The following is a 288,358-nucleotide window of genomic DNA, read 5'->3' as shown; positions in this document are numbered from 1 at the left end:
GCTGTCGCCGCCCGCCCGGCCCGCGGGAGGCTGCCCCGGCCCGGGAGCCATCTTGTGAGCGGAGCTGCCACTGCCCGAGCGCCACGGGTGGCCGAGACCGGGGCACGGACGCGGACCCGTACGGCGAGCCGGCCGCCGAGGCGCCCCGGGGCGGGCAGGCGGCAGTCGGTGCCGGCCGGCCCAGCGGCGCTTGGCAGCCGCCCGCGGGCAGTGGGGGAGGGCGGCTGGGTGGTGGCGGAGGAGGAGGAGGGGAGCGGAGGCGGGGACCAAGCGGCCCCGGCCCGGCCCAGCCCAGCGCGTTGCCCCGGCCGGACACGGCGCCCGGGGCGGAGATGGCGGACGAGCCGCAGAAGAAGCCGCACTTGTCGGCCTTGGTGGGGCACACCAACGGGCTCACCAAGCCCGCCTCGCTGGCCGCCACCGCCACCCGCGCCGCGGGAGGAGGAGGAGGCGGAGGCGCGACCGCCTCCTCCAAGAAACTCGTGATCAAGAACTTCAGAGGTGGGTACGGGGCAGGCCGGGCCCTCTGCCCCGGCAGGTGCGCCCGGCCCCGCCGTCCGGCCCCGGCCCGACCTTTGTTTACCGCGGCCCCGGCCGCTCCCCGCCCCTTCCTCGCGGCCGGGCCGGCGGGGCCCCGCCGCCGTCACCCGCCCTGCCGCCTTATCGGGGCGAGGGGCGGCTGCCCCGGGCTGATACCGCGCCCGCCGCCGGCACTGTGCCCGTGCCAGGGCTCCCGGGGACACCCGCGGAGGCTCCGTGCGCGGGGGCAGCGGCGGCTGCGCCCTGTGGGGAGCGGGCAGAAAGCCACCTTAGTGTCAGCGCTGATCAGAGCCAGGCGAGGGTCTTTGCCTCGCTAAAAGTAACACGGGCGTCAAGCACAGCAGCCGGAGGATCATGTCCGTCGTGCAAGGGTTTGGTCGTCTCGGGTGGAATTGGTGTTCCCTCTGGCAGTGCCAGAGTTACACGGTCAAGCGCAGCATGGCTTGGCAGGACTCGATGGAGCAGGGTGAGCGAGATTGCTGCAGGCTCCTCTTGGGTAGCTGTTTTTCAACTAGTTGTGTCTTACTTCACAGAAAGACCCAAATTACCCGAGAATTACACTCACGACACCTGGCAAAAACTACATGAAGCAGTGGGAGCAATACAGAGTAGTATTTCTATTAAATACAACCTTGAAGAACTCTACCAGGTAAGGCGCATAGGGTTTTGGTTTTATTTCTCTGCGTTTAACAGAAAGTAAATAAACTGCTTTGAGACTTTCACAGAGCACGCATTCAACATAACGTATTTTGATTTGTTAAAAGCTGAGTGTATTTTTTTGAACGCTTTGCTCCATGCTCCATTTCCAGTCAGTTTGCAGTTTTATATATCAGTTCCTTGGAGAGTTACCAGGATCTCGGCCCATGAAAAAACAGTTTATGGTGGGAGACACAGAAAGCTATTCCTGGGCAGGGCTGAAATTTCTCTTGGTATCTTCAATACTCTGCCCACTCAACATGCTGAAAACAGGATGTTCCTCTAACTGGCTTATGAAGTTATATATTTTATAATGATTTTTGTACATGGTATGGTCTCTTGTAAATAGTGAAGTTGAAATGTTTGCTATTATTAGATAATAACACAACACTTCAACATCAATACTTTTTGGGGAATTGAGAAGGAATCTCAATTGAGCAGGCAACAAACTGTCAGTTTACCCATGTTTGAGATTACTATTACATTTACATAACAGTCAGGGTCTTATTTTTTTTATTGAAGTGGTGAAAAAGTATTTCTAGAACATCTGTGCTAATAGAGCAGGGACTAGGAAGGGTAAAAGAGAGACATACTCATGAGCCATTTCTTTCTACTTTCTCAATTTGTATGTGATTTAGTTCTATGTTATTTTAAATGTATGTACTTTGAGGTATTTAAGTGAAGTAGTAATTTTTTACCGTGATCATGTTATAAAAAATTACCAATGCACTAAGTTGTGCTACACAACATAAGTTAGTTAAGAGTTTTTTGTGGGTGCAGGTGTTTGATGTGCAGATGCCCCATCTGTTGATGCCCTTGGCAGATCAGGACTTAAGATACTGTTATGCTCACCTGACACTTTCTCAATGTTCAGTTGAGGTAGGTTTGATGTTGTCTGCAAAGTGCAGACTTTGAGAGAGAGGAGAAGACCAGCAGTTCATATTGGGTCCATACTCAAGAAAATCAGGCTGGTTTTGAGAACTGACTGTAACTATACTTGTCTCTGTGATTAGTTAGGGTGTATAAAATATGGATCTAAAATGGGTGATTATGTACATGTATATTGACTTGATATAATTTATTCCCTTTAAATAGAAAAATTGACTGTGATGTATTCATCTGTTAATACTTGCAGGTTTGCAGAGTTTGAATTGCATAATACATTTTATCATTTTAAACTCAACATTTCAAAAATCCTGCTTTTTCACGCCTAGCTAAAAAAAAAATAATCCCACAGATGCTTTGAGCATTACCTAACTTGTTTTCAGAGTCTCAGAAATGAGATTATAGTAATATGGGTATGAAATCGCTGGGGTACAGGCTTGAGTTTTGGCAGAAGAGGAGAAGAGAGATTTCAGATAAACTGTGAAGGGAGAACTGTACTTCTTGCTTTTTCTCTTTGCCTGCTTGGTTGTAAAAACTGCACGAGGCCAGTTGAATAATCTGCGAAGCAGCAGATCAGCAAGATTTCTGTGCGGAGGGTGGTAGCAGTCAGTGTTCCTGTGCACAGACAGGTACTTATGTGCCAAAGGAATAAAAGATGAGGTTCAGCATCCATTGGAAACCTGATCTGTACTTACAGATCGTTTTAACTGCCTGTTGGTGAGCACAGTGTGCATCAGTTCTTACTATGGGGCACTTTTTTTGCCTTTTTTTTTTTTTTTTTGAGTATTTCTCCAGCATTATGGAAGGAAGTGAGAGGCCTGCTAGAGTTCAGTGCAGTGAGTGGGCTGGGGTACCAACCTGCCTTTGAACTTTCTGATTTATTTATTTAATTTGGCTCAGTGGCTGAGGAGAAACCAAAGAACAATGACGAGGCTTTGTAGGAAGCCTGAAGGCTACTCCTTTCCAGGCATTAGAGGCAGCATGGGATCAGGCATGAAGGTGATTGGCAGAGACATAGTCAGTGAGCAATGGGAGGGTGGCAGCCAATTTTTTCTGACCAAAATAGAAATGATGTCTGGGATTGGTGGTAGATTGCACAAGTTTTGATAGAAGTAGCTTTTACTTGGTGGTATAGAGAAATTGGGGCAGTTCGAAGAATTGAGGAATGAGTGATAAAAATAATGGGGAAAAAAATTACCTTTGCAATGAAGCCCTAAATAACCTGAAATGGGGCACCACTGCCCTTCTGGAGGACATAGAATAGGGTAGTGTAGTAGTAAAGGAAAAAAAATTAGAGTCCTGACTAGACTTTTATTTGGATGAGTGGATAGGAAAAGCTATGACTGAGGAAACATAACAAACTATCTGCAAAACAGATAGTGTGAATACTGTTTGTTCCAAATGTCATTTTACTTAGCTGTTTTAAGACCAGATGAAAAAAACCATAATATCACTGTGTGATAATTTTGTTTGTTTGTTTGTATACTTTAATGTTGTATCAAAACTGAGAAAGCCATTTTTATGTACATTTAAATAAAATGACATTAGATAGGTTAGAATTACCCCATGGAGAGAACTCTATGAAGCAGATTCAGTTTACATTTTGGAAGACAAACTCTTCAGTATGTTTGAACCTATAGAGGAAATAATACAAGAATTAGCAATAACTTGCATGGTAAATGTTAAAACAGAAGCCTCTGCTTCAAACAAGTTATTAAAAGGTTGATTGGAAACAAAACTTTTACTAGATCTGTGTGGGTGAAGAAACTAAAAGTGTCATCTCTCTGGTATCTTTGTAGACGTGATTATTACTGTATCTTTTTTTCAAACAAAATATATGCAAGATGAATAAGAGTCAAATCAAATTTCTTCAGAAAGAGAGGCAGGAAAAGCTGAATTAAACAAATGGTGAATGAGGAGGGAATTACTTGGATTCATGCCAAAAAAAACCCAAACAAACCAAAAAACGAAGCAGGAACAGGTGGCACGGAGGTGGTATGGCTGCAGGTTGTAATACACTTTAAGCCAGTGCTGTTGCCCAAGGAATCATAAAAATGGTTTGGGTTGGAAGGGACCTTAAAAGATCATCAAGTTACAACCCCCCTCTCATGGGCAGGGACACCTTCTATTGGACCAGGTTGTTCAGAGCAGCCCTCTTTTTCCCCTCACCTCTCTCTTGGCCTGTGCACTTGCTAGCCAATGTGTTTGGGTGATCTTAAACTGCAACAGAGTGAAGAACATCTGGTAATGCTTTGACAAAGAATTACATGCTGGCATTAGGCAACATAATGTTTTATAATACAAAAAAATAAGACACTAAAAAAAGCTAGAATTTGGGAAAAAATCCATAAAGGCCTAGCACTGCAAAAATACTGAAACTTTGTCTAAGTTCATTGATGTTACTGGAAAATTTATCAACAAAATGTGACATTATAAATCGTCTGGAGTGAAGGAGAACATTCTTGGGTCAGTTCTAGTTGCCCAGGTGACATAGTGCTTCAAATCTTTGACAGTGTTCTCTGCAGTGTTGCCTCACAGCATAAAGGCTGCCGCTATTAATATAGCGACTACAAGAACATTTGGTTTGGGGCAGAATTGATCTCCTTAGTTAACTAAGAATAAATACTAAACTAAATTCCATGAGCTCCCAAAAAATCAATTAAAGTCTTTAGATAAGGGTTAATGTGGGGTTGGGGGTTTTTTTTGGGGGGGGATGGTGTTAAATTATATTTTCCCTTCAGTTTATGTACCTTAGTGTGAGTATGTGAATCAGTGCAAGTATTTGGAAAGAAAGAAGTTGATAAAAAGACAGGAAAGTAGCTATTACTCATTTACCATTTAGAGTGACTAATTGAAAAATCTCCCCTACAGTTATTAAGAAGTTAAAATATTTGGTATGATTGTGTTCCCCCTCCAGAAAAGCACATGTGTGCATGCACTGAAGGATGCACAAAATGGACTTGCAGGAGGAAATCTGCTGCTGGGCAGTATTGGAGGAGGTAGAGTTCTGGTCATGTTTAACAACACATCTGAAATATGACCCAGATTGTGATGGTGGACCTTGTTTGCACACAAAATGTAGCAGAATAAGAAGGGACCAAAATAAGAAAGGAGTCATGAAGTCTGAATTTTTCTACAGAATTTCGTTTTGGTGTTTTGGTTTTACGCACACTGAAGCTATAATACTGAATTTTTTCCTTTATTGTCAGTGTCAATTATACAGATGCAAAAATTTGGGTTTTTTTTTGTCTCATTCGTAATCTTGTTTTGTTTTTTTAGGCTGTTGAAAATCTCTGCTCTTACAAAGTCTCTGCTACACTGTACAAACAGCTACGACAAGTCTGTGAAGAACATGTGAAAGCACAAATCCTTCAATTTAGAGAATATCCTTTTTTCGTGCACAGAAATGGTTAGAATTATTAGCTTAAATAATTATTTTTAAGACAACACTTTGTAAAAACTACTCCAGTAATTTTTTATTTGTTAAAGAGGTTCTTTGACCACTTACATATTTTCAAATTGGGCATTAGCAACTTTAGTCATCTGGGTGAATAATTTTTGTGTACCTATAAGTAGCATGCAAATAATAATTTACTTATCATTTTAATAGGAATGTGAATTTTACACCTAATCTATAAAATTTTAATAGCACTATGAGATCACACAGCAGGTATAAATTTCTATGGCTTGTGAGTAGTAGAGATGCTTATGGCAGCAATAGTGTAAAAAAATACAGTGATTTTTCAACAACAGTAAAAGAATTCTCAAACATAAAGTGCACCTGTTTGACCAATAATAACTTGTGGTCAGCAGCAGTGTGTCACAAAGGCATTCAACAAGCCTTCAGATATCTTATATGTACCTTCAGAGGTTCTTGCAAGAGAACTCTAAGTTCAGGAGATCATTTGGAATGCACAGGCATGTGAAGTTCTTTGGTAAATTTTGCCTTGGTTTACTGAAGTTACATTGCTGGGTTTTTCTTCTGTCTCAGTGGGTCACAGAAGTGCCTATAGATCTTCTGTGGACACCTGGATGCAGCCAGCCCTGTGGTCTGAATCCAGTCAAGCTTTGCATGCTGAAAAGGTGCTTTAAATGATAGTTGTATTTTGTGTTATAGCCTTGGGTCTGCACTTGGTTGGGCAGTAGAGTCCCTGCATTCTTGGAAAGTGCATTAGCAAGCAGATGCTGGATGGAGGGTGCCATACTGAACAGATACTACAGTACTGTGGCTGCTGGCAGTGTTTCCCAGGTCTCTGTATGTATTTTAGTAGCAGCAATTGATAGGATAAAAGGAAAGAAACAAGGGACTGGGGCCCAGAAAGAGCCTTCTTTCCAGGTGAATGCTTTAAATGTGCTTTGGATTGTGACTCAGTTTCTCACTTCACTGCATTTCCCAAGTAGGTGCCTACAGTCATAAAGAAGATAATTTTTTTCTTCCTGTTACATAGCTAAATACTAATGTGGTTTTGGGTTATATGTTTTTGGGATTGGTTTTTGGTTTGGGTTTTGTTTTCTTTTTTGAGTCCAATTTAAGGAGTCTGGCTTCTACACAGCACATTAGCCAGTACAGTAGTCTCTTAAACATACCTGATGTCTGAGAACCAAATCTTATAGTCTGCTTTAAAGCAGAGTACAGTCAACCATTTTTTGCCTCCCTGCTTTTTCAGACTTTAGATTATCTTATGAAGAGATGTTTTAAAACTTTGCTTTCACCCTGCCCTCTTGACAGAACTGGTGGATTGGAGAGTTGAGGATTTTGTATTTTACAGGTGTACCACTTTATATCCCAAGGACACGAGATCAGATTAATCAGATTTGGCCAGAGTGAGTTGGAGATGATAATGTGTGGGAGCGGAAGGTAAAACCTCATTTGGATTTACTCATATGACACATGAAAACTCTGTTATTTTTGAATAACAGTTGGATCTGTTGTGTAATGAAGAAAGTCTGTAGATTACTTAGGGTGACCTGGAGATGTATATGAAAAGAGTGGTATTTGGATTTGTTGAGGATTATTTAGAACTGTAACTGCTTTTGAGAGATTAGGGTCACTCCTGTTGTGCACAGTGTGAACTCATTAAACAAACAAAATAACCTTTCCATCCCTCTCACCTCAGTCGGTGACAAGGGTTTTTTTGACACTGGTGGGATTTCTTGTTTAAATCTATATTAAGGTTATACAGTACAGCCACTAGATGGTATTACTGAAGAGCAGTGAGTGTTATTCCTTGAAAACATAGGGAGGCCTTTTGGAGAACTGCCAGCCCCTGTGCTGGGCAGAAGCTCTGCAATTAACGGTTTATCTCTGACAGGCACAGTAACATTGAAATATCCGTGGAGCAGCTTTGCTTAATGGCTGGCAAAGATCATCTCCAGAATCTGGCCTCAAAAGATACTGGCAAACTAGTTTTCCTTAATGGGTGCTGTACAGATTCTCTGGATAGTCTTTTATTTTTAAAGAAGATAAATAAATGCTGGCAAGATCATTGCAGACAAATGGTAAGTTGAATGTTTGTTCACAGTACATATCCTTGAGGCACAAAATCTGGAAAACCGAGTTTGTCATAGTTTTAACTTGGGACTGTGCTGCACCTCCTCCAACTTTTCAGCATTGCTTTTTTGCTTTCCCCTTTGCTAGCTGAGGACAGTTTTTTGTTGAAATTTAGACTTCGTTGTGTTACCTCTGGCTTTCATTAGTTTCATGTGAAGTTGAAATATTCAGAAATATATTGACACCTTGTTTTTTGTGGATGAAAAGAAAAACTAACCAGGCAATGCTGAAACTGTTTGCAGTTTATAATTTAAAGTAATTGGAGAATCCAGAATCTTAGCTTTTAGATAGCTTCAGAAACTAGGTTAATTTGTGACTTTTTTTTTTCAAAGCAGAGATGATAATCCTGACTATGGAGCAAAGAAAGGGGTAGATTAAAGAATTGAAACCTGTTTTCTTTCTGCCTTTCTTGTCTTCTACCTCCACAATGATTTATGTTACAGAAGATCTTCTCTCAAACACTCTCCATGAGAATTGTGCTGTTAAGAAGGCATCATTATAATTCCAAACCAGCATTTTATAATGAGTTTTTATTGCATTGTCACTTAGCTTTACCTACAAATGCCCCAAGTGGTTGAATTTCTATTTTCATTCCTCAAATCCATTTCTCTCCTTCCCTGTGTGTGATTTTTATCTGAATTAAAATTGGAAAATGTTAGGGAAACTATTTGAAACAAACTCAACAGTCTGATGAAAACAGAGTTGAAGTGTGTTGTCTTGAAAATGTAATTAAATTGAACCTGTGTTTTTATAAAAAGGCTTTTACTATGAACAATGACTTTAATTACTTGTGAGCATTCTTTTTTTTTTTCCTACTTTCCTTAAAGCAACAACCTGTAGCAAGTGGCTTTCTTGTCCATGTACTGGATTAGCACTTGTGGTATTTAAGAAAAAAATCAGGCTTATTGCTGTTTTTCTTTAATATGCTTGGCCAAAAGCTGTGTCATTTTGAGAACTGCTTCAGAAGCAATGAAATCTTTTAGGGAAGAAGGAGGGGGACAAATGTGTATCTGGCCTGGGAGTGAATTAGTTACTGACATCCTGATTTATGCTAATGCTAAACTTGAGAGTTGGGCAGCCGTTTTATGAGCAGAGTTAAAAATGGATTTTGAATGTGCAAGAGTAATAGGCTAAAAAAACCACCTCCTTCTCCCACTTTTTAATTTAAAAATGAAATAATATATTTTTATATCTTCTTTCTCCTGTTAGATTTAATGTGTCTCTGTTTTTTTCATGAATTTTGGAAGCTAACTTTTATTATGAAAAGATCTGTTGCACAGCTAATTACTACCCTTGCACAAAGCTGCCTTTTTTAAATTTTAAAGCCAGAACTATGGCAGCATGCTAGTTCAGGGTTTTTACTGACTGTCTTGGTGGTACTGTTCAAATAGCTTATGTATGTCCTAGCAGGTTAATAAAACTATCTAGTTAATGGTTATGAATTTGAAAACTGTCTGGAATGTACTTGGCAATACCACTTAATAGTATTAACTTAATAAATTGCATAACGGTGAGTGTAGAAGTCACCATAAAAGTTGAAAATACCTACATCAGTAATTAAAGTGCATGTCTGTATGATGTAATTTTTTAGAATTTGTACTGTAATTTAAAATACCACATGGTGGTGAAGAAAAAAACGTTTTCTTTATGTATTTTCAGATCATGATCAGAAGCATTTTTCTATTTTTGGATCGGACCTATGTGCTTCAGAATTCAATGCTTCCTTCTATATGGTAGGTATCCACGTAAGTATTCCTGAACACCTTTAGAGTGCGGACATGCTGTGATATTTGCAAAGATCGAAAATAAATTTTTCACATTATATTTGATCTATTTAATAGATCTTTAAAATTTTATGTCAATTTATGGAAATAAATTTGTCAGCATTTGCATATACATCATTTCATTGTAAAGTGAGGGTAAAAGAAGGTCTGTGAACATAAAAGTTAAGGTATATGTTTAGCTGTAGTTGTCACAGCATGGGTGAGGAACCTCCTCTTGACTGCTACCTCTGCACCTTAGTACTGGCCCAGCATTACTTTAGCTGCTCCTATGGTTTTGACAAAACTCAACATTCCACTTCTTGCTCTGTTTCTTTAAGTAGTCAGATACAGTGACAAGGTGCAGATTATCTTTCCAGCACTGGCCTCTTAAGAGTTGAGACCTGTGTCTCAGAGCATTGAGATGATGCTTTTGTACTTTCAGCACACCACAGCTGAATCTTAGAGCATTCTGTTTTTAAGCATCTCTCCTGAGGGGCATTTTATATCACTGCCCAAGCAAACAAACCCAGACTTTGCCAAATAATTGTAGATAAAGTACTGAAGTAAGAGCATGTCTTTTCCCTGCCTGGCTGGTCTGTGCTCTTATGAGTTCCGTAGGCTGTCTGAGGATCTTGGCATCTTTCTCCCACCTCTTGTTTGTCCAGTGGACATCTTTCTTCCCAACCTTTGCATGACTTTTCTCCAAGTCTTTGTGCTAGGCTTCCTTTTACTATACATCGTTCAAGAGGTCTGTTCTCATACTGGGAAATTCCTTTTATTGAAATCCTGATACATGTGAAGAAATTGGAGGTAACAAGTTTTATCTAAGATTCTCAATTTTACACGACCAAGACTGTTTAAAAATTGGCTGCTTCATGGCATAGAGGCACCATTCTTCATCTTGGCATGAAAAAAAAATCTGATACAGCTGATAAGATCCTAAAGATAAAAAGAATTCATGCTTTTGAAAAAAACTTACAAATAGCACAGAGATTAACTGATCCAGGGAATCTTATGTTAAGGTATATGTTCAGATTTTTCTGGTTTTTTAACAGATAAAGTTATGCTCTATTATGTGAAAGGTGGACAGGCTGCTCACAGTTCTCAGCTGAAATATATGCATCTGGTAGCATATGTGACCTGGTATTTTTATGATAATTGTTGTTAAAGTTTTGTTAGTGGACAGTGTCAAAAAGAATATACACACCATTATTATAGTCTCTTTCTGCATATTATATATACACTATATTTTATATGTATTTATTTTTCTTCAAACTGAGATACAGATTTTTCAAAAGAATCAACAATGTGACTTCCTGATTTTCAATATTCATACAGGGATATGGGGCTAGAGTTATTTAGAAACCACATCATTAGTGACAAGCAAGTTCAGACCAAGACTATTGATGGAATTCTCCTGCTGATCGAACGAGAAAGAAATGGTGAAGCTGTGGACAGAAGTTTGTTGCGGAGTTTGTTGAGCATGCTGTCTGATCTGCAGGTGAGTACAGCAACATTCTCTTAACACCTACATTTAGAAACACAAACTGACTCTTCTAATCTGTGTTTTGTACAAAAATGATTCTGTTCTTCTAGTAAATGTGCTTCACAGTCTCGCTGTTAGATTGATAAGACTGCCTCTTCTTTAGCTGACATAGTCTTTTATTCTTTGCTTTTAAATGAGACCTCTTTGCCTGTTTTCCTTAGCTGAGGTAATGGCCTGCAGATCCTAATAGATTTGCAAGTCTTTTAGTATGTGCAATATTTTGTCTCTCTTAATCACTCATTGTCTAATCCCAGTGAAATTAAATGTAGGAAAAGAAAAAGGCCCACTCTGTCACTGTAAAGAGGCATCACTTTGTGGAGTCCAGATCTTGGGTCTGTATCACAAAAACATGACCGTATTGGCAACTTCTTAGCAGAAATGCCAAGGATAGAATGGGATGCCAAGTTAAGGCCAAGGTTTTCAAATAGATCATGTCAAGCTGTAACTTGCTGGAACTGTCCATCAGCAGAGATACTGAGTAACCAAGGGGACTGAAAAATGCTGTGCTTCTGTCCTCAGCATAGGTTGTCCTTGAGTTGATGTTGCAGCCTTGTGTGATGTGCAGTGAAACTTAGAAGCAGTCTTTCACTCTTAAAAACTGTGAGAGTGCTCCATTTCCAAGTGACATACAGCATTACGAAACTAGCTGTAGGTAAAAAAACTCCTCCTAAAGGGGAAGACAGCATAAAATAATCCTTTTTGGTTAGGCAGCTTACCAGTTTTTCTGCCTTTCATGGTAATCCTCTTGAGTTTGTTCTATAGCTTTCTCTAGCATACCAGAAAAATTAATAACTAATTATCCTGTTCAAGAGAAAAGGCAAACTTCTGTCAGTGATTTTCAGATTGTTCCCTGGAGGTCCGGATCTGATTTGTGTGCTTTTCCCCAGATTTTTTCCCTATTGTTATTTGCCAAGTTTCTCTAACTGCATCATCTCTTTCTAGGTTTAATATTTATTAATTTTTAGCAAAGTACTCTGCTAATTGAAAGGACACATTCCACTTTATTGGATCCTTCTTACAGAATTTAAGTCTGCATTCTCCTTCATTGGCTTAAAAATGTAGTTTTCCTTTTTTTTCCCTAGGAAAAATAAGGCAGTCTAATCTGTTCTTTTATAGTAGCTGTTGCTTCACTGAGATAGAGATATGATTGTACACCTGTAATTATATGCCAGGATCTTTACTTCTCCCTCTTTGAACAGAAGATAGCTCCTGAAGAAAGATTAATTAAGCAAATCTTGTATTTTGATTTAAAACAATTAATATCCAACTCGTTTCTGAGTTTTAGGCAATTATGCAGTGGAGGCCCAGCTGCTGAAAATTGGTTCCTCTTTGCATAAATCCTACTCTATACCTGTTTCCTATTGTAGAGGTTTAGATGTGTTTTATGCATATATGCATATACTGTTAATGTTTTTTTCAGTTATCCTGATAGAAAGGAAGGTAAGAAATGAAAACTAGTATTTGATTCTGTTGAATGTGGAAGTAGGACAAAGAGGAGTCTGAAACAATGAGTTGATGTCTACTGGTGCTGCTGAGTTAGTGAATTATCATGTTCTGAATGTTTGTCAAGCTAGAAGTTTCATATTTAAGTTTGCATTGAATAAAAAAATTAAGCCTTTAAAAGTCATAGAATGATAGATTGGTTTGGGTTGTAAGGGACCTTAAGGATCATCTAGCTCCAACTCCTCTGCCGTGGGCAGGAAACCTTCTGCTAGAAGTCCTTAAGAGAAAAAAAGTGGTTACAATGTAATGAGTTTTACAGCTGAGCAATATGTTTTGGAAGAAATATTTTATTCTATTCTTCTGCCACACTCAAGGAATCTTTCCCTTTTCACTGTCCCCCTGTTTACATATTATTCCCCTAGCTTCCTTTTTCAGACTTTTAACTTTTTTTTTTTATAGTCGTCTTTTCTAATTTAGTTCCTTTCTATAATAAACTGTTTATCCTTATGCAGAGATATTTCAATGTCTGTGATTGTTGTTGATGCCCTTTTTTGCGCACCTTATTCGTTACCTGGAGAAAGAGAGTTCACTTTATTTGGTACAATTCTTTTTTCTTGGGCCACTGAGAGAAACTTGGCAGATGTGATGGTGCTTTACTGAGCGTATTACTATTTTACTGATGAGAATTACCTGTTTTGTGCCGATGTTTCACTAGTTGGAAGTACTTTTTTTCCCACAGAAATATCAGTGGGAATTTTGAGCTCAGGTGGATTGGATGTCATTGCTGTGCTGTGATGTTGGGTACTGGTGTTGGGCTGTGTGCCTTAAACAGAAGCCTGTCAGTTTAGACTGAGTACTGATGACTGAAACGCCATTGCTGTGCTGGGAAGTCAGCTCTGATCTCAGTCTTTCTAAAACCAGTGGGCAAACAGAACTTCTGTGTTAATGTAATTTTACTCTGACACTTCTCACAGTGGTGTGCACTTTTGAGATTTTACTTGCCCTCTATACCTGACAAACAAAATATGCTACTGTTACTGGGAGCTTAATGTAAGTAACTAAATTAATTTCTTGAGCAGGTTTACAAGGAATCATTTGAACAGAGGTTTCTGGAAGAGACAAATTGTTTATATGCTGCGGAAGGCCAAAGATTAATGCAAGAAAGAGAGGTAGGTGCATGCCATAGATGATTGCTTTTATGTTAGTTTTATCAGCTGTGGGATTACATGAGAACTTGTGGTAGTGCCATTGTGTATTAATATTTAACGAAATTTACTGGCAGACAGGTATTCATGTGTTTTGGTGTGGACCACAATTGTGTCAAAGGGAAGAGCAGACTGCCATGGTACTTGATATATATAAAGTGTGGAGTAACCCAGTGACATTTTCTGTAGCTGAAGCCACACTACCAGAAAGCTTAAAGGTGTGCCATCAATATTATTTTTGCCGAAGAGCTGTAAAATGTCCACTGGCGTCATTTTACTATGTGGTTAATACCGAAGTGAACAACTTATTTTTTTGCTGTTTTGTTGTATTTGTTTTGCAGTTTCTTTTCCTTAATTAGTTAAATAGACTTAATATATTTTTGTTTTCTGTCCTCTTGAGATAAAATTATGTCCTGTGGTGAGCAGCCTGCAAATGTGGGTATCTGAAAATATATGTATTTCTTGGTGGTCTGAAATACAGAAGACTATGTTTATTATCCATTTTAGCACAGAGTCACTACAAGCATTTTGAAAACGCCTGTTTTCAGTGCATTGAGATGAATCCTTGTGTCTAATTCTGCACCATTCACCTCATTCCCTGGCATTCCAGTGGGACTTGAGGTGAAATGCTTTGACACAGATCTTGAAATCAAGGGTCTTACTGCTTTTGTACATCTAGTGGAAAGCTGCGGGAAAAGACAAAATGAGTGAGGCCCTAATGTACATACTGTATACATGTACATACTTATTCATATGCACAGATGCATAGGTACATGCACATACCTGTGTCATGATATGTTCTAACTGTGTTAACTCTCTGTAGGAAAATATGCTCTCCTGGAGAAAGGGCCATTGAAATAATAGAACTCTGTGGTTCACACCGACTGCAAACCTGCTCCATGATACTTTATGGGCTAGCTTAGCTCAGAAGGATTTTGAGGAAAAACTAACTTACTCTGAAAAATTCTCAGATTTCTGTTTTTCTCTTCCTTTCTGTCAGATGCCATTACAATATGTTTAATATGAAGTAACATAGAATAATAAAAATATAGATTATGTAGTAAATAACATTCTGGTGAAACAGTCCTTTCCAATTCATATTCTCTTCAGATTCGTAGTTTAAATAATTGTCATGGAACAATATTATCTGTCTTTCATACCTTTGTTGCTGAACTTGTCATTCTCTTGTCTCACTAGGTCCCAGAATATCTTCACCATGTTAATAAACGTTTAGAAGAAGAAGGAGACAGAGTAATAACATATTTAGACCACAGCACACAGTGAGTACAAATTTTGTCATTTTTAGTGTAAGTCAAGGCTCCTTCATAAATCAGTATGATTATTCATGGTTTTAGAGACACAAAGACTATTTCTGCATTATCTTACAGATATTATCTTGTTGGCAGTGCTTGTGATACAGCTTGGATTTTTAAAGACTTCATTTTTATCAAAAATTATTTCTTTAAAATGAAAATATGCTTTTGGTAAGAAGAGAGAAACTTGTCCAGAAATACCAGTCCTGTGTACTGCAGTTAACAAAACATTATATAAGAACTCAAATTTGCATTATCAAAATAGCATTTGATTTTAGGCATTCATATGCTGATAACAGCTGTAACCACAAATCCCTTGCGGGGAAAGAAAGACAAAAAACAACCAATCAAACAAACCCACAAGAAAACCCAAACAAACAAACCCCAGAAGGACAGAGGACGACATGAACATCACTCATGAGCAGTTCAGGATGTGAATGTAGCAGAAGATCATCTTTGGTGCAGCTGCTGCCAATGCACTGTGTGGAGTAGCTTGTCCTTTTTTTCCCCCCTGGTTTTGAGTAATAGTTTGTGTTTTCTTGGGTTGAAATGTGCATTCAGGAAGTACTGCAGAGTCACTGACAAACTATTTAAATCCATACATAATTTGTCCTGCAGTAAGCACTTGCCTTTTTTTTTTTTTTATTAAGAACATAACATTTTATTTTATCTTCTAGTCTTCCAGATGATATATTGGCACTCATTTGGTGTCAAAAGGATAAATGAATAAAAATTATCTTTTTAACTTAGGATTTTCTTCACACGTTTTATGTGTGCGCTCACACACATGCATTGTGTGTCGTGGTTCATATTTGAATTTGAATCTTTCTGTAAATGCTGCTTGCAGATTGACTAGCTTTTTCTGGCAATATTATTCACATTGAAATATGTGGAACTATTTCTGTATATAAAGTTAACACAGATATATATTTTTATTTACTGTTTTGGTTAAAAAATGAATTGGTATGTTGTATTTTCAGTCTAGATAGACATCAAGTTCTTTCTTTGAATCTTGCCCTTAGTTAAAGGCTTAGAAACCTACTTTTAGAAGGCTTCAGATTGATTTCCTTTCCTTACATTAGGAAGCAGCAGTTCTTAAAATTAGTGTCCTTGAGTTTTCCTGGGGTCATACTATCTCTGTGTGTGTGCATGACAACAGCAGAAAGGATGTTAAATTTAGTTACTGGATTTTGTCTTGAGATGGAAATGATACTTCCAGGACAAAACTGTCATGGAAAACATAATTCCAAATACTTCAAACAATGCATGGAAAGTGTGTCATTGAAGCCCACAGAAGGATTCATTTAGCCTATCAGTACATGCCTTTCTGGACAGCTGACCAGAATAAGCATGTTTCCTTGTCAATCTGTAGATGACCGAGGTATGTGACTGAGGCCATACAGAATATATCTTCAGGCTCATTCCTTAGCTAGCAGTCAAGATAAATAAAATACTCATTTTGTCTGCTTGTTAGGATATTGAGTATTTTCTGAACCTGATGTGGTTTGTCTGTTTGTGTCTTCTTTGAAATACTTGTACTGTCTCATGGGGAGTCACATAAGCTTTTCTGTCTGGTCTTTGGCGAAGTGTTGTACCAGTGCACCAGGCACTGTGTGATAAGTTGCCTCCTTTTGTGCAAGTCTGGTTGCCAGTACCATCATTAGTGAACCCAGTTCTTGCATTGGAAAGAGAAGTGATCAGTCTGTTCTTTTCCACATCATTTCTGCCTGTCAATGCACTGTATACCTGTTAAGTCATCTCTTTCCCAGAAAAAAGAATCTTGACATTGCATTTGTCTCCCCTGTAGCTTGTGCTGAATACTTTGATCATCCCTGCTCCCTTCTCTGAACCTTTCCAAATTCTAATCTAGTCTTTTTGAGATGAAGGGCCTAAACTGGTGTATTGTACGGAAACTCAGGCATGTCACTGGTGGCCTCTTTCAGGAAAGATAGTGTTTTACCAAAGGTACACTTATGTTTTAGCAAAAGTGCATGCTGCTCTGTAAAAGCCTTCCATAAATCCAAGTTGAGCATCTCTCTTCTAAGAAATCTAAACTAAGGATCTGAGAACCAGTTTTATAAAAGTTAACTCAGAAATAAATGGTTGGTCTTTACATTGTCACATTGTAAGCAGTGGTAGAATTTTAAATGTTAAAATTAATTACCCTTTGCATTTCAAGCAATTTCTTTCATCTTTTATGCTATGAATGGTGTAAGGGAAAACTTGACATTATTTTTTGGTTCCAACTCTGTGAATGTATCAAACAAATACTTGATAGGGAATATTCAAGGACAAATTTAAAATGTTTTGCAAATTTGAGTCTTATAGTTCTAGCTCAGTTTATGCTTGTGTAGGTACATAACACAATTAGATTGAGTTTTAAACATCACCAGTCTATGTTATCTTGGTTTAGAGTTCAAACCCTTGGAGGTTTTTGGTTTGTTTTGTTGTTTTGTTTGTTTGCTTGTTTGTTTCCAAAAGTCAGTATAACTTTTTTCCAGTAATGCTTTTGTATTTATTTTTGCTATCTCAGCTTCTCTATTCTACTGTGTAAAGACTTTATTTTTAGTGTTCAAACCTGAATTTATTTTTTAATTACATAGATGGTTTATTGTTGTCTTTCTTGTCTTATATCGCATGTGACATTTTTGTCTTAATTTGTAGCCTCTGTTTTAAGTAGAAAATTGTTGGGGGTTTTTTGTATTATAATGTAAGTTATACACAATTACACTGTGACAGAAGGCAACTCTCTTATACTCTCATGTTTCTAATATACTTTTCTTGCCTAATTTAGGAAACCACTGATTGCGTGTGTGGAGAAGCAGCTACTAGGAGAACACTTATCAGCTATTTTGCAAAAAGGTAATTTTTTAAATTCATATAATCTTTGATAATCTCTCATACTCTGCAATAGCTATACAGTCCACAGCTTTTACTTTAGGAGGCATATTAGCCATGGGAAAAACTTCCACAGACACAGAAAGCCAACCCCCTGTGATTATTACACCCATTGTGACAAGTAAATTGTGTAAATGTTTAAAATAAAATTCCATATTTGTAAAGGTTACTAAGCCCCTAAATCTCCTTTGACTTGCAGCACTGGACTTAGGAATTAAACCTTTGGAACTGCTTATTTACTAGAATTATATAAACTTCTAAATGAGAGCTGCAGTTACTGTTGTAGCTTCTTTTACGTCATAATCACACAACTCCAGTGCAATAGTTTCACATATTCTTGTGATTGTGTAGTTCAAGAATCATGAGTTACTGGAACTGGCAGCATTTGAGGCAATGAGCTTTCATGTGATTTTGTCTGTATTTTACTTTCTCTCTGGCAATTTCAGGTAAGAGCTGCAGTCTTCCTAGGAAGTCCTTATTCAGACATTAGTGTCTTCAAATCACCATTGCTTTATTCCTCTTAACTTTTAATATCTCATTTTTCACTGAATTTCTGGATTTGGTCAGTATTCCCTGATCCTTTAATACTTTAAATGATCTTTTCCTTCTTTTTCAGTAGCCATATCTTAGGTTTTAGATCTTCTATCAAATTGTCTTTTCATCTTTATTTCCTTTACTGCTGCAAAACAGATGTACCTGATAGTCTGGTATCTTTGAGCTCCATCACTTACATGTTTGTTAATACTTACATGTTGTTATAAATGCCCCTTCCACGTCTTTCTTTGCCCCCTTTAAAGATGACACATGCTCACAGTTTTCTCTCAGCTGCTCTGGGAATGGGTCACGTCACTGTTTTCAACATATTTATAAAAATGAGCATGGTCACTCCATCTTAGTTACTTTTAAACTTATAATAAACAGAAATCATTATTTTTTGTTGATATATGTCAATTTTGGCTGCTCTTCAATATTATTTTTAAGTAACTTTTCCAGTGATACATTTGTTTATCAGGTGCCTTAAACAGAAAGTATGTGGTCTTGTTTTGAATTGAACTTTCTCTTGGTTTACAAGGTACATGAACCATCCATGTAAATATGGAGATGTTTGTACATTATTCTAGTTACTATGCTTCAGGACTCTAGTATTGTTGGATCAGCTTTTGCATTCTATGTCTGCACTTAAAAGAAAAAAGTTAAAAAAACCAGCATCACTTGACTTGCATAACCTTCTGTATTCATTTGATTCAGAGCATGTTGTAATATGCTTATAACATCCTAGTATTCTGTGCAAGTAGAAGAAAATACTGCCTTTTGTAGGTTTTCTTCATTAAGAGAAGGCATGTGAGGTAGTCAGTTTGATATGGGAGAAAAAAAGCTTAAAAATGCAGAGTCTGTGTAAGAAACTCTTTTTGGTTTTCCTTGTATCGCTACAACTGCCATTGGCTAGATATTGGGGTTTTTCAGTTGTGAGTACAATAATTTTTCCAAGGCTGTAACAGTGGTTTCTGAAAACTGTATGAAACTTTTAATCAGTGAACTTTGCTATATGTCCTAATCACATAAATGTGTGATAAAATTTTCAGTCACAGAGCTCAAGCTAGAAGAAGAGGAAAGGTTAAACTTTATGATCTAGACTGTAGTAAAGCAATTAGTGTATTGGTGTCTTTAAATGAGTAGTAGATGATGCTTGGATGTGATGAAATGGGCATTTCTGAATTAAGAGAGCGGGAGTTGTTCAGCATGGAGAAGAGAAGGCTCCAGGAACACCTCATTGTGACCTTCCAGTACTTAGCAAGGGCTTAGAAAAGAGGGAGAGTGACTTTTTTACGAAGTGGTGATAGGACAAGGGGGAATGGTTTTAAACTAAAAGAGGAGAGATTTAAGAGCAGATTTTAGGAGGAAATGCTTTATTTTGAGGGTGGTAAGGCACTGGAACAGGTTACCCAGAGAAGTTGTGGATGCCCCATCCCTGGAAGTGTTCAAGAAGGTTGGATGGGGCTTTGAGCAACCTGGTCTGGTGGGTGGCCTCTTTGGCCATGACAGAGGGGGTTGGAACTAGGTCATCTTTAAGGTCCCTTCTAATCCAAGCCTTTCTATGATTCTTTGATTTCTATGATTCTAACTCCATGCTCAATGCCAAACCACCTGTATTTGAGACCGTGTAGTCTGTTGTCTTACATTTAAAGTATGTTCATTCTTCTAGTATCTCAAAAGTTTAGGAAATCTCAAAATATCAGACAAAAGTTTACCTGACATCATTCTTGATCATTGCTTGCCTTTCTGAACATGTAAGTAAATTATAATACACAGTGAAAGCCTTTTTAAGCTGAAAAATACAGTAGAATATGGTGTAATTCTGTAGTGATTGAAAATCCTTTGTAATCTAATACCATTTAAAAATTGGCCTAATGAAATACATTTTGTGAAGTGGGACAGTTGTGCAGTGTCAGCTACACTGATGATCTGAATTGTCAGCCTATGTAAAATCAAGCTTTGTGGTTTTAAAAAAAAGTCATAAATCTTTGATGCTGTGCTCCCCTATTACTGAAGCCTCTGTAACTGATACCAGACAATGTATCTGATTACGCTGGAACTACATTCATTATATTCTCAAACGTAAAAATGTGTACTAAGTTGTTATTTGCTTGTTATGTGCCTTGAGCTTCACTTCTCCATTTGTTAAACCAAAGCTTAGTCTCATGTAGGGTGAATTAGTAAAGCAAAAGTTGCTTGAAAGGAAGTTGTAGTCTTGTGTTATTCCATCAGTAGAAGCATAGAGAATTCCTACCACATTCTTAATCTAAAAACATGGTTCACCATGCTCCACAGAAAAAAATCTCAAAAAGTATTTATCTTTAAATTTAGGGCAGTTTACTTAGCTTACTGTTTTCTTTAGAGAATCTTGATAGAACTGCACCCTGTAAATTCAGCTCTCTTCATAACCATTCTTGCAAAAGGCTTACGGTCATCACGTTGTTGGGAATGTACTTCAGTTGAAATGCTTTTTAAAATAGTATACCATAAATCATTTCATCCTGTTTAAACAAGAGAACATATCACTTGCTTTCAGAAATTTAGTTTTAAAATGTTCATACTTTTTAAGCACATGGGAGGGAGCATCTTGTCTTTTGCTGTATTGCATATTGATTTCTCTAATATATTTCTAACTGTATTTATGCAACTGTATTCAAATTTGCTATTTCTTCTAATTTAATTTTTTTAGGACTTGATAACCTGCTCGATGAAAATAGAATATCAGATTTGACTCAGACATACCAGCTGTTCAGCCGGGTAAAAGGTGGGCAGCAGATCCTTTTGCAACACTGGAGTGAATACATCAAGGTATTTCCAAGATCTGTTACTGATGTCAGAATTTATGCTGTTATAAATGTCTTCTGTGAAACCCAAGAATAATATGTAGGTGTATGCATCAGAGTTCTGTTTTAAGCAAATATGGGGAGGGATGTTAATGCTTCCCCCCCCAGTAGCAATCACATGATGAGAAACAGCAACACCTGTTTCGGTTTTAAATTTCTACTTGGAAATTGCTTTCCTTATAGGTTTGAACATTATACAAGATGTTTTGGTTTGCTCTGCTTTTAAATAGAACCACATGCACATGTGTTTGGAGTATGCTGGCCTGTACTATGTGTTTTTACTGCAAATACACTCAACTGTTTACATATCTGCAAAAACATCAGAAACATCAGAACATTGCTATTCTACAGTGCTACATATAACCAACCTACAGCAATGCTGATGAATGTTTAAGCTATTTTGAAGGGAATGCTCCTATTGAATAATATGCATATGGTATACTGCCCCAGAGAGTGCATTTTAGTGCTCTGCGAGATGAAGGCAGGAAAGCTTCACAGAAGATTTTTGCCTGTGGAGTTGATAATTCCTGCTGGGGTGGTTCTCCCCTGAATTGCTTGTGTGTTCATCAGCCTTTAGGACTTAAGTGCACAATATCAGTTCATTTCAGAGGTGCCTTTCCTGCACACCTGTGTCTGGAGTTTGGCATGATCCACCAGTGTTGCAGCCCATGGGAGTGGGATATAGACACCCCTCTGTCCTCCAGAACTGAGGTGGAGTTTACTCCACAGGGTGTCATCCAGTGTCCCCATACACAGTCCATGGATCCATAGGCAGCTGGGCCAGTTGAATGGTTTGCTGTGGCTGAGGAGGAACATCTTTCTCCTTACTTGATTCCAGATCAGGCTCCTGACTTAACTCTTGTGCTGCCTGCCACTCCATACATAGACTCTTCTGTGATCTGTTTCAACACAGTACCTGGGCAAGGTCAGTTTTATGCCTCTTTAGTAAACTAAAGAGGCTCACAGAAAAGTCCAAGGAAAGAAGTAGAAGTTCAAGACAGATAGGAAAATAAGGAAAGGAGGACCTGAACCTCTCCTTTCACAGCAGCAGGTTGCTAAGTTGGCTTATCATACACTAAGTCTCACAGACTCAGACCTGTGTTTTTGAGATGGCTTTTTAGATACTCAAAAAGTTAGAAATCCTTTTCTGTAGTGTCAGTAAATCTCATTTTGGACATTCTATATGACAAAATCCATTAAAGAGAGGCTTTGAGAACTTTTAAAGTTTATCTTGAGTTATGGGCTGAAGGTCTGTGCTGTATTGTCATCACCTTTTTAGGACTTCAGAGGTGGTACTTGGCTTTCTGTATCTCGATTTGCCATTTGCAAAATGGGGGGAATGCCTTGCAATTTTATGAACAGAACTGATAGAGACTGTGAGATGCCCAAATACTGTGTTAATGAAGGAGAAACTGTGATAAGTGGAAGATCTGATGGACTAGGTGATCAGAGGTCCCTTCCAGCCCAGACCTTTCTGTGACTCCGTGATACACATGTTAAATCTAAGGACCTTTGTGTTCAAGCAGCTTTGTGTTCAGCTTCACTCTGAAATGTGACTTGAGAAATATCTCCATGATTATGGCAATTGCTAATTATGTATTGAAGTGGAACTTCTGAGGTTTGAAAGGGATTTCCCCATGTTTTACTGTTGTTGTGGCTAACATGCTTCAGTTGATGAAAATAGTAGTGTTTTGCTGTTACTGTGCAGATGTTTCCCCTTTCTCACCTTGAAAAACTGACCATTCTGTCCAGGGCGCTGATCAGTGTTACTAAGCAACTGTAAGCAAATTGTCCAGTAAATTTAAATCCTCCATTACAGAATATTTTGAGTCATTAGACAGATGGTGTTGTATCTAAGATAATAAATGTAGGACAAGAAGTGAAAGTCAAGTCTGTGGCTGCTTCTTGTGTATGGGAAAGTTTTGTTTCCTTGCAATTCAGCTAAGTTTTTTTTTTGCTTCAGAACCCTTCCTGAAAGAGGAGTCTTAGAGTGATGAGCAGCAGTTGAATTTTTGCCACCTGTTCCATCAATAGAGCTCTCTAGTGGATTTAAGAAAAATAGTGTGAAGTTTTCTATTACACTTAACATTTCTGAGGCAGTTTCCATATAATTTATTTTACATGAATCATGTAGTTCTCTAACTGTAAACTTGCACGTCATAGTCATGTCTACTGTGTATTTATTTTATTTTTTTTTTAGCATTTGTCTTGAATGTATATAATCTTTAAATCAAACAATAATGTATGAAATCCATTAATGTGTGTCTGGGTTTTTATTTTAAATTTCAATGCATCTCATTTTTTGAAAACTTGAAGTCACATAAGTAGCTCTGTAAAAAAAAAATTACTCTTTCTAATGAGAAATTTTATAAGGGTGAATGTGTCTGTTGGGGGAGATAGGTAGCACTCTAAAGTATTTTACTATCAAAAGTGTTTGTTTTACAGAACTTTGGGACAACAATAGTGGTTAATCCTGAAAAAGACAAGGATATGGTGCAAGAGCTACTAGATTTTAAGGATAAAGTGGACCATATCATAGAAGTGTGCTTTCAGAAAAATGAAAAATTTATAAACTTGATGAAGGAGTCCTTTGAAACATTTATCAACAAGAGACCAAATAAGCCTGCAGAATTGATAGGTACACAAATATTTTTCTGTAAAATATTTCAAAAATCTATAGAAAGCATGATAAGATATTGCTGCTGAGTGTGCTAGTGCAATAGTGGTGCAGTACGCATTCTGCTTTAGGAGACTCATTTTTGGGATCCGAGGCAAACGTTAACCTGGGAGCATCGCGGGTTCCAGGAGCTTGGGTGTGCCGTAGGTGTGAGCACGGTGTCCTGACGGAGCATGTCACCTGCTGCTGCCCCTGCGCTCTGCTGCTTGCACGGTGCTGGTGCTAACAACTGCTCAGAGAGCGTGGTGCTGGTGCTACCAGTGGAGTAAATGCTTAGGGGGAAAGAGCAGCCGTGGCAAATAAAAGGGAACTGGTTTCCATTGTCATAGTAGAGGAGTTCTTTGGATGTTCTGGATCTTTCGGAAATGACTAAGCATAGCCCATCTATCTGCCTTGAAGGCTGAGGTTGGGATAACGATTTTAAAGCTTTCAGATACAAGGAATTTTAATAGAGGAAATTCGAGACCTTGAAAGGGGAACTACTACATATTAAGGGAGAAGAAGAATAAATATTTTAAAAATACTATTACTTGGTTTATCCCTGATCCGGCAAAAGCTATTCTGACTATTTTGCCTGCAGCAAAACTGGAGCTGTGGCATTTTACACCAGGAGAGGATCCTGCTCCTTGGTTGTTTGTTTTTCCTCTGTACATTCTTTTACCTTTATTCAGCTTATTTTGTGACTTCCTTCTGAAATCAGCTTTATGTAGGACAGATTGCACAACACAGTGATACAGGTTAAAGCTGTGATATGGGCTGCTGTCATTTGTGGATCATGGTGTTTCAGCTCCTGCAAAGGTTTCCTTCTTACACAGGAGGTTGTATAAGGATACTAATGTGGCTTAATAAATACTTAGCTAAACTCAATGCTTAACCTTATTTCTGGCATTCTGAAGCTACTAACTTCAAAGTAGTGCTTCTGTTTAAATTTTGATATGCTCCCACCAAGGAGCATGAGGGACATGGTAAAGGTCTACAAAAATATAGTCCTCTTTATGTTGTTTGTTTCTGTTTCTCATAAATACATTCATATGCATTGTACGCTTCCAAAACATTGTCTTTCAACAAGAAATGTGCTTGTTCAGACTCTAACACAAAATGTGGGAATTTCTAATGCGATAATTTTAATCATTATACTGTATTCATTTTTTTCTTGGACTGTTACTTTTTGCAGTAATTTTCCATTGTGCTGGTAGTACAGTAGGACTCTGTGTTCCCACTGAACATAAGGATGGGAAAAGGGAAAATAGAAAGTTTTACATTTATCCTGTATTTTAACATATAGTAATATTTAACACATAGTAATATTTCAAGTGGGAGATGCTTAAGTTGGTTATTTTAGATTTATTTTTAAACTGTTAAATGATTTTATTTATTTGTAGCAAAGTATGTGGATTCCAAGTTAAGAGCTGGTAATAAAGAAGCAACAGATGAAGAGCTGGAAAGAATCCTTGACAAAATCATGATCATATTTAGATTCATTCATGGTAAGAAATAGCACTTCACCGCTGATGCAATTGGAACTGTTTTCCTTGCTCCTAGCAGAGATGCTTTCCTCTGAATGTAAGAGATCTTTTTCAGCATGAGTTTCTGCTCTACTTGATCTTTAATTCAGGTTGCCTTACACCTGAAGGAGCACAATAAATACACCGGGGAGACAAAGTAGTTCTATGGAGATTGGAAAGTTACAGACCTTTTGCAGTCTGTGGGTGGAGACCTAAGAGTCAGAGCTGTTGCTGGGAGTTTTTTCACATAAATTAACCACATCTGTAGCCACAGCCTCTCCTCTAACAACAGAGAATGGATGTTAGTACAGATTTTCTCTTCCCTGTCTGCCTCGGTAGGTTGTAGGTGCAAGTAGGTGAAAATCCAGCAACTAATGGCTTCTCTTTTCTCATTATGGCTGAGAGGGAACACAGCAGAGGGCTCAGCACAACAGGAAAAAGTGTTATTGCTGAGTTTTACTGCCTTTTACTGCCCCTCCCTCATATATGTCCCTATCTGAGCAAAACCCTTAAATGTGTTAGGAGATTTTTTTTTCCTAGATGGGATATCAGGAAAAAAAAAGTGGTCTAGTCTAATAGAGATGCATGGTCACTGCTTTGGGGGAAGTGGAAGACGTATCCTGGGCTGGGGTAGAATGAGCAGGTATTACCCAATTCTGTATTAGTTTGTTCTGAGATCTGTCGGGTTCTCTCTTCATAAAATCCAAAACAAGTATAATATAATGGGAAAGCAGTCAAGTCATAAAGTAGTATCATTTGCATCATGATTTTTATCAGATAGAGATGGTGATTGAAAACATGGCAACTTGTCAGTGTAAGAAGTTAATTTCTGTTAATTCTGAAATTTTCACCAGCTCTTTTTCTCTTCATGTTTTTTGAGCTAAAAGTGCAAATTTTATTTTGAGCTGTCTAGTGTTAAAGAGCAGATGATAGTCAGTAGGTAGTTTCTAGGCATTGGACTTTCTGGTAATGTCTTGTTGCAGCTGTTCCATGAAACATCACTTTACCAGAGGACAGGTTAGAGAAGAAAGAAGTCTATGGGAGGAATTGCTACATTGGAAGGTGTTTACAAGGAATTGAGGGGCTACTGTAGACAGTGCAAATAGTGCCTTGAGTTACAGTGAATTTGTTCCTCTTAAAAGTGAAACAACTTGCTGATATCTTGACACTGTCAGTAGAAAAGATATGCGGAAGCTTGGGTTTGAGGTGTGAAAGTTTGTGGGTGTCTGTATGGCTGCTTCATTTCAAAAGGCTATTGGCAAACCAAGTGGGAAGACTTCTGTCAATTTTTCTTCATCTTAGACTTTTAAAATATATTCTTTAATACACAGAAAACCTCCTCTATAATTTCTTTTAATAAATCAAACCACAGGAGGGAGAATCTTCTTCTGCCCCGCCGAGTAATTTCATGTGGTTTGTGGCTGATCCAATGGGAAATACAATGCAGTCCATGTTCCTGGGGCAAAAATAAGAAAGGTTTTGTGAAATGTGTTAATAGATTTATTAAAATATAAAAAGAACAAAATGTCTACAAATTTTTCTTCACTGCTGCGTAGTGAATATTCTTCTGAGATCAGCACGCCACAAGAAAGGCTTGTGTCACAAATTATGCAAATAGAGTGTATTATTTCAGTTGTATTTTATTTTTTGTTTCAATTTCTTTATAGGGAAAGATGTTTTTGAGGCGTTTTATAAGAAAGACTTGGCCAAAAGACTGCTGGTTGGAAAAAGTGCATCAGTAGATGCTGAGAAGTCCATGTTGTCAAAGCTTAAACATGGTAGGCATATTCAGATGTGTTAAATTTGTATCACTTTTTGGCACATAAATTGGAATTCCTGTTTTCTCATTTTAAGAAGTGACAAGCCAGATTTTAAGTAATAACAACTCTTATTTAAGTACTTAGCTATATATATATCACAGCTTTCATTGTGCTCAGTGAGAACTATTGGGCTGACCTCTTAAGTATGAGACTGGTTCATTTAATGTACCTAGGAACCAAATCCTTAAAATCCTTAAAAATCCACCTATTTGTGAGTGCTCTGTAACCTGGCACATGTGGCTTGACTGTCTCAGATTAAACCTTTATCGCTTGTTCTGTGCTTCTTTGTAACTGTGGGATCTTTGCTTTAATTTGTGTGACAGAATGTGGTGCTGCTTTTACCAGCAAACTGGAGGGCATGTTCAAGGACATGGAGCTGTCAAAAGATGTCATGGTACAGTTTAAGCAGGTACATTTACCTTTTGTTTGCAAACTAAATTTTCAGAAGTCATGGGGAAATATTTAATATTGTTATACTTTGGATTAGGCTAAAATTAAACAAAACAGCTTTTGAGCAGGTCCTGGTCATAATAAGAGAGTCTATAGACTATTCTGTTTTTACAGAACAGAATTTATTTATTGTATATCTATTCAGAGATAAGCTTATTTTATAGTTTTATTTGATTCTTTTTTAAGTAAATTACAGTCTAAATACTAGATAGTAATTTAGTCAACTGACATCTTTTAAAGTCTTTATCCCTTAATTCTGTAAACTGTTGGTGATCTGATGAATCCTTTGTGAATGGCCCACACCACAGTAACTCCCTGAAGGTAGCTAAGTGTGCAGAAACTGTGCATATCTCAACCCCAGAGTTTCCAACCTGTTGGTAATCAAGGGAGTGCTTGGAGGAAATACTGTATATGCACACCCTGTTGTTCTCTCTGGGTACTTGTTTTGGGGCCTTATTGAAGACAGCATTCTGAGGTAGAGATCAAACCCAGGACACTTGCTCCTGTAATAAAATACTGAAGTAACTTCTCTCTCCCAGAATTTGCAGCCTAGTTTGACTGATGCTATGCTCAAATTATATGAAAATGTTTTGTATAACAGATGTGAAAGTCCAAAGGGATCCTGTTGATCTTATGGTCCCTGCCATGGTTTCTGCCATGATAAAAAGCTTTTCTTTTGCTTTATTTGCATGTGATTAGAGGTCTTTGACCTCAATATCCTGTAGAGACAGTGGTCTAGGATATTTCAAGGCATGTTGTTCTTTCTTTGTACTTCAAACCACTTGCTGTGTTTTGAAACTGGGGAGGGGGGCCTTAAATAGTTATTCAAAATCCTGGTAAAGCATGTCTAACCAAGGATGTGGCATGTAGAAATTTTTCATTGTTATAACTAATTTTAAATTTCTAATTAAATATATCTTTATTTTCTAATTAATATGCAGACAGTATACTTGAATGATTTTTGTCTCTTGTATTTTAGTATATGCAGAACCAAAGTGACCCAGGAAATATAGACCTGACAGTAAATATATTAACTATGGGATATTGGCCAACTTATACACCTATGGAAGTCCACTTAAATTCAGAGGTTAGTGTTTAAATTCTTCTTAATCCACTGTAGAGAGTGGAATCATAATCACTATCACAGGCTGAACTAATGCACTTCATTAAATGTTTTTCTGCTAGATATTTAAGGGGGTTATGTCATGTTAAAGATTGCAGGATTGCAAAAATTGTAGTGAGTAAAATCCTCTTTTTTCAGATGATTGCTTCACTCAGTGTGGGTTTTTTACCTGTTTAATAATAGTAATAATAATACAGAATTAGTATAAAAAAAACCTCCTATCCTCACTTAGCATTGCAGTCAAACAAAGTCAGTTCACCTTAACTTAGTCAATCTTTAACTACATTGGTTAGGCACTTTGATCTAGCCAATAGTTATGTTACTGCACGTTCCTTTTTTCTGAAAGATCCTTCCTCTGTTCCCTGCAATGTGTCACACAAAACTAACCCCTGCATTGAAACAGTATTTGCACAAAAAAAGATTGCTTCCAAGTCGAGAGATTTTTGCAAAGCTCCTGCCAGTATTGGTGGAGATTGAAATATGTATTTGTAGTCCTGTTTCCTGCAATAACCTTGTTTGATCTGAAGTGTGGGAAGCACTTCAGAGGCCAAAGGTGGGAGTGGGGTTCCCATTCAATTCAGAAAATGTGGAAGCTTTTATGCTCTTGCTCCTGAGGCATCTTTTCCTCTGTGGCAGACTACTTTGGAATGATCTAGCCTGAGCAACACGGCATGAAAATGAAGGGGTAGAAACCCCTTACTTAGAAGTAAGAGAGTATAAAGTACTGGAATCAGATTTGAATTCCAGTACAGGACAAAATACAGGAAGAACATGGGAGCAGATGGTAGTTACCAGGGCAAAGGTGTGAGATGTATGCTTTTTGTCTGATGACTTTTTGGTCAGATTCATAGTCCAGGACAAAAAAGTATTTATTTTTGATGTTTAAAACCCTTTACAGGGGGGGGTTATTTTACTTTTATTTAAAACAAATAAAACAAAAGCTAAAAAACTCCAGGGAAATTAAAAGTTATTTTTGAATTGAGACTTTCTTTTGTGCATGGTTGTACTTGAGAGCAGAATTTTGCTCTTTGGGTTAAAGTTTTCCCCACAAAAACACTTATTTTGAAACATGGTTGAGGAGAATAAAGCAATTACATGCATGACATCATCTGGTGTCACTGCATTGGTAAAAAGCTAATAAATGTTTTTCTCTGTTTTCTTTACAGATGATAAAGCTTCAAGAGGTATTTAAAACCTTTTACCTGGGAAAACACAGTGGTCGAAAGCTTCAGTGGCAGACCACTTTAGGGCATGCTGTCCTAAAGGCAGAATTTAAGGATGTAAGCTTTCCTGTTTTAAAGCTAAGTCTGTCGGGATAAAATTTAAGTCAATTGTTTGGAATCTAGACATGTATTGTATTTTTATAAAGGCAGTAACATTTTTATGGAGGAACAATCACAATTCAACACTGTTATTTTATATAGAAAGTAGGCTTTCTATAATTAAACTGAAATACTGCCTCGCTAACAGAAGACAACAGTGTGATACCTTGTGGTAATACTCATTTGATAGGAATTGTTGCTTATTCAGATAAAGCAAGTTGTGATAAAACAGGAAATTAATGAAAGAAGACTGTAGCATCTTTTTCTTTTTAATCTGGAATAGTTTTGATCATAGAAATACCAGTGATGCTTTTAGTATGCTTAACTGATAACCAGAAGAGACTGAAGGGTGTTAGTCATGTGATGACTGTGGTTAAACTTTAAATGCTTGTTGAATTATTTACCACATTGTTTCTTAATGTGGTTTTCTTCTGTCCCATGCTATATCTTGCCTTGTAATCATGCAGTTTCATTGAGCCACAACAACGACAAAAAAACTTGAATTCTTTTGCTAACTCATTGTGAACATGACTCTTGGAGGTTTAGTCATTACATAAGAGTAAGATGGATGGGCTTGTAGTTGTCAATTGACAGAAATGTCCACAGCTGGCTGAAGAGTTCAAGTTCTTTGAACATTGCCTGTTTGTACAAACATTGTGTTACTGATAATACTGTCCCTGTGTGTCATAGTAAACCAAAGTTTTCTTTTGTTTCTTTCATATCTGATCCAATGCCAAGATTTCTTTTGTATTAGTTTATCTCCAATAAAATGAAACTTGAGTTAATTACTAAGAGATTCAATATTGATGGTGGCAATGCCAGAATTTCATATATTGTAATTAAAATGAAGTAAAGGATGGGAAGTAAATACCAGGCCATTCTAATGAGCTTCTGCTGTGTACTGTATTTCTGCTGTTAGAGGAGCAAAAAAAAAGAGTCTTTAGAAATATCCTGTTTCCTCAATACTGCCTGTGTGCCAGGCATTCTAAAATGCATATCTCTTCTAGAAATAGAAAAGTAAATGTATGCCTTCTGTAACTTGTCAGATGTTGGGGGTACAGCAGAAAATTTTCTGAATATTACTTCTAATTATTTGATATTTGTCTTTTAGGGGAAGAAAGAATTTCAGGTATCGCTCTTTCAGACATTAGTGTTGCTTATGTTTAATGAAGGAGATGAATTCAGTTTTGAAGAAATTAAAATGGCCACTGGTGTAGGTAGGAAGAACACTTTCTGATTCTTAAATGTATTAATTGAGTGATTGTGAATTATGATTTGGTATGTAAATGCCTAATTTTAAGAAATTTGCCTTGGTCATTAGACAAACTTCATGAGCCAATAGGATACAGACACCAGAAGAAATGAAAACACACTACTGGTGTTTCTTAGTGTATTTTTCTTAGTGTGTAACATGCTTCACAAAATTAATAGTAAGAGCTGTATAGCATATGCTACTACTAACAACCGATTAGATTTACAAAACGTGTCATTGCAATTCTTAAAATTCAAGTGGTGATGTACTGTTGTGTGTACAAATTATTTTCATTCCATTAGGTTCACATACTAGATTTGGAAAATGATCTGCTGTAGAATGCTGTCATTTGGGGGTGTTTCAGGAGAGTATTTTCAGTTTGAACTGTTTTGAGAGCTCTTCCACCTGTTTCCTATTACTGTTGCTGGAGTGCTCCATTTGGTCTGATTAGTTAAGAGCAGCAGTGTTGTGCTGGATGTATACTGTGTAACTCTCTGCCTTCTGTGTTCTTATGTTCTTGGGTGGGGGTTTTTTCCAAATTCTTACACCTTCTTGAGATAGTTACAGCCATAACTCTATCATTTCTTTACTCTCTGGAAGTTCTGCATCAATCAGCAGGTTATACCGAGTAGCCCTTCACATGTTGAAATTTAAGATTGACCCAAACCAGCAATGCTGAAAGAGTATTTGAGCCCATACAAGTACTAAAATATTGTAATATATTTAGTAAAATACTGTAAAATGGGGATATCAAGAATCTTTGCACTTCAGAAGGCAGTACGGTAGCTTCTTAGCATCAATGCTTCAAGCTGCTTAGTCATCTACTCCATTAATGGTAAAGGAGCTGAAGAAAATCCATGCCAGTGTGAATGATAAATACCAGGATAGCCTCCAGACAGGCCTATTAGGTCAGACTACAGTGTTTACTGAACAAACATAGGTTCACACAAGCCTGATCTGCGTCCTTCTTTCTTATCTTGTATTGCTGTACCTTGGAGTTTGCATTCTGGCTGCCTGACAGCAACAGATAAAATCTGCTGCATGGACATCCATTCCATTATAGCACAAAATAAAGAATTTCAGTAGTGTTTTTAAGGCAGCTGGCTGGAATTGATAGTTGGGAGCTACCTATATGTTACTGCACTGAGTGCCATGTCTATATTTTTCTCCCCTAGAGAGAAGTAGTATAGGAATGTGTGTAAGAAGGACAGTTTATGGTCCAGAGGTTTCCTTTGGGGCCAGGATCAATGCCATAGAAGCCATTCCTCCTTGTCCTGTCACTACATGCTCTTGTAAAAGGTCCCTCTTAATTATTTTGTAGGCATTAACTGACCGTGGTTGGAATTTGTTTTCTAGTCACTGTTACAATAAATTACCACCAGTCTCTTTAATGAGATTGTTCCTGATACATTAGTAGAATTAGAAAATGCATAAACTGTCACTCAGAGAAAGAATGCTTACCTTCTCTCTGGTAACTGTGGTGCTTTAAGATGTGTTGTCCAAATAGGCACATAAGAACGCAGAGTATTTCTCATTGTCAAGGAAGCCTCTAGGAGGTGCAGTTTTTACTTCTACTTCTGTGGTTGATAGGTAATTGCAGATTCCTTCCTTTTGGCAACCTGCAAGTTCTCATACAAGGCAGAAGTAAAGCTCCGAAGTGTTTTACAGCAGCTTTGTGTTTGAACAAAAACACAGCTCAACAGTCGGCATTTACTGAAGTTGAAACAGACAAAATGTGTCAAATGTCATACAAGCCTGTTTAGTCCACGTGGTTTGAAGGGTTTTTTTAGTAATCATAGAGCAGTTGAAGTTTAGAAAAAGGAAAAGGTCTCTCTGTGTGAAAATTAAACTATTTTAAAAATAGTAATAGTGTTAATATCTTTATTGATGATCTGGATGAGGGGATTGAGTGTACCATTAGCAAATTTACAGATGACACCAAGTTGGGGGTGTCATCACCAAGTTGGGGGGTAATGTTGATCTGCTGGAAGACAGGAGGGCTCTTCAGATGGACCTGGACAGACTGGAGAGTTGGGCTGATTCCAACGGGATGAGGTTCAACAAGGCCAAGTGCTGGGTCCTGCACTTTGGCCACAACAACCCCCTGCAGTGCTACAGGCTGGGCACAGAGTGGCTGGAGAGCAGCCAGGCAGAAAGGGACCTGGGAGTTTGGATTGACAGGAAGCTGAACATGAGCCAGCAGTGTGCCCAGGTGGCCAAGAAGGCCAATGGCATCCTGGCCTGGATCAGGAACAGTGTGGCCAGCAGGTCCAGGGAAGTGATTCTTCCCCTGTACTTGGCACTGGTGAGGCCACACCTGGAGTGCTGTGTCCAATTCTGGGCCCCTCAGTTCAGGAAAGATATTGAGGTGCTGGAGCAGGTCCAGAGAAGAGCAACGAGGCTGGTGAAGGGACTCAAACACAAGTGAGGAGAGGCTGAGGGAGCTGGGGTTGTTTAGCCTGGAGAAGAGGAGGCTCAGGGGAGACCTCATCACTCTCTACAACTACCTGAAAGGAGGTTGTAGCCAGGTGGGGATTGGTCTCTTCTCCCAGGCAACCAGCAGTAGAATTAAGAGGGCATGGTCTTAAGCTGTGTCAGGGGAGGTTTAGGTTAGATATTAGGAAGAAATTTTTTACAGATAGAGTAATCAGACATTGGAGTGGGCTTCCCAGGGAGGTGGTGGATTCTCCATCCCTGGAGGTTTTTAAGATGAGACTGGATGTGGCACTTAGTGCCATGGTCTAGTAACCATGGTGGTGTTGGATCAAGGGTTGGACTTGATGATCTCAGAGATCTTTTCCAACCTGGTTCATTCTATGATTCTATGAATCTTTTATTCAGCTACCCTGCACTTCAGCACTAGATTGCAAAACCTCTTTCAATTTTTAGACTAAAACTCTGTTCAGGAGATCCAGCAAAACTGGTGACAATCTTATATTGTGAATAAAGTATTCTAGAGAATGTTTTAATGCAAAATCTTGATACAAAACTTTTCAACATAATTATTAGAATGTTTAAGATTTCATTTTATCTACTTGTCCAAATGCTTTTAGCCTTATATATTAGTAGAAAAAAATTTCCTAACCCACTTGTTTCTACTACTTTCCTGCTGTGGGGGAAGTTTGACTATAATAGCTATCAGCTCTACCCTCTTTCAAAGCATCTTTCTGTCAATTTAGGCTTCTGGTTTTTTTACTCTATTACATTTTTTTTGGTGTGTGTCAGAAACAGTGATGAAATCATAAACCAGGCTCATGTTAATGTGAAATCTTCCATCTATTTTGCATGGAAAGCTCACTGAGATGAGCCTCAGTCTGTCTTTCTGACATACACAAATCTGTGCATGCTCTGAGCACTTACCTGTGAAAGATGTGAGTCTGAGCTTTGAAGGCTGTGAGTTGTTTCCTAATTGGGACTTGGCTGGAAGAAAGTATTAACATAAAACCAGTAACTTTTCAATTGTATTTCTAGATTAATCACATAAAACTTCTCATGTTAATGCTTTGTTGTGCTTTCTCTCATATTTTGAACTTCTTCACAGAGGACAGTGAGTTAAGAAGAACCTTGCAATCTTTAGCTTGTGGAAAAGCACGAGTATTGATTAAAAATCCAAAGGGCAAGGATGTAGAAGATGGAGATAAGTTCATCTTCAATGGTGATTTCAAGCATAAATTGTTTAGAATAAAGATCAACCAAATCCAAATGAAAGAAACAGTATGTATTTTTTTGTATTCATTCTGTTTATATATGAACTGTTCATCTAGATATCCCATGTGAAAAGACAATCTCTGTATTTCCTCTTGTAGTTTTTGCATATGGGGAAAAGAGAAAGGTATTTAATTTTTTTGGGGTAGTCAGGATGACTCACAGAGGCAATAAAGATTTTAAAACTCATTGGAATCGAAAAAATTTAGGTTCTTTCCTGTGCTTCCAAATTTAAATGCTTATATATTAGACTGAAAGGATCTTGTAGATGTTTCAGTCCATCTTAAAAGTTTCTGTGGTATTGCTGAAGTGTTGGTACTATACTGAACTCATAAATCAAATGTCACCACGTTGCTTCTATATGTAGCAGGTAGGAGGGCTATAAAAATCAGAGTTGTCTCTGACTTTGCAGCAGATGTCCTGGTTGTACCTGAATCCCAGTGCTTGACAAAAGGTGGCATATTTTAATTAACATTAGCTTGTTTGTTTTTTGCCTGTGCATATTAAAATTCCTAAAAGTCAAATTGGTGTTTGGCACAAAAGACTGTTTGGGCTGTTGAACTGGTGAGTGTTCTCTCAGAAAGCTGAAGGGAGTTTTTAAGATTTAGTTTAATTTATCAAATAGATTTAAAATAAGACATACCTTATTTTTTCCTTTACATTATCTTTAATTTTATCTTTGACTTGCTTTAGCAGTACACGTCAGAATCACTTAGCTCATAACATGCAGTAACACATGCATCTGTCTCAAGGATAAGTAAGAGTAGATGAGTTTTCATTTTATTGTAAAGGTTAACAATAGAAATATAATTAATAAAAATAGTGATAGAAGGTGATATGATTTGTGGTGTTCTATTGTTCTTTAGGTTGAGGAACAGGTCAGCACAACTGAAAGAGTATTTCAAGACAGGCAGTATCAGATTGATGCTGCTATTGTACGAATAATGAAGATGAGAAAGACTCTTGGTCATAATCTTCTTGTTTCTGAATTGTATAATCAACTGAAATTTCCCGTAAAGGTAACTTATGTTTTTGTTTGTCAAACCATCCAATGCTTATTTAAACATATGTAATACATTTTTTCTATTCAGCTTGTCCATAAGAACAAGAAATGTGAAATATCATAGAATCAAACCTAATTATCAAGGTATTGATACTTAGTAGTAAATTAACTATATACTATGGTGCATTTTCTTATGTGGCTTTTAGCAGTCTTATTGTCTAAAATATATTTGCATTTATATTACTTACTGTTATACTAATCTCATCTTTCCTTCTAGCCTGGAGACTTGAAAAAGAGGATTGAATCTCTCATTGACAGAGACTATATGGAGAGAGACAAAGACAACCCCAATCAGTACCACTATGTTGCATAATGGAGAAGTACTTTTATTTAAAAAAATAAGAAATAAACCCAAAAAGTAAAAACCAAAATCATCCACATATATCTTCAAGACACCAAATACCTATGCTGTTCCAGACTTTCCTTTTAGCAGATTTCAGGTTGATGTATATTCTTCAACCAGCTGCATGCACTGCTGTGGAAAAGAAGCAAAATGACATGTTCATTGATCACCCTTGTCAAGACTCCTTACTAATTTTAAACATCCTGGGGTGTTTTTATCTTTCGTTACTCTTTTGTTCTTCTAGGTTCTTCAAAATTTAGTTTTACAGTTTTGTTTAACAATGTCATTGAAGTTGGATGGAGAGGTAAAATTACCTGTGTGAGAAATACTTCTGTGATGGATGCAAGTGTGGTTTCTTCATTTAGGTGTTCCTAATTGCATCCGTGAAGTCCCTATATGCTGCATTCTTTAGCTACAGTGACAACCTGGGTATCTTTTAAAAATCCTTAATTGATGAACACTTATGTACAAGCAGTGTTGTTGAAATACACTGAATTTTTGAAGTTATGAAAATCCTTAAACTTGGGTTCAGTTAATTTTCTTTCAAGTTACTACAAACTTCAGTCTGGTTTGGATAAATCAGGTTTTGAAGTGAGATCTGTGAAGTGCCAAGAGGACAACTGCATTCAGGTGTGTACTGAGCTGTTGGATTATTTAGCTAAAAAATGGATTGTTCTATGATTACTACTTCTGCTGGCTTGGGTGGCAAAGATTAGATCTGAGTCAGAGGCCCTACCTCATTTTAGGGCAACAAGTGTTTCACTTTACAGCAACAGGTGTTTATGTAATTGCTGTAACATTTAGTTCTGCCTTGAAAATAACCTACAGGGAACCTACTGTACAGTGTGCTCCACTTTAAAAAAAAACAAACAAAAACAACAAACCTTTTTTTCAAAAAACTTATGGTCTCAATATTGTGAAAGCATAGCTTCATGTCTTGAAAGACTAAGGATTTTGTGAGTACTTTGTTACATATTGTATATAAGTAAGTCGATTTGAATTCAAGAATGAAAGACACTGTAGATCTGTTAGATAATTGTAACTATAAGGAAGACACCATTTGTGATAATACTTAAAAGACTGTTTATTTTCCTGTTTTGCATAGGGGTGTGTTTCATTCTGAAAAAGAGCTATCAAGAGCGTTTTGATCACTACATAAATGAGAATTTAACTGAGCAATATTTTCTTGAGGATATCTTATAAAGTTTATGTAACTTGGGTTTTGTGCATTAGTTAAAAGGCCACCACCTCTTCTTGAAGTAAACATTGTTGTCATCTGGATCTACATATTAAAAGTCCTTATTCTGTCATCTGGTGTCATTAATTTTATTGCATTCTCCTGAATTATTTTTGTTCTCTTTGTGTTTAGAAACTAAAAACGTTTAGTTTATTGTATTTAAAGCATATTTAATGTTGTAATTTAATATAGACTTATTTTAATATTTGAATCTTCATTTAATGCAAATAAAATCTTTAAAGCGTAATAATGTCCTAGCTTTTGTGAGAACGGCACTTCAGTTTATTTGTGCAGTTGGTTCTTCAGTGTTATTTACACAGTTCAGCTTGTAGTTCATTTTCTTTGTGTATGGAAACCGATCAGATCCATCTTACTAGACTTCTAAACCAAAAAGGAGTATGTTCCTCGCAGAAATGTAATGGCCAGAGGCTTTATCCACACCAAAAGCTGGCAGTAATGTGCAGTAGCTGATAGGAAGCAGTGAGTGTGTCCTGCCTGCCCCTTCTTAGCCCAAATGTCCTGGTTCAGTGGTTTTAAAGAATAGATTAAAAGCAGCGTTGTTATCCTGAAGATGATTGAAATGATTCTGCCTCAAGAAGCAATGTTAATTGATTAAAAGTGCTGACATGTACAGTTTTTCTTAATTGCTACAGACTAGAACTCGTTGGCCAAGTTATTGTGGTCTAGCAATTAAAAATGAGTTGTTCCATAGCAGTGAAAATAATGAAACCTGTCTTTCTGTGCTCTTGGTCCCTGACTGTATCATCCCCCACGAATAACCTCAAGCAGCAATACCTGGGGGGGGGGGCGTTCTCCTTAGTTCTGCCTTTCTGCTTGTGGGAGCATGAGTTTTGTTCTTCTTTATCCAGCTGCTGATCTCCACCCACCCCCTTGTTCCTGAACCTGTAGAAAATCTCTGAAGACTCCTACTCTTCCACATTGGTCTGCAAGTGGCTTTGGAGGTTCAAAAGCTGTGGGAGAGACTGACAGGCCAGGTAATCATGACTCTCTCAGGTCCTCATTTTTAATTTGATTTCCTCACATTTTTCTTCCCAGGATTTTTTTCTGTACTGAACCAAACATGTTAGCAGTTAGATTATTAGTCAGCATGGTAATCATTTTTCCATATCAAAATAGCTGCATTTGATTGCTTTTTGATAGCTTGTGATAGAATTTGGCTGAGTGTCCAGTCTCAATCAGCTGGTTATTTATGACAAAAACAACAGCAAGAGTCTGGGATACAAATAACTCATCCAAACATACGTTATATGTATTTAAAAAGCAATTTTCCTAAATCTGATGCCCTGTCATCTAGTCCAACATTTCCGGAGGAAAAATAAGTATGAGAATGTAGGCTGGGGGCTGATTTGATGGTGCTTCCCAAGTTTGGCAATTGCAGCTCTCCATTCCAGGCAACAGCTTCATTCCTGCCCTCTCCTTGGGTGTTTTCTCAGTTCCGTATTTTAGCTTCCCATGAATTCCTTTATCTGAACCTGAGCTTATAATTCACTCACTTGGCCTGCTGCAGTTTTTGTCTTCATTTCTTTGTGCTATACATACTTGAAAAAAATTCACACACCTTTCATGCAACTTCACTACATCAAATTGTTATGCAGATAGACCTGTGCAAGCTCCAGGTGTGGGGCAGTTGCTGGGAAGATTGCTGGTGGAAAAGGACCTGGGGGTGCTGATCGACAGCAGCTGAACACAAACCAGCAGTGTGCCCAGGTGGCTAAGAAGACCAGTGGCCTCCTGCCCTGTATCAGGAATAGCGTGGCCAGCAGGACCAGGGCAGTGATTGTCCCCCTGCACTTGGCACTGGTGAGGCCACGCCTCAGACTGTGTGTTCAGTTCTGGGCCCCTCACTGCAAGGAGGGCACTAATGTGCTGGAGTGTGTATAGAAAAGGGCAACAGAACTGTTGAAGGGTCTGGAGCACAAGTCCTAAGAGGAGCAGCTGAGGGAGCTGGAGTTGTTTAGCCTGGAGAAGAGGAGGCTCTAATCTAAGGGGTAATCTTATCACTCTCTACAACTACTTGAAAGGAGGTTGTAGCCAGGTGGGGGTTGGTCTCTTCTCCCAAATAACAAGCAATAGGTTGAGAGGAAAAAACCTTAGGTTCTGCCAAAGAAGAAGGAAAACTTCCTTTACTGAAAGACTTGTCAAGCACTGGAATAGGCTGCCCAGGGAAGTGATGCAGTCACCATCCCTGGAGGTATTTAAAAGAGTTGTAGATGTGGTGCTTAGGGACATGGTTTAGTGGTGGACTTGGCAATGCTGGGTTAACATTTGAGGTCTTTTCCAACCAATGATTCCATTCTCTTTGTAGGTTTATGATCTTCAGCAGGTGTATTAGGGAGAATGGACTCTGTACCATAAACTTGGTTAGCTATTACTAGTAAGCCTCTACAGAAAGGATGTAACCCTGTGAAGTCAGGTAATGTGCAGCAAAAGGCAACAGGAAAAATGGAGTCATGTTTTGTGGAAATTCTTTCCTGGTAAAAATTCCTAACCTGTATTGTCTCGCATGCTTGTGCTCTGCCTTGACCTTGCTGGACAGCTTTTACTGTAGTAACGGCTCCTACATCTCCTGCTTGTTCACCATGAGCAGCCATTCTGCAGCCATGGCTCTGAAGAAAGGCCAAGAACATACCGTGGTTAGTATCTGGATGTGTGTGCATGTTCCTTGGCTAGCAGCTCCATAGGGGCTAGATATGGACTGCATTTCATTTCCCTGAGTGATGGCACTAATTTGGATCTCTGGGCTGTGTATATACCAGCTTTTACCAAAGCTGTAGGTTTATGTTTATGTCTTACCCCACTATCATCTTTGATTGATGTCATACAAGTTACTGAGTAGCAGGGCTAATGTCCAGCAAGGTTGTGTAAGACTTGTTCCATTAGTCTAGCAAACGCCCTTACCCTTGTTTAGTACAACAATACTTTTACTAAACACCATGAAAGTTGTTATTGTGCAGTCTACACCATTATAAAAGGCCTAGTGAGCTAATGATCCATAGCACATAAGGTCAACATCAATCTCTGCTGATAGCCTTATGTTCTTTGTTTACCAAATCTTTGCTGCAATATTGTTGCTTTATGGAAACATAATTTTTGGTAGTAATCCAGGCATCTGTCACTCTTCCATTCATAGACACCTACTGATTTTCCAGCAGAGAGCCAGACTGCTGCACAGCAAGTTTAAACCTGACATCAGGCCTCCCTCTCTGTTTTGTCTTGTGGGAGACTTCAAGTGTTCTGCAGCCACTTTCTCCACTCCAAGCGCAGATTCCAAAAACAGTGATTGAAAAATGAGAACAACCCATATCCCACCTCCATTACCCTCAACTCCTCTGCAGATGACTCACTCAAACACTTGACCAGAGCCACTTGTTATGTCCTTTTTCAAACTGACTAACTTCTGCTTTTGGTAATGCGTGGCAAGCATAAAGTGTTGCAAACAAACTGAAATAATACATTACTGTCTCTAAAAATGCAGAGATAAAAATGCAGCATTAAGAAATACCTGTTTATATCAATATCATTGAAAATGAAAGGTAGATCCCCAAGCCTAGGGAGCAACTAAACTGATCTAGGATGTTTTGGGGAAACAGCAAGTGCAAGTGAACTGAGACAAACATCAAGGAAAGATCAAGTTCACAGTAGCTGAACTGGACTTTAGCAGCTGGTAGTAGCTAAATTGCATTTCAAATCAGTTCTAAGTAAAAATGCATGGAGTCAGCTTGGGAGCAGAACTGATCCTGCTTCAGAGACAATCTGGAGTGCACTGTAATGAGGAGAGGGATGACAGTGGCAGTCATTTTGAGAAAACAAAAATACCCTGCTATTGGCACACTTTCCAGTATTAATAGAAATAAGATTTCAGTAGCAGAATAAATACTTCTGAAGTTTGAGACAAAGTAAGCATATCCGTAACAGCATAGATAAGAGAAAGCATTGAATTACAAAGTGATCAAATGGCCTGGGTTTCCCATCTCCATTACTATGCTCCATTACATCTGAGAATGTTTATATCTAACTTCAGCTTTTCTTTAGTTTTCTTAAAAAAAAAAAAAGGGATTCCTTCAAAAACATCAGACATCATCTGAAAATACATGAAATTGCAATTTTTACCCATGCAAACACAAGTCCCTCTTTTTTCTTGAACGACATGTGGATTATATGTATACATGGGTATATACAGATACATCACTTCAGAGACCACCAAGTTCCAATGTTTTTATACAGCTGGGGCTGAAATAGTTCTATGCAGCATGACTGTATTCACCTTAAACTGCCTTTAAATTCTGTGACAATAAACATATTCTGGAGGCAATACAGAACTTAAGTGAGTACTGTAAAGTGACAGGACGAGGACCAGTGCCCATAAACTAAAACACAAGAAGTTTCACTTCAACATGAGGAAGAACTTCTTCTTTATGTTGAGGGTGGCAGAGCATGGGAACAGGCTCCACAGGGAGGTCATGGAATCTCCCTCTCTGGAGACATTCCAAACCCACTTTGACATGTTCCTGTGTTACTGGTCTAGGTGACCCTGCCTTGGCAGGCACCTTGGATTGGATGATCTCCAGAGATCCCTTCCGACCCTAACAATTCTGTGATTCTGTGTTCTGTACTTGCTCACCAAAGCCATTACTCTCCTTCTTCTGTCACCTTCCCTTTTAACACAGGAGTGACTGTGCAACATTCCTCGCTGGAATCCAGTTAAATGCCTAGAGCTGGTAGGGCTGACCTGTGCCCTGATGTTGCACGCAGCTTTGGTCCAACACAAGTCCCAGGGCTGGGATGCACAGCAGTGCACAGGAAGCACCCAGACCCTTGTGCCGCATGGGAGGGGTGGGCAGGGGGCTGTGCCAGGGCAGCAGTGCCCGGGGCCAAGCCGTGACTGTCCTTCAGCCCACGATGACACAGGGCCCTCAGAAGCCCTGGGCCCGCGGGTTGGGGCTGGTGGCCAGAGGGGCCCTGGGCTGAGCCGCAGCACTGCGTGCTGAGTGCCCGTGGGCACAGGCAGGGGCGTGTGCCGGGCCCTGGCCCTGCTCTGCCCCTTCCCCTTCCCTTCTCCTGCCCTATCCCTAACCTTTCCCTGCTCCCGCCCTACCCTGCCCCTATCCCTATCCCTGCATCCCCATCCCTATCCCTGTCTCTCTGTCCCTGCCTATATCCCTTCCCTCCCTATCCCTGCACCCCCATCCCTATCCCTGTCTCTCTATCCCTGCCTATATCCCTATCCCTGCACCCCTATCCCTGTCTCTCTATCCCTGCCTATATCCCTATCCCTGCACCCCTATCCCTGTCTCTCTGTCCCTGCCTATATCCCTATCCCTTCCCTCCCTATCCCCGCCTCCTGCTCTCGCGAGATCCGCCCCATCCCACCCCCGCGCGGGGTCACGTGATGGGCGGGCGGTGCAGTGACGTCAGCGGTCACATGACAGGTCGGGGCCGTCGCCAGAGCGCCCCGAGCGCGGAGCCGCCGCCGCCCCCTGCCCGTGTCCGCCCGCGGCCCGGCCCCGCTCCCGCTGCTCCCGCCCGTACCCGGCCCCGACATGGCGCGGGGGCTGCTGGCGGCGGCCGCCCTGCTCGGTAAGGAAGTGGGGGGCGCGGGCGGCCAGTGCGCCGGGCGAGGGGCGGGCAGGGGGGGCGCCGCGGCCTGGGACGGCCCCGGGGCGGCGGCGGTGGACGCGGCAGCCGCGCAGCTGTGGCTGGAGATGCTTCACTCCCGCCTGCTGCGGGCATTCCCGGACGGTGATTGACCAGGGGGGGTCCTGGGCCTCCGGGGGGGTCACCGGCGCAGCGCCCTGCTGGGGGGGTCGTCCCGCCCCCGCCGGGCCCGTGTGAGGGCCCGAGGTACGGGGGGAACGGAGGCGGCGGCTGCGCTTGGCGGGGCTGACCCGCACGGTGCTCGGCAACGCTGGTCTGAGCACCTGCGTTGGATCTGGGGACAGCGCTCCGGGAAGAACCTGGAAACACGCCTTCAGCTCTCACGAGGCGTGGGGACGCGGGAGCTGCTGGTGTCATTGCTGGGAAGTGGCAGTTTTCTGTAGGGCATGTAATGCTCCCTTTCTCGATGGTGTCCATCCTGCCGTATCTTGAGTAAAATATGAAACATGTCTGGAATAGAGAGATTTCAGTGCCTTGATGAGGAGGCTTGTTAAGGGAGTCAGGCTGTTTTAGGAGGAAGTGTGTCTTGCTTGTTTACTGATAACTACCTTGCTCTTGGTTTCTTGTCGTGAAAGCCACATCACACAACGCTCTCAGGTTTCTGAAATGTGGCTTTGGCAGCAAAGGAAACTATTTCAGCAGCTGGCAAAAATATTTCCCGAGTAAAGCAGCAGTTGAGAATGGTTATCTGCCGTGGTTTTTGAGATATGACAGTCTTTGAGTCTCTTCTGATGTCTCTTTGGTAGTAAATATCTTTATCACTGTTGACAGTACTTCAGTTTCACTGAGCCCAGAAGATGCCACTTGCAAAGGGCACTGAGCAGTTCAAATATCCAGCCCTTGTGAGCCAGTCTAGCGTGCGTTGTGACTTACAGTGCTCCTTGACTGGCTTTTTAGGGCTGGCAACTGACGTGTTGAACTGGTGTTATGGTGGAAGTTGTTTGTGTGGTTTGTTTAATATAATTACAGCTTCAATGAAGAATTGCCTTATAGTCAGCCTGTGTGGTTTTTAAGTGGTACCACAAGTAATATTTTCTGTGACTGTAGTAGCCTTCCCCTGCTTAATCACCACTTACAAACATCATTTGATGCATTATGTTTGTCACTTTCTGGCATGTAAAATGTGTTGGCATCTGAGGCAACAGACTGGTTTATTTTACCCCAGAGTATTTACTGATAGCTGGGACTTTGTACCAGTGTCTAGTAGCTTAGTAGCTGGGTGGTGTTTCTGCATAACTTTATCCTGCAGTCTTGGGGGAAAATTTTGTGGTCTCTCAAATAGAGACCCCGTTCCTGGAATACAGCAAGCCTCCAACATCTTCTGCCAGACTGTGGGACTTGGGTTGTAGGTAGAGGAGGAGAATCATGAGATAATGAAAATATATGAACTGAAGTCTTCAGATATTTTTAGCTCATTTTCAGCCTTTTAGTCATCTGAGTGAACACTGATTAAGGTAAGGTAATGGTCACAGGAGGCTGAAGGATTAGTATGAGTGAGTCAAATGTGAAAGCTTGTTTGGTGATGCCTTGACTTTGGGACAAAAGAAATTTTTTCCTCTTGAATACTTCACCGCACCTCACTTACTGTTTCAGTTTTCCATTCACATTGAGCAGCAAGCACTAAGCTGAATATTTCATGTGTTATTTCATTAAATATTTTGTGATTAATTTCCTCATCAAGCATGCATATGGAATTAAAAAAAAGGTTTAGGTAGTAGAGCAGTAAATGCAGGGAAGGGGGGCTGTGGGAAAACAAGTGCCCCTCAAGCTTGGCTGCTACTTTTTGAAATATGAAGTAAAATGGTGCTTGTCTGTAGTTGAGCACGATGAGTCAGTTGGGTTGTGTGCCAAACCCAGCAGAGCTGCTCGTGCTCTCCGAGTTCTAGAGCACCCACGGATTTTTTTTCCTTACTGAGCCACAGACGTGTCAGAGAAAACATTTCTGAAGATCCAAGGTTAGAGTCAAACATGGATTCAGTGTTAGTGAGTAAATTACGAAGTGCTTGAGATTTGAGGAAGGAAAAATTAGGTTGTCAAAGTAGCGTGATGCCATTTCAGAGTTATTGACACATAATTCATGTGTTTCTATTGCACAACTCTAGTCCAAAGGGGAATTTCAAACCTTGCTACCAATGATGGGATAGTTGAGAGGAACTTGATAATGTATTCCAGCCCATGAGTAATTTGGTGCTGAATTGTTCTTCTCAGTTTTGGCATCAGTAGCTGTATGGAACTGAGATCGAGTAAAACTCAATTTTCATGAAATGTAACTGCTTTTATGTTGAACGATTTTTGAAAGATTGTTTTTACCAAATGCTGCCCTTAACATAGTGTTTGCTTGAGAGCTGCTTGAAGTGTGTTGACATAGTCTCTGAGGATCTGAATTTGTGTGCTAGTCATCATGTGACAGGTTACTTACCTTTGACTTCAGCAGCTTTTCTCACTTCTAACTTGCTCTGTGAGAACTCTGCAGGCTCCCTGACACAACACTTTTGGGATATGTTCCCTAGGTTTCTGTTTAGGCTCACTGAGGAGTTTCAGTTTTGGCGTAATCTACTTCTAGATTGTTCTGTAGTGATTAGGATGTTTTCTAATCAGTAGCAGACCATAAACTGAAGAAATGCCTCTAGGTACCGAGGAAGCTGACTCAAAAAATTAATGTTCTATTGAGACATTAACTGCTGTTATCTCTAAGCCTTTCTAGGTCTTAAAGATAATAACTTATTTCTAGTATGAAGGAGGCACACCTCGCCTTTGCTTGTTGCTGTTTAACTACAAGTTTGTCTTTGCTCTCAGGTCAGACATGATTATTTGGAAATTCCTTGAGAAATCTTGGATTTCTTGGTATTTATTGTCTTTAGCTTGGCAGGAGACACTTTTGGTTATGTGAGTGCTGATAGTTACATCATCTCTTTGAGCACTCTCTTGCATTATCTTAATTCTATATCATATATTTAAAATGTACCTTATGGTTTGGTAAATCAGAGTTCCATGAATTTTGTGCATCTGATTTCAAGACAGACTGGTGTCCCTTTCAGTCTCAGGGTAACAGTTTCTTTACCTTCTCTATCACTTGACAGCAACATGACTGTCAGTACTATTTCTACTGTAATTCCAAGTGTGAGAGTTTTAGGAACACCTTGGCACTAGAGTACAGAGTTTCAAATGTGGTTCAGCTCTGTGCAGTGGATGCTTCTCTGGCTTGTGCCTTCTCCAGCGTTCAGGCTGGAGCACAGTAGTTCACAGTTAGTATATTTTGTTTTCTTGTATTAAACTTCAGTGGTTTCTGATTTCTTAACAAGGCAGAATTCACTCTGTGCAATACGGGAACACCAGTATGGTACTTTCCTTGACAGAGTTAAGATCTGCTTTGGAGGACTGGGAGAGTAGTTTTACTCTGGCAGTTAGTTCATTATGGTTTTTTCCAATATCCTCTCCTCTGGGGAGACTTTCTCTTTAAATTGTCACACAGTGCTTCTTCTTTCAAAACATTGTTTGTAGCTGCCAGCTGCCTTAAAGAATGTGTGTTAGTCCTGTGGTGTGGTACAGCAGCACTAACCAGAGCAAGTGCAGAATGGACTTGTCTGAATGAGGAAAAGGGGCTGGCCAAGGGAGTTTAGACCTACCAGTGCACTCATGTAATCATTTGCTGTACAGCTATCCTAAAGACTTCCTTCCTCTAGATAGAAAGCCATAGAGAAGCTTCATGTGACGAAACTTGATGCAATTGTGCAATTCTCAGGTCAAATAGCAAGTGTACAGCTGCTGGGTAGCCTTTCCTTTGTAATGCCTTTGTACTTTTGTAAATTCGTTTATAAAGACACAGGTTATTCATCTGCAAGCTTGAGTTGAAAAACAAAATGTTTACTGCCTTAATGGAAGTCAACAATATCAAACCCATAATCTGAGACTGCATGGATTTGTTAGCTGGCAAGGATATATATTGTGGGGCTGGATCAGGAACTCGATATAATCAGGCACTGCACCTGCACGAGTGCAGTGGGTTCTCCTCTCTCCTTAAGTACTCTCATCCATCCTTGGGTTAAGCTCTGTTCCCCTTTTCCCCACCTGTGTGTGTGTTCAACTGTGTCCAACAGCAGTTGAAGTGAGTCCAACCTTGTCCAGATAGCTAGCATTCAGTTGTCTGTGTCTATCAGACATGGACAAGTAAATATAATTCCTTTTATGATACCATCTTGTCTCTCACAAAGTGTTTCATACATCAGGTCTGTCAAGGGATTTTACTGCTTTCTTTTGTTCCTGAAATATTAGGGTTAGGAAATAGTGTGATCTTTCCAAAAATATGTTATTTTTAAGTTCTTTTTCTTTCTGTACTATCCCAAGGTTCTGAATCCTAAGGAAGCGATCTCAAGTCAGTCTTCTGATAAAGGACTTGGACCAGTTGTCCCTCTGGGAGTGGTGCTTACGTTAGAAGATAGGTCATTAGAGGAGAGCATAACTCCTCGGGGATTTTTCCATTCTCTTCTCTGGCATAGATTTAGGATTCTAAAGTGTTGACTAAGGTTACCACTTTGTTCACAAAATGGCACTGAGGTGACAGAATCATTCCAAACCATCAGAATGAGTAAACTACTGGCCACTTCATTTCACATGTACAATAGAAAATAAACCTTCTTTAGATAAGAACCAGCATTTCTTATCTCCTTGGATTAATGCCCCATAGATAGTGGCATAGCTGTGTGTGCCATCAGAACACCTGGGCAAAGGTGCAGGGCAACACATCAGTGCTATAGCTCAGGTAGAGCAGATTGTGCAGGGCTGGCATCTGTCAGCAATCACCCTCTGCCTGGGGAGCTGCTGCACAGCAATTACAGGGTGTCTTTGTATGACCGGGCTGTGGGTGTGGTGCTCTGCACCCCGGTCACAAGGCTTCTGGGGAGGGGTACACTGGGCCCTGCTGCAGCCCTGGTTTACCTCCCTAGTGCTGTAGGCAGTCAATGTAACTGCAAACAGTCCCATCCACTGGGTATCTGTATGGCTTAAACTACTGATCATGTGGAATATGTGACCAGGTGGATGTGGATGGCTTGCTGTCCTTCATTCCAAGAGGGAGAAAGAAAAATGGTGAAGAGGTTTTTACTTATGCAGAAAAAAATGACTGAGGTAATCATCATGGCTAGGCTTCGCGAACGAAGATTTGGGAAGGCTCTATCCACATTTGCTACAGGCACACTGGTGGCTTATGAGGCCAATACGTGACAGACAAATCCGATTGCAAAAGGCACAGCAGAAAGATTCCTTAGATGGTGTATTCTGCAATACACGGTTCTTTCTGCGTTGCCTTTTTTCCTCGAGGGTGATCCTGCGTGTGTTCTCAAAGGAGACAGCTGTGTTATAGATGGTGTGTCTCCAGGCCTCCCGATTTGAGGCCAGAGTGGACCAGTTATGGTGATCAATATGGCCAACTCCAGATTATACAGAAGAAGCTTTTGTGTTTTGGATCCTTATTGTCAATGTTCCATGTTTCTAATAAAAACTGGACACAAAGTAAATCATTAACTATAGTAACTGAGGTCCTCTTTGCAAGCAGACAGTGTAAACAATTGCCAGTAATATTTCTTAGAGCACAGGACATCTCTCTCCCTTAGTAGGTTTCCATTATTTGGGAGAGTAACCCAAGGGTAGCTGTGCTTGACTATCAGGATTTCAGTTATAAGAAGGTTGAAACCTGAAAGCGTCTTTATGTGATCAAGAAGTGAGGAATCCAGCCATTCTAAGAGCCGTATTCAAAAGGGCTTATATTTAGATGTGCTAGATTGTTTTGTTAACTTTGTAGTTTTCAGTTTAAAACAAACAACTTTATGAAGTAGATTTCTTTAAGATAAATTCTTATACAATCAAGGAAGTATTTGTTTTGTTTGACTTATTAACAGTCTGAGGTAAAATAAATAAACTGTTTTTTGAGTTAGATATGTTAGATAAGGGAAGAGGCTGGATTTAATTCAAGTAACGTGTGTTGCTTTAGCAGTTTTATCTTCAATATTTTCTTGCATGAGACTGTAATTGCAGAAATGAGGTATAAACGGAGAGATTGTCTTATGATTTTTAGTTGAAAGTGTGCAGCTAGAATAAATATATAAGCAGCCTTTTCTTGGGACCTAGTAGAATACAAAGGAAGCATCCGAACTAAATGAAACATCTTTTATGTTACTACATTTTTGATGATTCCTGTACTAGATATCCATAATGTAGTGTTTTCAGCCAAGTGAATAATGCACCTCACAAAACTTACTTTTTGCTATTAAAAAGTCAAGGAGCTCTTCAGCACTGCACTTGCTCTGCCAGATAGTTGTCAAATAGGGCACTGCAGTTTATTAAGAGGAGCTTTTAAAGTCTGAAGTTGAGAGTCTGGACGTTGTATCCATTTTTGTGTTAAATAGCAAAGAATGATATTGTTATGAGATGTACAAACAATATTCTCAATTTATACATAAGCCCTGATTGAACCGAGCAATATGTTATGTAACTTAATTAGAAATATTCCCAGGATAAATTGATTCAATATAGGTTTGCTTTTCTGTATTCTGGACATTTTGACTGTAGGCTCTTACTGTTTGTGGTCCCTTACGTTTCACTTGTTTCATCTGCGTTCCTCCAAGACTTTGTGAGCAGATGATGCTGCAGCACAGCGCTCTCTGATCACCACCCTGCTGCGTGTTGCCTTGCAGTGAAACAGCTCTCTTGCCGCTTTGAGGACAGCTCAGTTCTCATGCTGGATGTGTCTGTCTCATCACTGACACTGCAAATCCATCGGTTGCTGAACATTTCTTAAGAAGAAGTGAGGTTTTAAAGCATTTATTCCACACTAATTAAATCAGGATTTATATAATGGTGTGAACTTAATCTTGCAAAAATCTAATAGTTGTGCAGGTGGTGTTTTTTACTGTTTGTTCATGCCCCTTATTTGTTACTTGAACTTGCTGAGGGTAATTTGTCAGCTCTTCATTACCAGAACTTGTCTTCAATTTAGCGCTTTCTGGTACCTCTGCATTGTCTTTTGTTGTTCTCTGAATTATCTGTAATGGGCAGGTCTGTCACATTTTCCTTTATGTCAGCAACATTTTTCTTGATTGTTTTTTAGTATTTTCTTTCCTCTGCATTTCTTTTAAAAACTTTTTTATCTTTCGTTCTTTTACTGCCTGTTACTTGATTCATTTTAGCTCTAAAATTGTCAAGATTTTTAATAGCTATCAAACAAGAGAGTTGGCATGCACACTGAAGGTTTTCATGCTAGCACATTTTCCAGTGATAGTGTTAGTTCAAGGAGCAATGGAGTCTTATTCCCTGCCTCTACATTGTTTTCTACGCTATGCTAGGAATCTTCAAGAAAGTGTAAGCATCTTGTTCCTGAGAAAGCAAGTGCTTGAGTAAAATGTAAACAAGTTCCAGATGTAAATTCAAATTGAAGGAAACTTTGCAAATTGAAACTTCCATGTGGAAGAGCATCAACTCTTTTTAGTACTGCTGTGAATTGCAATAAATAATGAATATATGTTCCTTAATGAACATTTTAAGCTGGGCATAAAGGCAAAGGTAGGACAGATTTTCTTTGACATAAGTTTTGTACACTATCTATTTGTAAGCATTTTCTTTCTTCTGTCTATCTCTGATTTCAAGTCTAGACTTTTCAAACAACTGGGTAAAGTGTATGAATTCCAGCTTAAGTTTTGCCCTGATTGGTGCTGGGGGAGGATATGTTGTTGCTAAGGGGAAGGCAACAAGGGAAATGCTTGATGGGTGCCAGAGAAATAGTTTCCAATGTTTTCCTGCAACTGATGTGCCTTCTAACAAAGTCCAGCTGCAAAAGTCCAACTTTTCCTAGTAATTGTCTTAACACAATTGTACACACCATAGTTTTGCAGTGAAAAGTTTTAAAATTAGGATTTTTTTTTTTTTTTTTTTTTTTAGTTTCTTAGAGAGGGAAGCTAGCTAATGGATAATCCCTCATCTGGATCTTTTTGCTATTATCAACAGTTGAATGGATTAGCTCCTTGAATAGATGTTTGACTTGTTAAAGCTTATTTGCTTGCAGTAGCGGTTTATGTTTTGCAGCTGTTTTTTATCAGGTTTTCTGCAAGAGTAAAGTTGTTGCAAATGCAGACTGATAAAGCCCTACCATGCAAATGGTGCAGGCTTTTTGCAGTGAAGTTCACTTTGTGGGGGCTGTGTGGTGACAAATTGAGACTCGGAAAAATAAAAGGCTCTACCCTAAAGACCTGGAAGCACCGTGGTATGATTTCAGGTACAGGAGCACTGTCAGTTATCCTTTGCCACAAATCAAGTACAAGATAACCAGCTTTCCAGCTGTATCCAGCCTCCACAACACATCCCATAGGTGAAGTTTCTTTGTGGTCCAAGTCCATGCTGCAATCAGAAAGGATGACCCTGTGCTCCTCTTGCTGTGTTCTTACCCTGTTAAGTCGGTACTAGTGTGGTCAGTTGTACTCAGTGTGCTCTGAGTGTTGGGGCTGGAGGGAAGCAAGTGGGAGAAAGCTTTTCTCTGCTTTTCCCAGCAGCTCCATCTGAGTTTAGCTTAAACTAGCCACGAAAATGTAACCTCAGTCTGTGTCAAGGTCTTGGCCCCTTCCTCCTCTCAAGGGCAGAGAGCGTGATGACTCCTGGCAAGGGTAGCATGCTCTATCATGCTATTTCTGGCAATGCCTTCAAAACATCTGCAGTCAGTCCAAGCTTTCTAAATGCTGCATTCAGTGCATGTACAGCTGAGTGTGATACAGTGGGAGTGAAGGGTGCATGGTGTGCTGTGGGGGGAAGGATGAGTATTGTAGGCATGTAGGATCAAATACACTAAGTCAGGTCTGGCTGAAGATTGTAAAATAGTTGCTGTGTAGGGTGAACTCTGAGTAGCTGCCTTGAACAGTATGACTGGTGTTTGTCGCATGTTTTTCTTACCCTCTGAGGACCCAGCATGCCAACAGTTTGGGTGGCTTTGTCTTTTTATAGAGGAGTTGTTTAATTTGTCCTCTGCGTGTTAGTGATGTTAAAGCTAATACAGAGACCACTAATGCTCAAGTTTCCAAATTCAGCTGATGTTGAGGTTGTACTCCCAAAATTTACAGTTGTACATATTTGTCTCCTTGGGGTCAAAAATAAAAATTTATGTGATACCAAGTTAACTACTTGTCATTCTTAACAGGCTTTTTACAGGCTTGTTCTCCATTTGAAGTGAAAGATTCAAGTGGTAGGATCTGCATAATTGCTGATTTGACAGTAGCCTTCTCAGTGGAGTACAAAAACCATGGGCAAAAAGAGGTAAGGGGGCTATCTTACTGCTTGTCTCTAGTGTTTATAAAAATGTGTGGTTATTTCTGCACATCCACAGTATTTAAACTTTCAACAACTATTAATGCATGGAAAACTGCTTCAGCAAAGATTTTTGCCCTCCCAGTCATGTTGCATCAGCTTTTCAGAGGCCACATTACTTCACAATGCGTAATAAACTCAAATTATTATATCTAGACTATGTAGGGTGTACCATTGCTTTTGTTTGCTCATTCGTACTACAAGAAGCAAAGCTTAAAGTGTCCAGTTTTTCATGTGTCTGGAGTTTACCAGATTTTATTCACCTAGTACAGACGTACTTGCAAATTCATATTGTTATCTTAGGAGGAAAAAAAGTCTTAAGAAGTGCTGTGAGTATGTACTGTTTTGTCCTCAAATTTCAGAGAGCTACATTCTTAAAGCCGAGTGCCAGTACCATGCTACTTGCTGAATACTGGTATATAAGTAGACATCTTATAGCATGTATTAATGTCTGCTCTATGTTTGTAACAGTTTCATAGGATATTTAAAAAGCAGTTGGGAAAAGCTTACATGTGTTTTATTTTCTCCCCCACAGTTTGTACACTTCGTTCTTCCGCAAAATGCTACAGTAGACTCACAGAGCTCATGTGGTAAAGATAATGCATCTCATCCAGTTCTGGTATTGGATTTTGGAGCAGGACATTCGTTAAGCCTGAATTTCTCAGAATCTGCAGATAAGTACCAAGTTGAAGAGTTAGTTTTCCACTACAATCTGTCAGATGCAACTTTATTCCCTAATTCAACTACAGGTAAAATGAAAACTTCCTGTTGTTATAGTATAACTCTTCCAGATCTAATTCTGGCTTGTTTCTTTAAATACTCTTACATACTAATGCAATGTAATCTTTCTACAGGAGACATGAAGACTGTATCACATAAAAGCATTATTCAGGCACATATGGGCACAAAATACAGATGCATCAGCTCCAAGCAGGTCAATATGAAGAGTGTGAATGTTACTTTTAGCAATGTCACTTTGGAAGCCTATCTCACAAATGGCACTTTCAGTGTGAACAGTAGGTATCTTGTAATAGAAAATATACTTGACAAGCTAATATTTCCAATAATAGGTGATTTCTTTTTACGTTCTGACTAATCATATTTAGGTGGATACAAAGTGGATCTGAAGCTCTGATGGCAGCATCTTTTGAAATGAATGGACCTGCCTCAGGTTTTCTCAGTAGGAACGTCAGAATCCATGACTAGAAGATAGTGCATTGTCTTCCCATGGGTATTGTACATGTGCTGGGGAACATTTCTGCTGTTGATGAGTATGGGTGTAAACACGTGCTGCAGTAGGTTGACTGGACACGTGGCCAAGATCTTAGTTTAAGAAGTATCTGATAAGTTCCAAGCATTATGCCTCTAACAAAGTAATTTGAACTAGTTACTCTGTGCTCTGGGGAAAATTAGTGATATAATGGCAGACAGTAGAGAACTGGTCTGTAGGGAGCAGATATGTACATCTTCCTACAGGAGGTTTTATGTCTGCTGTAACAGTAAGGCTCTTTCTCTTTCAGGCACAATCACAAAGTGATTTTTTTGTCCTGATTGTTTGTATTGAAAAGCAGTTTGGAATTTTACTGCTATAATGATTAGAAGGTAAACTCTTCATGGTGTGTTCATGTCCTTTACTTTTGTGGCAGCACTCCTCAAACATGAAGAACCATGTAAACTGATCACCCGTGCTATCTTAAGGAGCGATAAGTCTTTGCCTTGCTTTTGGAGCACAAAAAAAGTTTTCCTTTTCTCTGGGAAATGTAGAACTTTTCTTATGCTGTTAATCCCATTTATGTACGTGTTAAGTTGAAACAAGTCTTAAAAACTAGGGTAGTCGGTGCTAGCGTGAAATGGACACAATGGACAAGTGCCTTCTATGGGAATATCTCTACTTTGTCCCATATCTGTGAAAAATACCTTGCCTGATGCATGGTAATACTGGCATAGACTCCTTTTATGGCTGCTTCACGTGACTGGCTCAGATTTCAGTGCTTATCGTTCTCTTGATCAGTTTTTTCTATTCAGTGAACTGGTTTGCAGTAAAGATGCAGACCTACATTTGTCCTTTAAAAAAATCTCAAACTCTGATTTCTATTACTGCAGTTTTCAGAACTATCTGATTTTTTACTTATGATATCTTGATCCAGTTCTTATACTGGATAAGCATGAGAAGTGGTTATTTATCAGCAGGATTGAACATTAGACATGATACTGGGAAAAACTGGTTTTTTAACTTCTGCAAAACTTAGAATCATAGAATCAGCCTGGTTGGAAAGGACCTACGAGATCATCAAGTCCAACCCTTGATCCACTACCACTGTGGTTACTAGACTATGGCACTTCAATAAAATCTCCCTACTGTGTAATACTACTCTTTTTAAGACCACCTATTACCCGTTCTTACATAGTCCTCTGGTTAAAAAAAATTGAGTATTGCATTATTTCTAGAGGGTATTTCTTATGGAACTCAAATTTGTCAGCATTTGCTTTGTTTTCTATTCCTATGCTTCCTTCTCTTTTTTTAAGTAAACATAAATGCTTTAATTTGTCATGATCATATTCTCAAAGTTGCTTTTTTTCATCCTGTGGTATCACTGTCTTGATGAAACTATTGATCCTCATAAAAAACAAGTGATTTCCTATGATCTTGGTGTAGACACTGGTCTGAGTTCAATGGGGAGGTTTTGTGTGTTTTTCTTGTTGTTTTGCTGTTGTTTTCACATTCCTGTTATCCATACTGCCATGCACAGCTTTTTCTTTAAATTATCATCTTCCCTAAGTTTTTATTAGTCTTGGATCTGATTTTGCCATTCCTGGTGCACATTTGGTTTTGGTTGAAACAAGTCTGTCTTGGTTTTGGTGTTTTGGGGGTTTTTTTAGTACAGATGGGTAAAGAATTCTCACTTTATCCTTTTTTTTTTTTTTTTCTTCTTGACCCCAAAATCTTAGTTCCTTCCTGATCTGTTCCTTCTTTCCTCTCTTGTAGGCTTGAGGCTTCCCTTGTGCCTTTGGCAGCTAGTTATTGATAAACTTTAGTTCTGGGTTTTTCTCTTAACATTTTTTCTCTGCAAATCCTTAATTAAAGGATATTTCTGCTGGTGATCTGGACAAGGCTCATTGAAGGGAAGAAGAGAGTCATTATTCAGTGCATCCGTGCATCACTAGAAATGGTGACTTCCATCAGCATACCTAGAATTTAGTGATTGAGCTGATGGTAGTGATTATCTGCAGCTCTGAGAGGGAGGCTTTCATTTTATCTGTGTTAGTAGTTTTGTCAGCTGTTTTCCTGTTACTGTCAAGAAAAGACATAAGAATTTGTCTCACTTTTCAGGATATATCTGAAGATTACTAGAAGCTATGCTGTAAATCAGTTCAGTCAAACTAATGTATCAAGACTCCACCTAGGCTAAGCTTCCACTTGATGTGGTTGATGTGATTGTGTGTGATTTAGTTTCCATCTCTACCAACTTGAGTATGAGGTTCTGTGTGTTGAGGTCTTGCAGATAGAGGGAAATTCTATACTGAAGTTCCAAGACAGCTGCTTTTTAGTTTCTTAGGAAATTACTGTGTTTTGGGATCAGACCAGTATCAAGCCACAAAACACAGGGTCACTTCTCCATTCATCCATCTTGCCTCTGCTGTTTGACTTTCCAGAAATGGAGTAGAAATAGGAAAGCATGCTATGTTGGAGTGTGTGTACCTTCAGGTGTGATTAGAGTTTCTCTTTCTGAGCCATAATCATAAAGTAAGTTGCTGTTTAAGTTTAGAGGCTATTTATTAGGTATCCCTGCAAGATATGTATGCCTTCAATTTTAGAAGTAGGCCCTTTGAGTCAGAGTCAGTCAGAGCTGCTGTTGCAGCTGCTGTTGTCCTTATAAAGTTGCAAGCTGTTATCCCTGACACATGGAGATGACCTTGGCTTGGGACATGAAAGTCTCTACTACAGTAATGTCTTTCTTATGACCTTTGGTTTTGGCTTAGATGTTCAATGCAGGAACCTTCTTGCCTCCCAGATCAAGTTAAGATCTTGCTGCCAGGTGTTTCTGAGTAAATAAATCAGTCACTGTTCTCTTGGAAGTTGCTGCTAAACTGGATAAAAAGGCCAACTTGCACATCTTCACTCAGTCTTATTACCCTCATGGAGGGTGGTTCCTCATGTGGGACTAAAGGGAGGATGGATGTGAGAGGATATAGCCATCAGCAGCAGTGTCTTGGAATCCCCTTGTTAAGGACAGAAGAGCCAGAGTATTATTTTAAGGTTACTGTGGCTATTGCCAAAATAATGATACAGGGTCCTCACAAACTGGTAGTGTAACAGAGGGAGGGGAAGAAGAGCACATCTTCTGGGAGACCACTTTTAACAGTGGGCAGGAAAGCTGTTCTCTGCTTTTAGCACGAGTGCCCAAAGTGTGTGAGGGGTAGGCATGCCAGCCTTGCTGTGAGCACACAGCAGGAACGCTGGGTCTGTCAGCATAGCACTGTCTAATTTACCTGGATTTGACAGCAATGTGAAATGATGGATATGAATGAAAGGACATGAACTTCAGTAAATTAACAGCAGAGGTGTCTTTTTCACATCCCAGGCTTTAAAAGTGTCTCAGACTTTGCAGCAGGTATTTAGGTAATGCTTTACCATTGTGTTTCTGAGCTTCTATTGTCTTCGGTTAGGAAAAGCTACTTGGAATTGTCTTCTTTTCCCTTGAGGATTAAAAAGGTAGATAATCCCACAGCTTCATTTTGTTTAATAATATCTGTTTTCCTTTCTCTGCAGAGACGGAATGTGCTGAAGATAGGGTCTCTACTACTACTGTAGTGTCCACAACTCCTAAACAGACTACTAGCCAGGTTCCAACGACTAGCCCAGCACCAACATCATCTCCCCCAAACCCTGCAGTTGGGAAATACAATGTGACTGGTCCAAATGGAACCTGTGTACTTGCCTACATGGGCTTACAGCTTAATATCACCTATCCAAAAAAAGATGAAAAGGTACATTTTGGTTTTTTGTTTCTTCAAAGCCTTCAGATTCCTTCTTTTGGGGAAGACTTGGTAAATTATTATAAGCTAACCTTTTTTTTTAAAGCCCAGGTCTTTGTGGTGTTCATCTATCATTATCCTCTATTTGAGTTGCTTTAACTTGGTCTAGGCTAGTGACATTTCAAACAGTTCTACTAAAAGTGGTTGTTAAGGATTTTTGATTCACTAAGAGCAGTATTAAACTTGTCTATTGAATCCAGAAGTGTATGTGGCCATTTCACAGAAGCAGTAAAAGTTATCAAGAGTAGGGGGAATCCTGTTATCAAAGTTGCTATCTAAACAAGATTTTTAAACTGTTAAATAAAATACACAAATTCGGCCAGAGGCATCTCCATGGAAACAGGGAATGACTATTATTAGAAAGGAAAATTAATACTGTAAAACTGGACAGGCTTGTGACTTAGTTACCTTCCAACCAGCACTGAAGAGGTTTGGGTTTGACTTTAATGCTTAAAAGCTACTTAACGGCTGATTTTAATAGCTAAAAAAATATTTAAAAATACATGGGTTATTTAAAATCTAGCCCTGGCACAGGTTCTTTCCCTCAACTTTTGATGCAGAGCCCAGCTTGCCAGCCCCATGGACAAACCCAAAGTCCCAAAGGGACTGCCGAAGACCCTCAATAGGAAACAGTGGTGTTGCAAAGAAAACTATTATATTTATTTATGATTTTGATGACTGAGAGGTAAAATCATGAGCACTGATAGCTAGTGTGTGGCTATACAGTGGCTGGTTATGATGGCAGCTGTGTTTTAGCCACCTTAATTGTGTGAAATTCCCTGAGCATGGCATTCTGGCTCTGCTGGAACAGCTGATTTCTAGTGTAATGACCACTGAGGAGGTGGCAAATAGGTTTTCCAAAGTCACATGAGGATCCATGTAAGAGCTACTGAAAGGTTTCTGTTTAATTGTTTGGAAGTATGCTTAACCCCCTGCCCTTTGAAGATGCAAGACGGTATAAAATCATGTACCATGGACAAAGCTAAAGCATTTTGAACTGAAGTGACATGCAAGATGGTTGTGCTTAGAGGTGGTTCCTTTAATTGCTTCTACATTATGTCAAAGCAGTATTTTATAGTGTCTTGACCCTTGTGTGGTGTGGTGGCTCTTGAGGTTTTTCCTTATGCTGCAAGGACCAAAGCAGTGTACTGTGGAGAAAGCAGCAGGTTATTGGCTGCAGCCAGTCAGAGCTGCAGAAAGCTTTGTTAGACATGCAGAGTTGCCCCGAGTTCTCTGTGTCAGCCTGGTAACTGGGTGCAGCTCTCACCAGCCTGTAACCTGCACAGGTGTCTGTAGGGTACTGGTGAGCACAACACTGTGAGCACGTGATACGAGCCAGCTACACATCGACTGAGTGTAAGGTGATGTGTTAGTCTCTTCAAATGTCATAACTGATCCTCTTCTCTCACAGATGGGTCTGGATTTGCTGAATTTCATACCACATAATACAAGTGTTTCTGGGAGATGCAACAGTACATCTGCCTTGTTGAATTTGACTTTTGAGAAAACAAGGGTTATCTTCCAGTTTGCACTGGTAAGAATTTCTGCACAAAGCATGTAACAGGGTCTGCAGGACTTTTCATGTGGGAAAACTAACTGGGGCAAGTACAAGAGGAAAAAAGATGCAACTACAGGAAGGGGAATAACTAATTCCTTTGGTTGTAATACTAGAATTGAATGGGTTTTATACTTGGCAAGTTTTGTGAGAAAAGAATATGTTCATGTATGTATGCACATATACATATGCATACACAGAAAAGTAGTTTGTTTGGAATGGGAATTTCTTTTTAAGATTGTATTGCCTGCTAAGGCTTCTTGCCCAAACTGGGAACAGCCTGTGACAAGTAGATAACTTATCTAATTGTACAAGTCTGGAACTGGATTTAAGTCCTCACCAATATTCTGTGTACAGCTGAAGGGCTCTGTGCTTCTGGTCTCCTATGATGATTGGGAATCCTGTTTCCCACAGCTCTGCCCCAACACTGTATTGGATCTGTGTATCCTTGAGGACTGAATCCACTGTGTTTGTCAGAGAGCTTCATGCTCCTTTTAATGCTGATGGGATTGATCAAATGTGATAACCTTGATGTGTTGCTGTCAAATGACTGTCCACAGCTCTGGGGTACTGAGATCACTGCAGTAGGCTGGTTAAGGCATGGGTAGAACTATGCCTGCAGTGTGGAATTCAAATCAACAGTTTGAGGGGTAACAAGTCCCCCTTCCTCTGCCTCCCCCTCCCTTCCCCTGGCGTAGTCTTTCCTAAGGTGCATTATTTCCTGTAGCTTTTCTCTCCTAAAGTACAATTAATAAACTCTTCTTTGGATGCTAATCCCAGTTCTGGATTACCTTTGGAAACCTTTCTCGAAATGCATGCAGAATCAAACCTGAATGTTAACAGTGTATGTTGTATATCATTACCTTAAATCACAACTTTTGGTTTTTTGTTTGTTTTTTTAAAGAATGCAAGTGCTGAAAAATTCTTCCTGCAAGGTGTGAATGTAAGCACGACTCTGCCTTCCGAAGCAAAAAGTAAGGACTGTTAAGAAGTCTGTGTTCAGTGACTACTTCCATAAATATTAAGGGTAGCCTGTATTATAATCTGTTAGAAATGTTGGGGATGAATGTATCAAAATTTAGCTCTATGAGTTTACAGCTCCTGCTCTTCAGGTTTACATAAGACTTTCTCTTACACAGATCCAAACTTTGAAGCATCAAACAACAGTGTGAGTGGGCTGAGAGCTACAGTGGGGAACTCTTACAAGTGCAATTCAGAGGAGAATCTGCAGGTCACAGATGAAGCCCTTGTCAATGTATTTAATGTTCAGATCCAGGTTTTCAAGATTGATGGAGACAAATTTGGGCCAGGTAAGAGGTTTACATAGGGCAGCTCTTGCCAAACCTGAGATTTGTGAAGTACACTTTGATATAAATATAATATTCTGTAGTCAAATGCCAGCTTGTGGGTGCTATGCTTAATCTCTGTCTGCCCCTACAGATGCTGTGGGGGATGATTAGGATGTCCGAGTTGAGGGTAGTGTGAGAAGTATGTAAAAACCTTTGAAATAACTCAGATTTATTCCTGATGGTCCAGAGGAGAGTTAAGGAAGAGTGCTAGTTTTCCCTCCTAACTGTGTGCAGACAGTTGTATGAAAGGGGCAAAGCTGTCCCTTGTGACTATGGTTAAAGCAAAACAGCTTTAGGAGAGTAACACAGATATTTATGATGGCTAAGCTTGTGTGTAATAGCAACAGCTTTTGAGGAGGAAACAATTAGTATAACTCTATATTGTGCATACAGGTAGTACTAGAAAGACTTCATCCTGAATGATCATAGTTAGTGGGCTTGGCTTCCTTTTCATTGTTGGCGAGAAGTTCACTTAAGCTAGTTTTATCTATGTGCTGAGAGCAGAATCCTGAAGTTCTGGATGTAGCCATCTGTTGGTGCACTAATACCTAACGTGGATCTTTTCCTCTCTTTTCAGTGGAAGAATGTCAACTGGATGAAAATAACATGCTGATCCCTATAATAGTTGGTGCAGCCCTTGCTGGTCTTGTTCTGATTGTGTTGATTGCCTACTTGATTGGCAGAAAGAGAAGTCATGCTGGATATCAAACAATTTAATGACTTGCACTAAAATCCAGTGTAGATGAAAAGCAATTGCAAGAGGCTGGGGAAGAAAACCCCACACATTTCCCCTGAGCTAAGATTGATATTGTCAGGTAACATCTTTTCTTGCAAATTGCTTCTTTAAAGTCTGCTTTATTAAATGTGAAATCATCTTGCAGCATTTAACTATGCACAAAAATAACTTCTGAAAATTCTGGTGTTTAATTTTGCTAACTAGTTTAAATATTTACCCACTTAGAAACAAGCTAAAAGTTTTTAAGGGTGCTTTTTTGGAATTGGCATAAGATCATGTCAGCTAAAGATTCCAGAGAGGGATGTTGCTAACTCACACTGACTCAATTTCAGAACTCTTAACAAAGGGAAAAGGTTCATTCTTTGCACCGCTGCCATCAATGATGTTAATTATACTGATGATGCATTTAAAAAAATTTAGTAACAACTGACGAAATTGAAATTTAAAATCTGAACTTCACCTTGTCTCTTAGGTGTGTATTTTTTACTAAGCTTTAAACTCAATGCCTGGCACATGCAGGGTGTGAACGACGCAATACTCAAACCTTACAGGAACTCTTTATGATTGGACAACTCCCCTGTTTGATATTTTTGATGCTATGCCAGCTTGTTAAGAGCTGGTACTTTTTTAAAATGGGTGTTATTTTTATTTACCTTTTTTTGTAAAGTGATTTCAGTCTATTCTGTTGAAAGGTTCAGAGAGATCCTGTTACTGCACATGTGTACAATATAGATCTCGATCTGCCGATTCTTTTGCTTTAAACTTGGCTGGGGGGTTGTACACTTTAAGGATCAGTTCTTATGTATGCATTGCCTGTAACAATGCTAATAAAGACACTTTTTTTTCTGTATTTCTTAGTATTGCTGATCATTCTTAAAACATTTGACCATTTGTTAAGTGCTGAAGTCAAGGTTTGGCTCTGCTTGGGAAGCTTCAAACAATCCTTAGTGTGGAGTTATGTTAAACAAGTGTATAAGTTTTTTCTTTGTGGCACGAAGGTGAACCTTAACTGTGTTTTCAGAACAGTCCCTTGTTTTGGACTTTGTGCTTGGAAACAAGCAAAGCTGTGTTTCAGTAACACGAAGCCTGGAGAAGTTAACTCTTCTATTACATTGCCACTTGCTGAGACTTGTCAGTCTCCTACTGGTCTGCCCTGCTCAGCATTGCTTCCTGAAAATGCTGGTAAGGTTCTCAGTGTAAGGACTGCGCAAAGGACATTTTGTGCTTCATTTTGAAGGTAGGCTCTTTCCACAAAGTAGGAAACACATCTGCTGAGGGCTGTGTGTAGTGTAATGGGCTGGAAATGACATGGCTGGGCTTCACGAACGAAGATTTGGGAAAGGCTCTGTCCACATTTGTTACAAGCATGCTGGTGGCTAATAAGGCCAATACGAGACAGACATATCCAATTGCAGAAGGCACAGCAGAAAGACTCCTTAGGTAGTATATTCTGCAAAACACGGTTCTTTCTGCGTTGCCTTTTCTCCTCGAGGGTGATCCTGCGTGTGTTCTCAAAGGAGACAGCAGCATTATAGATGGTGTGTCTCCAGGCCTCCTGATTTGAGGCCAGAGTAGACCAGTTATGTTGATCAATATGGCCAAGGCTGAGATGTTGTTTCAGGGAGTCCTTGTATCTTCGCTTCGGGGCTCCTCTCTTGCGGCAGCTCGTGGCAAGTTCACCATAGAGCAAGATCTTAGGGAGGCGGTGGTCCTTCATCCTTGAGACGTGCCCTGCCCAGTGCAGCTGTGTTCTCAGCAACATGGCCTCAATGCTTGTGACTGCTGCTTGTTCTAGAACAGATGTATTGGTCAAAGAATCTGGCCAGTGGATGTTTAGGATTGTTCGGAGGCAGCGTTGATGGAAGCATTCTAGGAGACGCAGGTGGTGGCAGTAGATGACCCATGATTCGGAACCATACAAGAGAGTAGAGAGCACTATGGCTTTGTAAACACTGATCTTGGTACTTTTCTTCAAGTGTTTATTTTGCCAAACTCTTTTATGAAGCTTTCCAAAGGCACTATATGCCTTTGCTAACCTGTTGTCTATTTCTCTATCAATCTTACCATCCAAGGAGATGAGGCTGCCTAGGTAATTAAACTGCTGGACTGATTTGAGCTCTGATTTGCCAATGGGGATGTGGGGATGATGGAAGACTTCCTGAGGTGCGGGTTGATAGAGAACTTCTGTCTTCTTTAGGCTGACTTCCAGCCCAAAGAGCTCAGCAGCATCTGCAAAGCAGGATGTTAAACGCTGCAGAGCTGCTTCTGTGTGGGCCACAAGGGCGGCGTTATCAGCATAAAGCAGCTCGCTTGAAAATGAACCTCTGTGTTAAAAGCTTCCCTGACTCCCTCCTGCAGTCAGGCTTTGGTGTTAACAGTACCAGCTCCAAAGGGCAGGAACTGAGGCACACGGAAACACTGCACAGGACACTCCTCCTGACAGAGAGAACGCAGGGCAGTAAGGCTGATATACTTTGGACCATCTGCCCTGCTGCCTTGAAAGTATCTGGAAACCATGGATTTTGCCAGTGGTGAATAATATTTCCAATGCCTGCTGCCATACTAGGACTATGGTACTACTAATTTCTTTATAATTCAGTGCTTGAGTAAAAAGGTGGATATCTGGTACCAGAAAGGGTAGGATAGCTCAGAATCATACTGCTGAGTAGCAGTCTTGTCTGGAAGAGCATTCATCTACTTTCTCTGAAAAAAGAGGAATGAAAGAAACTCCATCTGCAGGGTGGGGGGAAGCCTTCCTTGGCAAGGAATGAAGTAAAAGGTGAGGTGCTATCCACAGTAGTGTAGGGAGCATAAAAACCCACAAATTGCTGATCTCTCCAGTTGTCTTCTCTCCCTTTGGACAGAGATGTTTTGGCCACGAGAGGGCTCTGTAGGGACAAGAAAGCAATTCCCAGCTTCCTGGCCCCAGTATGGCTGGAAATGGGCCGGTGCCAAGAAAGAGATCACGTATTTTACTCTCTTTACACCAAGAAACAGGTTCTGACAAATTAAATTACTTTATTTTGTACAAATGCTAGTGGTGTCACAGTTAATACAGTAATACATAATTTCATACACCTATTTTTTTCTAATATTACAAAATGCCCTGGGACGTTTTTAAAAGGAGGGTCCTGACATTTATCACATTCTGTACTCTGAAAACACTTTAATCCTTAAAAAATAAAAATAACACACCACCACAAAACACTAACAGAACCACCACTTCCAGTTATCAAATCTGACATACAGTACAAAGTGTTAACACACTTACTTGAAAGGCAGGAAAAATTGGTCAAGTGTCAGTTAACTCATGGAAAGCTTAAAGTGTGCTTTAGTCAGTGCAAATAGAGGAATGTGTCGATTGCTGTAGAATCTGACCACCTGGTTATATCTGGTGAGTTATCCCTGAGAAAGCAACTTCTCCCTGCATGTCTCTCGGAGTTTGTTGACTGTTGTCATGGACAAGCTTCCAGGGTCTGTGAATATCTTCTGAGGGTAAAAGGAGAAAATTCTTAGTTAAAATGCTGGCTTTGGACAACGTGCTAGAATTCTCACATAATTCTCTGAAGCATGATGCTTTGATGTCCATACTCTGAAAATGCTGACTTGCTGTTTGGCCTTCCTGTAGCAGGGTAACATCTTGATCTACTCTGGTGTAAAGGCATGGTAAACCTGCAGCTTGTAACAAGTGTTGCAAGTCACGCAAAAGCAGCAATACAAAATCTGGTTTGAATGTGTGTCCAGTTAAAATTATTTTAGAAGGCAGTGGTGGTGGTGGAAGGCAGGCATATTTAGAACATATTAAGCTGTCCTGGGTACTGCTACAAAGCCCCAGTGTACTTTTAGTGTGGTGCTGGCAGAGGTAGCTCAGGCTCTGGAACATACATAAACCAATATGTTCCTACTGCAAAAATCAGTCTTGATCCCTCGTTATACTACCTCTGCTCCTCTTCTCTACCAGGCTTTCCAGGGTAGTAATGTATATGGATGTAGGAACTTGATGCATTTCAAATGCCATCACACATCTGCAATTACTTTTTTTTCTTTTTTGCTTTGACTTGTTGCTCAAGAACAATACATTTGTTTCCACTTCTTACCTAAAACTTCCAAGTGAACAAAACTGTGAATCAAGCTACAAGTTTATGCACTTTAATCTATGGTTAAGATGTGTGGGCCCCTTAGTTCCCTGGAGTTGTTAAATGACAGCTCTGGAGATGAGATTGTCATTGAACCAGTTCTAAAGAGCTTTCTGGTGAAAGAGCCTGCATTGCATTAAACTAAAAACAAAGGTTCTGTTTGGGGGAGAGAGGCATAAAATACTCAGCTGTCATTGCCTGTATCTGTACTATTGAGAAAAACCCCAAACAAATCCAAACACAAAAGTATGTGTTTCAAAGTTACAGAAGAACCTAATGTAAACTGATTATTTAACTGTCTTCAAAGCCCCCTTACTACAGTAACTAACACAGATAAAATAAATTGTTTTATTCAGGATAACTGCAAGAAAAAGGTAGTTGATTTTCTAAAAACAGTTGATGTAAAATTTAACATAATTAAAGGGGGCAAGGAAAGTCCTTCCAGGACAAATGTTAGTATCAGCCTCTGAATTGGTGTTCTCATGGCAGTTAACATTTAATAAAATTCTAAAGTGTTTATGGAATTGGAAAACCTCTCAAACATCTCTCTTCTGAATTCAAGCTGTGATTTGTTTTTCTCTTACTCCTTTAATTGACTCACAAACACCAGTAAGATTAGCTTATTTTTCCTCTATATGAGCAAAAATGAAACAATATAAATGGCATCCTACTACGACAGGCCTATGCACAGACATCTGATATGAGCATGGAACTCTTGGGTGGTAAAAGTCATCCTCTGGGATATAGTTCTGTGTGCACTTAGCCAATGATAGTGGAGTTGACCAAGTGATTTATGACAGATATGCTCCTGTTACTTTTTGCAGCTAACCTCTTTTACGTTTCCATCTTCTGAGTTAAGCTCCAAATCTAATGTTTTATACCAATTTGGCACCCACTGTATTAATAATTCTTAGTGTGCAGATTGTCATAAGACTTACACACTTAATGATTTTTTGTCTGATAACTTGGTGCTACTGTTTTGTTCTAAACAGAATGCTTTATATTCTGCACCACGGGAATTTATCAATGCAAGTTTAAAATGCACTTTGTGTCTATTCTACAATACTCTACTGCTATTACCCTCAAAAAAAAAAAGCACAGGAACACAATCCATAATCCACTGAAAAAATGCACTAAAATAATTATTTTCTCATCAGACTTTCTGCCTTAACTGGTAAAAAGGGCAAAAAGAATATTTTCCCCAGTATGACAAATAATGTAAATGGATTGCTATATGTGAAATTACATAATAATTATTTAAGACAAGTTCTTAGAAAGGTTTGAGTTTCTTATGTAAAAACGTTCATCATTGTTTTGGCAATCCCAACAGCTACATTTCTCCTAACTATCTTGCTGAATGAAAAACATTTCTAAGTCAGTCTTGGGTTTAATTTGGAATAACTAAAAGCTGCAGAGAATTTACCTCCATGAAACTGTGACACTCTGTTACAAATGCTCCTTTGGTGATCTGCTTAAATTTTTCACAAATGTCAGGGAAATTTGTAGCTTCCAAAATAAAAGCTTGGTGTTGCTTAATCAGTGTTAAGGCCACACGGAAGATGATCTTTGACCCTTCATAGAATAAACAATCCCATATTCGGAGCACAGTCTGCAGGAAAGGAGAGAATTCAGATTACAGATTGACTTCCAGTAGGTAATTATTACTAAAGCAGTACAAATGAAACAAGATGGAGTGTATAGTAAGAGAACTCTATGTTACCAATTACCTCTACTGGAAGAATGTCAATGAACAAGCATATAAACCAGCGTGACACCACTAGGGTCCACATGACTCCGTGTCTTTCCATCAGCTCTGCCACTGCTGGAACTTTCATTTTCACAAGTTCTCCAAGGACTTCCTGATCAGTTTTCAGACCCAACATTGCAGGACTGTAATAATCTTGGAGAGAAGAAACCAAAATTCAGGAATCTGTGGACATGATCTTTTCATGCAATTGAAGAGCATGTTCTGTGCAACTGAGTGTATAAAGGCATGTTAAGCCTATGAATCCCAAGGTGAAGTAAATTAAACCACACCACAGAGATCTCTGCACTATGGTCATACAGTGCTTCTCTTTCAGCCAAGGCTGATCTTCTACACAAACACTTCATTCATTCCTACCGAAGTATCTTCTTTCTCTCTGATGTTTTTTGGCAATTTCCTCTTCCTGCCCAAGGAAGGGTAATCTAGGTAGTTTTTAAATATTAGTAAAAGTTTTGTAGTTTAAGCTAGCAGTTAAACAGTTCAATATAACCACCACCTCCTTCCCATGCTGGGGGGCTGCACAACTCCCAGTCCACACAATACCCAGACAGGTAACAAAAAAACCCCAAACGACCTGTAGCCTTTAGACTGGGTCCAGTGACAAACTGGAAATGTGAACTTCAGGATGTGTCAGCTGTGCAGGAGTGCTGAAGGCCAGGTACCCCTTCTCCTAGAGTGTGACCTGGCCATTAATTTAGAAGTTTTCCTCTCCTTTCTCCAAGCCACAAAAATCCCACTTTTCACAGAATAATTCTGAAAGGAAGTGAATGACAGATCCCTCAGACAACATCTGTTCCTGCTTAATTTACTTGCAAGACAGGGATTGAAATTAGACCTCCTCCTACTCTTCTGGTCACTGCACTAGACCAGTAAACTCACAATAACAAGAGAGTACACTGGCTGTCACTCCACAGCCTCTTTGTCAGGGTAAGCATTTTCATTACCAAGGTACAGACTGAATACCAAGCATCTCAGCTCTATAAACAAGTAGTTCAGGGTATACTTAAGGGAAGAAAAAGATTGTTTCAGTTCATAAGAGTTCAAATGCCCCATCAAGGGACAAGAATTACACAAATGTTTAAGAAATTAATATTTTGGGTTTATATGTTGACAGAAACATTTAAATTGGATTTGAAGGCTCCAGTCCTAGGAAGCAACCTTTGATGGTTCACTTGTGCTTTGCTGACAAGACCTATGTTATTTTAACTTTATTTGCAAGAAGAAATCACTGGTAACACAAAGCACCTTTCTGTGCCTTTTTTCCTTCACCGATTCTGGAAAGCTGCAATTCAGGTTTCTCTGTCTTAAATGGTTTCTGCCAAGGTTCCCAGACACACAGCATAGGCTAATGGTTTATATGAAGGTGAAGGAATCAGAAAGAGCAAAGTCCATTTGCTTGAAATAATTTTAAGAAAACCTCCCAGTTCCAGAAATAAGTTTAAAAATATGTCCAAATTAAGCAGTACATTTGTAACCATTTTAATTTCTGTAGTGAAATCAAAAGAGCAGTTTAATACTGCACTCTTTTCTGTGTCAATGGTTTTCCTGAACAGACTTCCCACCTCACAACCTATTTGCTCTTCATTTGTCCTGTCCAAACTGCAGAAAATCTACAGGAGCTTTTAATGGCGCTATGGAGCATCACATTCAACCTTTAGGAACCTAGCTTTCTCTGTCTGGGATTCTTTTCTTTGTTCCCACTGAAGACTGATATGTAAAACTCCTCTACAGAATTAGAGTCACTGCCACTATATACATTCCTTTTAACCATTTGCCTTTCAACTGCTTGTAGGGAAAGCTCTGAGAGCTAAAACACAAGTATTCCCATGAAAAAGTGTATTAAATCCAAATGCAGTTGTCACACGACTATTTCAAAGCCAACACAAAACCCCCTCTTTCTCCATATGTTGTGTTAGTGTTATGCTCATTTGTGAACTGGAATGCATTCATCAGCTGAGTAGACCTTTTTTAAAATGCTTCTTTATTGTAAGTGAAAAACTAATCACATCTCAAGTAACAAATTACAAATAACAGAACCTTTCCTACCCCTCCTCCTCTTCTCATACATCCACAAACTACTTTTTTTTTGTGCTCCTGAGATGTGTGAGCACTTAAACTTCTTCAAGTTACCACTGTTGAATGTCCTCTGGAGGAAGGACAACAGCCCACTCGCTCTGCTCTGCTGCAATCATCCGATACGTGAAACCAACAGCAGCTGCTATTTTTAATTTGTACAGCAAAGCAAATGTCAGGATCTCAGGAACACAACCAGACACCTACCCAGCCTTCTGCACACTGGCAAGCAAAAAGTTAATAGACAGGCAACGTGGATGCATCGCTCTGTGAATTACTGAAGCAGCCAGGAAGCTTTGGCATAAATTAAAATTTTGTTCAAGTCTGTTAGATTGTACTGCTGGACAGAAAGGAAAAAAAAGAACTATTCATCTATCTGGGGCAGCCTCCTGGCGTTCCTCGTGCAGCAGGAGTGGCTCCCATGTGCCCGGGGACACAGCACTGCAATGTTCAGCCCAGCGCCGCTGGGAGGAGTGATTAACGATTTATGCAAATACCAGTAACTGAGTAGCAGGGTTCCTCCAGGATATTAACTGCCACTTCACAGCAGAAGTTAGGTTAAAAGAATCTACATCCAAGACATTCTTACATGTAATTATTATATATTAATTGTAGTTACTTTGGGTATTATTACACATAATTAATATGCAATTATAATTTTTTTTGCTGTATATACATACATAAATGTATGTATAAATTTTATGCAGAAATGTATGTATATAAAGTTAGCTCCTCATATTAGGAAAGACACATTTTCAAATCCTTCAGAAATACTTCTGGAGGACCCCATATTTGTGCAAAACTTACCCAGAGATCCTTTACAAGGAACACCTTTCACAGTCCACATCTGGTTTCACTAGGGAAAGTGATTCTGTAACTTGGTTCAGTGCCAAAGTGCTTGGTAACATTTAACCTACATGGTTCTTCTATTCCCTTCTTATTTGCTAGAGATTCCCAGTCACTAAGCCTTTCAGAAATGTCCCCTCGGCAAAAATCCTCCAACTCTCACTTGTTGCAAATGCTTCACTGTGTGCCCTATTTTCCTGATATTTTATAATTGCCTGCTCTGCCCAGAGTCTCTCCCTGAAGTCAAAATATCCTTGTTTATAAACAAGCCTACACAAACAGACCTCTCCCATACACCACAAAACTGTTTTTCACAAAATACAGTGCAGTATTTTTACTCACCTGCCATCAAAACACATTAGCTTTATGTTCCTTCCATATCTTGTCTTACAAATTACTTGAAATTTCTAGATTTGCATGATCCATATTTAATTAGCATCTTAATTATTTTTCCCTCTCAACAATCTGGCAAAATACTGAGCAGTTGATGACCCAGAACTGACCCGAGTCAGTAACAGCTCCTAATCTGCCACTTACTAATTAAAAAAAAAAAAAAGTAGGCTAATTATGTTGTATATCTGTTGAGGTAGGTTGCTTTATAGGAAAGTCCTCTGACAATATCTTATTCCCCTGAAAAAACACAAAGCCGGATTGCTTCCTTTTATTCTTCAAATTGTCAAATGGAAGTGATACTGTTAATTTTTAGGTGACCACACACTACATTACTTTTCATCACATCATCTTCTGGAAGGCAACAAATACTGTATTATCAATTATTATTGTAATTTCTAAATTCCAGAAAAATGTCTATATGAAAACTTTCTCATTTTGCAACTGTGCTTTTTCAAGCTCCTGTAGGCTGATCCAAGGCCTTCCATGCTTTCCTTTCAGCTTTCCTTTGTGTGTTGCTTACCCACATGCACCTGCTTTGCCTAGTCCATTGTTCTGAGCACCTGCCTATGGATTTTGGGTGCCTTGCAAAGTTTAGGAGTGCAGCAGAGGGCAATGTGGGCAGCACCCTGCATGGAATTCACCCTTTCTCATCAAAGTCCTGACCACAAACAGCAGCACCTCTGCTGAGATCATCATGTTCTTCCTCTTAGACTCAGGCAGCTAACAGGAAAAGATGGATTCACCAACTGCCAGGTACTTGATTGCTACAGTATAACACACGTGACTAGATGAAGGGACTTTTTTCCTTGTTCAAAAGGCTTTTTGTTACTAACACTGCACTGTGGCATCCAGTCACTGAGCTGGAAACTTGTTCTAGCTCAGCAAAGAAATATTCCTTAAACTACACTTCACTGTCTCCCTGTCACAGTAATTAGCACCTCTCTGAATCCTACCAGGATGTCCAGGACTAAGACATCCCTGTCTGCTTGTGCTCCAGACAGTAATGAGATTTGTAGGAAATAAGGATAAAGCTTGTAGGGACTGTATGACCTTGTTCTCTGATACAAATAGATTAAGAGCTTCCAAAAATAAAAGTTTAAGAAGCAGTACTCTTGTAGAGATAATTTAAGGCTATAAGTCAGAGCTGCATCAGTTAAAAAAAGAATGCTTCAAGTCTGTTGTGCATATGTCAGGTTAAATATACATACTCCTACTGGAAGTAAATTCTTAAGTGTTACAGAAATACCCAAAACAAGACCTCAGCTCTGCTGCTTATCTCCCAGCATTTCTAACTATTAGTTCAAGAGCTTACATAGCCCAGCCTGAGACAGTGATTTGTCTTGGTGATCCAAACCAAACTGAAAAATTAAAAATTAGCTGATTTAACTTTTCCCACAATCAAAAGCAATGTAAAAATGTTTTATTCACAAGAATATGTTTATTAACGTCCATGAGAGTTTTTTGTGTGTGATGAGGAGGATGATAACATTCTCTATCCTCTCCAAACAGCAAAAATAGTTTCTTTTTATACCATGCAACATTCAAAAATGTCTCTTCGCTGGATATGCACGTTACCATTTGCTACCAGACTGCACTGGAATCCAGAAGAGATAAATAGAGCAGGCCTAAGTGCTGGCAGGCAAAAATCAGAGGTTTCTAGGAACAGAATTGGCCAACTTCATGAAAAGCACTTAGTTCTACATCTTCTACATTTGAAGTCTAAACAGAAGCAGATTCCACCATGTGCATTTGTGGGGAAAAAAAAAAAATCTTTTCTAGTAATCCTTCACTTTAAAATGGACCATTTTTCATGTTTAAGTATCTACATCATGAACCTGGTGTACAAAGTTGAACAACCTGCATCTGGGAAGAAATCAGAGAGCCACAACAGGAAAAGGAGGAAACCCAAAAAAGTACTGCCAATTCTTTCTGCAGTATCAGGCCAGAGTGACCCCCTGAAGATGTCCTGGCCAGAGCAATATCCTGCAGATACGTGGTTAAATGGCAAGATAAAAACTCTTAACTATGTTATTTTTAAAATACAAGTTCCTAATCCTCCAAGGAACTGAAAAAAAAAAAAAAGAAAATCAAACCCAAACCAAGCTCAAACCATATTTTATCTTTTCCTTCATCAAACCAAGCTGACCCAGAACTTCTGTCCTATAGTACCGAACTCACACAAGAACCAGCCGTAGCTGTATCATTCACATTGAGATTACACAACATTTAGCATAATAATATTTTGACAAATAACTTACTATTAATACTTTTTCAGCAAGCACAAAAAGGCAGTGGTTGGTTGTTTCTACATAATCCCATCCCATCTGCCTGTATCCATCTTTTGCTTCTGGTCCCAAACTTGGAAAATGGATCCTTTGGAGCAGAAAGAGCCCTTTGGTTTCCCATTTCCATTTCACACAGCACACGGGGATTCCAAGCAGATGTAGTAGCTACCTACCCCTTGGAAACTGAAGAAGGATGCTCTTTAATTAGGAAGACAATGGAAAGATTACATCCTTCCAGACACTGCAGAAGGCAGAGATGAAATACAAAGAAACAAAGGCTTCATAGGTAACCTCTCAGAGAAACGAACTGAAGTTAGCGGCAGGTTCAAAAGCACAAATGAAACTTTCAGACATTCTAGTTACAGAGAATGAAACTGGCTATGTTAATTATTTATTGACATACTAGCTCTGTTACGTGCTGCTCAGTAGAGACATTTGCATCATTAAAAACTAGTCTACTTTAAAATTATAGCTACCAAAATGCTCTCTCATACCTTAGATACAAATCTGAGCAAAATACTGTTGGGCCAGCTCTCCTCTCTTCCCTCTCTCCCCTCTTCATATCCACTACCATTGGAATTGCTCCTGTTGTGGATAGTGGTTTTTTGGTAGTATCACTTAGCTGACAGACACCAGGGGACACAAGGTATTCCCCACTCAGTTGTTTCCAAACAGCCTGGCCTGACTCCAGTCACTGCACTCCCTGAATTGCGCCTGTCTAAAGAGCTGCATGCTTTGGAGAAGTCTGCAGCTTACTGGACTGACAGTGGCCCCAGGAGCCAAGGCTTTTAATTCACAAAACATTGACAGACTTATCACCAATTTCCTCAAATAGAGAGGAAATTCATGAACAAGCATTAAAAACTACAATTGCTTATCAGGCCTGTTGAGAAAACAAACAAACAAAAAAAAAAAAAGAGTTTACATTGTACAGTGAGTCTTAATGGCTGATGACTTTGGCTGAATAAGGATTCCTGGGTTTGTGCTTTTTTAATTCCTCCATGGGATTAGGAAGGATATTATCAGTTCACTGCACTGACAAGATTATTCTTAACACCTCAGCACAAAACACAGCATTTATATCCTCTCACACTTAAGAATAACCCCAGTGCTACATTTTCTTCAGCTCTTTACCAGAACACTATAGTCATGCCATAGGGACCACTGAGCACGTTACTTCAGACTAGGACAGAAGCAGGCACCTTAAATTGAGAGCTGGACCAACACATACAGTTCTAGCCTGGTATTGGAAGAGGGAAACCAATCCAAGCCATCCTTTACTCTGAAGAGAAGGGGAATGAAAGCCACAATCCTCTTACTTAAAGCTAACAAGAGAATTAATTGTAATCATGAAACAACAGGTTTTCAAACTGTAAGAGGAACAAGTTAGACTTCTCCCCTAGCCATAAACTGGCAGCTTAGGAAAGCACTCAAGTCTTCTGAACATAAAACAGATGAAGCAGGCAGGGTTGTATTTCCCAGGCACCGCTCTAAAAGTAACAGTCACCTCTTGTACATTTAGGTGGACAAAAGTTACCACTGTACACTGCATATAATTTTCTTAATTTCCTTTACTCTCAAAGCACATCTCCTTCCAAAAACACATTCCTTATGTAGCCAACTATGCTGCATATGCATTTTACTATATTTTGGAACAACATCAAAGCCTGCTGTCAATGCTTCTTCATACTAATACATATTTCAAAAAACCCAACACTTAGTAATAGAGTTGAGCAATTGAAAAAAAAGCAACCACGATTTTGCAGTACCTCAAGTTTAAAATACAATAAATCCAGAGTAAGCACATCTTAACTCAGAAAAAGTCAAAGGAATCCTTGGATATATTAACTACTGAGGAGAGGATATGTCATCTCTGTATATGACAATAGCAAAACTGAGGTTAGAAAACTGCATCCAGCTCTGATATTCACATTTAAGGCAGGAAGCTGAAGTGGAAAGGACATGAAAGAAAAGGTTATAAACACTACTAAGAAAAGCTGGTCTCCGTAAGGAACTTCTTTGTAGAATTTATACAAGCAAAATGAAAAGCAAAGTCGACCACTTCATAGAGAAAACACGTGAGCCATTATGGGCTTTTCAGTGTAGTAAGAGAAAGTCTTAAAAAGAAGTAATACCTACAAATTAGGACAAGACAAATTCCAACAAAAACACAGCAAGGATTTTTACTAAGAGTGATTTATAGTTTGAGTACACTACTAGCAGTGGTCCTTGGGTCTCTCTTTCAAACCAAGGCTAGGATGTTTCACAAAGACAAATGAGTCTGCTGCAGAGGCACTCAGAAGGGCTTGGAAGGGACCTTGCAGATATCTTGGCTTGGCCTTGAACACTTGTAGGGATGTGACATCCACAACTTCTCCAGGCAACCTGTTCCAGTGCCTCACTACCTTCTGAGTAAAGAATTTCCTCCTAACATCTAATCTAAATCTCCCCTCTTTTAGTTTAAAACCATTCCCCCTCATCCTATCACTATCTGCTCCTGTACAAAGTTGCTCTCCACCTTTTTTAAAAGCTCCCTTTAAGTACTGAAAGGCCACAATGGGAGGGAATTACTGCTGTTTCCTCACCTGGCTTCTTGTATAGCAAATCCAGTTACATTTCCAGTTTTATGAGTCTTGGTATTTTATACACAGCATATGAATACATTTTATGGGAATTTACAAGTTAAAACACAAAACTGTATATTAGGATCTGCATTCAGCATGTATAACCCCATCATACATCTGTCAGCAATTATATTATGCTTCTTACTCTCAAAGTGACATATTCAGGAAGTTTCTATTATTAAAATTATAATTGAACATGCAGAGCCCTGGCTGACCATCAGAAAGCAAACAAACAAAAAACCAACAGCTATGTGGAATGAAATAAGCTACTTGCTTTGGCTCTGTGCCTTTGCTGTGTTAATTCCACAGGTAAAACAGCACAATCCCTCTAACATAGAGATGGCTCTGTCAAAACTACAGTCACTAGCTAAAACTAAAAACCAAAATAGAACATTCCTTCAACACAGCTATTCCAGTAAAATATAAAGCATCCATTAAGAAAGCCTTGTGCTGCATGCCAAGGCTTGGCCACTAATTGGTTTTTACACATCCAATAAAAGGTGACTTCTTCTCCCAAATCTACACTACTGTGTTTGTACCACTCTACCCACATTCCTCCTTTGTATGCAGCCAGGGAATTCTACCTTTGATCAGTCCTGTAAGATTTCATCCGACAAGTTATTTTGCTGGTAGCTTTTGAAAGGGATGAAACTTTGATTTACTAGGGAGATAAACTTGCAAATACCACTGCCTGCACAGAGAGCCAAAGGCTGTAGTCCTACCCAGAGTAGTACCACAGAAGGCCTACTGAAGATACTTCAAGTTCAACACAGTCAAATTACATCAGTAGACAGCTTGCTCATCAGAAGGAAAGAGGCATACTTTTTTGGTGGAATAGGTCCTGCTTCCAGTGTAAATACAGCCATAGCAAGGAACACAATATTTTTAAACACTATGGGTGCTTTTGCCGCATGACAAACTTAGCATGCTTCCTCACAAAATTAAGGCTGACAGCATGTATATTCTTCTCATATACAGCAAACTTCTGTTTCAGACAAAACTGTAAGATTTCTACCCAGCCACCTAAAGCACACCTACTAAATAATGGGATTTTTCTTTCATTGATGAGGTTTGTGACTGGAGGGGAAAAAGGGGGATATGATACATAAAGTTAATAAAATATTTCAAAGGTATAAATACATACATAACTTCAAAGAGAAAAAAAACCCCATCAGTTACTCATTTCCTGCTTGCTCAAGTCTCACAAATCTCTTAGCAGTTTAGATTTGTAAGTAATGAGCATTTCAGGCTTATCACAGTTTCTAAATACAGGCACATGATTCCTTCAGTCCACCTTCAGCTCAACAGGACACTGCATGCTTAATTCCTAGGTAAATTTGACTGACCTCTAATGTTCAATGATTAATGCTCTCATCATGGCTGGTGGTTAACAGTAAAACATGATTAAGTCCCATATTTCAAAGCTCCTGATTATTCAGCCAACCAGCCAAACATTCCTGTCTCCTAGTAGTAGCTGGAGTAGATGTTGTACTCCAGAGGTGTGCACCACTACAGCTTCACAGGAAATCACAGAGGAACTCTTAAGGATGAGTAAGAATTCTGCCAACCCATGGCCCTGTAGCTGACTGCTGCCAGAGGAGGAAGATAAGCAAACAGCCCAGAACTGATCAATCTCCTGAAATTTTCTGGGTTGTTGGGGCTATAGAAAAAGCTTGGTTACCAAATTCTACTTTGCAAATATGATGTTGTGTATGTCACACATAGCCTTGCAAGGAGTTTTCCACACCAAAAGCCTGTGGTGCTCAAGCCTTCCCTGTGAAAGGACATGCTTTTCATCACAACAGTCCCCACTGCAGGCTGCAAATTCAGCTCAGTTCAGGTCAAGCAGTGATTTTACCCACACAGCTACATAAAGTGCTTTGTGTGAAACAGTTCTACTCCCCTTTCAAGATGCACGTCTTAAAAGAGAGCTGCAAAGCCAGTTCTGCATTCTGAGGTTCTCTGGCAATACCCAATTAAGGTATTTAAATAAATTAAATATAACAAATACATGTTTAACTGCAATTAAAAGCAAACAGTCTAAATAAAAATACTTCACAGGTTAGTACAGCATTTTGCATTTCTTCAGTGGTCCTTCCCTTCAAACCTGGAAGTCTGTATCACGGGGACTTAATGTTGTAACATGAATCACTCAAAACAGAAGGACATACAAGAGTTTGATATGTAGCTATGGTATCATTCAGTTAAAATATTCATGTCTCTATTCATTACTATGCCTAGCTCTCTTGTGCAACAGTACCTGCAAGTCTCTGGCTGATACAATTGCAAACCATAGAGGGCTCAACAGAAATGTGTTAGATAACCATTATCTCAGCATGCAGACATTTGCCTTAACCAGCAGTCACTAGGCTACCCAGCAAAGTGACACCTCGCTTTGCACCTTATGTCCTTGCAGATAATGCCAGTTAGTTCCCTGCAGTCCACTACTTTAGTGACTGTTTCATCATTCACGACTCTGTTCTCATTTTTAATAACTGATAAACAACCAGGCAGTACATGTGGGTAAATAAATTTTAAAACAAAAGGCTAAAAAGCAGCCGGTTAAAGGAAGGTTGTCAGACTGATCCTTGAAGAATGCTAAACCTCATGTAAGATTTTTATTTAGAACAATGGAGAAGAAGAAAAAGCTAGTATTTGTTAACAATCCCAAACTAAGAGATACTGTCCCATGCTAATACGTGAGGCCCAACAGAATAACATAGTGAAAAGACTGGAGTAAGAGACACATGATATTTAAAACAACAAGAATGTGCAAATAAAGTTTAGTGAAAAGGTGTTATGAATTCTTATACACTGTGTAAAAAACATGTTGACAACGAGAGAGGAGCAATAGCACATGCATTATTACAGAGATCACAAATAACAACCAAAGTGCCGCAAGGGAAAAAAGGAAAGGGAGGTCCTACAGTTTTTCTCTCTTAAATAAAACACTTTCTGCTGTGAAAAGAGCCACTGCACAAGGCACTAGGTGATTTTCCACTGAAAAAAAGAAAAAAAAAAAAAGAAGGTGCCATTGTGATCAAGTTTCAAAAAGAAATAAAAAAAAAATCAATTCTTATCAAAACTGGAACAAGCGTGCAAAATAATTATTAAGCTAAAATGGGAACAGAGAAGAGTTTCATGCAAGAGAAAAGTCTGACTGCTGTAGCTTAGTTAGAAAAAACATAAAATTAATTGACTGTACCCTACAAATACAGGAAGAGCAAGCACAAAAGGGGACCTTTTCACCCCCAAAAGTCAGCACTGACACAAGATTAAAAAGATATAAAATTGGCTGTGAACAAGCTAGTGCAGAAATCACGAGACCTCTCTAACCACTGGAGGAGTAATCTACAACTGGTTTTCAGTAACTCCATTATAATAGTCCAGTAGACTAATTTTAGCTTGATAAAACACTGCTGCTTCCAGAACCACTGCGGGGAGGTGGAGGGAGGGGAATTATTCTGCTATATATAAGCATAACTGACATGCTAAAGTGAGAACAAATTGTCAAGTTTTTCTTCTCTTAAACTCACCATTCAATCACAAATATGTAAGCCATGATAAATATACTCCTTAAATTACATCCTGAAGTACTACAGTTCAAAGGTCTCACCTACAGGGTACTTTCTAAAGCAACCTCCCCAGTATTTCCTCCACAGAACATAAATTTCTCAACGAGAGTCAGAGTAACAAAAAGAACAGAAACATTAGAGCTATGCTGAGTACAAACTGCAGGCACATCCACTCCGAGTTTGAATTGAATCCATACTGCTGCTTGTGGGCAATACTGTCTGCTCCAGCCATCTGTTTGAATGAGCCTGGGAATAAAAACAAGCTTGAAAACACCCAAAACTTCCGTTAAAACAAATAATTCTCCCCCCCCTTGCTGCATTTAAATGATATGCTCCTAATCTCTCCAAAACCCTGGCTGAGCAGCTGACAGGCTGTTCATGAGCTTGCCTTCAGGAGAATCAGGAACATTCTGGCCTCACCCAGCCGTACCCAGCAGTACTGCATTCAGGCAGATGAATGGCATGCACACAACTCCACACACCAACAAACCAAACCCCAATTTTTGTTGGCTCTCTCTTCCAGCTGTGCTAACTCCATTTGGATGTAACAGAACAATTCGGCCAGAAAACCTCTACTGATGGGCTCCCATTCTCTGTCACTTCCCCAGAATGCTCCCATCTGTCACACTGTGCATTTTCCAATCAATGACATTGATCTGTGGCTGGCTCAGCTCATGGGCTGACCAAAAGACCACTCTCAGCATCAAGGTACTGGAGCGGCTGTTTAATGTAATTAAACGTGTGTGGGCAGGGGAGGGAGCATCCACAGGGACACTGCAGAGGGCAGAGGATGGTTTTTAAACTGTCCTAAATCACCACTGGCAGCAACAGGACACACTCGAAAACGAGGACATGACCTGGAGGCATATTTGTTGCAACGACAGGGGGAAAACATGGAGATTATAATGTAAACAGATCAAGAAAAGAGCATCCACAATGAAACTAATGGAAAAAACATTGGCTGATCGAACTGTTAGCATCCAACAAAAATTACTGCTAATTTTCCCTCTGAAGATATGGAAAATATACAGTGCTTCTCTGCTTTCTGAACCAGTATCTGCATGGCTTTAAAACTGAAATGTGCCTTACCTTGCAGTAGTAACAGAAGGGTAGTAACTACTTAGCCCAGTAAGTTTCTTTATTGATACAGTCTGTCTGTCTGATTCTCTCTCTCACATATGCACACACAGTATTTCACTGAAATTATGCCAATTATCTTATCCATCATGCTTTTAATTTTAAAAATACACAAATCAAGGACAATATAGGAGGGTGGTGGGAATAAAAGGGATAAAAATATTTTTTAAAATGTTATGAGTTTCTTCTCATCACCAATGCTGCTTGCCTAAGATAAATTCAACTAAGAGGGAAAAATAAGAGCAACTTTTGTCACTTCAGTATCAGCAACGCATAGAAGAAAGATATACAAGAAGAACCGAAGGTTTTATGACAAACTGAGTTAAGTTCCCTACTAAAAACAACAAATATAAAATTCTGACTCTACCTCTTGCCTCAAATAAAAACATATAAGACTACTGAGAAGCTTTACAGCAAAAGTTTCCACACATCACTTCACAATGAAACTTGTCTTTTACCGAGGGCCTTATCCTTCACACAGTGGTGTCAAAAAAAAAAACATCCACCCATGTCAGCCAGTGACAAAAAGAAGGATTCCTTCTTTTTACAAGGTCACGTGGCAGACAGCAGCCCCGTCTCCTACCTGTTTGCACAGCTTACAGCTCTCAAGGCAGAACAAAAGCAACACAGTTGATTTCTTTAGACTATTTTTATAGCTTGAAAGTAAACTTTAAGGCTGCGAAATGTCAAATATTTGCAGATTGATTCAACAACTCATAGCACTCCCTGCCTCCCTCTACTTTTTCAGTTTGGAAACAAAGTCCACCCACCCTGGTCATTCGCAAGGAAAATACAAGTTCCTATGTGGTGGATTCAGTGTAATAGATAATTTCTTACAGTCATTCAAAAACATGAAAAGACTCTCTCAGCTCTTCCTCCTCATTTCTGAAAGACCTTTCTGTTAATAAGAGAACAAAAATTATACCTTTTTTTTGTTTAAACTTAAACAAGAAAAGAAAGAAGGAAAAATGAAAGTATCAACCTTGATGTCCTTGACCAGCACTTAGTTGACAGTATAATACTGAATTCTGCCTCCAACCACGTGAGATAAAGATCTGTGCAAAAGCAAAACTGGGCCAATAAGGAATTAGTCTTCCATTTCCTACTAGTCTTCCAATTAGACTTTCCATGTACATTACAGGTGTAGCTGTAGTCAGCCCTGTGCAATGCTAATGGGAATTTATGATGAAACCATTCTCCCTCTGTAATTAAATCTCAAGAAAGAACATTTCCAAGTGTATTTTAGTGGAGTACAAAACATAGCTGTGCCTGATGCCTTTTGGTTTTAAAGTATCTCACCAATGCAGTGAGGTTCAGCTTATACAGTGGACAAAACTGATTGTATAAACACCTCCTGCAAACCCAGAGATCCAGGCAAGGAAACCCAGAGAGCTACTGAACAGACCAGATGCAGATATTGTCTATAGCTTAGGGTGTGCTGAATTTCCCTCTGGACTCTATTGACCAGCCTGCCTAGATCACCATGGATTGTAACAGAGCCTTAACAAGAACTTCCCATACAGACAGGGATTTTGACATTTGTTTGCTTTGTTGCAAAATCACGCTGTAAAGTGTCCAAGAATTTTCCACTCAGAAGAGGGAGACACAGCAGGAACTACCACCACCTTGTCAAAAAACTCTGAAAAAAGCTCACATTGCCTCCTGCCGAGCCACTGGGAAATCCTACTTCAGGCTCGGTGCTCAAATTGCGCACATCTCCCATCTTCAGTCTGCTCTGCCACCACTGTCTGTGTGTCGTGTTACATTCCTGCAAACAGAAGTGCCAAATCCCAGACACCTTTCCAAGCCCTGTTCTCCAGCTTCATACTGATAGAGGAAGACACCTACCTAACAGATATAAGTAGGAAGTGAGAAGACAGACTGCAAGTTGACAAACATAAACCACTGCTTCAAAACTAAAATCTGACCAGAAAACATGGGCAAATTTTGCCTGTGTGCTGTTTTTCCAGGACCCTAGAAAAATCTTCAGTCCAGGTAAGTCCATCTTAACATCTAAACCCTCTAAAACTGGAGAAGAATGCAAAAATAAAAGCCAAGGTCCAATATATGAATACAACTATCTATGTTTTTAGCATACCAGGCAATATTCTTCCAATAAGAGCATCTAGCAACCAGAAGGACTCCTCTTCATTCTTTGTAATAAGAATCAGGTATCCAGCAATGAAGTTCATGCCCTGAAACAGAAAAAAGGGTTTTATGTACACACTTATCTTAACAGTTTCCAGTTTATTTCTTTTGATTAAGGGATAAGTTACTGCAGTTCTACAAAGTGTGCATATTAAGTAAAATCTAATAATGGAGGCCACTGGTTGAGTAACCTGTTAAACCTGCATGACAACAGCTAACAAGAATTATTAACAAAGATCAAGGAGAGGAAAATTAAAAGTTTAGTAGTCTACACTTTACTTTTAATTTTCTTTTTTTTTTTTTTTTTTTTGTAATTCCAAAGCCCTGGCCCAGGGTAACTGAAAACTGCTTTGATCAGAACCAAAACACAGCTGTATTAGATGAGCAATACAAACACAACACACCTCACCTGCAGGTAGACAGTGAGGCTACAGGAGGAGAATGCCTGACCCAAACACTCTTTAAACTTGCAGTTCCAGCAGCTTTTACAAGCTGTTGCTGCTTAAGTCATCCAAAGGCTGTCTACAAACCACTTGTTCCAGTAAATATAATAACACTTATCCTCTCAGGAAACCAAACACGCAAAGAAACCACATAAGGTTTTTTTAATCTTCTTCTTTCATTAGCCCATTAAACAGTTAATGTACCAAAACATTTTAGGAACAATTGGACATGTACTTTGAGTAGAAGCTACCATGGTTTAGAAGTTGTGTATGTGTTATGTTGTGTATAACCACCTCTACATAGGAGCCTGACACTTGCAAAAGAGAGTCTTCATAATTCTACCCCTTCTGTTATTATAAAAATATTAAAATTGTATTTTAATAAATACATCTTACTGACAATAATAAAAATCACTCATCTTTTGAAGAATGGGAGTAAACTGCTTGGGATACACAAAAAGTTTTTTTTAGTGACTTCAGTGTAGGTTTAAGTCCATCTAAGTATCCTTCTCTCCAACTTTGGAGCAGTTGTATTTACTGTACTAACTTTCTCAACTAACAAGAGGTATATGTTAGCACACATATCCTTGCTGAGGAAGGGGAGGAAAAAGGAGAGGACTTAAGTGAACTGAAAACATGTTCTGCTTATGACAATTCCTGCTTCTTAATGATCCTTAAAGATAGACGCTTTTTTTCTTGACTGTCAGACTGTCATGAATCAGCTTTTATCTTCTTTGTGTCCCACAGGAAACTTTGCAGTACTTGACAGTGACAACAGAAGCTTTTTTGAGCTGCCATCAAAGCAGTATCAGGTTGAACTTCAAAGAAATTTTCTTCCTACTTGCCTTATCTATATTGGGAGACTGGCACCAAATAAATGCTACCAGCCCCCAACATGATGTCACATTAATGTTGGTCTTTCTGTATTTTGAAAAACATGACAGTGAAAACAAAGGAAATTGAGATCTCATGATGCTCTGTACATACGAAGGACCGTTTTGGGAAAGATGGCAGGAGGGAGGAAGTGGGAAAGGCAAACTCACTTCCTCTCCAAAGCAACTAATCTTGGTAAAACCATACATGCTAAAATATTTATTTTGCAGCTAACAAATGGAGCCAAATATGATCAAGCTAGCTATGAAAACAGCCATGGAGTAACTCACAGGGATATTTGAATTTGCCTGAAGCAATTCATACCCCACTCCCCTCCCCCAGGGCAATTTTAAAAACAGGAATAGTTTGTGGATGTGCTTCTGAAAAACACACATTCAAATGGACAAGAACAATTACCATGCTGAAATGCAGTACTGTCTAAAGAACAGTGATTACATACCTGACAGTATCCTACTGCTTTATTATGATGCCCATATGCCACCAACACGTTGTAGAGTGCATGCTGCAAACATGGATCAGCGGTTTTGCGGAATTTTACATTATCTGGAAATGTTCTGTTCATGTCTAGACAAAAGCAAAAAAGACCGAAATTAAGAGCTGTTCCCTCTTTCACGTTCCAAATAACTTCTACAGCTCTTCTGAAGTACAACTGAAGCTTCACTATGGTGCATTGAACTGTTGTTTGGGTGGATTTATTTTAAGAAACAGCTTTACCTCCATTTTGGCTAAAAGGGCACTTGCATTCAAGGATAATCTATTCCTAGAAAGAATAATCCTATTAGTGTACAGAAACCAATTTCAAGCAGGCCTAAAGAAATTCTCCTGCAGATTGGACTCTCTCAACATCTGACTGCAAAGGCTTAAATGAAAGCAAACCAGGTATTTAGACTGACAGGAACAAAACATGCCAAAGGTATCAAGTCAAGAGGCATGAAATGAGCTGTGCTTCTGGGAAAGTATAGTCTCTCAACAAATCAGATGAACTTGCAATTGATTTATTCATTGAACTGCTACCAAACAGTCCCAAACAGCTAAAAAAACAGCCCTGTTCCTGCAACTGCTGACTTCCACTTAAAAATCACCTTTTAAAAGTTAATTTTTCTCCATGATGTGACCATGAGAAGAGTTGTCTTCATAGGTGCAAGACCATAGAGAAGGAGAGCCATTTTTAATATACAAACAGCAAAGCACATTCTTACATGCTTCAATCTCAGTCCTTACCAAGTAAGGATTATGCAATTACTGACATTGCCAACCATTAATTTCTTTCAGACCTAACCTGAACAGTAGGACTAATCTCTTCTTACAAAGGTCTAAAAATTAGACATAGAAGTTTGAGCTACTCACTCCAAAACACCCTTTAGTTGTTGGAAAGAAACAGGCAGAGTTAATTTTTGGCCTGCTTCAGTCTATAAGGGAGAACCCAAGGTCACTAGTCCAGACTTGTGCATTTGATTTTTGAACAGGATTTTTCTCCCCAACTTAAACTTCTAATTGTAACTTTGGAGATTTTCAAAACCCAAGAGTTATTAATAAAATATGAATAGTTGCTTGGGTTATATTTAACAACAACAAAACTAAATTGGATTAAAGTTAAAAACAAAATTCAGGAACAGTACCTCTGTACAGATCTCCATGTCCTAAGAATTATCACTTCTTATCACCCTTTTCCGGCATAAAGGAAGAAGTCTGTTACAGCTTTGACACAAAGTTTAGCTGGAAGCAACCAAAGGAAGAAAGCTCCCCAAAATCACGAGGAGTGTAATGGAAGTCACAAGCATTAAGATGTTGTCACACTAATCTCTATTTCTTCCTTTTAAAGTGAACAAATAATTTACAAGAAAACATTTCACTTCACCTCTCATGTGACTGAAAAGAAAAACACAAGGAAAAAGACAACATTTTAAGAGGACCTGAACAACAAACAGTTACAGGATAAATAGATTTGTTTTGTTTCTTCTTGGTAGGAATAGCAGCATAGTATTTGCATAATAAAAATTCACTGTTTATTAAAGTATATGCTGGGTGCTACAGAAAAGACTAATTTTAACATTTTAGCCATGGCTTTTCTCCTCAGCTATACAGACCAAGGGTGAGGGGGGAGTACAAAAAGTCTGTCACATACAGAGCAGAGACTACTCAAACTGAACTCATCTGTCATTTTACAACCTGAGGAAGGCTTCCAGTTGAGAGAATCAGCTCCAACTTGCTTTCTGATTGCAGAGCATGTTTTTCCCACAAGGACTGGGGGAAGCCTTCCCTAGTTTTATGAAGGATTTAAAATATTCCTTTATATTTAGTAACAGTATTTTAGTTTAGGGGGAGGGGACAGAGAGAAAAACAAGATACAAGAGCTAGAAGGCTTTATCCTTAACAGAAGATACGGGGCATGGTCTCACAGGTGCACACAAACCAATACTGTAAGACAATGGTCAGAGATGACTTGTGGCAAACGGCAGGAGCGGGCAAGAGCTGCTCATTTGGCTTCAGCACTTACACACACTTTACTACACCTGTTCCAGAGGTGACTTCCAAACACCACCTCCTCACACTCTGCACAACCTACCTGCCCACCCTCTGACTTGTTAGCCACTGATTTGCTTCATTCTTAATAGACATTGGTATCCAAAGGAACACAGCCTCAAACTAGTCCAGTTTGGGAGGGGGAAAGTTATTTATTAAAAAAAATATATTAAAAAATATATATATTAAAAAAATTTGGAATTCTTTTCAAGCAGAGAAATGAACATTAGAACTTTATACTGCTAGATAAATCCCAAAATTACAACTATCATGTCCTTGTGTGCAGATCTACTGCTTATAAACAACTTAGGTATGGGAGCACAGAATTAGGAAGAAGGCCGCAAAGAAGGCCACATATGTCTCAGAAACTCTGCAAACATCAGATAACCTGAGACTAGGAAAAACATCCTGAGGAAGTATCACTACACACTTTACTCCTCCAGTTCTCCCTTTAGCTGTTCTGGTTGACCAAAGACCAGAGGAGGCAACCATTTGGATATGACCTGATATGGCTCCTCTTACAGAGAGCCTGAAGACCTCACACTGCTATTCCCCTTCCTCTTGCATGGTTAAATGCCCAAAACTCATGTGAAAATTCCCAACCTTCACTAATTGTTTAACATTCAGAGAAGCTTATTAGTGCTTTGATAATAAAATATTCCCTGTCTCCAGTGAAATGGCAATGACTATTGTTTGAATTACTTTTTTGAACCCACCATAAACTCAACTAGGATCCTACAACTACCATCACACAGTCAGATCCTTATGTCAGCAGTCACACAGCACAGTACAGGCTCAGAGGACTCTCTGATAAATATCAGACCTTGGGTTTCACAGCCCCTACAACTCCTCATGAAACATATAAGTGGAAACGCCGATATTAGCTGCACAGACACATCTATGCTGAAATTCAAAGGCCCAGCCTAAGGGGAGATTACTGCAAGGAAGACATGACAACTTACCCCCCAGCCTTTTTGTAACCAGGACATAGCTTTGAATTAGAAGGACAGCCACTTTTTATCCTGCCAACATCATTTCTCCTACTAAACTTTACTATAATAGGACATGAACAACAAAGAATAGTAGGAACGCATGCCCTTCTGAATGTGCACATAAACTAAGACATGAAAACTTCCATCAAAATTTAAAGACCTGCATTCTCCACACTCTTGTTTTTATGCTTGGAATATGAAGCCTGCTCTCTCCTATATTTCTCTTTTTTTAAAAAAAAATGTTTAAACAGCAAATACTATATAAAAAAAAGAAATCAGCAATACGGTTCATCAGTTCAGAACCAGGAAGTTAAAGGTCAAAACTGGTGAAAGAACAGATTAAGATTTAATTAGCTGAAAGACTTCTGTTTATTACTAATCAGACTTTTCTTTAAAGATTAGACCACTTCTTTACACAGTCTACCTTACCTTTTTTAACCTTATTATACACCATTAAAGACTCTCCCATATGAAAACCAGTCCCAAACATACATGAATATTGTTGGGAGCTTCTGGGTACGTAAACAAAACAGGACACACTGGCTCTTACACATTTTAAATTGAATTTGAAATTAAGTCTTTCACTGACCTTGTCCTCCTGCTCCTCCCCTGGAAAAAAAAAGTGTTGCTGCTGTTCCCTTGTTTTTAAAGCACAGCATTGTGCTGGGCTGTAACTTTACAGCTAGAATGTGGGACTAAACACAGCACATTTGTGTGAAGATTTTGGAAACTGCAACCATGAAAAGTGAACAGCAGTAGGATTCCACATCTTACCTTAGTCTACTGTTAAAAACAACTACAGTAATGGGAAAATAAGAGGCAAAACCAAAATCAATGTCAGACAATAATTCAAACTGAAACAGTTCTCAGCTAAATCGCACTATAAAATTTGCACACTCATCAGGAGCACCGAATTCATTAAATACATTAAACACAAACTTTCCATTCACCTTAAGTACTTTCCTCCTTCCATCACTTCTATGTTCACGTTGTTTCTTCCTTTCTAAAGGGAAATCTACCACTCTGGAGTCCGAGGTTCTCATTTTATTTTTACTCCTTCAATAAAATCTTACAAGCTGTTTTTCTTTATATTTTCCCTCACTTTAAATTTTCTCTTCTGCAGTTTTCCAATCAATGCACTAGCTCTTCCAAAAGTCTCTTTCCTCAGTAGTTCACAAACAGATCTTTATCTTCTTCCAATATTTTTCCTCCCCCACAAAAATATTTTTATTTCATTTTAACCTGTGCAAAAAGCCACCTACCGACACGACATCACCCTTCATGTCTTTGTCCAGTACTGGAAAAGAAATTGTTTTCAACTCTGCTGCAGCAATTGTACCCCAACTGAATAGTCTGAACCTTCTCCAGGCCCTTACCGAGGCTGACTTTAGAAAGTCATCTTAGTAGCTCTCTCTGTATTCATAGTTAGAGCTCTACTGTTTCAAATCCTGAGCAGGACATAAGGCTGGCTAGTCTTCATATTCATAGGAACGTGAAAGTTTATGCTCCAAAATGCCTTACTAAGGCGTGTAGTCCCAAAAGCCCAAAGTGCTGCTTGTTGCAGGGAGAGGCAGAGAAGAAACTCAGCATAAACTGCAAGTGTTCAGATGATTATCCTAATTCAAATAAAAATCCATACAGCCCAAACTTTAAATACCTGGGTTTTGCAAGAGGAAGAAGACAACAACTGTACCTGCCATTCTAACCAAACCACCTCAGCATTGTCCTTGTCTGGAGCGCAGCCCAACCTCTGGACTTATTAACTGGGCAATTCAGCCAACATCAGCTTCTCTATAAAAGCTCTGCTGTAGCAGGTTGACTAGTTTCAGGACAAACATCAATTACATCAAACCTCTACTTCCTTGCCCTTACCTGCTGCCTCTTTTTACTCCCAGTGGCTCAATCTAAGGTCTGGTTGCCCTTATTCCCTGTCACCAGTATTGGCCACTGATCCAAGCTCACAGAAAGCGCACGTGAAACTGGATTAGTACAGGAGGGGTATTTCACCTCCTCCACTTCTCCCAGGGATTTGCATTTAGTGTTTAGTATTTTGTGTACCAGGTGGATTCCTCCACCTGTCATTTTATCAAATTCCCTCTTAAACTAGTTCATGCTTCTTCTAATCTCTGCAGCACAGTAACAAATACCACAAGGCAGTGATATGGCAAATTTCATTGTATCCTTGGTTCCTAAGTAACGAGAAACAAATAACAATTGCTCCCCATTCATCCTCTTTGCACCATTTATAATTCATATAAATCTATTAACAGCTTTTTCTTAGCAGTCTTTTTCCTCAAGCTGAAATCCTAGCATATTCCACCTGCCTCATATGGACTGTGTACCACACCTTCAACAATCCCTGCTGCTTCTCCAGTATCCTACTGGAAAAGAAATATGGAGAAACAAACTCAAAGGCAGGTCTCATGGCACAAAGTTATAACTCTTCAATCACTTAGGACATAATACTGTTTTCTAGTTTGTTCCTTCCCAAATAATTTCTAATCTTCCTTAAATGCATTCCTTAATGCTTTTAACCACATGATGAACCTGGAGAGATCTGTGCTGGTAAAGAGCTTATGGTTAATCTAATTTACATTAATTCAGCACTTAAACCACTACTACAGAAACATTAAGTTTTCCATGACATAACTTGATCTCTAACATTTAGGACATAGGATGGATGACACGGATAAACTGTATTATCAAGACAATAACCTGTTTTGATTGCTTCAAGCAGTTTGTCATTCTTCTCTCCTTCAAGCAGCCTGTGGTAATATCCAGGGTTTTCTTCCATGTTGGTTTGGGCCCCACTCACAATCATCCAGATCAATGCACGGTGTTCATTGGGGATGCCTTTCCTGATATATCTCTTGACTGTAAAACAAGAAGTTTGGTTTTGTTTGTTCCTTTTTTAAATAAACAAAAAAATCCAGCTGTATCATTCTTTTGGAAATGAGCAACCAAAAGTTAAGAAGTCATAGGAAAACTCTTGATTAGAGATTATTATGTTTTCTTTCCTATGCTACCATTAAGGACAAGCATTTACTTCTCAGCTGCACAGTATAGTTTAGATTTACTACTAAATTCCTGTCACTCAGACTCACCACACAGATCTCCAGACTCAGGCTCTCCTTCCTCCTCTCTTCCCCCACTAGAATCTTTAATCCTTTCCTCTTCTTCTTCCTTTCTGGATGGAGATTTGAACAGCAAAGTTTGCCCTTGATCTTTGTTCTTTTTCATTCAGACGAGCACTGATTTTTCCTACATTACCAGTGGCCTCTGACATGACAGCTCTTTCCTTTTAGTTATGCTCTAGTATCAATCACTATGTTAACTCACCCCAGGGTTTCAGCTTAGCATCTCACCACTGAAATCATGGCTGAAACTGAGGAATATGAAATATGTGCCTGCTGTTTAAAGGACCCCTTGGAAGAACCGGAGATGTGAGTGAGCAGCAGATGATTTTTCCTGGAATAACCGGGGAAGTCTTTTCAAATCTAAAGTAGCTCTTATCTCCTGCATCATATTCATCATTAGGGTGTGCTTTAGGTTTTTTAAAGCCAATGATTCAGTCTAAATAACTGGGATGCAAGATTACAGGAAGAAGCATCAGGCTAATGATACCCAAAGCAGCTTCCTCCTGGGAATGGTATGAAAAATATTAATATGGAGCCAATGCTGCTCATTGGTACATAATCCTAAATCAGCATTACCTCTTCTGACCCAAAAAGAGCAGCTGAATGTTTGAGATTTTCTGTTGGTTTTTTTTTTTTTTTTCAGGGAGAATAAAATGATAAAGCAACCAGACATTTCTTACTAAATGAATGAGACATTATGAATTAAAGCATCAACTTCTCGTCCCTAACTTCTATGAGACTCAAATGAGAGTCGGGACTTTTATTACACACACAAAGTATCATTACCTAGCCAGGTTTTATCCAGTCACGAAGATCTGTAAGTCAAAGTAAATGCTGCCTAAATTAAAGGCCTTAAAAACAGCAGACTTAAACAAGGTTTTACAACTCAGACAGACCTAAATACATTCCATCTAATTGCAGCCACCTATCCTTTAGGAACCAAAGCTGCTTCCTCAGTGTCAACAGATAAATCTATGCACATATAATGGGCGTTTCACCCACCTAAAATCTGGTACTTTCCCTCAAAGAAATAAATTTGTAATAAACACTTGGCCTTCAGGGTAGTTTTTGTTTATCTTTTTGATAAGGATCTATACTATGAGTTACAGTCTCTACTATTGCAGTTGTAAAGTAAATTTAACTACAACCTTCTTTCAGACAGACTGGAAATAACTCACTTGTTTCCACGGTGGCTTAATAATTCTCACATCATCTTTTTTTACAAGTTTTTGAACTCTAATGCTCAAGAAATCCTATAGATGGATATAGCAAATATAGGAATGAGTATGAAGAACCAGTCCCATTTAGGTTAACAAGAAGAGACATTCAGATGACCTTGTAAATGTCTCTAGGAGCAAACTTATTGGCTAAAATACTGGATATGATCATATTTTAACACAAAACTCCAATGGTATTTTTTTCTGGAACAACTGTAAATTCTGGAAGCATAGCCAACATCCACATCCAACAACACACATTAAATTCAAGAGAAGCAGGGACAGTGGCACAAGGGGAAAGCAGCCCTGCAGCACAGCATACACTCATTATTCCTCAGTGTCATCGTTCTCATGCTAATTGCCAGAAGCTTGTATCATCCCAAGTGACTACTGACCCAGCTCCCCCACTCCCTGAGGAATGGAAAAAGCCCTTTACATGGTGCTTTTTGTCCTCCCACCATTATCATACTTGCTAGAATCTGCAAACCGGCGCACAGGAGCAGCAAAGCAGTTTTGAAAACAAGGACAGTTGCAATTTTATATATAAACATATTATTCATATATGTCATATTCTATGCACAAAATTGTGTTGTTTTATACAAATATGTTCTTATGGTTTGCTTTTTTTTCCACATTAACCTCAGGAACTGAAAAGCCCACAAAATCCAACTGCAGAATATCCTCCCACTCTAACACCTAAGAAGCTTTCACAGATGAAGCCAGATCGTGCATGAGTCTCCAGTCACGCATCCAATGCCAACTGTAAACCAAGGGCTTGATCTCAGAAGCAGCACTGTTGAATAACACCCAGTCCTGAGTATCCGCACACAGAATCATGCTCAGGACAACCAGAATGTACACAACGTAATCTAAGTTTTAAAACACACATAGTAAAGAAATATTTTTATGTAAAATTTTTCCTCTGTTCATTATGAACAGGGGCAATATGAAACATTAATTTTTAAGCAAAAAACCTCCTCTTTTAATAATCCAATTATCTCTGACACTTAGTGAGTTTTACAAGTTTAGAGTCACACTTTTTGAATGTGTTTTTCTTGTCACAAGAAAAAACAGGTACATGATAGGGTAGTAGTCTAAAAGTGCTACTTTAGTCTAAAAGTAACTTCAAATATGCAGAAAATAACATTTTTCTAATACTGTGCACTACTTATAGTAGCAAGATATAAGTCACACCTGCCTGTCCTCATTTAATGGTAGAATATAAGAATTTTGATGGCTTCTGCTTCTAGATAAAAGTTGTATTTACCTTTTTGCCCCTTTAACATTGTTTCACTCTACAACACAGACTAGGTTTATGCAGCAAAAAAAACCATTTTAAAAAAAAAGCTATCTCATCTTAAAAATATTAGAAGAGTGTCATCTTGAGAAGCATCTGCACTTATTACTTTTTCAGTTACTAACAATTACTGTTGCATGCTAAGGAAACAAACAAACAAACTTGGGCCCCAGAAGAATTCTACAAAAGAACTGAAAATTTTATTTTATGAATACATCACAGAAGAAACAAAGCAGACTTCTGCCTGTAAACGTTCAAGTTCCAGTCAAACACAAAAACTGATTTTCTAAGAAGCTCCTTCCTCCAGCCTCTGGCTGGAACAGAAGTGCTCCTGTTAAAAACACTGTTTAGTACATTTACTTTCACCTTTCACTGTATTTTATCAAAGACCAGAAAGCATCTTCTGCTACTGGTCAGTTTTGACCAATCCACTTACAGCCAAATTCTGTCATGTGGCACAATTTTGGTCAGAATTAGGCTACTTTGAGCAATTATGTCAAACAGTTTGCTGCCCACTTGCAAGCAAGCCAGAGCAAAAAGCTGTATTTTGGTCCCATAAAGACAGAGCTGAATGGAGAAGAGATAACATTAAGAGGATCTCAGTAGTGGCAGAGGGAGAGAGAAAGGAGGCAAGTGATGAATAATGACTAAAAGTTCTCAAGTGCAGTGGAAACTACGTGAAGATGACAAGGGTAGAGGGAGAAACAAAATACCAAAAAAATAACAAAGAGACTGGAGAGTGAGTGAAAGGAACCGTCAGCCAAAATTCCCTGACCCACCCTGCCAGCAGGTTGTAATACAGAACAACAGGATACACTGCCTAATTACCATTGCTATAAACCTCCTCTAATTATTTTTCTTTATAGTAGAACAGAATTATATACATACATACCACACTGGATATGAGGCAGACACAGTAGCATGTGAACACACCACATTTCCAAACTGGAAAATTAACATAAGTTCTCACTTCTTCCTGTTCACCCAGACAGAAATTATGAGCTTCTCTGTGTACAGACAAATGGGTGTGGAACTTCTGAGCTACTACATGTACAATGCCTCTCTCATGTCTGCTCATAGTAAGACACTTTGAAACGGCCCTGATAGAACTCAAAACATGGGATCACAGCTATTGCATTCTGGGAGGGAAGTGGCAAATTAAATAGTCTTCTCAGTTCTAGCTTATGGCAGAGCCAGCAGCTCCTGATCAAAGCTTCAGAGCGATCAAGGATTGGAGGAGGGAAATTCAGTGCATAACCAAGCAGACCTTCTGCTCTCCAACTGCCTGCGAGGAAATCACGGCAGGATCATCTTGCAGAGTAAAGCACACACCTAAACAATTGCTTACACAATTCCATGTGCATATGCAATGGACTTCAATCTTAACACTGATATAAGAAGGAAAGTATTTAAAAATCAGTAATTGCACAGGTCAACCTTTCACTCTCCTCCAAGGTATCAGTTGAGGATAATGCGGGAAGCTGTTTGTAATAACTTTGAATCTACACTCGAACTCCATTTCCTCAACATTGCTTATTCCTGTCACTCTCCTTAGAATTACATATTACATATGTACATGAGAATGCATAGCCTACAAATACAAGTATCTTTGGCAAAAGTTACCAATGTCACAGATGATGCACCAGACCACAAGGGTTTGTGAAATTCAAGAGCCACTGCCCATGTCCACCCAGTGGATTTACAGAATCCCCTTTTTCACACAGAGCAGCCTGTTAGAGACAATTAAAGCCACGCTAAAGGTTACTGTCATTACGAGGCTGGTAAGGCAGCATGACCATCTGAAACTTGGTGGAGTTTGGGGCAAAGTTTTGGCTCCAAAATAAGACCAGAGGCATTTGCACTGTTTGCATCACAGTAACATTCTGTGCCTACACTGCTGGAACTGAGAACACAAAGAGAAATGAAATGAACTCACAGAAATTTCTAAAAGCTACCACTGTTACCATTAACACATTTTAAGAGGAGGAGATAAATCAAAACCTGAGATTATTTTTCCATAACAACTAGAAGACTAAGTTCTGCAGAATCTCAAAATCCTCACCAGTTCAAAATACCACGAAGTTATCACTATATTCAAACTTGACACCCTAAGCAAAAGCTTCTTTACATTTGTAAGAAAAATAAGACAGTAGAAGTAGATACTTTCTGGTTAGCAGCATATGATCTAGCAGCTACAGCTCAAACCTACATTTTCTGGGATTTCTCAGACTTAAAATGGATATGTGTACACAAAATACACTGTTACACTTAAAAACTCTCACTAGTTATCATCCCATTCCTGGTGTCAAGAAAAAAAAAAAAACAGAAATCAAAACCATCAGAATCACCAATCAAAGTCTGCACCTCGAGCACAGCTCTAAATATTTAGCTATGTTACAGTCAATGCCTGATTAACTTTTACTTAGTTTTACTCACTTTTTCTTTAACATACTTTTGGAGAACTCTGCCCAACTCCAAAAGACACCCAAAAGAAAGCAATTAAAAGCAAAATTTAGATGCTTATATGAAAACATAACCCAAAGAAAGAGTGTGAGGAAAACCCCACCCTTTAGTTCCACAGGACTCTCTGGCACCTTCTGATTCTTTCCATTTACTTCTACCTGTCTGTTTTTCAAGATTACTAGAAATTCATTACTAGAGATTTTCTTGCTTTTTGAAGCAGACATTAACACTTCATCAGCAGGGTATCTAATGTTGCATTAGCTCCCGCATTCATTTTACTTTCTTCACTTTATAAGGCATTTATCATCAGTTCTTACTATGCACCTTTTCAGCTGTGTGGTAGATGTCATTTTAGAAAACAAAGATAAGGAAAGCTAGAACATCTTAGCAATCTAAAGAACTGTTAAAGAGTCAGCACCTGAAAGCCCTAACATACTGATTCCTGGAGTTCAAGAGAGCAGATTACAACACAACAAACAGCTGCAAAACAGCATCTTGAAGTGCCAGTGGCCACATCTGGGTTACAGATGTAATAAGATACTATAGCATATGCCAAAAAAGGATTACTCCTTTGTAAGCTTTAAATCAAATCCCTCTAACAACAGCATACCTGCTTATGTATTATCACTGTTTACACTACCAGTTTTCACTTGAAGACAGAAATTGTATTTAACATCCCAAACCACAAAGCCATTGAATACCATTTATATTGGTTCCAACATAATGCACTTTTACCTATAAGCAGACACAGCTCACCTTTTAAGCTCTTCTGTATACTGTTATTCCCCTTTAGGAGCTTGGACCATTTTATTGCTCTTCTAGTGAGTACCACTAGGTACCTGGAAAAGAATGCTTCATAGGATGCATAATCAAAGTCTTCTGGCCTTTCAAACCCATATGGATCAACCCTACAAAATAAAAAAGAATTCTTGTACATGTTTCAACATACCTACAGCTGCAAAAAAACATGCTCAAAACTCCCTCCTCCCAGCAAAAACCTATTTTATACAAACTATTACACTCCATTTAGCATAACAAAGCTGCTTAAGTACATTAATTTAAACACAAACTGTTCAATCAGTTTTACAGATTTCACTGCTTTTACAAACAAGGAGTTTTTGGACCAAAGGATCTGTTGCCTGCAAAACTGACCCAAATTATGACCACACAGAAATCTGGGAGGAGTTTTTCTCCACAATACAGAGAAACAGTGGAAAAGCATGAAGGTATAGCATAACAGCTCCAATATGACCTCAGCTCTCTTTCCACACAGTTCTGCACAGAAAAGTGACAACAAATAGTACAAGTTACAAAAATTATTTTTCAAATGGGTAATTTCTGAAATCTTCATGAAAATGTACGACTTGGAAAAAGAGACAAGTTCTTGTATCAATCCACCTACTTCATATGCGTACCAAAAACACTTATTATCTTTTACAATTTTTCACTGTATAGCACATTATCTCAGGCAGTACGACACTAACAGAGTTCAGAACTGCATGGCTGATTCTAAGATTGATATATCAAGTCACTTTGCTAAATTAGATTTATGGCAACTTCCCAGGGCGCTTTATACCTGCCAGCTATCACCATTACAGGACACTCATAGGCTTTGTAGAAGTTAAACAGGTAGAGGGGGTCTGTTCACCCAGAAAAGGTTTTAAGACAGACTTCGGGGCTTAACTTCCTAAAACACTGCCCCTTTCATTCATGGAAAAGGAATTAGGCCATGGAGCAGCACTGGCACAGCCTTGGGAAAACTGGCTCACGGGAGCGTCACAGGTAGTAAAGCATGAATCAGAAGAGGAACAATTAAATATTGAGACCTCAAATTGTTATTACCTAGTTGGCTGTTCAGAAAAGTCACCTTAGTATTCGTGTACTCCTCGTATCCGACACAAAAGTCACAGGTGTAAAAGACATCGAGACCCCCGACACAGGTTTCTCATAAGACACAGAACGTGAAAACACCCAAAAAAACCCCCTAACACCTCCATGAACACACACCTCATATTTACGACTACGACTGCGACTGCCCAGGCAGCAAGCACAGATAAATATCATGCTCAACTCCGTTCCTGAGGTAGAAAGGCGAAACGAGTCAGGACGCGAGGTTCTAAGGAAGCTGCCCTCCCTAACCTGCCGTCGGGCAAGGGAGGTCTCACGGTCGCTGCTCGGTGCCCTCCGCCGCGCCGTGGCCGGTTCGTGGGGGGCTTCCCCTCCTCGCAGCCCCTCGGCCGCCCCTGGCGGCTCCGAGCGCTCAGGGCGGCACAGCTCGCCCTCCCTGCGCGGGTGACCCTGCTCCGGACCCACCGCTCATGCCCCCAGCCCTACCTGTACGCCCAGTCCCGCCCGTCCTCTCGCCTGTCCATCGGCCGCCCGCGCTCGGCCCCCGGCGGGCGGGCGCTCCCCAGGCCGAGCAGCGCCGCGGCCGCGGCCCCGGACGGAGCTGCGGCTCCCAAGTTCAACTCTCCTGCCGCCTCCGAGGGGCGGGGGCGGCCGCCGGGTCCCGCCTCCCGTGCCCGGGGCCGGGCGCCGGGCAGGGCTGCTACGCGCCCGCGGGGCTGGGCGGCGGCGGAGCGGCTTCCCTCTGCTCGGGCTGCCCGGCAAGGACGTGCCGGTCTGGTTCTGACAGAGTTTTAGGTTTGTGTATTTCACATTTCTCTCGTCTTTGAAAAAAAAATTCCTTTTTTTTTTTTTTTTGAGAAAAACCCCAAATGTCTCACTAATACAAAGTGAGAGGGACTTCAGGTACGGCCCTTCAAACCAAAGGAATTTCCCCAGAACCAGTGAGGAGAAATCACCCCAAATCATCACAATCGTCCTTTTAATTTCCTTCAATTATTCATTTAAGTCAATGCTGTGTTATACAGAATCATGGAATATTCTGAGTTGGAAGGGACTCACGAGGACCATTGAAGTAAAACTCCCAGCCCTGCACAGGACAGCCCCAAGAATCACATCATATGCCTGAGAGTATCATCTGAACGCTTCTTGAAGGCTGTCAGGCTTGGTGCTGTGACCACTTCCCTGGGGAATCTGTTCCTGTGCCCTGACACCCTCTGGGTGAAGAACCTTTTTCTAATAAACTGAAGTATTACCAACTTTAGCTTCTGCTGATCAGTTTCCACCATAAACTAACATTCACATGAATATGATTTAAATAATAAATGGCAGGTTGTCAAAAATGTGCAGTGATAATACAGAAAATTGTACCCAAAAATTGGCTTCCCCATTTCTAGAACCCAGCTTTAAAACTAGCACACTGCTCTTATCTTCAGAGGTATCGAACAAAGCCCGAAACCCACAAGGACTCTGCCCTACCTGACTGCCAGCAGCTTAATTCATAACACACTGTGAAACAGAAGGGAGAGAGCAAAATTATATCCCTGCTTGTCCTTTCTGAATCAAGTCCTGACTTTGCACCCAGCAAAGTGCTTGGAAAATTACAGCTACTGCTGAAGAAACATTATCTTGTTCAGCCAGCAAGTAAGAGTTGCTGAAGACAACAGATGGGATTTCACAAGGGAGATCAACAGTTGTTTCAGCACACTCCTTGGAAGCTACCTTCTCCCTGTGGGATCAAAGGCAATCACCCACACAGAAATGTAAAAGTAGCTCGACTCTAATGGCAGGGAAAAAAATATAGAGATTTGTACTTGGTTCAACTGCCATTGGAGTGCTGTAAAAGTTCGTGGTTGTTCAGCAAAACATAATTATTACCTTTTTTTGTGGGAAAATTCTGTGCTTCAGCAGGGCTAGGGCTTCTCCTGCTGGAGCGTGGTCCTGCTCAAATTACTGTGTGGCATCACAAACACGCTCGGGTACTGGCAGAACTGGAAACTGATTACAAACCAGCCCAGGCAGAGCTGGCCGGTGCCTGTGCCAAGCCTGTGCTTGACTTCCCGCCAGCATTGCCTTGGTGGAGCGTAGGCAGAGGCAGGCTCTGCAAACAGCTCTGCCCCAGTGAATTGGTCACAGTCTCATAGAAAATCCTTGGCAGAGGTGTGAATAGGAGGCAATGCTGTCCCACAGAAGAAGGAAGCCTCAGTTAACCAGAATATCTTCTCCCACAAATCCTGAAGCCACAGGCTTGTTTAGTAACAGGGTTATACTTCACCTGACAAGGTTAAGCTCTTTGGTACATGTTCCTTTTAAAATGGATCCATCAGAGGTTTCCTGCAAACAGCACATTGTTTCTGTGATTAATTAAGAGTACATCTGCAGTGCATCAAGGGTAGCCTTGTGTATACCGCAGTGCATTTTCACTGTTAGCAAGCCTCAAATGTTATATACAGTTTGTGTTGCTCTAACACTAGCAGAACAACTGAGTGGTTCACTCAGATTTATGCCTTTTACAGACAAAGGCTCCCATTAAGAATACTTAGAATATTAATCGATTAATAGAAATAATTCTTACATTTCAGCACAATAATTGGATCCCCATATTTTGTCTGATAATATGAGCCAGCCCACTGTCTGGCAAGAGATAATACCTTGGTTGTCCTTCACAGGGCATCAATGCTGCTCTCGTCTGGGCAAATGATATCATGTTGCTTTCAAAGGCATTCAAAGAAACTAATGCATAAACCCTCAAATCTGAAAACTGCATGTGCTTGATGTTGTGATCAGCAGAAAAGGATACTGTTTACTTTTAATCCTTTACTTCTGAAGGAGGTAGTGACAGTGGCAGACTGCAAGAGGGCAGAGTTAGTTGACATTCAGACCAGTGAAGCTCACAGCCTTCCTACCTGCCACCTAGTGCAAAGGAAACTACTTTATATAACTTCTCCCTTACCACCTCACCCCCTTTTTGCATCTGAACCTTATTCCTGAAGTTTTTATGTTATGATGAAAGTGTTTGGTAGAAATTCCCATCCTGCTGCTGCCAGAGTGACTCCTTAAAATAGTGACTTCCCTTTAAGGGTAGGCATTTAGATGTCATAGAATCATAGAATCATAGAATCGATTGGGTTGGAAAAGACCTCCGAGATCATCGAGTCCAACCCTTGGTCCAAATCCAGTCCATTTACTAGATCATGGCACTCAGTGCCACGTCCAATCTGCGTTTAAAAATCTCCAGGGATGGTGAATCCACCACCTCTCTGGGCAGCCCATTCCAATGCCTGATCACTCTCTCTGTAAAGAATTTTCTCCTGATATCCAACTTAAATTTCCCCTGGCGGAGCTTAAGCCCGTGCCCCCTTGTCCTATTGCTGAGTGCCTGAGAGAAGAGACCAACCCCCACCTGGCTAGAACTTCCCTTCAGGTAGTTATAGACGGTGATGAGGTCACCTCTGAGCCTCCTCTTCTCCAGGCTAAACAACCCCAGCTCCCTCAGCCTCTCCCCATAGGACTTATGCTCCAGTCCCTTCACCAGCCTTGTTGCTCTTCTCTGGACCCGCTCCAGCACCTCAATATCCTTTCTGAACTGAGGGGCCCAGAACTGAACACAATACTCAAGGTGTGGCCTCACCAACGCAGAGTACAGGGGTAGGATCACTTCCCTGCTCCTGCTGGCCACGCTATTTTTGATACAGGACAAGATCCCATTGGCCTTCTTGGCCACCTGGGCACACTGTTGGCTCATGTTGAGCTTCCTGTCAATTAGTACCCCCAGGTCCCTTTCTGCCTGGCTGCTCTTCAGCCACTCTGTGCCCAGCCTGTAGCGCTGCATGGGGTTGTTGTGGCCAAAGTGCAGGACCCGGCACTTGGCTTTATTGAACTTCATCCCATTGGAATCAGCCCATCTCTCAAGTCTATCCAGATCCCTCTACAGAGCCCTCCTGCCTTCCAGCAGGTCGACACTCCCTCCCAATTTAGTGTCATCAGCAAATTTGCTGATGATACACTCAATCCCCTCATCTAAATCATCTATAAAGATGTTAAACAGGACTGGGCCCAACACTGATCCCTGGGGAACACCACTGGTGACCGGCCGCCAGCTGGATGCAGCTCCATTCACCAGCACTCTCTGGGCCCGACCCTCCAGCCAGCTCCTAATCCAGGAGAGGGTATACTTGTCCAAGCCATGGGCTACCAGCTTTTCCAGGAGTATATTATGGGAGACAGTGTCAAAGGCCTTGCTGAAGTCTAGATAGACCACATCCACAGCCTTCCCCTCATCCACCAGGTGGGTCACCTGATCGTAAAAAGAGATCAGGTTGGTCAGACAGGACCTGCCCCTCCTAAACCCATGCTGGCTGGGTCTAATCCCTTGTCCATCCTGAAGGTGCTGTGTGATTGCACTCAGGATGATCTGTTCCATAACCCTGCCAGGCACCGAGGTCAGGCTGACAGGCCTATAGTTGCCAGGGTCCTGCTTGCAGCCTTTTTTGTGGATTGGGGTGACATTCGCCAACCTCCAATCATTTGGGACCTTCCCAGAGAGCCAGGACTGTTGGAAGATGATGGAGAGCGGTTTGGCAAGCTCTTCTGCCAGCTCTCTCATCACCCTGGGATGGATCCCGTCTGGTCCCATAGACTTGTTGGGATCCAGCTGGCTCAGTAAGTCGCTAACTACATCCTCCTGGAATACAGGAGGGCTATTCAGGTCTCTGTCTCTGTCTATCTGCTCTAGAGGCCAGTTGTCCTGAGGGCCACCTGTCTTACTGCTAAAAACTGAGGCAAAGTAGGTGTTAAGTACCTCAGCCTTCTCCTCATCTTTGTTAACTATATTTCCCTCAAAGTCCAACAGAGAACTGAGGTTTTCCTTGCCTCTCCTTTTGCTATTAATGTATTTATAAAAGGACTTTTTGTTTTCCCTAACTGAATTAGCCAAATTAACTTCAAATTCCACTTTTCTTTCCCTAATTTTTTTCCTGCATGACCTAGCTCTCTTCGTAAATTCTTCATAAGTAACCAGCCCTTTTTTCCACAGTCTGTAAACTTTCTTTTTATCCCTGATTTCTTTTAGAACCTCCCTATTTAACCAAGCCGGCCGTCTTCCCCTCCGGCTGGCCTTTCGGCACACTGGTATAGCCTGTTCCTGTGCGCTCAAAATTGCCTGCTTGAAGCATGTCCATCCCTCCTGGACCCCCTTGCCTTTAAGGGTTGTTTCCCAGGGTATGCCTTGAATTAGTTTTTTGAATAGGCCAAAATCTGCCCTCTGGAAGTCCAGAGTAGAGGTTTTAATGATGGCTCTCCTTACATCCCTGAGGATTGAAAATTCAATTATTTCGTGGTCACTATGCCCCAGGCGGCCTCCAACCACTACATCATCCACCAGCCCCTCTCTGTTTGTAAACAGTAGGTCTAGTGGGGCCTTACCCCTGGTAGGCTCATTTACCAGTTGATGAAGGAAATTATCCTCTATACACTCCAGGAACCTCCTTGACTGCCTCTTCTCTGCAGTATGAAGCTCCCAGCAGATATCCGGCAGGTGTTCCTTGCAAAGGCAGATGAAGACAGCAGAGAATGCTTCATGGGCTGAGGCATTCAAAGCTTTGCTTGTCTCATACCCTGTATTTTAATGAGCAAGGCTTCCCTTCCTATGTTTGCAGCGGAGTTTATAAATAACAATACCAGGAAGATTTTCAGCCTTATCAGGAATTAGTCTGAAGTGTCTTCACACTTCCCAAGGCTGTGAAATGTGTGCTACAACACCTATGCTTGATGTATCATCAGTGCTGAAATGTAGTCCAGCTTCTCACATACCACCCCACAGCTGTTGTTACTTTTAGGCCACAAGTGGGGAAGGAGCATCAGGAGAAACTCCTCCATAATATTTGTGCTTGAAAGTATTTCTTTGGCTGCCTGTGGGGGCCATAAGGATTCTTTATCCATCCGAGAATGACAGAAATATATTTATTATTTTGTACATCATAAATGTGTTTAGAGTTTTTTTTCGTGACGTTCTTTTCTTCCTGACTCCAGGAAGGCCAAAGAATAGAAATTCGTAGAGGAACGAAAAGTGCTTTAGGAGTGAGAAAGGATAAGGTGTACGTGGATATATTGTGCCTAATATTTTTAAAACGGCATGAGTGAATCTGTTCATTAAGAAACACCAGTGAGAAACACCATTTCCAGCCAAGGTAGCAGCTCTGCTTTTCCAGATCCAGACAGTAAGTTTTAAAAAAACCCCCTAACTGCTCACAAAATGGTTAATAGCCACTGCTTAGAAAACACAGATACAGCAGCACTGGAGAAGAGATAAAAAGATAATTCTTCTTGCTACTGACTGGGTGTTGTAGTTTCCTAAGTGAGGGATGAAATTCCCACATCATATGTGGCTTCCCTAGCTCATGTGATTTGCCATACAGCCACTAATCTCTGTGTCTGTACTTAGTAAACCACAGCACCCAAGTATACCCTGCTTTGTTGGAGCTCAACTCTGCATCCATTTGACTTCAGCTACTTTCCCATGACCTGAAATAAATCTGCTGCTCCATAGCTGGGGAAAACAGTTTAGATTAAGTGGATTTGGAGTACAGAATACCCAGTAAGAAGTAAACATATATGTATATATGTATATGTATATATATGTGTGTGTGTGCATGTGTGTATATATATGCGTACCTATATATATATATATATATATATATATATATATATATATATATATATTCTATATTCTAACCTGGGCACAATGTGCTCCAGGACTAGACAATTCATCTATCTAATAAGGTTAAGGAATGCCACCATCACACCCAGACACATTTGGTTCCTGTTACAACCAGCTACCTACCAAGTTTAGTCAACCTTCTCCTATGTATGGATTGAGGCTCTCAATTCATAATGAAATGTAATGAAATGCTGAACTTGCTCCATATTTTTGTCCCAGAAAATTGCAGCATGCTTACATAATTGTAGTCTGCAGGCTTGATTAGACCTGCTCATGTGAATTGTTCCAGCAGCAATCACTGAACTTTAGAACAGATTGCATAGCAAGAACAGAAACGTATTTTAAAAAGTTAAATTCCAATATTCCCTGAAGGCTTCACAGCTTCATGTCTATTAAGGTTACTAGCTGTTAGGACAAGTCACGAATCCATGTGTAGTCTGGGAACTGCCAGTATTTTGATTATCCTCGGTATGACTGTGGCCCTGGGAGTCAAAGCATAGTGATATGAGCATCTATAAAAAGGAGCACTAAAGCTTGCTGCATACCACTGCAGCTGCCTGGAGAATCAGCATTACCCATGGAAATCTCTGCAGAAAAGTTTTTGTGCTTGGCTGCCATCCTCCACCTGCATCAGAAAAGAAGGCTCAAGGCTGTAAGTGACAATACTGGAAACAGCAGGGACAGAGAAATTATATGGTAGTGCCCTCAGTGTGAAAAACATGGCAAAATTGTATGTCAAAAGTGATATGGAAAAAATACTTGAACATTATTAGCAGCAAGGGTTCCTAAGACCGGGACAAGGGTGTCCTTAGAAAAAGGTCAGTAGCTATCACAGACTGGTAACCAAACAGTGTGGGACTGAGTAGACCAGGTTCTGTGGTTCATAGTGACTTGATGAATCTAGCTTAGGTCAGGCTGCAACTCTGTAAAATGTGTTTGTTATTTCAACTGACAAAACGAAGTATTTTCTAGATGGCTTTATTCTGTTTGTTTTATTTTCTCCTTATCTACTTGAATGATCATGAGGGGTATGCTGAAAGCCCTTTGAATCATGCTGATGATGTTTACCTTATGAGTACAAGGCTTATAACTGAACTTCGAAATTTCCTAGGAAGAGATGACAGACAAGATTGGAGATTATTAACTCCTTACTTGTCCCATCCCCTTTTTCTTTCTTATCCCCAATTGTAAAAGTATCATGCATAGCAAATTTAGTAGCTACAAGATCTACTGTTTAGAGATAGGGTTTAACCTGGCTAGGGTTCTCTGGCTGTCTGCTACAATTTCACATTTGGTCATAATTGAGAAAAGTGAACGCAAACCTTCTCCTGGCCTTCACTTGCCTCTGCATTAGGACTCCTGCAAGGGGTCTTATTTCAGTTGTCTCAAGTATCTCGTTCTGTAAAGAACAGGCAGAGTTATGATTACAGGTATTTACATACAATAATTGCATGTAAATACGTAGTGTTAGCTGTAAAGAACATTATCTATTTCACTTAATTGTCTCTATACAGGGTCTCTCTAAAAATCATGCATTAAGGAAAAAAATCCTTAAAGTAACAACATGGTTTGGTGTAAGAAGGTATAGCTACCCAGTCAGGAATAGACATCCATTTCTCTCATGGAATAAGGCAAGAGTTTTCTAGGAGCACAGATTTTAAGTTTATATAATTAAATACTATTTTATAATGCATACATAAAGGAGTACTGAGTTTAAGTCAGATCAGCATATTCCCTTTCTATAAATTCCCGGCTTTGGAGTGCTGAACTCTGCAAAGGTAGTGTGCTCCCAGGGAGGCTGTTCTTCACCATAGCTTTCTGTGTATTTATTCCCTATGCATTTTTCAAACTCACAGGCTGAAAGAAAGATAAGAAGATTTGTGAAAACCTAAAACTGGGTTTAACAGCAAGAACAGCTGAAGCTTCTTGGAACTGCAAGGTTATAGCAACAGCCATCAGTACAGACATGCCTCAGTATTTACACGGGATCAAGATATCGGCTGAAGTATCGTGTTTTTAAATTCCTTTGAGAGGTAAGAAACTTTGATTGCAACATCTAGGATCAAATTATGCCTTTCTTCTGGCTTATTTTGTCAGGTTAGAGATTATATAATATGACTAATACCAGAGGAAAAATATCATTCTCATTTTGTTTTCATTCGTAATGTCACCCAAATACTAATGCTCTCACAAACAAATACATTGTCAAAATTGAAATAATTTATTTTAAATGTCCTTTTTCTTATTTCAGGTACTGCTGTCACTGTTCTTTCTTGTCTCAAAGTAATCAAATTGAAGAGGGAAGTGTAACACTGAAAACCATCAGTAACATTTTGGTATTTCCATGGTTTGCTGCATAATTAGTTACAAAAATAGTATGTTCTCTGCCAGCTGTTTGATTCTTTTTTTCATTTAAAGTGTAGCTCAGTTGTCAACAGTTCAGCAGCTTGTTTTTTTTCAACTGAGAAATTTTATTTTAGCTGTGTATGAATTTAAGAAAACCATAGAAGTTAATATGCTGTAATTATTCATTGAGCCATAGCAGTCATTGGGTGGGATAGTGTTCTACATTTGTATTGCTTCTGCAACAGGTACCTTCTATTTCTGTGTTTTCTCATTTCTCCGCAACATATTTTTCATGAATTTTCTTCTCAGACAATCCAACTGTACCATTTTTATAATAATTTCCTTTTACATAACATCTTGTCACTGCCAGTCCTCCATGAGCAATTGCTTAATTTCCAAACACAGTCAAGTAAGCTTTACAACAATTATTATCTTTTCTGATCTATGCAAAGTATTTTTTTATATGGTTGCAAAAGTGCAATCGTTGTCTTATTAGATGTTGATGGAAAATTGTTGATGAAAAATGGACTGTAGTCATAATCCACATGTAAATGCAAATTATCTCACCAAAATACATTAAGTAATAGTTAGAATTGACATTACAGTTTGCCTGCTGTGGACATGCCCTGATTCTCTGCCCCACTCAGTTATGGTTTAGCCCATAATATCTACATATGATGACACCATTTAGCATTCCAAAGAATGACTCTATAAGTAATTCCAGCTGCAATTCTCTTAACTCTGCTGTTCTAGAAATCTCTATCGGACATAAGTTTTTGTGTTTTGATGGCGGCAGTAGTGCCCTTTATAAAATTTGCTGAGAATTAGACTTTGAGATTTAATGTTTCTTTATATGTGTGCCACAGATTAGGTTGTGTAAATGAATCACCTTTCAGCAAAGAAAGCTCAGATTTGATCCCACAGAAGTCACTGGGATGGAGGAGGGAAGGGGCTGAGTGTTTGTCATGACTCTCCTAATAATTTTCAGTTCTTCGTTTCAGCCTGTCTGTCTTAGTCCCTGGGGTTCAAGCAGCTGTGGCAGTGCAGGATCAGAGGGAATGTATGAATCACTCAAGAAGAGATGATTCTCCTCCAGTGTGAAAAACTGTCACTCAGGCCTTCACCTAAGAAAAAAGGTGATTTCTCTTTCCAGCTCCAGTGCCCAGCTCTGAAACCAACCCAAGTCTTGGAACCTTCCAAGGCTCAACAGAGAGTTGCCAAGCCAGAAAAATACCACTGCTGGGAAGCTCTAGCACTCCTCCTAGGCAGAAATATCCAGGAACCAGCTTGAAGCAACCAGCTGGCTCTCACAAAATATATTACATGTGGCTGTTCTGTCTCTCATATATCTTTGCTTGTGTTACAAAAAAATAGAGGTAGGGGCTGTATGTTAAAGCAGGCCAGATCATGAATGTGAAGGTATAGCCATAGTTTTACTCCGCAATTGAATAGTCTGGGAAAGTAAACAGAAGGAGCTGCAAGTAGAACAAAAGCAAGTTCAGCCTTCCATCCAGTAGAAAAAAACCTGCTGGTGTGTTGGATATTGTACAGAACACCTCAGAATTTCCCCCCTGCACATCATGGGATCAAATATACCTCACAGCTGAGTTGCAGCTCTAGCACCTGTATGCAAACTGAGAATCAAATGGTCAGATACCAGGAAGAAGGACACCTTGCTGAGAACTTCCTCAGGTTCACCCAGTGCTTCAGACAAAAAAAAAAAAAAAAAGAAAGAAAGAAAGAAAGAAAGAGGGCACTATTTCTTGGAATTCCTCTTCTAGGACTCAGCTTTCAAAGTGCACCATCAGTATTTGTCAGTGTGACTGGGACTTACCCTTTGTGGAAAAACACCGGTGGCTCTTTTGATTGCAATGGATGTATTTGAGAGTACTGATATGTGTTTACTAGAGTGGGTGGTTAGCATTTACGGTGTTGTTTCTAGCACGGAACAAATGCCAGATTAGCAAGGAGTTTTATTTCCCACAGCAATGATAGTGTGTCCCTGACAATACCGTTCATATTCCCCCGGGGGAGAAAGTTAATGCTGCTCCTTGCAGTCAAGCTTATGTAGTGATAATAAACAGCACTTAAGAAACTCACAGTTGCTGTCAAGGGTCTTCACAAAGGGGTCATTTGTAATGAAACAAAAGACATATCTGGTGGACTGACTTCTGGAAAGAAAAAACAATTAGATAACACTTACATGAGAATCAGTGGCTGGTTTTAGCTTTTCAATTGTCTGATTTGCTGCTCGAGCACCCTTCAGTACCTTTTATAAATACATCCCCCTGTGCAGTTATTGGCTTTTGCAACTTGCACTTCCTTGACCCACAAAGCTATCTTCAGTTGTCTGAGTACAGCCTGCATCTAACATTGCTTGCTAAACGATTTTGAAAACCAGTGGAGTAACATCAAATAGTATTCAAGATATTGCAGCAGATGATTGCAAGGAGCAAAGCTGTAAGCACTGAAATATTGATAATAAGGAAATGCAAGATGCTTATCTTATTACTTCCATTTTAGCACTTACCTTTAATAAAAATAAAAACCAAAGGCATCTTGGATCTCCTCCCTGAACAAACATACTTCAATACAGTAATTGAGTTGATAGTCTGTGCTATTAAAAATGGGTAAAAATAGTTTAGGAGAATGTGAGACAAAATCTGTCTTTGATGAGTGTGAGGAGAGATGAGGCAGAACACCACAGAGTTTCACTTCATCATGGTTTTTGCAGCTCTAATTTGAACATGGCTATTTTTAGAAGACTTGTACATATCAACAACACTAATGACTGCCAACAGAGACAGCCATGTTCTTAGAGCCAGCGGCATCGTGTGCAGCTCTCGGGATTTAACTAAAGCATGTTTTTGGCAAATAGTAATAAAAGTAATTAATTCTGTTTGTTTCCAACAAATTGAATTATGCTTTTATTTTACCTCTCTTTCCCTCTGGGAAATTAGTCCAGAGAATAATTTAATGGCCTTTAGTTCTTACTATTTAATGTGGTGAATGGCTTTTCTACAAATTTCTGACTTTTGTGTGTGTGTGTGCATTTGTATGTTGTGGATGGAAACCATGACTTTCCCATTGCCTTAATTTTATTGCTATTCTGTGATCCTTCTAACATTTTGGGAAGCGAAACAATCCCTACCAAGAAACTTGTCTGCCTCATTACTAAATGGTGAGAACAACAGACCAAGACTCTGTAATCTCTGTCAGGGGACATGCAAACATGTTTGCTATACAAACCCACATTTGTAAGAGGGGCATCCTGAGTTGGCTCAGAATAAGGAAGCTATTGCAGGTCAATATTCCATGTGCCTTTGCCAAAGGCATCTTTCTTATCAGCATTTGTTATTAGCAAGCTGCTCACTCATAGATCTATCCACATTGCCGAATGATAATATTCATAAGTGATAAAGCAGCCTTATCAGAAAAGTTTCTGACTAGCTATGGTGGCTGGGGAATGCAAGTTGAATGGCAAGCAATGGGGAGTCAGAGAGAACACCTTGACCTATGCCTGCAGCAGAATAACAGCTAAAGAAATCATTGTGCAGGCATTATCAATGAATGTCAAAAGGGCCTTGAAGTAAATTGTGGAGGATTTGATTGCTGATCTCAGCAAAACACCATCTGGACCTTGTCAGCTGTGGAAAATGGAAAGAAAGAGCCAGAACCTACAAAATGCAGGGTATCCAGCTAGGCAAAGCTCTTTAGCTGTTGGTTTGTGCTTAGTGCCCTTTGCCAGCAGCATGCTCTTCTGAGCAGAAATCAAGATTTCCTCTGTTACCACTCAGCCTTTGCTGTGCATTTCTCCTGTACTGTAGGAAACCTCCACTCTTTTCCACCTCCACAGCTGCGTGCTGTTTCAGAGAGCGTCCCTGCAGCAGTCCTCAAGGCAGCTTCCATCCTGGCAGCAGCCCTGCAGCACTGGATGTTGTGTGAGCAGAGGGAAACCCACGGGCAGATACACTCATGTATATGTCCAGGTTCGGGGACAGTGGTGGCTGAGCAAAGGTAGGCTGGTATTTATAGGAGGTTTCGAATCAGTGCATTACAGCACACGGCTCATCTGGTCATGAGGCCTGTAGAGACAATCATGAGGGCAGAGTCAGCCCTGGTGCAAATATAACAGGCCTGTCTGTTATATTATTCAGAGGACCTGGCCCTCCTTACTGCCAGGTTCCTCCTGCAGCTAGGGTGGTAGCAGAGGAAAAAATCCCAAGGTATGGAGAGGTGAATGGGTACTGCCCCGGAGTACAGGAGGGGTGAAAACATCCCGCTCCCTGTCCTCCTCACCCCCAATATTTCAGTTGTTTGAGCACCAAATTGTCACCAACTTTGATATTTGCTGCCAGAGTGCAGTATATGTGTGTATCTGTGTAGCTGATCAAAATAGCACATTCAAAATCGGGGGTTTTTTTAATGTCTCTGAGTGTTTTCTTTAAAAAAGTAATGATGAAACTTCAGAAAGGAAAGATTACTACGTTACTGAAAACTCTGTTTGTTTTCGGGGTTTTCCCAGGATCTAATGAGCAGCTGCATGTTGGAAAGAAATTCTTTCTCCTGAGGCTCTTTGGAGGGCTCAGAAATCTTTATTGAAAAATAACTGGAAAATTTGACCCAGAGAGCAAGTTCTCTATGTTTCTTGGAAACTCATGATTCATGTTTCAGTCTCATTTTTTGTCCCTTGAACAAGACAGAAATGTAAGGGGAGAAGTAGGAAAGTGGAAAGGAAAAGCGGAAAGCCAGCAGTAGGGAAGCCAGCAATAGGAAATGTGTGTGTCACAGGATGAGCTTAACAGAGTTTCCAGGCAGTCAGGGAAAAACATGTATTCTTGTGTCTATTAAAAGTACGCTTTTCAACATCATCTTTTTACTTTTGTGAAGTATTCATATTTTTTCTTTTGTGAATTGGTGAAGGAGCCCAGATGAGTTCAAATCACAGATATGGATTTTGAAAAACAGGTATGGAAAACATATTTTCCTAGAAGTATGTGATAATTCAGTGGGGCCCAGACTCAATATTTTTTAACTCTTTGGAGAATTTCACTCATAGTGGCATGGAGATCAGTAATGCTGCAAGTCATTGCTTGAGTCTTAGTCTTGGACTGTTCTGTGGGACCTTCAGAGTCAGTCAATATGGGTATCTCTTAATGCATTTCTGTGTATTACTTAAGACCATAGAGGGGATAAGAAAATGATAGGATGATCATCCTATACTGTTACTTCACCTCCTGGAAGAGCAGTCTTAATGATTTTGTGCTGTGGACTGTGGCTGCTGCTGAAGTGGGTAGTGAAGGACCCTGTTTCCATTGCAAAGAGTAATATTTAATGATCAGCTGAAGTACTGATATTAACATCTTCAGGGCAATATCCTCATGCCTGGTAAACAGCTGGTCATGCACAAAAAATAAAGCATTGTTGGAGAGCTGTTAGAGAGGGTGAAGAGTTAACTGTTAGATATCATCTTCAGACAGAATTTGTTTTTCAGATTCCCTTAAGGACGCAGGCTTTTTCCTCATCTTGTCTGCAAACAGCCACGTCTCCAAATGGCAAACTCGCCATCTGCAGGCCAGCGAGACAACTCGCAGGGGCCGGGGAAGAAACATCCCCTCAAAGATCAGGGACACTCAGGTACACTTCCTTATGGTGGTCTTAGGATTTCCTCCTCTTTTATGCACCAGTTAGCAAATGGAAATCACTCTCTGGGTGCTATCCCAAAGAAGTTGGAGTGTCTGTCTCTGGAGCTTAATCCTATCCCAGTGGATTGCTTTAAAAATGTAAAAAAAATTAGCCTTGATATTCTTCTGCAGCAGGCTTCTTCTACCCTTGCTAGCTTATGCCTGGTCTCAGCTGTAAGGAGAGAGCACAGCTTCGCAGCCCAGGCCTTAACACCCTCCCCCAGCTACTAGAAATCAGCACTGTTTTCCCCCATGAAACATGGTTTTGATTAGAACATACTGTTTCTTAAGCATATTTTTGCCATGAGAACATGTTTTATTTTTGAAAGATACTAAAACATGGTGTTTCAGGAAGTTTGAGCTTTCTTTGTCAGGCTGGAGGAACATTATCGGAATGCGTTTTTCTATTTGAAATAAATTTTAAGGAGAACATTTACCTTGTTTCAGTGGTTATTTTGTAGTGCTCTCGAATCACAGCTGCATCCAATTAACCATAAAAAGTCAAAACCTAAAGAAAATGTTTAATTTTTATAGTATTGCTTCCATTCAAAACTCAAAAAAAACCCCAAAAGGAAACTGAGACAACCTCAATTTCACCCTATTTTGAATAAAAGCTATCTCTAAGCTGCTGAAAGGAAAACACACATAATCTAGCTCCTCCAGGAACAGAAGGGTTTGAAAGCACCCCAGTGAAACCTGAGAATCTGCAGCACTGCCTTTGCCAGCCCTATAAGCCATGTCCTAAGTACCATCATATGGCACCCTAATGAGAAACACAGAGCCTTGTTAGTGCTAAGTCTCCTGCCTGTAATGTACCACTCATTTGGCCCTGCTAGTCCTAACAACTGTGGGTGAGATTCATGCCTATCTTCCATGGCCTCCTTTGGCTCTTACCGGAGGTTTTGTTGTGGTCTTGTCCCACCTGGAGCTTCTGCTGTGGAGAAAGCTGCTCTGTTGCCATAGGATACAAGGAGGGCAACCACCACACAAGGGGCTGCCTAGCAAACCTACCAAAGCTTTGGGGTCCTGTTGTTGCTGATTGAATTAATACATTCTTACAATCCTTCATCAGTCACAAAACATTCCAAATGGAATTTTAACCATCTTCATGGAGGTTGTGGTCATCTTGTGATCTTCAGAAGTGAAGCTGAACTTTTCAGCCCCTGGAACTGGGTAATTATCTCATTGTATTTTGTGCCCTGAGATTTGCAAAGAGATGATTTTTCATTTAAACCTGGATTTCTAAAGGAGAAAACATGAAGAAAGACCTGATTTTGCATTTCAGTTTGTCTAGAGCTGGGCACTAGTGGTGTACATTGGAGAGCAATGTCCACTTATTTTAGAAAGATATTTAAAGAAGTCATTGAACCAATTTTTTAGTTTATAACTAAGCCTCAGTGTTAGCTTGCTTGAAAGGGAAGCAGAGAAGCACCTAGAGGTTGTGCCTATGCCACATGTTTGCTTCCAGGTGAATTCTGAAAACGAGGGACTGAGGTTAATAGAAAATAATAAATGTAATATTCAGACTGAGTTTTCACATCGCTGTGAAACTCCAGGTGAGCTCTTGATTACAGTCAGAAGAGTAGTACATCCCTGGTAGTACACTTGTTGCAGACTGCCATGACCCAAAGAACTTATGTGTATAAAGACAGGCACCAAGGTGAAGGAAAAAGTCATTCATTCCTCTTACGCAGATGGAGAAGGAAGGCATAGAGTGAAGCTGATTCTTTTGACATCAGAAAACCTTACTGCTTTGGGAGGGCAAAATCAAGACTTGACTCTATTTTCGTTATATTTTCTTAGGAACAGGTTGTGCTGAAGTGTTTGCTTCCATGTGGTGCTTATACAAGTCTGTTTCTTCTAATTCTTAGTGACATTCAGCATCATACTCACTCTTGCTGAGAATTGTGTTCCCAGAGAATTTACACACACTCTTTGTACCTTTTTCAGTTATGGGTTGTACGAGTCTGTGAAGAGAAATACCAAAGGAACATCAAAAGTCCCCAAGCATCTGCTGACGTTAGTTCAGGTAGTAATAGGGGAATGTTATTACCAATAATAATATCTTCAGGTGGGGCAAGGTGAACCCACAGCAAGATCCTTCTCTTCCCTTCACTGTTATTTGTGGAAGCAAAAGAAGGGTCCAGGGAAAGTGTTAGGGGTCTCCCCAGGATTTGCTTCTCACAGGCTAGCCCTGGGTTTGCCTGACTACTCTGGCCAAGCAGCAGGCAGGGCTGGAATGCTTGTTGGTCACTGTGGACTACTCAGTGGGTAACTGTATTTCCACGTTCAAAGGTTCAGTTTTGCCGGAGTTTCATGTTCTGGGGAGGACAGCATCTGGCAACCTCAACTATAAAAGCTCTTTTCCTTAAAGATTTTATATAAAGGAGTAGCTGCCCAAGGCCTTTCCACAGCTCAAATGTACTTATGTGGCCACTAGGTTACTGACTTCTTCTGCCAGCCTTGAACCACAGGTACCAAAACCTGGTCCAGCCCTGTCATGGCACCAGGTTAATTTCAGGTGTGCACTTAATCGCTGCCCTCCCCAAGCAAAGGCAAGGTAGGCAGTCATGTCAGGTCATGCTCTTTCCCTGATAATGACAGAATAATTACAAGATTGTTATTTTATATGCTTTTATTATTTTAATCTTCTCAACACACAAGTAAGACTCAATGGTACAAATAAGGAACCCATCTAAGAAGGAAAACAGTTTTATTAAGAAATCTGTATGGTATGACAATGGTACAGACTTTCCTGTTATATGATGTGTGTAATTTAAAAGAGTTAATAAAGAAGATGTCTTTTGGGGATTTCTGGTCTTCTGAATAAGTGTCCTGAAGCTTGGAGACAGTTAAAGTTGAGATACATTTGGTGGGACCTTATTTGGGTGTTTAGATCACCGCTGTCGGCACCATTCCCATTCCTCAGAAGAATGAAAGATCTCAGTAACTGGGTTAGCAATCCAGAACTGCCATTTGAGAGTCCATTGTATCGGTACGAACCCCAAGGAGCACGAGGATTTCACTCTGATGGTGTAACTTGACTGAACACAGTTATTTCTTGATAAGGATGGACTGGTTCTACAGTGTCCAAGAGTTTCTTTCTTAGATTCCTTCCAGAAGTCCTGGGGGTCACAGCAATGGGAAGGACTCACCTTCTTTTTAGATTGCATCTCAACCAGCAACTGCAGCAACTACCATTGTGCAGGCCAAAGAAGTTGTGTGATCTGCAGAAAGTGGTTGCAATTCCTTGTGGCAAAAGCAACCTGCACTGGCTGCTTTCACCTACAGAGCTGCAGTGAGCTGGCCAGTCCTTGCACACCAATTCTTTTGTTCACATCCTTTTCTTTTTTAGATGCTGGGGCCAGGAGGTACCTAGGAAACTCTCATGTATTTCAGAAACCTGGGGCAATTTATTTAGAAGGCACTTTGGTTGCCTAACATGAGGCATCTTGCGAAAGAATCTTGATTTTTAGAGAGCAAATGCTGAGCAGTGCTTATTTCTCAGGTAACAGAGATTTACTTTAGTCTTCCAGAGAAATCCCCCACTCCCAAATCCATAAAGATCCCTAGTTATCACTTTTCAGGTTTCTCTGGTCACCCAGACAAACTTCTTCTGGATGATGTCCAGTGCTTACCAGCACAGGAATAAGGGAATAAATGGTTTCCTAAATGTCCTTGCTATTCCTGCCAGTATTCCTACGTTTTCTCTGCTTTCCTCACTGCTTGCCTGCAGCCTGCTTTACAAATTCAACCATTAGGTGGGGCTTTTCTACTGTCAGCAGCCCACAGATTTCCTCTGTGGTATCTCGGGCCTGGGGGGGATGTTGTATAGTCCCTGTGTGCTGGGATATGAAGTCTTTTGTGTTATCTTTAGTGTTTTCTTCCATTACCAGCTCCACTGACATCCGAAAGAGTACAACGGGGAAAACCTGAGTCAAATTGTGCAACTTAAGGTCGTGGTCTCCGTCTTTTTTGTCATGTGTGATGTGTTAAAAGGTTATCCAAATGAAGAAGATGCTGATAAATTGCTAAGTTATGTCACAGTTCAGAGCCAAATGTATGCATTTGTTAATTTTTTTATTTCATTTGAAAAATTTGGAATCAGACAGCACTACAGGGACAACTGTTTCTTCCTGGTTATGAGGTCTGGAAGAAAGTAGTGACATATTTTTTAACTTTGCAGTGGACCACCTGCACCTCATGGTACAGCACTAGCCTCAGTTCTTCTACAGGCTAAGCCTTCACAGGGTTTAGGATACTTCTGCTGGGAATAGCTATGCTTTATGTGCCCTCTTTTAATTTGAAAAAAAAATCAAGGAGAAGCTCTTTATTATACTTATATGGAGACAATGCTCATCCAGCACGGCTTAGCAGCCCTTTCAGAGCTGGGGTGGGAGAGGAAGCTCTCCCATGAGTCTTCTGACCTCTCCTAGCACCTGAAGCCCCAGAAATATAGGCATCACATTTTCTTTGTGAAACTTCTGGAGAAAGTGGTGGTCTCTTTGCAAAGCTGGGACTCTGGAGCCTGGGTTTGTCCCACTCAGCCCCAAGAGCCTTAAGACTGCATTGCCATAGGAGATGGAGGGAGAGCAAGGTGCATCCAGTGGGCAGTTGACCTAGTTCTGAGTTTGGGGACCAAAGGCAGAGATTAGTCCTTCAGTCAGAAATCTGGGAGGATGTGTGGGGCTGTTGGAGATGATGAGCACTTGTTTAACACTGTGAAGGGGACTGTACTGTCACACTGATGTGCCAGTTGCTCAGGTCCAAGTTTGACTATCTGAATCACCCCAGACCAATCCTTTTGTGATTTCCATATTACTAAGCCCATCTGAGAGGTGTCCTGCCAATGTGGAGTGCTAGGGGTTATTTGACCTAATTAGAGAGGACATAAAAAGTGAAGGACTTTACTGATGGCTGCTACTGGGAGCCTGCCTGGCTTCTCTGTTGCCAGCCTCTACCCCACCACTAACCACTGAGGTCCCCTCAAACCTGCTTCTTCAGGTGGGACCCTTCAGGTGCCCCAGTTCCAGCTCAGAGTCTGGACTCCCCTTAAATGACTCTTTTATTCGGGCTTTCAAAAACCCCTGGAAAACTGCATTTTGGAGACTCCAAAGAAATGGACTATGCCCAGGGCAATAATACTGTCATTAATCTAATTCTCTCTCCATGAGTGTCTAATTCTGTAAGAATGTGAAATTTCAAAATATGTCATCACAGAAGAGGAACCTTGAAAAACCTTGTCTACCTGTCTTTATTTGTCCTGTGCCTGGCCTGGTTTTGATTGTCTGCATCTACAGCTAAGCCAGGGCTTTAAGGAATAATTAATAAAACTGGCAAAAAAAAATCCTGCTTCATCTAGTGCAGGCTAAGGATCTCATCCCTTCAGTGACCTTGAGAAATGCATATTAGTAAAGCAAAGGGCTGTAGTATGGAGAAGGAACAGAACTGTACACCCATTTTCCAAAACCACAAAAGCCAAGAGATGTGCAGGCACAAGCATCAAAAGTATCTGTTATTACATCAGACAAATTGAAGTAGTGGCTGGGAGGACTCCCTTCACTGCCTCTTCTGTGATGGCATGAGAGATGTACCTAAAGGGTAGCAGAGGCACAAAAAATCTGTGAAGGACTACTAGAGACTGGGAATGAAACTGTTTTCTGTTGTGGTGTCTCCCTTGTCAAGGGTCTCATTAAGTTTGAGCCTGGCCATTTGCACACGTGGCACAGCTGGCACAGATGAACATATCACTCCTTGAACTCTTTTTTCTTTCTGAAATACTAATTTCTGGCATTTCTTTGCTTATCACCAGTGCTAAATTTCCTGCCTGCATGGTCTGGAGTGGCTTGCTGAATGCAAAGCACACCAGTCTTCTACTTCTCTGCTAGCCATCACCACTCAAATTTGTATGGCCTTGCTCTCTTCTTTCCTGGAAGATTAAACATGTTAACTCCCAAAATGAAGCAACTTCCTTAAGTGAGACATTACCCTTAAGGATGCATTTAATGCAAATCTCTGTCATGCTTTAAGCGCACTTTGGGGAGGGTCAGTTGACTTGGATGGATACTTTGTCTTACCAGCAGAGATTAAGGCATGAGGCAACCTAAAAGCTAACCCCCACAAGTTGACTCTGCCTGACTTATCCTGAACACAGGATGCTGCATCTTGGTCTGCTAGTGTTGCATGTCTGTTTAGAAAAACAAACATGGCAGGCATAAATTGAAAGACTTAGAGGCCTCCTGGTGCCCAAGGACTAGCTCTGCTGGGAGGCACCTGCTTAATATTTGGCTAACTTTCTGGCAGAGACAAGAACTCCTTTCATTTGTTAGACAGTAGTATTCTTTCCAGGTGTGAATAAGGGGCAACGTCCCTGCCATTTCTTTTAAAAGGTTAGAAAAAGATTAAAATGGTTTCTAATACGAATGATTAAATTCTAATAAGAACTATTAAAACTCCTTCTATGATAAGGTGACCTGTTTAGTGGATAAGGGAAAGGCTGTGGATGTGGTCTAACTAGACTTTAATAAAGCCTTTGACACCATTTCCCATGCATTGTCCTGGAAGAACTGGCTGCTCATGGCTTGGACAGCTTGCTGTTTGCTGGCTAGAAAAATGGCTGGATGGCCAGGCCGAGAGGATGGGGGTGAATGGAGTTAAATCTGGCTGGTGGACAGTCACTGGTGGGGTTCCCCAGGGCTCAGCAGAAGGTCTGGTCCAGTTTAATACCTTTATCAATGATCTGGATGAGGGGATTGAGCCCACTCTTAGTTTGGAGATGACTCCAAGTTGGGCAGGAGTCTTGATCTGCTGGAGAGTAGGAAGGCTCTGCAAAGAGATCTGGACAGGCTGGATCAATGAGCTGAGGTGAATTGTATGAGGTTCAACAGGGCAAAGTGCTGGGTCATACCCTTGGGTCACAGTAACCCCCTGCAGCTCTGCAGTCTTGGAGAAGAGCAGTTGGAAATCTGCCTGGTGGAAAAGAACCCTTGGAGTGCTGGTTGACAGAAGCTGAACATGAGCCAGCAGTGTGCCCAGGTGGCCAAGAAGGCCAGTGGCATCGTGGTCTGTATCAGGAATAGCGTGGCCAGCAGGACCAGGGCAGTGATTGTCTCCCTGCACTCAGCACTGGTGAGGCTGCACCTCAAATCCTGTGTTTAGTTCTGGGCCTCTCACTACAAGAAGGATATTGAGGTGCTGGAGCATGTTCAGAGAAAGGCAACAGAGCTGGGGAAGGGTCTGGAGCACAAGTCTTATGAGGAGTGGCTGAGGGAGCTGGGTTGTTTAGCCTGGAGAAAAGGAGCCTGAGGAGGGACCTTAGTGCTCTCTATAGCTATCTCAAAGGAGGTCGTAGACAGGTGGGGGCTGGTTTCCTTTCCCAAGTAAAAGTGATAGGACAAAGAAAATGGGCTCAAGTTGCATCAAGAGAGATTTAGATTGCCTATTAGGAAAAATTTCTTCACCAAAATGGGTGTCAGGCATTGGGACAGGCTGCCCAGGGAAATACTGGAGTCATTATCTCTGGAAGTGTTCAAAAAACATGTGGATGTGATGCTTAGGTACATGTTTTACTGGTGGAATTGGCAGTGCTGGGTTAATGGTTGGACATGATGGTCTTAGAAATCTTTTCCAACCACAACAGTTCTGTGATTCTCCTGTGCTGGCAGGAGAAGCCAGCTAATAGAGAATTTATTACTCAAGTTTGGCACAAAATGCTCTATGCTGTAAGGACTTTTCTCAAATGGGAAATGAAATCATGGGCAATAAAAAGGAAATTATGGTTTAGGTTTAGTACCAAGTGGCCTTTATGGTTGCCAGTCCATAAAAGCTTGGTGGGTGAAATACACCTTTGTGTGGAAGGGCAGTCTTGTATCTTCAATAAAATTAATTTTATTTTTTGAGGGCTGGTGTGATATACAATTATGATTTTAATTTTTTGCCCCTCCAGATGCCAGAAAGCCTAATTCTTGATGTGTTGTAAAGGAAAAAGAAATCAAAGTTTAAGCCTCCTCAGTGGTCAGGAGAAACAATATTCACGTCCCCACTTCATCCCAGCAGTGTCCCCGACCAGGCCAGCCCAGTTGTCACGTATGTGACTCATGTGCATTGTGCTGGCAATAGGGTTTGATCTCAGCTTGCTGCCAGCCTGTTCTTGTCCTCATTCTCTTGCTGGCAGTGGGTCGGGGCATTCTGCCAACCTGGGCTGGAGGAACAGCCAGCCCTCGGCTGCACAGTGTGGTCATGGAGAGCATCTTAAAAATTAAAGGGAAGTCACTGCCTTGGGGAAGCAGGACCTTGTTTGTATAAACTCTCTCTGGGTATCTCTGCAACTTCCTGAAGGTGGATCCTTAGGATGTGGCTTTAGGGTTCCTCCACAGTAAGTTTTAACATGAATGTGTGGCTACAATGCTAAGCTAAACTTGTGTATGGGCGAGTTGATGCTGTAGGACATTCTGTCTGTCATAGCTTTATTGAGACACCCAAGGCAGCAACCCCACCCTCACTTCTCCAAAACAACGTTCATCACACACGAACTTTGTGCAGAAGTCGCTATCACTGTAAACACAAAAAATCATACCCCATTAATAGGATTCAGTGAGACTGGCTGCTTTTTACTGCTCTGTTCCACATTGCATTGTAAAATAAACACTTCCTAAGACTTTTGATGTAAGCTGAGGCACCTGCCTCACATCTGTGTGCCCCAGGATTTGGAGTGGGACAGATGTCCCAGGAGGAGCTGAACTGCCATGGCAAAGTGTTCAGCCTGTCTGGCTTACCTTGTCCTCATGGCCTTTCAGCCTTGAGCTTTTCTGAGCTCTTATGCTTGTTGCATATTCATCTGGATTAATTAAGAACCCCTTCAAATGGTGTACCTTTGCAACAATAATGCACGCAGTGTATGGGGGAAGCGCAAATAGCTTCAGAGGAGGTTAAATCACTATTTTTCCAATATTAATATTAATGAGGCTGAACATTTGCATTTGCGGTAAATCCTCTTGTAGCATAAGTGTCCTTTTAGGATTTCTATGCAGATAAATGAAGCATTCCCCTCCTTCCCTCACTACTTCTGCTAACAGCATCACTCAGTGCAGCAATAGATCAACAGTTTCTGCTAATCTGTGAAAAGGCAGAGTTTAGAACAAGCACTTTTTGACATAATTAAAGCTACACTGCCTACCACTATTCCGTGAAGAAGTACTAGCAGAGTTTCATTGGAACAAGTAAATACAAATAGAGTTCAGCCTGAACAGTTGTCTTTGTTACAAACAAAGCCCATTAGTTAGCAAGGAGAGTCTGAGACAGGGATGAATTCACGCTGATCTCAAAGCCCTCCTCATATTTAATTTATAAACTGATGATTAATTCAGTGATTAGCTAATTCACTTGCAGTGATTAATTTAATTCATGTCTTTGGGCTAATGTTTAAGAAAGGAAAAAAGCCCAGCTCGAATAGATGCACATCAATGTCCTTGTGATTAAAAAATGATAATATAATGCCCTAAAGAAAAAAGAAGAAAAGAAAGATCAAGAGAATTGGTGACATGATGAGTTGTAAGTTCTTGCCTAAGCTGTAGCTGTAATTTTTAGCTGTGATGTTTAAATGTGTCAGTTACTCTAATGATCAATGGTTTGAAAGCCGAATCTAAGGGTCCTTCACTGTAGCTTTCCACTGTGTATTTTGAGAATGGCATTGCTTTAGAGCAGTCCTCCAGCTCTGCTTTTTTCTCACTTGTTTTGCCAGCTGCCTGCCAGCTCCCCTCCCTTTCAGCCGCATCTTTCTCATGCTTCACCAAAGTCTTTGATGAGAGCGCTGTGTATTTCTTATATCCAGGCTGCTTTTTTCTATTTCCAACAGGATTTTCCTCATCTTCTGATGCAACATGAAATGATGAGGATGATTTGGGGGACTTCTCTGTATTAGACAAACTGGTCTTTTTTAGGACAGTACTGCTTTTACAATTTATACCTTTGCTTGGCAATGGAGCTTGATAACTCGTGAAATCACCTACAGGGCCCACCTCTCCTAAGCCATCATTGCTGTAGTTCTCTGATTGAGCTGAAGAGCCTAGCTGGTATTTCTCTCTTCTCTCAGGTTCACTCTTCTTTTCTGGACTGCCAGTTTTATACAGTGGTTTTTCATCATGTACTGGTGGCAGTTGCTCTTTTTTGGCTGTGACATTATTTTCTTGAGGCTTCACCAGCAAATTTGAGTATGGGGACTGACACATCCCAGAACTTGGATCTTTGCTTTTATCTTTTACAGCATTTGCATCAGGCTTTGTAAAACTTTTGGATCCAGTGTTTGGGTTTTTTCCTCCTTGAATATTTTTCTCAGATAATTTACTTGAAGGAGGTAACTGACGGTTCCCAGAACACTGGTATTTATCATCCTCTTTTACAGTCTTTTCTTCATATGACCTGGTGGCCTCTGCTGGTGGTGTCTTTTGCTTCCTCTGTCCTGAAGAGCTTTTTTCTTGAGGCTTCAGCAGTTTGTTTGAAGAAGATGGCTTCTCAGAATTTGGATCTCCTTGTTTTTCTTTCACAGCAGTAGTACCAGGCTTGTTAAAACCTGAAGAAGCTGATGTTTGTTTCTTTTGTTCTGCGGTATTATTTTCTTGAGGCTTAACCAATGTTTCTGATGATATTGATGGGTACTTCCTGGAAATTAGAAATTTGTCCTTCTCTTTTGCAGTATTTGTATCAGGTATTGGAAAATCTTCAAATCTCATTTGCTGTTTGTCTCCTCCTGGAATATTTTCCTCATGCATTTCTGATTTTCTTGATGGAGGTAGCTGGTGCTTCCCATAAAGCTGGTGCTTGTTATCCTCTTTTAGTACCTTCATTTCAGGTGATCCAGTGTCTTCTGCTGTTGGTGTCTTTTGCTTCCTCTCTCCTGAAGAGCTTCTGTCTTGACGATTTGTCACTTTATATGAAGAAGGTGACTGAAGCTTCTCAGAGGTTTGTTTAGTCTCTTTTTTGTCCAATTTAGTTTCAAGCTTTACAAAGTCACCTGGTGGCATCTGTTTCTTTGTCTCTAGGGAGGTATTGTCCTCATCAGTGGTCTTGTTGTTGTGTCTTGATGTATTTCTTGGTGGCATTGAGTAATTGTTGAAGTTTGACTTGATGTTTTTTAGCCCTGCACTGTCATTCGCACGTTTTGTTGGTTCATCTGATGAGGCCAGGGGGCTTTTCCCATTACTGCAACAGATGTTTTCATCTCCTGTCATATCATGTTCGTGTTTTACAAAATCTCTTGAAGGTGCTAGATGCTCCAAACTCTGTCCAGTATTTTTCACTCCTTGAATGTTGGTATCATTTTCTGATGAAGGTAACTGGGATGTTTGAGGTCTGTGAGCATTATTCTCCTTTGGAAAATCATTATGATCTACAGTATCATTTGGTGTGAATACTTGTTCCTGCTCAAATTTATGCAAGATATGTCTCTCGTCTTTCTCCTCTGTCTCCATCCTATCACTGTCATACTTCATGTCATCATCTGATGAGAAGAGCTTATCCCTTGTATGTTCAGATATCTTATTTCTACTTTTTGCATGCTTCTTTTGGTCTGAGACCAATTCAATTGATGAAGAAATGGGGCTCTCTTCCAGCATATCACATTCTTGCTTTTGGGTATCATCTGAAGTTGGTATTTGGTTCATCTCCAAGGGTAATAGGGGCTTTCTTGCTAGTGTTGTTTTATTTTCATGTTTTCCTGGCTTCTTGGTTGAAAGTGAAAGACAGTTCTCAAAGCTTTGACAGGTATTTGTCTCTTTTTCTGTAGAGTTTTCATTTTCTGTTGCATGATTTGGGGACAGTGCTTGGTTCTTAAAATCACATGTAGTTTTCTTCTCCACCATTGTGTCATTCCCATGGTTTGTCACCTCATCTGAAGGGTGCGGTGAATGCTTCTCACAGCCATGGCTGGCATGCTCATGTCCCATATCACCAGCTCCCTGTCTTACCAGATTAATAGGTGGAAGTGCTGGAGGATTTCGAAGAGTGTGATGGATACTTTGTCCTGCAATCCCACTCATTGATATTGATAAAGGGACTGACAAGGGTGACTGCCATGCCTCAGAGTCAGGCCAGGGCATCTCATCTGCAGTGGCCTCTTCATGTTCAATGAAAGATTCAGACGGCTTGTGACAGGTCTCCAGGTCAGTCAAGGTACTCCTGTGCAGGGCTTGATTGTTTGCATGATTCAACATTTCACTGGTTGAAGATAATTTATCCTTCCCAAAATCTTCTTCTGTGATACAGAAACTGTGCTTCACAAGGTCACCTGGCAAAGGACTTTGTGTCTTTTCCAAAGGAGGAGATATGTACTCTTCTTCTGCAGCACCAGGCTTCAGAACCTGATTCTCATTTGAGGAGAGTGTGGATGTGTTCTGATTTGCATCTGGATTTGATATATCCACATTGGAACTATCGAAGTTATTTTGTGGGCTAAAAGTTAGTTGAGGAGGCTGTGTCTGTGTGGCTTTGGATTCATTTTGCATTTGGCTGTTGGGTGTTTTATTCTCCTCCTCTTCCTCTATATTTGAGACATTGCTATCATTTTTGCTAGAAGTAGAGGACATTTTGTCTTCACTGTGAAATTTTGCTCCTTCTTTGGCTTCCTCAGAACATTTACCTCTTAAATCCAGTGCCTCTTTTTGGACTATTGGTGGCTTTTTGCCAGAAGCTGGTATAAGGACAGCTAGATGTCCATTGTCCATTGTCGACTCAACTTCGCAAGATGCTTGAACTCCTGGAGAGTGAAATGGCGGGATGTTTTCCAGTGCTTTCTGCTCTGGAAAATATTTTGGGCCTGTAAAGAAAGGATCCTTTTCTGGCTCTTTGAGCTCTGTGTCATCTTCCTCTGAACTGTAGACATACATAGTTATTTCAGGAATCTCTCCTGGTTTAGTATCCTGAGGACTTTGTTCATGGGATCTCTCAGCTGTGCCAGAGTAAGGCAGGTCAGGAGGTGGGCTGTTTTCCTTAACATATTGCAGAGCATTGGTAATCCCTGATAGTGAAGATGTGTCAGGAGCAGCTAGGGTGTTATTCCTGTCACAGTCTAGGCTACATTCAGATAAGGGAGGAATGCAGTCTGCAAGAGCTTTGTTTTTATGAGTAGTAGAAGAGTTATCTAGAACAGGATGAAAGTTGGGTCCTTGTTTTGCAGAATCTATTTTTGTCTCAGCACAGTCCTTTGCATCTGACACGGCCTCCAGTGCCACTGGTAATTCCTCTTTGTCCTCCCTGTCCTGTGCTGCATTTGCCAGTGTTTTGTTCTCGCCATGGTCTCTGCTGGACTCCTCCTTTTCCTTCAGCAGTGTGTCGTGACCAAAAGGCTGCTTTGTGGCATTATTTTTTGACCAGCTCCAAGGACGGTTAATTTTGGTAGCCATACTGAGTCTGGGCACTGGGACCATGGAGCACACTAAATTTTGGGACTCTGGACTCTTTATACCTGTGGCTGTCATTGCTGCCATGCGCAGCACTCTGACCTCAGGCTTATGAATAGCTTTTCTGCTTGGGAAATTTTTTGTCTTTTTCTCGCCTTTGCACAAGAGTGATGCTTTCACCTCTGCAGCCGAGCAGAGAGCGCTTTGTTCAAACTGCTCCTTCAGTTTGGACAGGACTGAACTCCTGTTAACTATTTTTGGCAAGCCGCTATTTGTCCCCTTCTTTTTCCATCTGGGAGACTTCTCCTTGTCTTCTTTTTCTTCAGCAGCTAAAAATTTCTTCAGAATGTTCTTCACTGTGTTTTTTCCAGTTGTGCTGCTCCACCTGGCCCTCTCGCTGGGTGCTGTGTCTGCATCCTCCCCCACTGCTTTTCCATCTCCCTTCCTGTCTCTGTTTCTGTCCAGCTTGTTACCAGCCCTGCTCACCCACAGCTTTTCTTTAATGACCAGTTTGCCAACTTCTCTTCTCTTCTTGGTGTACGGCTCACGATTGCTGTTCAGAAACCTGGACCGCAACAGCTGAAATCTGGTTGGATGCTGAGCCCTGATTGGACCTGGACATGGCTGGTTATAACTCTCCTTGTTTTCTTTACCTTCTGCCCATTTTGTCCTCTTGTTGCTGATTTGCAGATCGCCAGCTGCGAGCTCGGTGACGTACAGCAGCAGGCTGCTGAGAACAGCAAAGGCCCCTTGCTCTGTTGCCATCCTATTGAGCTTCTTCTTCAGCACCAAAGGGTCTATGAGCATCTTGTCATCTCTGCAGAAGGGTGTGCTCTTGATGCTGTGCAAAAGAAAATATGAATGTCTTTTCAAGTCATCAACATTGTCATTACTTTCTTATTTTGCTTTAATGACATGCTGCCACGCATGAAATGGAAAAGAAAATGCTTTAATTTAGGACTTCTCAAGAGAATTGATGTTAGTGGTCTGTTAAAAAGCATGCAAAGTGCTTGACAAGCTTCATGAGGTGTGGTGTAGCAGGAGTGTCAGGGCTTCACACCATCCCACACAGCACTGTCAGCTCTTTCTTCTGTGTTTTGTGGGTAGCAGAAGCACTTAGGGGAGCAAGCAATCCTAATCAGGGTCACTGCATCTCTTCTGTGCCACTCCTCACTCATTTAGTATTACCATGTCCTAAAATGAGGGCAACATTGAAGGTGTTTTTCTATCCTGCTAGGTAAAATGTAGGCAAATGAGAATGCAGCTAGCAGGAAACCATGGTTCTGTTTCTGGTTTATAAAAATAGACCCCAACCATTAAAACAAAATATCAAGGCAGAGAGGCACAAATGTGCCACTGATGGTTTTTGCTACTGGTACAGGTTAGAAGTCAGCAGGTACCTCTCCTGAATTAAAAAAACTGCCACAGGGTTTGTGTAATTTGATTTTTGGTAGCATTCAAATCCCACATGAGGAATATGCTCTTGTATCTGGTTTGTGAAGGGTATCACCACAACAACCACCCTGGCAAGGTCCCTTAACTACAGCTCCCTTTAATCTGGTGGAAGAAGGACGGTATGTTGGACCTTTGCTTGAGTTTGAAGAATCAGGCCCTTGGACAGCTGGGGATTTAGGCAATGCTTTAATTGGTGTGGATCAGTTACTAAATAAAATACTGAACTCAGCACAAAAGCAGGAGCTTGAAGTCAATAACAATAGATGGGTCTAGGAGGGAAAAATCAAGAGGTGTCAGCTTTCTGACACCATGAAAAGCTGGAAGGTTACTTCACCATGCAGTGAAATAGCTTCATGCACAGAATGCAGCCTGCATACCAGGAGGGGATTAATTTTTATGAGCAGAAGTGGAATAAAAATTGTTTAAATTAAGCCCACATGTAAAAAATGAAGAAAGGCTGCCTAAAGAGGCTCATGCTTTAGGGAGTGTCAGCCTCAGAAGGCTGGGGAAGACCCAGCTGTGCCCCAGCAGCTGGTACCTCATGGGCTGTGAAAGAAATTGGACCCGGCCCCCCACTGCAATATTATGGAGACTTTTTGCAAAGTGTAGGGCTGGTTCTTGTCCAGTTGGGTTGTGACATTTGGATTCCACTTGGCTGCATTTCAAGTGCACATATTGAAAATTACATCCCTCAGCAGGGGGATGAAGTTGCCATCTTGAATGGAAGAAGGTCTATTTATAATGACTTTGTAGGTATTTTTAAAGGCCAATAAAAGAAAAAAGTGTGACAACTGGTCCATGTCTAATATGACAGACAATACCTTGTAGGTTTTGATTGAGAATAACCACATTTCAGCATAGCACAGGTGGTATCATCCACCCTTTCCCTTATCGAATTTACCTCAGTCAAGGAGGCAAGGCTTCTGCCATTTGTAACAGCCATGGCAATTTTCAGAATAAACAAAGAACCAGAATTCAGAGTATAATTGGCTAAAAATATACTGGTTCATTCTCCCTCATATAGCCAGTCTGCTGATATTTTAACTGAAAACTTGCCATGGCAGAAGACCACTCCTCTCCTCCCTAACTAGCATCTGATGTATTCAGAAAAACATGTGGGGCCATCAACCAGTGTGCCTTAGGGTCATCTCTGATCTCTCAGAACAGCAATGGAATCAGATGCCCTGCTTACCCCTCCCTTCTGGACTGCTTTGGATACTATAAATGGCCACGGTAAAATACAGACTGGTCCTGCTTTCAGTGAGGTCAGCATAGAAAAACTACTATTGATTGTGAAGGGAAGAAGATCCCTCTCTGCTAGGAATATTCACAGTAATTAATCACGTATGAGCTATAAAATTCAAACAACTTCATTAAAAAATACTACTAAGTGAGCTCTGTTCAGGTTCCTTTTCCATGTTAGAGTGTTATTATAGGATGGCATCTGAAATGTAGCATTTGTGGGAATACTGCATTGCCTTAAGTACCAACACATGTTGCATGGGTTGAGTGTTTGATCCATATTCACCAGCCAGCAGCAGAAAATGAACAAACAGCTATGACACCTATTTAGGGCATCTGCAGTTCTTCCAGGATGACGTCACCTGCAAATGAGCATCGTGACTATGTAAATCTAAAAATCATTCTGTGCAAGGGCAGTCCTACAATGATACTAAATTCTGAGACCACCAGAGAAAATGGAGGTAGTGATGAGTCTGCTTTGACCCAGACTCCCTCAGGGAAGAAGGGCCAAGTCAGAGTTTTCTCATGTTTGTGAGCATCACCACCATTCTCACAGGCCCAGATATCATCTCTAATTTTTCTTCACCACCTTTTCCCAAGTTGCATCCTGCTGTTCTTAAACTATGTGACTTATTAATGAAATATAATCACCCCTATATCAGCTACAGATAGCCAGTTCTAGTCCCAGCTGGGAGGACCTGTACAGGTAGCCCCTATGCACAGGGGGAACCACACACCAGCAGAAGTCACTTCCCAGTGATGTGAGCTATGCCAGATGACAAGGCAGATACTTGGGCTCCTTCTGGATGCTGCAAAATGGTCTAAAGTGGGCTTAGCTTCCTTGCCCCTCTTCCCCCCTAGAGATATTGGTTTTCACTGTTTTTAATGTGCGTAATGTGCCTCAACGTGCTGCTGGTTTATGGAAGTGCCACTGCATGGTTTTCAGTCATGAGACAAGGCCACCTCAAAAATTTTCCTGTCTTCTTGGCCCACAAATAATTAAGATGTATGAACAGGCTGTTTAGTTATTTATTTATAGGTTCTTTGGGGACACTTATCATGAGCAGCAGAGTGGCAACAGCCTGATATGCTAATGGGCAGCAGTGCAACCCTATCCCGCTGGCTGGCCTGTCCCAGAGAAACGTCTGCAGTGGATACCCCTGCACCCTGGAGCAGAGGAGAGCTGATGTGCCATGGTGAAGGGAGAGGAGCTGGCACCCTCCTCCAGCCCACTCCGCACCTTCCTGCACCAGCGTACTCCTGCCTTTCCACTCTGTTGGGTCCAGAGGCTACCGAGTAGTGGTAGATGGTGGCATTTGCTAAAAGGATATGACTGCAGGACTCTCTGGTTTACTGTCTCTGGCGTGGAGAGAAGGCCCTGTCTCTTGACCCTGAATTACCTGTTAAACACCTGATCATCTTTTTACACACTCTGGCACCCTGAAGGACTAGATGTTGCAAGGACAGTGGCATGGGAAGGAGGAGACAGCACTGTGGAGACTTTGTCAAAAGACAGGAAAAAGATTAGAAAACACTGTCCAACTTGCAGAAGTGGTCAGAGATTGATGGATTGCTCTGCCTCACTCTGGGTAGACTCTGGGGAAATGGCCATGAGCTGGAGTGTGCAAGGTGCTGCATCCTGTAGGCCCCCTCATCCCTGGGCGTCCCATCACTACCTGTTTCTGTGTGGTGTTTGGTCCAACAACTTGCCCCCAGATAAGGAAGGCAACTGGAAGCAGATCTGCCTCCTCAAACCAACACACAGGCCTTTAGAGTGTTTTCAGTGGAATGATGACCAACACGCTGCTCACCTCAACAGCCGCAGAAATGGTGCTTTATAGGTTCAGCCTTTGGGAACCACCTTTTAAAAGAAATTCTCTTATTGATCTCTGAAACTCAACTTGGTCCTGCCTAGGTTGGATACAAGGTAAAGTGGGAACAGTTATGAATGCTCTTAAGTTTTTTTGGTGATTATTTTTTTTCTAAAGGAAGAAGAAAAGCTGAAGTACTAGAGAAAATCCTACCTTATGAAAAATATGTTCTTCTCTCTTCTCTATTGCTGAATTTATATCAGGTATGCTAGAGGCATCATAAACTAGAAGGAATGTTGTCAGAAAGTCTTGGTATTCTCTTAAAACAAAGCTACTGACACAATTGCTCCTTTTGGTTTAGCATATCTCCAAAGCAAACAAGAAAGCATTTTGCAAAGCTGCCAAGAGAAAACATGCTAAAACAACAGTGTGAGAAGTAGCTCATAGTACAGAAAACCTTTTCATATGGATATTGTCATGCACAGGGATCACCTGCTCCTGTTTCTGCCACATCCCAGTGACGATTCCGCAATGGCTTACATGGAAAAAGGCGCAGGAAAGTGCTTGTGTATTTTTAGCTATCTTTTTAAAACGCAGTTCAGCAGCTGGAGAAAGGTAGGAGAAACCAACACGTAGGCAATCACACATGGTGGACATCAGAAAGTGCCACGTAGACCTCAGTTTCTGAACTTCTGAGGTAAAACATGAGGTTAAACACCAGGAACAAATTCTGAGCTCACTTCTTCTGTATCATTTCACTGAGGATTCCAGATTTGTTCCCATGCTGCTATGGGGGCATCAGAATCTCCTTCATCAAGGTCTACTGTTTACTTTTTCTGTGGTATGCAAATTTTAACCCAATCATAGTTTGTTGGTTTTCTTAAGAAATGAAAAATAAAAGAAAAAGAAAAAATAAAAGAAGAAAAAGGGGAAAAAAAAGGCAGAAAGGGAAAAAAAAAAGAAAAAAGAAAAAGGGAAAAGGAAAAAAGATAAAAGAAAAAAGAAGAAGAAAAGAAAAAAGGAGAAAGAAAAAAGAAGGAAAAAGAAAAGGAAAAAGAAAAGTTGAAAAAAAAGTTGGGGAAGGGAGGGGAGATGAGGAAAGGCAAGGAAAGGAGAAATAGGAGAAAAGGTAATAAAAGAAAAAGAAAAAAAAAAAAGGAAGAAGGAAAGAAGAAAAAGGTAAAGCAGTTGTAACTTTTCTTCCTGGGGTTTTTGTGTGCTCAGACTTGTGAAATGTATCACAGCCTGACTGTTGACCTATTACAACTGCTTGAAGACCTCAGCCAAAAATTCTGATACTGATACAGCAACATATAATCTGTTCAATCTAAAAATAAAGACTGATACTTAGAAAATAGTGCAAGATTAATTTATTTACAAATATTTCATCCAGTTATATTTTAGAAAAACTTATGTTTTGAAGAAGAATAAAAGTGTAATTCAGCAATTTTAGACACATTGATCAGAAATTTTAAACACACTGATGCTTTGCTGTTCCTTGGAGGTATTTTTAGTGTTGGCTTTTCCTTTTCTGGAAGCTTCTAATGTAACAATACCTTGCACCACAGTGCTGATACGGGGATCAGTGATTCATTAAAAGCTAATCTATGAGACATTAGGTTTACAAGTGTCACAGACACATTAGATTTGAGAACAAGGAGAGACACAGTGGTGAAAGGATTGTCAAATATACAGAGAATATCCCCATAAGTGTATAATACCATTAGTTTTGCAGGAAAGCATTAGTTCTGAAAATTAATTCTGTATGTGTAATTACTGGTCACAGCTCTTTAGGAAGTGGTATTATAGCAAGTTAGACTGAAATCAGTCAAAAGACGTTTTATTTACTTTTTGCCATTTGAGGGTTAAGCAGCACGTCTTATATTCAGAAATCCCTACATCTGTAAAAAATCCACAAATATCATACATATCTAATCAGTCTAATAATTCTAATCAGTCTAATAATTCAGATATCTTCATTTTCACGTGATGTACACAGAGCCCTTCAGACTAACTCTTGGCTAATTCCTTCACTATGAATGTCAGTCAGTTACCTACAGGGTTTGATATAGACTTTATAGAAAGAGAAAATGGCAGAAGCCGCTTTACTTTTCCTCCATGGATAGTCGGTAAAGATTCTCGCCCAAGTACTCCAGCCTCTCCCTTTGTTCCATGTCCTGGTACAAGCCTTTGGGAACCTTGCTCAGGCCATAAACCAGGCCGTACAGGCAGCCAGCGATGGACCCAGTAGCCGCGCTTTCTCCTGCAGGTTTAAGCACAATTGCAATGGTCTCTTGGTGTCACCTTCACATATACAACCAAAATACTGCAGTGCACAGGGAAGGAAATGCTACATGCTGATGGAGTGTGGTGGGGACGTGTTTGGTCAGTCCAAAAAGCTGGCAGCACCCCGTGTCCTGCCTCTGGCAGTACAGGTGAGGATGCCTAGAGAAGAGAGTGGTGCCAAGGCAAACTCATGGAGACACCACTGTGGTGTGCACTGCTGGGCTGGAAGCTCTCTTGTTTTCCAGAAGATCTACCCCAACACAGCAGCTCTCACAAGCAGCTAGCCATTGGTAGGAAAAAAGGAGGGAATAGTAGTTGCAGGATCTCTGGTATACAACAAAGGTCCTGGACTGGAGAATGTCCTTTCCCTCCTCACAACACAGCATGTCACTGCACATGCTTTAAAACATCCAGCCTTGGTGAATAGCACTGATGCTCCATGCATGTGGTGCCTACAGGTTTACACCTGCCATGCTCTGTAGTGAGGGACTGTGAGCTCCCACCACTCCACTGGGGCAGGTGAGCAACCCAGAGCCCCTGCAAAGGGTCCACACCAGGCAGGGAGGGAATGAGTGTTTTGGAGCTGGGGTCCTACCCCCCCCAACTATGCTGGCCCTCCTGAAAGCCCAGTGAGATGCATCTGCCAGTGAGAAAGCTATCTCGTGCATGAGAAAGTTATCTCTTGTAAAGCTGTAAAAATACTGAACTGTGTGTCTCTAAGTGCTGGATTTCACCTGCCTGGCATTTGTTTGGCTGCTGTGTTATTTTTCTCCCTTTCTTGGTTTTACTAGATGCAGCTGAAAGGTTGCTTTGCCAAAGGTGCTTGTGTTTTGGCAGGAGAAGATGTCAGTCCTTTAGTAAGCCATACTGGATTTACTCCTCATGAGATGTAGATGGAGCAAAATTTGAAAAGTGCCATAAACAGCTTGTGTGGCAGCTGCCGCCACAAGAATGGGGTTTAGAGGATAAAACCAGAGGTGAGGATGCAACAGACAACAAGGCAGACTGGCCAACAGAGGCACCTGACAGCCAGGAGCACTTTATCCCACTCCTGGTGAGGGAGCAGAGAGTGGGAGGCACAGGGGACCCTCACCTCCGTGGAACATGGAGCGGTTGCAGAGCTCTGTCCAGTCCCCGCCGCAGCCCAGCAGGGCGTCGTATGCAATCATGGGGGCGTCATGGCCTCGCCTTCCCCCCCGGCCTTCAGAGCTCCACCGCCTGTACGTCTGTGGGAGAGACAGCACTGTCAGGGGAGGGCATGAGAAGTGGGGGCATGGGGCACTTGGCCACAGCAGGATGGTGTCTCCTTTGCTCAGTGGGAATAGCCCATGGGGCAGAGAAAGGGCATAGGCAGCTGTGCTGCAGGCACCACTGCTTGTGGCATGGGAGCAGCTGGTACAGCGGCAGCCGCAGCCTTGGTGATGCCTGAGGTGCAGGTGTAAGCCTGCACTCCAGCTTAATGCACAGAGTTCTTGGCGGGCAGAGAAGGTGGTTCGATTTAAGCAAGCCAAGAATGCCGAAAAGCAGAGCAAGATAGATTTCAGGTTCACATCTTGGAAATTCCTTACAATTTAAAAAATTAAAGTTGGTAAGGACTTACTTTGTCAGTCCTCTTCCTGCTTCTGAGAAATATTCTCAACTTCCCTTGCTGCACCTTTGCAAATGTTTTCATTAGCTAAGTTTTCATGGGAGCTGAAAAAGTTCTGATTCAGTAATTTTTTTAGGCACTTAATTTCAGACTATGTTAATTCAAGTCCCTTCTCTGTCTTTTTCTTGCCTAACCTTTTCTCTCCTCTTCTACAAGCATTTGTTGAATAAAAGGGAAAATAATTTGCAAAGGTAAGAAACATTTCTTCTTCAGAAGAAGAAAGAATAAAAAAGAACTCCAAACCCACAGTGAGGTTTGCAAAGGAAAACTGGATTTTCTCTAGAGGAGATACCCCAGAACTCAATTTTTCCTGCCCCAAATCCCCAAATTAACTCAACACCAACAAATTTATGATTAAAAAATATCTTCCTATTAAGAAATAGGCATCCTTTTTTCCAGAAGTTTAAGTTACTTTATGGTAAGTGGAGTTGTTGCTGCTTGGCTGGCTCTGGGCTTCTGCAACAGGTGTGAAGGGTTTGCATTTCTCTCTATTCACTTTCACCTCAGCCATTTCATACTTGGTTGTGGTTTATCTGCACAACACAGCAGAGTTGCACTAGAGCTTCACTCTGCTGCTTTCCTTTTCTTTTACAATTTAGAGAGTATTTATGCCTTTATGCTGTTCTCTGCCACTTGCAAATTTCCAGCCTTATTGATGCAGTTTGGATGCTGGTGGAGCAGCACTGACACATGTGCAATACTACCAAAAGCAAGGGTGCTCAGAGTGGAGGTGCTATTCTGGGTGCCCAGCCAGACGGCTCAAGTGTCGCTCCATTTAGTCCTGCAGGTCGCTGATGCTCTGCACACATCTTGCTGAAATGACTCTACAATAGGGATAACTGTCCTCAATACTGAACCTGGGGGAACTTAACTGCACCAAGGCAGCACTTCTCAAACTTTTTCATTCTCCTTTCAACTGCAGCACCTTTGTGCATCCCTGTGCTGTGCTGTGGCACCAGCCCAGCTTCCCTCAAGTGGGCCAGCAAGGACTTCGTACTTGGATGGGGTGTCAACATGTCCTCTCTCATGCTGACGGCACTGAGCTGCTGCCAAGCCCTGGAGGTAATTCACACATCCCCTCCTTGCTGTCAACCCCTGCTGCCAGTAATTACAGCTGCCTCTGACTCTCACCCTTCAGGACCTGACCTGCTGCTGGCTAGCACTCCCTTTTTGTTCCTTTTTTCCCCCTTTCTAGGTCCTCTCAGTGTTGGTTTAAGCAGCTCCACCTTAAGAGAACAGCAGTCCTCAGAGTCTAATTAACCTGGATGACTTTGGTTTGGTTCCTCCCTCATTTTGTCTCACATTGAGTTCAGGGCAGGAAGCAAGCCAGGAGAGTGTTTTTTTTTGCAGAAGCAACGCTTATCCCAAGTGTAGAGCAATGTCTGCCTATTCAGTGTGTATCTAACATCTTCCAAATGCACACCACTGAAAAATGATTTATTTTACACTGGCCTATCTTGTATTTATACATTCAAGAAGGGGTAATTTGTCTTTCATCCTCATTTCTCTTGTTATCTCCAAATTTAAGATGTATACCAGCTTTTACAGAGTATGGTCTTTTCTGCAAAGCATTTTGAGGTGTGATTTCTTTTAGGGAGGGAAATCGCCTTTGCAACTTGCTCAGATCAATCCAAGCTACATTCGAGGGCTTCACTTTTGCATACATCTGACACTGTGCCTGCAGAAAGGTGCATCTGGCCAAGCAGGAACATGCATATGGTGACCTGTTGGCAAGAGTGGTGCCAGATATTGGTGCTTTATTAATTAAATGTGTAAAGGCAAGAGGCTATACTCTCAGACTCAAGGGGACAGTTTGTCTGGAGGGAATGCAAAGGAGAACCCTCCTGGGAAGAGGCCAGGCAGAAGGGTTACCTTCTCCTCATTTATTCCTTCCATAGCTATTAACACGCAAACGAAGTGTCTCGACTTCTGCCAGGCTGTGATCTCCAGCTGGCGGTGGAGTCTGAGGGTCAAGCAACATTTGTCCTTCTTGTTTGTTCATCAGAATAAATAGCTCAATAGGCCAAGATAGTTGGCCTAGGGAAATGAAGGTAAATTTTGCTTCTGCATTAGGAGTTCATGCAGTTCCTTCTTGAAATGTCAATGGGGAAATAACGCTTGGTTTAATCTCTCCTAGAGCTCTGCTAAGACTCCAGTAGTACTGGAAAGAATAAAAAACTAGTAGCAAATTCATGGCACTGAATTAGTAAAATAAACCTGGAAGAGATTCTATTCTTTGTGTTAGAGTGAGCAATTTCTTATTACCCACAATCTGACTTCCAGTGGCACATTTCACTGCATAGATAATCATCTAAAAATACAAAAAGTGACTTAGAATAGAATTATGCTTTAATAGTCTGGAAAAAAAGGATTGATTTATGGGAAAAGGTGACAAGAACCATATACTTATTGCTTAGCTGCTAAGTGGAGAGCTTTGGGAGGTGTCAGCACGTATCAGATAGCTGTAAACACCAGGGAAGAAGACACATTATTTCTCTCGAGTTAAGAAGGTATAACCAGAAGTCATGAGTCAAAGGAAAGATCATATACACTATAAAATAGTATCTCATGGGATATGGGGAAACACCATCTCTCAAAATACTTAAAACTCGCTTGGGCACAGCCCGTGTTGGCAGAGAATCACTTAGGACATTTGTCTTCTGCTCAAAGGACCACAAAATCACAGAATGGTTGGGATTGGAAGGGACCTTAAAGACCATTGAGTTCCAATCCCCCTGCCATGGGCAGGGACACTCTCCACTAGACATGACCAAATCCAGCTTCTCATACCTGGAGGGATTTCTGCGGGACTTTGGCCACAGTTCCATTAGGCTTTAATGAGAGCCCTAGGCAAAACATTTGCTTTTTCCACCCTCAGATAGCCACAGTTTATGTTTTGTACATGCTCTGGGCACCAGATCTTTGAGTTTGCCTCTCTGCACTGTTTTCTCTGTTTGCAGTGACCTCAGGACTGGTGGCAATTGCTTTTAAAAATTATTTATTTATTTATTACATTAAGATGGGAGTTGTTTTTTCTTTCTTGAAATTTCAGAAAAAAAAATAAAAGCTTTTTGACTACTCTGGCACTGGAATCAGTTGAAAAATAGTGGTGTGTCTCTTTGAAAACACCTGTCTCAGTTCAGAGCCTTCCCAAGAGCTTTTGGAAGTTGCAATTACCTTTTCTCTCTCCTCTGCGTCATAGTTGTCTGGAAAGACAGGTTGATTCTTATTTTCCTCATTGATTTCTCTCTCCTCCAAATAAAACTGCCACTTGGCTTCGAAGTAAAACCAGTGCTCCTGATATTCTGAAGGCAAAAGAAATTAATGATGCAGTATTTCATCTCTACAACGTTTTCAGTTCTACATTAATAAAGTATTGACTGACATGAAAACCCAGGTGTTTTACAGTAACATTCTGCATATATACTAAGTATGCATTTTAATATAGAGTAGGACATATAATTGGAAACAGAGGATGTGAATTAAGAAAATACTTTCAGAATTTTGTGTTATGTTAATGGTATATTAAAATTACATTAAGATATATCAAGATGAGATTTTAAGAGAATTTTCTGAAGAGCACTCCAAGGAAAAGATAAGAGAGAAAAAAATCAACTCTATGCCAAGGTTTTTATTCCTTTATTATGATTAAAGAATATCTAAAAATGCTTCCATGTCCTAAATACAAATTGCCACCTACCTCAGTTATCAGTTTTTAATCACATAAATTCTCCAGTATTCCTGTTCTATTTGCACAGTATTTCTTGTGTGATCTTTCAGGAAAAGTCAGATAGGAAAGGCCAAGTTTTCCATTTGCATATATTATAATGCATATCAAATGTAGTAAATTAATAAATAACACACACATTTGCTATCTGTGCCCATAAAAATAGGCCTTTTTTAATAATGATATGTCTTTCTCCTTCTTTTCTTTCACTTTAGGAAGTGATCTCCAATCATGCTTAACATTCTGTGTATAAATAATCTTGTTAAATTTAGTTTATTTGCAAGCCAGTGCTCTGGTTCACCCTTTTTATAAAGGCTTAAAAAGGCTCCTAAGTCAGTCACACTGAACTGTTAAGCACATAACATGTACCTGCCTGCAAAATTGAGGCTTCTAGGAAACCCTGCTTGGCAAGGTGATGGGAGTAAGGAGTTAGAAAACATGAGATGTACCAGATGGCTAAGTATGCCAAGGCAAACTAGCAATTCAGTGTGGGACTATTGATGTAAAATAAAATCAAGCATTCCCACTTTTTCCCTCTCTCCTGCTTGGCTACTCAGTGGTGTGCTGCATGTGACTGAGGAGTACACACACAACCAAACCATTCCTCTGAAGGATGTAATATGATTTTGCTTCTTTTCCTAAAATGCCATACAGGTGACCCTCTTTGGCAATTATAACATTTAAAGTAGAGGGTTTTTGTAAAAAAAAGTCCAAGCACCTTTGTAGACCTGATACTTTCACAAAGTTGCCAGTGCCCCAGCCCCAGACAGTAATGAGCCTTCAGCCACGTGCTTCATACTCCTGGGAATGCCCAGCTGCCCTTTTTCTGAGTCCATGACTCAGTTTGGCCTGATCACAAGGAAGCCATTCACCAGACCTAAGAAAGGGGAAGTGTTTAGAAAAACAGAGCAAAAGTGCACTCAGAGCCATCAGGCCAAGGAGAGCATCTAGATCATCTAGATGCATCTATGGCATCTAGATAAAAACAAAGCAAATGTTGTTAGCCGAAGTAAACTATCAACACCCACTCCAGTAGCTGGTTACAGTTGGTTTTAGAAATGTGGGTGACCTGGCAGGTTTCTTTCCCTTTTTCTTCCCTCCCCCCATTTCCCCCATAAGTATAAATACCTCAAAAGTGAATGTTTTCTATGTTTAACAAGCAAGGAGGTGTGATTATCCCACAGGCTCAGAAACAGAGGTATTGAGCAGCTGCAGGAGATTTTGGTTGTGTGGACCTGTAGCACGCTCAGAAATCCCATGCCATTAACCCTAGCAAGGCTCCGTACCATTCCTTGAGCCCAGACAACATGACGGTCACTCTCAGGTCCATGGAACTATCTGGCAAGTAATTGCAACTGGATATCAGAGAGGGGTGTTGAGTCGAACGCTCTGTGACATGGATAACAAACACAGTGTTTGTTATCCTTGGGGGTAATATAGCTAAAATAGCGTTTTCTAAAACTGGAGGACTGTGTTTGGCAGGATTTCTTTGCAGCACATCTCACCAGCCAAGGAGCTTAACTTTAATGCAGGACACTTTTCCCGATACCAAAATAGGACGAAGCTCAACAATACAGGCACTAGCCTCAAGAGTCCAACACACATACCTCCACGCCAAGGGGTCCTGCTCGGGTGGAGTGACAGGGGCCTGCTGCAAAGCCACTCAGAGATACTCACTCACATTAATCCTGCACCTGCTCCTCATAGGTCTCTGCTAAAAAAATCCTGGTGTGCAATGAGGCACAGATGAAAATGCAGGGTGTTTCAGGAAGGCTTCCTGGTGCTCCTTTCAGACTTTAAAGCAACAGCTTTCCTTCATGAGTAAATTTTACTTTCTGAGTGATATCGAGTAAAGATTTCCACTGAATTCAATATTTCTCAACAGCTGTCCCTTAATATCTTTCTTCAATGTTTTGATGTAATGATACTTGTCTGTCCATGGCAGGTCTCACCATTACAAACACGTCATTCTAGGGCAAGAGTGGACTAAAATACCTTTGCCCCAGAGACCACATACATTAGTAGCAAAAATAAAGTAGTAATATCAAATTCAGTAGTTATGTGACATTCAGTTGTTTTAAAACAAGGATACAACAGGCTGTATCTTAAATATTTGTCAGAAAAGAAAAAAGTCAAATCTGAATTTGTGGTCAAAAGTTAACTCTTGGTCAGAAGGTAGGTGAAATTTTCTGTAGGTGAAATTTTCCTGGCAGGATGAGAAGAGTCTGTTTTTTCTTATGGAAAATATTGGACTGTACTAATTGATGGAAGGGATCTGAATAATTCATATGTCACCAGTCAGTTTGCCTAATTACCTGCTGAATATAATTGCCTTCTTCCCCCCTGCCCAGCAATTTCAGAAGACTTCCTGAAAATAAAACTGTGCAGTAGGGCATCGCCATTGCTATTTCTCTTTGTATTTTTGCCACCAATATACCAAGCAGAAGAAGGTGGCACCACCTGTGAAGAGCTTACTTCTCTGAGCAGAGAAAGCAGGAGAACAACCTGGGGAAAGAGGAGAAGGGGAAAGCAGCAAGATGGAAAGACTAGGGAGTGATGTTTCTTCAGTGCCTTCCTAGCTAAACACAGTTTTGAGAGAATAATTTTTTTTGGTTCCGACTCCTTACCTGCCATGTGACGAATGGTCTTCTTGCAGTATTCTTCAGCCATCGGCACAACCTTCATCATCTCTCTTCCCCACTGCACAAGTGGTTTCCCCTGTATTGCGTATGCCACAAAGAGAGCTGTGCATAGGGACCCTAGAAAACCTGGAATTTACAAATAACGAGGATTACTAATGTGCAGTCTGTGCTGGTCGCATCCTTACCTTGTTCCTCATAAAATCATCAGTGGAATGCTGGCTGTTGGGTAGACTGATGAATGTAGATAACAGATCTCCACCTGTTTGCAGGCTGACCCGTGGCATGTTGAGATTATTGGCTAATGTGTGGTGTCTGCTGGTTTGTGACTTATTTTATATAGAAGGAAGCTTGTGTCCTCTGTGGTGTAACGTGACAGAAATTGAGGTAGGGGTCAAAAATAAACATTGCCCACCAACGTGATGCTGAAAATCTAATTGAAGTCACATGAAATAATCGCCTTACACAAAGTGATACAATTACAAGCTATATCATCTTGCTTACAGAAACATCCAGCCTAAGAGCAGTGGTTATTAGATCTAACACTATTTCTGGCTCATTTTACTCTAAGGGGACAAGCCCATGTCCCCTTAGAGAAGACAAGCAAATGTCCAAAAAGACATGCTGTCTGCCTCCTTAGTTAGGTCTTCTACTTTGGTTACAAATATTGTAATATTGTAAATATTACAACAATTGTAACTGTTGATGGGCATGCAACACTTCCATGACATCAGAAACAGAGGGGCTCATTTCTCATATTTGCTTGTACTCTTGACATTCCTCAAAGGCAACAAAACCAACTCAGTCCAGTGTGCCGAAGAAGTTTAAGAAAACAGCTCAGTCACTTAAATAAATCCCAGGTGAGCAAAGTATTGATGTGTGTGCTTCTCCAGGTATGGGTCCAAAAGCATTCACTCATGCACAGAGGTAAACATGAACTTTGTGTGTTTCGCTGAAGGTAAAACCACATTCTTTTAGGAGGTTACAAGTCCAGATGAGATGATTACCAATTCTCTCTGCCACGAGACCTGCAATACTAGGTCAGGCCCAAGACACATCTAACTAGAATCCAATAGATGCTTTCATAAAAAATAAAAGCCTAGGTAGGGCCAGCCCAAAAGGTCTCAGAAAGATATCATCTAGCTCAGATGCCACAAAGATCCTTGAGTGCCACATTCACCATGAGGGTGGCCACAGAGGGTTTAGAGGGTCAATCAAGGGACTAACAGGGGGCAGTGGGACAAGTCAGTGCAGAGGGTAGTAGAGGCTGGGATGTGCCCTGAGGATTTTCAGGGGGCTGGCAGTCTCCTCCTGCCCACTCCCCAGGCTGCCGTCCCCCTGCTGCTGCTGCCCTGCTCCCTCTACTCATGGCAGCCCTGCTGTCCCTCACTGGGGAAGAAAGCAAGCCCTGGCCAAGGTTTTGGGCTCTGCAAGTAATGGCAGTACAGAGTGAGCCTAATTGGTTTGGCTTCTCCATTCCTCAGAGCTCCTAGGCTAGCTTAGGGACAATTTTAATTATACAGCTTGATTGCTTTTGACAGTGGCAGCCCTTCTCTTCCACTTGGCCTGATCCCCTTTGAACCCAGGCATATCTGTGGACTTTGCAGCTGCCTGTAGCAGTGACGTCTGAGGCTTGACTATGCACAATATGGGGAAGTATTTCCTTTGTTTGCTTGTTTCAGTCCTGACTGACACATCAGTTGGGTTTTCTCAGTCTTCGAGTTATGATGATCACAATTGACATTTCATTGGCACCTTTCAGGGCGGTAGTGAGGTATATGGTGGCCCTTCCACTGCTCTCCTCCCTGCCTCCCCACTTTTCCCAGCTGAAGAATCCTTCTGGATATAATTTCTCATTGTATGGAAGGTGCCTGATCACTGGAATCCTCTGTGCTGCCTTTTTTTGGGTCTTATAAGCCCTTTCTGAGGTGAGAAACCCAGACTGCAAGCAGTCTTACCGCTGCTAATACACCATGAACTTTACACACCAGCTAAATGATATTTTCTGATTTGTTTTGAATTCTTTTCCTCTAATTTTATGTCATCCTGGTGACTTTTCTGACTGCTTCATAGCACTGAGCGTGTTGAACATGTCACTATTTATTATGGTTTTATTTATTGCTCTCTTAAGCAGACAAAATGAATACATGCTTACATAGCATAAAATTATCAAAATGACAGACCTGAATATTCAAAACAACATTAAATCTACTTATTTATGTTTTGTTGAGAAAATGTTTCAAATTGTATCCTAAAATATGCAGAGTTAGGTTTTTTTGGCTTACTACATTTACCTACAGCAATTGGATATGACAAAACCTGCCAAGAGAAAAATGTTATTATCCCCTGAACCATAAACTTGCATGATAATAGTGAGCCATCTAGATATACATGAATCTAAAATTTGATCAGGGCAAGTAACATGAGTATGTTTTGGACAAGGCAGGTTGTGTTTAGTTATTGGAATTTTAGGAGAGAAAACAACTATGCCCGAGAATGCTGTCTGCATAATATACAAGTAATATGTACATGTCTTACATTCTCCAAGCAAAATTCAAACTGAGGCATTGCAGTTTACAAAGCAGAAGCAGTTTAACCAGGTGAATTCACAGGAGCCACGTTAGTCCCTGCAGAATTGAAAGGCTGCCTCGGGGATGTCAGTGTGCTGATAGGTCAGTAGATTTACCTGTGGGATGGTTATGAGTCATTCGCCCACATTCAATGCTCACTTCAATAAGTGATTCCAGTCTTTCTGGCTTCCAGTATCGCATTCCTAAACACATGGCTTTTGTGGATGCTCCAAATCCAGAACCTAAAGTAAAAAAATAATGCCAAGCATTTAAAGGAGGTGGATGTTACACGGATATGTTGATAAAATGTGAAACAAGCACACTTTATTAATTCAACTCATGTGTGAAAGGAACTCCTTAGGGAATGGGAAATTACCATGCAAAACAAGTTACCAGTTCTGAAAGTTTCTTGTGAGGAATTTTGCTCCTACACAGTCATTCAGGTTTTCCAATATTTTCAAGTGCTACAAAGAGAATAGTGTGTTCAGAAAGCATTGTGCTTCCTTGCTCACAGCACTTGTTCGATTCAAACTCTCATCTCATCTCTACTCATTCTTGGCTCCAGATGCCAGCACTAGAAACAGAGGTTTGAGAAACAGATACATTTTTCCTACACCCTTATTTTCGTAGCCGTAAGCACATAATTAAAACACTTTATAGGTGCATCACAGTTCATCTTATAATTGTAATGCATATTTCATCCTAGAGAGCCTCACCAATTTCTCCTACATACAAAAATAATGTGTCCAAAAACAAACTAAAGACTACAGAGCCAAATCCTAAAAAGTTATACAGTGTCAGAACTGAAGTTTCCTATGTGACCTGAAATTAGTGCTTGTGTGCACACTCGTTATGCTACAGCCTGCACTTACTGAGCTTGGTCTTGGGAATGTCCGCCTTGTGCAGCACAGAATTTATTTATTGAATAACTAATTCAGAATTCCTTTTAATTCTCAGCACTGAGTGCATGATCCCAGGTATTCACCTTTTAAATGCTTAATTGAATGGAGAGTTAAATTTACTAATGAGTTTCTCTACAGTACTTATCACAGTAATATCAGGATCCCACAGAAGTTTTAATGAGCTTATCTTCACAAGGCACCAGTGAGGTGATTATCTCCTCTTTGCAGCTGGTGAGCCAATGCCCAAAAAAGCATTAACTCATTGCAGGCACACATTCTGAGATGCTTAGGCTTCAATTTTTCAAAGTACTTGGCATTTTTCAGCACTGTCTTTGCTCAATCACACTTCCCAGTGACCTTGGGAATAGCTGAGAGCAACCAGTGTTCCTCTACTTGGTCCCTGAAAGATAAGGGGCATATTTATGCCACCTAAATTTAGCCTATGTGGAACTTGCATTAGGAGCACAGTCTCCCTGTCCTTCCCAGATAGGCAGCACGGAGAATGGCTGTATGTCCACTGTTGTGTACAATGCCATAGTAGGAGCAACTCATAGGCCAGAGTTAATTGAAGCAGCAGATGCCAAGGAGCCAGGGTCAGGGCTTTCAGTCGCTTATCTGGAGAAGAGCCCTCAGCTGCTCCCCTGGGCTGTACCTGCTGTGGGTACAGAGCACCATGGGCTCTCTTGGAACACTGCTTGCCATTTAGTCTTATCCCAAGTGTCTTCAGCTCCAGTGCCCTAAGATCATGAGTGTGATCCAAATGTGGTTGTGGAGGGGCAGGAAGATCTACTTCAAGTCAAACTGAAGCCTGAGCCAAACTAACATAAGCCACCAATTGGCATTTCCAGCTACAATATCTGAATTTCCCTCTTAAGAAAAGAGCTCTTCTCCGCTCAGAGCAGCTACCTCGAGTGAGCACCCTAGCTAGGTGATCTAATTAGGTTAGCTGAAGAAAGCTCTTCCCTTCTTCCTCAGAGTCTAATGTGCAAATTCTGTGTGCAGTAAGTCTTCAAAAAAAGGCCAAACACCTGATAAATGTGACATGAAAGGCTTTTCAGAATACCATTTTATTCTCTGCAGGCTCAGAGCCTGATTCCTTACCCCTGCTACCCTTTCTGACAGTGAAAGGGACCCTCTCCAGAACATCTTTGGCCACTGCTCCTGGTGAAAAGGCTGGATACTTGTCCTGCAAACGGTGTGTTTGTTGCTCCTGATCCTCATATATGCTGCAGCTGGCTATTAAGGAGTCAGGAGCAGATAAAACTGTCTGCCTATCCCACAGATGACATAGAACTGAAGGAAGAGTCCAGAAAGAAATCCAGTCTTCCAGGGCACCAATCGTCTTAACTGGGAGAAAATATTTTCTCCTTATTGTAAGGCCAAACTCTTCATTAAATCATCCGCTGCCATAGAGCAGCAGATGAGAGTCCTCTTCATTATGCAAACCTGAATCCTACAAATGACACAATCCAGGATGTTTATCCAAGAAAGGGGGTTCTTGTGCTACACAAAGCTGCTAATGAAATAACATCTCTCAGTGTATCCAAAGTGGAGGATGTACTACATCCTGGCCTGAAGTAGCTTGTCTTTGCAACTTCATAGTGTGTCTCCAGTCTAGGAAATTACATTAAAACCTTCTGCAGAATTAGACAAGCAAACTCAGTAACAAAAAATTTGGTCACATGGAGTAACAGTAAAGCCAGACAGGGCTTCAGGTGCTTGGCAGCTGTTATCTCCCATACCTCAGTATCTACCATTTGAATCAATGACGTAAGGGACACCGAGACTAGTCCAAGCAACAGGAGAGACACATGTAAGAACATAAGGACTGTCCTCCATGATCAGACCAAAGGTCAACCCAACTTATCATGTCTGACAGTGGCCAATGAAGAGGATACTTAAGAAAGAGTAAAAGAAAAGTACTATGACCCCTTGTACTAAGCTGCTGACAATTTGTGTCCCTGATCCAGGAGGCAGCTGCTATTTGTCTTTCTGCTTAATAACCCTTGAAGGATTTCCCTTGGTTGAACTTACTCAGCTCTTTTTTGAACTCACGTGAACTGTAGCATCTCTGCAAACTGGCATTGGAAAATAGTTATGCAGCCTAATTAGGTGTTGTGTGAAGAAGTCCTTTCCTTTGCTTGCTTTGAGCTCATGGCCTCCTACTTTCACTTGAAGTCCCTAGATGCTGTCTTGGAGGAGACAGTGACTTTTTGCTTTTCCTATTCATGTTTCCAGTTATTTATGACTTTACAGCTCTCTATTGTAATGTCTCAGACATCACAGCCCTTGGAAGCAGGTTTTTTACCAATCCAACCACCTTTCGTCATATCCTTTCTAATTGTCTTCCATCCTTGTGGCAGGAGGGAGGGATCAGATCATATACAATAATCAAGAAACAGTGGATTTGGATTTATACAGTGGTGCAAACATATTTTGTGTTTTGTTGTCTGTTCCTTTCATGGTCATTTCTAATTGTCTAATTGTTTTCTGGCTCTTATACAGCACTGAAATGATGTTCTTGTAGAACTATTATAGCTCCATGATCCCTTCCCTGAGTGGTATCTGGATAAAAACTGCATCTATATATATTAAATTAGGATTTCCCACTCCCCCATGTATGACTTCTCACTTATCTGCGTTGTACTTGGTTCTGCTGCTGTGCCACACAGTTGTGCATCACTGTGAGCATCTTTTACAACTCTCCATCATGTTGTCTTTGACTTTGTTGACCTGCTATTTCCAGACAGTTTGTGGACATGCTGAACAATAGAGGCCACAAAAGCTGTGTTGACACCTCTTATTAATTAATTTTCATTGATGCACTATATTATTCTCTTTTAGTATGTAATACCTCACTGTGCTTTTCTTCACTCTACATCTGTAGAATAACAAAGACTAGGGTAATGGCTGCTAAGCCCTGAAGACAAAAGCGTGTCTTTTGTGACTACAGACCATTCTGCATGAGAACTTAGAACCTGGTACCTTTATGTCCTGTGCATCTGCAGCTTTTTCTCTTCATTTTCTCCCCCTCAGCTTTCTGCATTTAACTCACACTTTTCCCTCATGCTCCTCTGCCAGTGCCAACAGCAAAAGGGCACTGTTCTGAAGTGCTTCTTGGAAGCCCAGCAACTACAAACAAAGGCCTGCTTGGATGCTGCAGCCTCAGCCTGAAATTCACGATACAGGTAGAGCCAAGCTATTTGACCGGCCATTTGTTGTAAATTGTAAACAAACTCTTAAAATGAAAGGTATTAGATAGTCTTGGGCAGGTCTTCTGGTGGTCACAGGAATCTCACCAGCCTCTAACATAACCCAGGTATCTCTGCAACCAGTGTGACAATGAGCATGACATGAGGTGGCAAAGAGACACACAGGGCAGTTTGACTTATGAACTCAGTTTGCTGACTACATCCATAAGAATTTGAGCAGAGAAGCATCTTATAAGCAATGCAAAATTACCCAAGCTAAGATTTCACTGGTCCATGAAGGCTGGCACATAAATTATTGCTAGAAGCAAGATAAGATAGAATGACCACAGCAAATCAGCCTTTTGGTTCCAGCTTATCCAAAATATAATCTGACTGTTAGGCATTCAATGCTAGACATTCAACACCTGTGGCATGTTTTTGCCTCAAGAAGAATTTTGTGAAAATTTGATTATAAGTTAATTATGTCCATAGCAGTGTCAGGTCCCATAGTAGACCTAACATTTCCCACTCAGTCACTGGTTCTTTTGCTCTCAGGGTGAAAAAAAAGACTCCTTGAGTTGTTCAGGATGCTTATTTGTCAGACCAGATGGAGAAGGTTGTCTTTAGCTCTCAGATCTCAAAGCAAGAATTAATTTTAGATCCTTCTAGCCCAGAGTACCCCCAAAAGCAGATAATTCATCATGGACAGCTGGGGAGGAGGAAGGCTAAAAGAAGAGATGTAGCTCCAGTACAGCAATGGGCCAGGGAACAGCCATGTTCAACTGCTTGTTGAGCAATGCTGAGAGCTGCTTGGGGCCAATGGCCACTCCCACAATTATTTTGACCAAATGTTATCCACTGGCAATCAGAAAACATGTGACAACTCCCAAAGGGGCACTTTCTCAAATCTGACCAGCTGATAGCAGGGTGGGCAGAATACCCATTTCGCTTCCAGCAGCTGTTGTGAGGAGCGGGGGATGAGTGAGAAATGCTTTTTGTGTCAAAGAAAACTGACTGCAGAGACCCAGAAATAGCCATGGCATTGTGCCACCAGATCTTTGCCTCGGTGTTGCATCAATGTGCGGTTCTGTTGAGCAAGGCCAATACGTACCGCAGTGGCAGAATGTCACACCAACACAGCACAACATCCCTGTGAGCTGCCATCGTTTCATGGCTGCCTGGGTCTATCTCCTCTGGTGATGTGGTGTCGCTACAGGCTTTCAAGATTAATTGCACTGGATGGGTATGTGTTGTGCATACAGCTGCACACTTGTTATTTAACTTGAAGTGGAAATTCTATTCATTGTAAAAGTAAATTATCATGAAGAGAGAGAAAGAGAGGGTCAGGGGTAGGCAGACCAAGCTAGGAATATTAGGGATTATTGGCAAAACAGTGATAGTTGTCAGCAGGGCACCCAACTGGAGAAAAGTCTCTGTTTTCCTTCCAGTAAACACATTGGTGCTTAGAGCAATTTACAGGCTTGGCATTTCATTTCGTATCTGGTATCACTGAAAAGATCCAAGTCTACAAATGTTTAAATGAAAAATGGCAGAAAATATTTCTTAAAATAACCATTAAACTCAAGGACAATGATCTGGACCCTGAGGCACAGAGCCAAGGACAAAGTCTCTTTAAATAGATGTTAAAGAGGGAGGGGTTCATTTAAGAGAGGACACAGTGCCCTACAGAAGGAATTCTTGGCAGATCTCTTGCCATCCTCAGGCAAACATGGAAAGGTTTCAGGGGTAGTGGCCTTTGATGTCAGGGGGGAAAAGGAAACAATTTCCATATAGCCACAAACACTGAGAGCATGCATTATTCCAGCCAGGACCTATAAAAGGAAAGCAGTACCGTACCCTTTTCATTGAACGGTGTGTGCCAGGCGAGAAGGTGGTTGTCTGGTTTTAATTCCCTACAGCCTTCGATGGTGGCGGGGTCTGGCCGCCTGCCCGAGAGCTTGTCAATAGCATCCACGTACCGTTTTACCAGCTCCCGGTACAGATCTTCTAAACACCAGTAATCTGCTCAGGGGAGGGAAGAGAAGGTTGTTGTGTCATGGCAGAAGAGCAAAAGACCTTGGAAAACACGCAAGTAAGCTCATCATGCATTAAAGAAATATTTCTGTTTTCACTTCCAATACACCAAGTCATATTTCTGGTGCCACTGTCAACACATTCTTACACACCATGAAAGTGGGCTGGAGGGAGAATGGTCTTAACTCTCAATTCTCATCTTTTCCTCAGTACCTTTCCACTTTTAATTCCTTCAACTGGAAAGAAGCCATTCTATTAATCAACAGCAGCTGCTCAAGGCCTATATTTAAGCTCTGTGGTGTGGAGTAATTACAGAGGTGTCCATCTGTCAGGTGAGAGCATGGCTGCCAGGGGGACTGGGAGAAGACAGCTGTGCCTGGCTTGGCCCCTGTCTTTGCAGGTGTGAATCGAATCTAAAAATGAAAGCCTGTTTTCTTTTAATCACCACACTACAGAATTACTTTAAGAGCTATGTATAACTAAACACAAAGGCAAATTAGTGACCTTCTTTTTTTAATCTATATTTTACATGTATTTTGTCTAAAATTTGCAGGTCTTTCATGCAGGGATGCCAAGATCTTATGTCAGTATAGTATCAAGAACAGTGAGCTTTTATAAAAAATATTATAAAGATCAGTAAGAGTAGTAAATCCCTAAAGTCTATAGCATTTCCATCAGATAAATTTCTCTCTGTAATAAGTTAACTAACAATATCTGTTTATAGATTATTTTTACCAAGTCCTACAGTTTTGCCTAGGGATGAACATATACTGTAAAACATATACTGTTTCTTCATATAGCTGCTTCTCTTGGCTGGTGTTGCGTATTGTTGGGCTTGAAGAGTCCTGCCTTTGGCTCTTGTTGAAGAAAACCTTCCACTGCCATCTATCATAGCTGTGCAGTCAGTGGGAACACACGAGGCCAAAGGGATTTATCCACTTGTGTATTTTCTATGTACTTAGAGAAACTCTATTTAATACTTAGTTTGATGCACAGGTTGAATAATACAGCAGGGGAAGTTCTTCTAAAAATATCTTCATTTTATCAGAGATGGTGAATTCTTGAAATCCACAGAAGCAGTTTAATTTAAGAGAAAGTTTGGAGTCCCAGGAGCCAGAGACACTCTGAAGTACCAGTTATGCAGGCAGGCAAATAAAGAAGATGAAGGGAAGAACAAAGATTCCCCTCCTTTCACATGAAGTAATACCCTACCCATTACACTGGCTATCCCACATACAATCCTAAAGAAACAAGACACTTTCAAGCTGCCAGCTCTTTCCATATTTAGGAGTCATGTGTCGCAGTTTATCCAGATGGGAGCTAGGAGCAGGATTTACTGCCTTGGTGTTTCCTACAGAAACCTTGTCCCCAGAACCATAGTCCCTGTAGTCCAGCACCTCTGGGCTGCTCAAGCCCACCATGGTTCCCACACATGGAGCCAGGCTGCTGTCTCAGCTGTCAATCAGACAGGTCCTTTCTTTAGAAATGAACCCTTATTTTTTATAAACCCATGTCTAAGAGAGGAAAAGATTTTCCTTGCTGCAGGGATAGTTCCCCTGGATTTGATGATGCTGTTCTTGTTCCTCCCTTATGGGACAGATTCCTGCTGGAAGTGGATGTTCTGTTTATCCTTCACTGTCAGATCAGCCTTTCAGTCTGTGCACATGGTGGATTCGGGGATCACCAGCTCAGTCTGCAGCAGCGTCCACAGTCCCAGCTGCTTCTGGCCATGACACTTCTGGAATGTCTTCCTTGCAACCGGCAAGGTGATGGCCAAAATCCCCTCTCCAGGTGAGAACTGCCTTTGCCTTAACACAAGCATTCACCTCATGATTGGCTGCTGCCACAGGCTGAGAGCTCTCCCGAGGGCAGTGCCCCAGCAATGGGATAACATGGTGAGCCTAAGCCCTGGGCACCTTCATCCCAGCCTGCAAGCACCCTGCAATTGCCTGCAGCTATGCATCCAGGGGATGTGGTGGCCAGCAGGCAGCTAGCCAGGCAAACAGGATGTGCATGGAGCAGGGCAGTGAGGGACAGGGATATTTTTATTGCCTTTGTTTTTTTTAATTGGTAATGTTCCAGACACCCAATATATTCTTTAAAATCTCAGTCTCCACAGCAGTGAGGGCTGACTCCCCACTGCATGAGGAATGCAGGTTTCCAGGGCTGGTGGCAGCTGCAGCCTCACAGACCCACATTCACTTTCTTTAGCTTCGCCCTGTTGACGTGGTTGATTTGGCACACAGGCTGGGCCGTGAGCAAGTCCTGGAGCCTTTTTGCATCCCCCCTGCCAGGAGGAGACACTGCTGCAGGCAGGAGTGGTTCTTGTTTCCCTTGTGGGAAGCAGAGAGAAAGACTCATTTTCTCCTGTTCACCAGTGTTGCTGTGAAATGAAGATTTCTTACTAGAATTCCCTACTCCATCTTGCTGTTTTTTCTCCAGACCATGAAAGCACCTTTTTAAAATGCTTGATCAGGCCAAAGAAATGAGAGTGTAGGATAAACACAGCCAACGGAAATTATAGCTAAAACTTTTATTTTAGAGCCACAGTCCTCCTGCTATATTTAATTAAAAGTTATTTATTATTTTATTGTTAGTCTAACTGGCTTGGTTACCCAGAAGTTATGGTTTTAGAGAGTTCAATAAGCAAGAAACATATGATACGTATTTAATCATACCCTATATTCAGAAATATTCTAGTCATCTTTTTTCTTGATAGGCTGACATCTTGCTCTTATCTTTAGTGTATTAGCTATCCCTTAAACCATTGGTTAACTGATAGCCAAGTATGAAGGGCCCAACACACTCTTCAGCTGATCTCTATGTACTAAATTTAGAGCACATTGGAAGCAGGCAGATAAAGCAGTGAAACAGGAGCACCAGGGAAACTTCATTGATGTGAAGAATACTTAACTGCATTGTGAGCTTCTGTTACTAGGAGTTATGCAGTCTTATGAGTTTTCAGAAAAATTATAAATATTTTTACAGAGATTAAAAAAATTGATTAATTCTGAAGAGGCAAAATGCTGCTGAGACGTCACCGTTTTCTGGTGTACTTTCTATAGTCTTGACAGTCTCGGAAAGCTCTAGTTTGACAGGTAATGAGTCAATATAAATACTATCATATCTTAAAAAGGCTATACCTTAAGAAAAAAACCAAATGTTCTCTCTCAAACCGTTGGGATTTTAGAAGGCATAGCTTAATAACTTCCACAATTCTGACAGACTTTATTATAAGCATAGTATGTTAGAATACTTTTTGGACTAAAGACATGGAATTCTCCTTATAAAAGAAATAGTACTTTTTCTGGCCTTGCTGGTGCAACCTTTTGTCTGAGGTGTAGCAGAAAGGAGACAGTGCTAGTGCTTTTAGCCTGAAAGCAGTATTAAGGCAACTCTATCCAGTCTGGAGTTCTGAACACAAATATGTTAAAAATGCACTTAGAAGAGTTCTTATCGGTTACAGACGAATCTCTAGTGGCTATATTATTCCCTGATGTATTCCAGCATACAGATAATACACTTAGCAATTATTTTTGTTATGCTGCACATGTGGTATTTAGTCTTTAAGCTTTAACTAACTGTATATACCTAGGGAAAATAAAGGGAGAGCACCTCCACTACAGAAATCAAGACTTACCAGTTTGCGTGATGGTCATAGGATTGTGCTCATGGAGGAGCCAAACTAACGTACATTAGCATTCACATAAGCAGCATTTCTGACACGCTTCCTCATGACTTCCCCAGCAATCAGGCTTATTTTAAGAAATGCAGCACCTTGACAGTTCTGTTCCTCTCCAGACTGCATTCACTAGTCCCATCGTACCTACCTGTGATGACAGCCTCAGCTGTAGCCATGTGCATGAGCGTGTTGTCACTTACTGGCCACTTGTCGGAAGAGAGCACCAAGTTCTCAAGCCCTCCAATTTCCTTCAGCTCCTGCTGGATTTTTGCACCTAAGGCATTGTTTTCTCGGGAGAAATTGCGATAACCGAGAGCATCCCCTACCCCAGCCAGCACGAGTGCAGCTTTAAACTTATCCATCCCTGAGACACTTCCTACTTTCCTTTTGCCCAAGACAGTCACTGAATCTTGATCTTCCTTTGTTCCTTTGCCTTCAACTCAGCTCCCCCGACACTTTATATCAGCCATTGTGTCACACCGACAGCGCTCTCTATAAGGCAAGGACTTCCTTTTCTGGCTCAGCAGATGCCATCTCTTGTCCGAGACCCGACAGAGAGGAAATATTTCATAACCCAGGGAGTTTGCAGGGGTTTTGTTCAATGAAACTGTAAGAGCAGAGCTGCAAAAGCCTCAATTCAGCAACCCAGCATAAAGCAAGCCAGGAGATCCTTAGCCCTACCCAGCATAAGTAACTCTACACCCAGAAAAACAGATGCCTCCACAGGGGTGCTTATTTATTCAATAACCTGTAAATTAATATTTTTTCACCCATTTCTGGTATGCTGAAGTCAACCTCTCTCTCAGGGACCAGTCAGAAGGAAAGCCTGTTATAAAAGCAGTTTTTCAGACTCTGTACACACTAGAATGAGGGATTAAGCAGTAAGAAATCTAGTCAAATGCAGATGACCTCTCCCATTTCTAATTATGCTCTATGGCGATATTTTGTTAACAGCTTTTTTGTTCTGTTCCACCTAGTACAACAATGTTCTGCTAATTCACTGCACCCCTGGATAAACACTGACCAAAACACCAACTTCAATTTCATGCCTTACTCCCTAGCAAAGAGTGACTTTTTCCTGAAGCTGAGCTCAGGTGCAGCCCACACTTAGGCTCTGGAAGGAAACTATTTTGAAAGATGTATTTAAATGGCATCCTGTGAGTGTAAGAAAGTCCTAAAGACTCACACATTACTACTACTTTACAGATAGAAATACAAATGTAAATATAAACTTAGGTAAATAAACAGAAAGCTTTGATTGACTTGACTGTACTTTTGATAAAGGATACCTGGGGAAAGGTCTTTGCTTTTCTTTGATCTTTTTCAGAGACCAATAATGATTGCTATTTAGATGGAAAAGGCCAGCAGTGCAAAGCATGCATCCTCCTAGCACCCAAAGCAATAAGCAGTTAATCATAGTCTGAGTTACTGACACATGTAGAAATATCACTGTACTTAGTGCAGTTTCAGGACACAGAGAAGCATTGCCAGGCCTGTTCTACATTATAGGAAATAAAGTGCCCAAGTGGTGAAAGTAGCCTCTGTTAGTACACATTTGTTTTAAAGATTGCAACTTGGTTAACAGAAGAGCTGAGTATTAGGAAAAGGACACTGAGAGTCTTTTCATTGCTAGAAAGCAACATCTCTGCCCCGAAAAAGAAAAAAAAAAAAAAGGCAATTATGCCTTAGGATGCCAGGATGCGAGGGGCATCATGCAGGCACTAGAGGATATGCAGGGCCAAGTGTCCTACAGTAGGGCCATAGCCAGCCTGCTCTAGAGCTGGCTTGCCACGAAAAGTGAGGATGCCCTGCATGGCTGCAGGAATAAGCATCATCTCCCACAGCCCGGGCATTTATGCAACGTAGAGGTAATCTTAGAGCCACCCCTGCACTGCTAGTTATCTCAGGTTCCACGTGTCTGAAAGCAAACACTCAAGATGGAAAACCAAGGCCAGGACAGCTTAGGAAAACACACCAGGCAGAAGCACTGACATTGATTTCTCTGTTACAGGTCCATCCACCCTTCTGTGGCACCCACCTGTTCTCTATTCCTGCATAGCATCACGATTTGGAGGCACATGGGAATTTGAGCTTGCAAAGCAAGGACAGGAGAAATCACCTGCTGAGGCACTGTGGTGAGCTAGGAAGGGCCTCATCAGATAGAAGGTTCCTTTCTGAAAATGGGCAAAGCTATTCTTAGTTTTCCATTTATCTTTTCCTTCTGAATGTGGCTGGCAGTTGCACTGCCCTTTTGCCTCCCGTGGACTTTACCCTGTTGCACACACACTTGGCTGCTCTTAACACAGCTCAAATTAGGATTAAAATCTCTGGCTTCAGAAATAAGAGCATAATAAAAACCCAAAGAAAAATTCAGAGAAGTTCTATTTCTCAACTCTACAAAATAGAACATGCAACAAAGAAATTTTTATTTAATTTATTAATTCCATGTGATCTCCTTTTCATGTACTTCCATCGCCTGTGAGCTTTCTGGGCAGAGGTAGGCTAGACACACTGATAACTACCCCTACTCCCCACAACAGAGACAATTATTTGTAAAACATCATACTTACATGTCTTAAACAGAAACAAAAGACAGTAACTCCATTAAGATGAAGAAGTATGCACAACAGGAAAAAAAACCACCAAAACAAGCAGAGCTTACAAAAATGTTTGGTAAATCATAAAAATGCAGCTTTGTGTCCTTTCAGTAGTGTATATACGACTGTTTTTAGATGGGGAGAATCCAGAAAAAAAGGAATGGGAAGGCTGGACAGAGAAAAGGCTTGTCTGCATTGGTGGCAATACGCTGTTTCAGCTTAACTGTATTTGAAATGCAATGTGAAAACATGGAAGCACGCCTTTGGCAGATGTGGCTGCTCCTGCCTCCTCCACCTGAGGGGCTCTGCATTGATGATCTCCAGCACCCAGGTGAGGGCTCATGTGCTGTACAGGCACTGAGGTCTTCTGTGAATAAATGAACTGGCAAATGGACTGACAATGCTGTGTCCACATAAGCCCTTTTTAAGTTAAAAGAATACAACTACACCCCAAGTGTTTCACCATGAGTGAGTGGCTGATGCTTCTGCCATTCAGAAACACTCAGCAGAGAAATGCTCCAAGTTCACCCATCCAAAGGATTCAGAGCCATATCCTGGAAAATATGATTGATACCAGATGGGTGTCAGACTTCTGTTAGAGTTGCATCTTTTCAACAATTGAAATGAAGGACTTTACTTTAGCAACAGGATCATTCCTTTAAAACACATTCACTGAGATCCAGGAAAAAAAAGAGACTGATTTTATGCAATTCTTTAATAATGGAGATGAATAATTTTCATACAGTTTTACATCACTGCTTTAAAGGAAAAATAAATCCTTTAGCAACACAGCATGGACTTCTTTTCACTCTTGACAGAAAGCTGAAGTCTTGACATGAAGCCTATGGGGTTTGCCAAACGAGAGTATATCACTGCTTGGAAAAGGAGGCACAAGAAAAAACACATGGGAATTTGTCAAGTATATGCACCAAGGGGAAGTATCCCAACACTCAATCAAAACTTGAATGCCCCTAAGCTTCCCCAGCCCTTCTCATTAAGAGGTGAACATTGCACCCATTTGTCTAAAATACGGTATTTTCTGCATGTGGTTGTAGAGGCAGCTGCAGTTGCAGATCCCTCTGTCAACAGTTTAAAACAAAAAAGTTAATTTTAGAGGTGTGTCATCCTCATCTCTAATTCTACCCAGCACACTGTATATAAAGAAAAGATCAGAAAACACGTTTTGCTGAACTGGTTCATGGTTGTAAAAATATTACACTTTTTCTCATTCAGAACAGCTGTGCCTTTTGGTGGGCCAGATGCTGGTTGGCATCAGCTGAGGGAAGCTACTGGTGCTGACACCTGAAAGGAAAAGAGCTTGCTGTGGTTCAAGTATTTTTTGCTGTTACAGGAAAAGGAAGACAAGACTCGTGTGACACCAAAGCAGCCAGTGGTTGGTGAAAGCAGCTGGGTGAGGACGGAGGGCAACTTAATTATTTTGATTTCAACTTTCAGAAGGGAATTCATGACAGGTGAATACATACCTCTGAAGGTCTTTGCACACACTTCTGAGCATGCTGCTGCTCCTACAGAGTTCAGAACCTGGACTGAGCAACACTTTCCCTGCAATTACACCTCTCATTGCCAGTACAAACTAATAACACAAACTGCAGAGTTTGGGCACTAGCATGTAGCGACTACATGTAGTGAACACAGCACTGCAGCTAAGCATGTCAAGCTTCTTGAAAGCTTAAACATGGCATAGATGAGCAAACCAAACATTATAGCTAGTCAAAAGTTAATGAGTTACATTCTTGCCCTCTTCTGGCTGATGGTATAATAATGGAAGAATGTAATAAATGAACCAGATAACAAAAAACCCACTGGCCTTTGCAAGACTTCCAAAGCAGAAAGCTGATAAAAACCATACAGACGTCTCACATGACTGACTTCAATCATTTATGTTGACAGTCCATTTATTCCTTTTTCCATTGCCACAAAATTTACACACGTACAGCTTACTCAGCAGCAAATCTCCCAGGTGCATTGAATGAACAGATGCCTGCAGGTTTGCTCTCCTTGGCATGACACACATGATAAATTACATTTAAATTTAGAATTGGCAAGTACAAATCCTATGGCTCAGTTTCAAACCCTCTAGGATGTAAAACCAAACAACTTGGCACCAACTTTAAAAATTCATACAGCATATCCATGAAGTAATACTGTATGCACCGAACAACTCGAAGACATCTGTACCATTTATGATTATAAATTGAACAGCCTAGGTGTTACCACTGTATCAGCTTACTTAAAAAGCAAGTCAGAGTGCCCTGTAAAGTGGAACTGTGGATAGCAGATAATTATTAAAATACATAAGAAACTCATAATTTCAAAGCAATTTATTTGTATTTTTAATGATCAAGTGTGAAGGTGTTACTCCATGCTATTCTGTATGGGAATGCAAAAAGCATATGTGGTTTTAAAGGGATAGAATAGCAGGAAGAACAAAAGAAAAAGAACACTACACCTCAGAAGCTGGCTGACAAGAAGCAACTCCTATCTTCAGATATTTTACCCACTCCTCCTGGGTTGGAAGGTTGTTTCCCATGAAGGATCCTCACAGGAAGGAGGCTTAAGAGTGAGTAAAAGTATATATATAGAAACTGATTATTGTGCTAAGCACCTTCCCTCTTGCTTCGATTAACAAGGCAAAAAAACCTCAATTCCTATGCCTTTTTTATGCTCTATTTATTTTAAAAGGTAAAAGGTTCATCAGATTGATTTGAAGGAACTCTCAAGCATGAACAAATGTTTCACAAGCTCTAGCACTATGAAACTTGAGTTGCATCACATACTGATAGATTAAACTACTTCTGTGCAGTTATATTATAGCTATACATTTTAAGTGGCAATTGTGAATAACAAGCTTTCTATCACTTTTGGCTAGATAAATGCACTTGATGCTACAAGATGTTACATCTTTGCCAAAGTCTATGAGACTGATACAGAAGTGGCTTGTTTTGGGACAGAAACGTAGATAAATCAAATCTATTTAAAAGAGCATAACACTACTTTTCAATCCCCATTGACTTCTATAGAAGTTATGTACAAAATGCCCTTCTAAAAAGTTGTAGGCAGAAAGTAATAATTGGGCTTAACCTTCCTGGCTAACTTTACACACAAGCAGGAGGCAGCTGCTGGCTGAGATGCTGACACCTGGCGGCTGCCCTGCAAGGGCAAAAAAATATACTGACAATAAATTACTCTCAGGGCATTTTTAATTTGCTTGCTATACTCTTACTAAGAGAAAACTTGGTAATTTGTTCAAAATTGCCCTAATCCTACTTTTTAAACATCATGCACAACTGAAATTCTCTCAAGTGGAAGAATGAAGGCAATCTCTCTGTATGTAGCATGTACATTTGTTCTTGCAGGTTGCATTGACATAAATAAAAGCTGACTGCTTGTATTAAACTCTAAATATTAGAGTTTAAGAGAATATTGCAAGCTTTTATACCCTTGCAAACCCAAAATAAAATAGTATGCTGTCATGCAATGCTTAAGTGATCTCATGTGATCCAAACAGACATAATTTAAATAACTTAATGCACTACTTTCTCCAAAATTCTTGCACCTATTCAGCTCTGATTACAGAAAATATATTGATCATAGCTGTACACGCTCTTTAGCAACACTTCATTTTAACAAACTTTTACAGTGGCTATGACAAACTCATTTTGATGAGGTAGCATTTGAAAGAGCATGTGTGAAGACATGCTGAATAGTTTCTGGTAAAACTTTTTTGTGCTTAGACAGTGGAAGACACTTTTGAGGAAGAGGAGACTGACCTCTGTACACTTTATAATCAATTGTCGGCGTAAGGGGAGAAACAAATGACTGAACAAATTCAGATTTGGTGAAAACTGGTCCAATTTCACCAGCCTTGAGATCACTGAAACTGCGTCAATTTACTCTTCCTCTCCCCTCTTAAATATATAAAATAGAATGCACAATACATCCAGAGGCATGAATACTTATAATCATTAATATAAAGTCTCCTTACCCCTAGCTTTTTCCAACATAGAAGCCAACTAGTTAAGTCTTTGGGCTTACTCACACATATTTTCCGTGAGAAGTGCCAGGATTTGCATTTATAACTATGTTGCATTTAGTTAGAATTTATGGTATGTTTCAATCTATAAATAAAATCCACATTCCACCAGTTCCTTATTAAAAATAAATAGAACACATAACTAAAGACTAACTGAATTAAGATAACCAAACATGAATTACAAAAGCATCTTTGGTTGTTTAATGTCTACATTAAAATGGTTAATTAAAAAAAACTGGAGGTGCAACACAGCATAGAGCAGCAGCCTGTCCTCAGCAATGCTACTCCTACATGTCCAAGCACTTCAAGAAGAATAATGAGGAAGTTAATCTCATTGGGAGAAAACAAAAGGCTGGATATAATCAATCTACACATCCAGGACTTAAAAGTAAAAACTGTAAGTTTGGGCAACAAGTTGAAAAAACAAAACAAAAAAGGCATAAGTGGGTTTGTTTGTTTTTGTTTTGTTACAATTCCATATTAGGACAGATCCATGGAACTAACTTTTATAAAAATACAACATACTGCATAAGTTTTATTTAGGGATTTAATTTATATACCACAAATACTGCTTTTAATATAAGTACAATATAATACAGTTTTGTTTATGTAACTGCTGGTGTTCACTTTGGATCATGAACTGAATGGCATGCTGTGCTGTCAAAACTTTAATAAAATGGCCTCTAGTTAAACTTCTCCAAAGTATAAAATCATGCAAAATCTACATCCTATATGATATAACCAGTACAATAATTGAAGCCAATAGCCTACAAACAGCCTGAACTATCTTCTGAGTTTGTTCTTGAAGTGTCCACAAGTCAGCCATCATATTCTTTAGGTAGAAAGGAAGAATTTCAGTTTTGTCTGCAGAATGTCATCACGACCACTGAAACCAGCAAAAATGTGCATAGTTTTCAGTTAACAAATCTTCATCACCCAGTGCAGTTCAGAGAGCATGTTTAGTCCATACTGACGTGTCTGGCGTTAGGAAGTTTTATGTTTTCCTCCTGTGACTATTGGTCGTGCATATTCCACAAAATCATCTATTAGAACAGGCCACGCCCCTAAAGAGAAGTCAAGCAATTCAGAAATTATTCTATTATTATCAGCAATAAATCAGTGTAGTCTTTAAATATAAAAGATCAGAAGTCCACCTTGACATTTCTGGCCTAGTCTAGCTTTAACACACGAGATGATAAAAAACACTTGAAAAAAAGCACCTAACTACTGAATTCAACATTTGAATCTCTTCTTCCAGCAGTAGTTCTAAAGACAAACAAAATGTATTTGAAGTATAAAAATCTACACCACAAATATAAACATTAGTTGATAGCAAAACCATGGCATTCTTATTAGGACATATTTCTGTACAAATGTCAAAACAGAATTAGTAACAGAGCGTAAACTGTTTTTAGGTTAGCAAAAATTTTGTACAAAACATTCAGCTTCATTGAGAGATTTGTAGCATAACATGCTCAAATAACGTACTATATAATGGTGTGACAGTATCTTTACTTCTATTTACATATTACAGCAAACAAAAAACAGTTAACCTTCTTATCATGACTGTTTTGGGAACAAGTATGACACTATTTGCAGCTAAAACTCTAAGGATAAACAAATTAAGACAGGAGGCATCAACATATTCTCTTGCTTGTTTATAGCAATATTTCTTAAAGGTATTTATTTTTTAAGATATTCAGGTACTGCTTACCTTCTTCATCATAGTTGGACATATCATCTGCAATCATATTTCCAAAGTCTAACAAAAGATTCCAAGTATCTTTTGGAATTGATCTTTTATGATGTTCCTATAATGGAAGAAAAATGGTACTGTTCAATTCAAACTACTTTCAAATTCCATAGTAGCATTTTACATTGACATATACAGAAAAACACTTTTTACAAAGACTTCTTCATCATCTTAACAAATAACCAAAAGAATACTCAAAAGAGTCCTAGTTTGCTTCTTTCTTATGTTTAAATCTTTTAATTTAAACCTTTCTTCTGAAGTAAACATTCTGGTTAAATAGCTCTTCTGAAGTAACACGCTTTATACCAGGTCATCTAGGCCACTACTTGAAGTAGAGATCCACAGAACTGTCTGTTGTAACAAACTTGATCACATAGCAAAGTGGGCAAAAAACTTGCAGATTTTTCTTCAGTTACATCTATAGATCTGAATTTGGATGTGTTAATTTTATTAAGGCAGTTAAAATATAAAATGTTTTCACAAGTCGTCTTGATGAAACTGGTACATTATTCAGTGATTCAAATAAATATACTGCCTAGAAATTTAGAAAAAAACTTCAGGAAAATATTTCAAAAAAGTATACACTTCCTCTACTAAGCATTGAGGGACAAAATGCAGAAAGACTTCTTATTTCTCCTAAAGTACAGATAAAAGAATAAATTGAAAAAAAAAAATTAAGATAGATTATACATTATGTAATTTTTTTGGTAATTACACAGAAATGCAAATTTAGAAATATAGATGAGTGAAACATACCTTTTATATGAATATTTTCAATTTCAGAGGTTTAATTTATGCATCTTTACTCCACTGCCCACAGAATTACAATAGTAATAAGAAAACTGCCAAGATCAGTTCACAACTAGTAGCCAAAAAATCAGTCAAACTAATTACTCAGGCAAGAACTTTTTGCTTAAAATTAAAAGTTTTTAAAGTTAAATATGAATTCTGTTATGACTGACCTAAAAAGACTGAGTTTATTCATTAATACTACAAAAGTCATAGCATGGTAAAATACTATGGTTGACAATAATCACAGATGTCTTGAGAATAAAGACAGCATCAGTGGAATCTACAATCATGGCTTCCTTTTATGCAGAAACTTTCATAAGTAGGAGGATACAGAATCAAGCAAGCAGAAAACTCTATTGCTTTGCTACATCATTTTGCATTCTTCTCAATTGGAAAATTATATAGAGAAGATTTAATTTGGCTTGATTGAAGACTATTTTATATCAGTTTTCAAAAAGGAAAAAGTTCAAAGGAAATATTCAGATATCCTGTCTTTTTCTTATTGGAAGCACACAACCTACAACAGCCAGGCTACTGTAGACTAAGACAAGCAGTAAGGAATACGGTACATACTTACCAACAAAAATTTATTCCAAAGATCTAGAAATTTAAACCTTCCTGACAAGACTAAATTCCAATATGCAATTGCCATTTCTAAATCTGCAAGAGATAAAGCAACACATGAATATACAGCCCGTTATAAGCAATAAAACCCTTATGGTTAAACTACTAATGCTACATCCAGTATATTAGGATACAAATGAATAACATTCATTTAAAATCACTAAAAGAAGTATAAGGAATTTTTTTTCTACTCTCACTGAACCAAAAAGAGATAAACAGTAACGGTATAAATTGTGTATTGAATATCAAAGTCATTAAGACTAAAATATTTTTAATCTACAGAAATAGAACAAGATAGTTATCAATAACTCTGTCTGCAAATTAAAAAATAAAAATATATACACACACACAAATGCAGCTAATTTTGATAGGAACACAAACATTTAAATCCACAGGTGTTAATTCCTCTTAATTTATCACATTTTATACACACTTGATTGTGAGGGGAATTTAAGGACACGAGGGGATAAAAAAAAAAATCATTTGTCTCTGGCATTATGATTCTAGAGAACCCCTTACAGCAATAATTCTCTTCTTCTGGAATCATTTCATAGATAAACACCTACAAACAATACTGAAAATATAAGTCCAAGAAAGCAGCCCTTATTCTGCATCATGACCAGTGATCTGAGAGCAGAGTTTGAGGGAGGATACAGCACTGCCACATACTCCAGCAGAAAAGCAGGAGCAATATTAGATGCAGCTTAAGGGTAGAAAGGATGTTTCCTTGAAGGCCTGTTTTCATCTTCAGCAACTCACAATACCTAATGGCTTATGCTTACTGCTGTGCAACCACAAAGTAAAGCACAGCCTTTCTTAAACCACAAAAATATTTCAGCTTGTGCTTTCAGGGTAAAGGAAGTGTAAACAGAATATAAAGCTTAACAGAAAGTACTGTCATAGCAGATTAAGACAGAAGCTTGACCTCCACCTGCAAGAAAGCAGCACAGATTTTGACACCATACATATCATGTCACAAATCAAAGGACACTCTGTCACCTGAAATCAAGTTTCGAGAATGAGAGAGATGTTCCAGATCTTAACATAGCCATGTCCCTAGAGTACCTGTATCATACAGAGCTGGAGCCCAGATAAAGTTCAATAGTTAGGATGCAGAGAAATGCTATACACCTCTACCTGGCTATATAGAGACAGTGCTGCCAGTGTTTGTCCTACTACGATCAGAGTGCTTTTCAGTATGGAACTTGTATTATGTCCTAATAAACTTCTTTCAGTTTTTCCTATCTTTGCCACCATGCTCACTTTTCACAAAAAATAAGCAGAAGCAAGTAATTAATAGCATTTACTTGCTTCTTAGATACGCAGATTAATTATTCTTACCTGCTATCCCAAATGAAAAGCGAGAAATTCGAATAATCTTAAGAGCTTCTAAACTTCACTATGAAGTGACTGGCTTTGATCCCATTCACTCAGGTTTCTATATGAAGACTTAACCTTTCCAAGCAAACCTTGCAAATCTATCACATGACAACATTAAGCAAAATGCACTTTGAAGAAATAACACCTTAATAGCTGAAGAGTTTTTATACTTCTGATGGAAACATTCCTTGGAAAAATGAAGAAAGTACAGGTAAGGAAACAAAGATGGCTAAAGATGCCAAAAAAGAAGAGTTGAAAGGGACAGAAGTGACCACACTTCCTTAGTTTATCTGGGTGTTTGTGTCAAATTCAGTATTATGTTAAGGTGATCTTGATTATTTCAAAATTGTGAAAACACATGTGAAATTCTATCTTTAGTTGATATTTGAGGGGCACAGTACATGTGTGTGCCAAGGTATTCTCCTGCACAAAGATATAGGAATTATTTGCTATAATGTATGACAAATGCATATTCCACTGGGGATGTTGCTCTGCAGTGGCTGAAACTGGTCCACACTGGAGTTGCTCTCCCCATCAGGCACAAGGAAGAAAGTTCTGATCTTGCCAAAATTTGCCCAAGGGAAAAAATAAAGAAAGCCCATCTCCCACATCTGGTTCACTGTAATCCCACAAACCCATGAACTAACACAAGAGTTATTTGAACAAAAGGACTAGATGGGGCTATCACTTTTGGTAGTGGTGCCAGCTTATGCAATCTTACAGTACAGGAGAGAACTAGGCCTTCAGGTGTGCCACATTCTCAGGGCCTATGGCTACACTTTTGTTTGAAGACAATTCCCTACCTAGGTTGAAAAACTTCACACTGGAGGACAAAAAAAAGATTTTTTTTTTTTGCTTTAAAGGGAAGACCTAGTCACAGAGTTCCAATTCTACATTAGGATGCTCACAATAGTATCAATAAACAGCAATGCTGTGGAGACTGTATCTGCTACAATTAGTGCTGCACTAAGATATTAAAAAAAAGGCTTTATGCCATTTGACTTCTGCATCCCCACAGGAAGATACTTTTGCAAGGCAAGAATTTCCCAGGCAGTCTTAGGAATAAGATTTTCAATGTTGCATAGATATAAAGGCATTATTACAAATAAAAATCAAACTACAATTATAAAATATGCTGGGTTTGTAACAAAAAAAACGTGCTTTCCACATTACAGACTAATAATTCAAGTTTTATAAATGGAAAGCAAAAGACAGATGCATGAATCTCTAAAAACACACAGGCAAAGATCAGTTTAGAAGATACTTCATTGCTGACATCCATGTTCATATCCAAAACATAAAATGGCTAAATGGTTAATGTTTCAAGAACATCAAAAATACCACATCACTACTGTACATTATACAGTGGTTTGAGCTTTCCTTTCACCCTTTCCTTTCAAAATATTTTCAATGTCAACATCTAGTGAGTCGTAAATCATGCAGCCCCTTAAACAATCAGCTTTTCATTCAGAAATACAGTATTTTGCATGCAGTATGATCTATTCTCAAACATTAAAGCCTCATTCTAAAATTGCTTTTAAAAAACCTCAGCTTCTTCTACCCTGAACAGAAAACTGGAAGTGATAACAAATAGCATAATGCAGAAGGAGAAATATATTATCAGTTAGACAGCCTGTGTCTACTTTCAAGATTTGATCAAATGCTTATTTTGTTAACAAAGAAAAAAAAATCATTATTAGATTGCTGCATAAATAAAATAAGAATCAAATTAAGTTCCTCATACCTTTAATATGATTTTGGATGAGGGCAATGAAATCATTGCATGCAAGAAATCAAGGAAGAGTGAAAACCAAAAGAGAAATCAAGAGATAGCAAGGAACTGGCTGGAGAGTAGGATTTGTGACGAACATGAAATGCAGTTCATTTAGACCTGCTGTGCCAAAACCGCACTCTGGGATTGCAGCACTCACTCATCATCCTCTGCCAAACAGACCTTTCCAGCTCTCAGCCTGCCCTACCAACAAGAGCTGTTCATGCAATCATGTTTGAAACTGTTAGAATGTTATCATTAATTCACCTAAATTACTGATCTAACTTTTCGACACTGTGTCAAAATGAAAGCAGATATGGGAACAATGGAAACTGGTGTCAGTCTATCTCAACAACTGGACTATCACACTGCCAGACTATCCCACTGCCTGACCAATAAACATCAAAGAAATACTTGCAAGATTCAATGAGTTACTCATTTCCTTGTTTCCTCATCTCTGAATGATTTTAAGAGTCTTCTTTTGCCTCTAAATTAAGAACATGGACACAAGAATTAGTTTCTTCTTTCCTAATCAGCAAAATAACAAGAAAGTACCATCAAGATTCAACCCAAAAATGTACCACCAAATTCCCAGAAGCTTAGAGAAAAATAGCCTTTATCTGCAACTGGAAGTTTCCCCACAGAAGGAAGAGAGAAGGGGAAAAAAAACCACAACCAAGTAAAAGGTACAATACTGATACAGATCATAGCTAAACTCAGGATCCTGCCGAGCTGGATCCACTCATCCCTGCAAAGACATTAGCAATGAGTTTCTCAGTGCTCTACATCAGGGAATGTATAATGCACAGTGTCAGATTAAGTGCCTGTAGTGGACAAGGAAGAACAGTAAAGCACAGCATGTGGATTTCAGAGGAGCGCTGCAGGAATTGAGCAGGGTCTGACTGTGCTCATTAGCTCTATCTCAGCATCTGCCACATTGAAACAGGCCGACCACATGCAGAACCTTTCATGTTTATTATCTTAAGCATCAACTGCACAAAAGCAGAAACTGAACTGCTTTGGAATGCAAGCTAGACTTAGAAGATGGCTATCTAAACATCAGTTGAGTGAGGCCTAATGAACCTGACTGTAGCCAGTTCCAAAATCCTTTTGCCTCTGCAAATCTCAGCATGTACAATTCAGATAAACTACAACAGATGCCTAAAAGATGACTGGATATGTATTTCCCAAATAAGAGCCAAACATGAGTAAAAGAATCAAAAAAGCATTACTAGAACGGGCAGTTATGCTACGTTTTTGCTGCTACTGTTGGCCTTTTTCAATCAGAGCACCTCTTTTATACCAAGTTTCTCTTAAACTGATGGCACTTTCAGCAAGAAAAATGTGAACAAAAATAAAGCAAGTACCATACACACAAACCAAAGCCATTGGAACACCTAAAATACAGCATTCATAGACCTCTTTCAAAATAAACATGAAATTCATGTTGAACTTGTTCAACGTCTTCCATCCACTGACTCCCACAAATAGCCTATGAATGGATCAATCTAATTCTTCACTGAAAGAGGAGGAAGTTTTGGTAACTAGGTAGGTGGGGAAATAAAAATAAAATAGAAAAAAAAAAATCCTTCCCTAACGTCCAAGGGTCTCTTCAAAGCATCTTGAGATACTGCTATGACAAAAGCCAAAGCTGATGCTGCTTCAATTAAAAAGAGCTCATTATACTCATCTGCTCATAGAAGATGAAACCTCCTTGAAGTCCACAAACCGGATGCAAAGAGAGTCATTCTTCTGGTCTTGAGGTAATATTTGATTCAGTCTGAATGCCCTCCTCATCTTTCATCTCTTGCTTGATCCCAGGCAACTGGCAGAGAGAAGGAAGCACAACCTTTTGAGCCAGCAAGCAGGCGAAGGGATCACAAAGAAGTGATGAAGGACCAAATTAGCTTTTTGTTTCCATGTTGAAAGATGAAGACCATGAAAGAATGCCTTAAGCTCCTCCTGGTGCTGAAACAAACTGTAATAAACTCCTGAGCATGTCTTGTTGAGGGTCAAAGGGAGACCCATTAAGAGAATCACAGCAAGTATCAGGTTCAAAAAAAGAAAAAAAAAAAAAAAGATGAAGCTAAGGCCTTGTTTTGAGCTTGAACGTGGCCTTAGAAAGCTGAACGCCTCTGTATGCAACGTGAAAAAAGACCTATAATCCTGTTCTTCAGTACACTTATCAACCAAGAGCTAGGATACAAAATTTCACTCTGACTGCAGTAGAACAGTTAAAACTTGGGAGTGGAAGGCGAGATAAACCTCTACACATCTGCACCATGCAAAACTTAAAGATTTATTGTACTATATACGGTAGTGAGAACATGAGAAAGCAGATTAAACAGACAGAATCAGTTATCCATAATAATTCTTTTTAAAGTCTCCTGGCAAACCAGATCTTAACAAACTGCCCCTATTAAAACTCAAAATATATAGGAAACATGCAAATGAAGTTTAATATAATTCAAAAATTATGTATGCCAGATCCAACGTTCAGCCATTGAGATTGCATTGCTGTGTTGAAACCTAACTATGTTTTTTTGCCTGAATTCTGTCCACCACTTGGAGAGCCACAGTCTTAACAGTTATAAGCATCCATCTTCTTCTTTGATAATGATCAAATCTATTCAGATTTATCTGAAACACACTTGACAGTTGGGTGCTGAGTAACATGAATCAGAACATCATTTTCTGATTAAAGAAAATTATGGTAGATCTTATGCACTGTGCTTTTGCCTCCTGTATCTCACTACTTACACGAGCTATCACACTGGGGGAGTGCTACTACTTTTATGCCTATTTAAACAGCATGTGTCCAGACTGAAATACACTACTTGGTAATATTAAGGTAATAAAAGTAAATGGAACATTCAAGTTGGATGAGACTATAGAGAAGTCCCATAGATATAAAGAGAAATAAAAATTCCCCACTATCACCACATGAACTGTGGAAAAGAGACTCCTATAAAAGGCTGTCCTATTTCTAGGAACGAGTATTGGTATACCGAACTCTGTGACTATTTTGGGGAATGACAGAACAGATGCAACTTTATGTAATTAGAATCCTCTCCAATAACTTAAGGCAGAATTTCTTACATTGGTTTTGAGGGGAACTGCAGAATAAGAAGAAATAAAAAAGCAACAGAAGACAGGCTGTTCTAAAAATAAATAAATAAAACATAAAACTACACCCACCCGCCCCCCCCCACTGAAGACTGCTTTCCTGGAGCAAAATCCACACTGCATTATGAAGACAACTGTGTCAGGTAACACCAAAATTCTTCTATCACCAAAAAAAAAGAACCCTCTAAGAAGGGCTTCTGTGCCTTCCCACTCCCTTACAAATGGCAGCTGGTATGATAAAAGATACTACGTGTCCTGCTGATAACCCTGGAAAGAAAAAAGTCTGGGAAAGAGATATTTTTTTCAAGATATGCTCCAGGCAAAAAGATTCAATGAAAACTGGCAGTTATTTCAGAAACAACTTTTAGAAATTCAGTCTTAAAGCCCTGCTGCCCAAAGTGAACCTAGATATGCTGAAATTCATCTCAGTATGCTGGAGCAATCTCAAACTGCTACCTATCATCTTTGAAACTTCATAAAGGTCAAAGAAGTTCTAGAAGAACCTCAGTCATTCTCAGACAAACTGGGAGAAAGTAACTCATCCATGGAGTATCTAACACTGCCCAATACTTAAATAACTCAGACGATACAACAAAGGAAACTTTTACTAACTTTGCAACTTACACAAAACCTGAAAAAAGTGTAGCATGGTAGAAGACAGGATTAGAATTCAACATTATTTGGACAAATTGAAAAAACACTTGGAAGTAAATAAGAAAGATTTCATTAAAGAGAAATCATATAGCTAGTGGGAATAATCAACTGCAGAAAGAAAAGATCAAATTAACTGGGAGCACTGCACTGCTGTAGAATGCCCAAAGTAAAACAGACTGCAAACTGCAGACAGTATCAAACAAGCAAACTTAATGGGATGCAAAACAAGGAGCAAAATATCTAAGGCACGTGGAAGATATCTGGTTTGGTTGGGTACTACAAGATGGAAGATCAACTGCATTGCAAAGGAGGAGAGTTGGAGGACAAAATATCAGTATCAGAGAGTTACGAGATAAATTTTATCATGGTGATGCCTAAAGGCATTGACACTAGTTGGTTTTACTCAGTCTAAGGGAAGGCACATACATAATTGCCAAATACTTACTCACTCTAAGGGAACATGCATTCTGCATATTTACTTTGGTCAGGTAAGTAGTGAACCGGAAAATTCAGGAACAGAGATTTAAGTTATATGCTAGAAAAAGAAAGAAAATAGAAATCCAACAATAGGTTCAAGCAAGCATGGACATAGATGCGTGAGACCTGCCATCAAAAATTTAAAATGATATAATGTCAAGGCAGTGGCTCCCAAACTTTTTCAGCCAGAGGACCCCCACCAATCAGACGTCAAATCTTGCTGATAATTACTGAAACTGAAAAGGCAAGTTAGCATATACTGCTAGCATATCACTGAGCATTTGGTCAGAAAAACATCTGCAAGGAATGGTTTTGGTAGATATCAGTCCTGTCTGGCAAAAGGGAAGACATTATAGAAGTGTTTCTCTGTTAAATTTAAAGACCACCTGGCATATTAAAAAAGAACCCATGAATCACTGTATTTCCTGATGCTTTTCCAGGGAGATGAGGAAAAAAAATAAAGTAACTGCTGCTTACCACTTCTTAAAACAGTAGAAATAGATTTTAAAAAAGTAATCTGATATGTATTAAAATACTGATGGAGCAATGAACATGACTCATATCCAAAGCATTGCTGTTTGAACATTTTAGAGATATTTCAATAATTTCTTACGGTTTCAATATGCTAAGATAATAAACATGAAAAATAATTGTTTAAGTCAGTCTGCCTATCACAGACCTATTTCTGGTAAGCTTTATTCTCAAGAGTTATTTCTGTTAAAAAAAAAAAAGATGCACTAGCATTTACTTTCTTCTGCTGATAACTCAACTCCTAGCGTAAGAAGGAACTTTGGTGCTCTATGCACAAAAAGTGCAATTCTTACACAACAGAGAAGACAGCCTTAAAAATGAAAGGACCTTCAATATCGAATAAACAGAAGTAACGGGAAACAAGTAAAGTTTCCTCCTCATGTCAAATAAAGGGCACATTCAGTTCTTTAGATGTCCCATAAATTCCAACCTCAGCTGTAACTGACTTACTTTTTCTGCAGTTGGAAAGTACTAAGCTTTGTTAATGAAGAGTAGCTAAGGGACTAGAATTCCAACCAGCCTCACAGAACCACTATAAAACTATTTCATTTTTCTGTCACAGAAAGTGGCATATAAGTCATGACAGAGTGACACAGGTAATGACAAATGAAACTGCTGCAAAAAATGAATAAAAATATAAAGTGGGTAAAATATAAAGTGGGTGCCCACAGTCTAAGAAAAAAAATACAAGGGAGATTATTCAAAGTAGTTCCCAAGAAAGAACGTGGGACAGGCGCCCCTGGTTGATGTCTAAAGCAATATTCTGCTCCTCCATTTCACTACTCTTCCAATAGTTCTTGAGAAAAACATATTTATAAACTTGCCAAGTAATACAGACACAGATTTAAAGTGACTATGCTAAAAACCAAACCAAAACAACTAAACCCACAAAACCCCCCCAACAAACAACTTCCTCTCATCCATAGCACAAAAAGAACAGTGATGATGGTACAGTGCTATTATATCCAACATGCAAAGTAGTTTAATTCCTTCCTACGCAGCGTCTTTTGAAAGTGGACATAAATTTGATGAGATAGTGAATTTTATCTTACTGTTTTTTCTCATCTATTCACAACTAAATTTGAAGAGAGTAACAGATTTGAATTTATTTTAAATAATATGTATGAGTTTTACTCCAGCAAAACAAGATATGGACTGGGACAAATCTCAAACTTTATAAAAATAATAATTTAATGCTTTATTAACTGTATGCCTATTTTTATTTGAATCACTTCCATAGCATTATTTTTCTAAACTTTATATGAAAATTGTGAGCTAAAACTAAAAATTCTTAGAAGAACAGTAACTTTGGCACAGAGTTTTCTTCCTCTTCCTGAGCTGATATGACATCTTGTTTCAGTAGTTCTGAACAAAATGGGAAACATGAAGAGCTGATTAGTTCAGTATTTAAAAAAAAATTAAATTTGACAGGTCTCTAAGAACTGTAGGAACTTTTTTTTTGACAGAAGGTGAGAGAACGTCAATACTAGCAAAAAAAACCATTAGGTTATCTGTACCAAGGGGACATTAAAGAAGAGATTAATTGAAACAAGACAGGAAAGAAGGAAAGTCAGTGAAAGAAATCAATAATGAATTTACTATATACTATCACAAATGAGAATACTGTAGTACTGGAAGCATTTGGAATTGACTTCACTGACTGTAGATATTTTCTTGATTTTTTTCTACTTACCTAGACCTTTTTGTCCAGGGTTTTTAGCAAAGTTAAAAGTAAACTGATAAAAATCTTTGAACTTTGTTGGATCCTTTAGCTCTTGTTCAAGTCTTGGCAATAGAGCTTTTAGTTTTTCTGTGGTGTCACACCTGTTCAAAAGAGGTTACATTATTTCCAAATACTGAGGATTTCTTTTTACTCCGCCCTCCCTTTTTTTTTTCATGTTTTAGTTTCAGAGTAAAACAAAACAGTAGTTAAGATAAAAACAGAATACCTTTGTGGACAGCATTCTTAAAAATATAAACACTCACATGCCTTTACTAAGGAATTTTAAGCAGAACATTGTATACCTGCACCCATTAAGCACACAACACAAACAGGATTCAGTGGTTTAGCTTCCTTTCTGTCCCTTCATGAATTTATGAACAGATGCTATTCTGTTCTTAAAGAACATACAGGTCTCACTGAAATCAGCTATCCTTTCCCCCTAGACAGCTCTTGTAACACAACTGTTTTGCTTTATTCTAAATAGATATTGCTTATTCCCTGCTCTCCTAAACAAAGAGCTGCACACTGTGTTTAGAGTTAATCTTAGCACTGGAGGACTTTCCACCAAAATGAACTATTATTTGCAGTCATTCTCTCCCAGCCATAGAACACTTGAGGATAAAACCTAGGAAAAAAACAAGGCTTTGATGATAGCCTGAAGGCCGACAAACCATTTAACAGCCTGGCATAGGCAAGCTAAGACAGAATCAAGTTACTGAGATTCTAACAGAGACACATCCCTGAATAACACGACTGAAGCATTTTCAGTGAATGCACCTGACCTGACAAGACACCAAAGAAAAAGAGTTTTCCCCATGCCATGGTATCAAATGAATATTCACGGTTTACAGGACATTAGCAATATCTTGAATTGTACCCAGAAACTCAAAGTGAAGCAAGCAGATTTCAAAAGAAACAGCTATCATAACTAACATGGTACATCTGAAAGTTTTCTGTAGCTAAATGTTTGTATTTATTCTAAAGATTCAAGAAAAAAAATTCTATTAAAGGGTGGGTAACTAACAAAAATCTATAAAATGCAAATGCAGTTTTAACTGCCTTGCACAGTACAGATAAAAATAAGTACCTTTCTGGCCTACATCAGTACCTGGTGAAAAAAAGATAAAGAATTCTGCTAACAGTACTCAACTGAGAATTTCAGTTTCCCTGGGACTTGATCTAGTCAACAAATATACCTTCCCATATGCATCCTAAAAATGCTATATGATCTACGCCTCAGGGAATTTCTTTTCATTCAAATATTCACTTATGTTCATGGCTAAAAACCACAGACGCTGCACCTCCAAGTATGTAACAAAAATCATTCCAAATTCTCAATAAGTGCTATACCAGTGGCAAGCAGACATGATCATATTAGGCTCCCAAGAACAGTTTATTGTGTGTTGAGAGAGAAAAATCACAGACCTCTATGAACCGTGCCAGAGACAGTCAGAAGAACATAGCAGCAATGTGACAATAACATTACAAAACAAAAGTCAATCCAGAAGGCACAAGTGGTTTAGCAAAACCTTTTTAATCAGTTATATTAAAAAAAATAAATAATATGGTAACCTTTAATATAAGGGCATGAACACTTGATTGCTGTCCATGGCTAGAAAATCATTTTTCTTGTAATTTCTACCCAAAGCTATCTAACAGGAAAAAAATAAAGCAGTGGACTTCATAAAATATGAAAAATTATTTCATCAAAATTTATTAATACCTAAAAAGGAAAGTTTAAAAGTAAGTCAATAACTGATGAGGTTGGTAACAACAGACTGCTGGGACCCCTGCTCAAGAAACAACCATCACATTTGCTAAGAGCTGGTCTGTTGTAGAAAGGTACCATTCTAAGATCAAACAAACTTATTTAGCTACAAAAAACATGCACTAGTAATAAATTGTAATTACTGACCTATTCAATGCAATCTGTTAGAAATAATTTTGACATCTCTATATATTAGAAATACTGCCCCTCTTGCAAGGAAAAGTTATACACAAAGTATTATTTTATGATGATACATACTTGACTCTATTGCCAAACAGAGGCAATGTTTAACCTCAAAGTCTGTTATTCAGAACAGCTCCATAATCCAGGAAGGACGTTTTTTTTATCAGTTACATCACAGTCAGACTAAATAACTTTTTCTACTACCAATGCCCTCATTTTAATTTCAATTTCTCATATATATTTTGTACAAATGAAGTATCTAGTATAAAAGGCAATATGGGAAAAGCATGGGTGGTAAAACAGGCGAAAAGCATAAAAGGTCCATTCAGTGGTGACAAGGTAAAGGGAAAGAAATGAAGGTTATTTTCTGTTTTCCTATTTCTTTTCTGCTTTGACACCAAAACTTTTTTCCCCTTCATGCACCTCCAGTGACTTCCAGTTTTTAGCAGCACACAGTCCAACTCAAATCCTTAACACAACCATGCATGTGTTTACTATGAACTACATAAAAAGATACGTGTATCTGCCTCCCTCCCCTGCTGTACAGGTAGAAATTGCTTTGCTCTTTCCCCTGCTGTGGTCATTCTTAAGGCTTTGCAGTAAAGCACCAATTTAAGGAAGACAAGACACTACAGGCATTTAACACCTGTTAAGCTTGGCACCAGCCTCACCAGCTTTTTAAAGCTTTACACAATTTAACTGAAAATGTTTTTAATGGAAACCAAACTCAGGCCTTACATTATGAACTATGCAGAAAAAGATACTTACCCCAACTCTGTCATACCATCAACAAATTCCTTTTTACTGAATTCACATTGAGTAGCTGCCCTGAATTTCCATGCTACAACCAGGACACTGATACTGGCTGGGTCCAGGCTTAAATCATCACAAAACTGCTGAATTCCATCAACGCCAATTTTATTTTCATCTTGTGGGTCTGCAGTTCAAAATACAAAGAGGAGAATTATAATTACTTACAAAAATATTTACAAATAATCATCTGACAACTCTGATGTGCTGCATAGCATAGGTCTTCATTTTTTCATAACATTCACAAATGTTTTCATTTGAAATCTAATTAATTTTAAAAATACCTCAAAAAGAATCAATAAATATTCTGTGAACTTATTTAGAAATTGGTTTGCAACTTTCTCCTAAACTCATCAGCTAATGCCAACAAAACAGTTTTGCTTTCTCTCCATAATGCTCTATAAAATATTTGGGGGAAAAAAAAAAAGCAACCCAAAATCAAGCCCAACAAAAACACACATATCATGTGACTCCACAGATTCTTTTTCCTGATAGGGACATATGAGTATCCACTATAACTATGTTTAAAGACCACATTTAAACATTTTTGGTTTTCACTTATAAGTCATTGTTCGAACAATGCCTTAGCACAACAAAAACTTTAGCTAAACATACAGCTTAGGAAATACTATGTTTCAGTACTACTAAGCAGTACCTTTCTGAATGTTGGAACTGCACTTCCTAACTACCTATGTCAGGGTAGATGTCTTCTAATAATTCTGTAACAAAATTCTCTCTTAACCCTCCCTACCCCAAACAAACAACTCCTCCTGCATGTAAGCTTAAATAATTGGAGAGGGGGGAAAAATTAAACTACAAAAAAGAAAATAAAATTACACCTTTAGTTTTTAAAGCTTGACAGTTTACAAACCACAAAACTGTGTCTCCCAGCTTTTGATAAGAAGACATTTAAGTATCGTAAGTTGGGCTTTATAAGAAAAACATCCCTCAAGTAAATTTAAAACTAACTCCTTAAACTGGTAAGATTTTCAACCATGCTATTTTCAAGTCCTGATCCAACAAGTTGATAAAAAAAAAAAATCAAGTCTAAATCAATTTTTTTTTAATTTTTAATTTAGTTCTTAAGTTAAGATCTATTTTTTCAGCCAATACTACAGTGAAAGAAATGGTAAATTCCAGAGAGGAAGTTAATTTAGCAAACAAAGACAAAGACTTATACCCATTAAACAAAGAATTACACCCATGGTATAATTCAGGGACCTTTGATCCCAAATAACAAGAAAACTGTTCAACTAGTTCTAAGACGTGTAAAACACATTTCTTGTATATTTGGGGAGTAATTGAAGAACCAAAGGTGAGAAGTGCACTGTGTTGCAATCAGTGGAAAAAATTCAGAAGGATTTCAACAAAGACTGTCCCTATCATGTTTCATTCATCCAGGTAACTACAAACAAAAATAAAATTGTTGTTTTAACAGAGTTGCTAGCTGAACAGATAAGAAAACTAACAAAAAGACAACACAGAAAATGAAAGACATTTCATCTCAGATTTCAAGGATAGTGCAATATTGTATAGGCCCTGTAGAACAAAGGAATTCCAATGACTCAGGTTTAAGCCAGATATGAAAAAAGAAAAGGTGCCTAACCAAAACTTTTATTGTCTTCTGTCAAATATTGTGAAGTTTTTTTCAAGTTTACAACTTTAAGAGTTGAAGAGCCAGAACTGCAAAGGTGTGCTGCAAACTTAAGCACTGACATAAAACTGACTTCCACAAAAGTCAAATGGTGCAGTTTCCCACTGCTAGAAAATGATGAATAACATTTGTGATAATGTTTTTCCATTATAGATATTCTTAGCAGCATTTAAGAATTCGAATATATATTTTTGACCCAGCAATCTCCAAGACTGACATGCAAGGAGCAAGCAAAGATTTAGATACATGTATGTGTTATATATATGTAAATAGATACATATATTTAAAAACCGAAAAAGGTTCTCTAAGTTCACAAAGAAAATGCTATAGCCTTGTTGGTTCTTTGTCCCTAAACAATTAATTACCACAAAATAATGGAATATTAAAGAATCCATACACTTAAAATAGAACAGATGATGTAAAGAGGAACAAAAAAAGTGCAAACAATATCCTAAGAACAGGATAAAGCATATACGAAGCATGCCGTATATTTCAAGTACATGAAATCATAGCTGAATAGTGGTTGAGTCCATGTTTTAAAACACAAGATGTATGGATCTTAGCAGGGGCTGGCATGATTCCAGCCTGCACTGCTCCAACATGTCAGATGGCCACAGTTCAGCAGGCACTATAATCTGGATCATGTACATTCTTATATTTACATGGCTATATTTTCCTTACATTTTTTTCTGTTCTTTTTTAACAATGCTGTAAAGTAAAATATGGAAAAGGAGTAACTCTGCCTTTAATCTACTTTCCTTTACTTCATATAGAAATACTACTGTCTTTGAACATAATTAACTCCCCCAAACATTACTGTAAGAACAACATGTATTATTTTGCCATGGAAAGTTACAACATTTACATATTTAAGAGCAGTTACTGGCAACAAATCAAATAAGTTGTGTAATAAACTTTGCTACCATACATAGCTGACACTTTTTCCTCACGATTGAATTTAATTTTCTACTTTCAAGCTCTACAGGAATCTCTACAGAAGTTGTGTACTGACCCCTAAGAGCATTTAAAACCTTTTTCATTTTTATCTCATTACCACAAACATACAGAGAGAAGCAAAAGCTAGGAAGCTTTACTTAGAAGTCCTTAAGAAGGGCAGAGGGAAAAACAGAAAAACCACCCAAACAAAATAATTAGGAAAAAATACCCCAAAACCCACAACGAAAACCCCACAAGCCTTACCTTTGTATCGATTATACAGTTGTTCTAATTTCTTCCTGTCTACTGAATTTTTCATGGATTCTTTGTAGTATAAGTCTGGATTCTGGAAGTAGTTGTCTGTTGCGACTTCTAGTTTCCATTCATTCTGCGTTAAGCAGTATATAGCAGTCCTTTCACCAGCCTGGGTAAAGGCCATAAACTGGCGGACCTTGTCCTTCTGAGACGATTTAAGCTTATGCTTTGGGATGCAAAAGAAGTAGGAAAGCCAATGAAGCTAATCCAGAAGTTTGTTTCAGCATTCTACTACTAATGCCTATCTTTAAAAGGTTTTAGTTGTCTTGTTGATGACAACTTTCACTTCAGAATTACAGGAAGACAAAGCCTTGTTCTTCTGCAGTTAAAAAGACACCATTTTCTTCTGAAAATTGAAGTGACAGCATCTATATATACATTTTTAGCAGCACATATTCTGGCAGCAACAAATTTGTATTTCTGCTTTATTGCTCACATATGCAGAAGTTTTTCTGTTCTGTAACAGCAGTAAACACAAGTTTCATCATATAACAATATGGTTATCTTCTGAAAGATATGCCTAGTGGTTATAAAAACAAGAAATTAAAAATACACAACTTATAGATTCTCAGATTCTGTATGAGTACTTGATACATGTAGAAAAAATACTGAAAGAGTTTTCCTAATATTTTCCTAGCAACAATGAACAATACAAAGTTTAATCATTTTAAGTCAACAGCTGAAAAAGGCAGAAGCATTTCTCACATAATTATGTTAGAACACATTTCCAACAGAATACATATGACAAAAAGAAAATAGATGAAGCGGACATCTCAGAGACTGCTGAATGTGACAATGAGACTATAAAATTGCTGTAAATGTGATCTAAAACTTTAATTAATCTCTGAAAAATACATTTATACTATTAATACATTAAACAACAAAACAGCCTATTATAGCAGTATTCAGGAACTAATATGATGTTTCTCTCAGTTGCAGCAACCATACTGACATGACATCCCCAAACTCCTGGAACACCCAAGAAGTAGAAGCAGATAATTTATAGAGACCAAATTTGCTAGTAACATAGTTCAACATTATTCTTTACATGAAGTTAGAAGGAGATACCTTAAATCAAACTCTGTTTTTTATTATATTCTGTACTTTCCAGTTTTGTTAAACCATACTTAACACATGGTCTGGGCCAACAACTAAGCTGAGAAATCTAAGTTCTTCAATACAGCCTAAATCATCAGATATAATGGAAAATTTACTGGTCTCTTAAATATCAAGGACAACTGAATCCTGACTCAGTGTGCAGTAAGCAGCAAACAAGTAAACTGAAAGACGGTCCTGTGTTATCTGTTGTACACATATGGATGGTGACATCTCAACTACAGACAGTCCTGAGACAAGACATACATGATGTAAACAAGATAAGGACTTTGGTCCTTCCTACAAGATTTTTCAGTTTAATATAATAAGAAACATATAGAGTTTCTTTTTATACAAGAAACGTGTACAGTGGGGAAGAAAAAGCTGCAAAAATACAACGTATTTTGGTAAGAAAATAATCAATAATCCTTTGACTGCAAGCTCTGTGTAACCATGACCCTGCCTCCAAATTTTCATTAAAGTCTAGCTATGGCAGTCTCTGCACCAAGATCCTCCTTAGGTACATAAACTTGTTGTGAGCAACAAACTTAGTGAGGATCACTTCAAAACACAGGTCTCTGCCAACAACTCCAAAGCAAACCCCACGTCCTCTTTCAAGCCTAGTTAAGGTGCTTAGGGATATTTTCTAGCTGCGAAATGAAACATTGGGTTATTTGAAGGAATCAGCGATAAGAAACACACTCGACTTCCCAATCCACTACTCTGCCACGTCGTACGGTCCCTGCTGCTCCTCTGCGCCCCGAGCCCTGGGCAGCGGACACGGGACCCGCCACAATCCCTGCGGGGCCGGGGAAGCTCTGGGAGTCCTGTCTCCAGCGTCACCTCTCGCTGATGGCACCCGGACAAGGATGCGCACCTCTCATCCCCGCACAGACAGCTCAGTCACCTCTCCGAACGCCAATGACACCGCACCGCACACCCCAGGGAAGCGCTGGAGCCGCTGCACCAGGCGAACCCCTCCTTCCCAGGGCAGCCCCGGCCGCTCCCCGCCATCCCGGCCCGGGAAGGGAATTTGTACCGCACCTTTCCACCTCCTCCAGCTGCACCTGCCGCGTCCCCCAGCGGGGAAGGGGGCAGTGGGAGCGAGGGACTCGGGACTCCGGAGACCTGCCCCGCCAACCCGAATCCCAAAAAAGGGAAAGGTACGCGCCGCGCCGGCTGCCGGCGCTCGAAATACCCGCGGCGGTGCCCGGCCCTCTCCCTTCCCCCGCCGCCCCCGGTGACCTTCCCGGCTCCCGGCCCGGCGGAGGAGGCGGCGGGAGGGCGACTCCGCACGGAGTGTGTGTGTCTCCCTCCATCCCCGCGTCCCCCACCCTCCCCGCCTGGCGTCATGCCCCCTCCCCGGGCAGGGCAGCGGGAGCCGGAGCGGTAGGAAGGCGCGGGTTCCCGGGGGCTGTTCCGGGGGTTACTCGGGACGCTCCCCCGTCCCAGGTCCCACCGCCTCCCCTCCCCCCGCTCGCACAACCTACCATTTTATTACCGGCGCCCCCACCAACTTCACCGCCCGGCGCCGCCTCCCGCGCAGGCGCGCACCGGCCCGCCCGCGCCGCCTCCCGCGGCGAGCGCTCCGGGCACGGGCCGCGGGGGAGGAATGCGGGGCCGCAGTGCGGATCCCGCAGGGGTGCCCCGGGCAGCGGCGGCGGCTCCCGGGCTGTGGCTCTTCTGTTGCGGCGGCTCCCGGGCTGCGGCTCCGACTACAACTCCCGGCGTGCGGCGAGAGGCCGCGGTGACGTTTCCCGCCCGCGAGGCGGCGCTCGGAGCGCGGGTCCCGCCCGGCGCTGCGCCCGAAGGCGCCGCCCCGGCGCTCGGGCACCGGCGCGGGGCCACGGGCGGCCGCAAGGACGGGGCTCCTCAGCGCCCTTCGCCAGCGGCCGCCGCCCCCTCACCCCCCCGTGCTCACCGCGCTGCGATCCCACCCTTCCCCCGCGGCCGCCCTCTCCGTCCCTCAGGTGAGCGTCGCTGCCGGGAGTGCCGGGCGGGGCGGCCGCCGCTCCCCCCGTCCCTCCGCCGCCATGAGCGGGCAGGAGACGGGCCGGTCGCATCCGCGTTCTGCTCATCCTTTTCTCTGCTCCCTGCTCTTCCCCAGGGAGCGGCGCCGGGAACTGTCGTGGCGCTCGGGTGGGACCGCGCCGGGCGGAGGTGCCGGGCGGGCACGGCCCCGGCTGCCCTGCGGCTCCCGGGGAGGAGCTGGGATGGGGAAAAGTGGTGGGTGGCGGCGAACTGGCAGGTGTGGAAGGACCTGCAAGCGTTTTGGAAGAGAGGGAACAGGGTTTGCATTGGAAGCAGGGTCCAGTATCGCCAACTTGATGAAATCCGGTGCTACAGTGTCGTGGTCAGGGATTAAAAACGGGGAAGATGAGCTGCAATCCATCAGGAAGCAACTGCGCTTAAATAAGGACTCTAAACGATAGTAGTTCCCTCTGATTTGGTACTTACTGATGCACGGAGAGGAGTGTTTATTTTTGTTGGATTTTATTTCTTTTTATTTGCATTCTGCATCACATAATTTATTTTGGTACGTGAGAGCTTTTGAGCACTGCCCCAGATGCTAGTTTTCTAGTTTTTGCTAGCCAAGTAAAAAACACTGAAACAAAACTGTCCTGTGTCTGAACCACATTGCTAAGTTTGCGCAGCACAGCAGTGAGTGAACTTTGCTAGTATAAATCTGTGCTCGAAATTTGGTTATGTGGTTTGACATAACATGTAAGATGTGCAGTAGAGTCTTTTACTCCACTCCCTGAAGACGGAAGCTTGGATATACACTGGGTGTTTTCTTCTTCCTCTCTCTTGAAGAAATAGATTGTAATATATTTAGCAAAATCTCTGCCCCAAGCCTACCCACCAGGGAGAGTATTATTTTGTATACATGAAGAAATATTTCCTTTAATTTCACTCTAGAACTTTACCAGGTGGTGGAAATTGTTATTTTTCTGCTTTCTTAAAAACAGTAAACCCCACAGCTGAAATATTTCTACTCTGCTAGTCTGTTGATATTAGACTGAGGTGATATGCTTTTGTTACTTCAGTTGCACTTTCAGTTCTTAATTTTAAATGTTTTAGCTCTTCATATTGTTGAACCCTAGCCCACAGTCAACTATTTTTAGGTAAATATTTTGGCTTGCACTGAAGAAAACCCGCACACAGGTTTTCTCAGTTCCCTCTAAAACAAAGGGCATTTTAAAATGTATGTGTATGGCTGTGCTTGCCATCTTCCCACAGAATCACAGAATGGCCTGGGTTGGAAGGGGCCTTAAAGACCATCTAGTTCCAACCCCACTGCTGTGGGCAGGGAGACCTTCCATTAGACCAGATTGCTCAGATCTCATTCTGTATATTGAGAATGGCTGGTTTGGATGCTTGAGATTGTACTACATTATAGGAAAAGAAGATTCTTTCTTAGGCAGACTGCTCCCAGATGGCCATGTCCACTTGTTGGTTCCTGATTAAGGCTGTTGGCTGAGGGATCAAGACTGTAGCTAAAGTTTTAGGGAAATACCTGCTGAATTGATGATCTACTAACATGCTGTGTGTGCTGTGCATTTTTACAATGCCATGCTTCAGTGTTAAATGTATATTTTGTAGAGACATTTATACATTGCTATGTATAGCTTTGTGGTGGTGGTAGGAGTTTAAAGGTTTTTGTATTTGTTTGTTTTTTTTTAAAAGACACCGTAACTTTCTTATTTTACAATAGCGTCAGCATTTTCCTGGAGCTTCTGAGGGAAAGAAGGTAGCTTTTAGCTTTAAAATCCTATCCTACTTGGTGTTAAAATCAATTACAGCAGTTTATATATGGATCTCCAAGTAGTTTCTGGGAAATGAACTTAAAAATGAACTGATTTAGTGGTTTTATAACTATTTTAAAATCATGAGAATCAATAGTAAGCTTCGAAGTAAAGTATCCCAAGGCCCTGCAGCCTTTCAGGTGAAGAAAGTCTTTGATCCAAACTAGTAGAACCCAGAAGTCCAGGAGGTTTTGCTGTTCTTTCTTCCACAATTACAATTTATAATGTAATCTGTTTCAGTTTCTTCATTATGTTTTGTTGAGCGTGTTAATGCTTCCGAGACTTATAAATAACAAATTATTATGATGTAATTTTTTTAGGATAGGTTTGAGAAAATACAGGAGGTTTATTGACAGAAAAAAATAAGGAGTTCTAGGTTGAAGTGCAGCCTGTGACATCATGGCCTGATATTTTTAGAGGTTTTCCTTTCATGTAAGAAGTGCCAATGAGTACCACATGAAGTGACTAAGCTCTCTGGTCACTGTTTTTAAAACAAGATCCTATCTAGGAAATAGTCAAGGGGAAACCAAAAATCTATCAGTAACTTTGGGCTGTTTCTTGGTTTTGTTAAATGTTGACTGAAGGAGACCACATATGTTCCGTTAAAGATCGTGGTGTAGGACGCAATCTTGGGTTTATTTTCTACCTTTGTTTGACCTCATGGCCCAACATTACCACATTTGATAACTGATTGGTACTATCTTGCAGCCTGGTGTGCGTACTGGAGATGCGAAAATCATGTAGCAGAATCCTTTGAGCAGTTGTGAATTATCAGTTTCTCCCAAGAGCAATATAAAGTGAAGAATGAAGGCGACTGGATTTATTTCCCTGTGGACATTGGTTTCATTGCCTTGTGGCCAGTTAGCAAATCCTGCAGAACATGAAGATGTAGTAAAGCATGCAATAAAGCTGCACCGTGGAAAAGGAGCTGTTATCACTCAGAGGAAGCAGTGGGTGTTGGAAAGTTGCAGAAAACTGTCTGGTCTTCTTCGCCAAAAGAACGTTGTTCTCAACAAACTAAAAAATGCCATAAGAGCAGTTGAGAAGGATGTAGGACTGTCTGATGAAGAGAAACTTTTTCAGGTGCATACCTTTGAAATTTTCCAAAAGGAGCTAAATGAAAGTGAAAACTCCGTCTTTCAGGCAATCCATGGCCTCCAGAGAGCTCTACAGGGGGATTACAAAGATGTTGTAAATATGAAAGAAAGCAGTAGACAGAGGCTGGAAGCCTTGAGAGAAGCTGCAATTAAGGTTAGTTTCCCCATGTTTATTACTACAGTATTCATATTCTACGTGTGATTTTAATTTTATTATGACCCAGTTTCATTCCGTTTTAATAAAAAAGGGTATCTATATAGAAATTGCGATATTTAAAATGGATTTTGAATTCATTATTTGTTCTCATTAGTAAATTTAGAGTTAATTCTCATGTAGAGCTTAAAACTTATTAGCAGTCAATAGTTCTTATCTCAAAGCTAAGCATAATCGTAAGACCTATGGCAAATATTATGTTAAAGAGAAAGGAATACAAGCAGTGAGTCAGTGCACATAGCACAGTCACGCAAGACAAGCCAGTGGGGTTATCAGAGTGGAAATAATGCCATAAATTGGCAAAATACTAACTGCTTTTTCCACTTTACCTTAGAATTGCTCAACCAAAGTCTACAATTTAAACAACATGATGTACTGCCTTTCATTTCCATGTTAGTATAGATAGGGGTAAAATGGGCATGCAAAATAGTAAGTGACTATATTTTTAAACTCAGTATAGCACTCTTAGCCTAAGAAATGCAGGTTTGAAAAGCAGTACTTTCAAGAAAGAGCCAGCTGAGATAACTTTGCCAAGAAAAAACACAGATGAGTAATAGTTGAGCACAAGTATTTCATGGAAAATTTGAGTTTCCATGTCAATGCAGATCCATTAGGTCGTGCACAGTCTGCCACTGTCTTCTGGACTTGGCAGTGCTCTGAAAGGCTCCCACTGAGAGAAAATTTCATTTACTTTATTTGGTATTTAAATTGCTCTTTTCCTTGCTCTACCCCTCAACCACTGGAGGAACATATTAAGAATTTTCTTTGTTTTCCATCTTCTGAAAGAAGAGGCTGCCTTTGCACAAGGGAGTGAGAGAAGGAACAAAAATGTATTTGGGGTCTAGGGTCTGAGTTGGGAGAATGGCTAAAGGGCATTTGTGTTAAGAGGTTTGCAGATCTTTACAGGTGAAGACTGAAAGATTATGTGCAAGAAAGGTGTGCAGTGATTTGAGGCAAGGAAAGCTGGTGGAAGTAGAAGTTAGGATGCAAACTTGGGAAACTGGAGTGGTTCTGTGCAGTGGAAACAAAGACTGAATTACAAAAAATTTGGATAGGGAGTGGTTTCGATCTAGGTGTGTTCCAATGAAGTGCCTGATATGACTTGGATATTGAGTCTTAATCGTAGTAGCAGCCTCTGCTGTATAGAAATGGTACCAATTGTCGTGAGCATTCTGAGCATTACTTGATTTTCTACCTTTTGTCTTTCTCAGATCTTGTAAAATAACAGCAGTAAAGCTGTCCAGAATCTTCTTTCTCATTTACCTAATTCTTGGTAATGTTACTGTAAAGTACTGAGGTAATCTGTCCTTGAATTTGAGAATGGTGCTTCATTGTTTTTCTCCTAAAAGGAGATCTTTGTATATAATGATGTGTTTTAGAGATTGGTCCTGTCAAAACTTTACTTTTGCAGAGGTGGATTGTATAGGCTTTTTGTATTATCATATCAATACATTTACTTGAGTGAGCAATTTTTTGCACCCTTCCTTCTTATGCCATGCACGTGATTCTTTAATAGACTATTTGTTGTTCTAACCTTTTAATTATTCTATAAAGGGAAACAAAGAATGTGGAGAAATGCATGCCAAAAAGATGAAAATTTCATGGGATACATTTTTTTGGACTTGTTCTTACTTGAGAAGGTACACATTAGGTCTACTTTTTGTTCCAGTTTCATTTTACTGTAATGAGTACTTTGTTGGTGTACTCATAAATCATCCTTTCCATTTTTTAAACAGTGAGTGAATGGAAAATACAAATGGAGTCTGGACTCTTCCCTTCATTTTAATTTTGTTGAGTTGAAGTACTTGAAAGTCTTTAGTGTTGGGATATGTATGTATGTGTGATGCATTTCTTGCTGATTCTGCTGCTGGGAAAAGGTGTTGTGGAATCATTCACAGGGCGAGGGGGAAGTAAGGAAGAAGCACTGAAGACTGTTTCTGCCTTCTTTTGCTCCAGGAGCCTGTGTGGAGGTTCAGGAAAAACAAAATCTTACCTACATTTTATCAGCTTCTGATTTCTTGGGTGCCTAGTAATCAGATATCGATGGAAAAAAAACAACCCTTGCAAGTAGTGCAAAGATGCAACCTTTTTTGAATGTGCTTTTGTCATCTCTGACTAAGTAGTAGAGAACACTGCCTTCACAGCAACACTGCCTTCTTAATCAGCATTGCCCCAAAGTGTTACATTTTGCTCATGTGTTTCTAGGTGTTCCTGTTAAGTGCACAATCCTTATCTGTATTACTTTGCTTAAGAGGTGGTTCGGTATGTACCTCGTGATCGGGTGTCTCCAATCCCAGCAGCTGCAGAACAGTGTTTGTACTGTGATGTACTTCTGCTCAGCATAGAGTTGTTTGAGATAACTTGGCTTTTTTATGGACACCATTCTCTGTGGTTGTTCCACTCTACTGCTGTCACAGTGGTCTGTAGGTGGAAACAGAGATGCCTCTTTATAATAGACTACAAAAACTTTCATCTCCATTAATTGAAGGAACTTGCAGTTAAACTGATTTTTCAAAGCTATGTTGCTACTCAGGGAAAGTTAACTCCTTTGAAATTACTGAATTATTTATTATTCTGCAGTTTACCTCTAGCTCTGTTCAGCCTGTTTGTCTCCACCGATAGAAAGGGCTGAAATTGGCTCCCTGCACCCAAAGCGTCTTCAGTTTTTGAGGGGAAGAATCTAATAATTCATCTTGCATTCCAAGTTGTTGCTGAATGAGCAGAAAATCTGCAGCTCATATGGCGGCTGTTTTTTACATCTTTCAGGCAATGTCTGCTAGCAAAGTGCACCAGATAGGAAATGTTTTTCCTCGAGGCAGTATGATTGTGTCTCCTACTTAAGTGTTGCATAAGAACTAATTGTTGACATTGGGCTAAACGCGTTAATAGTTACGTTTTTCCCAACTTCACTTATTTTGGGATCTGGGTAACTTTCATCATGCCTGTGTAACTATGGTAATTCTAAACACCAACAGACAGCAATTCTGTGGTTTCATCACAATCAGAGGCATTCATCTGACTGTCGGGATTTTAAAAGAATTAAGCTACAGTTATCAGTTGTACTGAACATACTGTTGTCTTGGCATCACGGAATTGATTAAATTACATGCGTGTTCTTGCAGGTTTTAAGGGGGAAAATGTCCATCTGCAAATGTGCAGAGGAGGGGACACTCCACTTACTTAAGCATAGGTGTTTAGGACCACTTTCTATGTCCAGGTTATTGAAGATGTCTACGGAGGGTAGGCAGGCTAAAACACACAACCTAAGGGAGACCTGCATTCTCTGATTTCTAACTGGGTATGGCAGAGCATCTGGAGACAAAAACTTGTGTTTTCTGGGAATTGACTCAGAGCTAGAGATTGCTTGCATTTTTTACCCATTTTTTGCCCTTGGTAATAATACTGGCTCTCTTAAAGAGCAGAAGTAGGGTCTCTCTCATCTAAGTATTGTCAGCATCCTGAACCTAACTGCAAGGAAGAAGTGCTGTAATTGTGCATGTTTCCTTACTCATAGCTGTTCTCTCAACCAGTGCATCTTTAAAAGAATGTAGGCATGTAAAGGGAAGAATCTTTTTTTCCAAAAGCCTCAGATTGTTCTCTGTCAACACACAAAATATTCAGTTTGGTTACTGTCATGGTAACTATGTAGAGGGTGCAGTGTTAAGTCCAGTCTTGATCAGTAAATTAAGCCTTTTAGTTGTCTTTTTGAACCTGAAACATCCAAAGAGAAATGAAACATCATAACTTTTTCAGGGAGTATTTTCACACCGTATCAAACCATATTAGCATTTTCTCTTCTCTTACTTCTGAAGCCTAGAAATGATTTTCAGAAGTTATCAGTGTAAGTTTATAAGAGGCTCAAACTGAAATGGGGGAAAAAGTCAAGTATTTTACTTCTGATAGGAAAGTACTTCTTGGGAAACATAAACAGGAAACTTGGCTAGAGTGATTGGCTGCTCATCTCTCTCCCACCTCTTTTCTTTTTTTCTTTTCTTTTCTTTTCTTGTGGCTGTTTCCACAGTTACTGTAATTTTTGAAAAATAAAGCATTTTATAAAGTTAAGATTCATTGTTTTTTCCATACAGTTTGTTTGCTGTAGATATTATAGCTATACTTTCAAGGTATTACGCTTCCCTCTTAAAGCACTGGGTGCTAAACTCTACTTGGCTCTGAAATGTTTCCTAGAGTCTATCAAAGTAAGTCCTTTCTTGTATTTTCTGGATCATACTCTTGGGTCAGCTCTACTGTTTAATGGATTAGAAAAGGTAATTGGTGGATATTTTGTTTGGTAGTTGTTTTTCTTGTCCGTTTACCCCAATGAAAATTGGCACAAGAGAAAGCAATCTTCAAATACCATAATGAATTCTATGTTGCTTTTTCAATTCCATCAGTAAGATGTTTTGTGTCAAAAGAAGCATACATTTATGTCAGATGTTTTTCTGCTCAGAGGCCTGGCCAGCACTTTATCTCTGTGTTGTAAAATTCAACAGGAAGAAATGGAATATGTCGAACTCTTAGCAGCAGAAAAACACCAAGTTGAAGCCCTTAAGAACATGCAGCATCAAAACAAAAGCCTGTCAATGCTTGATGAAATTCTGGAAGATGTCAGGAAGGCAGCTGATAGATTGGAAGAGGAAATAGAAGAGCATGCCTTTGATGACAACAAATCTGTAAGTGATGTTTTAGACTCAGTCCTTTCATTGATATGCATTTATTTATAATTAGTATTTGCACTGTAAGTGTGTTTCTCATGGGTTATATAGTTGTTAGGGTTATGGGATTGAAGAAGAGTGAGCATCAGGAATAATTGTTCCTTTTTGCTAGTGATTTCTGTGTTTTTGATTTGAAAGTCCTCCCTACAGCTGCCACTTTGACAAATGTAGCCCATCTCACTGATACAGCCCATGACAGATATGACATCTCAGTGGTGGTGGGAACTGTGATGGTTGGCTTTCTCAGGATATGGAGTTACCATGTTAAGCAGTCTCCACATTTTCATTTTGTTGAGAAAGTTACGGGAGAACAAGAATCCTTGCAATTAGTTTTCACAGTCTGGGAAAAGATATATTGTTTAAGGGAAGGACCTGAAATGTGTTTGTGGTATTGCTTTCTTCCACTTCTGACTTCCTTTGCCTTTTGCACCCTGGCCTACTTGCATTGTTCTTTGTTTTTATGTTGCATGACGGACAGTATTCCTCAGGTTAAGGATGTGTGTTTCTGGAGCTGAGAATGTGTCAGTTTATTGTAATGTCTCATTTTGCCATCCTCAGAGACAGACCCTCTAAACTGGCCCTGTTTGCATAGCCATGGATTGCAACTTTACTTGGCCTTTGCTCTTGAGAGGTTTTAGTTGATTTGCAGGTTGACTTCCGAGGTGAGCATAGCTCTTGAATTCTGCGGAGGAGGAAAAAACCAGTTGCTCTGTAGTAGAGCGCCAAGCCGTGGGATTTTTTGTAGTTGTGGTCGTATGGAGAGAAAGTGAAAGCAGCTGTTTTATTCCGTGCACACCTGGTACGAGCGGTTGTGCCCCGCGGGGTCCCACCTGGCAGCGCCTGCAGCGGGGCCGGGCCGGGCCGCGGGAGCGCCCTCTCCTGTTCCACCCTGGAATAGCGAGGTCCGTCCTGCGGCACGTGAGAGCTGGAAAAACGCCAAAGCGTCCTTCTCCTCCAGGGCGTCTCTTTGTTTTTCTGCTTGTATCTCCACCCATGAAAGAAAAGGAATCATGGAACGCAACCTGGAGGACTATTTGCATTTCTGTCTTTGCAAGGAACATTTAAGCAAAAACACTGGAATTTTGGAACAGAGAGGCTCTAATAGAGTTATCAGTATTCTGATAAAGATATACAGGCTTCTATTAAAATATAATCAAATAGAGAAGTGTAGTTGGTAAAAATGAAAAAAAAAATGAGCTACAACCTGCTTCCATGAATTGCTGCTTTGGGAAATAAAATCCTGAAAATAAATAGGTAGAAACAGTTTTTACAGCCTCTCCTTCAAATTTACAGAACAGTTACCTTTTCTTGACTTGTAATGCAGTCTTTAATTCATATTTTTGAGAACTGAATATCACTTTGTAATCTCCAGTTGTTTTTGTTCAAGGTAATAACATGTTACATTTCAAGACACCCAAGTTTTAATAAAGAAAATGAAAGACTTCTTAGAGAAAAAAGCTGCAGTATTTTTAGCTGTTGTCAACAGGTTCTGTAAAAACTTCAAGCACAACTAATAGTCTTTCCGTTTTTATTATATGCTTAACTGGCTCCCACTTTTTTTCTTTGTTTGATTATTTGTTTTCTTTTTCTGACAGGTAAGAGGTGTAAACTTTGAAGCAGTTTTAAGGGTGGAAGAAGATGAAACAAACTCCAAAAGAAATGCTTCAAAAAGAGAAGTAGAGGATGACTTAGGTCTCAGTATGCTTATTGATTCCCAGAACAATCAGTATATCCTTACCAAACCGAGGGATTCAACCATTCCTCGTGCTGATCATCATTTCATAAAGGTAATCATTTTAGAGACATTCTTGTCATTGCTTTTGGTCAGATTTAGTCCCACTAGTTTGTATGTCAGTACTCCTTGGTTGGATTGAATGTAAATTCAGCGTATGTTCCTCTAAAATTACCCCAGCATTCATGAGTCCCCTATCTATGGTAATTTAGCCATATGTTCCCTACTCTTAGGATAGTCTTCACAAGACTAATCGTGGTGCCACGTGAATCCTCTCTGTTTTTATTTATCTTGTTGCACCTTTGGGGCACCATCCCTTCTCTTGGACTGCACAGTGTTAAAGCAAGCTACTGCTGTGCCTGATAAACCACTTGCATGTTGTCAGTAGAGAGAATTTATTTGTTTGTGTCTTGGGATGAAAGAAGGGATACTGGAAAATACGTAGACATGGCAAGGGTTTTATTGTATTTGTGCTTCCAATAGAATAACTGGATTGGGATTCTTTTTTAATTATAGAAACCCAAAACAGACCTGTTTCACCATCTTGTTTTAATGCAAAGTGTCATTCCATCCAGGAAATTGCCTACTTTCTGTAATGTATTTAAAATATTTATTAAATTGATCAGAAGTCCCCCAGTTACTTAAGGTCAGTACTACTGCTTCATCTGCAAAACTGCTGTGCTTACATCTGCAACAGCATTGAAGTTGTGTTTTCTTTTCACAGGCAGTATTCTACATTTAATTTTACAGCGCTGTTTATCTTTTTAAAGATATTAGTCTTTAATTTCATCCCAAATTTGTGTGTCCTTTATATTAATGCATTTGTAAATCTTATATATTTAGGATATTGTGACAATAGGAATGTTGTCTTTGCCATGTGGCTGGCTGTGCACAACAATAGGATTGCCAACCATGTTTGGATATATCATCTGTGGAGTACTCTTAGGACCCTCAGGACTAAACAGTATCAAAGTAAGCATGCAAGTTATTTCTTGACTGATTTAATTCGTCGAAGTCTTTAAAAGTAGTTTTAAAATAATATGGTATTGCCAACTTCAAATGTATTAAAAAAAAAGCAAAAAAAGAATTCACAGTGGAGGAAGTGTTTAAAACAAGTAGTTCCCTGACTAGCATAGCTTGGCTTTTTAGAGAGTTATTTTGCTTCTCTGTAGCTCATTCATCCATCCTAGTCACCCTGTTTCTTTCCCTGTACCCGGCCCACATTCCTGAAGTCTCTTGAACCTTTTTAGCTCCATCACGTGTACCCTGATTACTAGCTCATGCGAAACCATGGGCCGTGGTTGGCTGGACATGTTTTGATTAGTGGTCTGGTGTGCATTAACAGATTGTTTAGCCAGCAGGCAAAACAGATCCCACGTTAAGGCTGCACCATAATGTCCACCTACGTTCAACAAGTCTGTTGGAATGATATCCATGTAACCGCTTGGAACTTGCTGTCTTAGCAACATCTGCTCTTACCTGGGCTTTTGTTGAAAATGACTGTTGGGCTCAAAAGTAAGTAGAGATGGGTAGAAATTGACAAAATCCTGCAATCTTGTATTGGAAGAGAAGGGTCCAAGTACTTTCAAAATTTTATATTCTAAAATTTAGATTAAATAATAACCTTTGTGTTGTATGTAATTTCTGGGTTGAGAAGGTCTGGAAAGTTTGACCACCTAGACTGAGAAACAAGTCTGGAAGCTTGACATTTGGAATAGATCCAAAAATGGATTTTCAGGGATTTAAGTTGAAGAAGATGATGTGGTCAGAACAGATGAGAGATGTTTCTTCAAGGCAGTTTAAGTGACCTGCCAGTTTCTTGTGCAGCTGTGATTAAATGTTACTCCTCTGGATAATGTTCATGTTGATTGGGTCTCTTTTGTATGCTTTTTTCTGTATTTCTTAAAAAAGTTGAATATCGGAGGAACTGAGGAAGCAGGCAGATTCTAATCTGGCAGGAAAGATAGTTTCCATCTACACTTCTCTGTGATTGATTATAGACCCTGTTCTCTTCTGCTCTGGCCTGTAAATGCACAGAAAAGAAATGATAGGTTTTTAGAATAGACTATTTCAGTGAATTGCCTGACCACTTCAGGGCTGACCAAAAGTTAAAGCATATTGTTAAGGGCATTGTCCAAATGCCTCTTGAACACTGACCATCTGGGGGCATTAATCAGCTCTTTCGGAAGCCTGTTCTAGGGTTTGACCACCCTCTCAGTAAAGAAATGGTTCCTAGTGCTTCCCTGATGCAGCTTTTGAACCATTCCCATGCATCCTCTCACTGAATCCCAAGGAGATGGTATCAGCACCTCCCTCTCCACTTCCCCTCCTCAGGAAGCTGTAGACAGCAATGAAGTTGTTCCGCAGCCTGCTTTTCTCCAAGCTAGACAAACTGTCCTCAGCTGCTCCTCATATGACATTCCTTCCAGCACTTCCACCAGCTTTGTAGCCCTCCTCTGGATGCATTCAAGTACCTTCAAATCCTTCTTAAATTGTAGGGCCCAGAACTGCACACAAAACTCCAGGTGAGGCTGCACCAACACTGAATACAGCAGGATAATCACCTGTCCTGACTGACTGGTGACGCTGTGTTTGATGCACCCCAGGATGGGATTTGCCCTCTGGGCTGCCAGAGCTCCCTGCTGACTCACACTGAGCTTGCTGTCCATCAGCACCCCCAGACACCTTTCTGCACGTTGCTCTCCAGCCATTCCTCTCCTAATTTATTCTTGCGCCTGACCTACTCCATCGTAGGTGCAGAATCCAGCATTGTTAAATGTCCTAGTAATCATTACCCAATACTCTGGTGTATCTAGATCTCTCTGCAAGGTGTTTTGTCCCTCAAGAGTGTCAACAGCACCTCCCAGCCTGGTATCATCAGCAAACTTGCTAGTGGTGCATGCATGCAGCTCCTGCACTGAGATTACTGATTGATTTATATATATATATATATATATATATATATATAAAATAGAACTGGCCCTACAACTGAACCCTGAGGATCCACCACTGGTGACCAGTTGCCAGCCAGAAGTATCCCCATTTTTCTGCTAGGATGAGGAAGACAACCACTTTTCCTGCTTTTCCACCCTTCTCTCTGAAGCAGAAAGGGCTGGTAGTTCTACTGGCTTGAGAGATGGATGTGTGCAGTCTATTGGGTGGTGAGCAGAACAGGAACTACAGTCTAGCAGAAAGATTATACCAGTAGACAAAATAATTAGCAAGAAGTAACTTCTGGAGTGCAAGCTTTGGGGATTTAATAGTACATGCATAAAACATGACCTGTTCATTTTCATCCAGCCAGCAAGCTTACCTAGATGAGTGCACATGTGCATTTAGTGTGACCAGCACTATCCAACCAAATTATCATCTAGTATCAGCCAAGTGATGGGAAAAATGTTTGAACCCTAAGGTTGCTGTAGGAACTTCTGATGTCATATTACAGCAGGTGAACTACCCATGGAAACATAATGAGAAACAATTTGTTTTGTAGTGGAATTATAATTTGTATTATAAGTAGACTGCTGTACACTGATTTATTTAATTTTTTTTTATTTTAAGTCTATTGTACAGGTGGAGACATTAGGAGAGTTTGGTGTGTTCTTCACTCTCTTTCTAGTTGGTCTGGAATTTTCTCCTGAAAGACTAAGAAAGGTATTTTTGCATAATACCTCTACATTAAAGTATTTAATTGCTAATGTTCCAGTTATCAGTTATGTTTGAGATTTTTATACTCTCCCTATGATATATTGGTGTAACTGTACATTTTAGAAAAAGACAAATATGACATTTGCTTCTGCACTTTACCTCATTGGAAAGAACAGAATGCATTATTTATTCAGTGTTTAAAAAAACTTACATTTGCTATTCCTCTTCATTTTAGTAAAACAGTTTAATTACTAATCTCTCACAATTTATGACAATCCATCTCTGCTTAATTTTGACATGCAGTAACATGCAGTTGTTGTTACAAAGTGTCCAGTGATGTTTGCCAGTCCTGTTATAAAAAATCAAACCATTTAAGTACTGCATACTGAACTGATGGTACATGCTCTACTGGCTAATAAAGTGATTCAGCAAGTATGTTAACACAATCTGGAATATTACATGATGTGGCCATCAGGATTCAGCAAAAAGCTACAAGGTTTTTTTTGGTCTTAATTTTAAAAAAAAGTTATCTCATAAACCAGCTAGAATTTTAATAGTGGAAAACACTGCTGCAAAACATGTGCAGACTGTATGTAAAGAATTGCATGGTGTGATTTGTTCCTAAACTGATGGTTGTGAGTTCATAATACTATAAAAACTTTAATTGAAATGTGTTTAAATTTATGACCATTCAGTTTAATCTGGTATTTCTAGTCCATCTAAAGTCAAAGATAAAAACTAGTAATTCAAGAGTTCCTAAACTGTAGTAGGTAAATTGCTGCTTCAGAGTTGTGTGTGCATGAATTTGGAACAGGTTGCTGGTATTGGTGACTTCCTTTGCCACTCCCATTTTTTCCCCATCCTAGAATCACATCAAATAACTTGTCTTCCACGTGATAATTTTTAATATATATCAACCCATACTGGAGCTTTGGCCCCTAATTTGTCCATGAGCTCTGGAAAATCTGCCTAATATCTGGTAATGAGTCTTCCGGTATAGAATGTCTACTAGGCATAATAACTTCAGAGTTTTGGATTGTACAGGGTGACAGACCATTACTTCTGTGGCCCAGCACTGCAGCCTCAAATCATGCATTTTTAACTGCTTATTTGTGATGAAAATCATTGTAACTTAGCGGTGAGAAGAAAAGTGTCATCAGCCTTTATCATAAAAACTTTTTTTGTCCCCAGGTATGGAAAATATCTTTGCAAGGACCTTGCTACATGACAGTTCTGATGATTGCCTTTGGTTTACTGTGGGGGCACTTGCTCCAAATTAGACCAACACAGAGCGTCTTCATTTCCACTTGTTTATCTTTATCAAGCACACCACTGGTGTCAAGATTCCTTGCAGGTAGTGTTCGAGGAGATAAAGAAGGTGTGTATGACTTTAAATATGGGCTACTGTAGTATCTACAATAAAATCTGAAAGAAGTTGACTTTGTAATATTATGAGAGAAACTAGTTAAAAAACCAAAACAAAAGTAACTGTTAAGTCTGGTTTACAAGAGATCATCTTTGTTTAACACTGGGCAGTGTTGTGTATATTCTCATTAGGAAGTGTTCTTGCTGTTTACATAGCCAGTCCTCTTTGGAGAAAGACAGTATAGCCCAACCAGTGCTCTCCATGTTAAGAACTGACTTTACTGAGGGTCTGTAATCCTTGAGCTTTTTAAGAGGTTACCAGATTAGACCATTGCTACCAGTTTGTCATCAGGGCAGAAAAGCTAATTTAAGTAATTTACATCCTTCTTCAACAGAGACCAGTTCAGGTGGTCTTTCATAGCTAACAGCTCTTCAAGTAACTACCCTCAAGGGTCATATTGCTATCTTCTCAAGTACTTCTACATGTTTCCTTTCAAAAGTTTTGACATCCTGCTTTCTTCCATTTAAACCTCCCTTATATAAACTGCATTAAAGTATTCTCCACCCTCTAGAATATTCACTCTAATGCCAGAATTCAAAGTGTATATTTTACACATGCTGGCTCTTACATGTCTGTTATTCTAAAAACTGTATACTCTCAGTAAAGAAGTTTCACTAAATGCATGACTAGTGCTTAACTGCTAAGCAAAGTCTATGTTTTTATTGTGTAACAGGAGTCTCATGAATATTTTATTTGTATTTTAATGTCTTATATATATTTTAATTTACCTACTAATTGGGAAAAAAACCCAGACTGCTTTGAATGGCCTTCACCCCATTAAGAGCTATACTTGGCTTCCATTTGATTAAGCCTTCTCTAGATTTCTGAGCATTGCAAGCATTCATAGCCTCTAATGACTGTTTCCATGACTGCTTTGCCGGTGTACAGGGGATATTGACTACAGCAGCGTTCTACTTGGCATGTTGGTGATGCAGGATGTGCAGCTTGGTTTATTTATAGCTGTCATGCCAACACTTATTCAAGCAGGAGTGAGCACACATTCCAGGTAAAGAAAAATTATTGTATGGATCTCCACCTTCCCCCTTGCAATCAGTCTGTAGATTGCCAAAATGAACGTTGAGAGCACTACAGTTAATGTCAGTTCCATGAAAAATAGGCACTCCGTTCCTGTGAGTTTCCTTTACTGTTTCTACTTGTCATGTTGTATGAAAATATTCTTTTTGCTCTAGCAGCCTTAGTCCTGTGTGGTAATTATAATTTGTAGTGAAAAGTTTGTTATTTAAAAAAAAAAAAGTTACTTTATTCCCCCAGGGCATGTTTTTGTCAAAGACTGTGTGATAGCATTATTGAATCTGATGGCTTACCTTGGGGATCAGTCAACAAAAATCTTTTTGAGTCAACATGGAAGTAAATTCTAGGTTGTAAAAGAGGTTACTGGGCACTCAGCAGATTTAGTGTTAATCTTGTTTGCAAATGTATTTAAATATCTTCCTGTGGCTACTCAGTTTGGAACATTTACAAAATTAGATCTTTTCAGTTAAGGGGAACTGGTTGGGAAGTATGAGAGCACTTGAAAGAAACTTTTTGTTTGTTCTTCTCTTCCAGCATTTTCAAGGAAATACTGAGAATACTGATACTGATTGGCCAAATCCTCTTTTCTTTGGCCGCTGTTTTTCTTCTATGTCTTGTTATAAAGACTTATCTCATAGGACCGTATTATCGCAAGTTGCACGCAGAAAGCAAAGGGAATAAAGAAATCCTCATTCTAGGAATAACTGCATTCACCTTCCTTATGTTAACGGTAATCTTTTAAATTAATAAAACATTTTTATACATGTGATACTTTACTGCATCACTATCAAAGCCATTGCACTTACTGTTACTGCATATACATGTACCTCTGTAATTAATTATTTGAGTTTAAGATGTTTTAAAACAACCCTCAAATGTGCAGATGATTCATGCATTCCAGCACAGATGAGTAAGAAGAGATAAAATTTGAATGTCAATCTGCTGAACTTCTGCTGTTAGCTTTTAATACAGCCAGTTTAGGAATAATGATCCAAGTTTTAATTTTGGGCTACTTCTTGCATTTGAAAATAATTTAGGATGGGTTTTGAGATACTGATAATGCCTGATTGTGACATTTGCTCACAAATATCTTCATAACAAATTCTCAACATGGTTTTTATTATAAAATAATTTTCTTTTTGTGTGGGATACACAGTTTGGGATTAAGTTAAGAAAGTAGAGAAATGCCTCAAGGATCATAGATTTTAATAACCCTATTGGGTTTGGTTCATTTGCCCCTGAATTTTCTTTCTATTTGTTTCTCTCTCATGTTTCAGCCCTCTGAAAAACTATAGTGCTGGAGAACAGAATGTGACAGTTGCTGATAATGTTGTGGGTTTGAAACTCCATTATCCTGAATGTGCAGATTATGTCCTCTGAGAATAATTAAGCCAAAATATTCCTGTGCATGCACCTTTTTTTCTAGGGGTGTTAGCTTAGTTACTACAGTCCAACAGGGAAAGCTGACCTCCTTCAGGAAGGTCAAAAAGAAGTTAGTGAGAGCATAGCTTTACAGTTGTTGACTTCTGTTGTACAGGTTAAAAATGTCATTGCTCTAAACAGCTATTCATATTCCAAGTGTGGCATCTAATAAGAGAAGGAACAAAACTAGTTTTTCCTTTTTACTTTCTAACTAGCAGACATTACATTCGTAGAACTTCAATAAAAACTAGCAACCAAATCACAAAGTTACATAAAATATGATGATATCTAGAAGCAGTTTTACTTTCAATTAAGAACATGACCTACATAGTCTGGTGATTGAATTTGGGTGTATTGTACCAAAATTGCCTGTCAAATGAACAAGGAGCTTGTCTATATGACTTTACATAATACATGTGGGAACACAAACGTGGGGGGAGAATATCTTTGAGTATGTTGGATTTATACTGCAGAACCAGAACGCTTCTTCAGCATTTTCAACAATTTTCCTGTTAGAGTTGATAAATAATGTATCAAAGGGAACAGTACAAAGGATACTGCAGGTAACCTCAGTAAACCAGTTGAGATGCTTGATATTCACTGACACAGATACATTCATTGTAGTAATGCTACAAGTTGTGGTTTAAACACACAGACTGAAAAAAAAAAGTATTTGGTTGTCTAGTTGAACAGATCAACAAACAAATCTTCTGGAAAACAAATCTTTTTATTGGTATAGGTGCCCCTACTATGTCAGGAATAAAAACATAGGATGAGGGATGGAAATCTAATTTGCTGCATGTCTTTGGAAAGGATAAATTAAAGTTTTTAGGTGCCAGGAAGAAAAACAATTAAACTGTAGTGGTTCCTGCAAAGATCTTTTTCCTGGGAAAACCAAGCCTAAGTATTAAAGGAGTTGGTATAATTAATCTGCAAACACAGAATTTTCTATGCTGGTGTAATTCTAAAAAAAGCTTTTGAATTTGTAGAAGAGAAATAAGAGAGTGCCTATTTTGGTGGCCTTGACCAAAGACAGCTCCATTTAGAAAATCTGAGAGATGATTGTAAATAAGATATTTTAACTCACTCTCTAGCATGCAGGTTAATCTGCAGGCCAAATCCTTTCCAATACATGACAAAGAGGGTAGGAATGATACAGTGTTCCTGCTTCATGCGTACAGTTACTTATTATGTGCTTCAGTGTTGACTGGAATTCTGGGGCCACCTAATTTTCTTCTGTATTTGGATTAATCTGTAACACTAGCACATGTAATGCACATTATATATAAACTTATTTTATTTTACTTGTTTCCTATGTTTGAAAAATCTCCCATGACTAATTAAACAAGAATTGTCATTTCTCTACCAATAACGACAAATTCTGTATGGGAAAACAAGAGGGAAGATAGGACAGAAGAGGTTCCTATACTGCAGTGTGAGTAAGCAATTTTGCTGTAAGGATTATCCTGTCAATTGAGGAGCTTCCTGTATGATAGTGACTTCTGAGCATTTCTGAACTGCTTGGCTCACTTGGATAACATTGCAACTCATTACATCTGAAACAGGGTCTTAAATACATCTCTTGGTAAACTAAGTTAAAGCAGTGCATCTCAAATATGAGATATTTTACGAAGACTTGGAGCTTAAGATACCTCTTTATATTCCCAGTGTTCTCAGAAATAATTGGAATTCCCCTCCCTTTTGTCTCTCAACTAGTTAGGCAGATCAGGTGTGGGGGGAGTTTGTGTCAAGTGCCAGTCCTATAAAAGTATAGCTGAGAGACACAGTTGTCCATCTTTGAATCTTGCCATCAGTAATGAAGGTTTAGTAGATCATTGTTACACTTTCAGCATCTCCTTTTGAAGCTTTTAAGTTGTGCAGATAGCGGTTGGTGGTTTGTTTTAACTGGAGAACTGTTCTGAATCGCAACATAAAGAGCAAATATTGCTTATGGTTTTCAATACGACCATTCAGGATCCATGGCTCGACTGGTACTTTTAGGTCGAGATATTTACCACAATGAGCTGAAGAATATTGCAGCCAGAGCATTCACTGGTGTAATGTTGCTTTTTCATGTTCTCTATGCACAGAAACATTATGACGAAAATTGTGCAACTGGAGGGAAATTGCCAGTTTGCTTTATGTACCAAAAAGACAAAAAGAAAATATAGCTATGTTATTACAGTACTTTATGTATGAAAATGTACATATTTTTTCCTGTAGTGTCTTAGGAATATCATTGCTAATATTGGGAATGTCATTCTTTGCTTGCCTGGAGTACTTCTCAATGGCTCATAACCTGCTTATGAACTCTTTTCTATCAATTAGGAGGAGAAGATTAAGGAAGAACTTTAATTTCAAATATTCTAGTTAATTATTTCTTAAAATATAATTGAGATGGAGTTTTTCCAAGGTTCACTAAAAATTGTTTCCATCTCCATTACAGCTTTACTTCCTTAAAATCCAAGCTTAGAATTCAGCTCTTTACTCTTGAGCAGGTTTAAGTTACTAAAGCCTGAAATTTTAATACCTTTATTTCCATCGAGATTTTCTTTAATTTTACTGGCTTACCATATTCATTAAGCTTCTATGATGATTAAAGAGTAGCAATAAGATAGACACTCTTAGAGCATATGAGCAAAACAACTGCTGAACAGATGGTTGAGGTTCAACTGGAACATGTTACAGCAGTAATGTTTATTTCTTTATTTATTGCTGTGATAGAACATTTGAACATAAAAATCTAATATTCTAGTGATAGCAAAGCAATCCTTTCTGAATTAGGATAAAATGGGACCTTCGCAAACAGGTGAAAACTAGGTTGTACTGGGGAAAAAACATGGAAATTGCCAAAACTTTTCATGTAATATTGACTGACAAAGCTTTCTGTAATGTAAGAGTTGAGAAAAGGACAGTGCAAAGCCCAGAGATTAGCAATCGTTAGAGCCGTGTTTGGTAAAAGGAAAACTTTAAAAGTGATGCAAGCACAGAGGGAATACTAAATGCGAAATACTTTCCAAATTTTGCTTATCTAAAAAATTCTGCTGAGAATGCCTTTCTGCCAGTAAAACAAACCCTCTCCAGTGTGTCTGTGCATGTGCGCCCATACATTATACATGACAGACCCTGATGCTACAGTTTTAGCTGAGGAAGTGTGTCTACTTACTGGTAATATTACTGATCAACTATAGAGACCAAGATGGGAATTGTAAAAGGAGTCTCTGTATACATATAAATCTGAAGAACAGACTGGAGGAGGGGAGATAGGGTTAAGAAAAATACGTAATTGTTGGTTCTTTTCTTGCGCTCTCATCCAACTTCACACTTTTCAGTGTGTAGAGTGACCTGTAGATTTTGTAGACCTGAAGCTGTGTAGTACCCAGAGACTAAACAAGAAATAGCAAATTTTGCCTATTTTTCTACCAGGCCCTTGGGCTCATACTTGATTTGCCAGAGTGAAGGAATGTAATTCAGATTTTATGCTGTGGGAGCAAACTCCCAGATAGATACACGGTTTGCTCTAGTTATGTCTGATGCTTTCTGAAGAAACATGTTTCTTTCATAGAATCATAGAATCAACGGGGTTGGAAAAGACCTCTGAGATCATCAGGTCCAACACTCAAATTGTTCCTTGCTTGAAGAGTGATTCTTATAATAGTTCAGTATCACGCAATTCTGGTACAAGAGATGCTAGCTCTCTTCTTATATAGTAACATAATCATGTATATGGGAATCCTAAAAATATTAGCTGTGTGACTTTTAAAACAACTAATGTATGATTGAGAACAACTTAAGTGTTTCCTATTCATAACTATTTCCTTTATTTTACTCATCTCTTGGTGATTTTAAAGCCTTTCATGTATATATTGCCTTCTTCCCTCTTACAATTTCAAATTGTTGTGACAAGCTCTGAAATTCCTTTTGTTTTAAAATGAGAATAACATTATAAGATTATTTTGTTGGTTTTGCCTGATAAGCAACTATTGATATTAGTTGACAGAACCAATTTTTTTCCTTAAATGTCTTGCAATAAATTACAGACTTATCAAAAATGTAGTTATGTGATGATCATTCAGACATTAGTACTTCAATACATAAAAGTCTGGGGATTATTTTTGGGTGGCATTTTATGCACAGCTTGGAGACTCGTTTATTTTGTCTTTTGCTCTCCTCCATTACTTTCAAGACCACTTGAGTTATAGTTTCATAACTTACAGTATAACACCGTTAAAGATCTGATGAATGGTGTCCATAAATGTACTATAGTTGCTTAACCTAAATTAGTATGAAAATAAGTCTTCCGTTTTAAATGTTCTATTAGTATTAATAGCATTGTACTTTCTCAGCAAGATGACCACCTACAGCAGCATGGTTTTAAAGTATTTATTTTAAAACATACTTTATACCCACCAGAAGTGCTGTTTGCTTTTTTTCTTTTTATCGTTCCAAGCATTGCCTTAAGCAATTGCTTTGTTTTTAGTTTAGCTTTTTAACATGTGTTTCATCTCTTCCTTCTAGTACTGCATTAAAATATTAAAAAAGAATGAAGCAGTCTGAATTCTTTCAAGCCTATATTGCGATATTGTGCTTCATTTCAGCACTTCACACGCTTAAAGGAACCCCTATTCAGTAAAGCACACAGACACATTTAAACCATTTATGATAATAAAATGTAATTTATGCCTGAGACTTCTAAATTGAGACTATTCTCTCAAATATAAGCTTTGATTTTCATTTTTCCCTCTTGTTTGACAGCTGGAAAATACCCTATTCTTACTGCTTTAGTTCTCAGTCTCAATGTATTATGTAATCCTGACTCCAAAGCTGTTATAGTCTCTCCTGCAGTTGTGAAATCAGATGGTGTCCTTAAGAGTGACAGAAAGTCTTAGTGTAGATTAAGAAATTTATTTTTGTTTTTGTGGGGAAGGAGGTAATGTGGAGGTGGAAACTGATTTTGTGAGTCTTCTGTATAAATACAATACTGCAGAACATTGAAATAAATACACTGAATTCTACTTGTTGTTGAACTTGGATAAAGACATAGTAATTTCCTACATTCAGTATAATGTCCAGTTTTATAATTTCACTGTGAAATGGTATGTAAAGTTACTCAGTCACTCAGCAATAGGTTCTCTGTTATTCCTTGACAGATCACAGAGCTGCTGGATGTTTCAATGGAGCTGGGATGCTTCTTAGCCGGAGCTCTGATCTCTTCTCAGGGTCACATGGTTACTGAGGAGATTATGTGCTGTATTGAACCAATACGTGACTTTCTTGCCATCATTTTCTTTGCATCTATAGGTAACTTCCAAGACAACTTATGTTAAAATATCTAATAATATCTATAATATTAAATAATGTTATATCTATAATATATAAAATATATACAATATAGAAATATATAATATAAAATATATAAAATATAACATATATAAGACATAAAAACATAGCTCAAAAATGGGAGGGAGGAGAAAAAATGGTGTCTCCAATGTGAGGGGAGGAAATAGATTTTCTTTTGTTGAAATACTAAACTGCTAACTGACCAAAATATTGGTTTGCCTTTGTTACTACTTTTAAATGTAACATCCAGTTTCAGAAGCCATTTCCATGTTGTACTCTTAAGTCATGTTTTAATGTCAGTTTTTCATTGTTAATTCTGAATTCATACTATTTAAAATATGTAACTGAAAATTTTAAGGGAAGAAGGTCTTGGTTTGGGTGTTGGTTTTTTTGAATGTTCTTCCGTCTTCCCAGCAGCTATATTTGTAATTTATACTAAAATTGCATTACTATTTTGAGTCAATTGGCAGAGTAGTTTTCAGGTTCTTGTGGCTTGGTTTCTAGAAGCGGGATATGACAATGGAAACAAATCTTTTTTATAGCTTCTTGTTCCTTTAGTTAGGAAGATGTGACCTGTGTTCTCAACACGGGGAAAAATAATTGAACAAGATGTATCTCAGAGACCACCTGAAAGCCAACTGAAATGCAGCATTGGTGCCTAAAACCGGGAGAGTAACTCATTGTGCTTGTTACCCATTACAGTCAATCAGTAGCTTCATTTTGAACTGCTACATTCCTAGCTGTCCATACATGCCCCAGTACACTTTCTCTGAAAGAAACTGGAGTGCTCAAGTATGGTGAATGAGGAGACAGGTCCTGTGAAAGCACTTCCGTCTCCCTGTGGATTATATAGGAGATGCACATCCTCTGTTGGGGGCTCTGCACGCTCTAAGATAGAGGGTTTGGATGTAGCCCACTGCACAAATCCAACCTTCTTCAACCCATGCTTACTCAGAAATTCATGGGGTTTGGGTTTAGTTTAGTTTTGTTTTTTTTTCAAGACCACCCTTGGGTTTTCTTCTGGTTTTATTTGAAGTTTTCTATTGTTCTTTTTCTCTCCTTGTATTTATTCAGATTACAGTTAAACCCCATCATTGGCATAATTTTAATGCAGTTCCTTATATACCTGTTCGATAAGCACTGTTTCATAACAGAAACTAAAACTGTTGGTGTCTAGCAGAATAAAAAGGAAATAGTTATGCTTGCCAGTCTTGATGTTCTTGGGTTTTTTTGTTTTTGTTTTTACCCAGCCCATGATAATAGCTTCTGATAATCAGTCAGATTACTTAGTAATAGATATGTTTATTTGAATAACTTATTTTTAATAATGAGAGGAAAGTGGTGAGCTTTGGTAAAACTCTTGGGCCCATATAACTGCCAAGGTTGGATGAGTAATTGCTAAATGCTCACAGATGTAAGTTGTTCATGTGTTTCACTGAAGATGGTGGTACATGGATAATGTTATCAAGGATACAAAGCATGACAAGTAGTTATAAGCCCTAAGTCAATTTTACAAGGGACTGAAAAAAAAAATACTGTCCTACACTCTTGTGGCTGCATAAATTAGGGCTAGAGATAAGACTTTGTTAGAGTACAAAAAATAGCAAGACCTCCCCATTGGTATGCTAGCAGCACTCCATATAGCCTGCATTGTACTCTAAGAAAATTATTCAGTTATTCTGTTACAGAATTAAAAAAAAAACCTTTTGAACTGTTGTTACCATTTTAACTACAAGAAGGGAAAGAAAATTGCCTAACAAGTTTCTATGATTTTACAGAAAATAGGTGTTAATCCTGCCTCAGAAGAAAATCCGCTGAAAAAAATGAGAAAAATGAGCAATGTTATAGGCTTCTGACAAAATGTGTCAATGCTTCCTTGTTAAAAGAATCAACCAAACAAAAAAAGAAAACCCAAAATCCTAAAAAAAACCCCAACAAAATCCACTTTCACCCCCCCAAAAAGAATTAGCCTGCCCTTTCCCCTTTACTTTCAGTTACTTTTAAATTTTGTCTGAACAGGAAATTCTATGGAGTGGCAAGGAGCTAGGTTCTAAAAGGAGTGATGTGATGTTGCGAAGAAAACCTGAGTAGAATAAAAAGTATTCCTTAAACTTCTTTCTTACTGGATTTCTTTTTAAGGACTTCTTGCTTGCTCTCTACTTATATAGGCACCCATGCAAATGCAGGATCACTCCTGAGGAGAAAAGACAACGCAGAAAGAATCGTGCCTTGCAGAATATATCTCCTAAGGAGTCTTTCTGCTGTGCCTTTTGCAACCGGGCGTATCTATCTTGTATTGGCCTTTTTAGCCACCAAGGTGCTTGTAACAAACGTGGGTAGAGCCCTTCCCAAATCTTCGTTCATGAAGCCCAGCCATGATGATGATGATGATAAAGATGTAGAGATTTACTATATGAAATTACGTAAAGGTCACAGGGAAAGGTTCTTCCCCCCGGCTAAAGAGAAGGTTTGTTGCTATATGCAGCAAGCATCCTGTTACAGAGAGTGGGAACACTTGAGATCCCGAGGTAGGGTGGTACACCACTGCAGTAATATAATACAATTTTTGGTCCTTCTAGGATAAAGACACAAATAAAATATTTTAACTTAATTGAAAAGCGACTGTAAATATGTCATTTGGAAAAGGTCGTTCCTGTTTTGCTTGTCTTAAATGCCTGTTTTCTGTTCTCACTACAGAAATCATTTTGGTGCCTAAAAGCTGAGATGAACAGCACTTGTTCATGTAGTACCTATAACAGTGGACCTGCCCTTAGCTTGACCTGTGTAATGGCACTGCTCTCAAATTTGCGCTTGGGTGCATTTGTGGGAATAACACACCTTTGCAGTTAGGCATTAACAGCTGCACTTGGAGTTACTCACTGTCTGTATATTCATTTAGGCCTCTGTGTTTTCTTCAAGGTTTCTGGCTCTCTAACCTCTGCTGAGCTTAGACAGTTCCTGTTCATCTCTGTCCTCACTGATAGTTTTGAGAGAAAATTTGGACCGATCCCTTAGAGCCACATCTTGAGAATTTTCTAACTCATTTCTGTTTTGGTACCTGGTACTCAGATCTTTCCCCTATGTAATTTGATTTTGTTTTGATAGCTTTTTAGAAAAGTAGAGTGTTTGACTTTTTTAAAAAAGCTCCAACATCCCGTTTTTTTGTTAGTCTGCAAGGCATATGGAGTTTGAAATTGGGCATCGGGACCCTCTCTGCCACTGATGAGGAGGCAGATTACTTCCAGTGGCTGACAGAAGTTGTGCATTCCCTGTGTGCTGTGCAGATGTACTCACTCGCCAGGCTTCATGTTTCCCTTCTGGGTAAATCTTGTGCTCAGCGTTGGACCCTGAATGCAAGATGCTGAAAACCCTTTCACAACATGGTTTTTTTCTTCAGAAGACAGGTGTTGCTGCCACTGTCAGCACCACCACTGTCCAGAACAGATATGCACACAAGTATTCTCTGATAAGCCTCTTAACATTTCTGTTGAATTTGAGAAAAATCAAAGGAAGATCCCAACTGGAATTCATTAGGTGGCATGCATTGCCTTTCCTTATCCATCCAGTTCTACTGCTTTGTTTTCCTGCACAATGAAACTTGGAGATTTCAGGCTCTCAGAACTGACTTTAGAATGAAAAGGACTTTCCCTTTTGCAGAAAGATGAAGAATGTTGGCTTTCCCCTCTGGTATTTAGTGATCTAGCCAGGGCTGCAGCATTTATTGCATTTGCTAGCTATGATCTTATGTTCATTAAGACTCCTAGTAGATACAGCATCCCAATGCACAGCTAACATGATTTTTCTGAGTGATGTCCTGTCTTGAGGATGTGTCAGAATTAATTCTGCTGGCTCCAGGCTGACCCACAGAGTTCTGGTTTTTGTAATAATGTTTGCCATCAAGGATCTCCAAGATTCCTTTTCTTTATGTGGGATCTACCAGGATGTGGTCAAGACGTTTGGATGTTCACATGCTGTTTGGCAGCCATCCAGCAGATTGGTAGAATCTGTCTAATCAGAGAAGGAGGGAGTTTACTTGTTAAGGAAAAAAGTACTTATAAAAAGGATGTGCAAAATCTTGCCTGTAATTGTCCACAGAATAACACATACCAACTTACATGAGTGAACTGTGCTTTTTGGCCTGCCACTGATGCAAGATCACCCCTAGGCCTCTGTTCCAGCTCTTTCAGAACACTGCTTAGAATTAAAGTCTGGACCCTTATGGTCAGCTCTGTAAAGGTGGACCTAAGTGTTATCCTAGCTATTGACTGCCGGCCAATGTGCCATGTGCTACCTGATAACACTGCTGAAGTTTTTGAATTATTCAAAGCATTTCTTTTGTTTTAGTCACAAAATCTGGTCAAAACCATTGCAATAAATGCTAATATTTGTGCACCTTCTGCCTGTGAAGTTAGTCTTTCTGTTGACGTTTGTGTTGTCAGGAAGGCTTCACATGCTCGTACAGGAGCCTCATGTGAGTTCTGGCCTTATCCTAGGTTTTCATCTGGGACTGGGGCAAAGGTCTGTAATGACCATAAAAATCTCCTATGATGGGATCTATTTCCTACAAAAAGAAAATATGTCTGTTTGATTTGTCTGCTCAGAATAGTGTATGCAACAAGTTTAGGCTTGCTTCACCTCACAGACAGTTACCTCCACAGGTTTGGTATAGAAATCTGCTGTAGTTTGTGCCTTAGGTCTTTGGAATATAGCAATAAATCTCCATGGGCAGCAGTTCAAATGGACTTCACCCTGCTCCAGAAGTAAACAGGTAGTTCCATCAGGAGTGATGAGAGCACTAGGTTATATTTATATCCTCCCTCAGAAACCTTCAGTTCTAGATGTGTCAGAGTTGGCCCTCTTATCTAACATGCCATTGCTATGGGCTGTATTTCTCTAATTGCTTTTCATGTATTTTCTGAGGTCAGCCTAAAGGTGAATGAGCACTGTGCATGTGATACACAGTGAAAACAGAGAAACTGCTTGCCCCTCCTTGTGCATCTCTGCATACATGCAGATTTTTTTTTTGGTGTGGTGTTCATCTCTTATTTTACCATTTCTCCTCTTACTTTGACAGTCTTTTGCATTTGCGCTTCAGTAGTTGGAAGAAAATTAAGAAAAAAACAGGGTGTGTAAATGCTGACTGGGTGGTACTCATATAAATATCTCTGATGTACTTGAAAAATATTTCCATCCACAATAGAATGAGCGTATGGACAAATCATTGTGACGTTACTATAAGTAACTTTCTTGCACAGTCTGGAAGAGATGACAACTCTTGGTTCTCTATAGTTCTGGTTCTGCACTGCTACAGGGCAGAAAAAATTAGTGAAACCTTGTCTTGCATTAAAATAAGAAGTTACAGCATTGATTTACGTGCCTTTTGCTTTAGAAAGCTAAATTTTTGTCCTTCACCAGAAATAATTGGGTTGGAGAACTGCCAACTCTTATGGATTTATCAGGAACACCACCACTATTTTGCTTTCTGTTTTTAGAAGCTTTTATGAAAAAGGAATGAGCTTCCAAAGATGCACAGTTATGTTTGCCTGCAAAACTTCCTCATACTCTCTGAGGAAAAAATGGATTTAGTCAGCTGTGAGTAAGATTATTGCTTAGTGACTCTAGGACTTCTCCAACAAATACTTTTTTTTGTTGTTGTTGTTTTGTTGTTTAATATTAGCAAGATTTAGTTTTAAATTTCTGTGTTCTTTGTGGTTCTTGTTATCTTGCTTCATATAATTACTGAATTAAAATTTTTAAAAAAAAGAGCAGAAAACCTCAAAAAGACACCCCACCCCCACAAAAAAACCACCACAACATCAGAACAATGGGTTTGTATGTAATTCCTTAATTGTTAAACCATGCTCAGGGGTTTATGGCTTTACCTGATTTCAGTCTAAGTGTCTTTTCCAGTTCAGGTGACTTTTAGTGTTTGCAAGTGAGGGTCATGTAATCAAAAATAGTTTCAATTTCTGTTGTACCTATAGGCTATGCAAATACTGAATATCATGTTCCTCCCACAGTAATAGTCTGTTACCATACCATACAGAAAGGGTAAATGACTAGAAAAACATTACAATGACTGTGCAGAACAACGGAATTGTTTTCCTGCAGGATTTTTATAGCTTTCATTAGAGGTGAGTTTCATTTCAGATTCTGTATTGTTGACTGGTGTGGAAGGCAGAAAACTTTATAAATGAAAGTGCTTGTGGGTCACTCATATACAACTTAACTCAATTGGGAATATGGCTTGTGCTAAACCCCTCCAAAGGAAAAATGGCTGGATAATGCAGGAAATGCTTTTATGATCAAGTAGGTAGTTAGGGATTTAGTGATCAAGTAGTTGGTAGATATGTTAAGGCTTTCTGTTTGGTTAGTTTTGAGAATACAGTCTTGCAATTCCATATATTATTAACCCAGAAAATTACCATCATAAGATATTGGCCTCAAACTTTGAAATATTGTTTTCTTTCCTTCTAGGACTTCATGTTTTCCCCACATTTGTAATATATGAACTGACAGTTTTGCTATTCCTTACATTGTCTGTGGTCATAATGAAGGTAATTTCTTTTACTCTTTTTTATAATCTTTTTAATCTTTAATAATCTGAATAATCTTTGTGCTGCATACCCTAAAGAAAATTCTATGCAAGAACTGAAAATCTGATTTAACAGAGAGTATTACTGTAAATCTGTATTTGGAGGAATCTTACTGATTAGAATACAGTTTGATACAATATTCTTAGGGTATTAAAAAAAAAAGTACTGTAATGTTAAAAGTAAGTTACACATGGTGAAGTGTTTGTTTATCTAGCTTGGAATTTGTGACAGTTATCAAGTGTTTTTATTATAGTAAACACAATACTACTTTTTGCCGTTCAGTAAAACATTTGTCTCTTTTGACATTAATACAGAAGACACACTTAGAAGTCCATTATTTTATGTTATGTCCAGAATTACTGTCTTTGATGCTATATATCTTACAAAGTTTGTACTATTTCATTTATTGCATTTTTTTTTATTTAAACAAACAAAACAAGACAATCCACAAGAACCCCAAAAAACCTGTTTTTAAAGTTTGTCTTGGCAGTGCTTGTCCTTTCTCTGATTCTTCCAAAGACCAGCCAGTATATCAAGTGGATTGTCTCAGCAGGACTGGCACAAGTCAGCGAATTCTCTTTTGTTCTGGGAAGTAGAGCACGCAGAGCAGGGATCATATCTCGGGAGGTAAGGTGTTCTATACTTATTAACTTCATTTTTTGCACCTGAATAACTTAAACTGTAATACAAAATCCCAGTATTTGAAATACCAATAGACTCCAATTTTGTGACATCTCTCAACTGTTAACAAATAGAATCAGCCCGTACAAGTGGATACTTGTATGTCCCTGACAGGTTTCTTAGTGCTGTTTTTATTTTTTTCATATTGTACTTTAATATTTTAAATAGCTTAGTTATAAATGCTTTACCTTAACTGCTCTCACTGACAACTTCTTTATTTACCTAAGCAGTGAGTTGGAGATAGCATCTGAGTCACTAAGAATAAGAAGGCTTTGCTTTTAAAATCTTGATACAGAACAAGGTATAGGATATGTATAGAGTATTGGATATGAAGAAGGAAATACCAGCAAATAAGAACTAGAGAGCAGATATCGTGATGTGGAAATTGCTGTAAGCAATAAACTTGTAATTAGTTTTTCTTGCAAAGCTTATTCATTTTAGATCCTCTACAGAAGAAACAACCAATGTTTTCAGTAGTCATTAAAAGAATCCCCAGGCAAGAAGCCTTAAACTTAGTTTTATATTGAAGCTGTGAGAATGTTATTTTGTTTTGAAGATGAAGTCTGCTTTGTGAAATTAAGTAAATTATGGCTACAGAGATACAACAAGTGACCTCACTTTCTAGTGCTAGCTGCTTTGTTGTCTGTGCTCCTGCTTACAAAAAATACTCTGCTGGTGCTCAGAGCTTTTCATTGTGTGAGCAAGTGGGCTGTATAATGCTGGAACCAATTCCAAATAAAGCGTGTGTGAAAAACTTACACAATGATGTTCACTTTTAGGTAAAGGTGATTCATTTTCATGTTCGCTCCTGCATATGATTAGGAGTTACAAATATTGCATGTTTGCATAGAGTTTCAAGATCTCTGTACGTGATCACAGAACCAGTTTAGGGGCCACCCACTGAGCTTGAGGGCTTTTAGGCTTTCATTTTTTTCTGCTCTCACATAATTATCTACTGTATAGGTTTGTATAGCTCTGAAATTTCCTAAAGTCATTCTTCTGCTTGGGACCTCAAAACTTACTTCCTGCCACTGTGTTCTAAGACTCATTCAGACTATGTAGTTAAGATCTTTTTTTTTTTCAGAAGATGTGCAGTATGACTTAAAGGGATGTTTGTTTGCTCTTTTCAGTGTAGAATAGTAGTGAACTTTGCCATTATATCATTAAGCCAGAATAGTTTGGAGGGGTGTGGGGGGTTTTTTTGTTCTGTTTTAAATAAAGTGATATTTGGCCTTCAACTTCTTAGCAAATACTGAGCTTTCAAAATTCATCTCTTAACTAAATATATGAACAATTGTTTTTCTATAAGCTCACAATGGTGTTTTTGTAATTGTATTTTCAAACCAGGTAAATGCGTAATTAAGATAATTTGAGCATGCTTTTGTTTGCTTTTGTAGCAATACACGAAGTTCGTTATGAACACAGGTGAAGTCTCTTAAAAATACTGTCCAGAGGAGTGTGGTCTCCTCAAACTTCTAGTCACTTCTTAGCACTGTCATGTAACCAAGAGACATAATGGCTTTTATTTGCCTTTTGCAGGTCTATCTGCTTATTCTGAGTGTAACTACTCTAAGCCTTCTACTTGCCCCTGCCCTGTGGAGAGCTGCGATTATGAAATGTGTTCCGAGACCTGAAAGACGCTCAAGTACTTGATTAGGATTTGCACATATAGAAGAATATGTCTTCTTGCAAGGAATATCTTCATTGCTCGTTGTATTTCTATGCAGTCGGGAAACAAGACATTTTGAGCAGTCAGTCCTCTTAGCAAGCACTTGGTCATGAGCCTTATACTGATCTAAAACAAAACAAAATTCAACACTAAAAAATATTCGTCATTTGAATTGCACACCTTTTACAAAATTTATTTCTCTCTGACAGATTGAAGTCTGCCAGAATATTTGTTTCCGATCCAATCTATTATTCAGATCATAAATTATTTTTTTAAAATATAACATCATGCAAACTGTGCTGATTATTTTTTGCCTGAATGTGCCTTTTAATTTTCATCCTATTAATGCTGGTTCATCACCAGATTTTGTTTAAAAAGAAAAAAAAATATATATATTATGGTGCCTATGGTATCATCTTTTATTAAATGACTTGAGTCATTTTCACGTTTAGGAGTTTAATATAGCAGCATAAAATTAATTACAAAACAAATTTCTAATGGTGAGTAAAAGAGTAGTCATCTACATAAAGAAAAGTTTTAACTGTTTAACGTCAATTCCAAGCAGCCAATTACATATTCCAAATGATGCAGCCAGTACTGTGTGATACTTTATTCCAAAATGCAGCACATAACGTATTTTCTTACAGTGGTAAATTTTGTGTTAGGTCTTGTATTTATTTACATAATTGAACTAAAAGTTGACAGTAAGAAAGGGCATAACTTACATTTGCAAACTGACAGCTGTCACCCATTCTTGTTGCTAACTGCTGTTAAGTAATGGTTTACAGGTTTTTTCCTTTGTTTTTCAAAAATAAATGTGGTAAAAACTGGGAAGTCTAATTTTAAGCAGATGTGAAAAATCTCACTTCTGTAACTTTGGAGGTTGGATGTTATTTGACACTATACTAGGTTTGAAATTATTTTAAGTAAATTAATTTGCAGAAAACTAGAAATGGAAGGCTGAATGCGTATTTGCAACTCCACAACTTTATAAGTTGCATTTACATTGAATAAATTCTTAGTCTTTTTAAAATATCATGATATTTTAGAAAACAGTGTGATCTTAATCAATGTGATCTTAAATGTGCTTTTCTTTAAAATGTTGTATGTAGTCAGATAAACCTTGTAAAAGTCCATTCTTTAAGTGTCATAGAAAGAGATTACTCATAAGCTACAGTATACTCAGACAGAACATTAAGGAATCATCTTGAGGTTTATCTGCTAAAACCAATACTTAAGATACATTAACACTTCAGGTCAGTATTGTAGTGTCATCTGAAGTAACTTTGATACCCACAAAATGGTTAGAAAAATGCATGTTAGGTAGGTTTAAATTGTCAATTAAAATGAAAACTGTCCTCCAAGTAGCAAGACAAAGCTTTAGATGGATTTGTGTGCTTTACACTTCTTTCCTCTACCCTACAGCAGCCTCAGTTTCCTCCTGTGTTTTCTTTGACATCTGCTGGACTTAATAAATGCAGGTGGGACTAGACTGGAGCATGTACGAACTACTAGGACAGGGTAGAGTTCATCATATTTGAGTTCTTCCTCACTGGATTCGGAACTTTCTCTCCAGGCACTGATGCTTTACAAAGTATGTCAATTCCACCTTCCCTTGAATGGTTTCAAAAGTTATCACAAAACAGTTGACAAATGCAGAGGAGAAAGCTGCCCAATAAATAAAATAAGGGGGTTTTAAATAAAATGAATGAGTAACGGAAAAGAAACTTGAAACTGATTTCTTGAAGGTTTCTCGAAGAACAGGAGGTCTTTTCTTGAAATTTTTGTTTCAGCTTGTTGGTCAGTGGTTCTATCTCATTCATTTGGCTAATGAACAGCATCATTTGAATACAGAAAAGCTGATACAGAGCAGAAACTTCATAAATGATGAGAGGTTATTTCTATGGAAAAGCTGAGCTTAAGGGAATGAAAAGGAAGGGTCTGCTTTGTGCTTGACTTGCAACTCATTCAGCTTATCTTTTTTTTTTTGTTGATTTGTTTTGGACATGGATGTAACCGTTTGCTTGTTTTGCATGGTTTTCTGAAAATTTTAGTTCTTTCATGTTATCACTTCATTGCTACCCTTGATCATTATTCCCTGTGAAGATAAAGGAACAAAAGCAGTTTAAAAGCTGGAAGTGTGGGCTGTGCTTATACTTTGTCAGCCCTTTCCCTGTTCCTTTCGTGGGGTCAGATTGGTATATATGGACCCACACTGGTGCAGCCTCACCTTGAATATTGTGTGCAGTTTTGGGGCACAGCAATATAAGAAAGATATTAAGGTATTAGAGAGTGTCCAAAGGAGGGCAACGATGATGTGAAGGGCCTTGAGGGGAAGCGGTATGAGGAGCAGCTGAGGGCACTTGGTCTGTTCAGCCTGGAGGAGACTTGAGGGGAGACCTCCTTGCAGTTACAACTTCCTCATGAGGGGAAGAGGAGGGGCAGGCACTGATCTCTTTTCTGTGGTGACCAGTGACAGGATCTGAGGGAATGGCCTGAAATTGTGTCAAGGGAGGTTTAGGTTGGGTATTAGAAGGAGGTTCTTCACCCAGAGGGTGGTTGGGCGCTGGAACAGGCTCCCCAGGGAAGTGGTCACAGCACCAAGCCTGACAGAGTCCAAGAAGTGTTTGGATGATACTCTCAGGCACATGGTGTGACTCTTGGGCGTGCAAGGCCAGGAGTTGGACTTGATGATCCTTGTGGGTCCCTTCCAACTTGGCATATTCTGTGATTCTGTGATACTTATGGCTTATCCCATATAGAGCAGGTGGCTTCCATTCTTCAGTGGGAAGGCATCTCATGGGAGCTGTGAGGTGGGTTCTTGCAGCTGTGACTGATGTGGGTCTAGGATGGCTCAAGGAATGCGGTCATGGTGGCCTAGTCCATGGGGCTATGTAGCCTTTCAAAAACCATAAGAATTCATATTTCCTCTAATTTTCAAATATGAGGAGAAAGCATCCTTACGATGCCTTGTAGTTCACTTGTTTTAGGGTTGGACATCCTCAGCTTTGTGGGAAGTGTAGAGGGTGCCTGGCATGACAGAATAGTGCTGTATGGTGATTCTTGATGGAGGGGGTGAGAAGCCTAGTATGGTCTTGCTGCCTGTTGGAATGAATCCAGGAAGAGTCTAACCACAAAAGCACTCATGGGATTTGTCTAGGGAAGGAATCCGTAGTTCTGCTCTGTAACCAATCATGGCAGTGTTCCAGTATGTGGTTAGTGCCAAAGGGGGAGGAAATGGGATCGCCGAGTGACAGGAGGCAAAGCTACCCTAAGAGCATTACTACTTTGTGGGAAACACAATAGCTTGTAAGGAGCAGCAAGTACCAGACATCCACTGTTGATGACAGTGAGGGAGCCAACAAAACTAGTGAAGAAGGAAGAGCAGCAAGGGCTGGGAGATGTGGCCCACCCCACCCCAAAGGAAACAAAAGGCCAAAGGGAAAGGTATACCTCTACCAGCTTTACCTGGTAGCCCGAGAGTTGTGCTCCTTGGGTTTTCTCCCTTCCTCTGTTGAGGAACTACCACTGCTGGGTGGGACTTAACAGTTTAAGGATAGTGGAGACTAGGAAAATGTCCTGATTGCTGGAGGAAACAAACTGGACAATAGTATGACCAGAGTGGCTTAGGGACAACTGATCCTGCCTTCTGGGACAAAACCTAGATCCAGGAGCGGTAACACTTTCAAAATTATGGTACCAAGCGGTATTTTTTATTTCCTAAAATAGATCAGAAATTTGAGAATTGGGAGATGCTATGTCCCAAGGAGGCCAGATGCTGACAAACTTGTCAGCTGGTACTAGGTCTTTAATTAAGAGCTTGCACAGATCACTCTGTTCAGATTGCATGGCTTCCAGTTCTGAGGCATGAAGGTCAAAATATGTTCATGTGCGTGTCCTCTGGCATCTGTTGTAGGTCTAGTCTGTGGACTAGATGACCTCTTGAAATAATTCCCTTGTGTCTGTCATGCAGTCTGTCATACTGATGCTGTTTAAAGTTATGATTTGTTCTCCTCTTCAACCATACTGAAAAGGGGGAGGCAGCCCATTAGAAAACAGTTGTGAACTGGAATAGCCTTCCACACTACAAACACAAAAAAAGTCCTAAAGCTCCAAAATGCCTGAGAAGAGTGTGCTCAGAGATAAGAGAAATGCTGAAAATTTTTCCACTGGCCCAAATACTTCAAATTAGTTGTGAACAACACCCTGCTAAAGAAAAAAGCACTACCGAGGAGTTGGGCATGCTTGGGCATTTAGTAATGTATCAAAATAAATGCTAGCAAAGCAGGACAACACCCACCCTCCCTTGTTTATGCTTGTGCAGTTGTCTTTCAAATTTTTTTCCTACAAGAATTAATGTAAAAAAGGGGGAGGGGGCTTGGAACTGGAGATATATAGAAAGTTTAAATCCACTGGCACAGTATATATGACCTGGGGGGTGGAGAGCAGCACTGTCAACTGGAGATGTCTTTTAGGAAGCATTTTTTTTCTGCAGCTGGCTTAGGGTGCTTCATGGCTTTTTGTGTGTGAAAATTCTTGTTGCTTTCTGAAAAGTTATAAACAGTTACAAGGACATTTTCATTATCACCTTCTTTCTTTGGTGTCCACTGCTGTCAAGCTTAGTCAAGAGGAATGAAGAAATGGGGTAATAATGAACCTTATGGCAGCAAGTGGATGGTATTGACAATGAAAAATTTCGAAGATTGGTATTTATCAAGAAAATGAAGATAACATTTCATTACTATTGTAAAACACAACTATTCAATGTCTTCTAAAAACAAGAAAGAGTATGGTATAAAAGTAACTAAATGTGGCTCTAGTTGACTGATGAAATGCATCTTCTCCAGCATTTGTGCTAGATTGGCCTGCTGTTTCTATGTGGTGGCTCTGCTGGTTGTGTCTTCTATTCCCAACTAGCTGTCTTTCCCAGGATCAGCATAATTTTAGAGAAGGAACGAGCCTCTTACTTCCTGCTCCCCTCATCACGTTATGAACGTCATCCCCATGCAGGCTCGGTAATGAGTGCAGAAGTGTGTGTGCCTTCTTCCCCATCAAGCAGCCTTGCATCTATCCCTATAAGCAACACAGTTTTTGAGCTTTTTGTGCTTTCCTGCACTTTCCACCATTATGGCCCTGCCTTTGCAGCCCCCCGCTAGGCATGCTGCAGGGTTTTCTGCCAAAATTTACTGGAGAATGATGTAATTACATCACACAACCCTTGCTAACATGCCCCGTTCCTGCGGCTGTCATGTACACAGAGGCTGCACAGCCTGGAGGTGCCTCACTTTTTTGGCGCAGGTCTGACCTAATTCAAGGTTGAGACTGTGCAGCCGCCCAAAGGGAAAACTTTCGCTTGGATTACCACAAAACGCCTAATTTTAGCAACGATAGCTGAGAGCGAAACTTCGCTCAAGTAACGGCCGGACAAAGCGCGATGAGGAAGCACCGGCAGCAGGATGTTGTGGCAAGAGCCCGCACCACCCTGCCCAGCCCAGCCCGTCCCGTCCCATCCCGTCCCGCTCCGCGGGCACTGCGCGGCAGGCGGGCGGGCGGGCGCGCGCTCGGGAGAAGGCGCGAAAATCCCGCGCATGCTCAGTGCGGCGCTCGCTGCGCGCCGTGGAGCGGCGGGCGGGCGGGTTGTGGCTTGGCCGCTCCGCGTGTGCCCGTGCGAGGCGCGCCGCGCCCGTGACGTCAGCGCGCAGCGTCAGGGGGACGCACAAAAGTGTAAGTTTCAATTTTTTTTTAAATTATTTTAAATTTATTTAAAAAAAAAAAAAGAGAAAAGAGAAGAGGAAAGAGCGGCGGGAGGTCGCACGCGCGGGGTCCGCGGAGGGGCCGCCGCCGCCGCCACTGGTTCAGCCGCATCCCCCCCGTTCCCGCGGGCAGCCCCTCGGCGGCGGCGGGCAGGTGTGCGGGGCCGCGGCGTGCGGGGGTGGCCGGGCGGGAGCCCGCCGGGCGGGCGGCCGGCAGGGGCAGAGGCGCGCTGGGAAGTGACAGCCCACCGGGGTAGACCCTGTTCCCCCCGCACCCCCTCCCCGAAGCGAGGGGGGGTCGGGGGGCGGTCCCTGCCGGCCCCCTTCCCTCCCTCCCTCCCTCCCCCGTTCCCGGGCTGCCGATGTCGGTGTCCCGCCGCCTCCCCCCGCCCCTGCCCCCTCCCGCCAGGCCCGCGCAGCCGCCGCCGCACATGTGCAGTCGGGCGCCTCCGCAGCGGCAGCAGCAGAAGCGGCGGCAGCAGCGCGGCGGCGGCGGGCGGGGGGTGCTCCCGCTCCGCGCTCCGGGTCCCTATCTGGGGGCGGCGGCGGGGGATGGAGCCGGCTCTCTCTACCTTCGGCCGCTCAGGTGCAGGCAGCCCGCGCCCGAGGATGGGAGCGGCGGCGGGTGGGACGGCGGCGGGTCGGGCGGGATGGGGATGGGGACGGCGCGGACCCGCACCCCGCCCGCCGCCCCTTCCCCCGCCGCCGCCGGCGGTGCCGCCGGGCGCGTCCCCCCTTGCCCGCGCCCCCGCCGCCCAGGCGATTAGCGCGGCCCCTCGCTGCCGGGGGGAGGCGGCGCGGGGCTCAGGGCTCTGCCCGGGCGGTGAGGCCCCGGTCGGGGGGCGCGGGGTGCCCGGGGAGCGGAGGCGGCCGCCGGGCTGTGCCTCCCGGTGCGGCCGCGGCCCGTCCGCCTGCGAGGAGGAGGAGGAAAGCGGGGCTGGAAGGCCCCGGGGGGAGCTGCCCCTAGGGCCTACTTGTCCCTGCTGCTGGAAATGGGGGTGGGGAGCAGGAGGAGGAGGAGGCCGTGATCGCTGCCCGCGCCCAGCGCTCGGTGCTGGAAGGGGCGCAGCTGGACAGGGACCGGCCCCCCGTGGGATCGGGTGCGGGCTGGGGGAAGGGCTCTGCCACGGCACAGCTCGCCCCCGCCGTCGGGGAAGGAGTGCCCCCCACACGTGAGCGTGGGGCTCAAGGGATGAAAAGGTGATGAAGGGAAACTTTTCCCTTTTTAAAAATGTGGCTTTTTTAAAAAAGAAGCCTAAATTGTACGTGGTAGTAGTCGTTAATTTCAATTGTAAAAACTTTCCCTCCTTTTATTTTTTTACAGCTGATGCTGTCTTTGCTTGTTTTGTAGAAAATAGCATCATTGTCCCTGTGTCCTGCAGCCGTCAAGATTTTAAGAGGACTGGTTTCTAGTCTTTGGTAACATGGCAAAAGATGTAAGTATATTTGTAGCACATGGAGCTCAGGGAATGCTTTTATTAACAAAAGCAAATGGGGTCATGCTTTATAGTAGCTGGCATTAATGAATATATAGAACTTTATCCATATTGTACATCAAACCTAGGTTATGTTTTCCTGTAGACGTAACAGCATAAACCAGCTTCAGATCTGCAGCCATTTTTTCAGAGTATTTAATCCTAAGAATTTGCTATGCTTATAACAGCACTTGGACTGTTGTCGTTATGTGTATTCATATTAAACACTAAACCAGCTTGGGTTTGGATTGGATTTAAAAAAACCCAGCAGATATTGTTCAGATGACAGGGTTGTTGTTGACTAGCATTGCCTTTCTTGTGTTCAGAGAGGCATCATACATTCAAGGAAGTCAAGATGGTTCAGTCTCCATATGTGTTCATTGTTTATCTGTGTCTACCAAAAGATGCTTGTTAGTGTCTGTAAAAACAGGCTTTGGGAACTTTCGGCATAGACTTCCATTACCATTGGTGTTAAGGTTAGTGGCTTTGATTCTGTGGCCTGTCGTGGAGCATGTTTACTCTTTATCCATTCCAATATTTTAAAAAAAAGTTACAACATATTCTGCCTTTAAGATGTCAGTCATTGTTAATACCCAGTATAATTGGGCTTTCATGTTTTCTTAGTGAAAATAAGACAAGATACTACTCCGTATTCAAAAGGAAACCAACCCAAAAACAACAGCATGCAAGCTAAGGAGAACTAATACAACTCACTTCGTAAACAGCAGGTTGCAATCTAATGTGGGCTGTTGTAGCTTTGAAATAGCAAGAATTCCATGAAAGAGGAATTGGTTTAAAAAATTAATCTTGTAGGAAATTTTAGTAGCTCAACTGAAAAACATCTTAATGTGGGGAGAAGCAACCAGAAAATACGTAGTCACTCAAAGCTTGCCTGGAAGAGATAAGGGCGGCCGAGTACATTACAGATAGCAGAGTTCAGGGAATGATAGGCTGTATAAGCGGGAAGAAAATGAAAGAGGAGTGTTAGACTAGGAGATGAAATTGAAACAGTTCAAAGTAATTTAGATACCAAAGTACATTTTTTTTATATTAAGTTTTGGGAGAGATATCAACTAAGTGAAGAAGTGCTAGCCCCTAGAAATACAGGTGAATATCCTAGAAGGTCTAGGAGAGCAAAATGAGAATAAGACATTTAAGAACAAGCCTCATTTTTGAAAGATGTAGTTTATTCTAGAAAAGAGAGTAGTTAAGGAAGGAATAACAGGATAACATATGTTATAATAAATTTCAGAAATTAAAGATACTACAGATAGGAGAAGAAATTGCTTTTAGTGTCTTTATTAGAAGAATTAATAAGCTGAATTTGAAGAAAGTTAAAATCAGGTCAAGTTTTAGGTAAAATTTTAAGTGTATTTGAGCACTGGAATAGCTGAGGTAGCTAGAAAGGCTATGAAATCTTAACAGAATATTGTCTAACCTGTTCTTAAAAACCTCTGCACATACTTGAATCGTGCTTCAGGTAAGAAAGATAGACTGCTCACCTTTTTGCAGACTATTGCATACCCACTATTACATGATGTCTAAAATGTGTAGTGTATGCTGGGAAATTTTAAATTTCCGGATCTGATTATAGACCCATCTAGTTTTGGTTTAATACTATAAAATAGAGGTGCTAATTGATATACCACTTGCTTTGATTTTCAAGGAGGAAGAGAATTTTCCCCATTTTTTTGTTCAAAATCTAAGTTCTTTTCCAAGCCGCATAATGGAATTAAGCGTGATCAAGACAGTATCACTAAATTTCTGGGCAATGAGTCTTTAAAAACCTGTGTTGCTGTAAATTTAAACATTCTGACATGAAAATACTGCTGTGATTAATGTCTTGTGGTTCTGCCATGTCACCTATCAAGTGCTCAGTCTGTGAGATGTAGTGGTGAAGAAGATGGCATAGTTGATGAATGCCCCCGCCCCTTCCTTCCCTTTTTCTCAGCATAGCTGAGATGCCTAAACCGGGAAGAAGGGCTGTGCTGCTACAGTCCTGAGTCTGGGCTTCAGGTGGCATTTACATGGCCAGGGATGCCTCTGTGCTCCAGCCTGGGAGCACAGGCGTGATGTGCATCCCACTGCTGTTCTGTGCTGCCGGGGCCAGCGGGGCCATGGTGGCAGCGGGGCAGGGAACCCGACAGAAAGGGAAGATGGGTAGACAGGGCACCACGACAGGACATGCTCCTGCTTAACCCTTCTTCCTACCTGCTGCAGGAGAGCACTTTCCCTTTTGTTTCTCTTTTCCAGTTCTTCCAATACGTCTTTATAAATACTGCATTTTGATAAGATCTGTTAGAAAAGTCAAATACTTGTAAAAATTTGCAGACTGAGACTTTGCTGGATAATTGAACAAATGGGGACCATGATGGAGAGTACTGGCAAACCCAAGAAAATTTGTTTTATAAAGGATTAAATATTTACCAAAGTACTGATCATGTAAGGTGGCAGAATAATGCTTATGAGCTATTTGATGCAAGCCTAAATTCTACAAAATATTGCTTTGATATGTATCCCTCTAATGCTTTTCAGACTGTACAGTCAAGAGAAAATAAGCAACAAAACATTGAGGTTTTAATTTTATTTTTTTTCCCCCCAAATTACTTCAGTTGCCTTGGCAGCAGTCAGGAAGCTGTGAAGGGGGGCAAAAAAGGTATATTCATATGTAGCTCCTTAATTAAAAGCTGCAGGTGGACTTTAAAATCATAAGTAGTGGTATAGCTGGATAAGTTGAAAAATAATAATGGAAAAAGAGAAATACTTGCTTGTGAATGTTAAAGTATCTGTGCATATATGTCAATTTATGTTTTGGGTAGGAGATCTGGAATGCAGTAAAGGTAAACAGGGGAAGAGAGGAGCACTCATTTTCCAGTGTGATCTGGTAATAACATTGAGCACAGCCATTTTTGAGTTTGTGTAAATGAGCACTGTGCGGAGCTGAGAAGCAATTCTAACAGAATTGGGCAAATACGGTATATCACATTCAGTTCAGGAGATCTTAGTTCCTGGAAAGACTTTACTGTTTGTGCAATTTAAAGAAACAGTGAAAAAAACTGTGCGTGGACAAGAGAACACTGATTGCCGTATCTGAAGGACTTGTGTATCTTGGGAGTAGGATCATTGAATTTCCTCCCAAGAGTCTTAATGACAAGGTGAGGTCAGTGGGATTGGGTGCAGTTTGACTTGTAGCTTTGCACTGTTTGGGAAATTCCTTGGTCATCGCATACAGGTAACCTCCAGAAACTCTAGCTTAGCCAGAATTCCTCTTTGTGGTTAATCAGTGTCAGTCTCTAAGAGTTTGCTGTATCTACTGTAAACTCTTTCACTGCTGGTGCCTTCCAGAAGAAATGTGGCACCTTCCAGGCAGGAGCTGGAAGAGCCAAGTGTACACACCGAGGTCCTCAGCTGACTTCTGCTGCTCACTGGATTCATGCGATTAATAGTTGGGTGGGAAGAGCAGCTCCCTAGGTGAAATGATGACCTGCCCATCCTCGGCATGCTTAAAATTAAGCAGGATGCAGCATGGAATGAAGGAGCAGGAATTACTGTAGCAAGAGAGTGAATTTGATTACTTTTTTTTTTCCAGCTTCCAGTGTAAGACAGGACTACTTGCTGGCCACTTTTATATTCAGTTACATGTTGAGAATTATCTGTAAATTAAGATGATAAATTTTAGCATCAATGGTTAATATACCTTCCACTACTAAGTTAACAGTTTCTGTAGCATGGCTGAATATCCAACTTGTGGTGACCCTGTTTCTCCTCTCAGTTACTTCTGTTGCACTGTTGAGGCCGCTCGAGCAGCCATAAGAGAAGCTTGTGGATGTTTTCTTGAAAACCCAGTGTTGCATAGGAAGAAGAAGCAGGAGCAATGGGGTTTATTTTTTGCTGCATTTCCATACTCTTAACACAACAACTTGCAGGAACTGTATCTATTATGAGGAGTAGTCTAGTGCATGTGTTCCAGTGAGTATTGAGAAGAAAGGGGCTAGACAAAATGAATGAGCATGATTCCTTCTGCTCTCAAAAAGTATGTGTAAATGAAACATTCTTACCTAGTAGCTGTTTTTTGTGATTGTTTCAGTTGTTCACCATCACTGCATGGGGCTGTTTCAAGTTATTTAAAAAATAATTTGTACACAAAGAACATGGAGTTGAAAACTAATTTAAGAAACTTTTTAAACTGACGCACCACTGTTAGCCTTCAGAATTTCTCACAGACTAAAATATCTTTCTTGAGAGCTGTTCTTGAGTTACTGTTTCATAGGTTGCTGGCAGTGGTGTTGGCTTTGGAACTGCTTGTTCTAAAATTAGAATGTTTAATTTATTTTTAAAAATTATATTGTCATCTTTTGCTTGAATTACTTTATTAGGGATTTTTCTCTTGGTCCCTAGTTTGCATAAAAATTATTGTATCTCTTTAGTTTTTCATGGTGCTTTTATGAATCTTACTGAGGAGTAGCTATGGCCCGTGTATCCAACTTAGCAAAGGAAGCCGTGTGCTCATGTGTAAATATGAGGACAGCATATGAGAAATTGTGCCTGCACAAAGTTCAACACCTCATCTAACATTACTTTTTAAGAAATCTAGAGATGCAGGGATTAATGTTGAGTTTATTTTAACTGAGAATTCAGAATACATTCAGGCATGTAATTATTTCAGTGAATTATTTCACAGTATTAGTAAATATTTTGCTCAAAGAATATTTTAAAAAACAGCAAACTGATTTCTTAGCACAGCTTTACTGGATAGGTGAGTAGGTCTGCTATATTTGTGGAAGCTAATAGATCTGTGCTTCTGTATTACTGATTTTGCCAGAATACCACAGAGGTTGTACTTTTTTAATAGCTTTCTTGGAGTACTTCTGCATGAATCTTGAACATGTCTGAAAAAGTTACGTTTGGGATGGATTAAAGAAAAAGAACCTAATGGAAGTAGGAAAAATACGCATTTTGGACCTTCTTTGCATGATGCACTTTCAATCTCTAGAAAGTATTGAATAGTCTTCAAAACATTTTTCAGACTTTTCTTAAAATACCAGCACGTATTTTTTCTTTCATGTTTATTTTTGGTAATGTACTGGGAATTTCAGTGAGGCGGACTAGAGAAGTTAAGTCTTTGAGGAAAGTCAAGTGGTCATGCACTTTTTTTGATATCATTTTAGTTCAGTGGCTTCTCAGTAGCTTGATCTGTCTGCCTTTAGTTAGTTCTAACATGTTCAGAAGTTCGCAAACTGAAGATGAAATAATAATATGAAATTAGGTCATCTAAAAAGGCATCGTTGGGATTTTGAATGTTGTTAATTGTTTTTAATGTACTTTTTCAAAGAAGGCAAAAGGAAAGTGATCTTTAAGCTCTCCTTTTTACATTCCAAGTACACAATCAGAGCTCCCCCTTTTTTGCTATATTGGTTTGTATTATAAACTCAGGAAACAGCAACTCAGAAGTTGCGTATCACCTCGACTTTTTTTTGTTTAAATAAAGTGTTTTCTTGTAGCCTTTAAGGGTTAAACTTTATTAATTGTATGTGTTGGTTAATGATAGTGGCTCTATGTAGGTACATTCTAGTATTTTACTGAGTAACTACACTGTACTGTCAACATGCTCAACAAAAAGGTATCTTTTAAAAGTTAAGTTATGCTAGGGATCACTTGTTTTAGTGTTTGTATTTGCTTGCTTGGGTATCTATTAATGGATATTTATTATAGCTAATTAGGAGTGGGAGGAAGACTGGGCTGGTCTCTGCTAAGTGTTCTCTGTGTTGAAGTGGTTCTCAGATAGCAGACTTGATATTAAAAATTGCCAGTGGTCCATATTCCCCAAAAATGCTTCCAGCTGCTTGTCTTGTGTTACATTACAGTTGCTAAGGGTTCTAGTGTTGCATTAATGGTCACACAGACTTGCTTGAAAATTATGCTGTGGACCATTGTGTTCTCACAATATGCTGATAAGGAGATCAGTGAGGCAAATGGTTTTAGAAGGGGTCCAGTTGATTTCAGCTGTGGTTCAGATGCTGTTGAACAAGCTGCTGTTAAAATTTGGTTTGGCTGGAAAAAGAAAAATCTGTAAAGGTCAAATCTAGAATGATTGCAGGAGCTGGTTGTGGAAATGGCTGCTGCTGGTACCTCTGCACATGGGTATTTAGTCCAGGAGGACACGAACAATGATTTTTATTTTCTGATTAGTTTATGTGCTAGAAGTGGTACGATATTTTCCAGTAGGAATCTTGTATTCAATTTTGCTTTGTTATTATAGCTTCACAGTTAGTTTTGGGGTTATCAGCTTTAAATTTTGCAAAGATTGTATCACTTCAGCAATTGAATTACTGTAAGAAACAACACCGTGTAATGACTTTAACTCTTGAGGTATTTTTGATCTGTTGACTGCTTAGACAGGACTGCTATTTGACTCATCTTCAAAATGAGTTCTTCATTTAATTTTTACTGAATTCGAGATGTGTTGCTCTTTTCAGAAAGAACAGCCAAGAAAGCTAATGGTCTCGACGTACTCTGCAATAAGGGAGACCTCAGGTGTCATTTTGTGTATTACTCAGTGTCCAACTTAACTGCAGTGTCAGCAGAGCCTATATTCAGATGAAGATCAACAAGGCTTAACTGAGCTACTAACCTGTATTTAGCTTTTTACCTTCACAGTCTTGTTATATCCAGATCTTTATTATCTGGTGCTTTGACCTTGCTGAGTTAATGTGCTAAAAATTCAAAGATACTTTTTGGAAAGCTCATTTGTATGGTGTAGCTCATTGCTGAGTGGTTGACAGACACATTAATCTTGAAGATGTTGCGTGAACTGAGGATGTGGTATGGTGAAATCTGTTTCAGAAGAAGGCTACTGAGACACAGGAAAATAACATGTCTGAGAATTTTGAAGGATTGGACTCCTGTAGTCTGCCTTAAAAAGTTTGTATGTTGTTTATACAGTAAAGAATAGTTCTCACTGACTTAATTTGCAAAATGAAATTCAAATATTTTAAATTTTAAAACTTTTTTCCCTTTCCTACAATCCTCCTTTGCTTGATATTTTGATTGCCTTTTAATTTTTGCAAAAAATGAATTGGATGTCCCATAAAAGTAGTCTTTTGCAGTTGTGTAGTAATTCACTCCTGGAACATGTTTGTTCTGGTCCCTGTATGAGAGGAGAATCCAATGGAAAAAGCAGTTAATTATCATCTTGTTAAAAATGACATTTGCTTATGGATAGGGGTGAAAAAAGAATAAAGGTTGTTTAAGCAGCCTTAAAATAAGATTGCTTATTTCTGGTTATAAGCTTTTCTACGCTTTGTAGGTGTGCTAATATTCTGTTGCTTCTTGATGCTGAAATAAAGCAAACAAGAAAGAGAACTATATTGTCAATGAAGTGGCCCATAGTAAAATTGCATGGCCTAGGCCTTTACATTTATTGCCTTTAAAATGACTAGGGATTGTCATTTCTGTAGATCGAGTTAGGTGCACTTTTGCACAAGATGGGTGGTTGTTTGTAGACAGCAAAGGCATGCTCCTGGTCGTAGAATTGTGGAATGGTTAAGGTTGGAAAAGACCTTTAAGATCATGAAGTCCAACTGTCAACCCAGGACCATGAAATGCCTTTGACAAGTTCTGTTTGGAAATACTTTTCCTTCCCAATGTCTCCATTTTCTGATTCTGTCTTCAGTACTTCTTTCCCAATTTATTTTGAACTTTTCAGTCCGAGTCCCAGCTTATTTCCCTTTTCAGTCGTAGTTTAGAATAGATTGTATTTGTTTTCCCACTTCCCGTGCTCTTCCCTTCTTGTTGCAGGATTTGATCTCTTTGCTCTGTTAAAGCTCTTTCTTAATTTCTCATCAGATGTATTGCCTGCACTTTTTCAGTGACTCAGTTTCTCTGCCTCATCTCTTAATTCTGCCATCTTCCATCTGATTTTGTAGCTCACTTTTTGTATCTTTCCTTGCCAGTCCCAAAACTGTTTTTCTGACTGTCCCACCCTGACTCCCATTCTTTAACCATTGTCGTATATTTGGCACTCCCATCTCTTGTTGTCAAACCCAGTTCTGTGCCTCAATCTAATGTGCTTAATCTGCGCTTAGCAACTGAAAATTTCTGTTCTGAGAAATAACCTTTTAGCAGATACCTCTGTTTCCACATATCTTTACCCTTTTTGCTCTTCTTTCAGCTCTTTTTCAGGGAGTATACTTAAAACGAACTCATTACCTAGAAGCAAGGTAAAAAAGGTATTTCTGTGGCAGAAAATCATCCTTCTCTTCCCTATATTTACTTAAAGCAGTGGGAGAGACCTTCCTCTCAGGTTAAATCTGATACACAGAACACCTGTACTTGTTCAGTTTGATTTTCCTCATTCAAGCTTCTTGCTCTTATAGGTTGCTTGTCCTTTAGTCCAAGTTCATCTTGCATATTTTCTGTTTAGTTTAAAGGTTTAGTAAATAATTTCATGCCAATTTTTACTAAGAAATAAGTTGCAAGGCTTAAAAGCTGTGGAAGACATTATGTTTTTGTTGTAAGGGTGTTGATTTTCTAGTGCATAACTTCAGAGACTGCAAATATGAGCTTGTTAGTAAGATACTAAATTATTCTCTGATAGTCTGCCCTAAGGGATTTTTTTAATAACTGAAATTCTCTGCATTTTTAGCAAATTTTGTTTCAGATTAACTTCAATCCCAACAACAAGTTTTTTTCCCCGATTTCCAGCTTTTCAGGCTGAGGGCAGTTGTGCTTTTCAGCTTTTATATGTAAACAAAACAAAAACAGACTTTCTGGTCCTTATGACTGATGATGATCTCATAGCAGGCCAAAGCTAACTTCAGTTGAATTTTTGATTTGTTTAGCTTGCCAGTTGATTTCTTTTCCTTAGGAGCTTTGAATGATGTGCTGAGACAAAACCTTGATGATGGTTTGGATTTTTACTCCAGCATAACTTCTACAGTTCAAATTACTAGATTTACTAATTTATCCAATGGACTTTAACCTCCTTTCCTGTGATCTGTGGAAAGATCTTAAGTAGTTATTACAGTTTAGATGCTATGGTGAGTGTCAAAAGCTATTTTTTTAAATAATTATTTATTTTGTTGTAATATGTAAAGGATAAAGGTTGTGTCTGTATCTGTAGCCTGTTCAGCATACCAGGGATTTCGTTCCACAGAGAAGTAGACGTAACCAACATGTCTCTTTGATGAGGAAAGCTATGCTCAATTGCGAAATTGCAAACACTTAATAAGCTTTCAGAATCAGATATTAAAAGCATGAAATTATTTCAAGAAGCCCTGGCATCATCATCAAAGGAAGTAACACATCTTGAAATTGAGAATCGTGAGAAGATAAGAAGAAAATATGGAATATGAAAAAAATTGCAGTGAAAAATAGTACAAATCAAAATATGTTGTTATAAGCAGCTTGATAGGGCCTGAAAACTGTGCATTTTCTCATCAAAAAATAGAATTTCCTTAATGTCTAGACCCTTCTTGACAGAAGATTACCTTTCCATTGGGAAAATCCAATACTTACTGCTGAGTGGGGTTTTCTTGGTGGTAATTTTTGGTTTGGTTTGTTTTTTTTGTTCTGATTTGTTTTTTGGGGGGTTGGGTTTTGTTTAGTTGGTTTTTGGTGTTGTTTCTTTTGCTCATTGTGAATCTGTGACTATAATAGAGCTAATGAGAGCTATAGTCACATTTTCCTCTATTTTCTTTCTTTCTTTTGGGCACTGTGCTATGTAGGTTCCAGAGGAGTAATCCTGGTGCCTCCTCCAGAATAACCTGGCTTGAAAAATAGGAGGCATTTCCTTGAAATACACACTGAGAGGTCTTTTGCCTAGTATTTCCATTTTAGAACAGAGACACCAACATTTTTTATGGGGTGGAAGTTTTGCTCTTCAATTTTCTCTCACCAAAAGCTTGTATCCAGTGTTAAATTTTGATAACCTTAGAATTAAGCAGCGTAACCAAAAGTGTGAAGAGCATACTGAGGCTGGAATAACAGAATTTTCACTAGAAATCAGTTTTTACTGTGAATAATAGCATCTGAGGGTGCTATTTGCTGTGGGATTCATAATATTGTTTCCATATAGCTTTCTTGGAGTCTTCCCTGGGCATACTCTTACAAATTAGTTGAATATTTACCAGCCATTTTAACTGATAGAGCTGAACCTTTAGTAAGACACTGGTGTGGACAGGTGGTGGAACTATAATGGCTGTACTCTTCATCAGTATTGTGGTCTATTAGGGGATTCTTCTTGTTGTTTGGTGATTACCATTCTCTGATTTTTCCAAAATTGTCTTCTCTTATTGATTAAATGCTGTGTTTTTCCTAAATGTTCTGTGTTTTGTCAGTGACTTGCGTCATTTCAGTCACACAAAAGCACAGTCCAGGGCATGTAGCACTAACCTGACCCTTTGTAATGCCAGGTTAGATTATGGTTTTTGGAGTTGCACATTGTTTTGGATAATATTTTTTCACTGTATGTTTTACTTATGTAAAAGAAAACTTGGAGCTTATGAGATTACTTGTTACTATGATGGTGGTTGGTTGAGTACTTAAAGATAAAATAATTGAATAGAAATGGTTATATTGGAGACATTCTAGTTTAAAAAAAGTAGAAAATGGAAGGGACCAATAAGTAACTGATTACTGAATTGCCTAATTTTCTGGTTACTGAAATAATGATTTGCATTAATACTTGAATTTACTGAATATCACAGCTTAAATATTTGATTTTGCAGTATCACTGTAACTGACATGCAAACCTGATGCAGATTTCCTTTTGCATATTAAACCAATGAATGAATTTAATAGTTCAAAATTATTGAATTCGTGTGCTTCTTAAAAGAAAGACATGACAGATTAAAATAGACATTTTCTTGGTGGTTTTCTGATCAAAACCGCAATATATTAAACGCTTTTCTAGTCTCATTGATATGTTTTTTTATTCTCGTGGAAAAGAGGATTTGCAAGAGTCCTGATACAAACCTCTTCTTTCTGCCGTTGAATAGAAACTGAAGTAGTGCTCTTAAAGAAATGATGACAATGAGACTGCACTTCCTGCATGGTTTAACACTTGTTGTGAAATTTAGGTAGAATGGCAGTATAAGGTAACACTTAGCCAGAAATTCTTCTTCATGTGTTACATGAGGTTTCAGTGTTCTGGAATGTCAAATTGCCATAGAGCGGTGGCTCTAAAAACATGTCTGTACACAATACTGATTTCATATTGATGAGTATACCTTTTTCTTTGAAAGTGCTTGATATAGACTGTTGCCCTTCTGAATTATGTAGTTGTGTGATAAGGAGTTAGATTTATAAAAAGTTCTGGTGCCTGGGAATAGGGCGATGGAGCTGTCATTTGTTCAAGTGGACCTTTGAAATCCCTGTTGTGGGCAAGATGGAGAATGGGAGTACTGGAAAGTTGTTGTAGTCTCCCTAAAACTATGCTGTTGTGTTACTTTTGAGGGTGGAAAGTAGGGAAATGGAGGACAGAACTGTCACAGGCTCTTCATTCTACTTCTCACTTCCACTGTCTCCTTACTTAGGTTTTCTTTGTGCCACCAGGTCCTCATTGCTGCCATGCCATTACAGGCCACTGCTCTTCATCCTTGCCTTAGCAAAATTTCTCTTCTGCTGACTTCCCAGACTGTCCCCAGTGCTCAGTCATCTTATCTTGCCCCTTCCCTCCCCATCCAGTTCACTGAGGAAAGTTTCCTGTTTCCTAAAGTTTCCTAAAGTTCCGTCTCTCTTGTAAGAAATCCTTGGTGTGATACACCTGGGTAATAACGGCACCACAGCATCCTCTAGTGGCTTTCTTGGCTTGCCAAACTTCTGGCATATCGTAAGTAGGGCTCTTCGTGTGGACTTCTAGGCGAGAAGCTTTGCTGCTGACTGGCAGCAAACCACTTGATTCTTTCTGGAAGATTGTCAGTAACCTGCACGTACCTGCTATGCACAAAATGCAACTAAGGACTTTTCAGCCTCTTTAACACCACATGCTTAACTATGGTTAAGTGCATGCGTTGGTTTTATTGCTGTTGTTTCTAAATGGAAATAATGTTTGTCCTGTGTTAATTAATTTTGTTTTCAGGACTGTTTTGTCTGCAGATACCAAGAAATTGCGCATCAAGTGTTCTCTATCAAAAAATTAATAGTATTTTAAAAAATAACTTGTACAGTGAGCTTTCTCAAAGGATTGTGATGACTTTATACACTTTCAGGTCACCATATAGTTCTGTCACTTCAGACCTTTATATTCTGATCTTTAAAAATATAACAATTGAAAAGCTCAAGATGTTTCTTCTTAATGACTTTTTTATGATTAAAAAGACCCACAGCACTCTCTACCCCCTCTGCTGTTTTTGCTATAATGTTATTACCTTTTGTGGCAGGTAAATAGTATGTACACAGAGAAAGGTGTAGTTGCAGGTGTCAGTGGTTCAGATTAGAAGGGTGCTCAGCCATCTGTTAAAACAGTGCATGTACACTCCTTAAGACAGAATAGCAAAGTGGGTGTAAACTGGTTTTCTGCTTGCTTTTTAAGAAGTATTTATAAAATCAAGGCTTTAAAATTTGACAAATACTGTACCACAAACAGTGCCATTACATAGCAGCTGAATTGTGACAAAATGCGAGTGGTTGCAGTAGAGGCTTCTGGTATGATGCCTTTCATCTTTAACAATAAAAGCCTGTCTGTGGTTGTAAATTTAATCAAAGTTACTTTCTTTAACAGGCTGGACTAATTGAAGCCAATGGAGAGCTTAAGGTGTTTATAGACCAAAACCTAAGTCCTGGAAAAGGTAAGAACACAGTTTTTAGTAATATTTTCCATTTCTTGATTTTTAGTAGTTATGCAAATTGCTGGCTTTAAACTGTTTTCTTAGCATAGTTTTTGTAAAACTTTTCTTAGGTTATATAACCAGCAAATAAACTGTAGATTTTCTGTGGTTTATAATTGTTTTAAAACTTTATGTGAAGTTCAGTGGTAGTTCATCATCCCATGTGTGATCTTCTCATTAGTGTAGCTTGTGTTTAAGCGTAAAGACCAGGATGTTCTAAAATGTGTTTTGCGGCACTGAGTTTTAACCAATGGAAAAAAAAATGCTGGGGTGAAGAAGTTTAAAATGGGCTATGACAGTTTTTATGATAGTGCATCCTTATGCTAATGCAAGCTTATCTCAAACTATATTGTGAACAGAACTCTCTTGGACTTGCAGATAGCGCCTGTGCATGTATGATAATGTAATGTAATTCAGCAATTTTAATAAAACACAGGTTATAAATTGGAACTTGAATTTGATACATAAGAGTTTGGTTTGCTTCACAGTCATCTGACAGTTTATTTTAGTGTAATGGCCATTTTCTGTTGTTGTTGCTTCCAAATGACGACAGTCTGGTTTATTCTTATGTGTGACAGATGGTGTCCTTTGATAGGCTGTATGAAGTAGGGTTAAATTTACATTAGGACAGTCACCTACTTGCTGTCTGATGCTTTCATAAACCTTACTGTTGACAAATCTATTGAACTTCATGCATTGTTGGATTATGCTGGTACACTCAGATTAACCTGTACTCCGTTTCAGGTGAACTCTGTTAGTATGACTGCTCTAGTATTTTATATACCATTTCAAGAAACCCATTTAATTTCTGTCACCACCACTAGGTACATCAGGTATGTTATTAGAAGCTCACTAGACTCTCTCTTTGACATTCCTTCATCTAAAATATACATTGATTTGCTAAAGGGAGATGTCCAGCTGATCTTCCCTGTTCTGCTTTTGGTGGTGAGGGCATTAAGCGTTGAATAATGATATGTCTTAACTGGTCCGGGTGTAAACACAGTCACACACCCCTGAGCAGAAGTGTGCAGGTAGGTACCTGATCCTTAACAGCTGTACCGTGTGCCCTACCCCTATGGGCAGTAAAACTTGTGGTTTTGTTAGGGCAGATACTTAGCAGTATCTGTAAAATGTGCATTTTACACCCACATAGGTGTCTGTGTCTAGACCCTGTTACAGTCAGTGGAGAGCTAGTCAAAGCAGTGCAGTCTAGATAGCAGGAATTGGAAATTTGACTCTTTAATTATTACATAGCTCCTAAAGTGGGCAAAATAGAGGCCGTTTTATTGCTTATAGGATTTTTAAAATAAATGCAGGTAATTAAATAGTTTATTACAGGCCTGCAGCTTGTCTGGTTTGAGAGTTGAGCTCTACTCTTGATGTATACCACTATGAATAATACAACAAACTAAGCTGTCCTCCATTAATTTCTGCATCTCATTGCTTTTAGAGGGATTTTATAAAGTTAATGGACAGCAACTAATTCTTAATATTGAGAAGAAACAACTGTTTCTCTTGGCTTGATGAGATTATGGGTTTTGCCTCTAACTTGTCTGTGTTTTATGTGCAGGCTCTGCACATAATCAGAGATTAAAATTGCAAATATGTTGTCACCAAGTACTCAGATACATTTTAGAATACATTCACTTAATTAGTACTTCCTGTGCCACTTTTTATAATTTTTAGGGTTTTTGTTTAGTCTTTAACTGTCTTGAAATGTAACTACTGTACACAAAAGTACTAGAGCTTTCTGTAAGTAGCTGACTACATTATATGCCGTTATATCAAAAGAGTGCAGTTCTCTGCTGTTTCTTTAAATCTGTGCAAAATTTCTCTTAATTTCACAATTCAGTCCAAAGCAATCATGGAGTAAGCTTTCCATGGGGTAGCAGAAGTGTGTCTGGTAAACTTAATTCTTAGGATGAACTGAAGGGGGTCGGGAAAAAGTCTTCCTGTTTTTCTCTGGTGGTCATCATTAAAAGTGGTGGTTTATTTTTTGGTTGGTTGATTGGTTAGGTTTTCGAGTGCTTATCCCAGTTTGCTGCCCCCAACAGCAGTAATCGGGCAGACTCTTCAGGGAGAATGCAGGAGCCTGGCTACTTTTTGAAGTCATTCTTTTTGTGCTCTCACAGCACTCAAGGTCCTTGTATCAATAGTATCAGAGGGTGCATTCCATTATCTTTTTGGAAAAGTCCAACTTTGAGACCCAGCGAATCAAGAATGAAAATTCAACAAGAAATGTATGACTTGCTTCAGTTTCCACTTGTTACTAGACAAATTGGAAAGGAGGAGGAGTTCAACTGTCAGAGGAATAAAGATTTTAGGAGTATGGTAGAAGACAAAAAACCAACTTGTGTGCTGGGTCATAAGAACATGCTTGCAAAAGCGGTTAAAAAGAAAGAGCAAAATATTGTTACTGAAATGGTCTTGTAAGACTTTGTCAAAGGGCTCTAAGTGAGTATGTGACTGGTAGGTGTATGAATCAACTATGAAAGACAAGCAAAGGTTGACCTTTCTGACCAAAACTGGTTAAGATGCAAAAATTCTTACAGCTTAAACAGCTTTGTTGCAATGCTTTCAGAATAGGCTGTGAACGGACTTGTGTAAATTTTTAATCTGCAGCAGCAGAAATCTGGTGACTGTGAACAGGTTCTTTTTAGACTGAGTTTTATTAGGATAAATTGCTGTTGTATCTTAGATAAATAATGAAGAGGGAACATCACTCATCTTGCTGAACAGTTATGCTGAACAACTGCTTGCTTAAAAAGTCCTAAAGCTGTAGAATCAGAGAGAGGGGATATGTTAGGGAATAATCTCTGTATGCAAGTCCTGTCCATACATTCGTTTCCTGACCATTAATATCCGCTGTCAGAAACAAGTACAACGTAGACAACCATTTTACTTTAACAAGTGGGGACGTGATTCCAATAGTTCATTTTGGAGAGACTGGTCTCAGCCATGAACTCCAGATTAAGATTTTTGTTTAAAAGCAGAAACTGAACTTTATTTATTTTAAGAGAAGAAAATAGTATGCTAAAAAAAAAACCAAAAAGCAAAAAAAAAAACCCAAACAAAAAACCAAAACAAAACTACAAAAAAATCCCAAAACAAAACAAAAAAACCACCAAAACCCCCCAAAAACCTCGCACGACAACCTCAGTAAATTTTGTTTATAATGCATGATGCACATAATTTTGAATAAATTAGTCATGGATATAAATACCATTCTAGAAAATGGTCTGAAAATTTATTTCTTTAAAAGCATCTTTAGTGTGAAACCAAAGTATATGTGGTAGAAATGAGATGGCAGCTTGTGTTTCCTCCAGTGCCTGTGCAGCCTCCAGAAGAGGTTGACTGTAAATTCACCATGTTTTCTGATACCCCTGTGTATTTCCATTACTGGAATGTAACACTCCATTTATCCCTGAAAAAAACAGTATGACTGTGAAAGGTTTGTTTTACATGGTGACCAGGAAGGTGGTTTTCCAACTGGCTAATTCATTTTGAGAGTTAACAAATACATATGGGTTGGAAGGAAGGAAAGAATTTTTAAGAGGGGCTAACCTAGTAAAACTCCTTCACAAGTTTGTGTTTTCTGTTGTTATTTGGCAATGAATTTTAGAGAAGGAGACATTTTGCTGTTCCTGGAGGTTACATTTTGAAGAAAAGTGCTACATTCTGGTCCTTGCCGTATTCTGATCCTTGCCATATTTAGATTAGTGTTGATATTTCGGTATTAAATAGCACACTGTTCAATTCTAATCCTGTCCCTTGCTTGTGAAGAAATTTGGGTGAAAGAAAGTATCTGTTTCACACGAGTGCAAGGAGAAAGGTAACCAGTTGTATTTAATATTATATTGAAATTAAAGCTCTTGATTTAAAAATTACTCGGATAGAAAATTTGGATCTCCTCTCATGCCAGTAGGTGGCATTATTGGTATGTAACTGGAAAATGGCTCTAGCTCATTTTACCTCTTACACTTTATTAAAATATAAAGTTTCACATCTTACAGGCTAATGATATTCACGTTTCAGATTTGGTAATTGAAAAAATAGAAGTCAAACATGTAAAATTTTGAGGTTTATATTAGACTCATATTTCAACGCTGTCTACTTGTAAGATTGTTTTGTTCTTTTTATTTATATTTATAAGAAACTTCTGCAGTGTAATGTTACTGTTACTTTCACTTGCAAGTTCAAACTCACTGAATTTTGGCAGTGACTGGAATTGTTCCTCTGGAATAGAACTAGAGATCAATTGCAGAGCCCATGAATTATGCTTTAGCAAACAGATATATTCTTGAAATCGTTATAAAATGACTGTGTATTATTGCAGTGAGGTACATCCAATTATTGTTGTTTAAAGTCAAGCTCAGGAAATAAAGCTGTTGCTGGAAATAGAAATGGTATTTTGGAAAATTTAAAAAGACTTAAAAAGTCTGAAAGTAGACCACGCAGGATATTTCAAGACAGACTTGGAAAGACCAGTTTCTAATACTTGAACTATTACTAGTCATAGCTAAGGATGATAAGAATCACAAAGAAGTCTGAGTTGGTGTAAGAATTTAGTAAGTACTACACACTGGGGAAGGTCGATGTCTGTACAAAAGCTCAGAATTGCTGCATAAGCATGTTTGTTGTCTTAACAGGATGGTATGACTGGTTCAATAAGTAGAGGTGCTTTTACTTGACTTGGCACACAACTAGAGATAGTCATCTGTGTGTTGTCATAACCTATAGTAGTTTGATACCGTCAAAAAGAATTCAGTGTTTTCTGAGAATTGGCATATAACTAACTAATAAAATATGAATGATGTTGGTGAGAGAGCCATTAAAAACTGCAACTTCACAGGAGTGGCATCTGAGGAATCAGTCTTGCTGAAGCCCTGGAATTGGAGTCAGCTGTGGAAGTTTCTGTAGCAGCAAGAAGCCAAATAAAAGTGAGCAACTGAAACTTTCAAGTGTATGGGATAAATTGCTCTAAGGCAATTTTTTTTGTCAGCTTTTATTGACAGTATCTCAACTGAATAGAACAGTACTTTTGATTAATGGAACTTATTTCATAAGTAGTTCATTTTCTTACTTTTTTTCCATGTTGGAAATAAATCCTTTGCCTTGAACAGAATCCAAAGAAATAGTTAGAAACCTTCTTTAAATCTGCAGTTCTGAATGATATCAAACTGTGGTTTTCATTTCTGTTAGCAGGCAATACAGATGTTTTGCTCTTAACAAGGGAGGAAGGTACTACTGAAAGCACACTGAGCTGTCAGCTATTTCATGGCTGAAATAGCCCAATGCAACTTTCCTGAGTGGCAAATAAGAAATAGCTGAAGACGGTATGAAGAGAAGTAGAGGCCATCACTAAAGATCAGTGAGTCTAATGTAAGGTCTTCTAGAACGCTATAGCAGTCTTTGAAATAAGGTCAGTGACTCACAGAGACCCTTAGAGAAATCTGTATCTGGAATCTCAGAGCTTTTCAGTTGAAAAAAGAACCTTTGCAAAGGATTAGGTGTACTCAAGCTACTTTACATTTCTATAAGAGAGTCTGTTTGATTTTTGATTCCAAACTTGATAATTTTTTCAGACAGTTTTCTAGACACCACCCTGGGATTGAAGGGTGGCATGCTGGAAGGAGAGGGGCAGGTAGTGACCTTAAGACTAGTTTGCTATTTGTCTTCTGTTTGTTCTGAGCAGTTGTTTTGATGGACAGGTTTGGAGCTGGAATTCCATGCGGTAAGGAATTTTGTTTGTGATGTTGAAGTCAAATTCCCTCTTCTCCTCCTTCTGTCTCTTCTTCTCAAAAGGAATTAAAAATCCACATACATAAAACTGCCAAAACTGAATCTATAACATTTTCAGGAATATTCTCATCGTTTTCATGTAATCTTATATCAATCTTTTGCATCTTTAGCAAGTACAGGTTTGCTGGCTTTATGTAAGTTTTATTACTATAAACTTTTTTCAAATTCCCAAAATAAGAGATGTAATGCTCCAGGTGGCACCTGGCCTTCTCAGAAGTGACAGTAGCCATGGAATCTTGTGTCTGTGTAATTTCCGTAAATCTTGTTCATGTATCACTGGTCCTTTCTTTTTGATCTCCCAGAAGAGACTGTTGGGCTCTTCAACTGATATTCTCTGAGATACAAATTTTATCAGGTTATTCATAGTAATGTTACCTTTTTGAGAGTATGTCCTATTTGACCTGTATTGAGGCTAGCTTTATGTTTCTGCCTTCGAGTTGTATAGCTGTCCTTAAGCTAGATTGTAACTGCTCTCTTAAAACCCATCAATGTCAAAGCCGATTATGTAATTAAGACATAAGTTTGCTGAATTCATAAGCTCCAAAACGTCACCTGAAAGGTTAATTTTCTTTAGACTTATCTTAAAATGACCCTTTGCTTAACTCCTGCTCGTGTTTGTTTTTCCCAAACTGGTCTACTGGACAGAGTTTGGTTGCGACTGTTGCAGGAGATGGCAGGAATTATTTTGCATTCTGATAAACCACTGTTATTCTATACGTTCTTTTTTGGGGGTTGTAATAACTCAGAAGGTGCTTGCAAAATTACCTTCTTGTCAAATCAAGTTCTCACGTATACAATAGCTCTTCTCTGCTAGAAGACAGACTGAGATGATGTAGTTTGTTAGCGACTGCATTATCAGAAAATGGAGTTGTTTGCTCTCACAAGTAAAGAAAACATAAAGGCCGATTACTTCAGAAAATGGTATGACACCTAGAATGAATGGGATTTGTGCTCCTGGGACAGGGAGTAACTCAGCCCATCCTTTTTGACCTGCACACCAGATTCAGAGTCACTACTGTTTCAGGAACTGGAGCGGTCAGCTTTTTGAGAGATCTACAGCATGGTCTGCAGAGGGCACTCCTTTCTCTGATTTGAGATGTACTGTGTCTTTTTTCTGTGGCATCTTAAGTTATTTTAAATGTTCTTAATTGAACAGTCCTTTAAACTGCTGAAAGTCTGCAAAGGATTCTTTCTTTTTGGTAAAACTCTTTTGATTTGCTTTTATGTAAAACAGCGCTCCAGGTCAAAAGTTCTCCCCGGAATGCAACAGCTAATCGAAGATAGCACTTATTTGTTTATAGACAGATAAATAACAGGTTTTTGTTAGGCAAGTTTTATATGCCATTACTCCTCATTCCCTCTGTATCATTATCTTGGGTTTGGAGGTATTCTGGAATATCGTATGTTCTATTACCTTTAGGTTTTGTGATTGCTTGTAAGTACTAAGAGCATTTTTCCAAACGTTTGGGACACTGAGAATTTAAGTAGTAGTAGTTATATCCTTCTGTATACATTTTTTCCTGCTTTACATGGCCTTTGTGTGCAGTTTTCAAAGTCTTTAAGGGGGGGGGAAAGATGTCAGAACTAGCAGTATTAGTAATTTGTTTGTTTTGAAAAGGAAGAAGAGTTGGTGCCAGCAACACTGTTTGCAAACTTGTGGTTGTAATTTGTAATAGGCACACTGTATGTTGTCCATAAAGTACAGGATTATTTGGATTGCAGTGATTGCTGTTAAGAGTAACAGTAGTTAAGAAACGATTAGTAAAAATTCCTTTGAGAAACTAAGCTGTCAGTCACTTGCAAAGCTAAGTTAATAAAATTATTTCTGCTTGTATACTTAACAAACAAAACCACCACACATTATGAGCCTTTAATGAAAATGCAGATGAGTATGAGAAAAATGTTTGCATGAGAGGCAAGTGAGAATATATAGTAGGATTCACTCGGGCAGAGGCAAATTGAAAATATGCTTTTTTAAAAAAAATTAGGTTTTTCTCTTTTTTTATGTATAGTTGAACAGTTACACTCTTTCCTATTTAATATGATAGCTTTTATAAATTGACTTCGACTTTGCTTTGAACTGTGAAGCATGTGTTACTGTTCTTCCAGTTACATTTACATTTCCTTGCCAGTCAGTTTGTGCTGCACAGACAGATATACCTTGCAGTTTCTGTATAGAGCCAGGTTGGTTCAGTTGCATGAATTAACCTCTGGCACAGAACCACAGGAAATGTTAATGTAATTAAAAACTTTAAAGAAACAGTGTGTACTCTTCCCTTCACACAGATGTTTTAGTTGCAAGATAGCTATTTCTGTTCAGAAAATTAAATTAATTGGGAGGCTGGAGGCCATCTAATCTAACCTTACCTTCAGACCAGGATCAGCTTTGAAAGCACAGACCCCTTCAGTCATTGAATTTTGCTGTGTATCTGTGAGGAACCTCCAATTTAGTCTGTTACCACGCGTTACCTTTGTGAATTTTTTTTCCTAGTTGGAATTTGCTGTGCAGCACCTTGTGACCATCTCCTCTTTTCCTTTTGCTGTGTCTTTTGAGAACACACGCAGGATCACTCTCGAGGAGAAAAGGCAACGCGGAAAGAACCGTGTTCTGCAGAATATACCATCTAAAGAGTCTTTCTACTGTGCCTTTTGCAATCAGATATGTCTATCTCGTATTGGCCTCATAAGTCACCAACGTGCCTGTAACAAATGTGGTTAGAGCCTTCCCAAATCTTCGTTCGCGAAGCCCAGCCATGATGATGATGATGTCTTCTGTCATCTCTGTAATTCTCCATTTAATAGTTGAAGGCAATGTTTAGATTTCCACCGATAACACCCCTTGCTCCACCTTAACCTTTTGCACAGGCCGCATGCTCCAAGCTCGCTCAGCTTCTCCTTGTGCAGGATATGCTCCAGTACCTAAGCCATATTGGTGTCTTCCTGCTGCACTCTCTCCTGTTTGTTAATGCCTCTCTCTTGCACTGTGGGCCCCAAAACTGAACAGGGACAGCTTAAAGAGTGCTGAAGGAAAAGGGACCAATCACTGACTGCTATTCCGAAAGCAGCCCAGAATGTTGTTAGCATAGGGGGGTACTTTGGGTCACATGGTGCTTGTTTTCTGCCCGGACACCATGGTGTTTTCCTGGGCATCTGCTTCCTAACCACTGACTCCTGACCTCTACTGTTGTGTCAAGTTACATTGTTACGAGAGCAGATTTTTTGTCTGTCTTGACTGCATAAAAGTTTTTAATAAACAACACGATAGCATAAGAATTACTTTATTTTTAAACATGCCAGACAAACTCTCTTGAGTGCATCTGAAGAGTAGAGAGATGATTGAGGTGATTAGGGAGAGTCTCATGGCAGTATTGTTTTTTATGAAGTTGTTTATTACTGAAGTAATATTTAGAAGTTGCCTTAGGAAAAAATTCATAACGTGAATGGTTAGAAATCATTATGAGAGAATTGTCTACCTGTGAATTCTTAATGGACCTAGCAATGGTGCTTCTATCCTTCTGACTCCTGAGTGTGTATAATTTTTATGGTACCAGAAGGAAAAAAAGCCACATAGCCTGCACCGGTTTCTGAGGGGTTCAGATAACTGCAGATGATTAAGTTAGACTGCTGTTAGGCATATTGGTTGAGTGCATGCCAGAGAAGCAGTAGACATATGGACAGATGTGATAATAGGCTTTAACAGGGGTTTTCTAGAGGGAGGGGAAAAGGGAAGTTAGGAAGTTAGTTATGTTAGGAAGTTTTCAAAGTCATGTTCTGAAGAGTCAACAACCACATGGATAAGGATTATCTAATCAGTGTGATGTCCTTGAATTTCTTAAAAATAACCAAAAAAAAAATTATCAAGGTCCTTAATCAGCCTGTTAAAAAAACTAAGGTGTGATAGAATGGGGCAGTCCCCTTCCCCCCCATATTAACCATTGGGTTAATGATTGGTGAAAACCAAACGAGATACAATGAGTACCCCAGGTGAGCTATTCACCTGGAAATGTGGTATTGGTGTTTAGTGGACACCAAGCACGTTGAATTTTGAGAATTGCTTGGAGAGGAACAGGGAATAAAGTAGAAAATGCTATAGAGTTATACAATAGCATATGGCATTCCTTGGTCATGAATATTGCCTCCATCCCTGTCCTCTGCAAAAGAAAGGGTAGATAGAGCTAGAAAGAGTATGGGCAACAAGAACCACCAAAGGTAAGGAAAGGTGATCAAATAGATGAGGTGTCTTAACCTTGGAAAGCATTTACAACTCCTGTTTTGTACTAGAAATGTAATTTTCAGATTGCATTATTGTTTTTAAAGCAACGAGGAGGCTAAAAAAAAGACATGTTGACCTCCACTTTAGGAAGCTGAGAAGAAGCTACACGAGCACTACTAGCCAAGGTAGTTTATATTGATTTATTGTATTCTGCAGAGAGGAAGAACAAACACAATTAAGGCCATGATAGTGATGAGTGTACTTGAAAGGACAGGAAGGCATAACAGACTTATGTTACAAACTAGATAGCTGCTGACTTTCTGAAAGAGCACTGGAAAATAGGTTAATAATGGAAGAAGGACATGCTGCTCCATCCTGTTTGGGGGACCAAGAGTAGATTCTAGTGTGAAGCTGTCAGACATGGGTTGGTAACAGCAGCTGGGAAATACGAGCCTTCTGAAAAGCAAGGGCTTTAACAGGATTTGAATTGTCCTCAACTTCCTGTAGATTTCCTGAATGTGCAAAGAGGGATGGTAGGCATCAAGGACCAGTTAGGGCCCTTCTGATGCAACCCTTGTAAAATGCTTACTTATTGCTTCTGTGGTGGATAATGGGAAAAAGAGGAATGAGCATTGTACCAAGTCTTTCTGACCCCCCAGGCCCCTTTAAAAGTGATCTGAGGGAAACAACTGCTAAACCTGACAATCAGATGACAGTTGTTTCAGCAAAATAAATGTCTCCAGTATGTCAAGACTGTTTGTCTAATTATTCTTTTTCTGTAGTATTTGTTGCTTCTTTTTGCTTTGCTTTGTTTTGTTGTTGTTTGGGGGGTTTGTTCCATTTGGAGGTTGTGTGTTTGTTTTGGGTTGCTTTGGTTATGTTTCCTGAACTATGTCATGGAGCATCAAATTGCTAGAGGATACCTGGTTTGGTATTTTTTTTAGTTGATTTTTTCTTTTTACGTGGCTTAATACTTGCTGATTGTGTATGGGTTACAAACAGGAAGAGAGCAACCTTTCCTGCAGGGTTGGGCTACTGTGTTGCATGTATCTTTCTGAAATAATGGATTCCTGAAAATGTTCTTTAATTCCCTGCCTTCAGCTGGGAGGGGACACTTAGAGAAAAGTTGGGAATGTTCTCTTGGAAAGGCCTGTGCTAGCCTCAGAAGATCAGCATGCCTCAGAAGACTATGCCATATTCTAGGGCTTTGGACATGTTTGTCAGGTGGTGCTGGAAAATATTTCAGTAGCCACAAAGGATAAGGGTAGGAGAGTTTTTGTTACATGCCTGTTGCCTCTATTACTCTGCTGTGAGAGAAAAATTGGAATACAAGGAATTAAAACATGTTCATACTAGATCACTAACCTGTGAGGTTATGTAGGAGAATGTTTGAGAGAACATACTGTGAATCTTGATTTCTTTTTTTTTTCTTCAAATGTGTAAATGCTACATTTATATTGAGACTCTCCATGATTCAGGCTAGTTTCTATTAATATGCATTGGTATAGTATAGATGAGTCTGGAATTGCTAAAATATACAGTGTGGCTGACCTGAAGCTATCTACTTGTATTTGTTTTAGGTGTTGTTTCTCTATTGGCTGTTCATCCTTCTACAGTAAATACGATTGGAAAACAGCTCCTGCCAAAAACATTCGGACAGTCTAATGTCAACATTGCACAACAAGTGGTAAGGAGACTTTATGGTTTGTTTTCTATTTTTATTTTTTATTGCTTGTACTGTTGTTTACACACGCTGTAAATATGCTTGGTAGCCACTTGTCATGGGCAGATAGTCTAGCTTGTTTCTAATTTTAATAGACTTACGTTAAAACAAATGTTCTTTTGCATAAAGAAATTCAAACATGACTCTCAAATCAGCATGCGGATACCTGACTAGTCAGGTGGGTTTGTGTTTTGCTAGTCCTGCCATTTAAAATCAGTGGCTGTTTCAGGTTCTGCTTTGAAATCTGGCACAGGAAAATGTAAATGAAGTCCATAAGCACGTTTTTATGGAGATTGGAGTTAGGTGGAACAAAATTGAAAAGAGAACTACATTTCTTAGTGTTTAATTTAGATATTCTTTTGCTTAAATACCTATTGTGAGCTTTGCGTGAGGTACATGAAATTAGATGTTTCAAAGAATCTAATAATGCAACAGCTAATACATAGGTTATGATAAGTCATTTTTTAAGTGATCAAAATTAAAACTCTGAGTAGAGTTGATCTCAGTCTTCTGGGAAGCAACTGTAACATGTAAATATCTGAAGTGGAATGTCTTATATTTGGGTTTCTTCTTGATAGGAAGGCAGTTTCTTGTCTACCTTTCCTTTAAGCTGGCTCTAAGGAGTGTTTTATAATTGAGGCTTCCTGAACATATAAACTGTACCCCTTCACCTGTACAGGTGTAGTGCAGATCATTCACTGGTGCTGCATGTCCAGCAGTGGTGGTGAGTTAACTACTTCTTATAGCCCCTTGGAAGTGAGTATAGTGAAATCTGAATGAAATTTCTCCTTCAGTAGGAGGTGTTTTATCAATAAAATTCCAAACAAATAAATTCAGAGTAGTTAGGCATTCTTTTCATTTAAAATTGGTAATGAGCAGTTTTAATTATAAATCATAGACCATAATGGCAAAGAGGGGATCCCTTCTGGGCATTATTATGAGACTATGTGCATGCTGACTTAATGCTGAAATTGAAATGTTCTTTCAGGTAGATTAGAAAAATCTTATTTTAAAAGTATCGAAACCATGGGATAATAAAGAGATTAGAAAGCATCTGATGCTTTTTTTAAATTTTCAGCAGTGACTAAATTGTTTGCAATGTTTTTGTGTGTATATATATACATATATATGTTATACATTCTTGTGTCTTCCATTACAAGTTTAAATTGACAAATCCTCTGCTATATTATCTATGATTAATTTCACATCATAACATTATTTTAAAAATGTGGGAAAATTCCATTTGCAGTCTTTTTTTTTCAGCACTTTGTCTTATTCTGAAAATACTAGCTTTTTTTTTTTTTTTGGTAAAAGAATGGGCCCATAACAGTATATTAACTGTTATCAGTGAAAAATAATATGCTTAGTTGTATGCTGTTAAGAGATGGTGGGTTTGTGTATATATAGAGAGAGAAATTTTGGATACATTTCTCTTGACTTAACAGTTCTGAAGGGGTTAGCAAGAACTATAAAAAAAATTACCTCTAAACCCCTGAAAATTAAGAGGAGATAAATTTTCCATTAATGGACAAAATGTTCTTGGGCAGCAGAGCTGAGGAGTTGGCCTGTGACCACTCAGTTTTCTAACTTTGAGTGGCAAAATCAGGTTTTAAATATTAAAGTACTTAATTTTTGAGCTTTTGTTCTTTGTTCAGGTAATCTGATTTCTTTTTTTAATATGTCCTTGTATAAATTTTTTCTCTTGAGTACAATGGAGTCTTTGGTCTGTCTTGATGTTTTTTCCTGTTGTTCTGATCTTATTAATTATTAAGGAGCTAAACTGTAATCTTGTTCTCTTGAAAAAAGGAGACTTAAGAGAAACAGCATGTATTTCTTTTTCAACTTTTGCTTCCCTGTCAAAGTCCCTCTGTTTTCTCCAGAACCATCCTCTGAAGATTTCATTTTAGGATATTCCCAGTGACTCAATACTGTAAAACTCTCTTCTTTCAAAGTCGTTGTTTATGAACTTTGGAGTAAAAGTTAGCAACAATAGTATTTCTATTAAGGAGCCAATAATACTGAGCAGTTCCTTAGAAGATTGTGAAGCACTGGACTGTAGAGTCTTCCTTAATAGAGATACATTAAAGCATATAATTCTGGCTAGTTTGCAGATTTTTGTGAGTTAGAATGGGAATGCAGAGTAGGTTTTGAATGTGTTAACCAGACTTCACTGTTCCACTCTAAAAATGAGCCTGTGAATTTGTACACACTTCATTTCTTCCTTTGTACTGTTGAGTATTTCAGGACGCTGCTGAGCACAGTAGAGATCTAGGGCTTGCTGCTGCCAAATGGTTTGTTTTTCTCCCAGCTGTAATTCCTTCCTGCCTCCCCTATACTTGTGGCTCTCATCTTACTGCACAGTGATATAAATTGTAGATGTGGTAGCAGGGTGATGGTGGGGCTCCTTGTGGAATTAGGAAGCTAGACAATAGAGTGGGACCCTCTAATTTTAGCCTCTGCAAGCAAGGTGTTGAATCTTGTCTTGGAGTCTTGTGTCGTTGCATCAGAGGCAATAAAAACTGGCTTACAGCTTTCCTCGGTTCTCTTTATAAGTTTGCATTACTTTAATAGCACACAGGTGGTTTTCATAATCTTTAGAGATTTTGGTGAGCCAGACCAGTCGACAGCAGATCTGATAGTATTTTTTTTCATGGGGAGAAAGTGAGCAGGTTCAGATGTATCCTGTGCCTGTTTGGCAGTCCCCACTCTCTGTTTCCCACAATCAAAGTTTTGGTTATGAAAGGTTGTAGAGGAGATTACTTGGCGTTCCATAAAAATTAGAAACATTTCAAGTATGGATCAAAGCTACTGGGAAGGGGAGTACCTAAGATTTTCTAGCTGTCAGATGTGGATGTAACAAATTTGTACATCAGCTACTCAGAGAGGTGACATAATCTAAGGAGACAGTATTTGGGAAAACATACAGCTGTTTGATGTTCCAGGCAGCTGAAATTATGAACATCTCATAGTCACTAGACTACCTTTTGCATTGTATATTTTAAGGTTATTCAATTTTTTGTTCATTTTAACTTTCACACATAAAATGTTTCATTTTCAGTTTTTCTGTTTGACTCTTGCTGATGGTAAATTATTGAAGCTGGCCTAAGAAAGAAACTAAAGTTTTGCTGCTGAAACAGAATTTAGCTGCAGGATATTATGGCAAGCAGGTGATTGTGAGTTTAGATTCATTCTGTACTTGTTTCACTTACCTGATGTCAGGGATGCAATCTGCTGTTTCCACTGGGAGATAAATGTGCCCAGTGGAAAAGTTGGCATATCTTTCTACAAAACAGAAGTTTGTGTGGTATCATTTTGTTTTCCTAGATCCATATTCTCTAGAATGTTATGTTTATAACATTTCAGAGATAAAAAACTTCATCTGCAAAAGCGGGAGTCCTGTTTCAGCTTGTTTCAGAGACAGGAGGGCATGGTACTTTGCCTGATCAGCAAATTAGCACATCTTCAGGATCATTTACCTATAAGCTGGAAGACTCTGATTAGCTGAGTGTGTGCTCTTTACATGTTCACGATGGAATGGGTTTGCCTGAATTGTCGTCACTCATTGCAGTGATAAGGAAAGTTTGCCCTTATATTCTACTCTCATCTCTAACATGGTAGTTTTGACTAGTGATAGGGGCTGACAGCAGGAGAGAATTTGGCCTTTCTTGCAGTTTTTCTCTGATTTTACTGATTTTCAGATCTTCTTGTTTCCTGTGTTTGTATTTTAACTGTAGTTTACTGCAGCTTCTTCATACATATAGTCTGGTAGGGTTGGGGGGTTTTTTCCCTCATTTTTTTCTACCATTTCCTTGAAGGGAGAAGAGCGTGTGTGTGTTTTGATCTTGTCTAAATTAGTGTTGAACAGTGGTAAGAAATATAGCAAGCACGAACAGCCCATTTAAGAAGGATAAAACAGAGAAGCGTATTACTTAGGGAGTGCCCTCACTATATAATCTGTAGTCTGAAGGTTTTTATGCTGGTGTGTAGAAATTCGATGCACCTAATAGAAGTATGGAGAAATAAGTGTTAGTGTTTGGATAATGCATCATTTGCATCGTGCCACTAATAAGTATCTTGCAATACTTACCATTTTCCAAATTATTTTATCTTTACTGTAGGTAATCGGTACACCTCAGAGACCTTCAGCGCAAAATACTATCCTGGTAGGAAGTCCACACACACCTAACACACATTTTGCATCACAGAACCAGACGGGAGATTCTTCACCTTGGTCTGCTGGGTGAGCATAATAAAAGTTACAAAGAATTAACAAGTTGTTGGAACTTTTGTTTTAATATTAATTGTGATAGTGTATGTACTCCTCAGGCTAGCAGTGTGAGAGAGATAGTCTGTTTACCTTACTATCAAGAACACTTCACCATTAAGGTCTAGTCACACAGGAATGAGTACGTCCTCATTTGTTGTAAAAGATTCCAGAATACTTCTTGTAAGCTCTGGTAGATATTCTGACATTACTTACATTTAGAGAATTTAACTCCTAAAAGGACACAGGAATTCGTCTGACTTGATTCTATGATTTCTCTTTTGCTGATATATTTTCAGAAAAATACAGTATGTTTTTGATTGAGCAAGGGTATCTCAAAGTATCATTCGAAATGACAATGTAGTCCTTTTTGGGAAAAAGTGTTAGATACAAGGAATGCATTCTTTTGGTGTGTTTTTTTTAATGAAAGCTTGTTTTTAAGGGTCTCTTGTTAAATGTAGTTGCTTTAAGACTAAATTTCTCAACAGTGGCTTGTTACACATAAATAGAATCATAGAATCAGCTGGGTTGGAAGTGACCTCTGAGATCATCAAGTCCAACCCTTGATCCACTACCACCGCAATTACTAGACCATGGCACTGAGTGCCACATTCAGTCTCATCTTAAAAACCTCCACGGACAGAGAATCCACCACTTTGGAATTATACAGTGAAATGAGATATGGAGAACTGTGACTTTCCATTGCTAATACTAATTTTGTTAATATTTGTAATTTTCTTCCAGTTACAAGGAACGTTTTATTTAAAAAACTTTGTAGAAGCAGAGAACTTTGTTATACTGCTTGTATCTTGTAACTTTGAAGTTTTAATAGCAACTTCATATATGTATAACTTCAAATCTGTGTTATACTAATAGTGTAATGTTTAGTGAGTTCAACCAATACCAGACTTTTGTCTGTTCAGTCAGTATCAGACTTGCGTAGAAAATGCTCAGTGTATCTAATTTTTTTGTTGTCAAACTAGATGGGCTATTTTTAATTAAAAACAAAAATCTTAAAAATGGACAAAAAAGTTCTCTTACATAATTCAGTTTTCACATTTTAGCGTTTATCCCCTTATGTCTTCTTGTCTTGAAGTTTGGAAGGTTTTCTTTACTGACTCCTTGAAGGAATATCTCTATTTTTAACTCATTATCTGCTATTGGAGACATTCCAGGCCAGGTTGGATGGGGCTTTGAGCAGTCTGATTAAGTTGAAGATGCCCTTGCTCATTGCAGGGAGGTTGGACTAGATGACCTTAAAGGTCCTTTCCAACCCAAACTGTTTTATGATTCTGTGATTCTATTGGATCTAGCAAAGTTGCCAAAAGAATGAATTTGTATTGTGTTTCAGCATCAAGATAATAGAATTGTTAAATATTGAAACCATAGGGGAAAAAAATGTAGGAGAGAATGTTGGGAAGGGGTGAGAAGGAGAACAAAAGACAAGGCTTGTTTTTTTACAGCAGTGTGCTTGTATTTGAAAAAGAGACATTAAATATTCCGAAGTTCAGATCTCTTTAAGATACATTTTATATGTATATTTAGGAAGCGGAACAAAAAGGGCGAGAAGAATGGCAAGGGTTTACGTCATTTCTCTATGAAGGTTTGTGAGAAGGTACAAAGAAAAGGAACCACCTCATACAATGAGGTGGCAGACGAGTTGGTTGCAGAATTCACGACCACCGATAATCACATTTCACCAAATGAATCAGTAAGTATATGGGAGGTCAATTACATGTGAACTGAATGGGGGAAGAGAAATTTCTTTTGAGATTTTTGTATGTTTCCTACTGCTAGATGAAACAGTTCAGACCCTAACTTGAGTTTACCCATTTACTATAATATACAAAATATACAATATTTTTGACACGGGTATGTTTTTGATTAATATTCTATGCCTACAGCAGGCTTACGACCAGAAGAATATTAGACGACGTGTCTATGATGCCTTAAATGTCCTTATGGCCATGAACATTATCTCTAAGGAGAAGAAGGAAATCAAATGGATCGGTCTACCTACTAACTCGGCTCAGGAATGTCAGAATTTAGAGGTATATGCATTAGGAAGTTCACAATGGCTTTGTGTTTGAGTAAATGTTTACAGCTTTAATATGTTCTGATACAGTATGTGCATGTAATCTTCTGAGATATCAACATAGAATAGTGTGGTCCCATTTAACTCTTTTTTTATTTTATTTGTGTAAACTGAACACACACTCTTCAACTTCCAGGTTGTTCAAATGTATCTTCTTTTGATTCTGTGCCAAAAATACAGCTTTGTCACAACTTTTACAGTATATGTGAAATGGTTCTGAGTGGAAGTTAGTAAAACTTAGAGATTAATGTGTATTTCCAACATTGCAATAGTGGTGCTCAAGAGTTGGGAAGATTTGTTTTCTTCAGATGCCAAACAAATAATACCATCTGTGATGGTAGATGTTGTGTATAGATCAGTACATACAGGCAGCTCCATTGCTGCAAATCTTGCATTTTTCTGACAGTTATCTTCCATGAATGTGTCAGACTTTCTTATTGCATGTCTTGGGGAAGAAATGAAATGTTTTATACTGAAGGCAGTTCATAAGTTCTGGCAGCATATTTTTAGTATCTTGAGATTTTCCAGATAATAAAGTTACTGAGGTTTACTGAAGTAAGTTCACTTTATCAGAATAGAATGAGACTTTGTATTTATTCTTAATAAGTCTGAATTTTCTTCAGCAGGACTAAAAGTCAGTGTAGAAGCAGACAAAGTGAGGGGGAAAGTGGAACAAAAATGTTTTGAAGTCTTATCTACAAAGGTCTAATTCTAATTGTTGTTTGGTACTAATACTTGATTTTTCGTTTAGTACTGTAATTGCTGTCTAGATGAAGTAAATGCAGAGAATCCAGTCATGAACCTGATATTTATATAAATATCATCCCAAGTGAAAATTATTTGTTAAGAGAGTGATAATTGGGGCATAATTAGTAGGATGAGTATGGAAGGTGAACTGGTTCAAAAATGACAATGCTGTATGCTGAACAGGGAACCATCAAGCCGGAAGGATTTTAAAACTAGATCTCCTTGGATCTGTCTTACAAAGTATGGCATTGCCCATACTTTGGAGCAAATTGGAGCAAAAGAAAAAGAAGCGTGGCTCATTCAGGTGGATGTGATGTCATGATATTAATACTGAAGCAAAAAAAGCAGCTTAGAATGTAATAATGCACAGTGAAGGTTCGTGCATTTCAGATGGGAACAGTGACAACTTCTGATTAAAAGAAAGTGAGAACTTGTTAATTGACTGTCAGAAGCGGAGGAAAGAGTTCTGTTAACCACTGAATAATTGAGCCACAAGTGTAATACCAGTCTTGAAAACAGCAGAAGTGCTAAGATGTGTTGCGCTTGAGGAAATTGCAAGGTTCCTTCCTTCCCTGTTATTGCTTCATTATGAGTATTCTAGCTCCTGTTTCTTCAAGCTCTCCTGACATTTAAATTGTTGGTAATACTACCTGTCAAGTTTTGCAATAAGATTTTTAATGAGTTTGTGGAGGCTAATGTTTAATTTGTGAAATTGTCGCACCTAATAAAGTTTATTTTGCTATTGTGTCTGATATTGTTTAGCTTCACCCTTACAGTGTTGAATATCAAGCCAAATAGTTTATAAGTAACATAGGAATATGAGGGGTTCCCCAACAAGTATTTATTATTTTAAGTATTTTTAAACTTGTCTTTTGTATGTAAATTAGAGTATTAGATTGGGTAAAATATGTCCTGATAGTGCAAGAGGGAGGTTGTGGGGCAGTTAATAAGGTCTGTGTCTTTAATCTGCAAGGCAGCGTAGTTTACGTGTTTGTGATAGCAGCTTCATTTTTTTAAGCGTCTTTGATGGATCTTCTCCAATACCTCCAGTATTTCTAGACTCTACATCAAGTGGATCCTTCTGGTCTATCTTTGCCTGCTTGAGAGAATTCCAACAATTCTTTGAGGCATAACTTCTATTTGCAGATATGTTCTTAGCTTCTTCCCAGGCTGTTGTACTTTATTCCCCAGTGTTCTAATTCTGCTTTTTGTTTCAATTTCCATCAGTAGTACTGATGCGAGTCTTGATCATTCTCTAAATTATCTGAAGAATCTTAATGATTGATATCATATCTCTTTCCTCCAGTTCTCTGGTATTGAAATGATTTTAAAGGGAGAAAATGTCAGTATAAAATTCTACTTGAAACCAACAAACTACTCAACCCTTTTTTTCCATTTCAAGGTGGAGAAACAGAGAAGAATTGAAAGAATAAAGCAAAAACAGTCTCAACTACAAGAACTCATTCTACAGGTACAGTCAAGGTACTCTTGTCTATAGGGCAAGGTAACTTATATTTGTATTCCTGTTGTTTTATCCCAAGGGATATGAGGGATGAGAAACTTCTAGAAACTAGAGGTAAATTTCAGGATAAGGTATATGAAGTTTTAATGTAGCACTGTAGTTGAGGTGGGACCATCCTGTTGGCTATGGCTGTTGGGGAAGCCAGCAGCCTTCCATGACTTTGGATGAATTCTTTTGGAGTTTCAGGTATGTTTAAGCAGGATTTATGCTGATAGGAGCTGTACTTCATACTGTACACTCTGAATTTTCCAGTTCAGTTCTTGTATTTAGAATGTTCCTCTGTGTCAGAGTCCATAGATAAAATTAAGTGACTGTAGAGGTCATCTGTCATAATGCTGTGCATCATTACTTTCTGGGGAGTCGCTGACGCTGCTTTGTAAGTGGCTGAAGCACTGTGAAACAGTTGCTGAACTCCTTCCCAGATTTCCCCTGGTACACTAGGGGAAGCAGTGGTCTGTCCGCTAAGTCATTGTGCTGCTGGTTCACTGAAATATATCCCTTAGTAGCTGCATTACCTACACAGTAGGAATGGAAATCTCTGGGATGCAGAAAGTACAGACAGCTGTGAAACAGCTATCTGATTTTTATCAGTCTCTGTGTTGGCTTTGGATTTTGGTTTTAATTCCTGTTGATTTCATTCGGTTTCATGACCGGAAAAATGCTTTTTCTTTGTTTGGTGACTTACTGTAAGATTTAAAACTTGAGTGTCAGTGATTCACTTGACTTTTTAATTCTTCAAATTGCTAATTTTTAAAATAGGAACTTTCTATTGTGGAAAACAGTTTTAGTAAGATATAAAAGTCACTAATTTTTGCTGGGTAATTCAGAAACCTAATGTCATTCAAATCCCAAACATTAATTTTTTTAGTATATAATTTCAGCAAAAATACCGTATTAATCATTCAGGTGTTCTTTTGGAATGCAGTAGCTAGTAGGGAAGAGTCAAGGGAAAGGAAGTAGGATGCTAACTGAAAACTTATTTTTCCTGTCATTATTATCTATTCATTCTGTCAAAGATCTGTCCAAGGAACTGTCCTGATGTAGTTATTAAAAATGTGCATTCTTTTCTCAATTAAGTTTTACTGTGTGGTATTTTTCAATACTATGATTTGTCTCTTCTTGCATCTTAACGTGCAGGATTATGGTAAAAGCTTTCTGTCCTTTTCTGCATTTACTTGCAGCAACCATTGCTGGAATTCTGAGAGATTTTTTTGTTACCGTGATCTTAGAAGTTTAATTCGTCCTTTCATATCACTATTGCTTTTTCTAGCAAATTGCCTTTAAGAACCTCGTTCAGCGAAATCGTCAAGCGGAACAACAGGCAAATCGACCGCCACCTTCCAATTCTGTCATCCATTTGCCATTTATCATTGTGAACACCAGCAAGAAGACAGTGATTGACTGCAGTATTTCAAACGACAAGTAAGTTAACAAAGTTTTCTGTCTGGCTTTTGGTGTACAGCTCTGTGTTCATATAAATGTTTATATAGATCTATTAAAAATTAAATATAAATTAATTTACTGGTGCCTTTTGTAGATTGAGAACACACATTTTAGACAGCTATTTTGTATACCTTTTTAATAAATAGAATAGTTGGTTCACATTTAGTAATTTATTCAAGACTTTCTGTCTAGAGATATTAGAAGCCAAGTAAGGCAGCTCCCTTGAAGTTTTGTGTTATACTTAACCAAATGGTGTTTTCCTTTGGCTTTAACATGATCAAATGCAGCCAGAAGAACTGAAAATGGATTTTGCTTTCAGGACTGCTGTTCTCTACTTTTGATTCAAAAAGCTGTGTTTTTAATCTGCTAAATAAAAGCTGAATGTAAGCAGTCATGATCAAATACATAAATCTTGAAAAATTTGATTGCATGATGTGATGTGTCAATAACACTGTGTGTTAAGCTTTTGAAATGCTGCAATTCCTGAAACTGGAAAGGTAATTAAAATCACTGAAGCTAATTGAGACATTTTTTCCTGTCCAGGTTTGAATATCTATTTAATTTTGACAATACTTTTGAAATTCATGATGATATAGAAGTACTAAAACGAATGGGAATGGCTTGTGGGCTAGAATCTGGAAGCTGTTCAGCAGAGGACCTAAAAATTGCAAGGAGTTTGGTTCCTAAAGCTCTGGAACCCTATGTGACAGGTTAGTTACTCCAAGAAGGGTTGTTCTGTTTTCCTCCTTAATACAGGGCTCTAAGAAAAAGCATGCAAATACCTTAGACCAGTTTATTTTCACTGGTTTGTGGTGAAGACTTCTATCAAGTTCTCAAATATATGTGCTTTTTAGTGTTCCTTAGGGAACAGATAACATAGTGACCGAGAGAGAATGGGCTCTTGCTCTTCATGTTTTGCATTATACCACAGTAGATCTTTGCAGTGTGTTATTGTTTAAAGAGGACAGTATTTATGATTGGTTCGCCTGCAAAGGCAAAAGGTAGTAAGTGTCAATATATGGTCATAGCTTCATTTTTTATTGTTTTGTTTTCATTATATAACAATACTGAAGACATCTGACTTGCTCATTTAAAAATAAATGTTTGGGGTTTTTTAATGTATTTTGAAATTTTGCTGTCGCACTAGCCCTTATTAAAATTATGCTGTTTTGGATATAGTATATCAATATGTTTTGTTGTTTGGGTTGCAAGACTCCTTTTCTGGACTTTAAAAGGATTAAGCATTTCCACTGAATTAGACGATTGCGTTTTGAAGTATTCTTGAAATGCGTGTTGTTCGTTTTACAGAAATGGCTCAGGGATCAATCAGCAGTGTATATGTCACATCATCAGGTTCTGCATCAAATGGCACAAGATTTTCAGCCAGGTGGGATACAATTACCAATTATTTTTTAAAATCTGTGATCATCAAAGAAACTTAATTAGAGGTTAAATGCTTCATGAAACAAGTTCTTTTCTGATTATATGTGATATGGATATGTGCTTTAAGTGTATTCTCAGGCATTACTTTTACAGTGGTTCTTACCAGTGTCATGAAATCTTCTCCCGTATAGTGGAAAAGTGTTAGACTGGTGTTAGTCTTGGATGTGTTTTTCGTTTGGTTGGGATTTTTTTCCTAATTTTGAGTTTGGACAAGAAACAGATACTTCCGTAGCGATACTAAAAGATACTTTATCAAGAATTTATGTCCAAGTTTAATAGTTTATCAAACTATTGAGAAAGTAACTATGAAATAGATTGGCAAAATAGCAGCTAGTAGTGGAGACAGGAATTTTCGGGCTCTGTTAAAATAAAATACTTGTGGATACAGTTAATTCCTGTAGGAACAAGACATTTCAGACCATATCTATAACAAGTGTGTGTATTTTGGTGAAAAAGTAGCACTGATCCAGGAGGTGGAGTTTCAGTGCAGGGATAGAGGGAAAGATAAGAGATGCCGAAGAGCTTGTTTGTATTTTCTTTGATTTTAAACTGAAAAAGAAAACCACAATGAGAAGAAAACAGTTTAAATTTATACAGCGCATGACAGTTTGCCATGTTATATCACAGAACTAAGGAGAAGCTATTAATTCCTTGATTTTCCAGGTCTTTGAATCAAGATTAGTGGTTCTGAAGGACATGATTATTTGTGATGCAAATAACCAGTGCTACATAAAAAAACTGTAGAGCTTAGATAGCTGTGTGGCCTTAACACTAAATGTACTTTAGAAGAAACCTGAAAAGCATATTTCTAAGATGCCTGTGAAAGGGTTTTCATCTTTATATTAAACCTAAAGGAAGAGCCATTTCAAAATTACTTTAAACTGCTTCTGCTTTTCTGAGACAGCTTGTGCATATATTAAAGACAGTTTATGAAGTGGCAGTGGCAGATTCATTAAAAGAATGGACTAGATATGATTATATTTAAGAGCACGGTAAATTGGGAGAAATCATTAAGCAGTGACAACTGGCTTTTTTTTTTTTTTTTTAGTGACTTTTCCAATGGTGGAGATGGGATGTTGGCTACAAGTTCCAATGGATCTCAGTACAGTGGCTCCAGAGTTGAAACACCAGTTTCTTATGTTGGGGATGACGATGATGATGATGACGATTTTAATGAAAATGATGATGACGACTGATGCCCTTTGCTTGTAGACTATTTTTTGTTAAAATTCAGCAGGCTTCAGGAATAAATTGTTCTAGGGAGAAGTGTCTCAAATTACTTTGCCCCATCCCCCAAGGAGAATATTGGTAAGCAGTTCTGAGTTTAGAAATTGCACCTCTGATAAGCAAACAAGGATTGTTTTATGTAGGATATTTTTAAATGTGGTGTGGATGTGTGTTTTTGATACCAGTGTGTTAATGCAGAGCCTTTATTTACTCTTGTTTTAGGGGTTTTTGGTTTGTTGACTGTTTTTTTGTTTGGGTTTTCTTTTTTACTTGAAGGAAAATGATTTTGCCCCAAATGTTCTTGCGAAGTTTGGTAAAGAAAATGTAGACACATCATTGAGAAATAAAATACTATCCTTCTATGTAAAATGAATACACCGAATGGCAATTTATTTGGAGTGTATTTTGATTATGCCACTTTTTGAGGGATAGTGAGCTAATGTAGTAGTGTTTTTTTGTTAATCATGCAGTGTCCAAAGAACCAAACAAGAAAGAAACGTCCTACTTTTTTACATGTTAAATTCCAGGAATATTGTTGTGAACTTATTTTCCCTTAAATGATATCTAACATAATGATTCCATCAAGTTTATATACTTCTCACTGTATGTTGGGACATGTGAATTACAAAGTTTTTGGCAAATGTTTACTGCCAGTTGGTGCAGCTATATAAAATGTCTTGAAGGTTTGGAATGATTTATTGCTTATGGTAAAATTTGCCTGATTTCTTACAGGCAGTCTTTGGAGACTTTTTATTATATAGTTGTTTACATACTTATAAGTCTATCATATAAAGACATGTTCTGAAACAAATGTTTGTATTTGTTTCATAAGCATCTTCCTGTAATCTATTATAAAGTTGAAATTAAATATAGAGAATGTTTTAAGTTTTTTAACTCAAAATTTGTCAATCATTTTTAATAGTTCATTTTTATAAAAGGAATGTCAGGGCAGGTGGTAGTCTTTGTAAATTTATTCACAAACAATTAACTGCACAAATACTGTCAGCTGCCTATTCTAAGACAGTAGTCTTTTTGTTGAAACACAATAAACTTTTCTGTAATATTTTATGGAATATAAAGAGACTATAATTGTTTGACTTGTTTAACCTTGGCACTGTTAGTTTTTATTAATAAAACGCGCATGGGCATTTTTAACAAGCTCTGTGGTTTTTCTAATTCTAGGGTTATTTTAGAACATTTCACTTCTTGTCACAAGACACAGAATTAGCTGTCCTGGGGTACTGCATCTATCCTACAGAGGGCCCAAGTTTTTTGCTTTGATTTAGTAATTTGCCCTTAAAACTCTTGGTAACTTCTGATGCAAAAAGCAGTAACTTACCAGGTATACTCTCTCCTTTCACACCTCCTTATTTTAGTCGTGTTGCTCCTCAGCATGCCGAGTCAATCTTAGTACTCCAATCCAGCTTCTCTGTTTAAAATCCCATGCTTACTGTTCCAACTTTTCATCCCATATTTCTCAACCCTAGCTTTCTGTCATACATTCCCACGTCCTCAAAACAGATTTTTTAATCTACATTCCATATACTTCCTCCTTAAACCTTTTTGTTAGATCACATCCTCTCCTCCCACCTGAAAGAGCGTATTGAACTGGCTCAGTCACTGCAGGCTACTGTCAGAGTCAGGATTTGTTGCTTCCACAAACTCCAGGGAGTTGCTGCAAAGTCTAATACATGTGCTGTCTGTGGTCAGGGCTCCTGGAAGCACTTCAACCCTGTGGTAAATGTGAAGTGTGTTACATAGTTTTTTCTCTTAGGGATTATGCATTGACAAACCTTCTGTGGAAAGGCAGGGATATGGATGCTTACCATAGAGCAGTTGATATGCACTGAAGGTTTTCTAATTGTATCAGACTTTGTAAACGTGAGTGAACCAAGCCAATCAGTTTTGCGGGCCTGGGAAAACAGTTTTGGGGAGAGGGGGGGCTAATTGAGTGCTTGGCTTCTCACTGAGGATGTCGTTCTCTGCAGTGCTAGTGCTAGACACAGATTCTTGTGGTTGAGTCAGCCCATTCAAATTATCTTTGATGCTGAATGGCAGTTTTATCTGCAGAGGGAACTTCAGACAGTCCAAGGCAATTATTCCAGTTTTCCATTGCATTCTAAATCTCCAGTGTATGATCCAAGATTTACCTGCAAAGAGTGAGTAGAGGGATGTTAGGTAAGGAAGGCTAAAAGCATCCAGCAGTTTCCTTTTGGTTTTTATTGGTGGAATAGTCCTCAGATGAGGAAGGGTCAAGGTGGGAGTGAAGATGTGAAAAAATATACATTTTCAAGATGTTACTTTTCTTGCTTTTGGTTGCTGATGAATCTGTGAAATGGAATTTGATGGTTTTAACATTGGAATGGTTTGGGGGAAATTAATTTTTACTATATTCCTGGTTGCACTTGATGATCTTAAGGATTTTCTTTCTAAATGATTCTATGCTTCTTTTTTACCTTTTTTTTAGGCGAGCTTCCTGGTAAAGGTAACACTCAATAATGAGAAATTCTATAGACTTTTTAGTTACTTGCTTGATTTCAAGCAGTTACCTCATTATAGCGTTCAGGTGAAGGAGGAGAGGGAAAAAATAAATAAAATTGAGACCAATGGTGGAGGAGGAACTTGAAATGAGGAAAGGAGACTTGAAGAAGTAGGAGGAGGAGGGAACCAATAAAGAACAGGTTGGAACTTAGGGTCTTTACAGAGGGGCATAAAAAGAGAAGGTGTAAATTGGAAAGAATGAGAAAACAAGAGATGAGTCAAAGACTATAAAAAAGACTAGTATGAAAAAAGTTATTAAAAACAAACAGGCAGAGAAGTGTATAGAACAGATGTAATAATGTCAGGCATGCATGCATGAAGGGAACTGGAAGGTGGAAGATGACTGTATGGTTCTAATTTCTCAAAAGGGTAGTTCCACATGTTCAGATGGAAAATGGAAGATCAAAAGCAAGAGGAAGTTGTGGACAGGAAACTGTTGAGAAAATCTGTGGAAGTAGAAAATACTGTAAGGAGGTAGAAACTAGAATTCAGTTTAAGTTGAAAGATTAAATTTTGGTAAAGGTAATGAGTGGTAATAAGGGCTCAGTTTGGGGTAAAACATGACAGGGAAGGAAAGTACTTTTAATTGCTTTTGTGATGTGAAGAAGAGGAAAAGTCGTGAAGTGTGTGTTTATGCCTCCTAAATGGTCCTGCAAATAAATCCTGGGAGAAATGTGCATCTTTTTCTAAAGTGCTACTGAGTTTTGAAAGACTGAACTGTTTTGACATGTGGAACAAGTTAAGGATTTCTTCAACTATTTCACAAATAAGCTGTTTTGTTTTTCCCTAGGAATTTTTTTTCTTAACTAAAGAGAAACAATTATTACTTGGAAACTTTTTTTTTAAAATCTTCCTTCAATGAGGGGTGGCAACAGTTGAAGAGAAGAAAAACTGTGGCTTATGAGTCAGGATGCTGACTCTTGAAGATGACCATTTTTTACATTGTTCATGCAAGGAGGTAACTGTCACAAGATAAATCTCATTTCTTTTATTAGTGAATACACAGGTTGTGAAATCTTGATATTAATGAGAAATATGAAAATTGGATGCTGCTTTAATACAGAAAGGGCAAAAGTAAAAAAAAAAAAAAGAAAATATGATGTAATACTATTGGAATGATCATCAGTAGAAAGGATAGCATACACACTTTTTTCCAGATAGTTAATTGTTTATTGTAGGGGTTTCCCTTTCTCTTGTCTGCTTATGAGAGGAGTAGTAGGCTATTTTTCTTTACTACTCCACTGAGTTAACAACTTTTCACCACTTCTCAGACCTGTTTGCTTCCAGAAATATGTGAGTAGTATCACACACACTTTATTGTTAAAGCCTTAATTGTCATTCATTTATCAGGAAAAGAAAAGACAAGCCAGCACATTGAAAGCAGCAACTTCTCACATAATTTTTTTCTAAATTTGGGATTTAAGATTTTTCCAAGGTTTTTCTTGGTCTTTGGTTTCTCCTTGAGCTTCCATGGATTCGAGGGTTACCAAGTTGCTCAGCGGGCTGGAGCAGTTGCCGTATGAGGAGAGGCTGAGGGAGAAGGACTTCTTCAGCCTGAAGAAGAGAGGCAACCTCAAGGGACCTAATGGCAGACTTCCAGTACTGCAAGAAGGTTATTGCAAAGGTGGAGTCACTCCACAGTGGTGCATGGTGGGAGGATGAGAGACAACACACACAAGCTGAAAGAGAAAGTTTCCAAATGGATATAAGGAATAACTTGGAATGGTCAAGCTATGGAACAGGCTGCCCAGAGAGGTTGTGCTGACTCAGTCTTTAGAATTTTCGAGACCAGACGTGATAAAAACCCTGAGCAATGTAGAGTCTGACCTCACAGCTGAGCATACTTTGAGCAGGGACTAGACTGGAAACAACCTGGAGTGCCTTCCAGCATGGATTGCCATATAGATCTCATGAGAGAGAAAGAAAACAAAAAATATGTTAGAAAATACCGGTGTCAGGAACAGACTAAGAGGTGGGTCATTTGGCTTGCCAGACTCAGCAGAAAATGAATGGAAGCTCAGCTCATCTTCAGAAGCTATCAGAAGGTACCAAACTCTTGTGATGTAAAAGGTAGTTAGATGAGCAGGTAGAAGTGAAGACTCTCTTCCTTTAAGATGAGATTTCTAAGAAGCAGAAATTCAGCTGATGCTGAGAGCAGAATGAAGAAAGGCAACAACTGGCATGCATGGGTGTTTTCTGCTTTGAACATTTGATTACACTGGTAAGTCTCATCTGGAATGATGATGGTTGTCACCTAGCTGAGTCTGCCTTGCTCAGCTGGGTAGCTGCATTCCTCAAGGAGACATTCAAAGTACATCAGCACTAACCAGTGAAACAATCAGAGAAAATCACAATGATTATTGATGCACAGCTTTACTGTGATAAAGACAGAATGTTCTTATATGGAAGAGAAAAAAGAGAGAAAAAGAGACTGGTGTTAATTGAAAATCATGTAATGTCCATGTAATATCATTAAAACTGCTTTTCCTTGTCCTGCTATGACCTTTTTTGTTAAATTTTTGGATGGTTTGAACAGTTTGAAATCCAAACTTAGGCTTAAAGGTTTGATCATTTTGTATTATGTCATTGTGTGCACATCATGGTACGTCATCTTAAACAGTGCAGTTTCATCAGCCCTAACCTGTCAGGAGAGCTGGTCAGAGCATCTGCATTGTAGCATGTTAAAAAGACAGCAATGTTGCAGACTTCAGGCAAGGTTCATGTTCTTTATTCACGTAAACTTGAGAGAATTCATTAAAAGTAAAACAGAACATTTCAGCACATAATTAACACTTAACTCTTAAACCAGGCAACCATGATAATTTATGCAATGCAGCGTGGATCTCTACACTTCTGATGCTGATTTTTAATGAACCTTGAAATAGTTACTTCTGACAGGCTAAAATAATGCTAGAGTGCCACTTTTTAAAGTGTGAAAAAATAAAAAATGTCAAAGATGTGAGGAAGTCCTGTCCAAATGTGGTCTAGACAGCTTGAGATCAGCCCTGAATCTTGTATTAAAAAAACTGTTGAAGGAAACAGCTAAAAGAAAATTAGAAGCTGGAAGGTTAATTATTAATGACGAAGTATAGAATATGTCTTACCAAATGAATATGGGAGGAGATTGCGTATTTTTAGCTGATTAAGGAAGTGATGGTTATGTTTCAGCATCTTTAAGCCTTTTTTATTTCGTTGCATTCACATTTTAAATATGTGTTTTACAATACCAACAGATTGTATGTTAAAGGGTTATGAACTGTTTACTGCTGAAACATTATTTTGGCATTATCACTGCCTCACCAGCTGCGTCAAGTAAGATTGTACTTTTGTTTAAGGATTTCTTCAGTAACCCAGAAGAAAATAAAAAATATGTTTTTAAGTAATACTGCTTAGAAAAGAAGTAAACAATGAAGAGGACAGATTAAGGTGGATTGCTTGGCAAGCAGGGCGTGTTCAAAAAATGTTATGGTTAAACTGCACATCTTTAGAACAAAGAATTCAAGGTACATTTATACAAGGAAAGACTGAAAATGTAGGATCCTAAAAATTGGGAAAGACACAGAAGAATCCCCTCCCCCTATTATTTGGTACCTAAGGTCAAGCTCTATTAATAAGAAACTTAAGGAACTCTGTTTTGGTTTATTTAATGGGGAAAAAAAGGAGAAATAAATGGATTTGTGTCAGGTTAAGCAAAAAGATACTATTTCAACAGGCTCATCAATATCTGAGAGAAGAGTGACACAAGGTTTAAGAACTAGAACTTGAAATCAGAATAATTAAGATGGGTTATGTAATTGATGATAGCAGTAAGCCCCTGGAATATTTTTATTGGAATACTGGAATTGCCACACTGGTAACAGTAGGACTACACATAAATGCATGCATTAATGAATGGAGGTTTTATCCCAAGTGTCTCTCCAGAATTCAGTTCTTTCTCATTTTATACCAAGTGAGGGTATTCCCTAAAAAGGGAATTTTCAGCCCAGTTTCTGCTGTTAATATAATGGGAAGTTCTGTGTTCCATTCTTACCATTCTGGAATAAAGGAAAAAACAATTGGGAGAAGAGTGAACACTGTCCCTAGTGAGAGAGTTTTTCAAATTAAATTGAAGGACACCTGTCATGCACATATTTATTTTACATTAAACAAAATAATCTTGTTTGAGCTTGAGCTTTTATGTCTGAAGAAAAAAGCTTGTGAGGGAGTTTATATATAAATACTTTCTGCAAACATTATCGATGCAGCTGTTACTCTACATTCAATTACTGAAAGTAGCACATGGTGAGACAGCTTTATTTGTTGCAGAATCAATCTCTGCCTGACTTTTATTACAGGTAAGAGATTAAAAACAGCTCTATGAAATGATGAGAGGAATTCCCAAATGCAATAGCAATGACATCATGTGAGGCCATTAAGCAAAGACTCAGTTATTAATATCTACTTTGCAACTCTGAAAGGTAGAAGGCAAAGGTTTGAACTTGCTGTAACCTCGTAGCACAAGATCCTTTTAGCTTCAAGGAGCTTGTATTCTTTGTTTTTCTGCACTCTGTTAATTTTTATTCATAATTTTTAATAATAGACATTAGGACTTTACACTTCAGTTATTGGCTTTACCAGTCCCATGACTATTCATAGGAATAGGCAGAGGTATGGAGGAAAAGTACATCTCAAAGCAACTGCTGTGCTTCTGTTCTCTCTGCACTGATCTTCAAGAGTTTTAATACCTTCAATGGATAAGTCTGGAAACTAAAATTTATTGAATACAAAAAACCATGACGTCAATAATATTAGTTTCATGCCATATTACTGCCTTCCCTGTGCCTCTTCTGGCTAACCTCACTCCTTCACAGCTGATAGGAACAACAGGTAGACTCTGGCACCGACAGACACCCTGTTGTCTCCTGATAATGCCTGTCTGGCCCCTTTGCTGCTCCAGAAACATCGACTAACTACCCATTCCTTTTGGATGTCCTAGTTGATCAACATCTCATTAAACTCAGGAATTTGTTTGTACTTGCATTTCATTCTTAAATCTGCTGCTTCAGTTTCCCATGTAGCCCAACTTTTTTCCCATTTATATTGTTTGGTCTTAGTTGCGAATATTTGATCTATTGCTAATGTTGCAACTGAATTTGTGTATAAACTATGTATATTAATACATCTGATATATCTAATACATATGTGTGTATATATGTGTTCTCGAATACGTGTGTATCTATCTCTTAAGGAATTGGAGACTTGCAATAAGAACGCTTAAAAGACAGATAAATGTGGCCGGTTTTAAACTGGAAAACAAAACGGTTGAATTAATTCCTTAACAACACACTTTGTGCTAAATTGGTTAGGTCTTGCGTATTAATAGTGATTATTGCTCTGTATATAGAACTGTTAGTCTGTAATATTCGTACACTGAATTAACTGTAACTACACAGTAACTTTTAGCTGCTGCTGTGCAGCTGGCACTGATGACCAAGTCCTTGTCAATCTCCAGGGTGAACGTCGTCAGGCTGGAGAGGTTAGACCAGAGGAAGTGTGTCTTCATTTCTTCCTCATTGGTGTTTTCTGTTTCTTGCCTCCTCCCCCTGGATTCAGCTGCTTTTTGGTTTGTTTTTTGCCTTTGCCAGTCATGCCTCTTGTGCCTTGGGCAGAGGATGCCTTGCCCATTTTCCTTCCCCTGGGCTTATTTTGGTCTTTATCTTGTAACTTCTGTCACTTGGATGTCTCCACAGTGCAGCTATGCAAGCCTGTCTTTGCTGCTTTGATGGTTTCATTACTTATTACATGACATGCTTGCACATAGTGTTGGGCTGTGCCATACAGTATTACAAAATATTTGCATTATGGTCATTCTGCTATTTAAATGTGCTTACATTTGCAGTTGGGGCAAACTCATACTAACTACACAAAGATAAACACACTTAGGGCTTTTCTACTTCAGCTGCATTAGCCTCAAACCTTGCGCTTTTTTGTTATTTCTTGTTCTGATAAAGAAAGAGAATAATCTCAGATGGTTAAAAGTCCAAGAAACATCTAAATTCAGGATGACAGTCTTTGTACATAGAGAACCAGATCTGGTGGACCTGCATACCCTTTTTTTTAACCTCAGAATACAACATTCTTCAGTCACAACAGGGATGCTTCAGTCTTTTTAGGTATTTATCCCATCTAAGGTCTTTTTGTGAAGCTGGTCTAGGCTGTCCTTCTGAAGCTTTGTCTTTGCAGGCACACAATTCACGGGAAGCTTGTTCAGTGTCTTCCTGTGCTCTGGTTGTAAGGCTAACTGGAATGTGAGCTTGTGCCACTGCATTGCCTGGCTCAAATGTGCAAACCACAGGTGCTAAATACAGTCAAGCAGAGAATCTGCCTGTTAGAACACGAAGGGAAGAGTGCTTGGGTTTCTTGATAATATTTAAATGGTCTGTTTATAGACAATCTTGCATTAATTTTGAACATGAGTTACTATTTTGTTATCAAAAGTGTTTTATTGTTTTCCATGTTATTTTGGAAAGATGCACAGTGGGAGACCTGTGTTCCAACAAGGATATAAAATTGATTTTCATTGTCTCTTAGAAGAAAGGCAAAGTTCTTCGAAGTAAAAGTTGAAACAGGAAAGACTAGGGGAAAAAAAGTTCGTATATGAGGATGGATTTTCCTACTGGTTTTGAAATGCAGAATTTTTCTAAGAAAGGCTCAAATGCCATTTGTGGTTTTGAAGAGGAAATATTCCCCTCCATCCGGATTCTGTCTGCAAGCTGACTGCCTGAATGTCACTGTAGTAAAGAAGGTTGATCTGTTACACCTTCTTGCTTCCTAAAATGTCCAGGCAGTGAAAGTGCAAAATGATTTCTTGAATATCTTTTTTTTCTGTGCAGTGTTTTTTCTCTGGCTGAAGCATCCTGGACTTAGCTAACATAAACATAGTACACAGACACAGCAATCTTGTGTCTTTGTATCATAGGTGATAGATTTGTCAAATTTTAGATTCACTTAAAAACTTAGTGCTACTTCAGCATCTTCCATGTTACTGCAAGTAACCCAAAACTCGTCAATGCAATATGGAGCTGTTCTACTGGAGAAAACAAACAAAACCACCACAAAAACAATAAACACAAAACCAACAACAAAACACCAAACGAACAGAAACACCAAACAAATAACAACCTATAACAGTTAGATGAACTGTTTCCTGGATGTAACTAGGTGTTAGAGTCTTACCAGTCACTTTTATTAGGTTATATACATAGAAGTAAGTGGTACAGTGAAATCTGTAAGCTAGAGGACAGATTTCAAGTTTGCTTCTTTTGCAGTGATTGATTTGTCAACTAAAAAAATCTGACTCAGCTGACTAGTACAAAAAGCCAATGCATTGGGATACAGATAATTTTAATATACTTTTATGATTTATACATCCTATAAAAGATTGAGAATTTTATTACTTGCTAGTATTTCAAAGTATTGATTTCTTTTTCTAGTTACCTAATTATTTCTCAGTATCCAAGGTTTAGTATCATGCATCAGTTATTTATTATGGTTTGAAAAGTGATTGAAAATGATTGATCCTGTACTTATTTTCATTGAAGGCACAGCTGCACACTTTGGGGGAAACTTGCTTTGTACAGATACTTGCATGAAGGCAGTAGCGTACTGTAGCCATGGAATATTAAGCTATGTACATAGAGGTAATCCTCATCTCCTTCACACAGAGTGGTATCTTGATTTTTAGCTGTACAGTCATCTTGCAGTAGAAAATGTCTCTTTGCACTGGAATTTGTATGGGAACCATAGTGAGAAAATAAATATGGATTAATGCGGTAATAGTTAAGTTTGCCCTAAACACGTTTTCCAGAAGTGTCTCTCTTGCTGCTCAGTCTTCTATTTTCAATTTAAATTCCACTTTTCCTTCATATGGATCATGAACATTATCAAAGGTAATTCCAGCTCCAATGATTTTGCACACTATTTTAAGTTCTGTATTCCGTGTGATGTTGAGAAATTTCACAGCTACCAGAGGATTGCTGTAGCTGGGCTAGGAGGGGGGGAAAGAAAAGAAAATAATTTTAGACTACCAGTTTAAAAACAAAGTCTTAAAAATAGCCTTCTCTTGAGTTCTTGTAGGATTGCAGAGGTGCTCCATGTGTTTCACCTTATATAAAGAGAAAGAAGAGAATTATATTTAAATACATAAAGCACCTACCTGAGCCTTTTTCCCATAGTAGGGGAAGTAGTGCAGGTTGAAGGTACCATTCACGGGGTAGTAGTCCACCTCCAGCGTGTGAGACTCCTCACCCTGTTTTGTAAAATAGGAAAGGAAGATGCTTCATTGGTGAGGAAATTGTCAACCAGCCCTGGGTGAGTGTTTCACTGCTGCTGTGTATTAAAGCTTGAGTTCAGCAGTCTGTTTAGCACCAGTCTTATTTTCATTTTTCAAATAAAAGTGGGAATCTCCAGCTGTTGCTATTGCCAAGAAAAGCAGGCAATTGTTCTTTGATAGCAGTTGGGAATTCAGTAAGTTGAACCTGCTGAAATGGGGGCAGAGCCTGAGGGAGCTGTGCTGAGGTGTGAATTCACTGTGGGGAGCTGAAAACAAACAGCACATGTTCTCTGCAACACAGGAGAACTATTTTTCAGGTAATTTAAAATAAAGCAAACTTTTTTTTTTTCAGCATGTCTGCTGGTGCAAGAAACTGCACAGAATTGAGAATATTCTCAGTATTTGGCATCTGATTTTCAGAGCTAAAAGAGTAATCTTTCTGGTCACAATTGCAGTTCTCTTGCTCTCAGAGCTGCAGTGCTTGAAATATGTGAGACTAACTTCATACCCTTACCACATATGTGCAGTTCACCCTTGGTGCAGTGCCATTGCCAGGGAAAAACTTAACAATCTGAAATAGAAAACACACATTTGGTCATCTTGGAAATTGTTTTGAGATAAAACTGAGCAAACAATTGAGAACTGAGCTTCAAAGGATGCTTGATGTGTTTCTGCATAAGGTTCTGTCAAACAGATCATCTCATCTTGTATACCTGCGTGAAAAACTGCTGTGGTTGGATACTTAGGAAGCAGGACTTGGTTCTGCTCAGGATGGGCACTGAAGATGGGCTCCAGCCTGGCCGGGGCAGGTAGTGCTGCACCTCCTCCAAGTCCAGCTTGTTTACCCACAGGTCCCACTTGCCCTTGCTGATGTCCAGGCAGCCAGGGGTCTCTTAAAACAGCTGATTATGTGTCAAGAAAGGAAAAGCTGAATCTTCATGCTTTTAATTTTAACCTTCTTAGAAAAACTTGGTTTTGGCAAAAAAACCTTGTGCTGGTTTGATCCTACAAAACTAGTGGGGTCACATCCTGTAGCAACAAAGGCAAAAGGAGGTGAAATCCCCCTGGTCACTATCCATCCATCTTTTCTCTGCCGAGGCTGGCACCTAGGCTTGCTGAAGGAGACATTTTGGGCAAAAGCTTGTGTTTCACCTATCAAAATCAGGGGCAAAGCTCTTCTCTCACAGTTAGGGCTTGCACAGATTCTTGAAAATGTCTAGGGTGGAAGCCAAACCAAAAATCAAGTAATTTTGCCTGTCAGAAAGTGGAGAGGAGTCTGAGCTCTTCACTTTCTACTGAAACTGAATTAGAAGGTTCAGGATTTTAACCCAAAACAAATATCAAATGCCTTTGTCTATATCCTGAAAAAAAGGATGCATAGAAAATTCCCTTTTTCCTCTCCAAAAAACATGTGTTGGTGGTTTTTCCTGAGAACAATATCCACCAGGTTTAAATTTTGTCTTTATAGGTTCTGCTAAAGATTTTCTTTGCAGCCTGGAGAAATAAGGTATCACCTTTCTGAACCCACTTCAGTTACCATCACATCCTAATGTCTCAGCTGAAGGCACAGGACTGTAATATTGCAGGAGGAAGCTGTTTTGTGTGCTAGTTAGTGGGAGGAGAGCCCTACAGAAGCACTAACAAAATGAAAGCCAAAGATGTAGAGAGTCAGTTCAGAGATCACTGCCCTGTTACTTTCCTAGGGTGGCGAACGAGTCTCAGGATTTCTCTGGAAACTCCGGAGGTCTGTCAGGGAAAAGCACACGATTTTTTATTCCCAGTACAAAGCAGAGTTTAGAACCCGTGGCAGCAGATGACACAGCAGCTCCTCAGTGGAGATTCCAGTTACTCTCAATGAATTCTTTCCTGCTTGGCACTCTGAGCTTGTACTTACCCTGTTCATTTTTATAATAAAACAGGGTTTCCCTTCTGGAAATCCAAAAGTTGGATCAGTGATGCCAGAGCAGTTTTGAAGCATATCTGATGTAAATTTGCAGGATAGTTTTGTTTTGTTCGGGCCATCAAAGGTGTCCTGGATGAAGTATGTGTTATTGGTACAGTTGATGTTCAGGTGCTGAGCAGATGGTGTATACGCTAGATGTGTGAAGGAAGAAAGAAAAATTTCCCTCTGAAGTTTTTCATATGCAAATTATAGATTCCAACATCAGGCTGGAGGTTTTATCATGGTAAAATGTACTTCAAGTGAAGTTGGGATTAGACAGAATGAAGAAACTTTAAACTGTTTGGGGGTTTGGTTCAGTTTTTTTTTTTTTTTTTTAGAATATCCAAGCAAAAGAAAAAAAAAGGAGATCAAATTGAGTTGACTGGCAATATAAAGTCAGTTTCAAATATAATTTTTTTCAGTATGTGCGTGAGAAGCATGCAGAATTACAATACTTAATATTAACTCAAAAAGAATATAAATGTGCTAAGATATTAACAGGCAAATGGAGCACCTAATGTACTTTGACTGTACTCTCTGATGGCAGCATACAATGGCTTTACTGACTTATTATGGCACTTTGATATTTGTAGTCACAGACGAATTAATTAAATTAATTTAGATGAGACTAGTTTTGAGGAACTTTTGTGTCCCCCCTCCCCCAACTTTCTGTTGGCCTATTTTATAGAGGCCATTTAGGATGAAACAAAGTAAAAGCTCTGAAGCAGGACTCTCATTTTAATAGAAATGTTTACGTATCTATACATTTATAGATTCATGAGGTGATTTGCTCATCCCTTTTAGAAGATACACCTTCACTCAAAATCTCTGATTTGACGAGGACAAATGTAAAATGGAGACACTGACATAAGGTTCTCAGACCTAATATGGGAGATGGGTCAGCACATTTCTTTGTTATTATGCAGAAAACCTCATTTTTACCTGTCAGAAAAGTGTGAAGAGTTGTCACTAAACCTTCCCAGGTTTTGTTGTCAGATACATTATAATAAATTTGTAGTCCTCTATCCCCATAAACATCAGGTCGTAATGTTACACCTTCATGGGGGAAGAAAAGGGAAGACAAAGCAGAAGAGAGTTGCACAGATTTGTTTAAATAAATTGACAGTAGTGATTATGCTACATCAAGACTCAGTGTAGCAGATCCTCAGGCTTTGTTGGAGGATTTAACTATGTACAGAAACCACCTCAGCTGTGAGTTTTTCAACCAAAACTCTAAAGCCTTTGTACTGCTGAACTATTTTCTTTTCATGTATATCCGTGCTGTTATAAGAACAGCTTGTAAAATCATTCCAGCAAATGCACTGGATTTCCTCAAGACTTCTTAACAATAACAGTCACATCAGGTTAAAGAAAAAGATCATACGGCAGCATGAGGAACAGCTTTTGAAAAAGCCACACTTAATATTTTACAGGAATTATTTTGCTAGCAAACACCAAGCCTACTGAATACTACGAGAGGAAACTTCAAAATACATCATCTGACAGAATAATTCTTAGGGCTACAACTTCTAAAAAGTAATTTTTTCACTCCCTTTGTGAAAACAAGTCATTGGGGTGTGAAGTTTTAGCAGTGTGCACTGATGATCTCTTGCTGATCATCTCCCCTGTCTCTTTTCATGTCCCACAAATCTTTATTCCTAATACCACAAGTCTTTGTCTTATTTTTACTTGTTTGACTGCTGGCACAGCATATCCTGCTGGGAAGGTATCCCTGCTCTTCCAGGATCTTTCTATAGTGCCGGCAAGTATAGAAATACCCACCCCAGGTTGCTTGCCCCAGTGCCTCTCCATCTTGCAGGCACCCCACAACCCTCCATGGTGCTTGTGGGGTTGGAGCAGAACCCAGGCTTTCTCCAGGGATTGATCCCTGCCCATGGGGACAGGAGGTGCCCCACAGCCCATGAAAGCCTCCTCCTCTTGCAGGTGACTGCTACAGGCAGGCACTGATTAGCTCAGTAGTGTGATTAAATAAATTAATGTATATATATATATGAAATTTTGTATTATTTTATGGTATATGTTTATATATTATCTAATGTATATTATATTATTTATTCATATATAAATTAATACTTAATAAATTAAATAAATGTGCCAATATTTTTTAAAGCCTGATTGTGTTTTCAGGCAGAGGTTAAACTTTGCAGGGATCATTTGGGCAGAATTGACCTGATTTATACCACATTGGTCCCCCCTCATGCCTGGGCTCTGCCAATGCCTCTCAGCCCAGCCCAGCCCCACACAGCCGTTGCGGGACCCTGGCCATACCTGGGGATTTCAGCTGGTCTTGGTAATCCGGTTCATATGGATTAATTGTCCTCATTAAAGAATAAATGGAGAGTGCGAACAGCCCTGACATCACCACGTAGAAAGCCAGGTAGTAGAGGCTGATCCAGACTGTGTTAAAAAATGAAAGCAAAATCTCATTTTTCGAGCAAGGCACAGTGATCCCTCTGCAGCCAGGAGCATCCTGGCAGCAGCAGCTGTCTTCTTTCCACCCTTGGCCTCAGGGAGGTTTTCCCTGTAAAGGGACAGGTGTTTTGGATCACTTTCTCTACACTCAAAAGAATATTTTTCTAGGAAAAAATTGTTCAGTTTTAAAGAGATTTTTGAAGTAGTTGGTGCTGAGCTCAGATTGTTTAAAACTTAAAATATTATGTGGCTTCTTGAAGTAATTTCACATATTAAGACCATTTATCTACTTATTACACATGGACTAGGTGACACAGCCAAAGTATTTCTGTGTCAAAACCAAGTTGCTCCTTGTGTTATTTGGATGACAGATGTCAGTGTTTTGGGCGTGCTGATTTTAGACCCATATCACTTCACTGCCTTTTACAGCTGAAATCACCATCAGCAAAATGTGTCATCTTGCTATTTTATTCTGGTGTGAGATGCAGAATAATGTATTTCTGACTGTATGTGCATGAAGTGTCTTACACATGGCTGATGCTCTACAGGCAGTCAGTGGCTGTTTTGTGGGAGGGCTGTTAGAAACCTGCCCCTGCATTCATTGGCACCTCATAGTACATTCCTCTCTACCAACTGGAAGGGCTCACATTTCAGTTGCATTTTCTGTAAAATTCTGGTTTTAGGAGTGGCCAATAAGCTACACTCACAGATTTCATGGCAGAAAAAAAATCACCTGGAAACTTGCAGCTACTCTTACAGTTTGTGGAAAGACCAGGGATATTCCTTACAAGGGTCCAGACTGCCCTTCTCAGAATGTAGATCATAAAATACATCATCGTTGTAGACACCAGTTTGACTATGGGAAGAGTTTGGCTATGGGAAGAAAGGCTCATCTGAAATACACACTAAGATACAGTGGTAAGAAACAAGATCTACTAAGCAGACAATAATTCAGAAAGGAATTTTAAAAAAACAAAGCTTGTTTACAAAGAATTGGACAAACTCCACCAATTAAGCAAAATTCCCCATATACTACTATGTGAACCCCTTTTAGTTAGCAGATCAGAACCTGACTATAACCGTCACCCTTTGCTATCAATAAGTTACCTGTTAATGTGTTAATTTTTCTCCTTTCAAAGTACTTGGTTTAAAACCACTTTCAAGTCATCTTACATTTGCAGGAACTACTTGGATCAATGTTTTGATCAGTTTATTATTATTATCAATTGATCCAGCTTATAGGGTCACCCAAAAAGTGGTTCAAAATTATATGTGACAACTGATGTCTTCAACTTATCTACATTGTGCCCCCCTCATTAGGATGACACTTCCCTACATGGTTTTTAAATATTCTACAAGGAAGAGAAGACCCTTATATGTGAAAACCTACCCCAGTTAATTAAGGACCTTCCCATGAAGAGCTTTGTTTCTGGATTCCAGACAAAACGACGGAAATTTTCCATCCGTTCACTGCAGGTCTTCTTTTCATTTAAAGTTGCCATTTTCTCGCAGAAGTTCCCAAAAATGTGTCCTCCTTTGAAACTGAGAAATTCAACCGGTTCCCAGAAGACAGCCAACCAAGAAACTTTGGGTTTTATACCTTCTTCTCCACTGAAGGTCACCAAGTTTGTTTCCTGTGCCAATGAAAACCCCTGCTCACTACTATCAACCTGCTGCAGAAACAATTCTTTATAAAGGGTGTTGATAATGCTGCAATTGAGGCTGGCAGGGGAAAGTTAGTTCCAATCAAATGCCCTTCTCCTTTCTGTTGATGACCTTAGCAGGTCAGTTGTGATAGCTGTTATCGGAGCAGATAAAGTAAATGAGAGCTTGTTTCTCCCTGGGTTTTCTTTTCTTTTTGTTTTTTCCAATTAACATGGAATTGCTGGATAGGGCTCTCCCACTACAACCTGCAGACAGTTGTTGGGATATAAGGTATTTTAGTGGGAGTTAGTGGGGGGCAAAAAGCACCAGGTTTTCCCAGTGTTTGCCATGTTGTGCAGCTGGGGAAATAAGATCAATGTTTTTCTGTTTTCTGTGGGGAATGTTTTCAGGTGATCTCTGACAATGCTAACTCAGCTTTGGAGTGTGTATAATTTTGCCATCGCCATACAGACATGTGATGAGGTGGAGCAGAGAATGCACAGGAGTCATTTAACCCCCTTTTCTCTCTGCTTTAAACCAAAGGCTCTGGGGCATTCAGAGGCAGATGCTCAACCCCGAGTTCACTCTGTGTACAGAGGAGCAAGACTGAAAAGTGTACCCAGCAGGTCCCCAGATACACAGAAAACCAAAGGGTGCCCTACAAGTGACAGAGCCGATGAACTCTTAAATGCCGCAGCTGCAAGGGGAGCCTGGGTGTTAGAAAGCCCTTCCAGGCTCACTGGTGTTCTTGCTGCTTGTCAAAGTCATTTGCTAATGCTCTTACTTTCTTATTGAATCCCAAAAAATGTCAAACCTCAAAAATTGCCTGGTGAACTCCCCAGGGCCAGGGTTTCATCCTATTTAACCAGGTGTATTGGTGTGCCCTGCCTTATACTCGCTTCACAGGACCCTTGATGAGGGCAAAGTCTTTGAAATGTGCACACATATAAGGTTAGCTGAGAAACTTTGGATTATTTGGACATTGAAACAGCTGTAATAGAACTGTCAGCTGGAGTAATATGGCAAGATTATTCTGTCAACTAAATAATGTAGAGTTTCTGAACAGAGTTTTTTTGTGGGCTTTTTGCCTCAGGTTAGGCATCATGATAGTTTAGCGTAATAGCCACCAATTTGGAGTGATTTATTCTCAGATAATGAAATAGGAGTCAGACCAAGTAAAAGAAAAATAAGATTTACAGACAGTTGACTAATTTGTATTTCCCGTAGAAAAAAAAGGAGGATGAACATAAAGGTACTTTCAGTCATTACACCATGAGCTAATCGATATTCAAGACAAATGTGGGGTTTTTCTTAAAAGTTAAAATAAGACAGGAAGATTGGGCAGTGGCCTGAAAATTATGAAAATGAAACAGATGCCCACAGGTTAAAAGGTTTATGGAGGATCCCACATAGCAGTTTTGGAAATGGGAACAGAGATGTGAAAAGATTAGGGAGAAGAGCAGGGAGGTGACCATAGCAGGTCTTGAACAGGATTTAACTTTTCCTGTGCTAAGCAGGAGCTGTTTGGGTGAATCTGATGGAGGGGAGTGACTGGACTTGGTGAGATGTGAAGTTAGAGGCTTTTTGAAGAAAGAGTGCTTTCTGCACAGCTTGCAGAAAGGCGATAATTTGACCATACACAGATTTCAGCAGGCAACTGAATCTAAACAACAAATTAGTTATTAATAATGCAATTAAATCCCGAATTATGTTTAAAAGGAAAATGTTGTTGCTTCTGCTTTCACATAATGAAGATGATGTAGAAATCAGCAGGGTGCAAGTGTCTGTACAGGAGGTGAAGTGGAGCTTCTTGAAATTTAGGAGAATGTCCTCTGGTGAAACTGAGGTTAAGGATTTCACATGCTCTTCTCTCTATGTTATATCCCATTTGTTCCCATCTATCATTGGCTGAGGAATCTAAAACTCTGCTGAGTTCAGCAGCACTCGCCCAGGTGTGGCTGCACAGTGTGAAGGAGACCATAAAACCAGGAGGGCAGAGTCATGTGCGGGAGGGGGAGGAAGGCACAGGGCAGCTCAACGGGACCACATGGGCAATGGGAGAGGAGCAGCACCAAGTTCTTTCATCCCAACAGGGTCAAAGAAATATCTCTGGATTTGCGTATCACAGAACAGGCAGGAAAATGTTGGATGAAGGAAAGGAAAACCAGATTTCAAACGAACGAGGAAGAGCTTGGCTGCTTTTAATGCTGCCATAACCTGCACATAATGTGCTAACCTAGATTCAACCCTGCCAGCTATATTAGGCAAGAGTAGGGAAGCTAGATGATTTAAGTGAGTTATGTATGTTATTTTGCTTTATTTCTAAACTGGAGTTAGTAAAGATGAGTGAAAAATGAAAATGCAAATATGTCAAGTTAACAGCAGAATCTACACTTAAGGTTAGAATAAAGCAGGAGAATATTACAGCTGAAAATATGTTCTGACTAGAAGCTCCAAAAATACAAATTAGATAAATGCATTAACCACATTAATATAAAAGTGCAAATAGGATAATATAACTTTATTATATTCTTACTGTATAATACATTATTTCAACTGCTATATAAATTAAATACATTATTATATATTAAAACAAATAAATTACAAAAATGCATTTACATCAAATACAGAAGTAAGAAAAACAAAGTCATATAACAGTGGGTGGTTATATTAAGATAGTTTGTCTCTTAGATTTCTCCTCCTGTGTTGCAAATTGTTAATGAAAATGTCAGATGTATCACTCTCTGCATTTGGACAGAGTGTGATACATCAGCACATATGAGCTGAAAAACTTGCATTTCATTGATGAACTCACCAGGACTTTTGAGCCAGCGCTGAACTTAAAGACCAGTCTTACTTGTGGAAGTGGTGTCATTGTTGCCACCAGCCAACTGTGTGTGGCAGTTGCTTGGTGCTTGTAAACAGGCACATCCTATTCAACACTATTCAGATAATTGCAGAGGATATTTTTGTTAAAAACTGAATTTCATTTACATGATGTCTAAATATAATTTAGGAAATGGGATTAGTTAGAAATAAGTAATTACTTGTTAAGTATGTAACTACTTTTGGAAGCTATCTGCAAGCCTGGAAAAGCATGCAAATATATTGTTTATGTCTTTGGTGAAACCAAAGTGGCAGCATAAGGGGCCCAGAGGGGACACAGGGACACATGCTGCATGCCATGTATATGGGCAGTCTGCTCCCAAGCCAGGCACAGCCATGTTGCCATGGACTTGGCTCCTGTTCCTCTTCAGCTTCACAGCAGCAGAGACCATGAGGGGAGAAGGGCCATCAAGAGCAGCACCTTCTTATATGCATGAGTTCTGAGTGTAGAAATTTCCCGTCGGGAACATGGGGACTTTCCACCACCTTTCAAACAAACTGACTCAGAACTTGGTGTTTCCTCTGAAAGACTGGAGGAGAAGTTTGGGATAAAAAAAGCAATGATTTGTAATGGTGGATTTTCTTCCTTTTTTTTCTTTTTTTTTTTTTCTCCTAGGACAAAGAGTGAAATCTGGCTGCATGGAGCTGACAAAACACCTTTATTTACTCACTGAATTGCACAGGAGGCCAGAGGAACCTTACTCATCTCCTGCAAGGTGAGGTGAATGAAATACTGGAGATGAAAAGATGTGAGCAAAGGGCACTGATGCCTGGTGTGTGTTGGGGTGGGGGAGTGTTATGCAGCAAACATGGGGGGCAAGAAGGGATGAGAAACCTGCTAGAAGAGCAGGAGGGGAAAATGTTGGAGCACAGAGCTGAAGGTAGGATGGAGCAATGGCTATTCTGTGGGCTCTGTTGAAGGGTTCCTGGATGGCACAGTAATTTGTCAGGACACTTGTTACTGACCAGTGGACAACTCTTCATGGCTCCACAGGGGGGAATTTGGTCTAAGCTCCCTCTTGCTTTATAATCCATCAGGATTCATCCAATGCCTGCTTTCCTCACCCACACATGCAGGGCTGCCCATCAGCATCCATCACTGCCCTGATGCCCTGGCCTTGTGGCCATTGCAGCCAGCCCTGGTCCCATTGCTGTGCCAATCCCTTCTTCCAGAACCTTTTACTGTATTTAATGTACCCAGAGCTGCTCGAAGGGGGACTGATGTTTGCTTTCCTTGGCTGGTATTTAATGGCTGCATTGCTGACCTTGGGCTGGCCACAGAAGGGAAGGACAGCCAAGAGGGAAGGTCGTGCAGGAGTCTGGGGTGTGGCACAAGAAGCCACCCTGCAAGACTAGATGCAGCTGATTTCTATGTACAAAGAGGGAGATGAAGCCCCTTCCTCTCCCAGTGGTTTGCACAGTTAGCAAGCTTGAGTAAAAAGCTTGAAGGCTACTTTTAGAGCACAATGCCTAAAAGGTTAGATCCAGGCTAAGATGGTATCCCTTGGAGATGATGCCCTTAGCAGACCTTTGTGCCAGTACACCTTGGCAGGCCAGGCTTGGCTTTACGCCAGGCTCCTTAAACACTATACTAGCTTGACCTGCGTTAGGTTCGCCTGGCACTGACTGGGAACTTGGTGTCAATGTTAATAAAACATTAACTTTGTTTGCTCGTGATAAGGGCACTGATTCCATCCTCTTGTTGAGGCTGTGCAGAGGTGGTTGTGGTGGGGAATACCAGGAGGGACAGGTTGCTGCCTGCTGACTTATTGGAGCACTGCCAGAGCCATGACAGGGTGTCAGCCTGCTGGCTTCAGATGGCTCCATGACACTGCCTCTCCAAGCACCATGATTTCAACCTGTCTCCCTGAAGGAGGTGTTCATCTTGTGCTGCCTGGGTGACTTTCCAGAGCACAACATGGACTGCGCCAGCTGGGAGGAGAAAACATCCTGGTGCAGTAAGACATAGGGGAGGGTCCCATGGGCCTCCATCCCCGGTGTACCTGGGGCTTGCCAATGGGGTTATGTGCTAGGGCTGGCATTTGAAGTTCACCTGCTGTGATAGAAATGAGGTTTATGCCTTTCTCTTTGGCCTATGACTGTCTTCTGTATTAAAAAGTCAGCAGGTGACTGGACGTGCCAGGCTTGCTCTGCCTTTCTCATGGAGACGGCAAAAAATTTTCTGAAAATGTCTGAAATATAAAATTTAGAATGTAAGAGAATATCAGATCCTGATGGTGGAGCACAGTGAAGGGACAAAGATGGTGAAGGGCCTTGAGGGGAAGCCTAACTCTTGTTACACTCAAAATCTTGTTCACAGACAAAAGGGATGTTCATCAAGTAAGGCCAAGAATGTATTGATAACATAACTGAAATCTTATGAGTCTAATCAGTATTACTCCAAATCTAACTGTTACAGGAAAGAATATTGCAGTTAAAACCATACACACACTTTTTAGCCTCTACACTTTTTCTTGATATTACATTCTGCCTTCCACTGCTTCTTGATGTCCTGAGGTTGGTGTTGTCTCGCTAGCTGGGCATTGTGAGTGGTGGAACAGCTGGAGGCATCCCTCAGAGAGAGGGAAATCCCACCATACCTAAGCTACATAGGGCTCAGCCTTCAGACCTGTCCAGGTGTTGTGGACCTCACCATGGGTGTTGTGGCACTGTCACCTTGTGACATATTGCTCCCCCTCGCCTTTCACTCCTTCCTTTATGCCTCTTTACTTCAAAGACTGTTGAGATATTGCTTAGCCAAGCTATTAATACTTTAATAACTCTTCAGTCGTACTTCCTGAGCCAGTTCTCTTGCACTCTGTTACTGCCATTTTGTACTGCCTCCCAGCTTGTCTGTGTCTTGGGGGTAATAAGATGTCCAAAAGTGATGTGGCCTCACCAACCACAAATCCTCTGAAATCCATGAGAATGTGCCCACTGGCTTCAATTTACTTTGATATCTGTCCTAAAGAGAAGAATACTGCTTTTTTTCTACTCAGTAACATGATATCACAGCACTAGCCACTGAAAATTACATAGGGATTTATTTTTAACACAGCCCTATTAAGTTGCAAATTCGCATGTATCTACTATTTAGCAAATATTCAAAGCAAATTGCTTTGAGTGCCACTTCTCACAGTTCTACTCCTGTCAGATTTTAGCCATTCAAATATTTGCTTTTTGTCTTGTACTTTGCCTCACTGCAATCCACGTTGTTTTCTGCCCAGCTTTCTAATCTTGTCAGACCTCCCTGTTTCTGTTGTCAAAGCCTGCTGCAGACAGGCTGACCATCTCTCTTGCCTCAATAGCAGATATGTGTTGACTCCAAGATTAGTTTTTAGCCAAGATGAAGAATTAACAATGCAGAGTCTTTGCCTTAATTTTAATGTACCTTGCTTAGTTTAGACATTCGGACTGAATCTGGCTCATTTTTAAAAGGACCTCATTTTTAAAGGACACCCAACTCAATTCCTGGACCTGGTTTTCAGAAATGAAGTCTGCACCCAGATGCTTCAAAGCATGTCTTACCAAGACTCAACAGTTCTCTTACACATTAGGGATAAGATATTGGGAAAACGGTATGTAACAGCACTCAACACACCTGCCATCATGCTGCTGCATCATTACCTTCTTCTGGTGCAGCAGGTCTCTATTACAGATGATATCCTTCCAATTCATAAAAACATTCTTCAGCCTCTTCTAAATAATTAGTGATACTACTCAATAAAGGCATCACCAACCCAGGCAGTGATGTAATGGTAAGGAGGTAATGAAGTATCAGTTCCTTACTAAACTTATAGCATAGGGAGAAAGATTTCTTCATTCAAGGATACCCTCACAGTGTACAGGACAGCATGGATAAGTTCAGATAACTGTTGCAACTCCTCTTTGGAAACAGGTTTTTAAATGCTTGTGAACTCACCTAATGGCTATTTCACTTAAATCACATTATCAAAGTTTGCTTGGAGAAATGCTACATGAAACTATCTAAAACCTCACCAAACCAAGATATGCCAAGTTTAGCACCTGTTCTCCTAAGCAAAGTGAGAAATTATGTTGGTTCAGCATTTTCAGCATAACTTAAATCACCCTAATTTGTAAAGGGATGGTATAATCCATTTTCTAGCCTCTTCCTTTGCACTGGAGTGGGACTGACATTTTTCACCAGGTGCTTCCTTTCTCTCTGTTTCTAAGTAAAGATCATGTGTTTCTCTGTCTTTGAACCTCTGAGTTTAAACCTTTGCTGGTCCTTGGCAAGATTTTCAGGGATTATTTTGGCTCATTGCTGCATTCCTCTGCTCTTGGCTGGCTGGAAAACACTTGTTTATTGACGTGTTCTTTAACCTGAGCACCCTTATTTTCTGGCTTGCACCCAATCTTATCTTTGTCTGATACTGGGATACAACTGTCTGCCATTTGCAACATGAATTTTCCCCTTGGTAGTGGATGAAGCAAGGAATTATCTCCCCTTTCCTCCCACTCAAAAGACACAAAGGATACAACCTGGTGTCAGCTATGGTGGACACACAATGGCCATGGTGGGGCCCTGCCAGACCTTGGTGACAAGTTGATTGTTTTCTTTGTCACATCTTCAGAACCCAATCCTCAGCAGGCACTGAAAGCTCCTGCCCTGCCCAGCACCACAGGGAGCCCAACTAAGGTAAGGAAGCCTGGAGCCATCAGGGTTTGTCTGCATACAGCAGGTTTACACAGCCTTTGGCTGTGCTGGTTATGACCTTAACTCTGTGACAGATTGGACAGGGAAAGGTCAGCTTCAACCACGTGAAAAGCCAATACCAAGTGGAAAGCAATGTCTCGAGCTGTGTGTGTGGTAAAATCCACTTTTACAGATGCCCCACATCCTCATTGAAAATTTTCCTTAAATATTCATGGCTGGTTCCTCCTTTGATGTCAGTGAGTAACAGCATTAGGAGCTAAGTCCCCTTAGGCCTTATTTCCCCTACTAATGACAATCAAATATACCTATATATAAGTATTTCTTTAAAATAATAAATATATATAGAGAGAGATATAAGGTATTTTTTTCCAGGCTAATACAAGGAAATGAGGCTAGCAAGAAAATGTAGAATTATCTTCCAGTAAAACCACAGTGGCTGTTCAGCGGTTAATTTAGCGTGTGGATGCCCTTTTACATTCTCTGTCCCTCGGAAGCTGCTCAGTTGTCCTCCTGGCCTTGTTACAATAGACTAATTCCTGTTGCATTGAGTAAAGTGTTCTGAACTACCAAAAAGCATGATGTACCGGTGCTATGCTTTAAGGGACCCCAAACTCAGGCCATTTTTTTTCTCAAAGACTCAAGTCTGCCTCTCACTGCAGTAGGGGTGATGGTGGGTTTGGGTGCCGCTCATACACGCAGCGGCAGCAGGGTGCTGACACAGGCGGCCACCACAGCATCCCTCCAGGGCTGCCCATGAGGATGCAGTGCAGGGGGATCAGCCCCCAGAGTCCTCTCTGTGAGCTGCACATGATTGCACAGCTCTAGAAACCATGACAAATCTCACTTTGCACAGCTCCTGAAACATGCGTGCTGAGAGGCATTTTAAAATGGTGCCTAAATGATTCAGGAAATGGCAAAAATAGTGCATTCGGTCTTTGTTCAGAGGTAGAACTATTCCTCCTGTTTCAATGAATGTTGGTAAATGGGAAAAGATGATGAGACTTTTCCTGATAGTGTGACTGTAAGTGTTGAGGAGGGGTCCTCAGGAAAAGAGGAGGTGAGAGAAATCTGAGGACAAGGGCTGAGCGCAAGCAGGTTTTAGTATCAAATTATCTCTGTGTACTTACTTGTGGAGCCATTAAACCACCAGTCTAAGCTACACTATCTTCTGAGAAAATCTTATGTTCAGCAACCTGGCATTAGAAAGGTACATGGCTACAGATGAAACAGCTCTAGTTTTGGCTATTTGTCTACAAGACTTAGAAAACTCAGTCTTTGGAGAGACAAGGTGAATCTTCAGAGAGACAAAGTTTTAATGGGGATACCATTATTACAAATGAATCAACATTTCAAGGGAAGACCAGAATGGGAAAAAAATACTGTAAAACTGAGTGTTCCAATAAAAGAGTTTAGGAGCATTTATGGCACTTTTATGTTTAGCTGTCATCCTGCTGAGGTGATAACATTTCAGAATATGGCTATGCATTAGAATTTCAGTATCAGTACATCTTTATATTGATCTGAGTGCCTGGGATCAGCATCCATAATGGATAGTGAAGCTTGTGATTCCAAGGCACTCTTAGGAAATACCACTATTAAGAATTTACTACTGCTGTAAGCTGAAATTATGGAGATACTTGTGAATGACAGGTCTGGCTCTTGAAATATACCCCAGTTGTTATACAGAACTTGTTCTGTTTCTAAACTATAAGACTGGTGAAAAGATGTATTTATTGCGTTTATCACTGTGAATGATATGAATCACTGTGATTGCTGTGAATGTGTAGCTAGATTTACTCCTTCCTAGAAATAAATATTAATATCGGTGTATTTGTCAGGATCCATGGCAAAGATCGCTGACCACCTTACAAAACTGTGCACCTGCTTCTCATCTCACATATACAGCATCACCAGAAAGCCAAATTTGTAAACCTGAAACATCGACTGAAGAGAGAGAAACCAACTGATCTAATTCAGCTGTCAATCTACCACAATGACTTGAAAGGCCCTGTTTGAAACTCGTGATGTAGAGTTCAGTAAAAATCCCGCTCCCCCCACCACTCACCCCCACTCCCAGAGGGTAGGGCTGTTCTTGCAGAAGGTATTTAGTGAAGTGAGAGATGTCTGTATAATGACAATCCTCAGAAAACTGCTGTTATCAAGGAAAAAAAATGCAATGAAGAGATTCAGGAGGGAAAGCGAGAGATCACAGAGTTGTTCATTGGCATCTTTTAAATAAAGGAGCTAAAATTATTTATTTATAGGAGCTGTGCAATCATGTGAAGTTATACAAACTGTGGATCAACCAGAGGCACACAAAGACCCTGGTCCATACCAGGGTCACACAACATATTTCTGCAAGGCTGGTGAGCTCTGTGCTGCCCTTTTCCTGCTGGACTCTCTCCATCTCAGCGTCGTGGGCTGTGCTGCCACCTGTGGAGATGCCAGGCATGCACTGGCAGCACAACAGCACCCGAAGGTGAGAAACCTGCATTGGAGTCCTCCTGCTGGGGTCTCCTGCAAATTAGGCATTTTGGTGGCCTGAGGAGGGCAGCTCAGGGATCTGGTTTCCTTCCTACACAGGAACACTTGCGTGGCACCCCCAGCTTTCTTTGCCCAAAGGGAGGACATGCACTGCTCAGGGGAGGGAGGCTGAGCCTGCATTTCACAAGTGTTGTGGTTACAAGTGTGGGATCATACCATGTCGGCCATCTGCTTTTGGTCCCAGGGCAAAGCCTCCCATTGCCCTCACAAATGGCGCACGGTTTGGCCTCTTTGATTAATGATGCTTCCTAGTCCTCGTGCTCTGTGCACTCTTAATGAATAACAGCACTGCTTCATCACAGCAACAGACATCTACTGACCCAGCACCCTAAAGCATTCTCAAAATAAGGCCTGCAGAACCCTTATGGTAGGCTTACAGAGGGTGACACAGAGACAGGGACCGTTCATGAGATGTACCAAAAGCATATTTTGGACACGACCATGTCTGATAATTCTAGAAAGACTTTTTCCAGCCCTGAAACACACATGTTCAGAAATAAACTTCATCTAGTATTTTTATTTTCTTCCCTGGCCAGATTTTCATAATCTAAAATTCAGTCCCAGTCTCCCTTCTTCAGCTGTGACAACAATAGCATCATTCAGTGCACCAGGGCAACTGAGCTGAGCAGGTTTTTCCTTCCCATGGCCCCAGGACAGCAGCACCCTCTTAGGTGGGAGTGTACAGGTCAGAAGAGCTCCCTGATGATCTTTTCTTTCTGTCTGCTTTGTGACTGTAAACAGCTGCTTTTTCTTGACTCAGTAAAGTCACTGTAAGTGCCAATACTGCAAAATGGAGTTATCGATAAATGAATCATTAGTGGGAGGCTCTGAGGATGTGTAACACGATATGGAGACTTTCAGTAAGAGGTCACAAGACCTGAGCTGAGGCCAAGATACTCTTGGGGGCATGTAACACTGTGGTCTGTGTGGTCACCTGCTGGGCTACAGAGCTGGGTGTGGGGTGCAGCTGAGTGGGTGCAAAGGCTGTCAGCTACTCCTGGAAAGGACGGCTAGGATCCTTTCTGGAGTCTGAAGCTCCACAATGTTTTGCTGCTCCCCTCCTGTCACCCAGAACAACTGCACCTGAGACTGTTTCCAAGCACTCTCATGTCCCAATGACCCAGTTTACCCTTTTTTTCGAACCTTGGATCATTTCCATAGATGTGTTTCTGCTGGCGGACTGGAGGAGGCAGTATCTGGCCACTGCTGAGTAGGTGGACACTGTTCCCCTGTCCTTTGGGGCAGCAGCCTGGCCTGCAGCCCTGACTGCAGCTTTGGGGGCAGTACTGGGGACTGCAACTGCCCTGGATCCCCCTGCTTTGACTCTGATAGTATTTCCTCACATCACCTTGTCTATCCCACCTTGTCCTTCAGGCAGTGCAGAGCCACAGGGGCACTTCCCCAGGCCCCTCACAGCAAAAGGCACACTGGCTACAATGAACACCTACAGCCACACAGCCAAAAAAATGGGAAAATGCAGTTTATTTCTGATTCTACCATGTTCCTCCACAGGAACACACATTTGGTCAGGGACTCAGAGTTCTGGTATTGAGACATGAATGAGGCAGATGAACTTTGGGAGAGAAAAGAAAGCTTCTGATGCACCTTGAAGATAGCAAAGAACACTCCTGTTGAGATTGCACATGCTTTTTTCTCCCTTCTCTGAGTGCTGCTCTTCTTCTCTCTTGCATTTCACCTTCTACTTGCCTCCCCCCTGCTTTTCCAGCTGCTCAGAGATCCTGCTGCTCACTCAGTTTTCTGTCCCACGACATATCCCACTGCTCTTTGCCTCCCTTCAGCTTTGTCTTGTGCTGCTGCCTATTGGGTGCTTCTGGTAGGAGCACTGGGCATTGTTCTTGGACACAGGAACTATCTTCACGTCACAAGCTTTACTAAATTTGGTGATTTTGGGGATTTACATCTCAATGTTAATTTACATCTCAATAATGTTAACTGCTTGAGGGGCTGTTCAAGCTTAGACTACAGGGCAAAGTGCACTACCTGTGCTCAGTAGGCAGTATTCCCCATAAGCTGCCAGCCAAAAGACCTGTTTAGAGGATGTTCCTGTGCTCAGCAAGTGAGCAAATGCTTGAAGGTGATGCATATGCTAAAAATGTTTGCTGTCTACTAAATGCCTGAAAAGTGTGGGCTCACTAAAACTCTGTCTTAGAAAGTAATGTAAAAAATTTTTTTCTGATTGTCCAGAGCGTTCCTGATTGAATATCTATTTACATCTCCAGCAATGCATTGCAGGACTCACTAACGGATACCAACACTCATCCAGAGCTCCCGTGCTCCCCACACATGCTGGACAGAAGCAGGGTAGCTGTGTGTGTAAGTATACCCTCATTGCTGATTCCTATGTGGTGTCATTCCATTTAAATGCCAAAAGTCTAGTTGTTTGGATCCTATGTTGCTAGGGATATGGAATAGGGACCGTGGATGTAGGCTGACAGCACATCTCTGTTTATGTCCCTGAGGAAGGCATGTGCATGTGTCTGGTCCCTCCTAAACGTTTCTACAAATACATTTATAAATCGATGTAATTTCAACCAGACAATCAAGAGGATCAATATTCACTATCACTCCTTATACTGAGTGATACATTGATCCCACTCATACCTGCACAGTAGGGAGTAAAAGCTGAGTATGTGTGGTAGCTGTTAAAAGTTGCCTTTCAAGCTACACATTTTAAGGATGCACATGTGCAGTTGCACTGATCTGAAGGATTAAGGCTAATTTGGTGATTATATAGCTTCCTCCTTGACTGTGAGATTGGATGAGATAGCAGGTTGTAATCTACTGATCACATGTTATTTGGTACAGTAGTTCCAGAACAGCAGCATGGGCGAAAAGGTTTATTGTAAAAAACAGCAGATGGAGAAACCTGTTGGGTCATTTTTTTGACATAGGAGTAATAGCTGCTGTGGGAGCAGCTATTGTGCCAGCAAAATCAGACCTGCTTCTGGGGGTGAGGACTTGCCCATAGAGGTGTCCTCAGCAGAGAGTAAGGAGCAAAAACATAGAGCTTTTTGATACTGGTGTGTTCGACCCTTAATTATCGGTCACCTTGCAGAAAGTACGATTAATAGAAAAAAGTTCTATATTCTAATTAAAAATTGTAAAGTTCTTTTTCCATTGAACCTGCTTTTACTGCTACTTACTGTCTTAAAGCTAGGGAAATTAAATTTCTCTGGAGCTAGGTGTGAAATGGTGAGTATCAACATTTTATATGCTCATGCCTTCCTTGGGAACTTTATCCACAGGTTTTCCATTCAGCTGTAAATAGCTTCTGAAACTGTAAGCTATGAGATCACCGTAGCAAAGACTGGGTAGAGTTTCATGGCATGTGTTGTATAGCAAGCGGTATGGGCAACCAGGATGGCTTTCTCTAGCCCCTAACACCAGTATGAAGCAGTGTGGAGAGGGTAAGGAAGAGTCTTTCAGGTACAGTACTGAAAACACAGCCTCTCGGCAAACAGCTTTTGCAGTGTCCCTGCAGGTTGATCTTGCACAGACTTTTTAGTTGCCAAATCAAAACAATACAATAATTAAATAATGTCCATCTGACTATTTGAGGAGCAACCTGGGGAGGACATACAAGGTGTCACCAGTGCATGTGTGGGGTACTGAATGAACTGAATATGGTCATGCATGCTTGAAGCCCCAGGAGCGGGGCTCAAAGGCTGAGATGAAGGGACAGCACACATACTTTGCATACAAATTACTTTTTTGGGTCTTTTTGGTAAAAATGGTTTGCAGGAAATCTTAGAGCAGCTGAAATGTGGGTTTTTCCCCAGCTCAAGTGGCTGAGCCCTGTGGAGGCTCTTGGTCCAACATCCACCAAACAGGGAACTGCTGCACATCCTGAGACCACTCTCCCAGCAAGAAACAAGAGGGGACCCCTCTGGCCTGATCTAGCCCCACTATGTGCCACAGGGTTGGAAGTCCTGGAGCATCCCCATGCTCAAGCTGCCACTGCAGGCTGGGTTGAGGGTAGGAGGCAGCTGTGGGGCTCCTGGCGGCCTTCATCCTGTTACCTGCCATCATGTCTGGACATAAAATGTGGACCCAACTGACCTCACAGGATAAGGAGAGAAGAGCACTTCTACCATTTGAACCAGTGGTGATGACTGTCTTCTCAACAGGTCTGGTTACTTTCTGAGTCCAGGTGACCTTGCAGCCTATAAACAAAAAGTCTCTGCCAAGGCAGCCCACAAATTAGTTGCATATTGTGGGCACAGATATTTTTCTGTCCATTGAAACTACTGCCTGACAGGCTCGTTTGCTGCTCTTTGCTTCTTGTATTAGAAGGGATAGCTGGCAACTGTACCCCGCTGGCTTTCTTACTGCCATTCGTGGTCTTATTGATCTCCTTCATGCCACCCCTGCTCAACTTCTCTTCAAACAGCAGATCCCTCCTGGTTTTATTGGTTTCTGGTGCAAAGGCCTCTCAGTACTTTTGATTATCCTCATTGATGATGCACTGATGCATCAGGAGCATCTTTGCATCTTTTCCGATTCTGCTGTAGCCTTCTGGATGTGGGGAGAAGAAGACAGTACTTAACTTAAGAAACATCTCCCCCTAAAATCAACGTATCTGTTCACAGCAATATTAGCAGCGCCTGTCGGTCACTTCCAGAGCAGAAAGCAGGATGCATCCAGGAGGGGCAGACAGTTATTCAATCCCATTACAGCC

General features: G+C 39.7%; 9 protein-coding genes and 1 long non-coding RNA gene across 20 annotated transcripts; 5 read left to right on the top strand and 5 right to left on the bottom strand.

The window, feature by feature from the left end:
- The first annotated feature begins 270 nt into the window (after nt 1–270).
- Nucleotides 271–37,787, top strand: CUL4A (cullin 4A). Its single transcript, XM_064646456.1, has 20 exons — nt 271–501; nt 1,074–1,189; nt 5,401–5,505; nt 7,552–7,620; nt 9,332–9,405; nt 10,774–10,936; nt 13,504–13,593; nt 14,827–14,909; nt 17,737–17,804; nt 21,064–21,182; nt 23,663–23,855; nt 25,277–25,381; nt 27,067–27,177; nt 27,543–27,628; nt 28,649–28,756; nt 29,959–30,072; nt 31,226–31,331; nt 34,908–35,080; nt 35,938–36,090; nt 36,352–37,787. The coding sequence occupies exons 1-20, from the start codon at nt 333–335 to the stop codon at nt 36,445–36,447; spliced, it is 2,301 nt and encodes a 766-aa protein (XP_064502526.1). The 5' UTR covers nt 271–332; the 3' UTR covers nt 36,448–37,787.
- Nucleotides 37,788–43,154: 5,367 nt separating this feature from the next.
- LAMP1 (lysosomal associated membrane protein 1) lies at nt 43,155–62,259 on the top strand. The gene is made up of 9 exons (XM_064646455.1): nt 43,155–43,312; nt 52,566–52,681; nt 53,268–53,481; nt 53,587–53,748; nt 57,504–57,721; nt 59,181–59,303; nt 60,229–60,298; nt 60,464–60,634; nt 61,251–62,259. The coding sequence occupies exons 1-9, from the start codon at nt 43,276–43,278 to the stop codon at nt 61,388–61,390; spliced, it is 1,251 nt and encodes a 416-aa protein (XP_064502525.1). The 5' UTR covers nt 43,155–43,275; the 3' UTR covers nt 61,391–62,259.
- A 2,148-nt stretch (nt 62,260–64,407) lies between these two features.
- Nucleotides 64,408–97,849, bottom strand: GRTP1 (growth hormone regulated TBC protein 1). 2 transcript variants are annotated; one of them, XM_064646454.1, is made up of 8 exons: nt 97,692–97,849; nt 96,114–96,265; nt 89,959–90,117; nt 84,168–84,292; nt 82,342–82,438; nt 67,273–67,445; nt 66,969–67,154; nt 64,408–64,898 (listed from the first exon to the last, which is right to left on the bottom strand). In XM_064646454.1, the coding sequence occupies exons 1-8, from the start codon at nt 97,727–97,729 to the stop codon at nt 64,809–64,811; spliced, it is 1,020 nt and encodes a 339-aa protein (XP_064502524.1). In that variant the 5' UTR covers nt 97,730–97,849; the 3' UTR covers nt 64,408–64,808. The 2 variants fall into 2 exon arrangements, with proteins under 2 accessions (XP_064502524.1, XP_064502523.1); XM_064646453.1 differs by lacking the exon at nt 96,114–96,265 and having other exon boundaries at nt 97,692–97,800.
- A 6,590-nt stretch (nt 97,850–104,439) lies between these two features.
- On the top strand, nt 104,440–109,185 carry LOC135410110 (uncharacterized). Its single transcript, XR_010428521.1, has 3 exons — nt 104,440–104,572; nt 105,777–105,953; nt 106,172–109,185. It is a non-coding gene; the product is annotated as an uncharacterized LOC135410110 (long non-coding RNA).
- Nucleotides 109,186–114,585: 5,400 nt separating this feature from the next.
- LOC135410109 (uncharacterized) lies at nt 114,586–128,960 on the bottom strand. Its single transcript, XM_064646452.1, has 2 exons — nt 128,284–128,960; nt 114,586–126,182 (listed from the first exon to the last, which is right to left on the bottom strand). The coding sequence occupies exons 1-2, from the start codon at nt 128,316–128,318 to the stop codon at nt 121,532–121,534; spliced, it is 4,686 nt and encodes a 1,561-aa protein (XP_064502522.1). The 5' UTR covers nt 128,319–128,960; the 3' UTR covers nt 114,586–121,531.
- Nucleotides 128,961–131,204: 2,244 nt separating this feature from the next.
- On the bottom strand, nt 131,205–153,189 carry ADPRHL1 (ADP-ribosylhydrolase like 1). The gene is made up of 7 exons (XM_064646450.1): nt 152,677–153,189; nt 148,670–148,834; nt 142,836–142,961; nt 140,138–140,278; nt 136,961–137,088; nt 133,229–133,361; nt 131,205–132,112 (listed from the first exon to the last, which is right to left on the bottom strand). The coding sequence occupies exons 1-7, from the start codon at nt 152,888–152,890 to the stop codon at nt 131,955–131,957; spliced, it is 1,065 nt and encodes a 354-aa protein (XP_064502520.1). The 5' UTR covers nt 152,891–153,189; the 3' UTR covers nt 131,205–131,954.
- A 3,834-nt stretch (nt 153,190–157,023) lies between these two features.
- Nucleotides 157,024–180,454, bottom strand: DCUN1D2 (defective in cullin neddylation 1 domain containing 2). 2 transcript variants are annotated; one of them, XM_064646448.1, is made up of 7 exons: nt 179,816–180,166; nt 177,626–177,842; nt 174,730–174,898; nt 171,981–172,111; nt 162,302–162,384; nt 160,894–160,990; nt 157,024–160,243 (listed from the first exon to the last, which is right to left on the bottom strand). In XM_064646448.1, exons 1-7 carry the CDS (start codon nt 180,122–180,124, stop codon nt 160,164–160,166), a joined length of 1,086 nt encoding a protein of 361 aa, XP_064502518.1. In that variant the 5' UTR covers nt 180,125–180,166; the 3' UTR covers nt 157,024–160,163. The 2 variants fall into 2 exon arrangements, with proteins under 2 accessions (XP_064502518.1, XP_064502519.1); XM_064646449.1 differs by lacking the exon at nt 179,816–180,166 and adding an exon at nt 180,262–180,454 and having other exon boundaries at nt 159,709–160,243.
- Nucleotides 180,455–180,605: 151 nt separating this feature from the next.
- Nucleotides 180,606–213,181, top strand: TMCO3 (transmembrane and coiled-coil domains 3). Of its 4 annotated transcripts, none has more exons than XM_064646441.1 (13): nt 180,606–180,741; nt 183,286–183,828; nt 188,379–188,558; nt 190,196–190,387; nt 191,176–191,304; nt 193,894–193,986; nt 195,172–195,358; nt 196,295–196,412; nt 196,973–197,168; nt 203,011–203,161; nt 209,678–209,757; nt 210,274–210,423; nt 212,017–213,181. In XM_064646441.1, exons 2-13 carry the CDS (start codon nt 183,382–183,384, stop codon nt 212,128–212,130), a joined length of 2,037 nt encoding a protein of 678 aa, XP_064502511.1. In that variant the 5' UTR covers nt 180,606–180,741; nt 183,286–183,381; the 3' UTR covers nt 212,131–213,181. The 4 variants fall into 4 exon arrangements, 2 of the variants coding, with proteins under 2 accessions (XP_064502511.1, XP_064502512.1); XM_064646442.1 differs by having other exon boundaries at nt 180,614–180,741; nt 210,249–210,423; XR_010428517.1 differs by lacking the exons at nt 203,011–203,161; nt 212,017–213,181 and having other exon boundaries at nt 180,614–180,741; nt 210,274–210,406.
- A 4,579-nt stretch (nt 213,182–217,760) lies between these two features.
- Nucleotides 217,761–257,838, top strand: TFDP1 (transcription factor Dp-1). Of its 6 annotated transcripts, none has more exons than XM_064646432.1 (12): nt 217,761–217,870; nt 219,251–219,335; nt 232,096–232,162; nt 243,797–243,903; nt 248,058–248,179; nt 249,749–249,914; nt 250,108–250,254; nt 252,448–252,516; nt 253,838–253,989; nt 254,554–254,720; nt 255,319–255,397; nt 256,502–257,838. In XM_064646432.1, exons 2-12 carry the CDS (start codon nt 219,324–219,326, stop codon nt 256,647–256,649), a joined length of 1,236 nt encoding a protein of 411 aa, XP_064502502.1. In that variant the 5' UTR covers nt 217,761–217,870; nt 219,251–219,323; the 3' UTR covers nt 256,650–257,838. The 6 variants fall into 6 exon arrangements, with proteins under 6 accessions (XP_064502502.1, XP_064502501.1, XP_064502500.1 ...); XM_064646431.1 differs by having other exon boundaries at nt 217,795–217,870; nt 219,224–219,335; XM_064646430.1 differs by lacking the exon at nt 217,761–217,870 and adding an exon at nt 218,363–218,485.
- Nucleotides 257,839–266,424: 8,586 nt separating this feature from the next.
- ATP4B (ATPase H+/K+ transporting subunit beta) lies at nt 266,425–273,557 on the bottom strand. Its single transcript, XM_064646434.1, has 7 exons — nt 273,298–273,557; nt 271,764–271,892; nt 270,417–270,530; nt 269,427–269,626; nt 268,047–268,103; nt 267,416–267,508; nt 266,425–267,247 (listed from the first exon to the last, which is right to left on the bottom strand). Exons 1-7 carry the CDS (start codon nt 273,407–273,409, stop codon nt 267,086–267,088), a joined length of 867 nt encoding a protein of 288 aa, XP_064502504.1. The 5' UTR covers nt 273,410–273,557; the 3' UTR covers nt 266,425–267,085.
- Nucleotides 273,558–288,358: the final 14,801 nt, after the last annotated feature.

This window comes from Pseudopipra pipra, chromosome 2 (assembly GCF_036250125.1).
Source record: "Pseudopipra pipra isolate bDixPip1 chromosome 2, bDixPip1.hap1, whole genome shotgun sequence".
Taxonomy (NCBI): domain Eukaryota; kingdom Metazoa; phylum Chordata; class Aves; order Passeriformes; family Pipridae; genus Pseudopipra; species Pseudopipra pipra.
The sequence above is the reverse complement of the archived record's forward strand: the minus strand, read 5'-3'. Positions and strand labels throughout refer to the sequence as shown.

Coding starts and splice junctions, on each gene's coding strand:
- CUL4A (XM_064646456.1), top strand. CDS start 333: ATGGCGGACGAGCCGCAGAAGAAGCCGCACTTGTCGGCCTTGGTGGGG. Junction 27,178..27,542: donor GTTGTCAAAGCTTAAACATG/GTAGGCATATTC, acceptor TTTGTGTGACAG/AATGTGGTGCTGCTTTTACC. Junction 35,081..35,937: donor AAATCCAAATGAAAGAAACA/GTATGTATTTTT, acceptor ATTGTTCTTTAG/GTTGAGGAACAGGTCAGCAC.
- LAMP1 (XM_064646455.1), top strand. CDS start 43,276: ATGGCGCGGGGGCTGCTGGCGGCGGCCGCCCTGCTCG. Junction 52,682..53,267: donor AAAACCATGGGCAAAAAGAG/GTAAGGGGGCTA, acceptor TCTCCCCCACAG/TTTGTACACTTCGTTCTTCC. Junction 57,722..59,180: donor ATCCAAAAAAAGATGAAAAG/GTACATTTTGGT, acceptor CTTCTCTCACAG/ATGGGTCTGGATTTGCTGAA.
- GRTP1 (XM_064646454.1), bottom strand. CDS start 97,729: ATGGACAGGCGAGAGGACGGGCGGGACTGGGCGTACAG. Junction 96,266..97,691: donor GGGCGGGACTGGGCGTACAG/GTAGGGCTGGGG, acceptor TTTATTTTGTAG/GGTTGATCCATATGGGTTTG. Junction 90,118..96,113: donor TATACAGAAGAGCTTAAAAG/GTGAGCTGTGTC, acceptor CTTGTTTTACAG/TCAAGAGATATATCAGGAAA.
- LOC135410109 (XM_064646452.1), bottom strand. CDS start 128,318: ATGGATCAAACACTCAACCCATGCAACATGTGTTG. Junction 126,183..128,283: donor AACCCATGCAACATGTGTTG/GTACTTAAGGCA, acceptor TCTTTTGCACAG/CATCAAGAGCACACCCTTCT.
- ADPRHL1 (XM_064646450.1), bottom strand. CDS start 152,890: ATGGATAAGTTTAAAGCTGCACTCGTGCTGGCTGGGGTAGGGGATGCT. Junction 142,962..148,669: donor CACACCGTTCAATGAAAAGG/GTACGGTACTGC, acceptor TTTTTACTTTAG/GTTCTGGATTTGGAGCATCC. Junction 133,362..136,960: donor ACGCAGAGGAGAGAGAAAAG/GTAATTGCAACT, acceptor TCTCTCCCACAG/ACGTACAGGCGGTGGAGCTC.
- DCUN1D2 (XM_064646448.1), bottom strand. CDS start 180,124: ATGACGCCAGGCGGGGAGGGTGGGGGACGCGGGGATGGAGGGAGACAC. Junction 177,843..179,815: donor CAGCTGGAGGAGGTGGAAAG/GTGCGGTACAAA, acceptor TGCATCCCAAAG/CATAAGCTTAAATCGTCTCA. Junction 172,112..174,729: donor GATGGTATGACAGAGTTGGG/GTAAGTATCTTT, acceptor TCTTTTGAACAG/GTGTGACACCACAGAAAAAC.
- TMCO3 (XM_064646441.1), top strand. CDS start 183,382: ATGAAGGCGACTGGATTTATTTCCCTGTGGACATTGGTTTCATTGCCT. Junction 188,559..190,195: donor CCTTTGATGACAACAAATCT/GTAAGTGATGTT, acceptor TTTTTCTGACAG/GTAAGAGGTGTAAACTTTGA. Junction 197,169..203,010: donor TCACCTTCCTTATGTTAACG/GTAATCTTTTAA, acceptor ATTCCTTGACAG/ATCACAGAGCTGCTGGATGT.
- TFDP1 (XM_064646432.1), top strand. Junction 254,721..255,318: donor TCTGGAACCCTATGTGACAG/GTTAGTTACTCC, acceptor TTCGTTTTACAG/AAATGGCTCAGGGATCAATC. Junction 255,398..256,501: donor GGCACAAGATTTTCAGCCAG/GTGGGATACAAT, acceptor TTTTTTTTTTAG/TGACTTTTCCAATGGTGGAG.
- ATP4B (XM_064646434.1), bottom strand. CDS start 273,409: ATGGCAACTTTAAATGAAAAGAAGACCTGCAGTGAACGGATGGAAAAT. Junction 268,104..269,426: donor TTATTATAAAAATGAACAGG/GTAAGTACAAGC, acceptor TTTCTATTTCAG/ATTGTTAAGTTTTTCCCTGG. Junction 267,248..267,415: donor ACTATGGGAAAAAGGCTCAG/GTAGGTGCTTTA, acceptor CCCCCCTCCTAG/CCCAGCTACAGCAATCCTCT.